At 44.3% G+C, this 284,412-nt stretch overlaps 1 protein-coding gene across 1 annotated transcript; it reads left to right on the top strand.

The window, feature by feature from the left end:
- The first annotated feature begins 58,704 nt into the window (after positions 1-58,704).
- On the top strand, positions 58,705-268,648 carry LOXHD1 (lipoxygenase homology PLAT domains 1). The gene is made up of 41 exons (XM_050943268.1): positions 58,705-58,795; positions 59,453-59,567; positions 77,346-77,426; positions 78,391-78,575; positions 101,824-101,922; positions 105,179-105,327; positions 115,071-115,194; positions 116,901-117,151; positions 118,246-118,381; positions 120,956-121,116; positions 122,605-122,691; positions 127,845-127,980; positions 137,620-137,774; positions 140,511-140,671; positions 148,031-148,107; positions 148,977-149,173; positions 149,550-149,742; positions 151,530-151,690; positions 157,017-157,323; positions 159,856-160,010; positions 161,163-161,296; positions 162,093-162,241; positions 163,987-164,091; positions 165,711-165,839; positions 166,821-166,985; positions 170,265-170,446; positions 174,350-174,466; positions 185,879-186,041; positions 190,232-190,386; positions 192,016-192,225; positions 193,666-193,789; positions 203,570-203,778; positions 210,862-211,047; positions 213,851-213,978; positions 218,614-218,731; positions 231,279-231,456; positions 237,542-237,727; positions 255,463-255,633; positions 258,974-259,112; positions 261,780-261,941; positions 268,006-268,648. The coding sequence occupies exons 1-41, from the start codon at positions 58,705-58,707 to the stop codon at positions 268,484-268,486; spliced, it is 6,612 nt and encodes a 2,203-aa protein (XP_050799225.1). The 3' UTR covers positions 268,487-268,648.
- Positions 268,649-284,412: the final 15,764 nt, after the last annotated feature.

Here is a 284,412-nt window from a genome sequence, read left to right as displayed (position 1 = left end):
TAATCTCACTTTTTAAGCTTTGCATGTTTCTGTTTCAGGCATGATGGTCTAGAGAAGCAGCAAGCCTGGTATGTGGAGGAGATAACTGTGACCAACTACAAGCCGTGAGGAAGACTTGGCCCTTCTTATGAGACAATGGCTATCATTGTATCATACTGACTGCCAGCTCAGCCCGCACCTTTTGCCCACTGGCAAAGGCAGACTCGCTGTTGTGGAGGAAAACCGGACCACACAGGTAAGCAGGAGTGCCGCACTTTCTGCAAAGCTGACAAGGAGATTTCTTTCATGGTAAATGCTTGCCTGTCCCGTGTACACCCCAATGATGCATGTTCAGTTTCTTGGTGGTTACTGTTATGCAAGCACATACATACGTACTCAGAGACATAACAATAATTGGAGGATAGACTCCCTGTGTCCATCTGAGGTGGGATACATTCCTTTTATTTAACATACTATTTGGTTATCTGTACTCTAACTGTACATGTCTGTAACGTGAAATGTAAAGGACAAGATAATGGCAGTCCCTTTCACATTAGACTGAATGTGTTGTTCTGTGCAGCAGGATGTCGGCTTGTAATCCTCATCATGAATTTATGCCGCTTTAGTGTCATGCTTGGATCTGGGAATTAACGGCATAGGTCACTTACACTATATTTATTCCAGATTGTGAATGAGAGGCAGGAAAAACTCCAAGTTCATGCACATTGTTCTGTTGTGAACTGACACAGTGAGATTCCTGGGCTGGCTTATCCATCTGGGTTGTGTAGAATCTGTGTGCCCCAAAACAAAAGGACGCAGAGCTAAACCAGACTTAAATAGTATAAATGGTGTTCTGACTGACACCAGATTGGACTTCAGGATTCCCATCAGAGTGTTCTTTCTAAAAACCACATGCAGTAGGAGATTACTCTAACGTGAAAAAAATGACAACAATAATAAATAAATAATACAAAGCCAGGGCTGGCTTGCGCTCCAAATGTTTTTTAGGGTATGAGAGGGTGGCAGAAGAGGTAAAGCAATAATTTAATAGTTGGAAACAGGCAGAATTGGTAAGGGAAATGAAACTATAATTCTCCAGCTTGTAAGAGGAAACAATACAGTTAATACAGGACTCCTGAAGGGAACGCTATGGGCAGGATCCCCTGGAGAATTAACATGAGGGGAAAGGAGTCAAGGAGAGCTGGCTTATTTTAAAGATCCTTATTGAGGTGCAGGAACAAACCATCCGATGTGTAGGAAGAAAGGAGTAAATATAGCGGGCGACCAGCTTGGCTTAAAGTGAAATCCTTGCTGCTCTTCTAAACACAAAAAGAAAGCTTTACAAGAAATGGAAGACTGGACAATATGACTAGGGAGGAGTATAAAAAAATGCTCAGGCATGCAGGAGTGAAGTCAGGAAGGCCAAATCAAACTATAGTTGCAGCTAGCAAGAGATGTTAAGAGTATCAAGAAGGGTTTCTTCAGGTGTGTTGCAAACAAGAAGAAAGTCAAGGAAAGTGTGGACCCCTATCAATGAAGGAGGCAACCTAGTGACAGAGGATGTGGAAAAAAACTAATGTACTCAATTGATTTTTTTGCTCTGTCTTCAAAAACAAGGTCAGCTCCCAGACTACTGCACTGGGCAGCACAGCCTGGGGAGGAGGTGACAGCCCTCGTGGGGAAAGAAATGGTTCGAGACTATTTAGGAAAAGCTGATGAGCACAAATCCATGGGGCTGGATGTGCTGCATCCGAGGGTGCTAAAGGAGTAGGCGGATGTGATTGCAGAGCCATTGGCCCTTATCTTTAAAACTCATGGTGATCAGAGGAGTTCCCTGATGACTGGAAAAAGGCTAATGTAGTGCCCATCTTGAAAAAAAGGGAAGGAAGTAGGATCGAGGAACTACAGGCCAGTCAGCTCACCTCAGTCCCTGGAAAAATCAGGAGCAGGTCCTCAAGGAATCAATTCTGAAATACTAAAGAAGAGGAAAGTGATCAGGAACAGTCAGCATGGATTCACCAAGCGCAAGTCATGCCTGATACCTAATTGCCTTCTATGAGAAGATAACTGGCTCTGTGATGAAGGGAAAAGCATTGGGCGTGTTATTCCTTGGCTTTAGCAAAGCTTTGATACGGCTCCCACAGTATTCTTGCCTAGCAAGTTAAAGCAGTATGAGCTGGATGAATGGACTATAAAGTGGATAGAAAGCTGGCTAGGGCTAATCGTCGGGCTCAATGGGTAGTGATCAATGACTCCATGTCTAGTTGGCAGCCGGTAATAAGCGGTAGTGCCCCAAGGGTCGGTCCTGGGACCGGTTTTATTCAATATATTCATTAAATGGGTCTGGAGATGGTGTGGACTGCACTCCAGCAAGTTTGCAGATGACATTAAACTGGGAGGAGTGGTAGATATGCTGGAGGGTAAGGATAGGATATAGAGGGACCTAGAAAATTAGAGGATTGGGCCAAAAGAAACTGATGAGGTTCAAACAAGGACAAGTGCAGAGTCCTGCACTTAGGATGGAAGAATCCTATGCAGTGCTACAGACTAGGGACCAAATGTCTAGGCAGTAGTTCTTCAAAAAAAGGACCTAAGGGTTACAGTGGACGAGAAGCTGGATATGAGTTGACAGTGTGCCCTTGTTGCCAAGAAGGCTAACGGCATTTTGGGCTGTATAAGTAGGGGTTATTGCCAGCAGATTGAGGGATGTGATCATTCCCTCTATTTGACATTGGTGAGGGCTCATCTGGAGTAGTGTCCAGTTTTGGGCCCCACAGTACAAGAAAAAGTGTGGGAAAAATTGGAAAGAGTCCAGTGGAGGGCAACAAAAGTGATTAGGGGGCTGGAGCACATGACTTATGAGGAGACGCTGAGAGAACTGGGATTGTTAGTCGCAGAAGAGAAGAATGAGGTGGGATTTGAGAGCTGCTTTCAGCTACCTGAAGGGGGATTCAAAGAGATGGACTAGACTGTTCTCAGTGGTACAGAGATGACAGAACAAGGAGTAATGGTCTCAAGTTGCAGTGGGGAGGTTTAGGTTGGATATTAGAAAACACTTTTTCACTGGAGGGTGGTGAAGCACTGGAATGGGTTACCTAGGAAGTGGTGGAATCTCCTTCCTTAGAGGTTTTGTCAGGATCGGCTTGACAGGTCCTGGCTGGAATGATTTAGTTAGGAATTGGTCCTGCTTTGAGCAGGGGGTGGGACTTGATGACCTCCTGAGGTCCCTTCCAAGCCTGATATTCTATGAAATAACAAACCTTAAGAATAAGTGAGTATGTAGATGGTGTCCTTTAAAACCACATTTCTGCCCTATGAGCCTTGACTTTTCAGGACATAATTTTGTGACACTTGCCTAGTTTTGTGGTAAAATAAATGAATGATCTGCAGACAACAGGAAACAACTACTGCATATAAATCATACACACGAACAAATGGGCAGCTGGGACTAGAAACCTGTCTGTCAGCTCAGAGGTCAAGCAGTGATACCTGTAATTTAAGAGCTAACTCCTGAGCTTCACAAGTCACAGCTCCCTTTAGCCTTTTTGTAGGTCAGCCACTGGAGTACAATGACTCTCTCTCTCTCACACACACACTCTCTCTCTCTCTCTCTCTCTCTCTCTCTTACTTACTTTAATGAGACCACGTGTGTAGAGAGTGGCCCACTTTCACAGCTGGGTGACAGAATAATAAAAGCATAAATCAGTATTGTCTTCCCTAACATGGTTTTGTTTGTTAAAACTGCACTATAAACTTCATGGAGTTTTGTTCTGAGAGTGTTCACACACACAATCCCAATGCCCACACATAGTAACTGTAACAATCTTCAGGGTGATCTGTACAAACTCATTACTGCTACTAGCAGCAAGTGAAACAATCGTTAAGAAAATGAATGTATGCAGTGTAGTCATAGTCATTTTGGTCCCAGGATGTTAGAGAGACAAGATGAGTGAGGTAATATCTTTCATTGGGCCAACTTCTGTTGGTAAGAGAGATAAGCTTTCAAACTTTTCAAAAGCTTGAGCTCTTTTTTCAGGTCTTGAGAGCTCCGTGTAAGCTTAAAACTTATCTCTCTCACCAAAAGAAATTGGTCCAATACAATGTATTATCTCACCCACTAGGTCTCAAGAAAATGAATGGGCATTCTATTATCGGTTCTGCCACAGATTCCTGTATGATCTTGGGCAAGTCACTTAGGCCAAAGTCATGAAACTTGAATACCTAAGGTTAAGCACTTAAATAAGTGCCAGCCTTTCAGAGGTGTTGAGCCCCTGCATCTTCCTTTTCCCCTGGGACTCCAGTAAATCAAGGGGAGTTGTATAGGCGGAACACCTCTGATAATCAACCCACCTATTTAGTGCCACCTATTGAATCACGAACACCATTTTGTGCAGTGCCTCGCTATTCCTTGGAGGTTTCTCATGTTTATATACTGAATCAGATGTTCCCACATATGCACCCAACCTAGCTCTGCTTAGCTTGGGAAGTCTGATGAGATTGCTATTGAAGGTAACAGAATTGCAATTTATTTTAATGCTGCTGTTAGTGCTTGAATAACATCTTTGTTAAAGGTCAGACGCCAGCCTTGACTCACAGCATTTTGCCTTGTTTTTTATTCACAGGGAAGAGAGTAAAGAGAAAAAAGTCAGTTTAACTTTACCTTTCCTGGGTTTGTCACATCTTATTTTTCCTGCAGTATTAACATTGACATGTGTTGGGGCAGATTCACGCTAGGTCTGTCTGCAATGGAAAGGCTGCCAGGATGGGTATTGAGGCAGCCGGTGCAGGTGCAAATATTGGGAAAATGCATACCAGAGATATTCAGGTGTTGGGAATTGGGACCTGCAGCAGAGCCAGTCTCGGGGCTACCAAAGCACACAGCTGGCCTGTAGTAGGCTGCGTAATTGGCTATGCCACCTGAGCGGATGGGTCAGCAGATGTGGTTTAGCAGCATTTTCCCATGGCTGTGACAGCGCCTGTGCCTGATTGTTCCCAGCCTTGGCCCCTGCCTTGCCTTGCTCCAGGTAACTGGGTTCTGATCCTCAGTGCTGATTCCTGACCTCTGACTCTGACCCTGGGCGCTGATTCTTGGCTACCGATGCCTGCTCTAACTACTAGGCATGCTCCAGCCACTAGCTATGACCACTCACATCCCAGTCGCTGAGAGCAGAACCGCTCTTCATACCCCCTGACTTGAAGTAGTAATAGCAGCCGAATCACATACAGGGTTTACAGTTTTGTTCGACGGCTTTCAGCACCCGCAATGTGAACATTTTTCCAGCACCCTTGAAGAAGTCCAGGGCATGTGCTGATTTGACACAAGAAGTCAGTAGTTTCTGGTGGCAGGAGACTATGGAGACCTCTGAAGAACCCCAAGCTGCCCAGCATGGTTGAACTTTTAGGGGACGGTAGTGTTAAAAATGTTGCCAGTGTTCCCCAGGGGTGAATTCCCCTGCAGATGGCATTGACCAGGCCGGCATGGGAAGTTGTAATTTGCACCTCCTTCTGCCAGCACAAGTGAATCCTGACTAGTTTCTTTTTACATTTTAATAAAGAAAAATCAGAAAGGTTCAGGGTCAGGTTTCCCTTTGTGAACGAGACTTGTTATTGTGAACCTTAATTGGCAGTCAGGTCACCACCAGTGCACTGCCTAAAAATAGGCATCTCCTTGCTTTATTTATTAATTAGGGTAAATATTTAAAGGTTAATGTCCAGCGCTGCAAGCACTGTTATACCAGATGTCAGCTGTGCTATAGAAATGAACAGCTTCTGTTATACTATAAGGGCAGAGGTCCACATTTTCAATAGTAACCTTTAATTTTGGGAAGTTGCAGAGTGCTCAGCACTTTTGAAACTGGGGGGAATAGTCTGTTGCCAGTTAAGTACTTGAGCCTTTAAATATGCATAACGAAAGTGCAACGGCGTACATACAATAGGTCTCTGTGTTCATAATCATGCATATTGTACAGTAGATGTAAAATGTTTGGGATCTGATTTTTATAAAACATTGCGTCCTTCAGCAGCACCTTCTAGGGATAAACTGAACACAAGCCTATAGCATGCTGCATGCCAGTGAGCACTGAACTGTGGCTCCCTAATGGAGCTGACGGGGCATCATCCTGCTGTATAGTAATATTTCCTGGCAGTTGTTGAGCATAAAATAAGAACATAAGAATGGCCTTACTGGGTCATCTGGCCCAGTATCCTTTCTTCCAGCAGTCGCCAGTGCCAGATACTTCAGAGGGAATGAACAAAAGAAGGCAATTATTGTATGATCAATAACGTCCAGTTGTCCAATCCCAGGTTCTGGCAGTCGGAGTTTTATGAACACCCAGAGCAGCTTGAATCCCTAATCATCTTGGCTAATAGCCATTGATGGACCTATCCACCATGAAATTATCTAATTCTCTTTTGAACCCAGTTATAATTTTGGCCTTCACAACACCCCCTGGCAACCAGTTCCTGTGCTTTGTGTGAAGAAGCACTTCCTTTTGTTTGTTTTAAGCCTGCTGCCTATTAATTTCATTGGGTGACCCCTGATGGTTGTGAAGGGGTAAATAACACTTCCCTGTTCACATTCTCCACACTGTTCATGATTTTATAGATGTCTATCATGTCCCCACTTGGTTGTTTCTTTTCTAAAACGAGAGCCCATTATGGTAAAGTGTCTCTGGAATAGTTGTCTTTTTTTTTTTGAAGGAACAATAACACCTCTTCAAAATATTTATTGATTTTAATGGTACAGCAGCTCCACTGTACTTAAGCTTATGTCACGTCTTCTGTTTCAAGGGCAACTTTCTAAGATCTCTATAATCAACATGTCGGATTCCTTTGAAATTTGGAGTGCAACAGGAGGGTGCATGGTAGGGTTAGTTACCCAAATTTGGGGTCATTTGAACTAGGGGTTGCAGAGATATAAACCCAGAAAAGAATAACCATTTTTCCAAATATTTCTAGGTGGGTTTTTTTGTTCAGAGATAGAGGTCAATTTATTGATGTGATGCAGGTCAAAATGATCTCCATCTGTTGAGTTTTTCCGAAGGCAGTGCGTGGCACCCACTAAATCTGCCGGGGACGCAAATTGAGAGTGGTATTGAAGAAAATGTGCACTTTTACAGTGCTCATGTGCCAATGCAGAAAAACAGCTAGAGGGTTCCATTCCCACTATTTTATATGCTTTAAAGCGCAACCCTTTCAAGTACTCTAAATCTGACCTGTTAATTTGGATTGCTTTGAAATCTGTGGCTCATGAGGCTTGGGGTAGCATTATTGATCAAAATTTGGGGTCATTTAACCGAGGGGGTTGAGTTTCATCCCCTCCATCCCTCCAAAAATGTTTTTTCTCCTGCTTTGTACCGTTAAACTGAGAGGTTCTAATGACTGGATGGCTCAGAGACCTCATTGAGACTGATGGCTGTGAACTCATCCTTCAGCTGACATAACTAAGCCTAAGTTAATCACAAAGGGTGGTTTGAACTATAACTGGAGGTTGCTACAATCTTTGAGTTGTGGGTGGCAATTTTATTTTCTGGGGAATGTAATAAAAGTCTTTTTGGGGGGAAAATTAGACCTGGGAATGCTTCCTGGGAGGGGAGAGGTATAAGCGGGTAGAGGAGTGGAAGAGATGCCAGGGCTGAAGCAATTAGGTGCAGGGGTTCAAGCAATTTTTTTACTTTCATAACTGATGTAAGCCTAGAGGGGCTGGGGCTATTAATTGCCAAGCCAAAAGGCAAGCCCTGGCACAAATTAAGCACTGCTCTTGGCACTGTAAGATTCAGGAGGTTCCAGATTCTGGTGTACACTCACACATTTAGTCAACTCCCCAGAAAGAATACCACACATGTAAACTTAAGAACCATTTCTCAGCCTTTTACAACTCCCTTACACATACTCACAGGAGACCATCTTAATCTACACTTCCCTTAACCATCATTAAAGCATTGGTATCCTCTCATACTCCACCTCACTGCGGATAATATCCTTGGTAATAAAAGCCGTCTGCCCTGCTACTGACAACCTACATAATTTTGCAAAGAAATGATGGATACTGCATCCTGAAGGTACACATGCGCCTCTTCCCTTTGCTGTCACATACTAGAGGGTGGAAAACATAGATCTTCTCATATCACAATCACAGCTTGATCACACACCTCAAAGAAATCCACAGATCTCACAAATGCATCTCTGCCAAACAGTGCTAACTACTGCCTCTGCCATCAATACAACTACACCTGACACCGACCATACTTGCTTTACCTGGAGTATATTCAGATAATAAATGCTTAGACTGATCTCATATCCCAGCTCACTATTGACAATACGCTTTGTAATAAAACCCTGTGCACTGCTCATTATATGACATACATAATTCTGCACTGAAGTGATGCATACTGGATCCTGATGGTACCCCGCAGCTCTTCCCTTGCTTACACACATTGGAAGGTGCAAAACATACATCTCCTTATGTCATAATCACAGTTCTGTCACACACCTCAAAGTAACCCACATGTGTCCGAAGATCACAAATGCATCTTTACCAGGCAGGCTCAGCTACTGCCTCCACCACTTAATGCAGGTACACATAACACACTGCCTGCTTCTAGAGTGTATGCAAATAATTGCCACTGATGACTGCCTGCTGCAGGAGGAAATAGAAAAGAGCACAATCCTTTTTTTCTTCTTTCCCATTTTGTCCTTTAATAGTGTTAGATGGAGTCCTGGAGATGAGAGTGAATGGGTTATAAAAGAGCTTGTACATTTCAGTAACTGTGGGGTTAGCAGAGTAAAGGTATATGTGTTCATGAGGTGTATTGGGGCATGCTGAAAGAGGGCAGAGTTAAGGTTGCATGAGCAACCTTAACTGTGCATTTCCCAGTTTTCAGAAGTTTGAATGTTCTTCAAAGTTCTGCAAGTGGAAGACATGCCACCAAGCAACCGTAACTCTGTGTAAATGTAGTTTTTTGCCACTGAATATTTCTTCCAAATCAGAAGTAGGTCCTCCTATGTCAGCTGCAGATGCAAATAGCAATCTGTTCTCCTGTAGCACTTACAAAGATAAGGTATATTATAATATTATCCTCTGCGCAGATTTTAGAAACTTTCCCATGGAAACAGCAATAACTAAATAGCATGTAACATGCATAGCTCTGGTAGCAAATACTAAACTCCACAGAGGCATAGATCTTTCTCAATAGTGTCTTAAATGAAGAAATCTCTTGAAGAAACTTTAACCCCAACCCTGCAGTGACACTCTGTACCTCGGGGGAACACCCTGCACCCTCATGTTCATCCTTATAATATGATTGTGTGGTATCCAATGCAAAGTTTGTTATGTTGTGTGTCTTCGGAAGGCTCATGATGCACTGAGCATTGTTGTTATAGTAATGTTATAGGTTGTAATTTCAAGTATCTAGTTATGAGGCTGAAAATGTGTCCTCATGGGTTAAAACAAGCCTGGGCAAAACTCTCCAGGAGCAGAGGGGCAGTTCACACCTCATCAGGACATGTATGGGACAAACCCAGCTCAGCCTCACAGGAACAAGGTATCTGTTGGACTCTCAAGTGAGTCACCCCCCTACCCTTGGTCAGTTTGGGACTGGGATGCAGTAATGCTTACCTGACTCTGAAGTGGGGGGAGCAAAGCCAAGAGGGAAGAAAGAACATGGTAAAAGGGAGAGACGTTTGCCATGCTTTCTCTCTTCCACCTCCATCTACAGACACCACCACCAAGTGACTGAAGTGCTGATCAAAGGGGAGAGCCAGGCTGAAGGGCAACCAGCCAGCCTGTGGTGAGAAGCATCTAAGTTTGTAAGGACACTGAAAGTGTTAAGATCAGCTTAGAATGTGTTTTGCTTTTATTTCATTTGACCAAATCTGACTTGTTGTGCTTTGACTCACAATCACTTAAAATCTATCTTTTGTAGTTAATAAATATGTTTGTTTATTCTACCTGAAGCTGTGTGTTTGGTTTGAAGCATGTCAGAGACTCCCCTTGAGATAACAAGCCTGGTACTTATCAATTTCTTTGTTTAAATTGACGAACTTGTATCAGCTTTTAGCGTCCAGCGGGAATAACTGGACACTGCAAGATGGAGGTTTCTAGAGTTGTGTCTGGGACCGGAGATATTGGCTATTGTCATTCGGTTGCACAATCCAAGCAGCAACTGTCCAAAAGTGCTCAGTCACATAGCTGGTAGCAGCTTACGTGCCAGAGGCTGTGTGTGAACAGTCCAGGAGAGGGGGTTCTCACAGCAGAGCAGGGTAAGGATGGCTCCCAGAGTCGAGGATTGGAGTGACCTAGCAGATCACTGGTCCAGATAACACCAGGGGAACATCAGAGTGGCGTGGATTTCCCCCAGCTATAAAATGAGAATAGTAAAACTGATCTCACAGGAATTTTGTGCAGTTTACTTCATTAATGTACCTAGATACTGTGATTGGTGCTCTATATATTTTTAAAAGATTTGTGGATTACATTTAAGATTCTTGGATGAAGCACTGAGTATTATGGCTGCTTTAAACATCCTTGGCATAGGGTTGAAAAATCAGAGACTTATACAGATGATATCAAATGGTATTAAGCCCAAAATGTAGTTCTTCAGAGATTTTTTAATTTTTTTTTATTTATTTTTTTTAAGAAAACCTATTGGTCCCAATTCATTTCTAGTGTAACTCCACTGGTTTATATCGGTGTTATGCCAATGATGAAGTTGGCTTAATGGAAATAATGCTTTTCATGCTTTTTTTAATGTCAATGAAAACACTTTTTAAATGTAAGCGCACCACCCTACTTGGCTGGGGGGAGGAACTAGACAGACCAGCATTGTATCAAAAGGGGAGTTCTTGGATTCTGAGTTGTCCATAATTCTTATTTCTCCAAAGATTCCGTGTGAGATTTTTCTAAGGTCTTCAGCACTCACTGAAGCATATAACTTTGCTCCAACTGGAATCAGTAGTACACTGTCCATTGACTCCAGTGGGAACAAAGTTAAGCCAATGTGGAGCGCTTTTCTGAAAATCCATCTTTGTTCTGCTGCCCAAGTAGGAGGTGCTTGGGAAGGGGAGGTGAGCCTATGAGATGGTCTTTTTCTGTGTGGTCTACAGAATGACAGAACCATGGGTGAACCACTGCCTACTGCTTATATTCGAAAGTAGAAATGATAGTTCAGTGCCCAGACGGAGGGAAATGTGCAAGACCATACAGGCTGAATAGCAAAACAGCTTCTTACAGCTCTCTCCATTTTAAAAATCTAGATGTTCTTAACGACGTAGGTAAGGATTTTTCAAACAAATCTTTGATTTTTATTTTGATAGAATCCTTTTGCCTCTCTGCAGTGACATTAAAAGCCCAAATTTCCCCTTGTTAAAAAACTCCAGCCATTCAGCAACCCTCCCCCCCACCACGCTGTATATTAATGATACTGAAGTTCCCCTTTAGTGAACTTTTACAAAGCAGCTAATTATTAGAGGGGTAGCCGTGTTAGTCTGGATCTGTAAAAAGCAACAGAGTCCTGTGGCTCCTTATAGACTAACTGAAGTATTGGAGCATAAGCTTTTGTGGGTAAATGCATCTGACGAAGTGGGTATTCACCCATGATAGCTCATGCTCCAATACTCTGTTAGTCTATAAGGTGCCACAGGATTCTTTGTTGCTTAAAGCAGCTAATGTAAAGCATAGATGAAGGAGAAGGTAGGGGGAAAGGGCAGAATCTCTGTACATAATGCCATTAGTGATTCCTCTTAGTTTTCACTCTTATCATCTTCCCTCCATCTAGCAGAGGTCGGTAGGTCCTTGCCGGCTTCATATTTATTTAAAGCAGTCATTAAGTCTGAAAGGGCTCTCAGTTGGCTGACGCTTGCACTTAAATACCAGAAGTGATAGCTGGTAGATCTTGACTTCTGTCCTGGCTGGATCATTCAAGCTCCTTTGCTGACAAAGCCACACCTGAGATAACAGGAAGAGAGCTTCCCTTCTTAAGTGGTTTGGTTAAACAATCTGCTCAGCACCCGTCCTGAATTAAGGGAGTGGGTAAGACCTGCATCAGATAAATTGCAATGTGGTGGAGAAAGAGACTTCAGTCTTCTAGTGCACGTACTGGTAGGATAATATTTTGTCTTTTGTGTTGAATGTTTCTTAAACGGTAGCCACCTGCAAACAGTTTGGAGTATTCCTGTAGATTATAATGTGGTTTTGTTTCAGAATCTAATGTTCCACAAAACATTTCCCAGATGAAGATATCCTTCTATCTCTGTCAGAAGAAAGTAGTTACTATATGTGAACAAAGCCCTTAACCAGAGTTGGAAGCATGCAAAAAAAAAATTGCTTTAAATTGCTTCCATTCACCTCCAGTCTAATATCAACATTTGCAATCAGACAAACACAACCAAAAGTAAACCCAAATTTGTGGGGTGATCTTCTTTGTCTTTTGAATCCCAACAAATTACTGCCTGGGGAAAGAAATATCGGATGAGATAAAAATGCTGTTACTCTTTAACCTAGATAGGGCATAGCTTTTGGAATAAGCTTATGTTAGTATAAAATATTTCACTGTAGCAGAGCCCAGTTGACATTCCCCTTTACTGCTGACCTTTAAAGGAAGCGTATTAATAAGGTTAATAAAGGTTAATAATAATAGGTTAGTAATTCAGGATTAAAAAGACAGACTATGTCATGGTAGTACCTGATATTTTTAAATTATCATAAATTCATATGGCTGTAGGCTGCTAAGTATAGGCTAGGCTACTCAAGTATAAAATAAGCAGGTTGTTTGTAGTTTGCTTTTTCAAATGAAATGGTGAAGAACATTGCTGGGAGTGAGTGGTTTTGAAAATCGGACCCCAGTTGTGATTACTGATCCTCGCTGAAAGTTCTGGCTGGAGTCAATAAATAAGGGTTGAAGGTACCTTGTTGTTTTTGTTTCATTTTATTTGTAAGCAAAACGGTGCATTAAGCATTTAAAAACAGTGACTATTGAACCAGCGTAGTTATTTTATTTTAATTGTTCCATTCTGTAGAGTCTCATGATACGATGTGAGGCATCATGTCAAAAAACAGCATGATTTGTCTACTTCTTTCCCAATTAAGTATTGATTTTTGGTCAATATTTATTATAATTTTTATCTATACTCATTGCAGGAGCCTTGCTCCCTTCTCTACCCCGCGCGGTTCTCTAAAAAAGCACTCTATTCCTAATATTACTAACGGTCAGTCAAGAGCTTGACCAAACAAATATGTCTTAGAGATTGTTCACATTGGAGATTTTAGTGTTGATGTGACTGGTTTGAAACTTCGTTGAGTTTGCACAAGTGCAAATTCCATTTTACACCAGTGCAGTGAGTGTGCGCAAGGGGTTGGTACCAGTTCAGCCACATCAGTGTAGCTACACCAGTACAAAAATCTCTCAAGTAGACCTGTGCTCTTGATGTGTTCTAAATCCCACCAAGCTGGTCAGAGCAGGCTCAAGATGTGTGTTCTCCCCTCTGAGGTTGACGTACTGCCAGATATGGTGGGTCTATGTTCAGGAAACAAACCATGATGGAGGCCCAGCCAAGCACAATGCCTGCCATAAGAGAGAGGTGGTAACTGGGTCTGAGTTCATTTAGTTTTTTATAGATAGTAACCAAAGCCTTGATCCATCCTTGGAAATGACTGTAGCTCAATTCCCATTAATTTTAATGACACTTTGTGTGCTTAATTTTAAGTACATGCTTAAGTGCTTTGCTCAACTAGGTCCTTAGTAACCAGATCAGAGCATAGAGCTGCTGTAACCCATTAAGAATACATACCACTTAACTCAACCCAGAAACAGAGCACCCCATCTCTTATCTTTCGAGGGTAGCCCTGATTGGAGGACATCACAGCAGTCCTAGCGCTGAGGTACAGTGGTGTGGGTCTCTGTGGATAGCTCAGAATCAAAGAGGAACAGTTCCAGCCTCCTAGACATCAACAGATGGAACCAAATACAGTATATTTCACATCACCTAGACATACAGGACCCAGGTGGACCCAAAGTTACTCATAGATTACTAGCTGTATTGGCTAGTGATGGCTATATCTAAGATAGATAGTCCCAAAGTCCCTCAGGGAAGGGGAGATAGTGTATGTCAGCTCTCCCTCCAGTGACTTCATCAGGATGACGTAGGAGCTACGATCAGCCCATGTCTTCCAGAAGGAAACCATCAACAAAGAGATGAGTGGAGAGATCGCAGCAAAACATTTCTGGAAAAGTTTCCTGTTTTGAAATATTTACACAAAGGTAAATAGTTAACATCTTGGACATGTTATAAAATCCCTTAAGTGGTTCTGTATTAGATAATTGTTTGCACTTTCATCAGGGGGCTTCACAAAGTATTACGTGTCACAAAACCATGTGAGATAGGTAAGTATTATTATCCCAATTTCATATATAGAAACAGACTCTGATCCAGCAAAGCACTTTAGCATACGCTTAACTTTAAGCACATTGGCTTTGGTGAGAATACTCACATGCTTAAAGTTAAGCATGTGGTTAAGTGTTTTGCTGGATCAAGGTTTAAGAACCTGGAGGTTAAGTTTTTTTTGTTTTTTTTTGTTTTGTTTTTTCTTAAATCAAACTTGAGAGTCTAAAGGTAGGCACCTGAACATAATTGTCCTGATTTCTGGAGATGCTGAATGCCTGCAGTGGCTATTGAATTCAACGGAGACTGCAGATTCTCAGCCCCTGTGAAACTCAGGTGACTGACTTAGCTCAAGTGACTTGACTAATGTCACAGAAGTAGTCGGTCGCAGAGCTGAAAATAGAATTGAGGAATGTTAACTCCTTGTTCTTTACCCCAAGGCTTGATTCTTCAAGGGGCTGAGCACTCTGGCCTGATCCAGCAAAGCGCTTAAGCATGTGTGAGGTTCTGTTGAAGTCAATGGGTGAAATTCTGGCCCCACTGATTTCAGTGAGGCCAGGATGTCACCCTATGGGTCTATTTATAAGCTGAGAATGGATCACATGCTGAATTGCTTAGCTTGATCCAGTCAGAGTGCTCAGCACCTTCCAGAATTGAGCCCTTACCCACTAGAGTACACTATGATATAGATCGCTTTAGTCTTCCTCCTAAGTGCAATCATGATATGTGACAGAGAAGAGAATCCAGCATAGCCTATGACTTAGTATCTTCCTGTCTGCCTGCTGGAGAGGATGGTATTAGCACTTCCATTTTATCTTGCCCTCATAAAGATGCCCTCTAAATTTTCCATAGCAAATTATTTAAACTGTTTGATATTGCACCTCTGCCATGTTATTTCATGTTACTCCTTTCTATTCTGGATTCAGCTCCAAGCCTTTGCAAAGAAAGTGCTGGTAAGTTTGAGTTACTTTTTACCTTTTTTTTTCTTTCAAGTATTTGTGTGTGTGCTTAGATGCTCGTGTGTCTGTGACATTAGAAGCCCCGCTTGCCATTTTCACACTCCTTTTCTCCTGGCTAATGGCAAATACAAGTAACTATATCGCTCTGCTCTTATTTCTGGAGTTCAGCTACTTAGTAGCATAATATTTATTCATAATCTTGCGAAATCCTCAGTTAGATTATATTATGGATTAAGCTTTAAACGGCATTTCCAGGCATCCAACTGTCTGGTGCTAACAGTGTGAAAAATCATGAGTTGTTTGCTTCTTGACAGCTGTTCACTGAGCCCTGTAATATGGAACAGTTTGGGGATTGCACTCAAAATATTTTTGAATGCAAAGTAAACTAGTACTGGAACAAAAGTTCAATGGAAAATTCAGTAGTCTACATTCTAGGGCAGGTTTTTAGTGAGGTGCCTTAGGATCTAGATCCAGAGATTGTGGGCTGAAAATGTACCTTTTATTGCATAGAAACTGGCTCATTTGCATTCAGCTATCTGGCTAGTGTAACAAATCTGTAATTGCAGCAAAGAATCCTGTGGCACCTTATAGACTAACAAACATTTTGGAGCATGAGCTTTCGTGGGTGAATACATGCATCTGACGAAGTGGGTATTCACCCACGAAAGCTCATGCTCCAAAACATCTGTTAATCTATAAGGTGCCACAGGATTCTTTGCTGCTTTTACAGATCCAGACTAACACGGCTACCTCTCTGATACTTGAAATCTGTAGTTATGCACAGACCAGGGTTGCCAGCTAAACAGCACATAGACTGCATGAAGAATAGGACTTGGGGACCTTTTGCTTCAGAATAAAGATCTCTGTCTTCATTAGTAGAGAAGTCAGTAAATGGAGGTTTTATATTTTCTGGATGCCATCCACTAGACTAGAGGACATCACAACAACTAGAGAGTTCTGATTCTATTTAGCTGAAGGCAGCGGTACCCATATACCTGTATGTTGTATTCACTCTGAAGCAACAGTAGAAGCTGCTGCCTTGCTTCTTCGTGACCTATTGGACCCTTGAAATAAGTAATGGCAATGGATGTCCTTCTCTCTGGCTAATGTGGTTCAGGAAGTGATTACTTGGTCTGTGATTTGCAGGAGGAAAAGGAGAGGGGAATTGGATCTTACTGCCCTTCAGCAATCCGAGCTGGCCAAATGAGAGCAGAGCAGTGTTAATGGTGGTTCTTCTGGCCAGGGGAGAAATCAGATGCAGCGGCAATTAGTAGCAGGGTAGGATGGATGGGGCAGGGCCGTGCGAAGGGGGGGTGGAGTGGGGAAGTGGGGCAATTTGCCCCAGGCCCTGCAGGGCCCCCACAAGAATATAGTATTCTATAGTATTGCAACTTTTTTAATGGAAGAGGCCCCCAAAATTGCTTTGCCCCAGACTCCCTGAATCCACTGGGTGGCCCTGGGATGGGGGAATTAATATGGTTTAGTAATAAAGACTGGAATGGACCAGGCAACTAACTTGTTCATGGCATGCGAGGAGACTCAGGTTTTTGCTTGCTGTATGGGGCTTGGAGTATTTTAGTGGCAGCACATTTATTGCCATGTTCATTGACATGCTGCTGAGGCATATCAGCACATTATTAAACTGAGAAGTAATTTCATGTGACAGAGTTCCCTGTGTTCTGGGAAGCAATTTGCATGCTTACAGCTACTTACATCCATGTTCAAAAAAGGTATACCAGGTGGCAGCTACTGCAGGAAATAACTAGATCAAATATGAGAACCTTAAAGTAAATCCATTGCACAGACATATAAAAGGTATTAATATTTCTTGGATTTGAATCCATGTAATCCTGAGAGCTTCTTCATTTTATGTAAGCCTAATGGAAATTTTCCTATTTATTTTCCTTGATCCAGACAAGTACAGCTGCAATTATTTTACTTTTATCCTTTCCAAGATAACTTTGTTTGTCCTTCTGGTTTTTTTGGCAACTTTTAAAAATGTCTCTAATTCCCTTTCCATGTGGCAGAAGTTTTCTAAAAAACTCAGTTCTGTTAATATGATTTTCCTCTGACCTAGAGGTTAAGATAATATGAGTGAAGAAGCCTGCAATTTCCCTGAATTTCACTCCCAGTCCACCCTGGTTTGCTGGCCTATGCTGCAAAGCCATATTAAACCTCCTTGGAACAAAGGATCTCAGGAGAATATTACTACAAAGAGAGAGAGAATGCTGGCTCAGAAAATCTGCATGAGTGAAAGCCGCCAAGAAGGAGAAATAAAACTGCCTTCTGGATGGCAGGGTCTTCAGCAGAGAGAACTGCCAGCGCAAAGGTCAGCCAGCTAACTAGAGGCAGAATATCTAGCTTTTGCACAGAGAAAGGACGTGTTTCTCAGACAGTTAGACCAGTCCTGGCCAAGGAGTCTCCCAAAGCAGCATTATTAGTCCCTGAAGAGAGGGCGCATCATGCATTTCTCTAGAGCAACCTTCCTTTGATTCTCAGTGACATTGATGGGGTTGTTACAGGACTGCAGTATCTGCATATATGTAAATAGTTCATAGATAAGGTGCCAGCAGATGGCATTCAAGAATAGGTAGAATAGTTCCTGAATTTTGGAAGACCAATAAAACTTCTTGTGCACTGCAAATGGTTTCCCCTGGCTGTTTTCTACATCAGCTCTAACGGGTCACATTCAGCCCTCATGGAAGAAGGGTCACTGCTGGGATTGGTTGGGACCCAAAAAAAAGGGTAAACAATGGGGAGATATTAGCAGGCCCATCCAAAAGTATATATTTTGTCTTGAAAAATAAGGCTTTGTTGGGCAGATTGTCTGCTTTACTGTTGATCAATAGCTAATCTAATGTGCTAACAACTGAAGCTGTAGGAAAGCATGTTCCATTTTCAAAGTATTGTGCAAACAGGCAATTACTTAACAGAGGAGATAGCATGGCCCATTGGAATAGGAGTTGGGACTCCTGACTGCTACTCCTGGCTCTGCCATAGGCTTGGTGTATGACTGTGGGCAAGTCCCTCAACCCCTCTGTGCCCTTGTCGGTGAAATTGTGGATAATAATGCTTTACCATTGTAAAGTGTTTGAGATCAATGGGTGCAAAACACTACATAGGAATGTAACCACTATCCTGTTACCTGGCACTAGCCAATGTGTAGAAAGCAGCTGGGTTGTTAGGATGGGATGATGTTGAGTTACTTTGTGGAATTATCTGTTTAATGGCAACTGTATCTAATGTAATCAATTTGTCCTGTGGCTGTACGGTGTCTCCAGGATGTACAAAGTGGCCTGTGAGAACAATTTCAATACACACTATGCTCTAAGGAAACAAGGAGCCAGTCAGGATGTGAAAATAACAACCCTTAGGGCCTGGGTACTACAGGGAAGGAGTGTGTGGTGGAAAAGGTAATACTTCATAAAGCAAATGAAAAACCAAACTATTCACTCATTAACACCTTCTGCATCCCTGGTCAGTCAATCCATCAGATCCCTGAATACTTAGAAAGACACCCTAGTTCATGCATGGATAATTCTCAGACTTCTACTGTCCTTAAGGCCCAGTGCAGACAGGTGTGTGTCTGGAAGGTGAAGTCAGGAGTTGGGGAGTGGTCTCCTGTTAAGCAGTTCATAGCTGTGAAACAGGGCGGTAGAATCTAGGTGTCTGCACGGGGTTAGAGGGCTATTCTGCTGATTTATCTCTGTGTCAGGTGTCCAGCACTGCATAGCAAGGCAGAGGTGTGTTTGTGTAGTGACTGAGGTAAGGTGAGGTGTGTCCAATTAGCTTCAGTCTAGGGGCCTGACTCTCATGTAAGCTATTCAGGCGGGACTCAAGAGTAAGTCTGTTGAAGTCAGTGGAGTTATGCTGGTGTAAGGATCTCAGAATCAGGCCCTAGGAATATTAGAGGGGTTGGAGTGTCACTGAGGCAGAGGCAATTAGAAACAGTGACTTGGAGGTAGGAGGCGGAGAAACACTGAGAATAATCAAGGCAGAATCTTATATTATAGTGATGTGTAAATCAACAGTAATGCCAAACCTCAGAAAGAGGGTATGTTTGAACCTTCTCTTGAGTATATATGCTTTGTGAGGAGCAGGGTGGTGATGCTACCTGCTTAGAAAGTACTGGGTAATATAACTTATAAGTTCAGATGGCTAAATGCAGTGTCCTCCACAATTAGGTTGGAAAAGACAGCAAATTTGCAATTTTGGTGCAATTTGGTGTTGGGGCTTGCAGATAGAACCATAAAACTCAAAGTCAGGAGATTTGGGTTTTATTCCCATCTCTTCCAATGACCTGCTGTGTGACCGTTGGTTTGCCTCTCACACATCTCTGAGCCATTGGTTCTCTTGCCCCCGCCAGCCACCTTGTCGGTCTTGTTTATTTAGATTGTAAATTTTTCTTGCTGTGTGTTTGCACAGGCCTTGGCACAATGGGGCCCCAGTTTCAGCTGGGCACTCTCGGGGCTACAGTAATAAATATAAATAAGAATAACATTTTTCATTATCTAGGTATAAATATGCAGAGGTCTGTCTGATGCTGATTACATGGCATCCTTGAAGATAAAATGTCGCTGCAGAGCAGAGGCAAGTCTTTGGATGCTTCAAAGTGATAAAGCCAGATTGACTGATTCAGCCATTTTTGCTAAGAAATTTCAGAGAATCTCCAGCCCACAGCGTGCCTTGTCAGAAATGCTGTTTCCTATAACTGTTCCTGACCTTGTACTCAAAGGCTTGACAGACGGGGGTGGAGGGGATTGCAATCAGAGGCAGGAGGATGGTGATGCCCAATAGTGTTTTGCAATGTGGTGGCATCCAGAAAAGGAAATTGATTAATACTGCAAAGCTAACTTTGCAGCCTTTGGAGAGTGGATGGTTTTCTCTCTTCTATTAGAATTGACGAGAAAAGGAGTGAGGTTATCCCAGGTTTTCACTGCCATGCGGAGCAGTGAAGGCATTGCTTATTCTGCCTTATTTCAGTGCTTGTGCTGGAAAGAGCAACCGGTGTAATGAGAAAAATACACACACATTTCAAGTTTCAGAGTGGTAGCTGTGATAGTCTGTATCAGCACAAAGAATGAGGAGTCCTTGTGGAACCTTAGAGACTAACACATTTATTTGGGTGTAAGCACCCACTTCATCGGATGCATGCGGTGGAAAATACAGGAGGAAGACATATATACATAGAGAACATGAAAAAATGGGTGTTGCCATACCAACTCTAACAAGACTAATCAATTAACGTGGGCTATTATCAGCAGGAGAAAAAAAAGGTAAATATACAGCTTCCCTCTGTTGTGTTAAACTCCCCAGTTTCACATTGTTTTTAAAGAGGAAAGGAAAACTAGCAAGCTAAACAGGCACGTGCACTGTGAAAATCCCCAAATTGCCATCCTAGACAAGTCGTAGCCTATAGGCCTGAGCCACTGACTGCAAGGGACCTGATTCTGACCTCACATATCCTGGCATAACTCCATTGACTTCAGTGGAGTTATTTCTAATTTACACCAATGTGAGAGGAAGGTCCTGGGCTATGGGTATGTCTGTACTTCGAGCTAGGGGTGTGATTTCCAGCTCGAGGAGATGTATTCGCACTAGCCGTCAATGAATTAGTGTGCTAAAAATAGAGTATAGCCACAGCAGTGTGAGCTAGCCGCAAATACCCAATCATCCGAGATTCTAGCCATATACTCGGGGTAGCTAGCTCGTCCTGTGTGCACGTGGCAAGTCTCCTCTAGTTGGGAATCACCCCAACTCTAAGCGTAGACATATCTTATATATTTAATTATCATGCTAACAGTTATGGGCCTGATTCTGCAAACGTTCCTGGATGCAGTGTTACCATTGTAAGTGGTCCCAATGGCTTCAATCATAGTAGTAAGCACTACACCTGGTAGTAAATATTGGAAGGAATGGTCCCTTAAGTACCATGTGCTTTGTGTTACATGTATCCATTTTTGTAGTTTGGTAGCTTGTGTGACTAAGTTATCTAAATCCAAAGTCTCATTAAAATAAGTTATTTTAACAAATAAAGCTTTGGAAATGGCGGCTAGTTTTTATTTTAATTTGCCATATAATAGTTATGGTCAGACTAAGCAATGCAGAGAGATTTGGGGGTAATTTTGAATTCGTCAGGCAATTAACAGCCTGATTTACATTCAAAATCAGACCATATGTTATGGAATTTTAAAAGGCTGAATTACTATTCTGTGTTCATTAAATCTTGATGCTGTTTTGGGTACAGGTAACTTTTCTTCCTTGGAAATTTGTATATAGTAGGTCTTAGTGCTAATGACCAAAAAAGTTAAACTTGGTTTCGATTAGAGGGGTTGATTTCTGATTTAACGAATGGGTGTGATGTGCTCAACAATAATTTAAATTTATTCTGAATTTAAAAGGCTACATTTTCCTTATTTGCTGCTCTTTTGTCTTGTGGTTGTGGTACATTCTCATGTGAGTCTGGAGAATTTTAGAGATCCACTGTCAGGTAAACACTATTAAAACAAACAAAACACTCCTACCCCACAACCAATATCAATATATAGTTTACAGATAAAACTACAGATTATTAAAATTGACAATTTTTAAAATTTAACTTTTGCTGATCATGCTATTTACATTTTTTTTGTTTTCACTCTCCAAATAAAAGACTCTCAAAGCAGCCCATACATGTGTCCTGCCCATAAGGCCTCTCTCTAAGGCTACGTCTAGACTACCCGCCATATCGGCGGGTTAAAATCGATTGCTCGGGGATCGCTATATCGCGGCTCATCTAGACGTGATATATCGATCCCCGAGCGTGCTTATATCAATTCCGGAACTCCATCAGCCCCAATGGAGTTGCGGAATTGACAGGGGGAGCCGCGGACATCGATCCCGCGTGGTGAGGACGGGTGAGTAATCCAATCTTAGATATTCGACTTCAGCTACGTTATTCACATAGCTGAAGTTGCGTATCTAAGATCGATTTCCCCCTGTAGTGTAGACCGGCCCTAAGATGAGACTCTGCCTTGTTAAAGTGTGCCACACACTGTAGTAGTTTTGGGACACAGACAAGTGTTCCCCTCTCTTCAAGCAAGATGTCCTAAGGCTGCTTTCCCTTGGCTTTTAGAAATGAGAATGCAGTAACCCACAATGCAACCTTAACATCAGTAAATATATAATATATACTTAACCCAAGTAAATATATAATCCTTGTGCAGGGAAAACAAATGCAGAAGGCAGAAGTAGGGGACTGGGAGTCAGGGCACTTTTTCTCTGTACTCTACCACTGATTTGCTAAGTAATCTAGGGCAGGCACTTACATTGCTCCATGTCTCAGTTTCCCCATCTGTAAAATGGGAGTAACCTTTTCCTTCTTGGCAGGGTATTATATAGGTTATTTAATGTTTGTAAACTGCTCTGAGATATTCGGAAGAAAAATATAGAGGTGTAAAATAGCATTATGAAGACTTTATGTTTGTAACGGCCATGACTTTTGTGACAGAAAGCTGACACAATAGGGTATTTCATTCTTTTTAAAGTCATAAGGTTTGATCTTTAATTGGTTTAAATTGGTGTAGCCTCGTTTAAGAAAATGGAGCTATGCTGACTTGTACCAGCTGATGATTTGACCTATAGTCTCTGTCAGTAACCTGTTTCAGAGTAGCAGCCATGTTAGTCTGTATCCGCAAAAAAGAACAGGAGTACTTGCCAGATTCCTGCATATTTACCTCTATCTATGTCCTGTGTAGCAGAGTGTAGGATTTTTCTATTGTAACTCTTCATTTAAATAATCATTTAATGGGCCTAAACAATTTTTTTTGTAAAATTATTTGACTTTCCTTGTATCTTCCGAAGGCAAACTGCCGTTAAAAATTTCTGTGGTATAATTTTCTCTTTAATAAAAAAGCCTAAAATGATAAAACTGCGGTTTTTCATGTATGTCCTTGGTACAGCGTTTAGCCCAGTGGAACTGTAAACTTTGAAATATCACACTGGCTCAAAGCATTGCTTGTTAACCATACGAGCATTCCCATATTTCTTAGGTAGTGGCTTTCAGCAATAAAGATAATAGAATTACCTAGATAACTTACTCCTTATCTGGTATATCTAGTTTCCTTCATTGTGCTTTGACATTCATGCTTGACTTCTCCACCTCTCTTATAATAAATGAAATAGGTTTCACCTTGTTGACAACACCAGCTTTTGGCATGTTATCTCCTCTACATCGAGTACTCCAGTAATTAAATTACTGCAGGTTCCTGGCCAGCTAACCTAATGAATCCCATTAATGAATTTGTTTTGAGGAGGAGAGTCTTTATTGTTAATTTACAGGAGAATCGCTTTCATGAACTGCAGTGCAAGAATGCTATTTGAAAGGATTAGTTACGCTTTGTTCTGTGGTACTAGATGGTTTCATTTCTGGAGCTCTCTGAAGGCTTTTGTATGCTTTCCATTTTCCTCTGAAGAAGGTACATTTGGAGAAGTAGGCAGATTAACTGTGTTCCCAGTGCCTTGAAGGAAAAGCTGAAATATTACCTTCATCATTATTGTTTGATGTGCCTATAGGATGTGCCACCTGATTACCCGTCCTCCCACTTCTCAGCACCCATTACCCTGTCTGCTATTAACAAATTGCTCACTAGTGAGGACAGTGAAAGGTTGGCATATCTGGCCTCTTGACCTTCTGTTATCCATATCCTTGTGAAATGGCCATGAAAGCACATTTCTGTGTGCCCTGTACTGGCAATGCCCTCTTTTCTGCTAGCTGAAGATCAATCTCCCTACGCATATGCTTGCAACTCTGTCCACTTGAAATTCCTTGTCTCTGCAGTAGCTGTCCCTCTCTCTTCACAGACAAGTGTAGAAGAGTCAACTTCTCACACGGAAGCCTGGTCTACACTTAAAATTTAGGGCAACATAACTACGTTGCTGAGGGGTGTGAAAACTCCACACCGTTGAGCACTGTAGCTCTGCCGACCTAACCCCCAGTGAAGATGTAGCTAGATCAGTGAAAGAACGCTTCTGTCAACCTTGCTACCATTGCTCAGGGATGCGGTGTTCCTGTAGTGAGAGAACCCCCCCTTTTTGTCACTGTAGGCTGCATCTACGCTATGGGATATATGTGATGTAGCTATGTTACTGCTGTACCTGTAGTATCCTCACCTACTCTGAAAAGTAAAGATCTCTTAAAAGGGAAGATTTTGATGACATTATCCCCTGAGTCACGTTGTACTGTTTATTTGGAACCTTATGTCTGCCCTGGTTTTTGTTACATTGGAAATTGGCTCTATATGCAAAAGAATGCATTACTCTTGTAGAAATAAGAATAGCTTAGCTTCTTGTACCCCACTGAGTGTACGTGGGAACATAGGTACTGATGACTTTGTGAGGACACATGATAAGCCATAATCACTGTTCAATCTATTTTTAATTGTTGCTAATTGCTTCTCTCAGCCTTGTTTAAATCTTATGAATTAAACAGATAAAACGTAAACAGAAGAGAGCCTGTGTTTTCACCAACACTACAAGTTTGTTCTCATAAAGGAATTTTGTTTGTTGCTCTCAGCTTGATGACATTCTTCTTGCCTAGGATTGTGTCTTTTCAAATAGTGTCTGTGGATACTTATTAATTAGCAGTTGTGTGCACAGTAACCCTTGTACCTCTCAAGATACAGACGTGCTGCAGATTCTAGAGTAATGCTCCCCCTCAGCCTAGGAATTTGGTAGTTACACACAGACCCATGTGAGGAGCCAATGACAATAAAGGGGAAAGTGTAGTCTAGGGGTTAGATTGTGGATCCAGATTCCTGTGATCTGTTCCCAGGTTTGCCAACATCTCACTGTCACCTAGGGCAAACTGGCTGAACCTCTCAGTGCCTCTGCAAAACAGGTGTAATACTTACTTACCTCAGAAGGCATTTTTTAGGCTTCAGGAATGGGTGCAAAGCACATTGAGGTCCTGTGATATGAGCTATGTGCTATAGATAGTGTTATACCATTGCTCTCTTCTGGGTGGACTCAGGCCTGCCCTGGTGTGTAGCCATTTGTGCCAATAGAAAATGGCCTTCAGCTCACTTGGAAAATAAAGACCTGTGGCTAATATTTTCAAAAACAGGTGTCTAAAGGTAGGCTCCTAAGTCTATGTTTAGAAATCTGAGTAAGTGGTGTGTTTGCAAATGTGCATAGGCACTGACTCTGTGGGTGCTCCGGGGCTGGAGCACCCACAGAAAAAAATAGAGGGTGCTCAGCATCCACTGGCAGCCCCACCTATCAGCGCTGCCCCCTTGCCCCCAGTGCCTCTCATCTGCCAGCAACCCCGCCAATCAGCTCCTCTCCTTCCCAGTGCCTTCCGCCCACTGCAATCAGCTGTTCAGCGGCATGCAGGAGGTGCTGTGGAGGTGAAGGCTTGGGGGAAGGGATGGAGTAGGGGTGGAGTGGGAGCAGAATCGGAGTGGAGCACCCCCCGGAAACTGAGTAAGTTCTCCCTGTGGTGCTGAATACGCAGTAGCCAATGAAAGCTGCTGGTAGGTCAGCACTTCTGAAAATCAGGCCACAAAACATGTGTGTGATTGCAGCAGGCGCAGACATACCCAAACGAGCTTAAATCTAGCTTGCTCAGATACCAATAGCTGTGAGGCCTGCTCAGGACTGGGGCACTTTACTCAAGTGGCTAGCCCATGCTGAAGTCCATGCTGATGCAGCTTCACTGCTCTTGGTACCTGAGCTAGCTGGATTAAAGCGGTCTTGGCTAAATCTACATATGCTGTAATTGTACCTCCGATTGCAGCGTGGACATGACAGACCTTTATTTACGACCCTAAACATGGCCTAAGGAACCTAACTTTGGGTACCTGTTTTTGAAAATCTTGGTCTAAATCTGTAAGCGTAGTGTTGGTTCCTTCTAAGGTTTCTGACTTTGAACAGTGCATTCAGTCTGTGTATGTGTTCATGCAGTCATGTAGCTAGCATAGGGGATTGGGACTCAGGACCACCGGTTTCTATTCCTATCTCTACCACTGACTCCTTCGCTGATCTTGGGCAAATCACTTAATCTTCCTGTGCTTCAGTTTCCCCAGTTGTAAAGTGAGTCTAATAACAGTTACCTTGCAGAGACACACGTGCTGGGACTAGGGGTGCTGCTGCATTCCCTGGTTTGAAGTAGTAATAACAAGCCAAATACAGTAAAAACTGTTTTATCCGGCATGTTGGGGGAATAGAAGGTGCCGATAAGTGAAAAATGCCGGTTAACAAAGAGGGAGGGAGTTTGGTTGTGTGAGGGGATGGAGGGCTGGGGGTTGGGGCACGGGAGTGGGTGCAGGCTCTGGGATGGAATAATAACAAGCCAAATACAATAAAAGCTGTTTTATCTGGCATGTTGTGGGAATAGGGGGTGCGGGTAAGTGAAAAATGCCAGTTATCAAAGAGGGAAGGGGCTCGCGGCAGGGAGTTGGGGCACGGAAGGGGTTTTGGGTTGCTGGATCCGGGGGGCACTTACCTCAGGCGGCTCCCTGCAAGTGGTGACATGTCTCTCTGCTCCTAGGCAGAAGTGTGGCAGGTTGCCCTACCATGAGCGCTAGCTCCGCAGCTCTCGTTGGCTGGGAACCAGCATAGAGCTTTCTGGATGGTACAGGGTTGGATAACACAGCTTTTACTGGACATGGTTTCCACCTTCAGCATCCCCACCATAATCATTGTTATGACACCACTGCACAGTGGTGCTGGAAAGCTCAGTTAAGGTTTGTAAAACATTCATACCTATGTGAAGCAAAAGACAGTGACCTGCAGCTAACTAGCAGCTGTGAATGCAGTGAGACCTGGGGAAAACTGTCTATCCTACCACTAATAGGAAAGAGGCCGCACTGTTCCATTAAACAATGTTCAGACATCTAAAAGTCTCACTCAGTTAAATCACATTTTACCAGCAGGGGACGTTGTATCCATAGATGTGAAAACAGTGAGCTAAGGAGAAAGACCACTCAAAGATTAAACCTTTTAAAAATGCATCTTTTCCTGAGGTACCTCAGCGACATACGGTGTTTGACAAACTAAGCCCAAACCTTGAACATCCAGAACTGCTCATGGGGTAGAGGTGGAGGATATATATATAGATATATATTTTTTTCTTCTTCCCACAAAAGTATTTTTTTCTCCCAAAAACATGAGCAGCTGGTGTGAGACTGAGAGGAAATAAAAGCTCCCAGTAGATTTCATAAGCTGTTCTTAAATGTACAGTACATCAGGCCAATGTGGTACAATCAATATTTTGATGAACACCTGACACAAAAGTCACCCCAACAGCCTGTTAATCCCATGTCCCAGGAGCACATGCAGAGGGGAGAGGGGTAAAGGACTAGAAAGAGTGTTGTTTTTCTTCCTTCCTCCACTGAAACAAAGACATATATCAGATCTCTAACCTGGGCATACAGACATGCTGGCCAGCAAGAAGTATTTACCAGATATTTTTCAGTTGATGGGGAAAATCCTACCCTAGACACATCTTTGTGGAAAAGATCCGTAACACTTGTGAACCACTATAGTTTTGTGACATGTTGCAGGGGGAAGCTGCAGAGTAATGCTCTGTATGTGTGAGTGGAGAGAGGGTGGGGGGAGGGAGGTTATGTGGGTGGGCACGGAGGTAGCCATTGGGTGTGAAAGCTGTGTATGATCCACTGGCCAGTGCCCTGTGTTAAGAGATCGCATAGAGGTCTGTGAGTGACGCTAGTCTCCAGGAAGGTGATGAGGTGGTAGCATTATCCATGGGATCAATGGGAGCAACTCACTCAACATGTGTATCTTAAAGCATTCACTTGGGGCTGTGTACAAATGTAGTCCAAAGTAAGAAATGAAGAACAACAATCGTTGATCAGCTAAAAGATCTTGAAACCCGTTAAACCATCTTAGTATAAATTCATAGATCCATACAGTTTAAGGCCAGAAGGAGCCTTAGATCACCTACTCTGACCTCCTGTGTATCTTAATTTCTCCCAGTTACCCCTTTACTGAGCCCATTCTTAAGGCCAGCTCCTCAGTGGAGACCAAGAGGAATACAACACAGCTGCGGGTGGGAACAAACTACCTTTGCATTCCCCCAATCCTAGTGCTGGATAGTGCCTAATCCACTGCTCAGTGTACATTGGAGCATCCTAAGGACTGTTGTAGCACCTACGGATCTCCAGAGGTTAGGGGTGCCCTGCCCACACCCTCCTTTTCTCTGGAATTCTCCCTAAGCTGGGAACTAGGGATGGTGTAATAGAGGCTAGAGAGACAGTTAAACCAGCTTTTTTAGCTGCTTTGCGATGCCAGAGTGCACCCAAGGATCAGGTCCTTAATCTAGATCCATGCCCAAGAAAATCATTTAGGAGCATGTATGCACAATATTCTCTACAAACACTAAGACATTGTCTTCACTGCCTATCCTTCACCACATATGACCCCACGACTACTGCCAAGATGGCCCTGTACTTGGATGAGATCAGCTCAAGGGATGAAGAACAGCTGGCTGAAACTGAACCCAAGCAGGAGAAAGGTGATGTTGGTGGGCAGCAGAAAGCATTTTTGAAGCTTTAACAGTCATGGGGCAGTTGGCTTTGGTTGCAGATACACGCCCACAACTGGTGACTTCAGGCTGTAGTCTAGGAGTCGTCTTGGATTCCTCCGACATTGAGCTCTCACATAGCAGCATCTGCAAATAACTTTTTCTGTCATCTACAAAACTCTCTCATCCTAGAGAACAATGACCTGGCCTCAGGTATTCATTCCTTCGTCACCTCTTGGCTTGGCTACAGCAATGCGATATATCTGGTCATGAAGCTGTCGGTATTTAGGAAACTCCAGCTGATACAAAATGCTGCAGTGCATCTCCTCAGCAACACAAGCTACTGTGAGCACATCACACCTGTCATCCATTCGGTACACTGGCTTCCCATAGACTATCAAATCAGATTCAAAGTCTCAGTTCTTATTTTCAGGGTGCTCCATAGCCTGGACCTGGACTGTCTGAAGCAGTGGTTCTCAACCTTTTCAGATGACTATTCCCCTTTCAGGAGTCTGATTTGTCTTGTGTGCCCCAACTTTCATCTCGCTTAAAAACTACTTCCTTACAAAATCAGCCATAAAAATATAAAAGTGTCACAGCACGTTATTACTGACAAATTGCTGACTTTCTCATTTTTACCATATAGTTATAAAAATAAATCGATTGGAATATATTGTACTTACATTTCAGTGTGATACTTGAGCCTGTTTTTCACTTGTGAGCCTTTTCTGGGGCCCTGGGCAATTTCCAGGCTTGCTACCCTGTAATTCCAGACTTGCACTTGTAACTCCCCTAAACCTGTCCCATGACCCCACCCCCCCGGGTAGCAGCTTCCAAGTTGGGAAACACTGACCTAGATGATCTGAGAACCCCTGGAAGACCTCTGTGTACTCCAGAGGTACACGTACCCCTAGCTGAGTGACCTAAAGGGCTGCCTAAAGCTCCAAAATGAAGACTATGATCAACCACTTGACCTCTCTGGCACAATGGAACTCAAACAAGAGTAAAGTTCACCCGTGCGGGAGACAAAGCTTTCTTGGGTGTTGATCCGAGTGTGCGGAATGAACTCTCACAGGAACTAAGGACCATCACAAGCCAGAACACCTTCTATTTCAAGTATTAGGTGCCCTTCTTTGACCTTGCCTTCTCAGATCAATGTGTATATTAAACAATCAACCAACAAAAAAACCAACCAAAACAAGACATCACTGCACATGCTTCTTCTCTGGGGAGAGGATGAGAGAACAAACAGGTAAGAGATGTTAGTTGTGTCACTTAATGCATGTGATGGGATGGCCTGCCATTAGGGCAGTAATGTTTAGTGGTCAGCCCTCTCCACTAGCTCGCATAGCCCTTTAATGATTTTGAAAGGCCCAGTAAAGACATACAAGGACCTAAGGAGGGACAGGGATAGAGAGAAAGCCATCCCATTAATAAATAGAGGTTGCGAGAAAACAGATATTGTTTCTTTAAAGGCCTGGGGTCAGGAATCTTTTAGAGTGGGTGGGGCAAGGCTCCTCTCTTTCCCAAACAATCAGGGGATGAAGTGGGAGAAAAGAGCCAACATAAAGGCTGCCTCCTCCCTCACAGCAGGCAGACACTGACAGGAGGAGGCTGGCCTGCTTACCCCTTCAGAGTGGAAGGCTAATGGGAGAGGGTGTTCAGCTGAAGGGCGCTGCCAAAAGCCTTGCAGCTGACCATTACAAGGCATCAGGCCTGAGAAGAGGGCCTCCTGCTTGAAGAAGGGAAGCACAGGCTGTCCTAAGGCAAGAGGCCTGAGAGACGAATCCCAGCTCAGGAAGAGGGCTCAGAGGAAACTCATGTCTGAAAGAGGGAGATGTTACCTGCTCTAAAGATGACAGGCAGAGGAAATGGAGAAGAAAGGCTGGGAGTCGTCTTCGAGAAAGCACCTTCATCACTGGCTAAGGAGAAGCTGTGAGGAATCCAGGTGGAGATAGCAAATCCCAGAGACCTGGCAAAGATGTTGACAAGCAGGGTGAGGGTAGGAGCAAGCCAGGGAAGTGGTGGAAGGATTGAAGAAACAGTCTTTATCTGCCTAAACCAAGGTCCCTGGGCTGGAACACAGATGAGGGGACAGGCCTGTGTTCCCGTGCCTCTCCCCCAGACCAAGAGGAGGAGCATGGATGTTTAAAAGAATAAAAGAGGCCACGAATGGAAAGTTCTAAATAGATGTCAGGAGAGGGACTTTAAGGCTGTTAGATTGTGACTTTTCCATTTTTTGACTTTTCTGTTTGCCCTGGAAGGGGAATGGACTGGGTAGTGCCCTGGCCAGAAGACCGGGCAATGGAAAACAACAGATCCTTGTGGAACCAGAATTACTAAAGGGGGTGCTAAACTGGAAAGACCCTTTGAACATCACCCCTGAACATATGGAGATGCTGTGGAAGTGAGAGGCTTCAATTCTCAAGTCATGAAATCACAAAAGAAATGAGCTTTTATTATTCAGCTGCCCTATAGTTTTGAGGGGGTTCTTTTTTGTTTTGAGTCACACAAACACAATGTCCATTTTAAACTGAGATGTTTATGCCTGCAAACCATACTGTGGGCTGGTGTCAGTTTATGTCAGGGAATAAATATGAGTAGAAACTTAATTATCATTTAGATAACACATATAATGCATATGCAAAACAAGTGTTCATCAGTGAAAATGTGTTTGATCCCCAGTCTCTTTAGGGGTCCAGAATTGCATTCCAGTGTCCAGGCATTCAGCTCGAGTTGATTAGCACAGCGCCTTTGCCATCAGTGAAGCAAAATGATTTATGCCAACTGAGGATCTACCCCCCCTTCTTGTTAAAGATGACCTGCAAAGTGGAGGGAAAGGGGAATGGGCTTGTGACTGTTTTTTCTTCTTGATGAGGAAGAAAGAAGGCCTGAAATATCTAGGGAGATGGTAGACATCCCAAAAGCTCAACAAGTGAAAGCTGACCTATTATTGGGGAAAGAGACTGTGAGGGTACGTCTACACTACAGGATTATTCCGATACATAAACCAGTTTTGTAAAACAGATTGTATAAAGTCGAGTGCACGCGGCCACACAAAGCACAATAATTCGGTGGTGTGCGTCCATGTACCGAGGCTAGCGTCGATTTCTGGAGCGTTGCACTGTGGGTAGCTATCCCGTAGCTATCCCCTAGTTCCCGCAGTCGCCCCTGCCCATTGGAATTCTGGGTTGAGATCCCAATGCATGATGGTGCAAAAACAGTGTCGCTGGTGATTCTGGGTAAATGTCGTCACTCATTCCTTCCTCTGGGAAAGCAACGGCAGACAATCATTTTGCGCCCTTTTTCCCTGGATTGCCCTGGCAGACGCCATAGCATGGCACCATGGAGCCCGTTTTGCCTTTTGTCACTGTCACCGTATGTGTACTGGATGCTGCTGACAGAGGCGGTACTGCAGCACTACACAGCAGCATTCATTTGCCTTTGCAAGGTAGCAGAGACGGTTACCAGTCGTTCTGTACCATCTGCTGTGCCATTGTAAATTGGCGATGAGATAACAGTTATTAGTCGTTCTGTACTGTCTGCTGCTGTCGTGGGTGCTCCTGGCTGACCTTCGCTGAGGTCAGCCCAGGGCGCAAAGACAAAAATGGGAATGACCCCCCGGGTCATTCCCTCCTTTATGTTGTATCTAAAAATAGGGTCAGTCCTGCCTAGAATATGGGGCAAGTGTACTAGAGAACCAGAGAGCACAGCTGCTCCCTGTCAGATCCCACAGAAATGATGAGCTGCATGCCATTCTAGGGGGTGCCCCTGCAACAACCCCACCCATTGCTTCCCTCCTCCCCTAACCCTTCTTGGCTACCATTGCAGGGTCCCCCCATTTGTGTGATGAAATAATAAAGATTGTAGGAATAAGAAACACTGACTTGTTAGTGAGATAAAATGAGGGGGAGGCAGCCTCCAGCTGCTGTGATAGTCCAGGCAGGACATTAAACGGTGGAGGGGAGAGGAGCGCAGCATCCCGCTGCTGTGATAGTCCAGGCAGTACAGAATCTTTTCTTTAGACATGAAAGGGCTGGGGCTGATGGAGTTCAGCCCCCAGTTGCTATGATGAGGACGGTTACCAGTTTTTCTGTACCATCTGCTGGGAATAACTGGGAGTCATTCTTATTTTTACCCAGGCGCCCCCGGCCAACCTCACCTGAGGCCAGCCAGGAGCACTCACGGGATGATGACGAGGACGGCTACCAGTCATTCTGCACTGTACCATCTGCCACCGGGGAGGGGAGGGGAGAGGAGAGGATGCTGCTGTGCAGTGCCCCAGCACCATGTCTACCAGCAGCATGCAGTAGATATATGGTGACATTGAAAAAAGTCAAGAAACGATTTTTTTCCTTTTCTTTCATGGGGAAGAAGGGGCAGTAAATTGACGAGATATACCCTGAACCACCCCGGACAATGTGTTTGACCCTACAGGCATTGGGAGCTCAGCCAAGAATGCAAATGCTTTTCGGAGACTGTGGGGACTGTGAGATAGCTGGAGTCCTCAGTCCTCCCTCCCTTCCTCCATGAGCGTCCATTTGATTCTTCGGCTTTCTGTTACGCTTGTCACACAGCACTGTGCTGTGGACTCTGTATCATAGCCTGGAGATTTTTTTCAAATGCTTTGGCATTTCGTCTTTGTAACGGAGCTCTGATAGAACAGATTTGTCTCCCCGTACAGCGATCAGATCCAGTATCTCCCGTACGGTCCATACTGGAGCTCTTTTTGGATTTGGGACTGCATTGCCACCTGTGCTGATCAGAGCTCCACGCTGGGCAAACAGGAAATGCAATTCAAAAGTTCGTGGGGCTTTTCCTGTCTACCTGGCCAGTGAATCCGAGTTCAGATCGCTTTCCAGAGCGGTCACAGTGGTGCATTGTGGGATACTGCCCGGAGGCCAATACTGTCGATTTGCGGCCACACTAACCCTAATCCGATGTGGTAATACCGATTTCAGCGCTACTCCTCTCGTCAGGGAGGAGTGCAGAAACTGGTTTAAAGAGCCCTTTATATTGATATAAAGGGCCGCGTAGTGTGGACGGGTGCAGCGTTAAATCGGTTTAACGCTGCTAAAATCGGTATAAACGCGTAGTGTAGACCAGGCCTTAGATGGTTTAAACCTTTGAAACCCATTATACTCAGTTTTGTTTGTACTCTATATATTAAAGGACATTATTCAATGACAGCTCCCAGCTAGGCTATGATATTTAATAGTAATGCATTCTTTCATTAATAGACCCATTAAAGAGTCCAGTGCATTTTCCAATAACTCTAAGTTGATGGAGATGGTATACTTCATAAGACACCTGGTAAATGTCATACTCTTGTAATTGGGCCAGTTGCCTGGGAACAGATTTATCCCACTTGCATCAGTCTCCTTGTGTCTTCTCCTTCCCTTCTCAACAGAGGATCCCCCCTCTCTCTTCTTCCCATTCTACTGTCCCCTGTGAGTATTTCCCCCCTCCCATTTGTGAAATGTCAATTTAAATGGTTTACCTGTTGTCTGCTAATCTACTGCAGTTGGTGTGAACTGGTGTTTTCTAAACCAGACCTCCTCCCATATGACTCTTTGTTCAGTTCATGCCAGTTTCCTGTTCTAGTTTGGCTAATAAAAAGCAGGGCTTTGGAGTGGAACCCGGAGCTGGAGCTGGAGCGTGGAGCAGCTCCGGAGCAGTGGAGCTGCAGGTTTTTGCCTGGACCTGGAGCGAAGCCGGAGCACAGCTCCAAAGCCCTGATAAAAAGTCCAATTTACCATGGGTGAATTTTTTTTTTTAAAGATTTAACATTACACAGTGCTTATTTTTAAAGTAATTTCTGCAATAAAAGCAACTCTGTCCAAGCACCATGCCAGAATTCAGAGATGCTGTCAGGATGAGTGTATAATTCAGCTGGCATATGCTTCCGTTTCCACTTGGGTTTGCCTTGGTCACAGTGGTGCACCAATTATAGGAGCTGCATTTTTAAAAGCCCCCAAATATTTGTTTACCTGACACGCTGTAACAATCACAGGGCAGGTAGTGAGGATCACCTTACAGATAAGAGACATCTCAGTCATTCTGGAGGTGGCTGGGGCTCTGGACCAGATCAGATTTCATGACAAAGAAAAAACACATCTCCACCTCACTCCAGTGGGAGCTGTCTTTGGCAGCATGAACCATTGCTGCTTGTGTAAATAATCTGCATGGTGGACCAAAGTAACCCTCAGTGCAACTCTGGAAATAAATGGAGTTACACCAAAGCTGAATCTGGCTGTATATCTGTTTGCATTTCATTGTTTTATTTATTAACACTGAAAATAAAAACGATTTACCAAGCACTCGTTAATATTGTATCATGTATTTCTGTGGTTGTGTATCTGCAACTAACTCACATTTAACTCATATTTTGATAAACCACCTATGCTGCCGGAATTCAATGTTTTCTATCTTAACTGTAGCAGATGATAGTGGGTGACTCCTTATTATGATCCTATCTTGCTACCCTCCTACCTGTCATAAATTTAGCTCCTGCTCCTTTCATTAATATGATTTACGGCCCATATAACTAGCAAGCTAGCTTACACACAGCTACAGCTATACCAAAGAAATTGATTATAGTTTTCCATATAATAATTTTTAAATTAAATTGCAAACTTTCTATGACAAATCCAATAAAAGCTTATTTATAAAAGACCAGATCAGATTTTTTTCCTTCTTTTTACATCTGCAGCCAGACCTTAAATCATCCGCTCTTTACTGTGACTCACATTCACGCAGACTGATGTTATTTGTTGTCTTCTTATATACTGTATTAGGGAATGGATTTTAAAATAGCCTTGCTGTCTGAAATGACAGCATGATTTGCACTGTTGTAAGCAGGCATGGGATGATCAAACTTTTATGTCAGCAAACGTCAATTTCACCTTACTTACAGAAATTGACCCAAAATTGTAATCGATAATCATCAAAATTTACAGATAAGCAAAGTAAGAAAAGTGCTGCTTGAGAACTTAGAGTAAAAATAAGTGATATAGACTTTTGAATTAGCCTTGTTGCAAATGGACTTGTGAATGAATAGCAAAACGAGCTATGATTTGTTGATTTAATGATATTTACTTTGTATGTTTTGTCATGTGACATTCATCGGTTTATAAAGCTTTAACTTTTTGAATATCAGGGTGTCTACTGTCATTAAATAGTTGTCTGATCCCCCATAATTTCCTGCAACTATGAACATTTAAATTGATAGAAATCTAAAAGATGCTTGAAAATAAACATTGATATCCATTGAAATTATAAAAGAAATCAAATTCTGCCAAGCCTAGTTATAAGGTACAGACTATGGAGAATTAAACTTTCTTTGTATACAACAAAAAGGCACTCCTCAATACTGGCTTAGCATAAAACAAACAAGACTGGGCACAGTCTATGTTGCACCGTCCTCCCTAGCTTGAGGTTATGCTGGTATTTGTTCTTTTTTCCCTTGAACCCATTGTAGCAGCATTTGTCCATGATTGCAACCAGAGTGGCATGTGCCCATGTCTGGTGCTAAACCAATCCATTTGTTCCTTTGGGCTTGGCCAAGTTAGGTCATTACAAGGGCACCGTAGAGCGAACAAAGCATTTTCACTTGCCTACTCTATTTAATTTGCTGAGTATTAATGTTAATTCAGTTGGAAACATGTCACTGTAATCTAGGGAACAGAGTAATGGGATTCTGGAGTGGTTTGTGATGCTACATAGGACTCCATGTGGAGGGCATCTGTGCTGCTTTTCCTGGTCACTATTGTCATAATATCTGGACTGGTAAAAAAAAAATCCATGTAAAATTGAGATCTCTCTTATCTGTAAATTGATCCTGACACCATGAATAATGGAGAGGAAATGCAGACCAGTAAGGTAAGGTAACTGGATGGGTCTCCTTTTTCACCTATCTGTCTGTCTTGTGGTCACATGACTTTAGTATCAGTAAGTAATTTTTCATGAGGTTCCTGAAACTGCTTCAGGCAGTGAAGGGATAAAAGCATACGTTTTTTCCCTTCTAAGCTTGCATGCATGCTAAGGGCAAGGAAGAGTTTGACCATGTGGCCCTGCCTGACCTATTTTCCAAAGAACCATTCCCTTGATTGGCTAGTTCTGATACTATAAACCCAAATTGTTATGTGATTCTCATCTGGAGCCGAAGGGCTCTAAAAACAGAAAGTTCTCAACATGGACCAATGAATAAGTAATGTCACCGAAAAAGAAGAAAACCCCAAGACAAGAAGAGACAGAAGAAGACGAAGAGGAAGGTGCATGGGTCAAAGAGGTGGAGGAGTTAGCGGAGGAGGGAAGACCAATTGCTAATGAGATCAGTGGTTCAGGAAAGAAAAGCAAGCTTTCAACATACCAAAGTTTAGCTGGCAAGGAGGAAAGGGATGCAGATGCTGAGGAGTTAGAGAATCCCAGTCATAGATATAGGAGGAAAAAGAAACAAGGCGTTAGGGAAATAAATCAAAAAGGAACAAATTGGAAAGTAAAGGATCGAGGGAAGAGTGGCCGAGCTCCAGGAGAGGCGATAGTAGAGTGTGATATTAAATGCAATAAGGAGGAGAACAATAATGACATGAAAGAGAAGATTAAGAAGAATAAAGCAACAGAGGAGGAGGAGGAAGATGAGGAAGAGGAAATCCATGACAAAAAGAAGAAAAAATCCTCCTCCACTGAGACCTCTGAAAAGAAGAAATCAAAGTCCAAGGAGGCATTGGAAAACAGCGAGGTGAAGAAGAAGAAGGACAAGGGGTATGAAAATGCCAGTGAAGATGAGCATGAGGCTGCAAAAAAGCAGAAGAAAAAGGCTAAAAAAGGCAAGGAAAAGGAGAAATTGGACAAGAAGAAGGGAAAAGGTGATAAGTCCAAGAAAGGAAAGAAAGAGTTGAGCTTCACAGAGCTATATGAACAGGAGCTGCGGGACTATCACACGGATTCCACCAATGAAACAGAAGATGAGTACAACAAGAAAAAAGGTGAATGCGGTCCTCGCTAATCTTTCTCTTTGAGCTGGCTCTTGATGCTGCTTAGTTTGCAGCTTGGGTGGTTTTCTTTAGCTCTATGAATTCCTCTCTGGGCATCTTTCCTAACAGATGGAGTGCTTGTCGTTCCTGCACGGGGAATTCTTAATTTAAAAAATGTAATATGGATTATTCACATGGAAGAGTCAATAAGCTAATGGTACGATGGTGTATATATGTGTTGGGTCTTCAGTTTATGGCCATTTCCTATATAATTCAAGGCTCCATGAAAAATTTATTCTCCTAAATATAAAAATGTATTATTTGTATTATGACAGAGGCTTCAGGTGGGTATTGTGCTAGATGGTGTATACACTTATAACAAAAAGATAATCCCTACCCCCAAAGAACTTCCAATGGAAGTATGAGGTGAGAAACAGGTGATTTCACCAAACAGGTGAGGGGGGAGCACAAAGTGACTGTGAGATGATTATGGTTAGTGTAATGAGCAGCACTCACAGCTATCCAACCCTTGTAAGTAACTGAAATTGTTGGCCTGGATGCTGGGGGTAGTCTCAAGCTCTTTTGAAAAGGAGCAATGGGATCTTTAACTTCCTCCTACATGGTTTCCAGAAAAGACCTCAGTTTAGTGTTTCATCTGAAGGGTGGCATCTCTCCAATCCCCCTAACACTGTGCTGAAGTGTTAATGTTGGATTTAAGCCCAGTTCAATGAGTGGGATGTGAAACCGCAAGCTTATGGCCGACAGGGAAGAGTGCTGCAAAGTGAGCAGTAATGACTCATGACACGTCTCCAGCACCTTAAATGTTTCAGCAAGCAACTCTCAGTAAATTAGAAAGTGCTCACAACTAGGGCGACCAGACTGCAACGGTGAAAAATCGGTACGGGGGTGTGGGGTAATAGGAGCCTAGATAAGAAAAAGACCCAAAAATCGGGACTGTCCCTAAAAAATCAGGACATCTGGTCACCCTACTCACAACTAAAGCAAGGTTATATATAGAGAGCGAAGAAATGGGAAAGGAACAGATAATGGACAACTGGGAGATGACACATCTATCCCAGCACCTGTGCAACTGATTGTCCTGGAGATTGTACGCAAGTCACTGAACCTCTCTGTACTTCACTTTCTCCATTTCTTAATTAGGGATGCTCATACTTACTCCCTACGCTTGGAGATCCTCAGAACTGCATAAATTCAAAATATCAATTATTATTTGAACCACATAGTGAGATGGGAATGGTGACTCATGGAACAGTGTTTTATGGCACTATTTGAAACAGAAAAGTGACTCTAGTTCTAATTCAGAGAAAAGTAAGTTTTTATATCCTGCATTAGGAAATACACACTATTTATTTTGCATATACATCCTCCTTCAAATCACCATTTTTTAAATGTAACAGAGTAACAATAATTGTTATACTTTTCATATTTAGACATTCAAAGATTATTTTTTATGGCTCAAAATACCCTGGAGATCGTCTAGTCTGACCTCCTGCATAATGCAAGTAAAAAAAAATCCCACCCTGTCATTCCTGCATCAAGCCCACTGGTTTGTGGCTGAAATAGACTGAAGATCCAGTCCTGAGACTCTTCTTTTAACAAGAGCTCTCAATGAGTTCAGTGGGGCTACTCATGTGAGTAAGAGTTCCAAGACTGAGCCCTTAATTAGTTCACTCAGTCAACTGGATTTAGTGAAATGTTAAATCCACAACATAGTAAAACTGCTGGTGGTTCTGTATCATCACTGGAGGGTTGTCCTGGGAAAGGGACAGAAACAATAGAAAATATTGAATAAGTGAATATGTGAGCCCCATTTTGGTGAAGTCTTTCTTGAAGCACCTTTTAATAGTTCAGATTTGGCTTTATGATACCATCAGACCCTTGGTTTTACTTGGTTTGTGTTTAAGGGATCACAGAGGCCTTCCTGGCTGATCAAGGGTCTTCTGGGAAGTTTCCACTCTCCAAAAAGGCAGCTTCCTGGGTCTCTATCGAAATGTGTGTGTGAGAGAGACAGGGAAAAAGTGGGGGAAAACATGGAACCAGTACACATCTCCATTCTCTATTACTCCATGAGAGAAGGGTGGTTCCAGAGAAATTTGGCTTAATGTTCGCTTTAAAAGTGAATAATTTATGCTCTTTAGCATCAACAGCATAAACAATAGGGAGCTGGCTGGCAGATACTAACTGCAGCTACATCCTCTAAACTACTTGAAACAATGATGAAATCCTGTAATCCCTTTGATACTTGATTTATGAAGAGTTTCATCCTTTTTTAGTGTCTCATGTGCTCTTGCTGCTACATTGCCTTTTTGTTCTAAGTGGGCAAGTTTCTTTTTCGCATTACTTAGAGAAATCTTCCTTGCTGCTTTTTGATGGCATTAGCATTGACTGAAATGTGTGGTGTCCCCTTTGGGGGATTTCTAAGATTTGTTCAAATGCTCCTGTAGGGTTGGATTAACTCTCCTGTGGCCCGGGGCTATTAGATTTTATGAGGCCCCTGTATACAAGTCTTTTTCCTAATTTAAAATAAACGGATCACAATTATGGCATCGAGGCTACTAATTAAACTTGCCTTTTAATTAACATAAATCCATTCTGTGGTTACGTTTCAGTCTTAAAACATGTAGAATATAGTTAATTTAATTCAAAATACCCTACTTCTTGTTTTAGAACAGCTGTTATATTAGTTTCTTTCTGGGAGGGAGTTTGGGTGGAGGAGGGGGCTCCAGGCTGGGGCAGAGTTTGGGTGCAGGAGGGGTCAGGGGTCCAAGTTCTAGGAGGGAGTTTGGTACAGGAGGGGATTCTCACTTGGAGCAGGGGGTTGGGGTGTGGGAGGGGGTGTGAGGTGCAGGCTCTGACCAGGAAGCACTTACCACAGGCGGCTCCCAGCTGGCGGTGCGGCAGCACTCAGGCAAGCTGCCTGCCTGCCTGCCGTAGCCCTACGTTGCTCCCAGAAGCGGCCAGCTGCTGGCCTGTCTATGTGTGCCCCTGGGGGGAGGGGGACAGTGTGTCTCTGTGCACTGCCCATGCCTGCAAGTGCCACCCCCGCAGCTCCCATTGGCCTGGCCAATGGGAGCTGTGGGGATGGGGATGGGGCAGCACACAAAGCTGCCCCACACCACCAGGGGCCGCAGAGATGCGCCAGCAGCTGGACGCTTCCGGGTGTGGCATGGGGCCATGACATGCAAGCAGCCTGCCTGAGCCTTGCTGCGTCAGGGCCCCGCTTAGCCTGGGGCCCTGGGCTGCAGCCCCTAAAGCCCCACGTTAATCCGACCCTGCCCTCCTGTCCCTCCAAACTGCCGGGATGCTGGCTATCTTTGATGCTAGTGAACAGACAACAGTGCTGGATCTTAATTCATAGTGTGCAGGTTGCCTTATTGTAAAAAGGCAGGGAGGTAGTGTAAATGTTTTATAAGCTGTGGATTGGTAGTGTCGCATCTGGTGACTTCTTGATCTTTATTAGTAAGGGATTCCATCCCTTTGTTACATTTGACTGATGATTGAAGAACAAGGGGAATCCAATTCCAGGGGACAGGGAAACAAAAGGCATAAAGTGGCAGGGTGATGCTGTACAGGAAGTTATAGCTGAAATAACTGCCACTTTTAACTGAATTGCGGCTATTGTCTCTTCCTGCAACCCCAATGTTAACTACGTTTTTTACTTATTTATTAGCTATGAAGGGTATGCTCATTTGGGATAAAATTTGCAGGGTGCTTATGCATAGGGAAGCAGGCTGTGGCTCACCGGCCTAGGAACATTCTAGAGAAGGCCAGGGGGTGGGGGTTAGCTCAGCATGTGGACTGGAGAACTATGACCATGTGATAAACAAACCCATATATGGAAAGGTTAACTCTGATTGGTTAGAGGTTCATGTTATGTAAGTTGTTATGTAACTTGTTATATAAGTGCCATGTGCTATAAAATAGGAAGGGGAGGGGCTCCTTGCTGGAGGGACTCTGCCTGATTTTTTGTACCAGAGGCTTTCCTTGTGCACATATTGAATAAAGCCTTGTTGAATTGAATCACATTGTATTGAATCGCATCACATCAAATTGAAGTCCCTTGATTCTACCCAGCATATCAGACTCACTGGGAACCACAAAATCCCAACAGCTACATTTTGCAAAGTTCTTTGTACAGTATATCTCTGATTGCTATAAATCCTGCAAATGTGGTGGGATTGCATAGTTTAGGGTTAATAGGTGCCACTTGGAAGGCTTTACAGTAAATTGGGATAAATACATGGCAAGACCATCACACATAATTTAAATTCATTAGTAGTGTGAAATTTTGAGAGCCTCTCTAAATATCCTGGAGTGAGCTGTGGTAGAAGGAATGGTGCTTTAAAATTAGTTGGCCGAATTCTGCTCGGTTACACACACAGGCATCCTCTCTGACATCTGTAGAGTCCAGCCCAGGGAGTCAGACCTGGGCATCCAGGTCCTCTAGCTATTGCAACCTGGACTGCCATGAGAGTCAGCTGGTTCTATGGAAACTGAGCAGTGTCCTAGAAGAGCCCAGCAGCCGCTGCAGAGCAGGAGGTGGCAACGAAGCCTTCTCTGAAGGTCAGCTGGGTACATAAAACCCAACCCTCTAAGGCAATTCCCTTCCTCCTCCACATCTTTCCCTAAGTACCCATACAGACTTACCTGCTATTGTCTGTTCTGCGGATGAGGGGCAGTGGCTTGACCGTGCACCCTTAATGCTCACTCCTGGGTTCAGTTAGCTCCTTCAAAGGGCTCTATGGGTGCTACTGCCTGGCTGATCCCACCATCTTCCAGCTTCAGGGAGGCCACCAGCGAAGGACTTCTGTCACCACAGCTATACATAGCCCTGGGTTGGCAGGGAGTAACAGGATTACCTGCTTCCTCCCCTGTCCCTGCCCCTAATGTGCACACAGGACAGCAAACTAAACATACCCTCTGCAGCCAGCTGCTAGACTGAAAGAGACTGCAGCCCCAATGCCTCTCAGGACAGCAGGGGATCATGGGGAATCTGAAAGAGTGCATGCTTGCTGGAGAAACCTCCAGTGGTTCTCTCACCTCTGCAGCAGGGAGTATAGGGTGCTATCTGCCTCTGTGGGCACAGCAGCAGAGTGGCTGGTAGAGGCCAATGGCTTCAGCCTGTCTGTGAATATTCATGGGCCTGGCTTGATGGTTTGTGGGTAGGGCTGAAACTTGATCCCATCTTTATTTCAGGCAGTTCAGGGTCAAACATTTCATGCAGGCTGCTTTGCCCTCCGTGCTGTGTTGCCTACGGTCCTGTTAACTCCCTCACAAGTGTGCACTAATATCCACTGGATCCTTTCACCATCCTGCCCAGCATGTAATGGCACAAGGGTGAGCTTGGAGCCTGCTGGTTTCCTACTGGATTTTCTAATTCAGTGCATGTTCAACAGCTGCCCAACCTGTTCTTCTTCTTTTGGCAGAGAAACGCATCATGAGCCTCCCATTCTGTGGGTGGATTTCTGATGAAACATCATTGATATTTCTGACAGCTATTGCATCTCATTGGCATGCTTAACAACATTCATGATTTTTCTCTCTAAGGAGCTGCCTGTAACTCATATGAAACATCCCCGTGATTTACATCTCATTTCAACAGAAAAGGCATTATGTAAATCTCCCTTGTAGCCTAATGATAAGCCTCTTCTATATCTATTGTGGTGTCTAGGAATTGGGTCTTATCTCTTTAAATAATTTGTGAGCCTTCTAATGGCCCTCACACTATCTTCTGTGTTTCAGAAGCCCCCAGAAACCTGTATACAGTTGCCACCTCAGGCCACTCCCCCCACCCCATCAACAAAAATTGTTGACATGTATTAGCTATGTATTACTAAAATGCTTTAGAGAATCACTTTAGAAATGTTTCTTGGAGCTCTTTAGTTGGAAGCTGCTGTAGAAATTCACATAACTATTAGGGCCCTGGATTTGTCATGATGAGTTCTTGGTGTAATGGTCTTGTAAGAAGGCGTGGCTAAATAAAGTGATCTGAAATGAACTTTTAAACAGTGGTCCCTTTACGGTCTGCCAGTCTGCAGAGCTGGCCAGTTACTGTGTACACTTTGCTCTAGGGGAATGCAAATTCTTCAACAGGACAGCCAAGAGAGAAATTCATTGAGAAATCTTATCCAGCCATCTGGAGCAGGGACTCTCAAAAACCTTTGCTTGGTATGGACCAGAGCTTAACAGAGAGATTTACTTATAAGCACCTCATCTCACATTTGTGTGATCAGGTATCTTCCCTTTAGCAACTACAGAAATTCCATACATGGAAAAAAAACATTAGCAAAGTGATCAGTGTATTTTTAGCCTTCTTCTTAAGGTAATTTAGCAGCTGGCATCAAAGAGGAGAGCAAGTAACATGTAACCAACTAGCTCTCCAAGTACCATATAAATGTCACATACCTGTGTGACAGACATGTGTTGAGCTGCTTTGATGATGCACCATTAGCCTCCTCACCTGCTTTCTGTCCACTAATCTAAACAAAATGCAGTTAGTGAGTCACCTTAGTAAAAAGTTTGGGAACCTCTGGAAGGTCCTGAGATCAGGGCCGGCGCTTCCACTAGGCCACCCTAGGTGGTCGCCTAGGGTGGCAGGATTTGCGGGGCGGCATTTTGCTGCCCTCGGCAGAAATTCGTCAGCGGGAGGTCCTTCCACTCCATGTCTTTGGCGGAAATTCGGCGGCAAGTCCTGGAATGAGTGAAGGACCTGCTGCCGAAGTGCCCCAAAGACACGGCGCGGAAGGACCCCCTGCCACTGAATGCTTAGAGGAGCGCTTCCACCTAGGGTGGCAAAAACCCTGGAGCCGCTTCTGCCTGAGGTACAAACATAACATTAATACATAGGAAAAGACTGTTTTTACATATAATTTTAGGGTTTCACTAAGTAGACACATTTATCTAGGAACGGTGTTAAGGTGCAACAGTAGTCAGTTATGTACCAGTCCAACACTGCACGTTAAGCACAAGTAGTTTAGCATGTGCTCAAGTGATATGATGAATCAGGGCCCTATATCGTAAGGAAGAAAAATTCCCTACAACCTAGAAATTAACAGGTGAAATTTTGTGGTCTGTATTATGTAGGAGGTCAGACTAGTTCAGGGGTCGACAACCTTTCAGAAGTGGTGTGCCAAGTCTTCATTTATTCATTCTAATTTAAGGTTTTGCATGCCAGTAATATATTTTAACATTTTTAGAAGGTCTCTTCTATAAGTCAATAATATATAACTAAAATATTTTTGTATGTAAAGTAAATAAGGTTTTAAAAATATTTAAGAAGCTTCATTTAAAACTAAATTAAAATGCTGAGCCCTCGGACCGGTGGCCAGGACCTGGGCAGCGTGAGTGCCACTGAAAATCAGCTCGCATGCCGCCTTCGGCACCCGTGCCATAGGTTGCCTACCCCTGGACTAGATGATCACAATTGTCCCTTCTGACCTTAACATCTATGAATTTATAACAGCATTACCATTAGTGTAGTATTGATTTGTAATATAGGAAATGATCATCTTAGTAAGGACAAGTACAATTAACTAAAACTTATAGAACAAACATTACTGAGGTTAGCCAGTTTGAGAGTTTAGAACCTAATCCTGCAAAAATTTACTCAGGAGCTTAATTTTTCACACTCTGAATATTCCCACTGATTTCAGTGGGACTACTCACAGTGAGTACGGTGTATAACTATTTGCAGGATCTTGACCTTAAGCATTTTTTTAATCCACATAAATATCCAAATCCAATATTCAGAAAAAATATTTTAGAAGTGTACTCATGACACATTAATGCCCCATTGAAACTGGCCTAGCCCAGATGGCAGTCACAAAATACACATAAAAATATAGCGGTAGTGGCAAGGCTGCCATACAAATTCTGAAGCTGTCCTGCTGGGGAATTCTGGTTGACATCTGGGTAAAACTAAATGAAGAAGAAAGGCCAGATTTTTAAAATGTCACCTCCCTTCTCAAACCTGAAATATTTGGTCACAAACAATTGCAGGTACAGTTTTTTGTCCTCCACTGTGGGTGCATTAGGACATTGCCATAAAATAATTGGGAGAGCAAAAGGAGAAGTCCAGCAAGACTGAATTGAAAATCAGGTGCTAAATGTACAGTTTAGTGTATCAAAGAGTCCTGTGGCACCTTATAGACTGTAGTGGTATAGCATGTAGTGGAAATTTCCAGGGGCAGGTATATATACGCAAGCAAGAAGCAGGCTAGAGATAACGAGGTTAGTTCTATCAGGGAGGATGAGGCCCTCTTCTAGCAGCTGAGGTGTGAAAACCAAGGGAGGAGAAACTGCAAATTTTGTAGTTGGCAAGCCATTCACAGTCTTTGTTTAATCCTGAGCTGATGGTGTCAAATTTGCATAGATGAACTGAAGCTCAGCAGTTTTCTTTGAAGTCTGGTCCTGAAGTTTTTTTGCTGCAAGATGGCCACCTTAAGATCTGCTATTGTGTGGCCAGGGAGGTTGAAATGTTCTCTTACAGGTTTTTGTATATTACCATTCCTAATATCTGATTTGTGTCCATTTATCCTCTTCTGTAGAGACTGTCCAGTTTGGCTGATGTAGATAGCAGAGGGGCATTGCTGGCATATGATGGTGTATATTACATTGGTGGACTTGCAGGTGAATGAACCAGTGATGGTGTGGCTGATCTGGTTAGGTCCTGTGATGGTGTTGCTGGGGTAGATATGTGGGCAGAGTTGGCATCAAGGTTCATTGCATGGATTGGTTCCTGAGTTAGACTTACTATGGTCAGGGCCGACTCTAGCCATTTCACCGCCTCAAGCACGGCAGTACGCCGCAGGGGGCGCTCTGCCGCTCGCTGGTCCCGCAGCTCCGGTGGATCTCCCGCAGGCGTCCCTGCGGAGGGTCCGCTGGTCCCGTGGTTCCGGTGGACCTCCCGCAGGCATGCCTGCGGATGCTCCACCGGAGCCGCGGGACCAGCGGACCCTCCGCAGGCACGCCTGCGGGTGGTCCACCGGAGCCACCTGCCGCCCTCCCAGCAACCGGCAGAGCGCCCCCCGCGGCATGCTGCCCCAAGCACGCGTTTGGTGAGCTGGGGCCTGGAGCCGGCCCTGACTATGATGTAGTGTGCAGTTACTGGTGAGAATATGCTTCAGGTTGGCAGGTTGTCTGTGGGCGAGGTCTGGCCTGCCACCCAAGGCCTGTGAAAGTGTGAGATCATTGTCCAGGATGGGTTGTAGATCCCTGATGATGCATTGGAGGGGTTTTAGCTGAGGACTGTATGTGATGGCCAGTGGAGTCCTGTTGGTTTCTTTCTTGGGTTTGTCTTGCAGTAGGAGGCTTCTGGCTACACATCTGGCTCTGTTGGTCTGTTTCCTTATTTTCTCATGCAGGTATTGTAGTTTTGAGAATGGTTGGTGGAGATTTTGTAGGTATTGGTCTCTGTCTGAGGGGTTAGAGCAGATGCAGTTGTACCTCAGTGCTTGGCTGTAGACAATGGATTGTGTGCCCGGGGTGGAAGCTGGAGGCATGAAGGTAGGCATAGCGGTCGGTAGGTTTTCGGTATAGGGTGGTGTTAATGTGACCATCACTTATTTGCATCGTGGTGTCTAGGAAGTGGACCTCCCATGTAGATTGGTCCAGGCTGAGGTTGATGGTGGGGTGGAAGCTGTTGAAATCGTGGTGGAATTTTTCCAGTGTCTCCTTCCCATGGGTCCAGATGATGAAGATGTCATCAATGTAGCGTAGGTAGAGAAGGGGCGTGAGTGGACGAGAGCTGAGGAAGCGTTGTTCCAGGTCAGCCATAAAAATGTTGGCATATTGTGGGGCCATGCGGGTGCCCATAGCGGTCCCACTGATCTGGAGGTATATATTGTCATCAAATTTGAAACAGTTGTTTGTGAGGATAAAGGCACAGAGCTCAGCAGCCAGTTGTGCTGTGTCATCATCAGGGATACTGTTCCTGACAGCTTGAATTCCATCTGTGTGTGAGATGTTTGTGTAGAGAGCCTCTACATCCATGGTGGCTAGGATGTTGTTTTCTGGAAGGTCACCAATGCATCTACTCAGACCCTATGCCACAAGCACTCCCAGCTATCTCTGTGACACCGCTGATTTCCTGAGGAAATTACAATGCATTGGTGACCCCCTAACATGGCTACCCCTCTGATACTATTTTAGTATATGTTCACATTTCTCTTTTCCAGAAGAGAGTGTCTCTTTGGCTGTAATTCAGTGTCATTCAATGGAATTCACCTTGGATATCCCCTGGAGGAAAGGAGGCATTCAAAGGGGTCAAGACTAGAGTTAGGTTACACAATCGTAACCATTTTTTTAATTCATCGAAATTTGGTCTGGTTGTTGTTTTTTTAAGTTCGTGAAACATCAATATAACTTCTGCATTTTCAAAAAATTTAAAAGATTTCCAATGAAATTTCACTGGGATTATTTTTTACTATCTCATTTTTCATAATGTAATGACTAGCCACTTTTGCTCAAACATACATTATAAGCTGTTTGGGGCCAGGATTGTCTTTTTTTTTTTTTTGGACAGCACCTAGTACAATGAGGTGTTGGTCCAGGGCTGGGGCATCTAGACACTGTGATGATACCAACAATACATAACATCCAACAGTTCCACTAAAGCAACATAGACCTGATGTGTTAAGAACTACTCTGGAAGACAGGCAGGCATTAGTTCCATTCCCATCTCCGCTACTTACTAATACTTTGCAAATCTTCTCTCTAGCTTTCTATAAGGTTGTCCATCACTGTAGTCTCTGAGCACCTTCATTGTGAATATTATTCAGTTAAGATGTAAGTAATAGTAATTGCTCTCATTTAGTGGATAGAAAATCTGGACTGTATATGAGTTACTGTAGCCTAGTAGAATAAGCACAGAGCTGGACAAACTGGGTTTTTATTCTAGTTCTGACATGGATTCTTGTGCAGCCTTGGAGAGGGCTATTAATTTCTCCTAGCCCGAGGAAAAGCAGAGATTCACAGTGGAGTTGGTGTGATTCAAATGTGTAACAGCATAAACAGCATTGCTCTAATTTATGATTTAGCTTCATCTGTCAAGCATTATGGGTGCGAGCGGGACACAGGTTCCAGATACATTCAAAACATGTCTTCTGTCCAATTAGGTTTTTGTCTTTGTGGCATTATTGCTACTGTTAGCAATGTTTGTTTATTGTTGTCAGCCTTCAGGTAAAGTCTTTCTCCAGGCGTTATTGGTCTGAGGCCCTTATGCCGTCAGTTTCTGTTCCCTTCAGAATGAGAGAGGCTGGACTCTGGCAGGTGGTGCATTCTATTCCTGCTGGAGGGTGCAGTTCCATTCAGCCCTGGCAGTGCTGACAGGAAATGTCAAGCAGATTAGTCCTTGCTAACATGGTTCCAGGGCCTTCAACTGCTGTTCCTGCTGGCATGTCCAAAGAGATTTTGCAGCATGAGTTTGATTGACACCACTATCATAATCACCTGTAAGGTGATATTTATATAAAAACAGGTTGCATACAAATAATTATAGAACAAAGGAGGTTACTTTGCTAATTCATTCACTTGCACGGTGTGGCTTCATGGGCAGATATTACAGGCCAGTGACTCAACATTTCTGTCATCTTTTGTGTGATAATTAGATTCCGTCAAGTCTTCCACATGCCTCACTCTTCTCCACTCTTTCAAATTCAGGTCCAAATGTATTTTGCAGTATTACTTTAGCATGATCACTTCACTTTGTAGACGTTTATATCATGATAATACTTACCTAGCTACCTACCTTTTTCTTGCTGCTGTGAGGATTAATTAGATGATGTTTAGAAAGACTGAGGAAAGGTTAGGGGTCACATTTTACATTGTTTCCATTTATAAATTGATTATAAAAGGGTTAATTAGTGATTAGTAGCTGTTTTTAATAAATGGTTAATCTATTGTTAAAGATTGTTATAGAATCAGATTGCTTATCATCATGTCTTATAATCATCTAGAATGTTTTCTAGTTATGTATTTATAATATATAAAAATCTCTTTTCTAACATTCTTATGACATCTATCAATCATTTATTTACCTGTTATAAACCATTCATACATGAAACATTAATCTAAAGTGTGACTAGATAGGGAATCAATTCATGTTTGCAAAAAATACCAAGGTGCAATAAAGTATTGTTACTATTGTATTTTTAATCTTTATTATAGGTTGCACAGGTAGCGAAGCCTATTGTTAGGTTTCTTGACAGGTTCCATTATAAGACCCTGTTTTCAGATGCTTATAACTTTGCTAAACTTTATCTGTTTGGACAGAAATATTCATGCCATTCAGATTCAGACAGAATATTTTTGAAAACTGTCAGAAAAAAATAATTCAGCTGTTTCTGAGAAAAGGGATAGGGGAATATATATTGTTTTGCCCATGTTAAAAAACTTTACAACTTTTTCATTGAGAAGTTCTAGCAACCCCCTGGTTTGGAAAAGAGACAGGAAATTTGTCTGGAAGTTTGGGGGGGCATAGGCACCAACTCCGTGGGTGCTCCAGCCCTCAAGCACCCACGGGGAAAAATAGTGGGTGCTGAGCACTCACCGGCAGCCCCCTATTAGCTTCCCTGCAACCCCCAGTGCATCCTGCCTGCCAGCGGGCCCCACAAATCAGTGCCTCCCCATCCCTCCCCACGCCTCCTGCCCAATCAGCTGTTTCCTCTTCTGAAAATGCCTTAGCTCTTCCTCACTAAAGGGCTTGGTATGCCTGTTCTGTGGCATGATTCCCTGTTCTAGGAGAATGGAGAATGAAGATCCTGGACTGACTATCTGACTTTCAGAAGCAGCAGAATTTCTGGTAGGAGTGGAATTTAGAAGGTGTGCAGAGGAGAGTCAACCAAATAAAATTGACGGGCTGCCCCAAAGGCTTGAAGCTGAACACTCAAACAGCCAAATGTTGCCTGCCTCACACATGCTTGGAAGAAGCTGCTTGCAGATGGATTGTTGTGGGGCAAGGCATTGTACTGGTACAGGTTTTGGCAGCTCACTGTTGCTGATAAAAGTCAAAATAACACTTTATACAGACTACGTTGCAGAGCTGATTGCACATTTCCCACTGGACAGTCATTTCTAAAGCTGCGGTCTGGACACACGATATGCATACAGCCCCACGCGCTGTCAGGCACTTTGCTGTACTTGGCAGATATTGAAAGAAGTGGACCAGTTTTCTCCTGCAGCAGGCCAAGCCAAATGCCTTTGCCCCAAGGTATGGCATTTTCCTGCAGTGAATTTTCAACTCAGATAATAAATATGTCAGTTTCTAAGCTGATTCAACTTTGTTGTTTCAGTGAAACACCACGATGTTTGTGTTCTGGCTGTGCTAAGTGATGGCACTTTTTACTCAAAGTGAGAGTACCAGATGAATCAATACTGGCCTCTTGCAGTGCAGCATAAAGAAACTTTCAATTTGCAATGGCTGATCAAGCAAACAAACTCCGAACTGTAACTGTCCTCTTCTGCAGGAAGATACAGGATTCTGCTTTGGGTTTGTTTTTCAGTAGTATACAATGTTTCAGGGCTCAGGATAATGGTATCTGTACTGACACTAAATGGGGTGCAGAATACAACAATCCTGCCTAGTCTGTGTTGGGATGACCCACAGAATCCATTGAGACTTTATTAATTTTGAATTTCTTTATATGATGCTTGAACAAAACAAATGGACAGCAGAGTGCAATTGGTCCAGAGACTCATGAAGAAAAAACTCCCTGTAGCTTTGAATAATTAATTTGCAACCCACAACAGGATTCAAATGCTGCTTTTGCTAGTTCCTATAAAGAATCTGCAATCTTTTATGAATACGTAGGTAAAATCTGTTCTCTGTAATACTAAAGTGAATCCACTGAAGTCAAAGATTGATACCAGAGTAAATGAGTAAATGATTTGGCTTATTTTGCGTATGGCACTGATATTTCTGCTCAAGATTAAGGCACCAGTGACATGATGAAAACCCCAATGATTTCTGAGGGCCTAATCTATAGCCCATAAGATAGATGTGGATGATGGAATCCTGGTGAAATGCTGTGTTTTGTGAATCTTCAACCAATATGTGCAATTCTCTTTAGTGTACAGTGCTGGCTCCATAATTTGTTGCCAATGCTTTTAGGTACATTTCTGAGACTCTTCTCATGTGCTGAAAGTTAAGCACATGGTTAAATGCTTTGCTAGAATGGGGTCAGAATTATCAGCACCTTCCAGGAGTCACCTCTAAGTGAATATTTACAATATTCAAGGAAGTCTCTATTTAAAATATAGGAAAGTGTAAGAGACTTCAGCTACTGATATAAACCTATTCATCATTGATAAAACTGGCAAGTTTTATTACAGGAGTATGAATAGGAGTGTGCACCAAAGTGCTGCACTGTAACTGTCCTGTGTGGACACTATGTAAACTGGGAACCTTTTATTTCATTAGTGTAATCCCGATTGAAGAGGGCTATATTAATGTCAACTAGGAACCTTTTAGTTTGCGTCCGCAGAGTCCACACTAGATGGTCGCAGAACAGCACTTTGCTGCACATTACTGTTCACAGCCCTGTAGTCCAAACTGTGGGGCAGTGTAGACATACCCTTAGGTTGTGTTTATCCAGCAAAGAAAAACCAACGTCTGGCCCATGCCAGTTGACTTGGGCTCACGGGGCTTGGATTATGGGACTGTTTCACTGCTGTGTAGACTTCTGGATTTGGGCTGCAGCCCGAGCTCTGGGACCCTCGCACCCTGCAGAGTCCTAGATCCTATTGGGAACTGTGTATCTAGGTGCTAGAGATAGGAACACTTTCTAAGCCATATTCAGTTAAATCTGCAGCTTTTGGGGGACGTGGTTCAGACCTGGGTTGGTGTTTGCAGCAGGCTAGCATGTCTGACAGGGTTCTGAAGTCCCAAGCTGGCAGGGAAAACAGGCTCAGAGGTAGTCTCAGCACATCAGGTAGTAGTCTCAAGGGGGTCTCTGTGACCCAACCCATCCCAATGGATCTCATCACTGTGTGGGGAGAAGAGTCTGTGCAGGCAGCGCTCCGATCCAGCAGAAGAAATGCTGACATCTGTGCAAAGATTGCTCGTGGAATGGGGGAGAAGGTCTACACGAGGGACACATAGCAGTGCTGTGTGAAAATAAAAGAACTTTGCCAAGCTACCAGAAGGCAAGGGAGGGGAACAGTTGTTCTGGTGCTGAACTCCACACGTCGGTTCTACAACGAGCTGCATGCAATTATCGGGGGTGACCCTACCAGCACCCTCACAAGCAACATGGACACCTCACAGGGACAACAAGGAGGACGATATGGTGGATGAGGAAGAGGAGATGGAAGAGAATGGGAAACAGGTGAGTGGTGGATCCATTCTCCCAGAGAGCCAGGAAATATTTTTAACCCTGAAGCCCGGGGGTAACAGGACATCACGGTAGCCAACTGTGATGCCGCGGAAGGCACCTCTGGTGAGTATACAGTTACAATCAAAGTTCAGTTAAACTTTAGCGGGCATACGCATTTGGTGGTATTGCATGTTTACTGTGAAGAAAAAGCGAGGTGCTGTAGTTCTTTGCTTACAAGAGACCGCTCAAGCTACGGAAAAGACTGTTTATATGGACTGGAGTAGCCTGGGAATCCTCCATAGATATTTCTAGGAAACGTTCATGGAGGTACTCTGCAATCCTTTGCAGAAGGTTTCTGGGCTGGGCAGTCATTTCTTCCACCATGGTAGGACACTTTCCCACATAGCTCCTGAATTAATTCTGCTGGCATCATTGCAGGGGATAGCAGCTTCAGGACAGGGTCTATACCCAGACGCTTGCAGCATCTCCTTCCTTTCCACCTCTGTTACCTTCAGGAGACTGATATCATATGGGGTTGCCTGGGGAAATGGGGAAAGTTCTCATTAAAAATGCTCTTACAAGGAAAAAAAGGGCATATAGACCCATCCCCCCCCGCCTACCTTCCAGATCGCCAAACCACGCGGGGCCACTAATATGCCTTTACAGTGCTCGACATGGGTCGGAAAGTAGTTTAAAGTGGCTGATAGGGGACTGGGGCCCCACATGAAAGATTCCACAATTTGGGAGTGAAAATGTCCCCCACTCCTGCCGCCCCGTTGTAAATAGGTTCCCATGGTGCTATGGGGAAGAGCTATGGTTTGATTAGCTACCTCTGCTCCTTACATGAGCCTGCCATAAACGTCATTAAAGTGGGGTCACCCATGACACAAGTGGGGGGGGGGGCTACTCACCATGGCTGGAGCAGCAAACTGTCACAGTCAATGGGTACGGATTCTGATTGTGTTATGGCTTGCACCTGGTGTAATAATGTTGTTGGTTTTTTTTAATGAAAACGGCCTTGCTATGGAAACATTTTATTCATGTACAATGGCTCCTTTATTTTTTCCCAAGACTGACAGCTGGAAATGTGTCCTTTGGCATGTCATCAACACCTGAAGGCAGACTTTCGCTGATTAGAAGGAGGAGAAAGAGAGGGGGGACGTGTTCATTGAGATAATGAATGCCTCTGGGACAGCTGACAGAGCTGAGAGCATGGAGGATTTCACTGTCCGAGAAGTTAGACATGGACATGGAGATCAGGAAAGCTTCCAATGAGCAAGAGTGTGCAATGCAGGATAAGATGCTTTGGATTATGAGGGACCAAGCAGATATATTGAGGCATGTGGTTGAACTGCAGGAACAGAAGCAGGAGGGTGGAGTCCCTCTGCAGACCCTGGTGGACAGCCAGCCAGCACAGCTTGGGACAGAATCACCCTTCCTCAAGCATTCCCTGAGGTGTGGGTGAAAAGTGCATTATCCCTTTCACTTAAGTCTGAGGAAGGTACACGGAACAGAACTTTTGATGGTCTGGAATGTGGTGTTATGTTACACATCTAAAAATGTTTCTCCCCGTCCAAATTTACAACCCCTTTTCCCCAAGGTTATCTTTTTTCTTCTGTTCTCCCTCTTTACTTATGTCTGTTAAATAACTAAATGGATTCAAGAAATAAATATTCTTTATTGAGTAGAAGCAGTGGGCTTGGGTCGGGGGTTGGCTTTACAGGGACAGTGATACAAGGCACGTGAATGTTTGGGAAAGGACAGTGCAGACAAACAGCTCACATTACCGTGACTCATTATTGAAATGGCTTTTCAAAGCCTCACGGATGTGCAACGCCCCTTGCTGTGCTCTTCTTATTGCCCTGATGTTTGGCTGCTCAGAAATGGCTGTGATGCGATCTGTCTTAACTTCCCATTGTAACAAGGCGACCTGTGGCAGGACACAACTGAGAGTATCAATTCAGGACAAATTGATTAGAGCAGGACAGTCACAGCCCAAGGCTAGGGGTCCTTCACTACTAAGGCACGCCAAACCAGTCAAACAGAGAGGACTTTGGTTTTACCCCACTGGCTAACCAGAAGTCATACAAGCAATTCCCTCAGATACTCCAGTTCCCTTATATCATCATCAGCACCACTTCTTATGGGGATGAATGGTTATGAAACCCAATATCTCAATAAAAGAGAAAAGGATCTTCCAATCCCAAAGGACCAGCCCCACCCATAGGTCAATATACAAATCAGATCTTCCCCACAAATCACGATGTTGCCAATCCTTTAGAATCTAAAATCTAAAGGTTTATTCATAAAAAGAAAGAAAGAAATATAGATGAGAGTTAAAATTGGTTAAATGGAATCAAATACATACAACCATTTCAAAGTTCTTGGTTCAGGCTTACAGCAGTGGTGGAATAAACTGCAGGCTCAAATCAAGTCTCTGGAGTACATCCACAGATTCAGTCCTTTGTTCAGAGTTTCAGTTTCTAGCAAAGTTCCTCCAGAGGGCAGAAGCAGGATTGAAGACAAAATGGAGGGGATTCCAGAGCCTTTTATATCCTCTGCCATGTGGAAGGATACAGCTTTGGGCTAGTCTACACTACGGGGGAAAATCGATTTTAGATACGCAACTTCAGCTACGTGAATAACGATACGGCGGGTAGTGAAGATGTAGCCTTTGTTCTTCCTGTTTAAAACCACAGCAGGAAGATGGAGTTTGGAGTCACGTGGGCAGGTCACATGTCCATGCCTGACTCAGGTTTTTACAGGTAGGGCAGCCATTGCTCACATGCTGCCTTGAACGTTCCCAGGAAGGCTCACAGGGTCCTTTGTCAGTTAAGCTTTTCTTGATTGGGCACTTAATCTGAAGAGTCTCTTCTCAATAAGATGGCCAAATGCTTCACTGGTGCTACTTAGAATCAAACACATTGAGACACAACTACATAGCCAATATTCATAACTTCAAATACAAAAATGATACTCACATACAGACAGCATAATTATAACGAGCAAATTACAGCCTTTTCATAGACACCTTACTTGATCTCTGTTGTACAAGATTTGGTGCAACTATAGGACCTTGGCTGCAACAATGATCTATATGGTCACAGTTCATGTCAATAACATCGCACTCACCCCTGTGGAAAATTTCCCCCCTTTTTTTTCCACAGATGATATACACACAGCAGACAGCTAATACAGTGGGGATGTTCTCTTTGCTAAGGTCCGTCCTTGTTAGTAAACTTCTCCAGAGCCCTTTCAAATGACCACAGACACATTCAACCACCATTCTGCACTTGCTGAGCTTATAGTTGAATCATTCTTTACTGCTGTCCAGATGTCCGGTGTATGGCTTCATGAACCATGGGAGCAAGGGGTAGGCAGGGCCCCCCAGGGTAACTATAGGTATCTCAATGTTATCAATATTCATTTTGTGGTCTGGAAAGAAAGTCCCAGATTGCAGCTTTTTGAACAGACCCGAGTTCCTAAAGATGCACATGTTATGAACCTTTCCCGACCATCCTATGTTGATGTCGGTGAAATGCCCCCTATGATCCACCAGTGCTTGCAACCCCATTGAGAAGTGTCCCTTTTGGTTTATGTACTTTTTGGCGAGGTAGTCTGGTGCCAAGATGGGGATATGCATGCCATCTATTGCCCCACTGCGATTAGGAAACCTCATCGTGGCAAAACTATCCACTATGTCCCACACTTCCCAGACTCACTGCCCTTCGTAGCAGAAGTCAATTTATGACCCTACACACTTGAAGCACAGCAGCTCCCATGGTTGATTTATCTACTTCAGATTCATTTCCCACTGACCAGTAACTGTCTGGCATTGCAAGCTTCCAAATAGTGATCACCACTCGCTTCTCCACTGTCAGAGCATCTCTCATTTTTGTGTTGCTGAACTGCAGGGCAGGGGAAAGCACAAAGTTCCTGGAAGGTGGCCTTCTGCATTCAAAAATTCTGCAGCCACTGCTCATCATCCCATACCTGCAAAATGATGTGGTCCCACCAGTCAGTGTTTGTTTCACGGGACCAGAAATGGTGCTCAACAGAGTGGAACTATGAATTGTTTTTTTCAATGGCTTGCAGCAGGGGTGCTTGCAGGACACTACTATGTTCTGTGTCGTGGACCCTACTTCGGCTCTGGAAGTATTTCAGGAGAAGGTGCAAGGTGTTTGAGATGCTCACAGCAAGAGTGCACAACTGATCAGCCTCCATGCTTCTGGGGTTATAGCATAGGTGTGACAGTTTTAAGGTGCAAAAACCACTGGGTTGTTTGTCATTGAGCAGAGTGTATCATGTGATGCCAATGTTCCCATTCTCCTCTGTGACAATGTTTTGGTTCCATGAGGAATTGCACAAACTACCCAAAACATACTGTGTCAAGTTTCACTTTGGGATAGCTTCCCATGATGCACTGCTTTGTGCATCGATGCAGGCACTGCTAGTGAGGACACACTCCATCGAGACAATGAGCATGGTGTGGCCATGCACAATTAACTTAATTAATTTGGAGGCTTGAGGTTGAATTAGATAAGTCATCTTAATTTTGTAGTGTAAACAAGCCCAGAGGCCATAGAATTTCATCCAGTTACCTCTACATTGAGCCCACTAACTATTGTTTTACTAAAGCATCTCTTTCAGAAAGGCATCCGGTCTTGATCTGAAATCTGCTAGAGATGAAGAATCCAGATCCAATGGTTAATCATCCTCACTGTTAAAAATTTGTCTTATTGAACTTGTTTGGCTTTAACTTCCAACTGTTAGTTCTTGTTATGCTTTTCTCTGCTTGGTTAAATAGCCCTTTAATACACCCTTCATTTTCTCCCCATGATGGTACTTATACACCATAATCAAGTTCTCTTCATCTTCTTTTTGGTAAACTAGACAGTTTGAGCTCCTTAAGTCTCTCACTATAAGGCTTTTTTTCCCCCACCTCAGATCATTTTTGTGGCTTTTCTCTGCACCTTCTTCAGTTTTTTAACATTGTTTTTAAAATGTGGATACAAGAACTGGATGCAGCACTCCAGTATCAGTCTCAGCAATGCTGTAAAGAGGTAAAATCACCTCTATACTCCTGCTCACTACTCCCTTGTTTACACACCCAAGCATCACACTAGCCCTTTTGGTCACAGCACTACTCTGGGAACTCCTGAATTGTAAGTCCTCTGTAACTGCAAAGCACTTTTCAGAGTTACTGATTTCCAGGATACAGTCCTTTTTTCCCCCATAGGTATGAGCTGCATTTTTTGTTACTAGATGCATTTGCTTGTATTTAAACTCATTTTCTTTGAATGGGTCCAGCTTACCAAATGACTCAGATCATTTTGTATGGCCACCCTGTCTTCACCATTCTTTAACATTTACACAGATCTACAAAATAAGTCAATTTTGAACTTGCTAGCTTTACTCGTTTCTCAGTTAGCCTTATGCAAATATCTCATTGGAACAAATAAGGAAGAGTACATTGCTTTGACACATGCATAAATCAAAAATAGTTCAACCAATTTTGCTCAAACATTAATTACAAATATACCTTTGGGCTTAGACCAAGTATGGAACACTTCAGCCATGAAGGAGTTTGTCTGAATATGTTACGAGCAGTTGGAAAAGTGGCAGTGGAAGGAATTTATAACAACCTAGTGGGTGCTTTTTTTTAACTTGACATGATATATAATATGGCAAAGGTTTTCAAACATGGCTACCTAAGATTAGACTCCTAAATCCAAGGATCTAAGGATGGAATTTGTAAAGCACCTAAGTGACTTAGAAGTACAGTTCTACCTCGATATAATGCTGTCCTCGGGAGCCAAAAAAATCTTACCACATTATAGGTGAAACCGCGTTATATCAAACTTGCTTTGATCTGCCGAAGCATGCAGCCCCCTCCCCCAGAGCGCTGCTTTACCACGTTATATCCGAATTCGTGTTATATCGGGTGGCGTTATATCGAGGTAGAGGTGTATAAGTCCCTTCACTTAGGTATTTTTGAAAACCCAAGGAGTCTAATTTTAGGTACCTATTTTTTTAAAAAAATCTTGTTATATAAATAACATACATTAAAAATATGTACACACATGCATGGATATGCACACAGAGGCTTATTTTGTTTGAATTAACTCTGTCCTGCCCAATTCCAATCTGAGTAAATTTCATCTGTCTACATAAATATCCACAACAATTTTAGTTGGGTAAATTCTAACCTGTAGTGTTAAGCAGTGATTTTTTTCCACCCCACAGATGGATACATTTCAGTAGTGGGTGAAGTGATCTGTAAGTAATTTTTCTTTTCTTCTCCAACAGTTTATGAGGTGGTGACTGTGACAGGAGATGTACGAGGAGCAGGAACTGACGCCAATGTCTTTGTTACTCTCTTTGGAGAATTTGGGATCACACCGAAGACTCATCTTACCAGCAAGTGAGTATTAGAGAGAATTGTATAATCCTAAGGGCCACTCTGCATTCAATAATTTGTATTGCTTTTGTTGAAACATAATAGTATTTTGCTGATAGATGCAGATGGAACATAGCCTAAATATATACAGATTTTGTAAGGAAAATGCAGATTCATACTATTGGATATTTCTCACTGCAATACCCTACAAACCCTCATGTGTAAAGATGTTCTGCACACCATACTTTGTAAGGTCCAACCCTGCAATTTGGTGAACACTCTCATTTTCCAAGAAGTTAGATTGGAGTGGAGAGCACTCATTGCTTTGCAGGTCTGGGCCCTGTATGCCTTGAGTGCCTACATCTCTTTCACGGACAGTTCTGTACATCCGCCATGGTAACACCTGTAGGGTTCTTGGTACATCCTGACTTCTTCATCAAAGTATTGAAATGAAAGGTCAATATTTTCTCACCTGGGCTCTTGACTCCATATATGGTCACTTGTGTATGTAGCCTGTTTTTCATAACTGCTGACCACCCACAACTTCCAGAGAAATCATTGGACGCTGCATGTGCTCAGCACCCAGGGCAGAAAACATTGACCTGTGCTGTTGAAAGTTATGGTCCTGAACATTTGTATGGGGTATGGAATGTAAAGAGTTAACGCCCTGGCCTAGAGCTAAGGGTCAGCTGTCTGGAACCAGTGCAAATAAGAGTTAGTGGATGAGGAAAGTATGGGCCAGACATTCCTCTAGTGTAAATCCATTGATTTTGATGGAGCTGTGCCAGTGGACACCAGCTGAATGTGTAGATCTGCACATAAAGGAGACGTTTCAGAACACTGTTAATTTTTTAAAAAACAACCTGTTTCTGCTTTATGGGGCCTGGCACTAGGCTGTGGAAGGTTGGAACTCATTATTGGAAAGAGCTAAAAACAGTCAGGGAAACCACTGCAGGGGTCTTCACCGACATTATTAACTTGCAGTTAAAAAAAACAGCATGTATAGGAATCATTAAAAAGGGGATAGAGAATAAGACTGAGAATATATTATTGCCCTTATATAAATCCGTGATACGCCCACATCTCGAATACTGTTTACAGATGTGGTCTCCTCACCTCAAAAAAGATATTCTAGCACTACAAAAGGTTCAGAAAAGGGCAACTAAAATGATTAGGGGTTTGGAGAGGGTCCCATACGAGGAAAGATTAAAGAGGGTAGGCCTCTTCAGCTTGGAAAAGAGGAGACTAAGGGGGGATATGATAGAGGTATATAAAATCATGAGTGATGTAGAGAAAGTGGATAAGGAAAAGTTATTTACTTATTCCCATTATACAAGAACTAGGGTCACCAAATGAAATTAATAGGTAGCAGGTTTAAAACAAATAAAAGGAAGTTCTTTTTCACACAGCGCACAGTCAACTTGTGGAACTCCTTACCTGAGGAGGTTGTGAAGGCTGGGACTATAACAATGTTTAAAAGGGAACTGGATAAATTCATGGTGGTTAAGTCCATAAATGACTATAAGCCAGGATGGGTAAGGAATGGTGTCCCTAGCCTCTGTTCATCAGAGGATCGAGATGGATGGCAGGAGAGAGATCAGTTGATCATTGCCTGTTAGCTTCCCTCCCTCTGGGGCACCTGGCATCGGCCACTGTCGGTAGACAGATACTGGGTTAGATGGACCTTTGGTCTGACCCGGTACGGCTGTTCTTATGTGCAGCTTTCCTTATGGCACAGCAGACTTGTGAGACTAGAGTTTTATTTGAAATATGCCTGGCTTTCCCTGGTCCTGTTCATAATATCCATTTTTTGCCCACTGGCTCCTTTTCACAGAGGAGAGAGCAATCCAATGTAATGGGCACTTCACTGATACCCCGTAGGCTCCTGAAAAATCTCTTTGACTAATTTGGGTTTTATTACATAAGCATCTGAGGGCAGGGTTTGAAATTTGTGTCACTAATGTAGACATGTACAGTTCTGTGCACATGGTTGCATGTGCAAAATTGCTCCCACCCACGGAGAGCCTATTTTTTGAAAAACTATTCTACAAATTCTTCTTATTAGTAGCAGTATTTATTATTTGTATTACTCAGTCTCTCAAATTAAGAATGAGAGTCCTTTGTGTGAGGCTTTGTACAAGTGTGATGGCTGCTATCTTGGCCAGCACAAGGGGCTGAACCAGGAATATCCAAGGTAATAGCATGAGCTGCTACAGTTTGAGCTAAGGACCCAGAGCCCTCTAACTTATCCAGTAACAGACTCATATCATTCGTGGATTGACCCAGACAGGAATCTGTAACATACACTCACCAGTGGGTTACACAAGTGCAGTGACAGTCCTTGCGCCAGAGAGCTTACACGCTGAATAGATAACACAAATAGTAGGGAAACTGAGGCATGGGGTGTTGAAGTGACTTACCCAAGGTCACACAGTGGCTGAGCTGCAAACAGAACCCAGAATTCCTGCCTTCCAATCTAGCGCCCTATTCACCAGATCATATTTTTTTAAAGAAATATCAGGGAGAGGGATAGCTCAGTCGTGTGAACATTAGCCTGCTAAACCCAGGGTTGTGAGTTCAATCCTTGAGGAGGCCATTTAGGGAAGTGGGGTAAAAATCTGTCTGGGAATTGGACTAGCTGAGGTCCTTTCTGATTCTATGATGATTTTGATTTTAAAACCCAAGAGAAACCATGCTCTGTTTGCCCCTTTTGAAAATTATTGACTCTGAGGAGAGAAAATCTTTTTGATTTTTTGAGCATTTCACTTGATTTGGAGTTCACAGTGCTCCAGCTGAGATTCCACTCAGTCCGATTGCTTGACAGGGCTATGATTTATCTGGATTTGCTCAGACTAACATGTGCTGATAACAAAATTGTCTGCAATATTAAAATATTATTGCTCAATAGTTTCTAATTTCCCCTTTGGCAGAACAATGTTTTAATAGAAAAAAATATTCATTTCCCTTACCTGTAGGATCTAAAGGGGATTATTGGTTTTATCTTTCATTATGCTTGCTAGTTTAGTTTTGTTGCAAATGTGTTTCAGAAAATACTAACCTTCTGTTAATGTCATACGGTAACTTCACATTTTCTCCGTTTCTACAGCACCGACAAGAGGTACCTGAAGCTATTTTAAATTTTATCCTCAAAAGAGCTTCTCTTCCCAATGAAGCAACTCAAACATGAGACTCTGTAAAGAAAAATGATATGGGAATGGTAATGAAAATACATGAAATTTCAGACCTGTTTGCCATATTTGCTATTCTGAAATTACTACTCACAGAGGTGTTTTGTTTTGTTTTGACTATTCCAGCCATCATTAGCAACAGCAGTGAGAACTTGCTGTGTATGTATTTATCTAAACCCCCTGATACATCATCTCTCTTATCCTTAGATCTCAAAGCACTTTACAAGGTAGGTATAATTTTCCCCATTTTACAAGTGGGGAAACTGAGACTACAAGGTGACTTGCCCAAGCTCACAGAGCTGGTGAGTGGCAGAAGTGGGAACAGAACACAGTTCTCCTGACTCCCCATCTGCTGCCCTACCCATTGAACGCCACTGCTCTCCATTACAGCACTCATATCTGTTTTATGGTAATTGGTAAGGCCATTAAAGGCACCTGTTTTACAGTGAGTTCTCTCCTGGTCAGCTTTTATGTGAGAATGGGATGTCCTTAGGGTATGTCTGCATAGCAGTTAAAGACCTGTGGTGGCTGGCCCATGTCAGCTCACTCGGGCTTGCACTGTGGGACTGTAAAATAGCTGTGTAGATGTTTGGGTTTGGGCTGGATCCCAAGATCTGGGATCCCAAGAGGGGAGGGTCCCAGAGCCCAAGCTTCAGCCCAAGCCTGAATGTTTACACTTCAATTTTGCAGCCCAACCTCTGGGAGCCTGAGTCAGCTGACTTGGGCCAGCCAAGGATCCTTAATTACTGTGTAGACATACCCTTAGTTGCACTGAAATGTTGTTCTGCTGGTGGCCTTGGAAAGAATCCAAAACACACTTTAAAAAAATACTGCATGCCCTTTAAAGAGGAAGTGAAGATATCCCAATAAAAATGCTGGCTATTTTTAAATCTGTGGTGACCTTAAATGATTTACAAGTTGTATAAGTCTTCGCTGACACTCTAGTTAATGATTTTTCCTTCCAGAAGCATTAGTTGTATTTCTCTGAATGAGAGAAAGAAAAGATGGTGGTGGTTTTACTCTACAATTGGCATAAGTATGAGTCTGTTAAAAAACACTGTGATGGTGTCTAGCATTATCAACTTCATCCTTGTTATAAAGGAAATCAGAGGGCTAAGATGGCTGGAAATGAGAATGAGAGTCATAGCAAACAAACCTTTTGCATTCTGAGGCATCTTAAAATTTAGTCCCCTGGGAGATAACCATTTCTACCCTGACTACAGTTTTCCACTCATGGTTTCCTAAATGCCAGCTAAAATTTCCAGCATCTATAAGCAAATGCTTACAGAATTGTGGTAGTTTATTAGTCAAAAACAAGAAGAAATTATTCCAGATATAGATTGCTGTTCTACTGTTTGACTGATTAATCTTTTCTCCCAGATGTGAAGTGGGCAATGGAGTAGCCAGACTGCCCCTAAATGTTTTAATCAACTTGTGAATATGGCAAAAGGATGGAATCTCATGCATCTTCCAACTAGGAGTTTATATAGAGCTCACTGATGAAATGACTGCAAATGCATGACATTTTATACATGTTTGTTTTATGACATAGATGATATGATAAGAAGATAAAATACCATGCATTTCCTAATGAAGGTACTACCATTTCAGCTTCTTGTTAGCACAGGGGTGGTTTTTTTTGTGATTGTGTGCTGGTAGTGAAATACATGACATTTCAGACCTTTTTGTCATGCATACATGCCTGCAAAGTAAAATTATGACAAGACATGACAAGGTGATGAAATATCATGTGTTCTTAAGATTTTGTCCAACAATAAGTTAATTGTAAAAACCTACATGAATTATCATACTGACTTGTCATAAAAAACATGAATTCTGGAAATGGAAGCTTCCAGAATCTTACCAGTATAATGAAAGAGAAGGTTTTTGATCCCGTTAAATAGGGTTAAGTCATGTCTAGGGTCTTCAATATACTGGGCCAAATTCTTTTTTCTCCTACAGCTCTTTTGCACGTCTTTTCCAGCACAAAGCAGGTGTAAAGCTGGTGGATCTGGTATAAGGAAAATTTGCAGGTGGCAAGAAGTGAGTGTCATGGCTTTATGCTGCTGGCATCAGAGCCCCACCATAGTCGGTCATGGCTAGGGTAATGGTCATAACACTGATGTGCTCTGGCTGCTGTGGGCAGCTGGGAGACGGCTGGAGTAACCTTGAGGCTGGGCAGTTCGCACATCCCCCAACCATGCCCAGAACCAAAGAGCAGAAGGCCACTTTGCTTCCCAAGTGGCGTCCTGCACTCAGCGCAGCTCAGTCAGACCCAAGCACAAGGTAGGGTGACCAGATGTCCCAATTTTATAAGGACAGTCCCGACATCGGGGCTTTTTCATATATAGGCACCTATTACCCCCACACCCTGTCCTGATTTTTCACACTTGCTATCTGGTCACCCTAGCACAAGGCCACTGTAAAAAATTTGTCTTTTCATGGGTTTCACAGTGTGTTTGCACGCTGACTCTGACTAGACCCAGATTCAGAGTCAGCAGTCCCCTGCCTTGCCTCACAGAATTATGGCATTTCTCCTGCCTTCCTCACCTCCCATAGCTGTTCCGCAGGTGTTCTCTGTTCCCAGGGGCGTCCTCTGCAGCAGGGGTAGAATTCTGAAGATCCTCCACTAATTTTCCCTGTCCTTAGCCACCTTTGCCTAAGATTTGCTGCACTATGGCCTCTACAGCTCTTGGACTGAGGGTGATGGAATGGGATAGACTAAATAAATCACATCACTAGGGTAGCAATGCTGCTACCACTAAATGTTTTACACCCCAGTGTTTAGCTCGCTATGTTATTTTTGTTCATTAAATTACAATCTCACAGTTACCCAGTCCTATTTATGACAAGTGGAAGATATATTCATGAATTTTTTTCTAAAATAAATGAATTTAAAAAATGGTTTAGCAATTACTGAAACTTGAAGCAAAGGTGAAAGAACTGTTCCTGGCTAGGAGTAGATTGGTAAGTGATAGCTGGGTTGTTGTAATATTAATGAGATTGAAGGTACTGTGGATTGATTTAGTTTTTTCAAACATGCTGCAGTTTTTGAATTGGCAAACTCTTCTACCTGGTCTTGAATTACCTTCGCAGAAGGCTTTTCTGATTCACAATCCAGTCAAATAAAGATGAATTCAGGAATATCTACACATTGAGCCAGATCCTCAGTTGATGTAAATCTCTATAGCTCTACCGAAGTCAATGGAGCTACACTGAATTAAATCAGCAGACGATCTGGGGCGAAACCTTACTCCCATTGAAGTCAATGGAAATGTGGCCATTAACTTTAATTGGGCCAGGATTTTACTCTTGGTTTTATTTAATAGCTATAAAATAAATCAATAAATGTAAGGAAGGGAAGACAGTTAACTTCAGTAAATACATTAACCTAGAAAGTGTTATGCAAGGTTTTTCTTAAAATAAGAAAAATCAGTCTATTTTGCATGGCCCATGAAAAGCACAACTAGAACAATTCTCCAATTTCCAGCAGGCTTAGAAACACTTGTGCAAGAAAAGGGACTTGACTGACACATTTTTCTTTTAATGGCTCAAATTGTGCTGTCATTCACACTAGTGCAATTCCATGGCATTCAGTAGAGTTGATGAGGTGCTGCAGATGAATTCTGGTGTAAATGACAACACAGTCTGGAGTTACATATTTCATATTTTTTTAAAAAGGGCATTCTTGCTCTTTCACTCACAACTTTTGTTAATCAATAGTCGTTGTACGCCAAAAACTACATGAAAAAAATGTTAAGGTTATGAAGTCTAGTACTCAAAAATTAGGAAATGCCAGATTTCAAGTTATCTATGCAACCTTAAGTTGATCCCTCTTCTCCATATGCATTATGATGATGTCTTTAATTCAGTAATCAACACCTGGGAGCTGCAATTGCAGGGAAGGTCTTGCTCAGGCCCTGAATCCTTGGGCACGTTCTCAGTACAGATAGACTCTTTGAAGAATCCAGCAGCTAAATTCTAAGAAGTTTCTACTGAGCATGTGCAAACAGATTTTTCAAAGGTTTATAAATATGGCCAAAATAGTGTGTGTTCTCATGGGAATAACATAATACATATCACTGATGTAAAGGGGAACACTCTACCAAATTTTAATTCTCTACTCCAAAGCATGGAAGTGTAGAGCTTCTTAATAAAACATTTGCAAGAATATTTTCAACATGGCATTTTTCCATAATCTCATTCTCAGAAATTACTGAAGCATGCTGAAACATTCAAAAAACAATTCAGCCTGAAGCTAATTAGCTGTCTTAGGAAATTTTGTCTCAACTGATGAAAGTATGGCAAAGTTGTAAGAACTGAAAACAGGGCCTTATAATGGGAAGTGTTGAGCAACCTTGAGTATAGGTCCTAAATTTCTACAGCAAGTGACCAATATATAAAATACATAACAAGAACATCACCATTAACCTCTCATTGGTCTTAAAAGTATTTAAATCATGACTTAAAGTGACACATAAATATCTTATATATTTGTACAGTTTATTCATTCGTTTCAGAACAATATCAGCCTAAAAAGTCACATTACATATTACAATAACAACCTTAACTCTGACCCACAAGACATACATTGAAAGAGCTCATAAGCTTGCGTTGTGGGTCAAAGCTAAGGTTATTGGAACATGTAATGTGAACTTTCAATCATTGGGTTTTCACACATCACTACTGTTAAATGAAGGTATGGGCTGCAAGGGTGATAGAACATTTAATTCGTTACCTTATGTCATCATTTCCATGTTTTTGAGGTGTAAATCAATCATATTTTTGTGTGGCAGTTAGCACCAGCAGTCAGTTACAACACTTGACATGCTGGCACTCTCGCTTTGGCCTTTAGCCTCTGCCAATTACTTTCAGCACCTGCACCAACTGCTGCAGCCATGTATAGAACATATTTGGCAGCTGAGACTTAAGGGCTGAATTCTTGCATTAGCTGTTCTAGCACAGGCGGCTAAGGCATTGAATTGGCTTCTTAAATGGATTGTTGGCAAGTCCTCTGTTGGCTGTAAAACAATTTCTGAGCTATCATAGATTTAGCCTAATACTGGGCTGTCATGTCCTACTGGACACCATCTCTGTGTTCTCACACACTTCGATTGCACAGAATTACATCCTTGTAAGTGTGACCATTACATCATCGTGCAGAAGCCAGGCAGCAGGGTTTTCATGCTTTGTTTAAACAATTTGCTTAGCCCCTGCCCTCTGATGACAGATTATTCCCAGCAAACAGGAAATAATGTCCTTGTCATATGGATGCTTGTCAGGGGCAAGGGAAGCTCCCTAAAAGAGAGGTGGCCACTGGCACCCAAACCGTGGCCCTACCTCTGCACCGCCCCTTTTCCCCTAGCCCCCATCCTCACGCCATCCCTTTCCCTGAGGAATGGTCCCCACACAACCTCTTCTCCCTAAGACCTCGCCCCCACTCACTCCTCTCTGCTCCTTCTCCCCGTTTCTCACCCTTACTGCCGGTGAAAAGTGATGAGGCCATGCCCCCACGCCCGCCCCCATTCTGACGCCCCTGATGCTTGTACTGGGTATACTTTCTCAGCTGCCACCTTTCCCATCTGGGGTGTCTTCTGATGTTTGTCTGCCATATGCAGTCCTTTCTGCAGGTTACTGATTTAACATCATTTTATCAGCAGAATGACAACAGGTTATAGTGGATCACAAACTAAATATGAGTCAACAATGTAATATTGTTGCAAGAGAAGTGAACATCATTCTGGGATGCAATAGCAGGAGTGTTGTAAACTTGGAAGCTTGTCTCTCTTGCCAACAAAATATATTACCTCACTCACCCTTGTCTCTCTAAAAGGTTTGATGACAGATTTGAAGGCCAAAACATCCGGATTATTCATCCCTCATGGAAGGACAATAGTTACCTTGCTTTAAGGTGCATCCACACTAGGAGAAAAGGTGCTCTCTTACCACATCTTAGCTAACACATGGTAAAATCCTGCTGTGGACAGGGCAGTTTGTAGTTTTCACATGGAAGTCAAAGAAAACAATAGGCTAGAGCCTATGACTTATCCCCACCAGCTAGCTCATGTAAGAACTATACTGTATTGTGCTCTGTCCACAGTAGGTTTTTACCACATTAGCTAACACATGTTATAAAAACACCTTTTTTTTTCATAGAAAAGGGCTGAGACATGATCTGTATCACCTACAGTACGTTCTAGAGTCATTTCTACTAGAGGTTCTTCTAAAACGTCAATAGCAGCTGTCATGGTATAATTCCCCACTCTGAACCTTAGCGTCCAAAAGATGGGGGTACCAGCATGAATTCCTCTAAGCTCAATTACCAGCTTAGTACTTGTAAAGCTGCCACCAACCAGGAATTCCAGTGCCTGGTACACTCTGGTCCCCCCCAAAACCTTGCCCGGGGACCCCCAAGACCCAGTCCCTCTGGATCTTAACACAAGGAAAGTAAACCCTTTCCCTCACCGTTGCTTCTCCCAGACTTCCCCTCCCTGGGTTACCCTGGAAGATCACTGCGATTCAAACTCCTTCAATCTTAAACAGAGAGGAAAATTCACCTTCCCCCCTGCTTCTCTCTCCCCCTCCCAGACTCTCCCCTGAGAGAGAAAGTAATCCTAACACATATAGAAAATTAACCTTTATCTCCCTCTTCCCTCCTTTCTTCCCACCAATTCCCTGGTGAATCCAGACCCAGTCCTCTGGGGTCTCACACCAGAATAAAAAAACAATCAGGTTCTTAAACAAGAAAAGCTTTTAATTAAAGAAGGAAAAACAGTAAAATTTATCTTTGTAAATTTAAGATGGAATACGTCACAGGGTCTTTCAGCTATAGACACTGGGAATACCCTCCCAGCCTAAGTATACAAGTACAAATTAAAATCCTTTCAGCAAAATACAAATTTGAACTCCTTCCAGCCAAATACACATTTTGCAAATAAAGAAAACAAACATAAGCATAACTTGCTTTATCTACCTAGTACTTACTATTCTGGACATATAAGAGACTGTATCAGAGATATTGGAGAGAAACCCGGTTGCACGTCTGGTCACTCTCAGAACCCAGAGAGAATAACAACCAAAATCTAACAGCACACACAACTTCCCTCCCTCAAGATTTGAAAGTATCCTGTCCTCTGACTGGTCTTCCGGTCAGGTGACAGCCAGGCTCACTGATTTTGTTAACCCTTTACAGGCAAAAGAGATATAAAGTACTTTTGTTCTATTAACTCCTACTATCTGTTTATGACAGCAGCTATAACAAACAAATCACAATCAGAGTTAACAAGAGTAACAGCGTTACTGCTAAGATACTAAGAAGATCTCTACGCTAATCCAGCAGAGCAACTCTTTAATTTATCACCAATTTATATCTTTAGTAATAAGAATACTATGGACTTCGATTCAGCCTTTCCTCCATGATTTCAGAGTGCTTTTACAGATTATTCTATGAAGGTGTGCAAGATGAGGGGGAGAAGGAAGGGTTCCTGATGTATTCAAAATACGTTGTCAGGTAGAATGTGCATCAGAAATATAGTTTAATTTATCATTAATCCACTGATTTTTGCCTTTCTTTCAAAGCTAACATCATTCAGTCTACTACATTAACAGTAAAGACTTTTGGTCCCATTCCTATACCTACCTACTTTAGCAATAGGTTGTAATTTCTGTATGTTCCTAGAGGCTAAGCTTTGCAAAGGATTGTTATTAGCTGATTAAACAGGGGAAACAATTTCCCACAAATGTCCAAAATTTCAATTTCTTATGTGAATTTTGATTAGGCAATAATCTCAAGTGTTTCATCTTTGCTTCCCACACACATTAAAACACTTGAGATGTGTACTAGTTCTGAAGGTGAATTTTTAATTGTATATTTGACTGTAAAATTTGCAATTTTCACTATGTTAATTAGTAGCAGATCACAGGGTATTGTTTCTGTGTCCTAACTGGGTGGTTTATATAATTAATCCTGTCAAGGTTCCTTCCTCACTCAGAACTCTAGGGTACAGATGGGGGGACCTGCATGAGAACCTCTAAGCTTAACTACCACCCCCAGACTATTTACTGGCTTGTGACAGGCCATAAACATTTACAAATGAGTCCTGAGCCCAAAAGGTTGAGAACCACTGCTCTAGTCTGACCTTCTATGTGAGAGAGGCCACTGGACTTCTCTGAATGAATTCCTGTTTGATTGCTTTGGATAACAAATGTATTTGAGAATGTCATACTCTACTCAGTGAAATTAGCTGCATACACTATCAATTGTGAATTATTCACTCAGCTTTAGTTTTTATACTGTTACCCACTGTATTCAGGGCCCGCTCCAGGCAGCAGCCGAGCAAGCTGGTGTTTGGGGCGGCAGATTCCCAGGGGCGGCATTCCTCCCAATCCTTTTATTTATTTCATTTTTTTTTTTTTTTTTTTTTTGCGCTTCACAGCTTCCGCTGCCCAGGGCCGTCCTTAGGCATAGGCAACATAGGCAGCTGCGTAGGGCACCTGAAAATTTGGGACACCACTGGGTCTTAGTGTCCACCCTCTTGTTTTCCTATCCCTGTTTTGACCCTTCCTGCAGGCTCCCACAGATGGCTGCTCTAGCCTGGTGAGTCTTCCTTGGGAGGGAATCTAGTAGTTAAAAGTGAAAAAACCTCCAGCCTGCCAGACCTATTAGCACAACATTGAAACTGTTAAAGAGACATTCAAGGGGTAATAAAGCCATTTAACAGGCATTTGCCAACCCCAAGGTATATACTGACAGGTTTCAGAGTGGTAGTCCTATTAGTCTGTATCAGCAAAAACAAGGACGAGTCCTTGTGTCACCTCAAAGACTAACAAATTATTTGGGCATAAGCTTTTGTGGACTAGAACCCATTTCATCAGATGTCCACAAAAGCTTATGCCCAAATAAATTTTTTATACTGTCAGTTTCTGACTTTACTGACAAAAACAGTTGTGCATTAATGTAATATTTACACAGAACATGTCAGTCTACAGGACCTTAGTTTAAAATTTGCTTTAAAATATTTCATTAGTGAGCTGGTGAAGATTATAAAATCACATTTCTAAAAAATGCTTGCATAGAGTTTTAGATGCACAATCATCTTTAGCCTTAAATGTGTGGATCTTCACACATAGTTTTTTAAATAAATCCTTCAAAAGACCTCCCTTATCTAAAATACACATTTTAATTACTATAGTTAAAAAAAAAAGTGCTTCCAAGTCTTCCTGTCCTTTCTGTCCATCCCTTCACCACCTCTCCCCCCACTCCCCACTGAAGAGAGCCCTTAAAGGGACAACAGTCCTTCCCTTCCAGATAGCTGGACAAAGAGTTCCCTTTCTTTACTTCTGACTATCCGACAAACTAGTTTTAAAAGAACCCTCCAGCAAAATCAGTACCTTAGTAAGACAAAATCCTTGTTATACCTAAAATCTTTGGAAACATATTTTTTTTAAGTTGGTGAAATTTCATAACCATGTCTCTTGTTATGGAGATCACACAAAGTAAATTACTGTTCCCTTTTTCTAAAAGCAATGAACATTGTTATGAACACACTAAATCTCTCTGATTAATTTAAAAGAATGTCTTTGTTTCAGTGAGTTAAATATGTAGTAATCTGGAATGCTGGCTTAAGATTTGAGTACATTTAAAATATAAATTCAACTTAGAAATACTGATGAAGAAAATGTAAAACAGAGAAGAGCTGCATCATGTATTCCATTATATGTAATGTTGTATTCAGCAGGACAGCTGACTCACCCTTACTATGAAGTTTTTGCAAATAAATCTCTGACAAACTTCAGGGCATATCAAAAAACCTGTGACTGACATTTTTTATTCCCAAATTTTAGTGCTTTTAATTAGGTACTTTCTTCATGTCCATTCTGCATGAGGGAGAGGGCATGGAAGTCTCTGCGGGGAACTGTGACTCTCCGCCACCATGAGGCAGGCTGGGCATCTCATTATCCTTTGCTGTCAAGTCCCTCCTCCCCCTCCCCCACCAGGCTGTGAGCTTGGGCTGCCATCCGGCATAGGGGCACCAGTTTAATAATACTGCCTAGGGCCCCATAAATCCTAAGGACAGCCCTGCCGCTGCCCCTGCGGGTTTTTTTCTTTTTGGTTTGCTGCTCCTGCCGCCCTGTAGGGGGCGGCGGCACGGAGGAGGGGAGCTGCTGGGAGCGGTGCCAGGTCTGCAGTGAGCCTGGCACGGCAGCCCATGTCCCTCCTTGCCCGCCCACCGGAGCGGCGCGGAGCCCTCCTGGCAGGCGGCGCGGCGGGAGGGGCCGCATGGCGAGCACCCCCTTAAGGAAGCCCTGACCGCTCCACCCGGCTAGCTGGGGTGTGCAGTCCGCTGCCCGGGGTCTGCAGGGCTGGGAGTCACCCTGCACCCGCTGCCCTGTTTTGTTTTTTGTTTTTTCTTCCCTTCGCTGCTCCGGCCGGCCGGGAGGTTTGCTTCACACGCGCCCCCCCGTCGTTCCGACCGGCCAGCAGGTTTCACACCCCCCGCCTTCGCTGCTCCAGCTGGTAGGTTTCTTTCACGCCCCACCTCTGTCCCCTTCGCTGCTCCGGCGGACAGGTTTGTTTCCCCCCCACTCCTTTGCTGCTCTGGCCCCAGCGCAGGTTTTTGTTTTTTGTTTTTTGCTTGGGGCAGCAAAAAAGCCAGAGCCAGCCCTGACTGTATTACACCTTAGTGCTGTTAAATTCAATCCACAACTTCCAGATCATTACTAGAAATGTGAAATAAAACCCAGCCTGAAGCCTAGCTCTGTAGTCCCCTACCCTGGTATCCAAGCCAATGTGAATTAATGTTTCAAGAGAAATTATGCAAGGTGCCATGTCAAATACTTTGCTAATGTCTAATCATGTCTAAAACCTCCAAGCTTTGGGTCTCAGAAATCTGGAGCTGCATTTTAAAGTCAAGTTTTCCTCGGCTTTAGTTATCACTAGAGAGCTTGGTAATTACAGTCCCCCATGACTACATTATCTTATAGTATCAAACTCCTTAGTGATAATAGGTCCAGGAATTTTCTGCTGTCACTTCCAGTCTTGATGGGTCTGTAGCAGAGGCCCACAATAATTTCTCCTTTACTTTTCATTTTTTGTAACTTTATACAAACTAGTTCACTAGTTGGAATTTCCCCCTCACTGTATTTAAGCAACTCTAATGTACATTATTTGTTTTTTCCTAAGCATTCAATTTCAGTTCTTTGATGCTATGCAATCAGTTCAAGGGCCGGGAGACTTTAAATGCTCATTGAATTCCACCCGCAGTTTAACAATTACATTTTCCAGCAGTTTGTCTCCCGTGCCACATACAGTTCCAAATCCCTTCACAAGCACCTTCAAGACAAGTGATGCATACACTCTGAAACCATTTGAGACAGTGAGCGCAGACACATGCTCTTTGCTGTTTAAACATCGAGTTTTCGTTCTGCATCTTGAAACTGCAGTATCGTGCTTGTGTCACAAACATAATGAAGTCACATGTAAACTTAATACCAGCAGTATTCAGACATTTAGTGTAGGGTAACCAGATGTCCTGATTTTATAGAGACAGTCCCGATTTTTGGGTCTTTTTTCTTATATAGGGTCCTATTACCCCGCACCCCGTCCCGATTTTTCACATTTGATGTCTGGTCACCCTAATTTAGTGTTGTCACGTGAATGCTGTAAATCAGCAGCAATTCAAATTAGTCTGCTAAAAGCTTTTGGACAATTAACTGCAGTTGATACTTTTACATAATTGCTGTAGTACGTTGGGAATCTGCAGTACCGTACTGAACTCCAGAGCATGAGCAGGAAGATGCTGCTGTCATTACAATGTTCACTCACCCCTGGCAAACTAATTGCCTTGCACTTGCTGACTGTTTTCAGTTTGACAGCCAAGCAGCAGTTGAGGGAAGCTCTGCTGGGTTTAATTGTCTCTTGCCATAGTGTTCTGGCAAGGTTAACTCTTTTAGCCTCTTTATGTAGCAACAATGTTCTAGGTATCGGTACTGGGGGTGAAAGCTACACATGTATTTGCAGAATACAAAACAGACAACCTTTAAACACTGGCACGCAGACACCCTAAAGTGGCGAGAGAAAAGATCAGAGCAAAACTGGATGCTATTGCTCAGATTATTCGTATTCATTGACTTTCTGGGAACAAGTTGCTTGTCACTGCAGCATTGCTATGGTGATGTGCTGTAGTTTTTTGTTTTCAAATAGGATGACTGCTTTTTGTTGTATATGTTCATTAGTATTACAGTGAAACCTAGAGTCCCAAATCTCAACTGGGGCTGCATTGTGTTAGGCGCTGCACAAGCCGAGCAACAGACGGTGCCTGAAGCCAGACAAAGTGTGCAAGGAGAATACAGAGACACAGAAGGATGAATTGACTTGTTCAAGCCACATCAAGATCACTGGGAGAGTGGGGAATGGAACCTGGATACCCTGACGCTCAGTGATCTAGCCACTGGATCATGCTGCCCTTAACCTACTGTCACAATTTCAGGGCACTTGAATTTCCCCTCCGTGGCCACCAAGGGCACCCACTTTCAGCTTCCATCTCCCAGCCGTCACCGCTGTTGGGTGCGAACCGCATCTCTCTCACTCCTGACTGGGGTTCTTGGAACCACTTGGCTCCTGCCTACTCTGTGATATTCGCAACAAGCCAGACTGCTTAAACAGGCCAGGGCCTGCACTTTACTTTCTCTGCAAGGGCTATCAAGAGTGTATTGCTTGAAGTTATAAGTTTCCACACAGCACATTTACTCTCAAGCAGTGGTGGATTAGCCACTGGCCCACAGGGCCCATGCCCAGGGCCCCAGCCATCTGGGGGGCCCTGGAAAAAATCTGCCACCAGGTGGCAGAGGCCTGGAGCCCCAATCATAGGGCAGGGGAAGCCCCCCCAGTGGTCCTCAACCCCATACCTGGCAGCAGTCGCAGGACCAGGAAAGCACTCCCAGCAGCTCCAAACCCCATGCACAGCAATAGCTGCGGGACGGGGAAGCTCCCACCAGCGGCTCCAAACCCCATCCCCAGCAGTAGCTGTGGGACAGGGAAAGCCCGCCCCCAGCGGCTCCTGACCCAGTCCCCAGCAGAAGCTCCTGAGTGGGGGATGCTCCAGCGTCCCTAACCATCCCCAGCAGAAGCTGCAGGGTGGCAGGGGAAGCCCCTGTGCCTGACCCTGTGATCCAGCAGAAATACTGGGCATGCAGGGTGGGAGAAGCCCCAGCACCCTGACTCTGGTCCCCCACAGAAGCGAAGGGGTTGGCGGGGGAAGCCCAAGCTCCCAGGCCCTGCTGTGGTTCTGGGACTGGAGGAGCTCTAATTCCTCGCTGTACCCCGGTGCCAGAGCTTCTCCGGTCTTGGGGCTGCAGTGAGGGGTGGAGGTGGGGCAGAAATAAACACAAGGGGTTGTGGGGCTGCAGTGTGGGGAGGAGGCAGAATACAATGAAGCCTATCAAGGCTATTGCAGGAAATTGCCTTATCTGTCACACATACCTCTGTCAAATGCTTAGCACTTTACAAATAAAGAAGAAGAAATAGTCCCTGTCTCACACACATTGCAATCTAGTTCTGGGGAGGTGGTACAGGAACTGAACAGTGGTCATTTTTTTTATGGTCTTGGTATGTTAGAAGAAGCAGGGGGAAAGAAATCTATGACCCAGCTGCGCCGTCTTTTATCTGTGCTTGAGCTCCAGAATCGAACTGCCAGCCTCGGAGCAGCTCTTTGGGCCATGGAGCCCCTTTAAAACACAACCCTTGTTCTGTTGCTAAAGAACACGCTCCTCTTGTGGTGATGTAGGGATGTGCTGAGAAAGCAGAAAGGAAACCTTTGGAAGAGGGAGCAGCCTCTGCAGGTATGGAGCAGAGAAATGAGCTGAGCTTCTGTCAGCCAACAGACAGGAAGGTCCAAAGTGCCTGTTTCAGTGATGCTGTCTAATTTGTGTAATCATCCAGGCCAAAACAAATTCTGTGACAAAGTCTACCATTCTGAATTTGCACTTCACACTGGTCTGAATGAAAGCACAAGGTGCAAGGCGACAGAAAACCACGCCCTAAGCCTTTGCCCAGAGATTCTGTAGTTTAGTACCTATCCAGGTAGTTTTAGATGAATTCAAGAACAGGAGAAGAGATATTGTAAAAAAAAATAAATTTGAAAATAGCCTGGAATTTTAAAGATGAATGGCTCAATGTAAAAATGTCTTCACTGAGCATTGTTTTCTGTTACCTCTGAAAGCCATCAGCAGAGTAGCAAACCACTCATTACTGCAGCTCTTTTGTATACTAGTGATTGTTTAATAGGTGAAAGATTTTTTTTTTAGCTGATATGGAATATGACCTAAGGTTTGCATCCATTTGGGCCAGCATTGCATTTCTTACCAAGTTGGTGTGTTGGAGTCTGAGAGGGTGCCTAAGACCTGTCAAGATATTAGCATGGAAAAGTTTAAAAAAAAAATCCCAGTACATTCAGACCTTTTCACAGGAATGAGGATATTGAAAAGTAGATTTGTCCAATAACAGAAATAAGGATCCTTCATTCTTAAACTCTGATCCTTGATGGGTCTGTGATGATGTATTTGCTGACATAGTAACAATTTTCTTAATGTGTTTTTTGGTATATGTATATTACAGGAGTAGAACTGCCTTTGAGAGAAGTAAAACAGATGTGTTCCGAATAAAAACCAACAATGTTGGACAAATAAAGAAGATAAGGTATCGTGTAATATTGTCACTGCTATATACAGGACATCAAGATGCCGGGGTCAAGCTCTCAGCCTCGGCTGGGATTGCAGCGGAGCTCTCAGCCCTGGCTGGAGCTCTGAGCCTGGAGCCCCTCCCCTGTTCTGCCCAAGGCCCTGCCCTTGCCCCACCCCATTCTGTCCCTTCCCCCTTGCCTCTCCCCCTGTTCCACCCTTTCCCCCCCAGCCCCCACTCTGCCTCTTCCCTCTAAGGCCCCATCCACTGCTCGCTCCTCTCCCCTACCCCACTGCAGCCCTGAGACTGGAAAAGCTCTTTGCTCCAGAGCCATGGTGGGGAGCGAGAGCTCCTCCAGCCCTGGGGCCATGGCAGCGGAAGATTTATCAGGGCCCTCTGAATCTGCCATTGCTTCCTGCCGGTGCAATGTTTGGGGAGGCTTAGTCTTCCCTAGCCTCCATTATGTGCTGCCCGTGAGTACTGTATCCAATAAGTTGATTCAATCACTTGAGGTTCAGCCCTCTGCTTTATAGACCAGTAAACCCAACAGAATACGAGCTCGTGTCACCAGGAGTTCTTGGCAGACTCCACAGTTCTCTGCCGTATAGGAGCAGTCTCCCCATGTACCAGTTGCAGCATTTGGCCCAGCCACCTCTCCGTCAGATTTGAAATGGCGTTGTGACTGTGCAGCCACAGAAATGCTCTGGACCACTCTGACAGCAGCTATACCGATTTAGTATAGGACTGCTGCTTAAAAGTGACCAGGCCATGGTTCCTTCTTGGCCCTGTGGCCTGTGGAACTTTGAACCAGTGCAAAAACCTACAGGGGGCATTTGCCACCCCCATCCTCCCCAATCGGTGCCCCTGGTCTTACCTTGCCTAATATAAAATGTGCCACTGAATCAATGTGCTAGTTGCTGTCAAAAATCACGCCAACCAATCCAAACTCTTGGGTATATTTTGTTCCTTCTTTGTGCTGTAGAATTGAGCATGACAACACAGGAATGAACGCAAGCTGGTTCTTGGACCGGGTAGTAGTAACTGACATGAACAGGCCTCACCTCCGTTTTTACTTTTCTTGCAACAACTGGCTGAGCAAGGATGAGGGCGATGGACTTTATGTCAGAGATCTGATTGGCAGCCTAAACCCCATGGATGTGCCCAAAGGTAAGTGTTTCTAGAGAAGCTGGATGATGTGGTTCATTGTCCGTAGAAGAGCAAGTGTAGCCCAGTCTAATTACATATCATTGGAAGAAAGATAGTCACAATTCTGACCATGAATATGAAGCGTTCCCAAATTCTGGTAGCATTCTACGAGCAGCCTTTCTATAGACTCCAACCTCTTCTCTGTAACTCTGCACCAGTTCTGGGATGCCTGGAGCAGAATGTGGATGATGATATTTAATTGGTACCTATTTTTCAGAGTGTTTTAAGTTAATGATGTGGAAATGAGGCCAGCACAGCTTGCAAACCCGACAGGTACAGCCAAGCTGACATCAGGGTGTATGCTGGGGGGTGACATACAGTGTAAGTAACATGAATAGGGATCTGATCTGGGACCAAGATATGAAAGTTGAACCTGTGGACTAACCTGCCGGTTGTGTGTTTCAGTAGCTCACCTCCAACTACCAATGAGCATCCTCAGGTTGAACTTCCCCTGCTCACTCTGAGTGTGCCAGTACAGTCTAGATTTGGGCAAGGAGATTGAACTAGCCTCTCCTCCTTAGACTGGTGTTGGGGGAAGGGCAATGGCACATTGGTTGGTCTGTGGGCGGGGGAAGCTTGTGCTTCTGTTACATACCAAACGTCTTCAGTGGATAAGTAATGGACTTCTTGCTCCAGTGCTGTCAGTCGGGCCTTTGTGCCTCAGTTTCCAGATATGTAAAATTGGGATAATACTTACTTCACCTTCATAAAGTGCTTTGAGATCCTCCAGTGATAGGTGCTTGGCAGGGGGTATGTGAACCCCACACCGGCCAGGAGGGGTTAATGAGCTGCTGTGAGCTCAGTCAGCCTCACTCCTTCAGCTGCTTGAGCTGTCAGGCTTGGAGTGGGTCTTTGAAAGGAGAGGGATGGACAGTGGGGGAGAGCAGGCTGACAGCTCCCAAGCCATGTGAGAAGCCTGCCTGGGGAGCTGATTGGCAGACTTCAGACAGCCACAGCCTCGCTGAGGTAGGGTAGGTCTGACACCAGCTGTTAGTCTGAGGTTTACCAGGTGGTGGGTGTTAAGGCAAGCTGCTCCAGCTGGGGTCTGCCTAAAAGGAAGGGGGCTGAAAACTGAGCCCAGCAGGGCTGAAGGTTCTTTTGGTTTTGGGGTATGATGAACCTTGCCTTGGGAGATGTCTACACTGCAGCTGAGCGCCTCCCAGCCCGGGTAGACAGACTTGAGCTAGCACATTAAGAACAGCAGTACAGACACTGGGGCTCTGGCACAGACTTGGGTTGGCCGCCTGAGCTCAAACCCAGGGATCAGGTGCGCTCAGGAGCCTGAGCTGCTGCCTGAGCCACAATGACCACACTGATATTTTTAGCACACTAGCTCGAGCCCCACTAGCGTGAGTCGGGCCACCTGGGCTGAGTGGCTCAGTCCCAGGTGCAGTGTTGAAGTCTCTGAGTGATTGGGCAGGAGGGCTAAGCAGATCAATAACTGATGTCCGCTGAGGAGTCCATTGGGGAAACTGAGGCAGGGCTTCTGCAGTGCCACACCATGCCTTGAGGGGCATGCAGGGATGGCACCTCCCACATAGTGCTGTTTAAGTGAAAATTATTATTGTTCTTATGGTGGCTAGAGTTTCATCAGAAGTGACCTGATGGAGATAATCTATTCTTCCTATTACTAATGCCATAACACAGATTGTTCTTGCACTGTGTTCTTAAACAGTTTTGTCCTTCTAATGAATTGTGTCCTTCTAAGGGAGGTTTACATACATGAAAGAAATATGAAATATCCTTTAATACTCATAAATGAGTAAAAATGCATGTGGGAGCCATTTATAAGAGCAGGACCCTGCAGGATCTGAATGAGACAATATCTGGAGGCACTCAGCCAAAAATCCACCCAGTGACTACATACATCCCATTGTGATTGTGTGCTCTGATATGTTTTGCTGCTTCTGTATTCCATTTAGTCTGTGAACTAAAAGAGTGCCTGATACTTTAGAGCAGGGGTAGGCAACCTATGGCACAGGTGCCGAAGATGGCACGCGAGCTGATTTTCAGTGGCACTCACACTGCCTGGATCCTGGCCACCGGTTCGGGGGACTCTGCATTTTAATTTAGTTTTAAATGAAGCATCTTAAACATTTTAAAAACCTTATTTACTTTACATACAACAATAGTTTAGTTATATATTATAGACTTATGGAAAGAGGCCTTCTAAAAACGTTCAAATGTATTACTGGCACACGAAACCTTAAATTAGAGTGAATAAATGAAGACTCGGCACACCACTTCTGAAAGGTTGCCGACCCCTGCTTTAGCGGGATAGGGGGAGGTAGCATATGATTCAAAGCAATGCTCAATCAAAGAGAGATCCCGCAAGGGCAAGCAAACAGCCCAAACTATTTCTCAGTGGTTCCTTTACACGACACAACTGTTTCTTTGAATCCAGTATTGTTCCTTTTTGGGATGGCTGATTCAAATTTAAATGTGTGATTTCCTGCTCCATCTTCAAAGGCCTGTCTCTCTGCTTAGGTGGATGTACACAATCACGAGGGATGGAAAAGGCTCACGGACCAGACTCTCAGCTGGTGTAACTCAACATTGCGCCACTGATTTCAGTGGCGCTATCTTGATTTTCACCATATGATGATGTAGTCCCATGTGCTTATCAGTCTAATGAAGTGGTTTCATATTCTGTACTGGCCGATGACACCGTGCTTGGCGCTGTGCATACAGAATGGATGTAAAGAACATGATTGCTGTCCCAAGGAACTCACATAGGTACAAGGAGAGAGGCAGTAGAAATTTCTACAGAAAAGTTTGCCATCATGTCATCTATTTAGCTTATTTTATCTGCTAGAAAATCTTCCTTTGAAATTTTGCAACCTGTAAACAACACAATTGTCCAGATGAACCTGGGGAGTTGGATCTAGTCCAGAGATGAGAGTGAAATGAGAGAAGGATTGGACGCCTTCCAGGCACTAGCTATGAGTTTGTAACAGAAGAGGACTAGCTCAACCGTCTTAGGTTGCAATTCCCCTTGAAACATAATTAATGAAAGAGAAGCATTCACAGACTGCTGAGGTGAACTGTCAACCAGTCAAACATTAATGTAAATTTATCTGAATTCATTTAGCTCCATCTGAACCATGAAGGTCTGAAATGAGATTGTGGTATGATTTTTCTTGTACACACAAGCTGTTTGCCCTAAGAGTCTTTTTTTTTTTAATCTCAAAAGGATGAAACAGAGACATTTAATCCTGGCTCACTGGCATTGTCCTGACTACTAGGCAAATGAATAATTATGTGCACAGGTGATTGTGTGTGTGTAGCTAAAGATTAGTTATTCCTGACGAAAACCATGTTCTGATTGGCAGAGTATAAGACAGGAATTCTTGTCTCTGATGAATTTCCCAGTCCTTCTATTATTGTTTCTTGTATCATTTTTTCTCTCTTGGGAGCCTTCAGTCCTTCTTTGTGAACATTTCTAGGCACAGATGCTGGAGACAGGTTTTTCTTACTCTTCTCTCCACCTACAACTGCAGTAGTGACCTGGTAAATTCTCCTGTGGCATATAGACTCTCATCCTCCCTTTTTCTCCACCCCCTTTCACACACCATATTCAAGTGGCTCTCTCCTATGATCTTTCTCTGGAGGTTTCCCTCAGCTTTCACTATTGATGGTTTATTTTTCAGTCCTGAAATACACAGGTGACTGCTAAGAAGTGCAGGTTTTCTGTCACTTGTCTAAGATCTGGACTGTAGGAAACAATGGGGAGACTTTCGTGATTTTTGCAGAATTTCAGTGTTTTTCTGTAGAGCATTCACCTTTCAACAGCCTCTCTACTCTGTATACGGGGCGGTTGCTACAACCTTACTATAAACACACTGGTTTTCACTTGCAGAGGTATTTATTCTGGATTGACTTCACCTCTGTACATCATCCTGTTAAGTCACACCTAACCCCTCAGAACAGGGATTTAAGTAGAGCCACAGGCTTTCTGCACGGGGCTAGGAGAGGAGAATTTCACCCTCTCATTTACAAAATCAGAATTCCAGCCAGAGTGCAATGGGATCTACAGAGCTGCCATTTCCTTGATACTGTGCTGAGCAGCTGCAACTCCCAGATTCAGAAGTGCCAACATCCACTTTCTTTTGTTTATATCGATTTAAGCATTGTTAGATCTTTAAAATCTTTCTTTCAAAGGAAGTCCTTAGCTGTGTTACTAACAGACTATGAAAATCCGAAGGATTATAACAAATCAAATGTTTATGCTCTGTGTTTATTTGCTGTGTTCCACTCAGCTTGAACAATGAAGAGACGAGTCAGCTTCTAGTTAGTTTTTGACTTCTGGTTCTCATGCACTAGCAAATTCTGCCGGGTTCCGGTTATAAATCCCTACAAGCACCAGTATAAGAACCTAGATAGACAGATTGAAATGACTGTTATGATGGAAATGAGGGTTTCAAAAAGATTAAACAGTTTCTGTTAGCAGTAGGCTTTTAAAAGCTTAAACAAAACAAAACATAAAAACTCCAACGACCTCCCCCTAAACTTTGAGCCTGAACCACCTGATAGAGTCATTTGAAAGTGAGGCAGTTAGAGAATCAGATCAGGCCAAGTAAAATAGTTATTGCAATTCTGCCCCCCCATTTACATAGCCCCTTTTGTTCCTTGTGCTCCCTGCTATCCTCTCACCTCACTCTTCCTTCAACTATTTATCTCATTCTTGGCTTAATACCTTCTGCCTTGTCACCCCTGATGCTTCCATCAGTTTCCCAAGTGTGACGGATCCCCCAGGGGTGCCACTTGGAACTGGGGTACCATTGAGACCCTCAACCCACCAGTAGGGGACCACTGAGATGGGTTACCCCTGGGATGCCACCTGGAACTGGGGCACCACTGAGAACTGGGCTCCCTCTCACACTGTACTGATCTGGCAAGCTGCAAAGCCCTCCAGCCTGCACTTTCACCAACATATATACAGGTAGGGACCTACCCAGCTGCAGTTACATTTAGGCTCTCTGACCAGCCCCTGCATAGAAAGGCTACAGCTAGGGTAGCTCCTAGTTCCTCAGGCACACACCCCCTCTGGAGTGTAAACCCACAATTATATCGTCTTGTGCTGCACAGAGAACTGTACCGTGTAAGCTCATAAAATTTGCCCCCTCCCTCAATGTGGAGAGGAATATTAAACAGCCTTTTGCTCCTGAGCTAAGATTTCCCATACACTTCACTCCAACTTACTGGTTTGGATAAAGCAAAAACAAGTTTATTAACTACAAAGATAGATTTTATGTGATTGTAAGTGATAGCAAACAGCTCAAAGCAGATTACCTAGCAAATAAACAAAAAATGCAAACTAATCTTAATATACCAAATAGATTGGAAATGAATAGCAGATTCTCACCCAGAGATGATACAAGCAGTCTGCAGATTCTTAAGGGGCAATCTGCACTTGCTTTACTTATTGGAATCCCCAGATGTTTCATTCACAGGCTAGAAAACCCTTTAGCCTGGATCCAGCACTTCTCCTGGTTCAGTCTTTGTTCCTCTGGTGTTTCCAGGAGTCTTTCTGCTTGGAGAGTAAAGAACACCAGGTGATGTCACTCCATGCCTTATATAGCTTTTGCATATGGTGGGAACCCTTTGTTCCCAATGCTTGGTTCCCAGACCAGTCTGTAGAAAAACACTGACATCCCAAGATATAGTCTAGAGACATGTGGTCTCATCACATGTCCTTGTAGAGTCAATGCTTGGAGGCTGTTTGTAGCATTCTCAGGAAGGCTCACCAGGTGGGAGATAAGCTTCTCCTAAGGCTTATTGTTTTTAACTAATGGACCATTGCCCGAAATAGTCCCTTCCCCACCCACTATCTGGACTGAAAGCATCTTGTCTAGTGGGCGTTACCCAGGTGTTGGGTACATGGGAAATACAGATACATAGTCAATATTCATAACTTCAGATACAAAAATGATACATTCATACAAATAGGATAATCATATTCAGCAAACCATAACTTTTCCAATGACATCTCACATGGCATAACTTGCATAAAATACACCATAATTATGCTGTAATCATATCATAATATCACTATGAAAAATATGGGGTGCTGTGTCACACCAAACACCATCTCTCTTTCCCCAGATCCTTCCTTAAGACCCATTTATTTCATAAAAATGTTCCAGAACTGGAAAATCTGATCTCTAGGATTGGGGCATTCATGTGCCAGAAGGCTAAGTGACCTTGAGTGAAATCCTGGCCTCACTGGAGCCAATGGGAGTTTTGCCATTCACTTCAATTTGGCCATTTTACACCTTGTCTTTATGGCCTGACCAAAAACCTACTAAGGTCAAGGGAGTCTTTCCATTGATGTCAGTAGTCTTTGATCAGAGCCTCTGTGTGTGTGTTTATAGCACTGCAAGGCCTTGCTGTGTTTTCTCTATGGCAGTAGGTTGAATTGTGGTGGGAATTGGACTGAGAGAGAGTTGGTGAGTTTGGAAGGGTTGTTGGCTCAGTCATCAAGCCAATTGGAGGCTAGTGTATATTTTAAAAACTGATCTGTAGAAGCACTTCAAGCTTTGGAGGGGCCCATTTTAAAAAAAATCTGACTAAATAAAAATGAACCTCAGGGTGTATCTGACACACCAGTGGAGGAGGAGGCTCAGGGTGGACATAGCCAGCTGGCTACTTTTAGCAGCAGGCAGTGCTCCACTCCTGCTGCAAACCCTCCTGCTGTGGTAAAAGATAACTGTTATGCTCTTCTTGATATAGGAGAGAAGGAATCACCCCCAACAGTTAAGGAGGTGAAGCCTCGTACCCCTAAGGCTGGGAGGTCTGCTGCCACCACTGATAAGAAACGTAGGGTAGTGGTGGTTGGAGACTCTCTGCTGAGGGGGACGGAGACACCCATCTGTCGCCCTGACCGTTCATCCCGGGAGGTATGCTGCCTGCCAGGGGCCCGTATCCGAGATGTTACAGAGGCATTGTCGAGGATTATCCGGCCTTCTGACTACTACCCCCATGCTACTCATCCATGTGGGCACAAATGATACTGCGAGGTGTGACACTGAGCAGATCAAGAGTGACTACAGGGCTCTGGGAGTACGGGTTAAGGAGTTTGGAGCGCAGGTGGTATTCTCTTCGATTCTTCCTGTTGAAGGTAGGGGCCCAGGCAGAGACAGATGCATCGTGGAGGTGAATGCCTGGCTGCGAAGATGGTGTCGCCAGGAGGGCTTTGGCTTCCTCGACCACGGGATGCTATTTGAGGAAGGACTGCTAGGCACAGATGGCGTTCACCTTTCGAAGAGGGGAAAGGCCTTATTTGCGCACAGACTGGCTAACCTAGTAAGGAGGGCTTTAAACTAAGTTCGACGGGGACAGGTGAGCAAACCCCACAGGTAAGTGGGGAACAAGACCTGGGAGATGGGTTGGAAACAGGAGGGAGCACGGGCTATAATGGCAGTGAGGAAGGAGGGTCAGGGAAAAGCTGGGAGGCAAGGTCAAACCAGTATCTTAGATGCCTATATACAAATGCAAGAAGTATGGGTAATAAGCAGGAAGAACTGGAAGTGCTAATAAATAAATACAACTATGACATTGTTGGCATTACTGAAACTTGGTGGGATAATACACACGACTGGAATGTTGGTGTGGATGGGTATAGTTTGCTCAGGAAAGATAGACAGGGGAAAAAGGGAGGAGGTGTTGCCTTATATATTAAAAATGTACACACTTGGACTGAGGTGGAGATGGACATAGGAGACAGAAGTGTTGAGAGTCTCTGGGTTAGGCTAAAAGGGGTAAAAAACACCTACAGGCCACCTAATCAGGTGGAAGAGGTGGATGAGGCTTTTTTAAAACAACTAACAAAATCATCCAAAGCCCAAGATTTGGTGGTGATGGGGGACTTCAACTATCCAGATATATGTTGGGAAAATAACACCGCAGGGCACAGACTATCCAATAAGTTCCTGGACTGCATTGCAGACAACTTTTTATTTCAGAAAGTTGAAAAAGCTACTAGAGGGGAAACTGTTCTAGACTTGATTTTAGCATATAGGGAGGAACTCGTTGAGAATTTGAAAGTAGAAGGAAGCTTGGGTGAAAGTGATCATGAAATCATAGAGTTTGCAATTCTAAGGAAGAGTAGAAGGGAGTACAGCAGAATAGAGACAATGGATTTCAGGAAGGCGGATTTTGGTAAGCTCAGAGAGCTGATAGGTAAGGTCCCATGGGAATCAAGACTGAGGGGAAAAACAACTGAGGAGAGTTGGCAGTTTTTCAAAGGGACGCTATTAAGGGCCCAAAAGCAAGCTATTCCGATGGGTAGGAAAGATAGAAAATGTGGCAAAAGACCACCTTGGCTTAACCATGAGATCTTGCGTGACCTACAAAATAAAAAGGCGTCATATAAAAAATGGAAACTAGGTCAGATTACAAAGGATGAATATAGGCAAACAACACAGGAATGCAGAGGCAAGATTAGAAAGGCAAAGGCACAAAATGAGCTCAAACTAGCTATGGGAATAAAGGGAAACAAGAAGACTTTTTATCAATACATTAGAAGCAAGAGGAAGACCAAGGACAGGGTAGGCCCACTGCTCAGTAAGGAGGGGGAAACAGTAACGGGAGACTTGGAAATGGCAGAGATGCTTAATGACTTCTTTGTTTCGGTCTTCACTGAGAAGTCTGAAGGAATGTCTAATATAGTGAATGCTTACGGGAAGAGGGTAGGTTTAGAAGATGAAATAAAAAAAAGAGCAAGTAAAAAATCGCTTAGAAAAGTTAGATGCCTGCAAGTCACCAGGGCCTGATAAAATGCATCCTAGAATACTCAAGGAGTTAATAGAAGAGGTATCTGAGCCGCTAGCTATTATCTTTGGGAAATCATGGGAAATGGGGGAGATTCCAGAAGACTGGAAGGGGGCAAATATAGTGCCCATCTATAAAAAGGGAAATAAAAACAACCCAGGAAACTACAGACCAGTTAGTTTAACTTCTGTGCCAGGGAAGATAATGGAGCAGGTAATAAAAGAAATCATCTGCAAACACTTGGAAGGTGGTAAGGTGATAGAGAATAGCCAGCATGGATTTGTAAAGAACAAATCGTGTCAAACTAATCTGATAGTGTTCTTTGATAGGATAACGAGCCTTGTGGATAAGGGAGAAGCGGTGGATGTGATATACCTAGACGTTAGTAAGGCATTTGATACGGTCTCGCATGATACTCTTATAGATAAACTAGGAAAGTACAATTTAGATGGGGCTACTATAAGGTGGGTGCATAATTGGCTGGATAACCGTACTCAGAGAGTAGTTGTTAATGGCTCCCAATCCTGCTGGAAAGGTATAACAAAGTGGGGTTCCGCAGGGGTCTGTTTTGGGACCGGTTCTGTTCAATATCTTCATCAATGATTTAGATGTTGGCATAGAAAGTACGCTTATTAAGTTTGTGGATGATACCAAACTGAGAGGGATTGCAACTGCTTTGGAGGACAGGGTCAAAATTCAAAATGATCTGGACAAATTGGAGAAATGGTCTGAGGTAAACAGGATGAAGTTCAATAAAGATAAATGCAAAGTGCTCCACTTAGGAAGGAACAATCAGTTTCACACATACAGAATGGGAAGAGACTGTCTAGGAAGGAGTATGGCAGAAAGAGATCTAGGGGTCATAGTAGACCACAAGCTTAATATGAGTCAACAGTGTGATACTGTTGCAAAAAAGCAAACGTGATTCTGGGATGCATTAACAGGTGTGTTGTAAACAAGACACGAGAAGTCATTCTTCCGCTTTACTCTGTGTTGGTCAGGCTTCAGCTGGAGTATTGTGTCCAGTTCTGGGCACCGCATTTCAAGAAAGATGTGGAAAAATTGGAGAGGGTCCAGAGAAGAGCAACAAGAATGATTAAAGGTCTTGAGAACATGACCTATGAAGGAAGGCTGAAGGAATTGGGTTTGTTTAGTTTGGAAAAGAGAAGACTGAGAGGGGACATGATAGCAGTTTTCAGGTATCTAAAAGGGTTTCATCAGGAGGAGGGAGAAAACTTGTTCACCTTAGCCTCCAATGATAGAACAAGAAGCAATGGGCTTAAACTGCAGCAAGGGAGATTTAGGTTGGACATTAGGAAAAAAGTTCCTAACTGTCAGGGTAGTTAAACACTGGAATAGATTGCCTAGGGAAGTTGTGGAATCTCCATCTCTGGAGATATTTAAGAGTAGGTTAGATAAATGTCTATTAGGGATGGTCTAGACAATATTTGGTCCTGCCATGAGGGCAGGGGACTGGACTCGATGACCTCTCGAAGTCCCTTCCAGTCCTGGAGTCTATGAGTCTATAACAATAAAGATGGTTAAAAATGCCACCAAAATCCATATTTTTACTCCATGAACATTTTATTGAAAAATGTGGGCAAAGTTTCAAAAAAGCAATGATCAGTTTAAATAATAAAAAATAGAGAGTCTCAAAAAGTGTTAGTAGTAACAGTGATTGCTCAGTGACTGTATTTATTGGTCTGATGATGAGGGATCATCTGAAGTTCTCTGCTGAATGACCTGAGTTCCTGAGGCCTGGTCTACATTACAGAGTTAAGTCGACACAAGGCAGCTTACATTCGCCTAACTATGGAAGTGTCTACACTTTTCCACTCTCGCCAACATAACTGCCCCACTATGCCGACTGACCTCCACCTCCATGAGTGGAGTAGAGTCGAGGTAAATGTAGTTAGGTCAACACTGTGTCAGTGTAGAGACTGTGTTGCTTATGTCAACTGTTACTGGCTTTCAGGAGCTTTCCTGCAATGCTCCCACACTGAAAGTACAATCAATACAAGCACTCCTGGTGACGATGCGCATCACCAACAAAAGAAGCAAAGTGTAGACAGACACAAGTGATGTAATTACTGTGCCGGCTGTATGCCAATGTAAGTTAGGTTGACTTAATTTTTGTAGTGTAGAATGGCCTCAAGGAGAATATGTAACATGAAATGTGCCTTTCAGAAGAACTTCTTTATCCTCTCCTAGCTCCCTGATCCATAAACACAGTGCCATATGCCCATGGTCCTTTGACATTTATGTTGCTACAGATTCTTATTTACCCAAACGCTGCTGTTGGTGGCCCGGATTAATTTACAGCATAGATATTAATTGCAAGGACGGGATTGTCATAAACAGATAGCTAAGGGTTAATGTCTCTTTCACCTATAAAGGGTTAACAAACAGTGACCTGCAAACACCTGACCAGAGGACCAATCAGGAGACAAGATACTTTCAAATCTCATGGAGGGAAGCCTTTGTTTGTGGGTTTTGGGTTTGGCTTTGTTCTCTCTGGGTCCTGGACGGGACTAGAGGTACAACCAGGTTTCTGCCAATCTCCCTGCTACAGTCTCTTATCTATTCAGAATTGTAAGTAAGAAAAGGCGTTCATAGTTTTTTAATTTGTTTTTTGTTTCATTTGCATATGTGTACTTGCTGGAAGTAGCTTAAATTGTGTTTCTGCTGGAGAAAGTTTCTTTCTATTGTTTATAAGTTGAAAGACCCTGTAACTTTTTACCATCTAAAGTGCAGAGATAAACCTTTTACTTTTTTCTTTCTTTTTTTATTAAAAGTTTTGCTTTTTTAGACCTGTTTGATTTTTGTCTCCTAGTTAAGGTTCAAGGGAATTGGTGGGGAAAAGGGAAGGATAAATTATCTCTTTGTGTTAGATTCACGCAGCTTGAATCTGTAGTGCCTCTGGGTGACGGGGAAGGTAACACTCCTCTCGGTGTGGTGATTCGAGAAGTTGAATCAGGTGATCTCCTATTGTTCCCAGGGCGGGAAGGAGCTGGGAGGAAGAAGGGAAGGGGAAGGGAAGGGTTTATTTCCCTGTGTTGTGAGACTCAAGGAATCTGGGTCTTGGTGTCCCCTGGGAAGGTTATGGGGGAACCAGAGGGTATCAGGCCCTAAAAAGTCCTGATTGGTGGCAGCCTATCAGATCTAAGCTGGTAATTAAGCTTAGGGGAATTCATGCTAGTACCCATATTTTGGACGCTAAGGTCCAGATTTGGGAATTATACTATGACAGGGATCTTGTTCAACCTTGTGTTGTTTCCCTTCCCTTCATGAATTCTTAGGGTTGTGTGACTGCAACTGAACCTTTGCACAAAGGACCTTATCTAAATTGAAGTCAATGGGAGGCTTTCCATTGGTGTCAATGTCTTTGGACCAAACCCCCATTAGGAAATGAAATTGCTGCCAACTTTCTGTGAAATGAGAATAGTAACATTAGGACATAATACATGGCTTCTGGTGTACTGCTAAAGTACCAGTGTTTGGAACTCTTTTGGGTTGAGGATAAGCATTGCCAAACAAAACATGGGAGCACCTTCGTTGCCTAGCCTGCATTCGAGGCGGCAGGAGCCTCTCACCTGGCTTTGGAACTATTCCCATGGCTGATGTTCTCTTCCCTGTTTAGGTGAAGCTCAAAGCACCACTGGCAGGCTCTGGAAAAAGCTGTGTCCAGACCTCCTCAGCTGGATGGAGGAGCCATCTGGTTCCTCATGTGTCCACATCAAAAAAATCAGCACCAACATTGAAACCAGTTGTTTCCTTGTTGGCAATCTGAACAGAAAGCCAAGGTCTGAATTGTCACAGATATTGAACTGCCTTGCCATACCTCGCAGAGGTCCATCTTGGGCAGTACTGAGAAATACTGGTAGAGAGTGAGAAAAAATGTGTACTGTCTTTGTCTGTGATGTACCTATTCTATGGTTTAATGGTCTTCGTGCTCCAGTGTTGTCAATCCAAAACCTTTTGCCTGTTCACTGTGGTTTTGTCTAGATTAAGAAGAGTGGCTGGGATTTGCTAACATGCTAGCTAAACATGGCCTGATCATGACCTTTTTCCTTGTGAAGCCACAGGTTAATCATTTTGACTTCAATTTAGCTTGGCAAGGTCTTCCCTAGGCTTTTCATCACATAACCTCTAGCCTACTTGCACACTAGTGATAAGGTCGTGGTTAGGCCAGGGTTATCTAGCGCATGTTAGCAGACCATGACCTAACCCAGACCTCTTTTTCTAATCTAGATAAATCCTGTCAAACCATTCTTTTACAAAGAGAAAACGAGGAAACTAATTTTCAAAAGGGCATTTTACTTTTCTAAGCTGTAAAACCAATAAAGAAGCGTAAGCACCTGGAAATAACCTTAGACTTTGCATAGTTTAAGTTAATGCTGAATTATAGGTCATAACATTTTCATGAAATCCTGCCAACTTGGCTATTCCAAATGAGTTCAGAACTAAAGACTGGTCTCCAACTGGCCCTTAGGCCATTAAAACGCCAAAGTTGCTAAAGATCAAACACAATCAACAATCAGTGTTGCAGATAGCAGTTTATGCAACCCCTGACAAGGCTGCATATTTAGAATAGGACAAAACTATTACTGTACCCTGTGTGTGAGCTAAAATGATCTAACTGTTCCCTTTGCTTAATTAGTGATAACTCTTTCTTTCGGAAAAGTTTAATCTTATCCATCTTATTAGTAATACATTTGATTACAATGGAGCTGTATTATGCCTCAGAAATCTAAAAGGGCTATTGAACAAAGATGTCATTCTTTTTGCTAGGAAGCAGATGTAATGCATTGTTCATCAGAAACTTGAGGGATGAAGCAGCCAGCATAATTTAGTGTATATATTATCCTCCAAGTTAAAAGAACCAGGAGTTGCTCACTGATTCATATTATTATTTTTATTATTTGGCAAAAATTGAATATTATAAATAAAGATTAGCCATATCTGTGACTAAATCTAAGTGATACAGCTGCCTAAGTTACTTCCCTAAAAGAACACATCTGGCAACAAGAAATTAAATCGTTATGGACGGGAACTAATGACAAATCCTCCAAGTGAGTTTCTGTATGTGAGTACTCTGCTTAAAGTTTTTTTGCCACTGTTCCTGTAATAGTAAATTTTTGAAGTTCAGCTGACCAAACTGAATATTGACATGAGTCTGTTACTTCTTCACATGCTTTCATAGCCACTTGTTGGTACGTTCTTGTGTAGAGTGAAGGTAGTGAGATCAACCAAGGAGATTGGGACTGAGTCCCTCAACAATCAGAGGGAAAGGAAGACCATGATCAGTAAGGACCATAGAATACATTTTCTTCAAATTTTATTATGATTGGAATTTATCTCCAAAAAGAGACCAAACCACCCAGAACTTGTTTGTCTGGGATGTGTATCAGTATATGCAAGATTAAAATGTGTTAGCTAATCTGTGAATGTTTGAGTCGAGTCTAGCCACAATCTTCACTATTCAGAGACTAAGACTGAGGTTTGCCTGTTTTGTTTGTTTTTTGCTAGCAGGAAGCAAAGTTAAGACTTCACAACTCCCTTTTGTTATGTTTTAATATTAGCCAATGTGAGGAATTAGGAGTTCTTGACGCAGTTAGGGCTTGAAAAGGCCCTCAATTTAGTGTGATCCTGCTAGATTTTTGGCTTGATTTTGCAAACTGTCTTTATGCAGAATTCCCATTGAGTTGAATAGGAGTTTTGCACATACTAGGGTTGCTGGATTGGGACTTTAAGTGAGGATGAACCAATGAAAAACGATGAGAATCTTTGAAAGCTGTGAGAGTTAAGTAAAATTAAAGGAACTCGACCCAATACACTAGTGCTTCATCTGTAGATAGCTTCTGATGAACTGTTTCACAGGAATGTCCCTACTGGGTTCCATATACAGTCAGCATTTTAATGGAGATGAAGTGGGAGAGGTAATATCTTTTATTGAACCAGTTTCTGTGGACCAACATAAGTTGATTCAATAAAAGATATTACCTCACCTGGGGCCAACATGGGACCAACAACAGCACAGCAAAAAACATTTTGATGTACGTTTTAATTTCATACTGAGGCCACACCTGTTGGGGCTTGATCTTGTGATCTCTGGGTTGCACAATGCCGAAATGAACAGCTGAATTAAACAGAAGAGGGTATTGGGCAAAAGGATACTCAATGGAGGAAACAATCACTTTCCTTTTTCCTTTTACTATTGGGTTTTGTTGCATAATAGCAATCATCTCGATTGCTCTGGAGCATACTCAAAGCAAAAAAACTTTTGAGACTAATTAGCTTTGTTTCAGAGTTGCTTCAGACTCAGCAGCTGTTTCTAAATGTATGTATTGCAAAATAATAGAAATACTCTCTGGAGTTTCTTCCCTGCTAATACTGCATTTTCATAGGGTAATAGTCTCCACTTGTTGTCAAATTCAGTTAATAGGAAAGCATCACTGAACTCTTCATAAACATCCTCTGTTCTCCAAATGCTCTTGTACCTCCAGCGAATACACAAGCAGTCTGAATTCCCTATTCAAATTTTCAGTTGAAGCTATTGACAGACTATGAAAGCTGCCATTCATTACCAAGGATAGTTGTCAATTACTCTTGACAGGAATTAATTTTTGGAGGCACAGAAATGACCTGCTGATCTAATGACTTCCACATTTTTCTTGCGGGGACAGGGGAAAAGATCTTTTATTGGACAGTGTGTAATGTTTTTATGCAGCAAAAAGCCAAACCTTTCCAAAGGTGCTGGAACAATTTGTATAGTGGGGGTGCTGAGAGTTACTGACTGTAAAACCTGTATATGATGGAATCTCCTTCCAGCCAGGGCGTGCAGCAACACCCCTAATTCCATCTCTGTCTGGGAGACTGAGCCGACTCCTCTTGAGCTCAAGGGGAGTTTTTCCAGTGACTTGAATGGCAGTTGTTCTGGGTTCTTGTTGTCTCTCTCACTCTGTCTGTTGTATGGCCCCTATTATTTGTAGTCAGCAGGGAACAATTCTCACCCTCCTTTCACAGTGAATTATTGAGGCACAGAGGGTGGGATTCATAAAGGTGCTTAGTCACCTAAGCCCCCAGACTTAGGCACTTTTGGGTGCCACTGCGATACATAAACCCCCTGCTCAGATGCCACCAAACCCTGTGGGCGCCTAAACTTGCTTGGCACCTACTTTTTGTGGTAAAAGTTCCCTAGGTTCCTATGTTTCTGCCTCCGAGTATGTGTACTGCAGCCTTACTCAGGCTGTCTGGTCACCTATCTCTCGCCTAAGTCCCAGAGAGGATCATGAACCAGGGGAAGGTCGGTGTGGCAGGTTCCCCCAAGGTGCCACCTGGAACTGGGGTACCACTGAGCCCTGTGACCCAACAGCCTGGGCTCCCTTTCACAGTATACTGCTGTAACAAGCTGCAAAGCCCTCCAGCCTGCACTTTCACCAGCATTCACACAGGTAGCGACACACCCAGCTGCAGTTACATGCAGGCTCTCTAACCACCAGCTTCCCAGCCTAGCACCCCAGAGCAGTACTGTCCTGCCCTAGTCAAATCTGGCCATTATATGGGTTTAATACCCAGTCCACCTCTGCCTCAATGTGAAGAGGAGAATGAGGGATACAAACATCCCAGCTGAGTGCCCTAACCACTGCGCTAGGAGTGAAAAAGGAGGTCCTCCTCCTTCTCCTCTCCTTCCTCATCCCCCCACCTCCCCTAGCTGTTTTGTGTAGATCTAGGCAGTCTCTGAGCATGTCTGCTGCCATAGGCGCTGACTTTATTTTGTTTTTCCCCAGGGGTGCTCCAGCCCCGCTCAGCCTGAGGCCCTGCCACTACTTCACCCCTCCCTCTGATGCCTCGCTCTTGCTCTGCCTCTTCCCGCCCCCCCCCACCCTCTCCCCCATGGTCCCATCCTCGCTCCACCTCTTCCTGCTCCTGCTCTACCCCCTTCCTGAGGCCCTCACCTCTGGCTGCTCTCTGCTCTCTGCCAAACCCCTCCCCCAGCTGCCAAACAGCTGATCAGTGGAACCCCACTGAACAGCTGATTGGGGGTGGGCTGCCAAACAGCTGATAGCAGGGCCCTGCAGAACAGCTGTGGCTGGTGGGTGCTGAGCACCCACTATTTTTTTCCCTGTGTGCTCCAGCCCCAGAGCACTCACGGTGTCAGCACCGATTCCTGTTGGATTAGGGCCCCCCACACACACATAGGTGGCCAAATGTCTATCTTCACCCAGCTTGTTACTTGCTAGCAGAAAGAGGCACCTCCGTGAAGCCTGGACTTAGGCACCTGTCTCTGAGAGCAGGTTGGAGCTTAGCACATACCTCTCTCATTGGCATCTCCCATTAGCTAGCTTAGGCAGTTCCCTGCTTAGCATGTGCTGGCTTTTGTGAATCGAATTCTAAGGCATCTGTCTGTTTCCATTAATTGTATAGGGAGCCTAGGTGCCTGCTCAGGCTTTGTGAATCGTGGTGTGTTCCTGTGATTTTCTCAGCACCTAAAAGCTGTTGCGATGCTCAGTGCCTAATTGCCTAAGTCCCTTTGTGACCAGAGAGAGAAATTGACTTTTTGAAGGTCATATAAAGAATCTATGGCAACGCTAGGAATTGAACTCCCATCACCTGAGTCACAGGCCAGTGCCTTGCCCATGCTTCCTTCTTCCTCTAGGGTGAATTATTCTGCTTTTCAGATTAGTTATGATTCAATTCCTAGGGCTGCCATAAAGTTGGAGTGTCAGCAAATCACAGGCAACAGGGCTGGCTCCTTTCTGCACACTCCACTGCGTCTTTATGGATCCTAAACACGCGGCGGAGTAACAGTCACAGTGTTCGTCAACATGGGGATGCATTTTAACAGGCTACTCCCATGGCTGTGTTTGTAAAATGGAATTAAAATGATTAGAACTCATCTAGCCAGGTAATCACAATGCTGCCCAGAGTTAGGTCTCTGGCTTTTACCCAGCAGGTTATATATCAGACAGCTGTGCCATTGCTTGATTGTTTGACGCCCTGCTGGTAACCTGCTACATTGCAAGTCATGCACATGGAAGCTAGTCAGAAATGTATAATAGAGAGATTCACCCGAGCACAGTCGGAGATGATAGCTTTAAGTAATGAAGCATGATCCTCCCTGCTTATTGCAATAGATGAGTTTGGCAGCTCGTGCTTGAGGGTACCATCTAGTGGCTGAAATAAGATTAGCTAAAACTGTTAGCTGCCCCTTCCTCCCCCAGCACTTTTTGTTTTTTAAAAAAAAATATTGCTGAGATTCCCTTTTACGGAATTTCAGGAGACAGACTTCATACCTCCAATGAGTAACTGGCAGCTAAATGAACTGCACGGTTAGTGGAATAGTGTGGCATGGCAGAAAGGGCATCTGGTCAATATCAATTTGTAAGTGGAAGGAGGGATTGAGTTTAAGCTGAAAGGAAAATAACGAAGTGGCTTTCAAATTTCTGAAGGACTGGGATGGATCCATAAGTTGTCCGTGGCTCCTGGTGCCTGGAAGTATGAGTAGTTTAGAACAAGCAGGGATGCGATGGAGTGACTCAAAGGAACCTGTGAAATGCATTATTTATTTGTATTACAGGGGGACAGGGGGCAGGAAAAGCCCCAGCCAAGATCAAGGCTCCATTGCATTTAGTGCTGGACATATTCCATAGTACAATTTAACTAGACAAGAGAGGGGAAAGGGGGGATTTACACATGGAGAACTGATACCCAGAGAGAGAGAGAGAGAGAGAGTACTTGCCCAGAGTTTATAGGATGTCTGTGGAACAGCTGGGAATTTAGCTGAATCCCAGGCTGGTGCCAACAGTCACACGACCCTCCCACTTCCCAACAAAACAAACCCTGAGCCCTTTAATGCTAGAAAACTCAATGTAGCGCCAGGCGGAATTGCCAGTCAGTTCACTTGGCTGTTGACAGCTGCACCCAAGTTTGTTAGGAGCATACAAGACAATAAAGCACTTGACTACCACACCTCCCACTTCTTCAGAACACCCAGGGCCATGTCAGTTAGTGCCACCCCATTACTTTCCAGAGATAGCATCCATGTAACATCTCTCAGAATCCTTCCTGGGGACTGCTTTATGAGTGCCACTTTCCTAGATGAGTTGTGTCAGTGGAAGCTGGAATGCCTAAGTGCACAGCATACATGATTGCATGGAAAAAGAAAAGGTCAGCAGTCATTATACACATAGGATACACCCTTGCAGGTTACACAGGTTGTGCACTAGTTACCCTGAAGATGTAGAGACATCAGGAAATAGTTGAAAGCTCTAATTTCAGAAACGCTGAAATATGATGATCCTGAAACACAATGTGAAATTGATATTTGTCAGCTATTCACTGAATAGCATCCATGAAACTGACAAGAATGTCAATTTCCTTAGCAGCTCTGCAGCAGGGAGCCAGCCTGACCTGTGATGGACCCCCAGGGCTGCTAGGCTGTCTTCTCCTGCTGGGGATCTGGAGTCTGACAAGTATCCTGCCATGGAGTGGGGTTCTTAGCAGTCCCAAAAGACCTGGCTTTAGCCAAGGCTGCTGCCACAGAGCAGGGACCTATCCTGGCTGTCTCATTTTGTTGTGAAAAACTCTGAAAGGTCTAATCTTCATTCTGATGTGTAACAAAAACAAATATTGAAATAGCTTTTTTTTTTGTGAAACAGAATTTGTGTTGTCTGAAAGTTAACCACATGCACAAGTGTTTGCAAGATCAGGGCCATCTCACTTTAGTTTTGAAAGTTCTTTTCTTCCTTCTCTGGCTGTGCAACATGACACTTGGTCCCGTCAGCTCTTCCAGCTCGATGGTTGATCCATGAAGTCATTGCCTCAAATTTGCGTCCTAGGGATGTCAATGAAATCTTCAAGGTATCTTATTTGGCAAGCTCTTGTACAATCATATCTCTCACTGACCAGTCCTGCTCTAGGGAAGTCAGTGTATTAGTTGCTGTTTGCAAAAATTGGTCAGCTCTGGGTGTGGCTTGAAGAAGTGCTCTCTGCTGTCTTGTTTGGACACTTATACCCTGATCCTGATCCTGGTAAACTGCTCTATGCAGGATGCAACATGGACCAGTGAGAGGTTGTGTCACTGCTTGTCCTGAAACCTAAGTGCCCTAAAATGCTCTGCTGCTATAGCTCAATGTCTGGATGCTCCCAGCCAGCAGATAACTATGCACTGAGTGTCTATGTGATGAATAGTCCTGGTTCAGCAACTCTGACTCCAGCAGTCTGCATGTTACACCACATCCTCACTCTGCTCTTCACCAGACTTGGTTCCTACTAGTCAAATGACCTCAGCATACCCCACATCCTGAATGTCCCCAAAACCGTATGCCCTGAAACGTCCAGCCTCTATTGGAACATTTGGTAATAAGGTCTGTTGCTCCTTTAAAGAGACAAAAACACAACTGTTTGTTGTGTTAACTGGAGTTAAACAGTCCCTTTGATTCGAACACAGCACTGGGTTAGTTTAGATTGGACGTAAAGGAAGTTTATTAACAAAAAGAGAAGATTGGAAGTGAGTTCAAGTGTAAAGGAGAAAGACAGAAACAGTTACCAGCAAATAAAAGTGCGAAAGTGAAATCCCTTGCGGCTCTTTGCCCCTCTCTCTTTTTTTTTTTATAATCCAGTGAACCTTTGAAATCTGCCCTTCTCAAAGTCCAGTGCCCCTGCAGTGAGGAGAGGTACCATAGAGTCTCATGGAGAAGGTTCCATGCTGGTTTCTTCCCCACTGGTGCTTTCTACCATGCACGTTGATCTGACCCTGCAGCCTCCAACATGCCAATGAATGGCTGCTTGATTGTGGTTGCCAATTGTCTGTGATTGCACCTGGATGGAGGCATCAGCCTTTTTGTCTGGAAAAAACCTGTTTACCTGCACCCCAAACTTACTGATTCAAGCACGTTTTAGTCCCATATTTCTTTCACATTTGTACAGTCCTTTGCGTGTATACTGTACATACAACATAAAAGAATATTAATGATCAGTGTGTTACTGGTTTTTCCAATGATACCTTACACAACACCTGTTAGATACAGATTAGGATGTACACTGAATCGGGGTACACTGAATGGTCAGGCCAGCTGAAACTCTCTGATACCAGAGCCCCTTGCTCTCTTTCATTGGGATGCTCTTAGGGTCACAGCATGTTTCTTCCTTCACAAGACTGGGGGCTCAAGGCCTAATAATGCTGTTCGTAGCATGTGGGAACAGAAGTTCACCAGCAAGATCAAAGCTTTAAACTGTACCCACTCTGTCTTTGGCTGTTAGAAATGAGAACTCTCCGGGGTTTGCATCTCCTCTTGTTGCACTAGCTATACTGGCAAAAGTCTTCAGGAGTCCTCCCTACTGGGAGTCAGGTTCTGCCCCTCTACTTCTTATTTATTATTAAGAGATTTTAACTCATATTATTTTATTGTGTGGTGATGCATTTTGTGACAGGGGCTCTTCAACTGTCAACCTGATTTTTAGTATTTAAAAAATTAGCTGTGACAGGTACTGTATTTGCACCGCAGCCCCCTGGCCAAATTTGTAGTCCTGCAGTTGTATTTCCTACATATTGAATGAAAACTCATCAACACATCTCAAAATAGGAATATTAAAGACTTGTAGCAAACTACCCAGGAACGGTCTCTAGACGAGGAAATATTTGGCAAATAACATAAAATAATAAAAATGTACAAGTAATTTGTAGGCTCTTCGTGGAGAGAGAGGACCATCGCTGAGTACATTATTTGCTGCATGTTGTTCACTCAGATCTAACTATCAATGGAGCTTGCCACCTGATATAAAAAAAGATGAGTACTGCAACAGTACAATCAGTCGGCTAAACTAGGGTGGGATTTTTTAAATTGTTGAACATTGTCCTAAATTTCCTCCCATTGAAGTCAATGGGTATTTTTCCATTGATATCAATGGGAGTGGGGTTAGGCTAACCTGGATCGTATCTGAAAAATCCCATCCCTAGTTTTGAAGAGTCTGGGCAATGGAAATATCTATGCTTCTTATTGACGTAAGTGTTTTTTGGGCTCCTTAGTGCTACATATGATTGCAGTTTGGCATTGCAACGTCAAAGGTACAGTGCTTGATATCTTCACTCACTTATGACTTTTTTATATTCTATAAAGCAGCAACATTTTTAAACTGGATGGGGTAGCTGGATAGGACCTTTCCAAGTCTTTGCACATCTTCAGTTGACTGATCTTTCTTCAAAATATTTGTTATCGCCTGCTCTTGCTGAGTATTGGCTAAGTTGCAAAGTTAGCTGCAGTGTAGTGTTCAGAATTGGAGGGGTCAGATCTAAACCTGAGCAGTTGTATGGGTTACTCAGATCATTGATGTTTCAGAAAAACAAGGCTAACATAGACCTTAGTGTGTTTAACGGCCATGTGTCAGCACCACAGTTTGCCCCATTTGTGTCATTTGTTCAGACTTCCAGTAAAAAGACCAAGAACTGAATGATCTGCTCCTCCTGCCCTGAGAAGTGGACGCCAAAGGTCACTGAGCTCTTACTAGGGAAAAGGTCTTCCTAGAATGGTTTGCACCCCTTCCACAGAGGGAGAGAAGATGATCCAAAGCTTTGGGTGCTAGCCTAACCTAGCCTAGCCTGTGGGACGCCTGTGTTCAGTTCCCTCCTGTGCCTCAGGAATCCTGTCTGAGTTTGGATAAGTCATTTAGTCTCTCTGTGCTTCAGTTCCCTATCTGTAAAATGGGAATAATAGCACTGCCTTTCCTCAGAGGAGTGTTATCAGGATAAATACATTAAAGATTGTGAGGTGCTTGGCTATTCCAGTGATGGGGAGTTATAAGTACTGTAGATGGAAGAAGCAGGGAATATCAGATGTCTCTGTGGCACAGTTTCCAGCCCCACAGAGAGTTCCCTGCAGAATTGGGATGGGGGGAGGTGCTAATGCAAGGAGGTGTGTGCACAATACCCTCCAGCAGAGACTCCACTTATCTTGTCACTCTTATTAGGTGAGGGATCAATGTAGGATTAATTTTGGAAAAGTTTTGGGAGAGTATTTTAATTGCCTTGGCTAAGCTTTGGTTTTACCTCTTTATTGAAATTTTTTTGTATGCGTTGGCATCCTGGGTCTCCCTATGGTGGCAGTGTTACAACAGCCAGGAAAGGCTATGAATGGTGGCCTGCATAGTACACTAGGATTGTCATACACATGTTGGTTGAAATGCTGACCCCCATAATGACAAAACTCCACTGACTTCAGTGGAACCAGAATTTCACTCTTTGAGTCTGCTGCAATAGTTACCATAGCATTCTGTGTACTAACCATTATGAACAGTGGCTCTTAGCATCCCATATTGTCCAAGTGCTCCCAAGGCATTTTGCACCACTGTGACAGGTCTGGTGTGTATCAGTACGCTTTATGTTGATCCATGGCTTGTATTGTTAGTATGCTGGGCATTTCTCCTTCTGTCTTTGCAGTTAACAAGTATGTGGTCAGAGTGTTTACCGGAGACATTAGCGGCAGTGGAACAGATGCGGATGTCTTCATTAATATCTTTGGCGAGAATGGAGACACAGGTATTCAAATGCAAATCATTTCCTAAAATACTTTTCCTGCTCTGCCCTAGGCGAACCTGATATCTGAACAACAAACAGCACAATCTGGAAAATGCAAAATGATTTGGCTCCGTGAAAGGACAACAAATGGCCCGTCTAGTTTAGGATATTTTAGACCCATAATTTTCAGCAGGTGCAACAGCAGAACAGCTGGAATATGAACCAGGGTCAGGCTTTTCTACTGCTGTGTCATCTAACACAAAAATTCCTGGTATAGATACATGGGCATAGACCAATTCAACAGGGAAACAATCCTCTGAAATATCTGATGTTCCCATACATGAAGGGAAAGAAAAATATTGGCAATCCCTTTTGGGAAACTGAGAGAAGAATTTTGTTCATGCATATTCTTTCAAACTTTAATTGTCAACTGTGATTGAATATCTGTCCATTTAAAGTGTGATCGTGTCACCATTTGTATCACCATTTAATTCAAATCAGCTGATAAGCTGCATTTATTTTGTGAAACAGAGGCTGTAGCAAAACATGATAGTATGCAGTTGATTTTAGTAAACATTATGTTTCATCTAAAGATCAGAAGAATAATTAGAGATGGGCCCAAACCAACCCCTCACACCTACCTTACAGAAAAGTCTTCAAGACTTCACTAAAAAAATGAAATCCTTTCTATAGTTTAACTATCCTATAGAATTTAGTACAGAAAGATATCACTTCTCTTGCATTACTCATAGACTCATAGACTTTAAGGTCAGAAGGGACCATTATGATCATCTAGTCTGACCTCCTGCACAATGGAGGCCACAGAATCTCACCGACCCACTCCTGTAACACTCCGCTAACCTATGTCTGAGTTATTGAAGTCCTCAAATCGTGATTTGAAGACCTCAAGGTGCCAGAGAATCCTCCAGCAAGTGACCCGTGCCTCACACTGCAGAGAAAGGTTAAAAACATCCAGGGCCTCTGCCAATCTGCCCTGGAGGAAAATTCCTTCCTGACTCCAAATATGGCTATCAGTTAAACCCTGAGCATGTGGGCAAGACTCACCAGCCAGCACCCAGGAAATAATTCTCTGTAGTAACTCAGATCCCACCCCATCTAATATCCCATCACAGACCATTGGGCATATTTACCTGCTAATAATCAAAGATCAATTATTTGCTAAAATTAGGCTATCCCATCATACCATCCCTCCATAAACTTATCAAGCTTAGTCTTGAAGCCAGATATGTCTTTTGCCCCCACTACTCCTCTTGGAAGGCTGCTCCAGAACTTCACTCCTCTAATGGTTAGAAACCTTTGTCTAATTTCAAGTCTAAATTTCCTAGTGTCCATTTTATATCCATTTGTTCTTGTGTCCACATTGATACTGAGCTTAAATAATTCTTCTCCCTCCCTGATATTTATCCCTCTGATATATTTATAAAGAGCAATCATATCACCCCTCAACTTTCTTTTGGTTAGGCTAAACAAGCCAAGCTCTTTGAGTCTCCTTACATAAGACAAGTTTTCCATTCCTCGGATCATCCTGGTAGCCCTTCTCTGTACCTGTTCCAGTTTGGATTCATCCTTCTTAAACATGGGAACTACACACAATATTCATCCTTCTTAAACCAGAACTACACACAATATTCCAGATGAGGTCTCACCAGTGCCTTGTATAATGGTACTAACACCTCCTTACCTTTACTTGGAAATACCTCGCCTGATGCATCCAAAAACCACATTAGCCTTTTTAACGGCCATATTGCATTGGTGTCTCATAGTCATCCTGTGATCAACCAATACCCCGAGGTCCTTCTCCTCCTCTGTTACTTCCAACTGATGTGTCCCCAATTTATAACCAAAATTCTTGTAGTTAATCCCTAAATGCATGACCTTGCACTTTTCACTATTAAATTTCATCCTATTACTATTACTTCAGTTTACAAGGACATCCAGATCTTCCTATATGATATCCCGGTCTTCTCTGTGTTAGCAATACCTCCCAGATTTGTGTCATCCGCAAACTTTATTAGCACATTCCCACTTTCTGTGGAATGATTCTTAAACATCTGTTGAAAGGATTTCATTCCCTATTAAATTCTATCGGCTTTTAGAGTAATTAATGTAGAATACTATTGGTTTTATCCCTGTTCAATTCTTCAACACTTTTCCATAAAAGCAAACTCCTTTGAGTTCAGAGGTGTTGAAAATCCAAACTTGCAAATAACTCCTCTCTTTATAGTGGTCTTGAGTAAAATTCAGAATCCAAAAGCCCCTGAGCTTTGAGGCATGGTAAATCTGGAATTCTGCAGCTTGTATCTACCCCAAAAGTATTTTAAATGGTTGGATAGACTTTTAAAATCAGAACTGTTTGAAATGTTGCAATAGAGAAAATAAAAGAGCCACCCAATCATCTATCTTTGGAAACTTCTGAGTAATGTAAGTAACTGTCATAGGGTGACCTGGCCTGGAGCACCCTCCTACAGCAAGCCATTATATGACAGGTGTGCCTGCCTCAGTTTCCCTTTCACACAGGCACACTTGCTTAAGTAGTACCTCTATTTAGGACCAGTTAATTACCAAAACAATGCCCCGTAAGAGTCCCAAATATAGTTTACTTCTCACACTCACTGTATATAGTCCTTAAAACCCTGTTCTTCCCCGTGGGAATCCCTCCAGCCTCTGTGCTGGGAGTCCTTCCATACCATACTGCAGTATCTTCTGCCACACCTGGGCTCTTCATCACACACCTCCTGTCCTTTTGTCAGGACAGCCACCACCCCTCAGCCCCTCCAGATGGGGTGCAGCCCCACTCTTCCCAGTGGGAACTCTCCCTGTTGCTGTGCTGGGAGCCCTTCAGCCCTCTGACTTCAGCTCAGGCGTGTCCGCCAGTAAGTCTCTCCACTGCTTCCCTGCCGTCAGCCCTCTCTGGCCCTTGGCTCCAGCTCTCTGGCGTGAAAGCCAGCAGTCAACTCCCTCTGCTGTTCTGCCTTCAGCCCTCCAGCCCTGGCTTGGGGAAATCAGCCAGCAAACCCCACTTGCTGCTCTCCTGCTTTTGTGTGTGCTGAAGGAATGGTGCTACATCATTGGATTATAAAGTTCCCTGTCTTCTACTATCCGCACTGTATAGAAGCAGTGTTTTGGTACTGGTTGATTTAGTCATAACAGTAGCGTTGCTAGACAGAGATTTTTGTAAATGTATAAATATGTACTGAGACCTTCACCAACTTTTTCCCATCTCAATCACCTGTCCCTGTGCTGTTGTTTTGCTTAGGGGAGAGGAGACTGGACAATGACAAGGACAACTTTGAAAAGGGAGCAGAGGACAAGTTCACCCTTGATGCTCCAAATTTGGGAAAGTTACGGAAAATTACCATAGGCCACAATAACAAGGGTGGCTCTGCCGGCTGGTTCCTTGACAAGGTTAGTTATTCCTTAGGAGACAGTTAATTAAGGCTGCGCTGGGACCAAAACGTCTAACTTCTCATCTACTCACTGGTTCGATACCAACAGACTCATAGACTCATAGGTCAGAAGGGACCAATATGATCATCTAGTCTGACCTCCTGCACAAGGCAGGCCACAGAACCCCACCCATCCAATTTTATAACAACCCCTAACCCAGGACCGAGTTATTGAAATCCTCAAAATTGGTTTGAAGACCTCAAGCTGCAGAGAATCCACCAGCAAGCGACCCGTGCCCCACGCTGCATGGGAAGGCGAAAAACCTCCAGGGCCCCTGCCAATCCGCCCTGGAGGAAAATTCCTTCCCGACCCCAAATATGGCGATCAGCTAAACCCTGAGCATGTGGGCAAGACTCACCAGCCAGCACCCAAGAAGGAATTCTCTGCAGTAACTCAGTTCCCATCCCATCCAACATCTCCCCGCAGACCATTGAGCAGATCTATCTGGTGGTAATCCAAGATCAATTGCCCAAATTAACGATCCTATCATAACATCCCCTCCATATATTTATCAAGCTTTGTCTTAAAGCCAGGAAAGTCTTTTGCCCTACTACTTCCCTCGGAAGGCTGTTCCAGAACTTCACTCCCCTAATGGTTAGAAACCTTCGTCTAATTTCAAGTCTAAACTTCCTAATATCCAGTTTATACCCATTCGTCCTCGTGCCTACATTAGTACTAAACTTAAATAATTCCTCTTCCTCCCTAACGTTAACCCCCCTGATATATTTATATAGAGCAAGCATATCCCCCCGCAGCCTTCTTTTGGCCAGGCTAAACAAGCCAAGCTCTTTGAGTCTCCTTTCATAAGGCAATTTTTCCGTTCCTCGGATCATCCTAGTAGCCCGTCTCTGAACCTGTTCCAGTTTGAATTCATCCTTCTTGAACATGGGACACCAGAACTGCACACAATATTCCAGATGGGGTCTCACCAATGCCTTATATAACGGTACTAACACCTCCTTATCCTTGCAGGAAATACCCCGCCTGATGCATCCCAAAATTGCATTTGCTTTTTTAACAGTCGTATCACTGGTAATTTGGTCATTCAAGTTTCTTGTTACTCAGAAAAGTGTGGGTGAAGCATTGAGCATTCAAAGCTAATAACCACACCAAAATCTTTGGAGATAATTGATGTTTAAAACTGCAAATCTGGTGTTGACGATGGTATGTGAAGGGCGAGTGCAGGTGTTATAGCAGAAACTTCTCTTTCCTGTCCTGCCAGTGAATTCAGCCATGTCCTGCAACACTCTAATTTTGAGCCTGCTCTAAATAGTTGGTCCAATAAAAGATATTACCTCACCCACCTTGTCCCTTTAATGTTCTGGGGCCGACACAGCTATAACACTGCATATATTCTAAATAGAGGTGCTCAAGCATGTGACCAAAAAACAGAGGCTCTGAGTTTCTGAATTCTTGGGGGGCACTTGATCCCTGCTCTAGCCCAGGCCTCGCCCCCACTCCATCCCTTCCCTCAAGCCCCCCTGCCTCTTCCTGCCCCTGCTCCTTCCCTCCCTCTGTGCCTTCTGCACGGCACTGAACAGCTGATCACCAGTGGAGGGGAGGTGCTGGGGGGATGGGAAGGAGCTAATCGGCGGGGCTGTGAGTGGGTACTGAGCACCCACTGTTTTTTTTCCATGGGTGCTCCAGCCCCAGAGCACTTACAGAGTCGGTGTCTATGCCAAAAATGAAGACCAGGTTGTAACTCACCATTGACTTGACCTAAGTCAGTGTTTGGGCCCTGGAGTGCAGAGGTGTAAGTACTCTGCACCTTCTAACATCAACTCTCCCTGCTCGCTGCTCGCCTCACTCGTTCAGTGAAAGGTCTGTTAAAGTGACTCACATCTGTGGCAAACACTTATTATTTTACAGGCCAGTGCAAGGTCCAGGCACCACTGAGCTCCCATATAATCCCTCAGAATAGTTTAGTGGTACAAGGGCACGCTATAGAGAGTATACAGTTTAGTGTGTCTTGTTTCAGTGAAAACTGTTGCATGATCATTTGCATGGTAAATGGAGGGGGTGGGGGTTAAATGGGCTACTAACTTTTCTCTGTGTCTGCTAATGTGCTCACTGCTTTTACTCCACATGACTGCAGCTCACCACCTTCTTTGTGCAACCAAAGGACCTCTCATTAACAGTTCTCCTTGGAAGTCCCTGTTTGATTTCTTTCCTCTCCAGCCCCAAACGCTCACTGAAGCTAATGGCAAATCTGTCATTTGGAGCATTTGTGACTAGGGGCACAGCAAATGAGTCAAATTGCTGGACCACTTACAATATAGAAAACTTACCCATGCAGTAAGTATACCGCATCTGGGCAGATTAACAGAAATTGTCCATGCTATTTCAGAGCGCGTTTAGCTCAAGTGGGTCCAACTACTACAGAGCACAATATAGGTATCATTCTAAAAGGTGAGCTGCAGTCAGTGGGAATTGTAGGTTCCCATATCAGAAAATCATGTGGAATGTTTTGCCTGCAGATCCACTCTGATTTATTTTCAGTAATTACAGGCGTAGCTATAATCCTTGTGTAGGAGATCTTCAAGGAACACCTCTTGTAGGTGCTGCAGGACATGGTGTTGGTGATCCAACAGATGACACATTTCCTGCTGAGTTATTACTGAACAAACTCCCCAAACTGATGTTAGGGGGCTCTGCACTAGATGATGTCACTGTTCAGATGAGATGCAAAACCAGGAGTATAATCTAGTGACTATTATATATATTAAAAAGGGTCCTGATTAACACTGTAATTATGTGGTAATGAATATCTTAGTAATTTGTCCTAAGCCAAACTTTATAACCTACACCATTCACCTTTGAAACTTTTTGTATGTTTAGTTCACTTATGCACTCATTAAGTAGTTCATCTACCCAAACATGATCCAGTGATAACAGCACAGGTTACTTAAATGCTTGTTTAACAACTTGCAAAATAATTACCTTTGATATCTGGGTGATATGAATCATTCCCACATCTTACCATAATATGCACCATTTTGGAAACATGGACAGACATAAAACACAAAGAAATATAGAGGAAAAATGTTAATAAAATAGCTGTGTCTTCTTTCAAAGCTTCACCAGCACAACCTTATTGGTTGTCGTTTGCATTGGGATCGTGCCCAGAGTCCCCCAGCTGTGCATACACAGAGACAGCCCCTCCCCTGAAGCGCTAACAATCTAAATAAACTAGACAGCCAAAGAGTGGGGAAGAGGAAGTATTATTATTCCCAAATTTGCAGATTAAGCAATTCATCCAAGGTCACACAGAAAGCCTACGGAAGAACTGGGACTAGAGCATAGTGTCAATGTGTCAGTTCAGTGCCTTGACCTTAAGACCAATTTTGCTGTCTGCCTGACTCTGCCTTTTTCTTGGGGCCTTGTTGTATGGTTCACTCCAGTTAGCTGTCTCTCCCCACTGCAAGGGTTGCAAAAAGTCTGCTTTTCCAGACTGGCTTGCCCCAGTTACTAGTATTGTTTTATTTGCTATGTGCCAGCAACGTGTTTGCTTCCTGTCAACTTGTCAGAGTTAAGAGTCTCAAATCACAAGGCTCATTCTAATTCAAGATGCAGAAGGTAGGCAGCCCTTTCATCCATTTGTTGCTGGCTCTAGGGATGGTCCAGCAAGGTGCCAAGTTTCTTCATCTCGGGGGTGCTCAGGCTTTGTAGGACTGAGCCCTTGGAGAAGAAAGTTAAAGGATAGAAGGTGAAATGAGATAACAGTGATTCCAGTTCAATCGAGTCATTCCTTAGAACGGCACTGCAGGGTGTTTTATAACAGAAGATAAACACTGATATAACTCACTCAGAGTTCGAACTCCTGGTATTCTCCTATCAGATAATAAAAGGTTAAAGAGTATTTAGATAACTTGAATATATTGACATCAGCAGAATATACTGAATACACCCTAGAGTGCTGAAGGAATCAGTGTCTGAACCATTGGCAAAAAGGCAATTACTGTACTATTTTGGGTTGTATTACTAGGAATATCACATATAAAACAAGTCAGATAATTATTCTGCCCTATTTAGCATGTTTAGGTCTAAAGCATGTGAAAGTTCAGAGGAGAGAAAGAAAGATTATTAAAGATCTGGAAAATAAGAGCTGTGAGTAAAAAGTTAAGTGAACTCAGCAAATCCTTTTTGGAGAAAAGCAGACTGAAGAGAGATGGGGTTAACTGCCTGCAGATGTGTGAATAGATTTTATAAAGGGGACAGCAAGGACAGAACGGGAAACTCTTCATTGTAGGGAAGAGGTAAAATGTAGGTTTGGTACCAGAAAATGTAGAGAGAACACGCAGCCACTGGGCCAAGCTCTAAAAGGAGGTTTTGGAATTGTTTTCACTGGAAACGCTCGAAGATAGGCTAGATTACACTCCTGTTTGTGAGAGGTGATTTAGGAGTAACGAATTCTGAATTCAGTTTTGCACATTTACAGGGAGTTGGACTAATTGACCCAGTAAAGTTTCTTTTGGACCCTGCTGAAAATTGTTTAAATAGGTCCAGATCCAAAGCCAATGGAATTCAGTAACTTCGTTGTTACTATAGCCGAAAGAGAGTGTGTAAGAGAGTCTGTGACCCAAGAACAACAAAGCAAAGAACTGAAGCATGCACTTGCAGTTCTAGCATAAAGACGACTCCAACCGGAGTCCTTCCTACTGTATTGAGTGGAGATCTGAGTCCATCATGTTTAACTCAAGCTCAGCTAAAACTGGAGAGTGCGTTTGTTAAATCTGTGTCAGATGGTTCTTGCTTGAAGAAGTGCATGAAGGGTTGGATGCTCTTGAGACTAAGCCATGGGACTAGGGGTTGAGGCTGTTTGGTTCTATTCCTCACCCTGCCACTGATTCTTTATGAGAATTTGGGTGATTCAATCACATCTCACTCTCCTCATCTTTAGAACAGAGATAATACTTCCTGTCCACACAGGTGTATTGGAAAGCTTAGGTGAAGGTTTGTAAAAGTGCTGCAAGTTTCTTAGATGGAAGGCAACATAGGTTATGTGTATGTGTGTGTGTGTGTATATATATATATTGCACATACAAAAACTATGTTAAAAGACCAATAAGATTGCAAAGTCAAGTACTCAAAAATTAAGAAATGTTAGAATTAAGATTGTGCAACCTTGATTCTGCCCTCATTGTATTTATGCATTATGATATAATCTTTAATTACATGGTCACATGCTATTTTTTCCACAAGACCCCTGTCTCTTTCATGGCACATTTCAGTTAATGACCAGCTGTTCAACATTTTGTTTTATCCTCATTGTCACTAGTCAAACCCTGCTCTTTATACAGGGCTATTCTATGATGTTCATCGCTACAGTATCTGAGTGCTTCACAAGCGTTAATACATTTATCTTCACAAGACCCCAGTGCGGCGAGGGAGTGCTATTATCTCCATTTTACCACTGGGCAATCGAGAAGGGAGATTAAGGTCAAAAGTATCCACTACTTTTGGGTACCCGATTTTAGATGCCTAGGACCTGATTTTTCAGAGTACTTAACATAATATAGCACTTATATCTTCAAAGCACAGCTTCCATTGATTTCAAAGGCAGCTGTGTGTGCTCAGCGCTGCTGCAAACCAGATTCTATTTGGGCACCCAGAAAATAAGGAACACACAATTAGTGGCCATTGGTTAAAATGATTTCCCCAGCGTTACCCAGGAACTCTGTGGCAGAGGCAGAGATAAAACCCAATTCTCCAGGGAAGCATTCAACTGCCTTAACCATGAGACCATCCTTTCTCATCTTGCAATGCTCTGCCTCATTTACTACAGATCTTCCAACTTCTACAACAATTGCGGCAGGGGTCCTACAGACAATAGGTTCCTTAACTAAGCAACCCCAACTCATCCCCAGTACTGTGGAGCTGTGGGAACTGAAATTATGCAAAGTCTTATAACTTGGCCAAATTTGGATTTTTTTTCACGGGCACAGCAAAAGGCACATTCTTGACACAAAGGTCATACACCCCTGCCAAATTGCAACCCCCTCCACGAAAGCATGGTGCCGCTAGAATTCCCCAACAAAATGGTGGTAAGAATGTTTTTTAAATGACAAAATAATGTGCTTCCCCTATTCTCTGAAACAGCTGTACCATTTTTTTGCTGAAACTTCAAAGAAAAAGAAAAAGGAAAAGAATGAGCCTTTGTCAGACATGCAGCATAGAAAATTTCAGGCCAAACAGTTAAAATTTGACAAAGTTATAAACAACTGAAAACATGGTTTTATAATGGCAAGCTTAAGTATAGGCATCACTGCCTCCCCTGCCTATAAAATAAGTAAAGAAATAGAACAGGGGTAGGCAACCTATGGCATGGGTGTCGAAGGCGGCACGTGAGCTGATTTTCAGTGGCACTCACACTGCCCGGGTCCTGGCCACCGGTCCGGGGGGCTCTGCATTTTAATTTAATTTAAATGAAGCTTCTTAAACATTTTAAAAACCTTATTTACTTTACATACAACAATAGATTAGTTATATATTATAGACTTATAGAAAGAGACCTTCTAAAAATGTTAAAATGTATTACTAGTGCACAAAACCTTAAATTAGAGTGATTAAATGAAGACTCGGCACACCACTTCTGAAAGGTTGCTGACCCCTGAAATAGAATATAAATTCACCATAACCTCAGCTGGTGTTGATTTCCCGATTTACACCAGTTGAGGATCTGATCCAGTTTTTTGAAGCCTAGATAACGTGACTGTTGGTACACTAGAACGGTATTATCTCACTCTTCAGTACCATTACTGGGGTCTAAACCAAAGTTTGCCATTTAAACTGATAAGTGGGAACAGAGAAAATGAAGACCAGAGCCCTGGGGAATCCCTCTGATAAGTGGAACAGACCACAGGAAAAGGAGCATCATTAGGATACTAAAAATAGTCCTTGCATGACAGACTTTAGAGCCACTTAGTTTAGGTCAGTGGTGGTACAGACACTGGGGAAGTGACAAGGGGCAGCCAGAAACTAACCCTCCCCTTTACAGCAGCAATCAGAAAGATAGTTGTGAACATAAATAAAGCCGTTTCTGAGCTGTGAGCTTGACGTGAAATCTAGCTGGTAAGCTGCCCCGAGTTCGAAGGTGCAGGGTAAAACATCACAGGATTTGTTTTTCTCCTTGTGCTGTTTTTCCCAAAGTGTTCTATGATCTAGTACAGGAAGCTTTGTCAGACCCAGACACACACAGTAAACATCTCTGGTCGTTCCTCACACGCTTCCCGAGTTGTGGATGTTGCTGTCTAGTTGTTTATGCTCAGAGTGAGCTTGCCAGCTCTAAATATAAAATGAAATGAGAATAAAGAGAAGTATAAGAAAAGTATTAATTTATAAGAGAGGGCTTCTAACCATTGATACTCCTATCATTCCTGCTGCTGGGCACTGCTATTATAGACACCTCCAGTCCACATGTACCTTAATGGAGCAGTCTTTTTTAGGATCCAGTGCACTGCTGCTGCTTGATTTCCCAGCACCCAAACTCTGGAGACAAGCTCCCTTTCGGGTTTGACTATATGCCATTAGAACCAGAGGCATCTGGCACTACCAGCTACAACCAAAGTCTTAGATCAGGGGTCGGCAACTTTTTGGCCTGAAGGCCACATTGTGGTATGGAAATTGTATGGAGGACCAGCTAGGGCAGGGGATTGGGGTGCATGGGGGGGGAAAGAGGGCTCTGGCTGGCGGTGCAGACTCTGGGGTGGGGCTGGGGAGGAGGGGTTTGAGGTGCAGGAGGGTGCTCCGGGCTGGGATCAAAGGGTTTAGAGGGCAATCAGGGCTGGGGAAGGGGGTTGGGGCATGGGGTGGCTCAGGAGTGCAGGATCTGGGTGGTGCTTACCTGAAGTGGTTCCTGGAAACAGCAGCCTGTCCCCACTCTGGCTCCCACACAGAGGTGAGACCATGCCACTCTGCATGCTGCCCTGTCTGCAGGCATCACCCCAGCAGCTCCCATTGGCCATGGTTCCCAGCCAATGGGAGCTGCAGAGCCGGTGCTTGGGGCAGGGACAGCGTGCGAAGCCCCCGGCTGCTCCTGCTTCTTGGCATTGTGTGGAGCTGCTGCATGCGCGGAGTGGAGCAAGGCATGCCCTGATCCTGCTCCCCAGCTGGGAGCTTGAGGGCCAGATTAAAAGGTCCGATGGGCCGGATGTGGCCCGCGGGCCGTAGTTTGCCTACCCCTGTCTTAGATAAATGATAAAGTTGGGAATCACTGGTGGATTTTGGAATAAATTATTCTCAGACTCTCTCTTCCTCTGACCTTGAAGGCTGAGGGAAATACAGCAAGAACAGTCTAGCCTGGAGAGCAAATCTTATTCACTGAAGACATTCACCAGCAACATGAGTGGCGATTCAGATTTTTCATGTCTAGCAGAAAATCTATTATCCTCTGATGGTATAAAACATTGCAGTAACACTATAGAAATTTACCAATGTTTTGCAACAAAGGACATAGAAATTGTCATATCTGATCAGACTAAGTGTTTGTCTAGTCTAGTATCCTGCCTCTGGTAGTAACAGGTGTTTCAGCAGAAGGTCAAGAAATTGCAAAATTGGTAAGAATGGCCTTTCTGGCCACATAGGTGTGGTGTTTAGATGTGCTTGTAATTATTAGAACTGGGAGCACTGGCTGTTGGGAGTCTGAAAGGACAGGAAACAGGAAGGCAGGGGGAGGAGTTGAGGAGGCTGGGTGAGAGTTACAGAGTGTGCAGCAGCAGCGTGGTAAAGAGGTTTCCACTGTAAAAATAAAGTCCTGTTGAAGTTTGTTAGTACCTTGCCTGCTTGATACAACAATAGGGGAAATTCTTTCCTTGGCTCATCAATGTAGAACATATTTAATGGACCTGGAAGCCAAGTCCTACCTAACTGATGGAGGATAGGTCCATCAGCGACTGTTAGCCAGGATGGGCAGAGATGCAAAACCATGCTCTGAAGTGTCCCTATCCTCTGTTTGCAAAACACTGGGAATGAGTGACAGGGGATGGATCACTTGATGATCACCTGTTCTGTTCATTCCCTCTGAAGCACCTGGCACTGGTCACTGTCAGTAGACAGGATACTGGTCTAGATGAACCTCTGGTCTGACACAGTATGGCATTTTTATGTTCTAACTAGCAGCTGTTTCTGCTGTAGGTTCACTGCCTCCATTGCAGCCGGAAGGTGCAGAACTGTGAAAGGAGGAAGCTGCTAGTTCAGTAATGGAGTCACTGGGTGAAATTTTCTGGCCTGTGTTATGCAGGGGGTCAAATTAGATCTATTGTCCCTTCTGGCCTTAAAATCTGTGGAAAAAAATCTTTGAAAAAGGCGTCATCATGGAGCTACCAGTTTAGCTGCCACCCAGACTAAGAATAGAGAGAAGGCAGCCCGCTGACTCTAGAGAGGAGTAAAGCAGGCCAGCCAGATAGTACAGTTGTCAAAGGCAGCTGAGAGCTCCAGTAGGGGGCAGATTCTGACAAAGTTCACTAGGCAAAATAGCCACATTAAAAGGTGATGTATGTGCTGACTTGCTGCAACTCTCTGTCAGCCACAGTTGTGGAGAGGATGGTTTCATCTTGTTCTCTGATAAATGTATTTTAAGTAGGTAAAACAGAATGGACAACTCAAATGCTGCACCTCCACTGCACTCTTTGGTCTCCTCTCCGTGTAACGCCTCCCTTCGTTTTAACTTCATGTCGGTCACAAACTGTCTCCTCTTTTCCTAGGTAATCATCGAAGACATTGGCAATAAATCTGTGTATGAATTCCCAGTTGGTCGCTGGTTTGCGTTGGATGAAGATGATGGGAAAATCCAGCGGGACATTCTTGTGGGAGGAAGTGAGGCCACAGGTAAAAACAGTGGGCCTGATTCTGGGGCTGGGGGTGAGGAGAACTGAGGAGGGAGCAAAGGTTTAAATAGGATTAAAATGAGATCCAATAAGTGGAGCGTAGGAAGTGAATGTCCACCTCCAACATGGTCATAAGGGGCAGGTCATTCACATAGCTGGGTTAGGGTTGGAGAGGCAGATATAGAGAGGCAGAGTCCATTCCTTCTTGGACCATAGGGACCTGTGCTATGTGGAGATCTCTGACCATGCCCTGTTTAGAAGTTAACATGCCATGTTTGTGATTCACCATGGAGACCTGCTGTGGACCAGACATCTGTGACATTCCAGTCCTCCGGCGCCCAGATCACCAAGCATAACAGATGCATGACATGTGCATTGACATAGGTCAGGAAGCACCAGCATCAGCAGATTCTAGGCTGATGGCTAATGGAAGGATCCAGTGTATCATGTTGACCGTCTGCCTTCAGAATGTGGGTTAACAATGCCAAATGGCTTAATTATTTATCCGAGTAACTGATGAAAAAGCTCATCGATCAATTTTATGCTTGATACTATTGCCTGGGAAGCAGAATCTCCTTTTACAACGCATAAGGTTCAATTCCAAACTCTAATATTGACTTTATGATTGTCTAACTTAATTAGAACACAGACAGACAAATGCTTTATTGTTGTTTGAGGAAATCTGAGCTCCTAAGGTTTGATAAAGATGCTCCATTTGCATAAAACGCGCCAACATACAAATGTTAATATAACTTTTAAAAAGACATGACTGTTTATAAAACACCAAGTTCTGAAGTTCCTATTTAAGCAAAAATCGCCATTCACGTTTGAGCTAGTTAACCTGAGCAAGGACTGCAAGGCTGGGCCCAAAATATTTATGTGCGCATCTTGGAACATTCTTATGGTAGTAGAAATGTTTCCTTACTTATTAATGGAGGTTAGGTGTGAACATATGTGTGGGAGCCAGGAGTGTCTAAATTCTAATAATTCCAGCTAGGCATTGACTCTGTCTGTGACATGGATGTCTCTAAAGTGACATTTTCAGATTTTTTTCAATGGACGTGGAAATTGCCATGCTGGATCAGACCAGTGGTTCATCTAGTTCTGTAACCTGGAGCTGATTTTCAGTGGCACTGAAGATCTACAGGTCCACTTCACTTCACTTAGAACTTTTGGTGCTCAGCTCCTCTGAAAAGCAGGTCTCTCTTACTTAGGTGATTAAGTATGGGTCTTGGTACTTAACATCAGGCACCCGCATTTGAAAAAGTTGGTATTGACAACTATGCCTCAGTCTCCTAGCTCTTAACGTGAGGTAATCTCTGTGCCTACCTTGTGAAATGTAATGCAGAGCACTCGGAAGATGTTACATTCATGTTCAGTATTTTTGATTTAACTTAATTGTTACAGCAAGAATGTCAGAACCACTGAACTTCAGCTTCTTTCTGGGACCCTGTAGCAGAGAGGCTATCACCATATGTGTACTCCTGCTGGAATATATGAAGTTATACAAGATTTAGCTGTGTGTTTTATCTGAAGACACCATGGCATGAAAAAAACATATTTACAGTGCACTGCATGGAGGTTGAAAACAAAACACCCTGCCAGAAATCGATGCAGCAATGAACCACATTCTAAGTCAAGTCAAAAATTGTTACTTTCACTTTTTTTTCTTTCTAACTGAGTCTCATTCTTTTGTGAACCCCTCAGGTATTGTTTACAATGTTGCTGTAATGACAGGGGATGTCAGAGGGGCTGGCACTAACTCCAAGATCCACATAATCCTGCATGGCTCTAAAGGTTTAAAGAACAGTGGGAAGATTTTCTTGGAAGGAGGTGAATTTGAACGTGCCAGGACAGATCTATTTAACATTGAGATAGCAGCTCTTCTCAGCCCCCTGAGCAGAGTCACAATTGGGCATGATAACTGCGGTGTCAGTTCTGGCTGGTTTTGTGAGAAGGTGAGAATAGGTCAATGTCTTTAGGCAACTGTCAAATTATTTCTCCTTTGCAGTCTGCCCTGGACAACCAAATCAGTTTTAAAATTCTACAATATCTCCAGTGTATTAAGTCAATATTATGCATAATGCATGCTACGAGACTGATTGCCACTAATATATGTTAGATGCATAAATCAATCCCTCATTAACTGGGTCAATTGCTCGTTTGCTGTCACGAAGATAGAGATTATTTTCTGCTCAGCACAGAAGCACTGTTAGATGTTTGCATAATGCGTATTGCAGAAATGCAATTTTGTGTTGTATTCAGAGCTTCAGAGTTAAGATCCAGAGTCAAACTTGCCCATCGTTTAGGGGCCGTGGTGATCTTGGTTTTGGGTGGGTCCAAAACAGGAAAAGGGGTCAACCAATCAGTTTGTTAGGGGTCCAAATCTGGGCTTTTCAGATCTATGGGTTTGTGTCTATACCCATGTGTTCTGCCATGAGATTGTCAGCTCTTAATCCTAGTTTACCAATAAAGGGGCAACTTTCCCTCTAGATGATGGAAGGCCATGCAGTTTCTCTGGGAAGTGATGTAGTTTAGCAGTGGAGACACCTGAATCATTTGCATAACTTGGGTCTCCTGCCAATCACTGAGAAGTGTGGCTGCCTGACCCTCAGACCACTTGGGCTGTTGAATTGAAAATGAAAGATGCATGCAACAGGCCCCTGTCATTCACTTCAGTGGCTCCTGTTACATCCTGCAACCCCCACTTCCCAAGCCCATGTCTTTGGAGGATGAGCAATTGACCCTTTTCTCCCTCCAGGCTCTACAGTGGTGTTTGGCCTCTGCTTGGTAGGTACATGTCAATGCACCCTAAGAAGGATCTTCTGGGGGAGTAGGAGGGCAGAAACTATTTGTTGCACTCATAATTGGACAAGAAACAGCCTGTTTTTTTTTCTGATGACTTCCCAAAGAGCCTAACTTTCCCCAGAGGACTCACAACTCCTTGCTCAGTTGTTGCCTGAGCTGTGGCAGGTTTCAGGCATCTCTAATTTGGGCTGCTAGTGAAAGGAAATGGATAACTGGACTTTCTTTTCTGGACTTCTTTTCCTAGGTGGTGGTTTATTGCCCATTCACTGGCATTGAACAAACCTTTCCTTGTGGGAAATGGCTGGATGAAGATGAAGGAGATGGACTGATAGAACGGGAGCTCTATGAAATGGTCTCCCTGCGCCAGAAGAGACTAAAAAGTATGTATAGTGGCAGACGGCACAAGCAGATTCCTTCTACCCTCAAACTTGCATGCTACCTATCCGGGCACAGTACAGGTAGACTCTTCTGCAAGGCAGAGGACTAGGTAATGCAGTGATCAAAGCTGTCAGGTCTTGCTTTAATTCCAGTTTTAGACATTCAGATGGATGTGGGTTTGGGGATTTCAAGAAATTAAACTTTTAAAATATTGTAAAGGAATGCACCAGTTTCCTTATGTAGGGGAATTATGGGCTTCTTAGGTTGAGTCACGGCATGAAAAGAGTCCCTATAGTGCTTTTACACTGTAGGCATGTTAGTTCTAGAGTTGTTCTCCCTATAATATTAAAACCTGCTCTGCTAGTGAAGCTGAATATCTCCCTCCCCACCCTCACCCCAGTGCATCCTAAAAAAATGGAGAAGAGGAAAAATAATAGAAGCAACCAACTATGTTATTGTCGATTTTACACAAACCTTATTTTTCACTTAGGGTGGGTGGGACAGGAGTAAAAAGTCCAACCATATTTTGTCATCTTGACCAACTGCAGAATGTGCCTCTCCAGGTAGCAAAGTTAAGCATTTGATCCCCCTGCATTAGAGGGAGGCAGGCTGAAATGCATTTGGCTAGGCATGCCGTTCCATCTAGCAGAGGGCAATATAGTTCAAGACCTGTGTGGTGTCTTTGCAGCAAGAAGGGAGTTCCTGCTATTTCACCTGTATTAGAATGTACATGTAAGAAAAAGGTTTTAATTAGCAAAATAGATGCTATTTAATCAGGATGCCTCTGTGGATTCCAGTTTGTCCTGTTTAAGCAGCAGTTCTATGTAAACTAAGTTTATCTAAATGTTATTTAATGTTATCCTCGCATTATGTCTCTCACGCAGTCCATTTAACTAAAGCATTTATGACCTTTAACTGCCATATTATCAGCTCTGATTGTTATTGACAGGGTAATTCCCTGGTTGCCATTGTATGCGAGATGGGCAGAGAATGTTAGCCTTGAGAAATCTGTGCCCTTTAAATGCCACATTAAAGAATTGTAGAAGCTGGAGATGGGGAAAACCTATTATGTCATCCAACCCATCAGCTTGCCAGTGCAGAATTGTTCCCTACTGTACATGTATTGGAGTATTGTTCAAACTCATTTTAAATATCCACAGAGACAAGTCTGCCGCGCTGCTTTTGGAAGAGTATTCCACAGACTAATAGATCTCACTGTGGAGAAGCTTTTCTTGCTAGACAACCAAAAATTTTCCTTCCTTAATTTCATTCTAGAACCCTTTGCACCGAATGATTCCTGTCTCTCTTTGGTGTTTATATCCAGAAGAATCTCTGCTCACCAAACCCTGCTTATGAGAACGTCCTTGTTAGACAAACACCCAGATGTGTAGGGAGGTTTAGACAGGGGATGAGTAGGGTAACAGAGTGAAGGCTTCAGATTTATAGAGCCACTAAGATCTGCAAAGATGTGGCAAATGCTTGGGGAACTCCTAATCCCCTCTGACAGCTCCATCCAGACTCTGTGTTTGGTTCCTTCTTCTTTGACCCCTTTACTCCCTTGGCAACCAAATAATCACTGGGTTTTGCAGTCTGTTACTGTCCAATTTTTAAGTTCTTGGCTAATTTAATTTTACAAATTACACCCATGCAATGTACAACTACAGTAAGGCATGGATCTATGCCACGCTAAGTGTTGTATACTACTGTTATACCGAAGATAACTCAACCAATCAACACCTTACTTTACAGCTAATTTGTGTGCAACAATTTCATTGGTTGAGTGGACTGCACACATGATGGATTACTTGGCCCATGTACCCAACTGCCACACACAGAAGTCAGTGCAAATCATCCAACACAACCAACCTCACCTAGACACATATCGAAACAATCATTCAAACAACAATACAACCAGCACACACATATAACCCTTACCACAGCACACACCCCTTATTCGCCACCTGCATAAATCCACATAATTCTCCCACCATACCACAACCCTCATAGAACAACACAACCTTCACACACTATAACCGCAAACTCACATAGTCCCTCACCACCGCACACACCCCTCATTTTCTACCCACACAAATCAACACAACGCAACCCAACCCCTCACACAACAGCACAACCAGCACACAAAATAACCCCACACATCACTCTGAAGCCTAGATTGTCTGTTAAGTCAATGTGAAGTGATGGAAACAGACACAAGCATGGCTGGGAGCCCTTTTGGTCTGTTACTGTCCAGTTTTTCAGTTCTCAGCCATTTTTGGCCTTTTGCACACGTGACTTTAAAAATTACACCAGTGCAACAGCACAGACTTTCAGCTGCTACTTATAGTTTAAAGGGAGTCACATGGTTACATCTCCATGCAATGCATGGAATGTTATTCGTGTATGACTATAGATACCTGATTATGTATATGCCTAAGAGGATAAAAGGCCTGAATTTTCCTCATATAAACACCCAGCCTCCTCTTGTTCTAGTGAAGTTATAGGAACGTTTTTACCAGTGTGTTTTGATATTTTTATTGGCTGTTTTGTTTATAAAATGGTTTGAATCTTCTTTGTAGAAAATCCCTGGTCACTTTGGATCTGGACAAGTGACATTAAGAATGCAGGGACAGATGCCAGCATCTTTTTCCAGATTTATGGAGACAAGGGGAAGTCAGATGCAATGAAACTGGACAACAATTCAGACAACTTCGAATCTGGACAAACTGACAAGTTCACGGTCAGAACTTTGCATTTGTGGCAGAAAGACTTGACTGTGGTTCTCTTAGGGTGAATTTCACCTTTCTGCTGAGGGCCAGGAGCCCAAGTCCTATACACCAATTAAATCCTACTTTAAGCTTTGGACAAATCCTCTGCTGATGTAAACAGGTATAATGCCATTGACTTCTGTGGAGACACAAAGATTTATACCAGCTGAAGATCTTGTCCAAATTCTTAAAATAGGGCTTATGGTTGTTCAGGTGGTGGTGACTTGAAGTAATGATGGTATTGCGTGGTACCTCCCTCCAGAGCTCTGGGCTATATCCTCAGGTGATGTAAATTGGAACAGCTCCATTGACTCCAGTTCATTTGCTGCGCCCATTTGTTCCAGTGGAGGAGATGGTCCATTATGCCTGCAGAGGGGAGAAACAAGCACAGTACCTACAGTGGGGCTGGGGTGGGAGGAGCTCATTGACCAACAGCTCTTAGAACCTTCGGAAGAGCAGTCTGTCCACGTTCCATGCAGTGCTAACCTCTTTGCACTTGCACAAGTGTGACTGTCATGGCTATTAGTATTCGTAGGAATAGTTTATATGTACGATGCCCCAAATGCTCTGGGCTCTATAAAGAACAAGTGGCAGACACGGTTCCTGTCCCATATAGTTTATAGTCTTAACCTGGCCACATCTCCAGTCTCCTTGGACCTCAAAGAGTGACTAGTGCTGATGTCAATATTGCCTGCAGAGTTGGGGTGAGGTAGAAGCTTCCTGTGCACGCTAATACCCCCAATTCCTTGACATGCTTGCATTTGATTGGCCCTAAAACTTTGTTATGGGTTCTCCAGAAGAAGGTTAAAAAGCAAAGAGTTCTGATTTCCTACCCTGTTGTAACAATAATTCCTCTATCTAGCCAAAGCTGTAGCTGGCTCACAGAAAGAAGGGCGTATGTTTGGGGAACAGCTGTGGAGGATTCCAACCAGAAGAATGCTGTGAGATTAAGGTGCTCCAAATATTATAGCTGACAGCCCTTATTCAGACGACTTATTCAGGAGACAGCAGATTCTCCTCAGTGCCCAACAGTCAACAGCTCAGGCCAGTGGTTGTCCCCACATTGGTTTCTATGCAGTCCTCCTCATATGGGAAATGTTGGCTCTGATGCTGGGGTTCCAGGTGTGCAAAGCAAGGAGAACATGGTGTATGGGTGTGTGTCAGTATCCTATGTAACGCAGAACTCCAAAGTATGGCAGCAAATTCTACTCCATGCCCGTAACTTCAGTGACTTTCATGGGTTGCAGGATTCTGACCTTACATTATTTATCATGGAAGTAAATTAATCAAACTGTCTTTTCGGTGTTACCTTTCTAACAGAATTCATTCTCAGCCCCTGTTCTTCCTCCTTTCGACCCTCATTGGAAGCTGTGGATTTCAGGAGGTTTTAAGAGCAGTATATGTGTCTTGCTGAGTTATGTAATGTGTCATTTTGGGTATGTTTGTGTTTGTTTATGTAGATTGAGCTCCCTGATCTAGGCACATTTTATAAGCTCCGGATATGGCATGAAAAGAGGAGCCCTTTTGCTGGCTGGCATCTAGACAAGGTGAGATGATGGAAAGGCAGACTGCACCTGAAAAAGCCAAGTCCGCCTTCAGCGGGGCAAGTCATCCTCTCTTGTCACCAAGACAAGAGACATATTACAAACAATATGCTGTGTTAATGAGCTAGCAGTTGCATTCAGTATGCAATGGTCTGATATTGTGAGTCTGAATTGGTATCTCCATTTACAAGAGTGTCTGGTTCTGCTGTGCAACGTGAGGATCAGGATCTGGGGAGTCTGCATGGAAAGTGCACACGCTCTGCATATTCCAGAGCACAGCTCCACTGGGGGTCCCTGCACACCTTTGTCTAAGATGGGGGATACCAAGGGGAGAAAAGGGAGCATGGCTGGTCGATAGGCTGCTACAAAGGCCCATGAAATATTGTCCCCATCTGAGTAGGGGTGCAGGTGCTGCAGGAGATACCATAACCTTTACACTGCAGTAGTAGCTAGAGAGTGACTCCTATTGGTGTTTCATGGGCTTTGGTAGAGGATTCCTTCTCCTCTCAGCTCCATGTCAGTTCCCCTGCCTCCAACAGTATTCAGCCCAGTCATTTGTCTGTCGGGTTGCAGGAAAACTTACCCTCAGAAATGAGAACTGTTTCCAAGTCCTTTGTTTAATCTGAGCTTATTACTGAGGAAGTTTTGGTGCTGTGCTCAGATCCTGATGGTGGGATGGTAGAAAGGGGTGCCCTTCATTGCCCAGCAGTGAACAGCTCAGCCCACTGATTGTCCCCACACTGAGTCCTATGCAGTCTTCCTCCACTTGGGGAATATTGGCCCTGGTTCTGAGACCCTGAAGTAAGGTGTTCAAAGCAAGGAGAACATTGTGTATGGGTGTGTGTCAGAATCCTAAGGCCTCCCAACTGATAGGCAATGGATCCTAATTCCCGCCAAGTCAGAGGTCCTGGATTTCACATATAATTCTTCCGTCACTAGCCAGTCCGAGGACCAGAAGCTATCCCAGTCTTTATTGCAGGGGACTAAGATTTCAGGCTGGATTTGGATCTCCTGATGCTTCATGAAGATGACAGGTTGGGTAGCAAGTGTGAAAAGGAATGTGCGTAGATCAGCCCACTTTTGCAGCATTTACTGTGAAAAGTAAACCAAGTGTAGCGCCCCCTCTCCACTCGGTTACCTTCTTCAGTGCCAATCTGCTTACAGGTTTTGATGGACAGGTCTGGGTTCTTCTGGATCTCACCACCCACTTAGCAGAGTGTATCTTCTTTCTTTTTTCCTATGAATTTATTTGGTGGTGCCTCGACCCCCCCCTCACTCCTTCTTGGCAGGGTCACCAACCAGCGCAGCTTGGGAGGAAAACTTTAACCACAGGATATTCCCACTTACATGCCAGATAGTTGGAGACTTCCAGGAAATAACACAAACACATATAATATATTCAACACAATAATTATATTAAACAGAAGACAAATATAACGTAAGAGGGTAAAACACTATTTTTAGGGTCACCAGTGCCCACTCTGATAAAACCTGTGACTTTACTTTGTTGGGGCCCTTGATGACCTCTGATCACAAAATTCTTCTCCGCAGTGGTTTAGCTGCGTGGCTGACGGGGTTCAGTACAGCCCAAAGGACTCACAAGTAGGAGAAGGAGGTAAATCCCTCCACAGGTTTAATATGCAGCAGGTTATAAAATCCCCAAATCCTTACTTCCTGGCTTGAGGACACAGTTCAGGGAGTAGGGGGTCCCCAAAACAAATTCCCTGGCTAACTAACTAAAAGCTGGTGCACTCACAAACTCCATGAATGATCCTCAGGTTCAGAGATGACTCTGGACTCCTCGGTCACTGCAGAGGGGCTGATCTCTGCTGACAGGGATCCTCTTCAGGCAAGAATAAGACTACTTCGGTCCCAGGATTTCCCCTCACCCCAAAGGCATGCAAGGCTCAAGGTGCAGGTTACACAACTGTACTAAAATCCAAACTGTAGCCTCCTGGCCCAGCGTCCAGACACACTCACAGCAGGCAGCTGCCCTGGACTAGCAGACAGAGCAGAGCTGACCATGTGGTGACTGGTCTCACCTAGGGAGCCGGAGGGCGAACTCAGCCTGGCTGGGGAAGTTTCCTAGCAAAAGTCTACAAATAGGGAGTCAACAGTGGAGAGCGAAACACCCAGCTGAGGGATCTTGCTTTCAGGTCTCTAGAGGCCAGTTCTCAGGGGGAACCCTGCATGCAGGCCTGGGACTCACCAGCTCCCCACACAGCCAGTCCTGTCTTTGCCCTGTCTGGCTCCAGACTGACTCGAAAATGGCTTCTCCCCTTTCCCGTTCAGTTCAGATACAGGTGAATTGCAGTAACCAGACCTGGAGGTGACAAATGCATAGATTGCTACAGTGATGTCCTTGTCTGGGAGAAAGGGGAGGCATTTTTTAGTAAGCTGGATGTGGAAAAAAATATTTTTTGTCACTGATGCTATGTGATCTTCTAGGGTATTGTGATGTGTCAAACAAGACCCCAAGGTCCCAGATCACTTTCTGATGAGTGGGGATGAAGGGGTGTATGCCTGCAATGGAAGATAAGAACAATCTCCCAGCATGTTCTTCGAAGTGTTTAACCCTGCTGACCAGCGTCACTTTGCTCTTGCTGGGTTGAGTGTGAGCCTGCTACTTTTTATCCAGGAGATGATCTTTTCCAGGCTCATGGCATCATAGTAGCAATAGGACTAGTATGCAGATGGTGCCTCTTTCCCCTGTGCCATGTGGCCTTGGGGAAAAACTGCAGAGAGCAGCCAACCAGAGATTCCAGCTGGGACAGGCAGAAACGGCCAAAGCAAGAACCTCTGGACCTTAGACATTCAGAGCAATTTCTACAGTTTTAACTGGACTTTCTCCTCCTTGTGCTGATTGGCTGGTTGTTCCAACTCTCCCCCTCTCTCCCTCACAGTCCCTTGACCTCAGCTCCAGTCCACATCTGTCCCTCTTACCCTCTTCTCCACCCCATTCCCTTTGCCCCCTTCCTTTCCTTTTCTTTCTGTTTAGCTGATCATTATGTTGATGATTATTTATTTATTTATTTATTTATTTGTATTGCTGTAGCACCTACATGCCTCACTCACGGACCAGGACCCCATTGCACCAGGCTCTGTACAAACACAGAACACAAAAACAGAACTTACAATCTAAGTCTAAATAAAAAATGTGAGACAACAGATGGATACAGACAGACAAATGGGGGAGTACAAGGAAACGAGGCAATATTGGTCAGCGTGGTCGGCAGTGGTTTCAGTGCACCAGCCACCTAATTGTTGTCAAGTTTTGTGTAGGTCTTACAGCAAAGGAGAGGTTTAAGGAGGTTTTGAAGCTCCTCCGAAGTGGGGCAGAGAGGAGGAAGTTCTGGAGAAAGCACAAAGGTGCTTGTTTGACAATGTAACAAATGGGCGATGGAGGCTAGCTTCATGGGCTGATTGGAGGCGGGAGTCAAACTTTCGATGCTGGATGAGAGATGATAGGTAGGGTGGGGTCAGGTCATAAAAGGCACCTAACGTGAATGAAAACAAGTAGCTTATGTTTGGTGATAGAGAAGGGGGAGCCAGTGGAGGGATGCCAAGAACGGGGTGACAGTGTCAAAGTGATGGGATAGGAAAATGATCTTTGCAGCAACATTCCGAATGGGTATGAACATGGCAAGATTACATTTGTCCAGGCCAGAGAAAGGGCTGTTGCAATAATCATGACACAAGATGATGAGAGCCTGGACAAGAACTTTAGCTGTTGTGGAAGGACAGGAAAGGCTGTATTTTAGCAGCGTTATGCTGAAAGAAACAGCAAGATTTAGACGTAGCCTGGATATGAGGACTTAATGAGAAGTCCTACTTGAAGATGACACCCAGGTTACAGGCAGAATGGTGGAGTTATCTGTGGTGATTGAGAAAGGAGATAGCAGGGAGGGAAGATGAAGACCACGGAGATCATAGAATGTCAGGCTTGGAAGGGACCTCAGGAGGTCCCTTAGTCCACCCTGCTGCTCAAATTGCCCCTTCAAGGATTGAACTCATAACCCTAGGTTTAGCAGGCTAATGCTCAAACCACTGAGCTATCCCTCACTGGGAGCCATGTTTTTGCTATGTTTTCCCACTATCACATTGTTCACTCTGCTTGTGTTTTATACTCTTATCCTCACTCTGTGTCTTCTTGACTATTGATATTGTAAGATCTTCAGGACAGAGACCGTCTACTACTCCATGTTTGTACAGCACCTAGCACAATGGGGCCTTGTTCTTGGTTGGCCCTTAGGCACTATGTAATAAACACAATTAAGTCATGTGGGTCGCACATTTGTTTGCGAAACCATGTAGAAAATGCTGAGGACAGTAGGTCACAACATTTCTTATTCGATGAGGCTGCTGGGCTGAGAGGTCTTCACACTGGAAGATAGACTGGACTAACGGAGGGGGAGAAAAGCTACTCAGGGAAAATGGAATTTTTTTCCTTCCAAATTCAGTGTGTCAGTTGTACTTTTAATAATTACTCTCATTATTTCTTAGTAAAGATGAGGCCAAGCTGCAAAGTTCAGATGGCTTTTTCCCTGTTGGCCCTTCAGCACTGGACATTATTTTGATCACCAAGCCACCACACTCTCTCCATTCATTTCTCTCCTACAGACTCCCTTCTTCCTAATACACAATCCTACAACGTAGTTACATTTAAACAAAAATCCCAGTCATTTAACCCGGGGTATCATGCCTGTTCTGCATCTTTCTGTTTTGAACTTGCAATTTCCTCAGGGCATGGATTATCTGTATGTTATCTCTATGTTGTCTGTATAGTGCTGGGCATAGTGTGAGCACATAAGAAATTCTGAATAATAATGAGCTTGATCAAAACTTTTTTCTAAGTTTTTTTTGGGGGAGGGCAGATGTGATTGAATCAACAGCTTTGCCTTCAGGAGGGTGGAGAAGGAAAGGAATGAAAAGGAATCAGATTTGACAGACCTTAGTCTCTTTGTTCAATGTCCTAATTCTGGAAGGTGCTCATATACCCCAGTGATGAGCATAGTACGTGAACCTGAATGGGTTCTCTAATTATTAATACTAATTCCTTCGTTGCTCTGCCATTCCTCCCCTGGCAGAGCTCATTGGGAACTTGTCATTTTTGTCTTTAAGCCTGCGAACTCATGTGGTGTTTCGATTTAATTAAGATAACTCTGCTGAAAACACTGACAAAAGAGAAATATACGTTCAACTGTGGCCGTTGGCTGGATGTAAATGAAGATGACAATGAGATCATCAGGGAGCTCCCTGCAGAGGGACCTCTAGTGACTGAAGTCATGCCAGGTAAGAATCAAGGACTCCTTATAGAGGCTTGTTTAGTGACTGAATAGAAATAAATCCTCTTTGTTTCAGTGATGCACAGATAGACCTGTGCAATTCAATTAGCCTCTTTCTTTTGGCACTGATTTTCCTACAGGGTTTTATTTTTGCACCATTAACTGCACAAACTGTGTGAAATTGTAGGCTCTGTTTTGAGCTGACTTAACAGTAGAGATGGGAAAGATCAGGCCAGAACACAGTTGTTCCTTAAAGTGTATTTTCTGTCTACTTATGCAATTTCCAGTCCATTTTTAAATGGAAACATTTTCCTACAGGGTTTTATTTTTGCACCATTAACTGCACAAAGTGTGTGAAATTGTAGGCTCTGTTTTGAGCCGACTTAACAGTAGAGATGGGAAAGATCAGGCCAGAACACAGTTGTTCCTTAAAATGTATTTTCTGTCTACTTATGCAATTTCCAGTCCATTTTTAAATGGAAAGTACAAGATTTGAATGTATGTGTGTATATAAAAATATTTAAATGCTTCACTGAAATGAGGTCTAAAAAGTTTTGTAAAGATATATACACCAAAAGAGTATACACTATATTTTTATATATATACACACACAAGGAAATGGACACCTTTTGTTACATGGAAGTACTCAAATATATGTTTATCACCTGTAGCTTTAATTAAGGAGCTTAACAGGATTCCATTTATTCAAGGAGAATCCCATCCTGTTGCTTTTAGAACTGAATCACTGAGTACAACCTCTCAACTGTATTTCATAAGCATTAAACTTACTTAACAGAGACTTTCGGGGTGGGGGTGGGGAGGATACTGCACATCTACTTGCTGTGGGGTTTCCTGCACCTTCTTGCACCTCTGTAGCATCTGGTGCTGGTCAGTGTTGGGAGACAGGACACTGGACTAGTTGGACCGTTGCATGAGTCTGATCTGGTATGGAAATTCTTGAGAACTCAGTGATCTGTAAGCAGCTGAGTGCTCCTCTAATGATGAAGAATAATTGTAATTGCAAATATTATTAGAATGTCATGCTGGGTTTTCAAATTTATTTGTAATCAGCTATGAAGAGGAGGCCTGAGTTAAAAAAGCTTATTTGATAGGGAGCACCTGGTGATGCTGTTTTAGTTCTACTGTTCACTGAAATTTCAGGCTTGAGCATTTAATGTACCTAAACTTGCATTTAGGTGTCTAAGAGCTAGATTATTGAAGACTGTACTCAGAGTAGTTATCAATGGTTCACTGTCAAACTGGGAGGATTGATCTAGTGGGGTCCTGACTGGACTTAGTCCTGGGTCTGGTACTATTCAATATTTTCATTAATGACTTGGATAACAGAGTGACGTGTATGCTTATAAAATTGGTGGGTGACACCAAGCTGGGAGGGATTGCAAGCACTTCAGAGGATTCAAAATGATCTTGATAAATTGGAGAACTGGTCTGAAATCAATAAGATGAAATGCTATTAAATGAAAAATACTACACTTAGAAAGGAAAAATCCAATTTGTAAATATAAAATGGTGAATAACTGGCTAGGCAGTGGTACAGCAGAAGAGGATCTGGGGGGTTATAGAGGATCACAAATTCAATGTATGTCAACAGCATGATGCTGCTGTGGAAAAGGCAAATGTCATTCTGGAATTTATTGACAGGAGTATTACATATCAGACATGGGAGGTGATTGTTCCACTCTACTCAGCACTGGTGAGGCCTCAGCTGGAGCACGGAGCCCAGTTGCGAGCACCACACTGTAAGAAAGATGTGAACAAGCCAGAGACAGTCGAAAGGAGAGCAACAAAAATTGAAAGAGGGTTAGAAAACATGGAAGGTTGAAAGAATCAGGCATATTTAGAGAAGAGAAGGCTGAAGGGAGATTTGATATGATTTTGAATATGTAGAAGATTGTTATAATTGGGATCGTGATCAATTGTGCTCTATATCCACTGAGGATAGGACAAGAAGTAATCAGCTCAGTTTGCAGCAAGGGAGTTTTAGGTTGGATATTAGGGGGGTAAAACTTTTAAACTCTAAGGATAGTTAAGCATTGGAACAAGTCTCTTAGGTTGGGTGCAGAATCTCTGTCACTGGAACAGGATTAGACAAACACTTGTCAGAAATACTTAAACATACTTAATCCTGCCTCACCCCTAGAGGGTGGACTGCATGACATCTTAAGGTCCCTTCCAGCCCTACATTTCTCTGTTTCTGTGATAAAATGCTTTGAGGTCCTCAGATGCAAGACACTACCAGGTGAAAATTATTATTGCTGCTTTTTTAGGGCTTGGGAAGAATGTAGAGGTTATATGTGTTAGTGTTAGGAATGTTATACATATATCTGTGGGCTTGGTGGTTATTGTATTTGCTGGTTAATGGGTAACAAAGAGTTAAATCAACCTTAGTTAGTTTTGCAGGAACCAAAACTCAGTGGCTGGAGACAGCCCCAGTAGCCGGTACTCAGACAATGGAGGTGATAATGCCTTTGCGGTTTACCTCCGCTCTGTCTTGTTTCACGGGTGGGGCGGGGGGAGATACCAGTTTACCGGGCTTTTGGTCAGGAACTCTCAAACAAAGAGTTAGAAAGCGGGTAAAAAGCTGATGAGACAAGGAGACATGTGGTCTACATGTGGTCTACAGGCTGCAACTTGGTTTTCAGGAAAACAGGGGTGGGAGTACCGCTGCTAAGTCAAACCTTTCCAGTTGCATGAGGCAAATGTTAAATGTAGGTTAAACAATACATGTTAGGCTGAGGTTGTTTTAACCCTTTTCCTGTGTATCTATGGATGAATAAATTATAACGGCACTTGCTCTGCCAAGGGCCGGCTCCAAGTTTTTTGCTGCCCGAAGCAAAAAAAATTTCCTGTGCCCCCCCGGCTCTGCCCCAGCTCCACCCCTTCACCGCCCCATTCCAACCTCTTCCCCAAATCCCCTCCGCATTTCCCCTCCTACATCTCCCTTCCTCCCTCCCAGGGAGGAGAAGTGGAGAGCTCGGGGGAGCAAGTGGCAATGGAGCGGAGGTGAGCTGGGCGGGGGAGCAGTTCCTCTGCCCCCCGGGTTACTTCCTGCGGCCCTCCCCACGCCCCCCACCGCCACAGCTCACCTCTGCTCAGGGCCTGCTCCCGGCTTTTTGCACCCCAAGCAAAAAAATAAATAAAAAAAAAGGAGTCGGAGTGCCGCCCCTTGGAAAGTGCCGCCCCCAAGCACATGCTTGGAGCACTGGTGCCTAGAGCCGGCCCTGTGCTCTGCTATAGTTAAGGTTAAAACCTTCTTTCTGTTTAAAGCTCAACTGTTCTAAGTGCTCTAAAATCCATATGGTTAATCAGATTACTTTGAAATTTGGTTTGCCTTATGGGGGCACAGTGTATGATCAGTGAGGTATATTTGGGGCCATTTGACTAAGGGGTTCCTGAGATACAGCCCCCAGAAAAAAAACAGCTTGTCTTAAAGTTGACACATTCTGGCAACTTTTTTATTGTTGTTGTTCACAGAGAGTGGTGAAATCAGGGCTCAGATAATCGTGCCAGGATCTCAGACACACGAGGGTGACCAAAACAGAGTGCATAGCACCAACAGTCTCTTTGGGGGAAATAAAATCAAAATGTTATTTCAAAAGAGTTTACTTCTCCATTTAGGCATGCTAAGGGTATGTCTACACTATCCACCAGCTCGGCGGGCAGCGATTGATCCAGCGAGGGTCTATTTATTGTGTCTAGTCTAGACACGATAAATCGATCCCCAGGTGTTCTCCCATCGACTCCTGTACTCCACCCCAGTGAGAGGCGCAGGCAGAGTCGATGGGGGAGTGGTAGCAGTCGATTCACCGTGGTGAAGACACCACGGTAAGTCGATCTAAGTATGTCGACTTCAGCTACTTTATTCACGTAGCTGAAGTTGTGTAACTTAGATCGATTCCCACCCCCTCACCGCCAGTGTAGAGCAGGCCTAAGTCTCACGGGCTTATTCGTATGCCTAGTGGATTACATCGAGTTTGTGCAGAGGAAGAGCCTAACTATCTAGAAAGACACATTTACATCACAATACCTGGGTGACTCTGAGGGTATATTGCAGTCATTGTGTTTGAGCTGTGCCTTATGTACTCTGAGTTCAGATCCAGGCAAAGGCAGAAATCTGAAGTGAAAAAAACAGCATATTGCTCCAATCTTCCCCAATCAAAAGGGGCATTTGTTTTGGGGACATGTTATCTGAATACAGCAGAATAATCAAATGGTGCTGAAACTATTTTTGGAAAAAGAAAATAAACTAAGCAAGCAAATGCTGGTTTAGAGGGGAAGGTGATGAAGGGTAGAAAAGTAAGTGGGAATGGGGGAGCTGGGTTGGGGGATCAGGTTGATGGGGGAGGGGACGGGGACTGGGCCAGTGGGAGGAGGCGGTGGGACACTGGGAAGGCGGACATGAGGGTGAGTGATAAAGTGAATTGGGCAGAATAGGGACCGGTGTGCTTGTCAGCCCCACATTCCCCTCCCATGTGTGTGCCAGGATCTGGGGCCCCCGAGCCTATCTACACAGGTATAACCCCATTTCTTGCTCCCATCATGTGAGCCATGTTCTAGAGGGGGCTTGTCTATCGAAGGAGTATGAGTCCCCTCTCCTTATTTCCCCATGTGATCTGGGATACGGGAGTCTCTGTCCCTGGAGGAGTCTGAGCCCCTCACCCGACCCTCCTATGTCAGGATTGGCATTTCCCAGCCAATGGGAGCTGCGAAGCCAGCACTTGGAGTGGAGGCAGCTATGCATAGGAGCTGGAGGGTGGACATGCAGCTGCTTCTGGGAGCCGCGTGGAACCATACTTATAACTGTGGTGCTGACCGGAGCTGCCAGAGTCTCTTTTCAACCAGGCAGTCCGGTCAAAAACTGGACACCTGGCAACACTACATACAGCCCCAGTAAAAACAGAAAAACAAACACCCCTCTCTAGCATTTCATTAAGTTCACAGCCACTAGCAACTTTGAAGTTTGAAACCCACCCTGGACAGAAATTGAAGAATGATCTGTAAACATCTGGGGAAATCTGCCTCTATCAAGATTCTTGTTTGGTTTTGTTTGTTTGGGATTTTGTTTGTTTGTTTGGGGGTGTTGTTTTGTTTTTGAGAAATGTATTCTGAGGGCAGCAGGATATTCAGTAGGTGCTGAAACTATGTTTGAGAAGAAAATAAATTACACATGCAACTGCTCACTGGGAAGGGAGGATGATTGGGGTGCAACAATAGCAATGAGGAAGAGGTGTTTGGATTTATAGAGAGGGATATAGCGTGTTATGGGGATGGGCATACATGGGAATGGGTGGCAGGGGAGTGATGAGGGACTGGAGGACTCTGGTAGATGGGAGGGGGAAGGTGTCATGGTATACTTCCCCAATCTGAACCTTAGAGTCCAAAAGTTGGGGTACCAGCATAAATTTCTCTAAGCTTAATTACCAGCTTAGTACTTGTAGCGCTGCCACCAATCAGGACTTGGAGTGCCTGATACACTCTGGTCCCCCCAAAACCTTCCCTGGGGACCCCCAAGACCCAGACCCCCTGGATCTTAACACAAGGAAAGTAAACTCTTTCCCTCACCAGTGCCTCTCCCTGGGTTACCCTGGAAGATCACTGTAATTCTAACCCCTTCTCTCTCCTTCTCAGGCTTTCCCTCCCTGGGCTATCCTGGAGAGATAGTCAGATTCAAGCTCTAAAGGGATCTAAAACAAAGGGATTCCACCCTTCTCCCCTCCCTTCTCCTTCCCTGTTAAGTACAGACTCAATTCCCTTGAGACTCAACAAGGGGAAAAAATCAAACAGGCCTTAAAAAGCAAAATTTTTACTAAAAGAAAGAAAAAAAGTAAAAGTTGTCTCTGTAATTTAGATGGTAGAAGTTACAGGGTCTTTCAGCTTATAGACACTAGAGAGAAGCCTCCCCACCCCCTGGCAAAATACAATTTAAAATACTTCCAGCAAACTACACATTTGCAAATACAGAAAACAATCAAAAGACTATAACCACCTTTCTACTGAATACTCACTATTCTGAATATATAAGAGACTGTAGCAGGAAGATTGGCAAGAAACCTGGTTGCACGTCTAGTCCCTTTCAGGACCCAGAGAGCAAAGCAAAACCCAAAAACACAACAAAGGCTTCCCTTCACCGAGATTTGAAAGTATCTTGTTTCCTGATTGGTCCTCTGGTCAGGTGTCTGGTTCACTGTTTGTTAACCCTTTACAGGTAAAAGAGACTTTAACCCTTAACTATCTGTTTATGACAGAAAGATTAGGGTGAGTGAGAAGGGAGACAACAGGAGGGGAGGCAGAAGAAGTTGGGTGTTTTTAGGGGTGCAGTGGAGATCTGTCAGCCCTGAATTCTCCCCTTCTATGTGTGTGCTTGGATCTGAGGGAGCCCTATCCTTCTGCAGGGCCCTTCTCCCTGCCGGTTGTGTATCCTGAGACGTGGGGGACCCTGCTCCTCTTGGCGTGTGTGAGCCCCTCTCCATGCCCCTCCTTGTGAGCTAGGATCTGGGGCTAGGGGGGCTGAAGGTGACACAAATGTATAGTTAAGGTACACATCACCCCTGATGGTATGGTCAGAGTGTGTGTATGGAGTGGTGGTGAACTGGGTGAGCCAGGGACAGCTAGGGAAGCCTGGATGAAGCGGGGGCAGGAGTCTGAGCTGAGCATGGGTACTGGTAACTGGAGTGAGGGACCCAGCTCAGTGTGCAGCTCAGGCTACATAATCAAGGTAACATGCTGCCCTCCAGTAAGCTGTTACCTGTCACAGCACTACAGGGCAGGAGACTGCCAGGATCAACTTCTTATGTGTTAATGGCTTCTACAGACCAACTAATGGTCTGGGATGGGATGGGATGGGATGGAGGGGAATGGGGGTAAGAGGATCTGGAAATGTTGGTGAGGGAGCTACATATTGTAGGAAATGACAGGACAGGTGGTGGGAAAGGAGAGAGAGACACCACTCTTCTCTCACATACTTACAGTTATTGTAACAACCATGTAATAAAATTATCACTGTTTTGGGACTTAGACCGTGGATGAGATTTCTCTCACTGACCCTCTGAATAACTGCATACTGCAGACATTTCAAAGCACTATAATTATCCCCATTCAAGTATAACTAAATGTACAGGAGTGGTAGTAGTACTTAAGCAACCATATGGTCTAGTGGAAAGACCGCTGGTCTGGGACCATTCCTAGCTCTGCCACTGGCCTGCTGGGTGACCTTGGGCAAGTCACTCTCACCTTCCCATCAGTAAAATGTGGATAATGATGTAAAGTGCTTTGAGATCTACTGATGAAAAGCACTATTATATAAGGTAGGTCTCATGATTATGACCTAGCCAAAATAACATAACAACTGCAAACCTAGGTGAGAACTACAACTGTCTAAAAGACCACTAACTCCTACAACAAACATTTCTCTTTCTATTTAAAAAACTTGGAAATGAAATGACATAAAATGAAGTGAGTAGCTTGTTCAAAATACAGTGTTATTAAATGGCAAAAAATTTTGTTAACACAGAGTTAAGCTTGCCTGGTGATAGCTCTAGCTGCTCCAGAAGGTCGAGTTCAACAAAAGTCAAACGACTGAAAACTAGGAAATAAAGAGTTAAGATAAAAGCCCATGTAACCTTAACTCTGCCCTCTTTGAGTGATGTACCAGTACTCCCACAATACACACACACACTCCCACTCTGCCTTTTCACCCTAACAGACAGGTGCAACCAGCACTTGCATTGTGCTCAAACACTGAGTCTGCTTGCCTGACAGATGACCACACTTAGCAAATGTAACAATCACTTCAAACCCTTTTATAACCCCTTCACACTATTACACAGGACAGCACCATAACCTATACTTTCCTATACCAAGCTTCAAATCCATGGACTGCTCTCATATCCCACCTTGCTAAGGACAATACCCATGGCAAGAACACTCCAGTGCCCTGCTACTGACACAACCTACACAATTCTGTACTGAAAGGACACAGACTGGAACCTCAAGGTACACATACACCTCTTTCTTTTGATAACGCACAGTGTGGACTCAGGTCTCCTCATATCACAATCACAGCTCTTCCAAACTGCTCTAACTTATTTCTCCACCATTTAATACAGCTACACCTAATGCAGTGAATGCAGCTGGAGGGGATGCAGCTAATTCCCAGTAACTATTGCCAGCTTCATGGGGCAGAGTTACGGTTGCATGGCTGTTTACATTAACTCTTTATTTTCTGGTTTTCGGAAGTGAGAGTTTTGCTGAACTTGACATTCCAGAAGGACATGAGCCATCACCCGGCAACCGTAACTGCATTAACAAAGTGTTTTGCTATTTAATAATATTTTGTTTGGAACATGCTGCTCTCTGCTTCTGCATTTTCATACTGGTCACAGCCCTCATAGAGGAGGCTGTAGCAGGGGCCAAAGCCAGTTGGACCTGCTGAGGTAATGCAGTTGGTAAATGAGATGGTAGAACCTGGTGATCCAGTCTAAAGGTGAGATGAATTGTGGCACTCCACACTGAGAGAAATGCAGGCGTCGACCTTGAAGGAGGTGCCGATAGAGAAGAGAGGTCGAAGGGATAGCTCACCACTGAACTACAACCAGGCTAAATCCTAGCTTTGGCCTGAGCCCCGAGCAAGGGTGCTGTCCCAGAAGCAGTGCAGGAAGCAGATTGTGACTTTGAGGTTCATAATGTACCATTCCGTCTTTGCCTGGCTGTGGTGAGGCATGTAACCTGCACCCGGCCTGCACCTCTCTCAGCATGCCAGTGTACCTATGCTAGCGTGCACACTGGTGGCCAGGGGCAAGGCTCTGCCCACTCCCCACCCCGTGGGGACATCTGTCTGCCCATGTGGACTGCAGGGGGCATCACAGCTCTGCAGAGGCTATATCTGTCTCTGTGCTTCTACCCATGATGGGGTATCCAAGGCAGGGAAGTAAATGGGTGCCTTAAGTCTCTTAGTCTCCTGTACAGCTGCACGAGATGGGCTGCTTTGCCCCTATATTACCTTTCAGTGGGGAAGATGATGTCTACCTGCCTCACGAGGATTGTACGAATTGGTTACTTTGCAAACTCTTGCAAGGTGCTGAGCTTCATGTGGCTCAGTAGCAATTGTGCTGCATGCAGGTGAGTGAGTTTATTTGCACCTCTTTGGTTAGTTTTGAAAATCTGTTGTTACAGTCTCTGTCTCTAACTAGCTCACATGTATCTTCTCGAGTGCTTCCAGGTCACTCCTGTAGCTGGTTGGCTGGCTTGCAAAGAATGGGGGAAAATAGCAAGGAAACCTAAGGCTGGACTCTCTCTTTCTAAAACGTATCAATCTGTTTATTGGTGGGTTTGAAGTCTCTTCACCCTGAAGCTCTTTCTCAGGTTTGCAGCCAGCTTTCCCTTCTGAATGCTTTGGTAGCAGGGGAATCAGAGCTGGTATTTATACTTTGGTTTTTTCTTCCTTTTTTCTGTAGCAATGTACTGACTTGCGGCATTAGTAAAGTAAAAGCCAATACATCAGCAAAATTACCAAGTGAAAGTTTGAGCTGTGATTCAGAATGTTTGGAATTAATAATGGAAAATGAAATAAATTTCAATTGCAATAAATTGCATTCTGAAGTTGCTTTATTAATTTGTGTTTTCCCAGTGATAAAGTACCGGGTGACCGTTTGCACCGGGTCAGTAAACGGAAGCGGGACAGATGCCAATGTCTTTGTCAATCTCATTGGGGACCAGGGAGATACGGGGGAACGTATCCTCTTCAACAGCATAAACACCATGAATAAATTTGAGAAAGGCAATGTAAGTTGGTACCGTGGCCCCTTAAGCCTGTCTGAGCATGCTGCTTAAAACGTGCTATGGTTGACAACCAGCTGAGCTCCTTTGGAAATGGGGTTGGGGGAATGTAGTTCCTAGGACTGTTTAAAACATTGTCGATATCATCTTGAATCACAGGAGCTACATGTTGCACTGAGGCATAGGAGCAGCTGCAACCTCAGGAGATTCAGCTGCAAGCTTGGCACTGATACTCCTTGGGACAATGGGGGTCAGTGAAAATCATGTTCATGGAAGAAGTGTCCTGACAGGTTTTTAGTGGAGAGGGTTAGGTGAGGAGGATGGCGAGAAGGAGGAGTGCCCTTTGCTTGACAATGTCTGGATGTGCATTGTCTGGCCACCCCAGAAGAAAGACAGGAGGCAATGGATGTGGAGTACCTGGTAACCAATTGTACAGTGCAGGTCATCATAGACTCATAGACTCTAGGACTGGAAGGGACCTCGAGAGGTCATCGAGTCCAGTCCCCTGCCCTCATGGCAGGACCAAATACTGTCTAGACCATCCCTGATAGAAATTTATCTAACCTACTCTTAAATATCTCCAGAGATGGAGATTCCACAACTTCCCTAGGCAATCTATTCCAGTGTTTAACTACCCTGACAGTTAGGAACTTTTTCCTAATGTCCAACCTAAATCTCCCTTGCTGCAGTTTAAGCCCATTGTTTCTTGTTCTATCATTGGAGGCTAAGGTGAACAAGTTTTCTCCCTCCTCCTGATGACACCCTTTTAGATACCTGAAAACTGCTATCATGTCCCCTCTCAGTCTTCTCTTTTCCAAACTAAACAAACCCAATTCCTTCAGCCTTCCTTCATAGGTCATGTTCTCAAGACCTTTAATCATTCTTGTTGCTCTTCTCTGGACCCTCTCCAATTTCTCTACATCTTTCTTGAAATGCGGTGCCCAGAACTGGACACAATACTCCAGTTGAGGCCTAACCAGCGCAGAGTAAAGCGGAAGAATGACTTCTCGTGTCTTGTTTACAACACACCTGTTAATGCATCCCAGAATCACGTTTGCTTTTTTTTGCAACAGTATCACACTGTTGACTCATATTAAGCTTGTGGTCCACTATGACCCCTAGATCTCTTTCTGCCATACTCCTTCCTAGACAGTCCTCTCCCATTCTATATGTGTGAAACTGATTGTTCCTTCCTAAGTGGAGCACTTTGCATTTATCTTTATTGAACTTCATCCTGTTTACCTCAGACCATTTTCTCCAACTTGTCCAGATCATTTTGAATTTGACCCTGTTCTCCAAAGCAGTTGCAATCCCTCCCAGTTTGGTATCGTCCGCAAACTTAATAAGCGTACTTTCTATGCCAACATCTAAATCGTTGATGAAGATATTGAACAGAACCGGTCCCAAAACAGAACCCTGCGGAACCCCACTTGTTATACCTTTCCAGCAGGATGGGAGCCATTAACAACTACTCTCTGAGTACGGTTATCCAGCCAGTTATGCACCCACCTTATAGTAGCCCCATCTAAATTTGTACTTTCCTAGCTTATCTATAAGAATATCATGCGAGACTGTATCAAATGCCTTACTGAAGTCTAGATATATCACATCCACCGCTTCTCCCTTATCCACAAGGCTCGTTATCCTATCAAAGAACGTTATCAGATTAGTTTGACACGATTTGTTCTTTACAAATCCATGCTGGCTATTCCCTATCACCTTACCACCTTCCACGTGTTTGCAGATGATTTCTTTGATTACCTGCTCCATTATCTTCCCCGGCACAGAAGTTAAACTAACTGGTCTGTAGTTTCCTGGGTTGTTTTTATTTCCCTTTTTATAGATGGGCACTATATTTGCCCCCTTCCAGTCTTCTGGAATCTCCCCCGTCTCCCATGATTTCCCAAAGATAATAGCTAGAGGCTCAGATACCTCTTCTATTAACTCCTTGAGTATTCTAGGATGCATTTCATCAGGCCCTGGTGACTTGCAGGCATCTAACTTTTCTAAGTGATTTTTTACTTGCTCTATGCTTATTTTCTCTTCTAAATCTACCCTCTTCCCGTAAGCAAATTTGTGCTTTCTGTGGACAGAAGAGACAAATGCACCACAGCATTCTGTTCCCTCCAATTTTCTCCTGCCTAACAAGGCATTAAAGCAAGGGGCACTTGTAATTGCGTCAGGAGCATGGTAAACTACAGTGGTCCTCTCTGTGTATATGTCTGTTTAAGGTACTTATATGGCTTCCATTACTGGAGTATCTGAACACCTCACAATCTTTACATATATTTAGCTTCATAGTGCCCCCCTGGAGTGAGGAGGTACCATCTCAGTTTATAGTTGGAGAACTCAGCCACAGAGAGACACGGTGGTTTACCCTAGTTCCCCGAGGAAGACTGAGGCAGAGCAGAGAATGAAATGTGGGTTTCCCAGGCCAACACCCTTAGAACTGGACCATCCTTCCTCCCTACCAGGGTGAGGTATGAGACTATGGGTAGGAGTAAGCACCCAAAAGCTCTGGCCTCCATTGCTTTATCAATCCCACCCTATGAGGCTAGCACATATGCTCTGGTTTATTCTTTGGTAAATTAACTTGAGCTTAATCTATTCACCTGCTTCTGAGGGATCTTCTACATCCTGCAGCTCTGGGATTGGTTTGATCGCAGTAATAAATGCTTGTGTTTCATTTTGATTCTTAGGAGCCGTATTGCCTAATCTTGTTTCTTTTTCTCTCTGCCAAAGGCTGATGAGTTCTACATTGAAGCTGTGACTCTGAAGCAGGTGAGGAGGGTGAGGATAGGGCATGATGGCAAAGGAGGAAGCAGTGGCTGGTACCTTGACAAAGTGATAGTGAGGGAAGAAGGGCAGCCAGAAAGTCAGGCTGTGGAATTCCCATGCTACAGGTACTGAAAACGATGCTCTCAAATTATGCCTTTATTTATTGATTTGTCACACTTTCAAGAGCCTAATTACTGTTCAGGGCTGGAATCTTCTGAGCTCATCTAAATCCTGCCAGATAATTTTTTTGCTTGGCCTGAAAGCAAAATGTGTGGATTGGGAGATTAATTAAAATATTGCCCTCTCCTACTAAACAGGCAGCAATCTGAAGAATAAACTTCACAGTGATTAACTCAATGGTGCTGAGACAAAATGCCACCTTCCAATGATGAATCCAATGTTAATTCAACCGCCTGCTGCAGGAACGTTCTCATTGCTGCTGCAGCCTCCTAGTTTTGTTGCAGATGTGGAGCCTTCTTCTGCCCTCATATGCATGTCCCATGGTCCCAAGAGCTGTGGCATGCTAGTCTCTTGTAGGGAGTATGCAAAATTGATAAGATGCTGTCATGAAAACTCACCACATTGCACCAGGGTGGGTGAGAATCATAGAGAAAAGGGCCGTGACTCTGCCATGAAATGTATTCTTCTCTTTCCTCAAGACAATAAGTGGCCAAAAAGAAGGTGCTGTAGCTGAAGCTTCCCTTGGAGAAGCTACAGCTAGCACTCATTTTCACATCATACACACAAGTGCTAACCAGTATCTGCCTCAACGTGGAGAGGGCAAATAATCAATAGCTAGGTGAAAACACAACAGACACAGCTTTAACATAGAGTTCTGGGTCCTTCAAATCCCACTTTTATGTGCAGAGGATTTCACGCTTTGCAGGGTGAATTCCACTAAATAACAATGAATTCCCGTTTTAAAAAATATAAGGCGCTCTCTTCTCATAGGACTGGTAGAATTTTATATACTAATATGTAAAAAGCGACAAAGAGTCCTGTGGCATCTTATAGACTAACAGACATATTGGAGCATAAGCTTTCGAGGGTGAATACCCACTTTGTCAGATGAATGTAGTGGAAATTTTCAGAGGCAGGTTTCTCCTCCCTTGGTGTTCACACCTCAACTACTAGAAGAGGACCTCATCCTCCCTGACTGAACTAACCTCGTTATCTCTAGACTGATTCTTGCCTGCATATTTATACCTGCCTCTGGAAATTTCCACTACATTCATCTGAGGAAGTGGGTATTCACCCACGAAAGCTTATGCTCCAATACGTCTGTTAGTCTATAAGGTGCCACAGGACTCTTTGTCGCTTTTTACAGATCCAGACTAACACAGCTACCTCTCTGATACTGATATGATTATTCTCAAATTGCCAACAAATGTAAAGCCACTGGGTCTGATTCTGATCTCGTCAGCAATTACTCCCCAGCGTAAAAAAGTGTGAGCTCAGAATTAGGCCCACTGAATTACTAAAGCCACATCACATAACGGAGAGCAGAGCCAACTTGCCAGGAATGTAGAATTTGACAGGAGATGCGACATCATGTTCATTGGGAAAAGTGGGAAGTTTCCAAATTATAGCCCTCTTAATCACAGAATAAACCCATCATGTTATGATGTTGCCACTTTTTAATACTCATTTAATAAGTTAACTCACAATATAGTAACCAGACAGGCATTGACTTGGACATGAAATGTCCACATTGAGAACTGTTATGCTGAGTATCTTCAGAGATCCTCACAAGTCTAGTCATGTGATACATCTAGCTCACATTAATGGCTACTTCTGAATAATCTCATGACTGAAGCCATTTAATTAATGGCCTTCCTCCACCATGGGGTGAAGATCCTGTTCTAGTAATGTTACAGTAAAGCACTTGGCCCATCATCCAGTTGTGATAGAAAAGATTTCATTGACCGTTAAAAACAACAACCATAAACAAGAGGCTGGAAATTAAGACCTGACTGTAGAATATCCAACTTGCGCATTCAGCCTTCACGCCATGAATCATTGGATTCTGTTCTTGTATTTTCCATGATCTGTTGTCCAAGTGAGACCATTGTCACTTACATGAGTTGTTTTGCTGTCCTTGTGCCACCATTATCCGTTCCTCTCAGATGGAAATGGTCACATGACCAACAGAGTGGGAGTGAGTGGAGCACTGTTCCTGTCACTGCCTCTGGTGCCTGTGTCTTCTGCAGGATCATGAGAAAGTGGAGCAGAATGACAGTCTACAGTTGTCGTGGAGCCTGGAGGTATCTGAAGGCAAAGGTGCTCACCCACTGCATCCTCCGTAGGAATGAATAAACTTGTCCATGACCTGCAGCGTTTGGATGCTTCCACTCCTGCTGGCCAGGGATACCTCCAATTCCCTTGCTGCTCTGGATATCATTCAGAGGGGCCTGCTCCTCCAGGATACAGATACTTCTAGAAACTTGGCCAGGAGGAGCAGCCCTTCCGTAGTGAGCCAAGGCAAGCAAGTGGTAGTGCAAAGTTAGAGACTACAGTTCAGAAAAGCCAGGGGAAGCATCTGTCTCAGTGAATCTGTTGCCAGCTGGTGGATACGTTGTTGTGCCCATCACCCTTCTCTTCTGTGGCCTGATCACCTTCAGTTGTTACTATAGCACATTGACAAAGTCCAGGGGAAATAATTTTCTTTCTGCTATGTCCTGTTATTTAGGACTGGTCCAAAGACATGCTCTGAGCTCAGCTGCTTCTGCTGTGATCCAGCACAGCCAGAACACAAAATACTTTCTCCCAACAGGAACAGATCATACTGGGGCAGAAAATGCTAAACGTTCTCCCACCGATCTGGGTGCACTGAGATATAGGATATAATTCCATTGTGGGGTGCTGGTTACAGTTACATCTGTCTGATGCCAGAAGGAGATCAACATGGATTTCCCGTCCATGTAACTCACTGAAGTCTGTTTTGTTCTTCTCATTTATATATGTAAACATGTGGCTAAGATTTTTTTTTTAATTTCAAAGCTTTTAACAATAAGCATTTATGTAGCACTAGAGGAGCATCCACTAATTAAATCACAACAGTCCTACAGGCGTATTAGCAAACTGAGGTACAGAGAAGCTAAATGGATTAACAGTGAGTTTGTGGCAGAACCAGGAATAGAATCCTGAAGTAATGTCTCCCAGTCCTGTGCTTTAAACTACCAGAATAGTTGCTGTGAAGAAAATGTAATGGCTCATATTTATTCTCAGAGTCAGTGTATTAAAAATGCTCCTTTGAAGTACATTTCCAAGAGCTCTGTGTAAGCTCACAAGCTTGTCTCTCACACCAACAGAAATTGGTCCAATAAACGATATTACCTCACCCATCTTGTCTCTCTAATATCTGAGTGTTCTTTGCAGAGTGCTAGGTCATCATTCAGATGCCTTGAAAACTTTTATGACTTTCTGACATTAGAATAATTCAGATTTTTTTCAAAGTGAATCACTGAACTATTCAGTGCAATGACTGAAGCCATCTGTATATTATAAGTACTTTACAGTTTGGATGCTATAAAGATAAATAGTGCTAACAATAAAAAGGATAGGTGAAGGGTTGAATAAAATAAGACCCACCTTTCCCACCTAAACCTAGAACTGAACCTATTTTGGGGATCAAAGCTTAGGTTTTTTATTTTTCATTTTCACTTTGGGGCTCAGGGCAAGGCCAGGAATGTAGGAGCTACCAGCCAGTAATATCCCTGGCAGAAATGAAATGGAAATCAAAGACAGCCCAATCTCATGTTAGGCCAGTTCCTCAGCTGATGTAAATCATTATATCACCACTGAAATGATTTTATACCAGCTGGGAACAGGGCTTGATATTTCTAGCTCAGCTTTGCAGACCCAAGAAATCTGAATATTTGTGATAAGCTTTGGACCTGACCTGAATCTCTGAACTTCTTGTGGTTTTCACATCATTGTGCATTTTGTAAATATTTGTGCAATCTGGGATTACAAGAACACATCATTTTAGTCTGATAGAGTGTGTGCAGCTCAGAGTGGTACCAGAGTGAGGTATGTGTATGTTAGAAATATCTAGACAGATGTATATAAACTACCTAGGGATTATTGATGATTTTACACTGCAAGCCAAGGGCTTTTACAAGTACTTTGTACAACAAGTACTTTGGCTGTTAGGTCGAATGAATGGCCTGATGTGTTTAGAATGTGTTGCTCCATTAATGCCATGTATATATGTATAACCTAGTTGACATCGTTCTGAACCTCGTTCATTATACAGAGAGTTGTTTTGCAAACCTTGCTGCTGAGCATGGGTGGCATCTTGAGCTTGATGTACAAGGAACAAATATATAGATACAAGTGCTTCATGATGTTCCATTGTGACTTCCGTAGAACAACATTCAAATGGCACATTGTGAAGAAAAGGAGAAACAAGAATGTGTTACAAGTCAAAATCACTCATCTGTCATTATTCACAAGTCTTCATCTTGCACTGCTTGAAGGGATGGTGTCCTTGCCACAGCCTGCTGTTCTCTTGGCTAACACAAGATTGGGCAATGGTAGCTGCATTAAGTCATTTCTCTTGGTAGTCTATCCCCATCTTACTTTTCACTAGCCTGTAGCAAGCTATCCACACCTGATTTAAATGCTTCCTTGCCTCTTCATCAGTGGCCCCTGGAAAAGAGCAAAGCAAAAGCTCTTTTCAAGAGAAGTCTTCATGAATTCCCTTGCAGCACTCCCTTCTCCACCAAGAAAGCAGTTAATATTTGCTCTTCTGCACCCAAAGCTCTGTTTCTTGTGGAAGACATTTTGATTCTCTCACCTTAGCTCAGGAGGTGTCCTTGGATTCACTCCATATTGGGTGATTGCACCAGCAACAGCAAAGGATGCAAAAACAACCACATATACACCAGCAATGGAAGAAGCAGCTTCCAAGATAACTGATGCTAGATTAGCACAAAAAGCAACTGGCATAAAGTTGGCCATCTCAGGGGCTTGTCTTGTCCTGAAGGGCATTCTGAATTGAGAGGATTGTGGGGTGGGCAGAAATTAAGTTCTGTTTTCTGAGGGTACCCCATTTAAGTTCCATGTATGCAGAGGCATCTTGACTTTTGTGATGACTTAATCCCCTAGTTGTTGGATACATGTCCAAGGATGGGACCCTTGAATCATCAAGGACTACACGACACACAGGTACTAAGGATCAGTTGCAACAGGTAAAAAAAAAACCCAGACCCATGACTAATACAAAGACTTCCTTCCATAAGACACATGTTCTGAGACACTCTTCATGTGTCCTCTGTACTCTCCACGCTTGGCTCCAATTCTTTACATCAATTTCTCATTCTCCAACACAGATAGCTGTGCTTCTATAAACCTAAAGTCCTTCTCACTCACCACCGAGGGCGAACATCGCACCTGATAAACTACCACAGTGTTAAACCAATATTTCTTCATGCTGATATAATTACCGCTAAATCTCTCCAACACACGGCCACATGTTTTACAGAGTGAAAGGGAAGAATACTGGGTAGATTACATACCCGACAACCAACAAAAGATTAGCGGGGAGATTGGGGTGGGGGAATGGCATTACATGTGTCTCTTTTCTGCATGCTTCCGAGCACTTAATATTGTTGCAAAATCCTGGTGACTGTTTCATGTTCCCCTTACGAACTCTGGCCTACAGAATATTCCTGGTGCTTTTGCCAACTCTTGAGTTTTGCTTCATGTTTGGTGATCCTATATGCTGCTGTTTCTTCTGCATAGCACTTGTGCTGATATTATTTCTGTGTGCAGGGAGGGGGAGCGGAAGGAAATTTTAACTCTTTTTTTTCAGATGGAGGACATTAGAACCTGAGAAATTAAAAACAACAACAACTAACGAAACTGGTGGGAAAGGGAGTTGGTGGCTCAGGGGATTGATCATTGGCTCTGGATCCCTTCACCTCTAGATCACCATTCAAATCCAGATGATAGTGACTTTGAAGATGTTACAGCTTGATGATTGTTTGGCCTATGAGAAATGAGAAGATGGCCTCATGCTAATTGTTAGTTGACATTTGTTCACATTTCTAAACCCCTGCCTCATGGGGTTCCTTGTAATGGCAGTCTCAGCAGCAAGGCTGAAGATTGATTATGATGGAAACTGAACTCTCCCCTCCCTTTGTGTAATGGGTAAGGATGGAGCACGTTGACAGAGGACAGCATGGGGAAACTTGTGCTGCTTCCAAGCTGCACTTGTTCAGTGGCTAAAGAGGACTTCGGCCTCCAGGGCTGTCAATCTGGCACTTCTCAACAGCACTATCATCCCTTTGAAAAGTGCTTTATGCAAACCAATTAATTTTGTTGTTGTTTCCCCCCCACACTTTCTAGTTTTGGAAATCATTATCAAACTCCTTTCTCTGACAGGGTGTTAAATAATCTCGGTGAAATGTCCAAAGTTTCTTACTTGTTCTTTGTTTACCACAACTGGTTCAAAACAGTATTTTTAGCTGCAGGATGAAGCAGAGTAGAAAAATTGAGCTGGGTAATTCAGAACATTAGTATAGCTCTTTTGTGAAATCAGCTCTGATGACCTGATGTTAGAAGGTTGAAAAGGCCAGCTTAGACCTGTGTGGGACAAATGACTCTAGAATGATACTTTTAATAACATCTAACATTTTGAAAAAATGTGTGCTGCAATCTTCTGATCAGGGAAGTGCATATCTCTGTGAATACCACACCGGTATTGAAATGATTATGATATATTTTTTCGTTTTGGCTGTAATTTCTTCCTCCTTGGAGTTCAGGGAAACAGCTCTTCCGTTTAAGTTTGAGTCCACTGTTCTATTTGCGACAGATCTCTCTCCTTAATTAGCCTAATAATTTGCTGTTACATGAATGTTGTGATGCAATATATTCCTCCCTCCCTCCTGTGTTAGCACTCCAGGGTGAAGCATGCTACTTGCACAGCACATCCGGCTCTGGAATCGAGAGGCAAGGTCCAATAATATAATTCAGCTCTTGACTGGTAAAGGAGAAGTGTTTCCTGGTTACCCATAGACAGCATAGGATGAAAAGATAAAGGAATCCGCAGGCATAAGAAAAGATGTCAATAGCCTTATATGATATTATTGTCAGAATAAAAGACAATAAGTATTTCAAGCTAATGTGCAAGATTTTCAAAAGGCCCAGCCTCCAGGTTTGCAGGAGATTTGTATCTGCTGAATTTTCACCTTCTATTTAAATGCAAATGCAAGTCACAATAGATGCACCTCTACTTGTGTGGCAAATGGAAGATGGACCTTTTGAAAATATTAGCTCTTTGAGAATTTAGACTAATGTGTGACTGCTGTAGGGTTAGATCACATTCCTGAGAACTAGGTCTTGTCTTCTTCACAGATGAATAGCCACCTGAAAATGTCACTTTATCTACACGGTGTTACTTTTTGTTACATACTATATTTGTCTGGATCTTAAAAACCTGAATATTAGGATATAACTTACTTTTATTTGCAAACCAGATGGCTTGACAAAAATGAGGATGATGGTCAGATTGTTCGAGAGTTAGTACCAGCTGGGGAGTCACCGATCCTGAAAAGTGAGTTTGGTCTGGGATAAAGAAGGGTTTGGGTTGGACTATTTATTTATTTTTAAATCAACAGGAAAACTACAATATTTATACCAATAACATCCAAGAAATGTGTGCTGAGCCATATGGGGGGAAAATCTGTGATCTTTAAATCCTAGTTTATAAATGGGATTAGTTCACATACAAGAGGAAGACCATCACATTTTTGTGTAATGGAAAGAATTTTTTTTTTTTTTAAGAATGGCTTGTTTTGTATTTCTAGAGATTAGATCCTTAAACATCTGCCTTCTGTGCAGGGTGAATTACACTGAATAACACTGAATTTCAACCAATCCCCCCCCCAAAAAAAAGACAAAGATGCCAATCCTCCCTTATAGGGATTTTAAGGCACCAGGAGTGTAATTTCCTAAAGCATTGCTAAATGAGAACAAGAACATAGCTCTTAATAATTATTTTGCATGCAAAAAACAAAAACAAACAAAAAACAAACAAACAAAAAAGAGCGGCTAAAATCAACCTGTAGGCATAAAAGTAGATAAAGCTACTTCAGTTTCTAACAAAGTTTACTTTTTTCGTGTTTTGGTAATAATCTAACCCTGTGGGTCTATCATCAGACATTCTCAGTCCATTTATATATCTGTTAGGGTTTTCAGCCTTCCAAACCTGATATTCTATGATTCTACAGCTGGTGAACACATCTCATAGGTTTACGAGCTCCTTGCAGTCTGCTCTTCTGGGCAAGCCTCTGGTGCAAATGTTTCCAAGTCTCTCTGATTCATGCTTGTGCTCTGTTCTAGTTTGCAGCAAGCTTCAGTGATTCAGGATGAACTTTGGCAGTGCATCATGTGTCTGTGTTGTGTACATTAATATCTCTTTAGATGTCAGCTATCACATCAGTGTGAAGACAGGAGATGTTCCTGGAGCCAGCTCAGATTCTAAAGTTTTTATCAAACTATATGGTGAAAAGGGAAATACCAGCAAGGAGCGTCTGTTAGTTTCTGATAATGACCTAGGCAATTACTTTGAACGTGGGCGAGTGGATGAGTTTATTTTAGAGACTCTGGATATTGGAAAGGTAAGACTTAATCACAAGTGTGTCAGTATTTTATGCCAGTGATTTGTGTAATAATCAGCACAGTACTAAGGGAACTGCTGCACTGTAAGAGAATCTGCCTTTTGGACAAAATGTTACAAACCACATTTTCAAATAGGCTGCTACAATTGCAACTAGGGGGTTTTCGTAGGGAATGTTTCTACGTGCAGCGGGCAGTGTGGCTCTCTGCCCGCCTAACTGTCCAACCTGCATGTTTAAGGGCACATTGTATGTTCACAAGCTGACACATATAGAAAATGTTTGTATGCACACAGTGAAAGAACAGAAGTAGATTTTTATTTTATTAAGTAAATGCCTTCCTTGTTCCCCTCCCCCCTTTTTGCTTTTTCTTTTCAAGATCAACCGACTTCTGATTGGACATGACAATGTAGGGCTCCGATCTGGTTGGTTCCTGGCTAGTGTCCAGATCACAGTTCCTGTCCATGGAAGGCAGTACATGTTCCCATGCAACCGATGGCTTGACAAAGACGAGGCTGATGGGAAGGTGGAGGTGGAGCTCTACCCAAGTGAGATTGTGTCCATTGAGAAATGTGAGGGAGCAAAGCATTTGTTGTTGTTGTTATTATTATTTATTATCCATATTATCGTAGTGCCCAAAAGTCCCAGAGATGAAGCAGGACCCCATTGTACAAACCCAGAAAAGACAATATCTGCCCCAGTGAGCTTACAATCTATGTATAAGACGAGAGAAAACAGATGGATACAGACATAGGCCAGGAAACAATGTTACAATATTGGTCTGCATGAAAGGCAGTGGTAGCAGCACACTGTTTGTGAAAGTAAATGATAAAGCCCTGCTGCTGTGGTCATTTACAATCAGATGAGAAAAAAATGAAAAAACACAAGAAAAGAACACTGTAGGGTTTATATTTGCATTGACGGGGTTATTGCTGAGATGATGTAATAGGTTGCCTCCATCTCTGACTTCTGAGATTCTAGAAAAAACCTAGTCTATGGCCGGGCTCAATGCAGTCAGATGCTGGGTTTCCCTTGCTCCAACATCAAAGCATCTCTTTGCTGACCTGCAGCTCCCATGCTGTTCCAGAGCGGCATCCTCACATACTACTTCCAGTTTATTACAGTCTTGACTTGCAATAGCATCTGAATTTCCAGTTCCTAGCCTCTCTTGAGAGAAGTTTTGTGATAGATATGGATGAAGATCCATTCTGGTTTTGACTGACATCGGTACATTCATTTTCATTTAGAACCAAGATTAAAAGTTGACCTTGTGTCCCAGGGACGACAAATGTAGTGCATATCCCCACAGCTCCATGTAGCTCCCTCCTCACTACTGTATTATGGAGAGGCTTGAACCTCTCCATAGTTAATGTTGCAATGAGGTTCCATTTTTAAGGCCCTATTTTAGTAGCCCTCTAACTTTGAGTTAGGAGATTCACTTGACCTGACAAGCCTGTGGTCTGATGGAGAATATTTTTATCATCTGCTACTGGACTGGGTCAGACTACTTTTCTTGAGTGAAAGGAAATTCAGGATCTGACTCCTCTTGCATTCTCAAACAAAGTATTCCCCTTCAGGGAAATGTATATAGGTCCATTGTCCAGATGGGATAACAGCAACAGCATTTCTGAATGACTTGCCAAGAGTCTATATGGGAAGTCTGTGGGTGGTAGACGTTGGGGGTATGTCTATGTTGCATCTGGGAACAAGACTCCGAGCCTGGATAGACTGACTTGCACTAGCTCCATTTGAACTAGTGGGCTAAAAATAGCAGTGTGGATGTTGAGGAGTGGGAGCCTGAGTCCAAGGTTGCCTGACCTGATAGGTCTGAGCTCGGGCAGCTGATCCAAGCCACTGCCCAGGATACAACATCCACACTGCTACAGAGCTAGAGTGAATTTTTTTACCTGGGGAGGCAGGCGCCCAGCTGCAGTGTAGACATGCCCATATTGTATCCACTAGATCGTTCAGACTGATCTCTTTTGGCTACTTGTAAAAGTAAAACATTAGACAAATAATAATGTTTAGCTAGTGTTTGGAGTAGATTTTTAAAGCTATATTATTAGACACATTTTTCAGGTGCTTTTACCAAAGCAAAATGTGTCAGAGATATTTCTGGGAGATACCCTAGCCTATTGAGATAGATAGACACTGGCTATTGCCTATTGAGATAGGCATTGGCTGTGGAGCCATAAATTTTTTTATATATGATAAAAATAGCCTATGTGTATTATAGATAATTAATTTTCATCTCAAAGCAATTCTATGCATTTCACCACTAGCAAACTCACCCCGGAATTAAACTAAGGAACTTTGTGTATTAACTCCTCCATTAAATTTATTTTTTCTTTTGGAATAGTGGTAAATTATGAGGTGTCAATAGTTACGGGGGACGTGCGGGCAGCTGGTACCAATGCAAATGTCTTCATGCAGCTTTATGGCGAGACTGGCAAAAGTGAATTGATCACCTTGAAAAGCAGGTCAAACAACTTTGAGAGGGGAGCAACCGATATTTTTAAGGTACGATCAAGGCAGCCTTTACTGTTTATCTGAAGGGAAAGAAATGAGAACCAAAATAATGTACTTTTAACAAAATGGCAACACACATTCACTTTTCAACATTCCTGCTCAATTGGCTTTTGCAATTCATGAAAATAGATTAGTCTCCCTTCCAGGTTTCCATGCACTAGTATTTAGGATGCAGGCACTGTAGAAGAAAAGAAATATTCATTTTAGCTTTGCAAAACATTTGTAAACCTGTGTCTTGGCCTTGATCTAGTGGCATTATCCCTTATGTTTTAATTAAGCTTTTGTATTTAATCGAAAAAGCATGCATGACATATTGTCATGCTTACTTTAGAATGTGCCATTAATCATACATGGCACTTATGCAGAGATACACGTTATTGGCTCAACCTTGCCAATCCTTGCTACTGGAATTACTACTCTTTGTTCTGTAGGAAAGAGTACTCAGATTGTGCTAATAGTGTTAGGGATGATGCAGAGCCATGTCATCCCATGAAGTCTGCTGCTTTGAAGGGGTGCATCTCATGCTTTTCTGTACTTTATCTGTTGAAGGTGCTAACAGTACCCTCCTACCTATAGTATCTGAGCACCTTATGACATCTATACTGTATTCTTCCCTGACCCCCTCCCACCCAGGATTTGGAAGGGCAGTGCTATTATCTCTATTTGCAGATGGAGAACTGAGGCCCAAAGAGACTAAGTGACTTGCTAAGGCCACACGGTAAGTCTAGTGGAGAAGAGAATTGAACCTGGGCCATCTGAGTACTACGCAAGTGCCCTAACCACTGGGTCTCAGTCAACCTGGGCCTGGCAACCAAAGAGTTAATGCAGGAAGTGCTGGCCAATGCTGATTGGCTGCCTCATAACACCTGGAAGAATAAAAGATTTGAGGAGTGGGGCAGCTGCCAGAGGAGCAAAATGGTTAGCAAAAGAAGGTCCTGCCAGCAAGCTGGTGAGAAGCCTCCCTTGGGTGACAACAACCCAAAGAAGGGCAGATCAGAGGCACAGGCTGCAGAAGCCTACAGAACCAAGAGAGGGAGGAAAGAAGGAGCTCAACAGGGGAATTGTTGAGAACTGATTCTGCCTTCCAGGGTTCAGGGCCCTGAACTGGAATCCAGTGGAGTGAGTGGTCTGAGTTCCCCTACCTACCTCTTAACAGAGATTTAAAAACCAAAGGGGGTTCCAGGCCTCTTGAGGACAAGGACCAGATAACCTTTGCCAAACATGAGGGGAAGGGGGCAGGTACGCTCCAGTGGGACAAAATTAATGTCCTTGCCTCTAGAATAGGTCGATAGAGATTCAGACAAGAAGGGTGGACTGACCACCCACCTCGTTGGTCCGAGCAGACTCTCTGCAGTGCCCTGTCTGGCCAAAGGGGTTGCTGACACAGTGAGCACCGTCCACAGAAAGTGAGAGCAACTCAGTAGCAGCCCCTGTGCTATTCTGAGCACGAGGCAGCAATTCAGTGCAGTCCTGAAACAGGCCATGCACTGGAGGGCTAACACTTTTTAAAGGAAGTAAATAAGAATACATAGGAAGTCCTGGGTCTGGCTTGAATGAGATGGATAATTAATGACTTCTTTACGCCTCTCGTAAGAGGGAGGCAGCATGGTCCGCTGGATAGTGCAAGGAGATCAATCAGGAATAGGCCGATGTGTGTGCTGTCTCTTTAAGTCTATTGAAGGAAGCCGGGCAGAAGGGAGGGGTAAGTGGGGAAGGGTCTAGGCACAAGTTCTATCATGAAGCAGAGGGAGGGATAAAATGTTTGCTTTGTTCTAATAAAGTTCCCTGTTAAGTGTTGAGAAACTGACTTGTTCAGTGATTCTTTACCATTGTCCCATTATGCCTACTACTTTTCCTCAGTAGATCTCAGAACCCTTTATAAACATTGGTGTCATTATCCCCATGGTACAGATGGGGAGATGTTGGCACAGAGAAGTTAAAGTGATTTCCTTAGGTCATCCGGTGGCAGAGCTAGAAATAAAACCCAGGTGTCCTGGGGCTGAGGCCAGTGCTCTATCCAGTACATCACACTGCCCCCATAAGATACCGATATGCATTCCTTTCTGGGGTCTGCCACTTCCTTGCTTTGTGCGTTTGCATGGCTCTGTTAACCTCTCTCGGCCTCTGTTTCTTCATCTGCAAAACAGGGACAACTTCTTTGAGTGTTTGGAGGTCCTTGAATGACCAGCACTTTATAAATGCACCTCTACCCTGATATAACGCTGTCCTCGGGAGCCAAAAAATCTTACTGTGTTATAGGTGAAATCACATTATATCAAACTCGCTTTGATCCACTGGAGTGCGCAGCCCCCACCCCCAGCACTGCTTTACTGCATTATATCCGAATTCGTGTTATATCGGGTCACATTATATTGGGGTAGAGGTGTACTTATTGTTTGTTATAGAGACAAGGGCAATGAGGTAATATCTTTTATAAGACCAACTTCTGCTGGTGAAAGAGACAGGCTTTTGAGCTATACAGAGTTCTTCAGGTTAACCTATTTCACGGGTTAACTACTTAAACTAAACATTCTGTCTGTAACATTCTGAGTTCGTTCCCCAGACCTAAAGAAGAACTCTGTGTAAGCTCAAAAGCTTGTCTCTCAGCAGCAGAAGTTGGTCCTATAAAAGATATTACCTCACCCACCTTGTCTCTAATATCTTGGGACCAACACAGCTACAACAACACTGTATATATAATTTGTTATAACATTTCAAATACCAGCTGTACATTCATCTGTTTCTAAAGTAAAAGAGCTTCCCCTGACATATTAAATCTTACAGATTTGTATAAATCTTCTATGTAGATCACTCTATTTACATAGCCATGATTGTTTCCTATTAAACACTTACACAATTTGGAAGCCTTAAGTTTAATGTGTTACCCATTTTCTGCAGTTTTCCAAGTACAGAAGGTAGAAGTTTGAAGCATTAGGAGATTAAGGATCTCTATCTTTCTCAATATTAATATTTACAGGAAGATATGGGAAAGAATAAGATTGTATGAGCTACATGTTAATGAGACAATGCTATCAGTTACAGATAGGGAATGCTGGATGCACATGAGCTGGGAAAAGAGAGACACTTTTCTCTGTGCTGGGATAGGTGGATCGATTTCAGTTTCCTGATAAACATCTCTTTTGCAACTGATTATTGTTTTAATCTGATAAAAATGCTTCTAGGCTGAAGTCTTCTATACTAAAATGACAAATTAAAGCCTGAAAAAGAAAATAGTCACAGGGTACATAGCGTATAAACTACATATCAACACAAAAACCCACCATAACTGAAAGTGTCATTAGTTATGGGGCCACCATGCTGAGAAACACTTTCTAATGCAGTGGTTCTCAAACTTTTTGGGCTCACGACCCATTTATAAACCTTGATGGCCTGTCGTAACCCAGAGATCCCCAAGACACCCAAGATCCGATGGGCTCCCACCTCCCTGCAGAGGTCCATCCAGGGGTGGCAGACCTTGGAGCTAAGATTTTGAGATATAATCAACCAGATGTGAACTCTGCGGGCCACTGGGGGGAGGATTGGCAACCGAGACCCCCCCCAATACAGCTCCCCCATATGGCCCATGGGGGACAGAAGGTGAATGTGTGTGTGTGGGTGGGGGAATTTGTGGGCCTGGAGGTGAAATGGGAAGATTGAGGTCCTGGCAATGTAGTAAGGAAGGAGATGGGGGCTGAGGGAAGGCTATGGAGGCAGAGGTGGCCAGGGGAGGAACAGAGAGCCAAAACACCCTCAAAAAACACACCACCCCCTGGGGGTAGACGGGGGGTGAGGATTTAGGGTTGTGAGGGTAAAATGGGGTGGTTTGTGGCAGAAGGAGCCAGGAATGCAGTGGGAAAATATCTCTGGGCCAGGATGGGTGGTATGACAGAGGGTGTTGGGGGATATATGTCGAGGGACCAATACTTACTGGAGAATGTGTTGTTTGTGACCCAAAGCAGCAAGTTGCTCTTCCCCATGCTTGTGGGAAGAAGGGGCAGCTCAGGGGGAGCAGCAAGGATCCTCAAAATCCCTGCCCACTGGCATATCCCAGAGTGACCTGCTGCATCCAACACAAACAGACACCAACCACTCCCTCCCAGCCCCTGTCCGTGAAGCTCACTGGATTCGGCTTCCCACGCTTGATGTTACAACCTCTGCAGTTGCAGATCTGTTCAGATTTGGCCCCCTCTTCCTGACAGGGGCCAGCCAGCCCAAATCTGTGAGAGCGGAATTACAACCTGGCATAGGAGATCGCAATCCCATTCTCTCAAATTTGTCTTGGTCGGCCCCCCATCTTCATGACAAAGGGGTGACTGTGCAAAACCTGAGCAGTGCGGTGACCTTGTGCACCAGGTCGCAACATCTGGAGCGGAAGCTGAGCCCAGCCAGCCCTGCAAGGCTTTGATACATTCCGGTGACCGAATTGTGGGTCACAACTCACAGGCTGAGAAACTCTGTTCTAGTGGGGCAAGTTACTAAATAATCTGGGCAAATAGTCTAAAACAATGAGGTGCCCATTCTTCATATCTGCTTTACTGACTAGCGAGACCTCCTCCTTCTTGTATAGCCTCCATCACTGTAGTATCTGAGGATGGTACCATCTTAATGGAGTTTACCATCGCAGGGAACTGTTATGGGGAACTGAGGCACAGGATAGATTCAATTACTTGCCCAAGGTCACACAGGAAATTTGTGGTAGAGGTAGGAATTTAACCAAGTCTCTCGAGTGCAGGGTTAGTGTCCTCACCGCTAGAACAGTCTTCCACTGTGGTTTACCATACTGCATCGCTAACATTTATTTAAGGAGCACCATATGTATATACAGCATTTTACCGATCACCTAACCCTCCCCCCCGCCAACCAAAAAAACCCAAAATGGTGCAAGGTCCACACCTCAAGAAGCTTGCAGACTGATAGAGATGAATACAATAGTCAGCCCAATAATTTAACAAAGGCACAGCAACAGTGTTGGTGAAAGCAGGAGAGGCAGGACTGGTACCCAGTAGATCTTAGTTTGAGTGTCTCTGCCACAGGTATTCTGTATGACCTCGTGCAAGTCACTCAGTCAGTTTAGATGATATTTGATGGAAGTGCACTACACAGTAATTTAGAACAGGAAGTGAAAAAGAACCCTCAATCCAGCTGAAACTGGGGAGTGGGGCAGGGAATGACCTGTCACATCTCACAGTCAAGGTAATAGTGAGGTAATAGCTTTGGTTATAATGGTCCCTGTGGAGTTTTAAGCACTATCATTGGTTATTTATGAAGAGAAGACATTTCATGTTCTCTCAGGCCTTAAACTTGTCTTTGGTGGCAGGTAGAGGCTGCAGATGTTGGCAAGATCTACAAGCTCCGAATTGGCCATGATGGGAAGGGCATTGGGGATGGCTGGTTCCTGGAAAGTGTCACACTTAAATGGATGGTAATGAAGGTGAAGGAGACAGATAAGAAGAAAAAGAAGAAGAAGAAGAAGAAGAAATCCAGTGAGGAAGAGGAGGAGGACTCCCAGCCAGAAGAAGTGATGGAAGTCTGTAAGTTCGTGGCTCACCGCTGGTTGGCTACAGATGAAGAGGATAAGGAGCTGGTTGTGGAACTGATACCCGAGGATGGATCTGGACTTGAGGGTAAACTTCAGTAGTAAATATGTGTCCCTAAGTGTCTCATAATCAATAATAAACATTACATTAAGACAGCAGTACACAGTTAACACTCAAAAATCTGGAAATGCCACAAAGTCGTATATACCCCCTCACCTCCACTCCCTTGTGCACTCAGGATAGTTCAAAGACTGTGCTTCTGCCAGGCTGCTACACCATCCCCACCCCCGGTGAAATGGAAAAAGAGCAAATTTAACAACGAGAAAAACAAATACTTTTCACACAGCATGTACTTCTAGGGGAATTCTGTGCCAAAAATTAAAAATTCTGCACCAAAAAATTAAAAAATTCTACACACAATATTTTAAAATTCTGCATATTTTATTTGTCAAACTAACACAATATAATCACACCAGTTTCAATTATTTTAGTAATTTCTTTCAAAATACCTCTCAGCAAGTATGTCTGTAACAATACAGGCAACAACAAAAAAGATTCAGGAAATGTTTGTTTGACAAATAGATTCCTTACTAGGCATTTCCATACAGAACTTTGAGCAATTCCTTTAAACCACAATACAGAAATGTATTTCCTGCACCCCTCAGAAGTAGTGCAAAGCCTTGGGAGAGTCAGGGGTAATGAAAGAGCTGAGGGAGAGGGTGGGTGTGGATGGGAGAAGTATGGAACAGGATTTTTTTGTGTGCGGGAGGGATTGTTAGGGAGCTGGGGAGCCTCCCCCATGCACACCCTGGCTGACCCCTACCCACTCCCATTCAGTCGGTCACATCTGCCCCTATCCCCATGTATCCTTCACACTCCTGCCCCTAGTCCCCATGTGGCCCTGCAGTCCTCCTCCTGCATCCATGTGACCCTGCAGCCCCTCTCCCCCAAACTCATGCGGTCCTGCAGCCCCCCTCCCATTCAGTTCATGGTTCAATGCTGTCACCCCACTAGCTCCTGTCTGTTCCTCCCACTAGCCCTTCTGAATTCCAGTCTGTTACCCTCCTGTAGCCCTGAGTGCCCCACTCTGTCCATCCCGTGCCTCCTCCCTTGGCTCTACTGTGAGGAACACAGCCTCTTCCCCAACCTCTCCGCTCTCTGGCTGCCCTCTCTTCTGGTGCCACAGCAGCCCCTGGCTGGAGAAATGTATAATTGCAGCGCCTCTCCAGCAGACTCTATATTCTGCAGAGAAAAAAAATCTGAATGAATTCTGTTTGTGCACAATGGCGCAGAATTCCCCCAGAAGTAAGCATGTAATTAGCCTACGGAGCTTACTGCTACAAGATATCATTGAGGCTAAGGGTTTAGGAGATTTAAAATCTCAGTTTCAGCATTTATATGGCAAACAAGAATGTACGACATTACAATAGATAGGGTAAAAAATAAAATCTAAATCCTCATGCTTCACAGCAGAAGCAAACATCGGGGTTTGGAAGAAACGTCCTAAATGGCTTGGTTATTCCACAGTGGCCCAGTCGGGGTTTCTTAAAGCTTCCTCTGAAGCATCTAGTGTTGACTACTGTTGGAGACTGAATATTAGACTAGATGAGTGTATGTGTAACCCACACACCTGCTGGATGTGGTGCTCTGTCCCATATAGTGGCACTGAGACCACTTTGAGAGAAAGATTAATGAGTCTGCTACAGCCTTAGCTACCAGCCATATGGCTTGTAGTTCATGGAGTAGAGCAGGGGTTGGCAACCTTTCAGAAGTGGTGTGCTGAATCTTCATTTATTCACTCTAATTTAAGGTTTCATGTGCCAGTAATACATTTTAACGTTTTTAAGGTCTCTTTCTATAAGTCTATAATATATAACTAAACTATTGTTGTATGTAAAGTAAATAAGGTTTTTAAAATGTTTAAGAAGCTTCATCTAAAATTAAATTAAAATGCAGAGCCCCCTAGACTGGTGGCCAGGACCTGGGCAGTGTGAGTGCCACTGAAAATCAGCTCACATTCTGCCTTCAGCACGTGTGCCATAGGTTACCTACCCCTGCAGTAGAGGCTCATGCATTTAGCTGCAGGAGTCCCAGGTTCAATCCTGCCCACCGACAACTGGAGTCTGTCGGCGTTACATAAGTTGGTGAGCAAATAACCTGGCTAGGGAAGGTTAAAATAAAGCCCAAGTAAGAGTTCAGTTCAAGACCCTTTCCTCAGAGCTGACTTTATTATCACAAAAGGATTGGAAACGAGTAAACAACTCAAAACACTTGGTCCCAGCCAAGCGAAGAGGGCAGAGGACACACCATTCATCCTTGCTCTCCTGGCCTGCTGACAGCTCCCATGGAGGGAGGGACTTACCTCAACTCTTACCTCCTCTAGAATGATCCAGAAGCATTCCTTTATATAGTGTCTGGCAAGCAGTCACATGACAGTCACCTGATCCCGCTCCATCGTGTGCCCTGTCTGGACCACAACTCAGAACAAACCTCATCTTAATAGGGCTGGCCATGCCTGTGCTTATAGGCCAGCATGTTGTTATAATGGACCACTGGTCTGATCCAGCATGATAGTTCTTATATTCCTATGTCATCTCTTCTGTGCAACTTCACTTACAGAGAACACTTATGAGGTCCATGTCATCACTGGGAATGTGTGGGGTGCTGGGACTGATGCTAATGTCTTCCTGAGCATCTATGGCGAAGGAGGAGGAGACACTGGTGAGCGCCAGCTGAAAAGGTCCAACCACCTGAACAAGTTTGAGAAGGGCCAGGTAAAGCATTAAATAGTCACTCAAGCAAGCGAAAGGCAGGTCTGATCCTCTGTCCTTGAACACAAGCTGCTGGTCCTTCATTGCTACATCTTCTCAGTAAACCTCAGGCTCTTCTTTGAATTAATAGTTTGGACATCTGGTTTTCTCTCTTAAACAAATAGAGCTGGGAAATACTCGATATATATTTCAGTGAATATTCACTTGAATGAAAAACTGAATTTGCTCCACCTGGGTTTGTGCCTCTTTTGTGGTTGGAATCCTGCAAGTGTTCTGGTGCTTGTAATTTACTGGCAGAAATGTTTGTAAACTGGAAATTTTAAATGGATATTAGATAATATATGTCAGAATTAATTGTGAATGTCTGAATATTTGCATTGGAAAATTGATCCTAAAAGTTACACTCATCTGGTCAGGGAGCAAAAACAATATCATGTGACTTATCTGTCCAGTTATAATTAAAACAGTGCAGTTTGCAATCAACAGAGCAACTGTTACTAGTAGGAATTATTCAGAGAATAATTTTGAATAATGAAAAAACAGAGAAAATGGTAAGCTGCTTGCAGGCAACTTGCAACAAGCAAAGAGGCTAAATTTGCCACATAATCTGTTTATTGTGAATTATTAGCTCAGATCTAATAACATTATAATCTGAGCATCATTATTTAAGTTGGAGGAATTCTAAGAAAGAGACGTAACACCTTATGCTTTTGGTAGCAGAGGAAGCCCAAAGTCTATCAACAAGCTAATTGCACTAAGGTTTCTAAATAGCATGACAATAAAGGCTGTATTGTCATATTGTTATTGTTGTTAATTGGTAAACTTTATGGACACTGCAAATGACAAAGGGAGACGGTAGCTTCAACCAAAGCATATTGAAGTCCCCAGGAATCTTTCCATGGACTTAAAGGGCCTTTACATCTGGTTTCAAATGCTTCATTGCAGAGTGGATTCCAACAAGAGATAAGGACTCTGGAAAAACTGAGAGTTAGGAGAGACAGATTAAAGCTGCTGATAATATGATTTTAATATCTGAGAAAGCACGAGAGAGTTTTCACTTTTTTTTTTAAATGGAAAAAATACCCTGTCCAGAGCACTGACTCCCTGTAAACTTGGGTGTGAAACACCAGTCTGCCTCTGTTTCTGCTTTTGCAGGAAGATATATTCACTATCAAAGCCGTTGATCTGGGAGTACTGAAGAAACTGCGGATTCGTCATGACAACTCCAGTGGCAACCCAGCCTGGTTCCTGGACAGAGTGGAAATTGTTGATCTCAAGGACAACACCAGGTGAGCAGATTGCTGCACTCCATTCATGTGATCAGACGCACGGGATTCATACTTCCAGTCAGATAAATATAAAGCCTTAGAAATACAAAGAACATAGTGATTTTGTTACATGTGTCACGAATCCAGACTGGATGAGCCTTTTAAAATGCTAAAATAACGGTGCTTTTGGATGTGGGGATGGCTGTCTTAGATGTGTGTGTGTGTGTGTGCGCAGGAGGGTAATAAACCAATGGGCTAAATCCAAAGGTCCTGACCCAGCCAAATTCCCAGTAACTTGAGAGGGAGCAGACTGAATAAAACTTGAGCCCCGGATCCATCGGAATGCTTAAGTGTGTGCTCAACTTCAAGCATGTGAATAGTTCCATTGACTTTAGTGGGGTTACTCCCATGTTAAAAGTTAAGCATGTTCATATGTGCTTTGCTGGTTTGGAACCTGAGTGAGGACCTCAAGATTCATTCCGTTGTTTGTAAATATGAAGTGTATTTTGCTGTGAGACAATCATTAACCCTTAGGTTATTTATCTGCTTCTGGGCCTCAAAATGAAATGAGCCAGGCGGGATTGACAGCTTGACACTCAGTACCTATCAGAAAGCATCAATTACCAGACCTGGATAAGTCCACACAAAGGGAACAAAAAACAAGGAAGGAGACACATTTATGCTTATCAGCTTTGAGTGCTGTTACTCTTTGTTAACGAGCCTCTCATCTTTGCTAATTACTGCTGTTCATGTCTGTGAAGTGCTCTGAAGATGAAAATTCCTGTGTGAATGCTGTGTGCCACTGTTATTCTTGCAGGTATTATTTCCCATGCCAGCGGTGGTTGGCAGGTGAGGAAGATGATGGTCAGATTGCCAGGGAGCTGGTCCCAGTGGATGAAGCATTTATAAAGAAAGATTCAGACAATGATCATCAATCTCTTGCCTCTCTGGGCCTGGAACAGAAAGGTTTACATCAGTCTTGTGTTTCTTTCAATAAGTAAAAGGAAGACAAGTTATTAATAGCTCTAAGACCACTATCAATTAAAGTATTTGTTAGGCCATGAAAAAGTCCCCTCCTGGATTGTCAGGGTCCCCTCCCCACTCTGAACTCTGGGGTAAGATGTGGAGACCTGCATGAAAGACCCCCTATGCTTATTTCTACCAGCTTAGGTAAAAACTTCCCCAAGGAACAAATCCTTTCCTTGTCTTTGGATGGTATTGCTGCCACCACCAAGTGAGTTAGACAAAGATTCAGGAAAAGGACCACTTGGAGACCCTATTCCCCAAAATATCCCCCTAAGTCCCTTCACCCCCTTCCCTGGGGAGGCTTGAGAATAATATACCAACCAATAGGTTAACCAAGTAATGTTGACAAGAAGGTGTGAGTATCAACAGAGGGAAAATTATTTTTTGTAGTGACGCAGCCTCTCCCAGTCTTTATTCAGGCCTAATTAGTTAGCAATGGGTACATGTTTGGATATGAAACTGACCAAGTGTCAGTGACTAAAACCAGAGACTTGTTGCTATCAATGGAAGGAACCTGAAGATTCATCTTTTTTTCATTCAGCACCCTGCTGTCTTATGATCAGAGGTGGAGCTAGCCCACTGGGGTCGTAAGCAAGAATATTTCCCCCCTAGACACACAACATATACTAAAAAAGCAAATAAGAGGGCCCCTTGAGCAGCTTGGGGACCTATGCAATTGCTTGGTCTGCTTATGCCTAGTGCCAGCTCTGCTTATGTTTATCTTCCTGAAACTACCTTGTATCCAGTCTGCTTGATTGCCCATGCCAACAACTGAATAATGATGCAATCATGGGCCTAATCCTGCAAGCTAATGAGTGTCCTGGACTTCCACTGACTCCAATGGGAGTTGAGAGCCTTAAGCTAAGCACCTACACCCATATTTATACAGCTGAATAAGTGGACTAATTTTCAAAAGTGTTGAGCACCCAGCAGCTCCCATTGACTTCAGTGGGAGTTTTCTGGCTGCTCAGCACTTTTGAAAATCAGAACACTCCTTTGGGTGCCTAAATATGGATTGATGAGTCTAACTTTAAGCATCCATTTTTGACAATCTTGGCTTATTATTTTGGAGTGTTTTGGAGACAGCTTCTAGGAATTTCCACAGTTCTTAAGAGTTTGCCACACTTTTCAGATCATGGTGTTGTGGGAAACTATGCAAATCTTGTACAGTGAAGGGCTGTAAATGAAATGTTATTATAGATTGCAGCAGGAAACAAATCTGAGAAGCATGTGGGACTCCCAGGAAAGAAATGGGAAGCAGGGCTGCCCAGAGGACTCAGGGGTCCTGGGGCAAAGCAATTTTGGGGGCCCCTTCTTTAAAAAAAAGTTGCAATACTATAGAATACTATATTCTCATGGGGGCCTCTGTGGGGCTCAGGGCCTGGGGCAAATTGCCCCACTTGCCCTCCCCCGGGCAGCCCTGATGGGAAGTCTGAACAGCTCTCTCTTCTGTAAAGATGGAGAAATCATTACTGAATGAAGAGGGGTCGCAAATCCTTCAGCCCAACCGTCCTGTTTCACTTGAGCAAATATCAGTACAAGCGACAGAAATTACTGTCAGAGCTTTAGGAATACAATCTGACTGTCCAAAAATAAATAAATAACACGTGCAATGAAACAAGAAGAAACAGAATTAATGGCTGCTCAGTGTTCACACTCTCAAATTAAGAAATGCTTTTTGACAGCTCAATCCACTACTTATTCTGTGAAAGTGAAAACCGGGGACAAGAAGAATTCTGGGACAGATGCCAATGTCTTCATCATTCTTTACGGAAATAAAGATGACGCGGGTAAGAACCAAGTACAGCCCATGTATGTGTGAGAGAGATGGGGTCCGTGCTGTTGGTATAATTGACTGAAATGACTGAGGAGAGTGGGGTGGGTTTTTTTTGCTTTCCTCAATACAATATCTGTTCTTAGTTAAGATGATTTCATATTCTTGCTGTAAGGCCACGTCCAGACTAGGGGAGGAAAATTGATCTTAGATACGCAACTTCAGCTACGTGAATAACGTAGCTGAAGTCGAATTTCTAAGATCGAGTTACTCACCAGTCCAGACGGCGCGGGATCGATATCCGCGGCTCTCCGTGTCGATTCCGGAACTCCGTTCGGGTTGATGAAGTTCCGGAATCAATGTAAGCGCGCTCGGGGATCGATACATCGCGTCCAGACTAGACACGATATATCGATCCCCGAGCAATCGATTTTAACCCGCCGATACAGCGGGTTAGTCTGGACTTGGGCTAAGTCTTTTTCTTACCAGAGTGCATGTGGAAGCCAATGTTATTTAGCATTTCAGTTACTAGAGGATCGAGCTTCAGCTCCTGCAAATCACTGTCGTTTCATAGGCTTCAGTAGAGCTATACCCATTTACACCAGCTGTGTAAGCCGAATTGTTGACAGCATAGATTAAGACAAAGAGTAGGAAAACAGAACAGTGGGTCTGGGTCACATCATTTGTATCCCAGCAAGGAATCAGCCCACTCTAGAAACCCAGCTCATCTTCAGCTGCTGAGATGTTGCAGAAATATTTGATCTGTTGATGAGCAAACCCTGTTGGGACCGACACGATGCATATATAGTGAATCTTAGTATTTGTGAAAGTGACCGACACTGAAGAGAAGTGTTGGGCAAATTCCCTTACAAAACTCGGACCACATCTCTAGCTGGCCCTTCAACAGTATAGTTGCTGTGGCATTGAAGGGAGACCTCTGAACTCAAGAGAGATTTGATGTGTATTTTGGTGGGTTTTTTATATTCAGTTGAAAATCTAGGGTTCAATGTGACAAAGGACAGATTGGACACCAAGTCTCCAGAGGTGAAAGGCCATTTATTACACTGTAGCCACATCCCCTGTTCCTGTTTTCAGTCCCTAAGTATTGATTTTTATACATTAAACCAGGGATACTCAGACAGCAGCCAACAAGCCGCAAGTGGCTCTTTAATATGTCTCCTGCGGCTCTTTGAAGCACATGATATTAAAACACTGTGTGATTTAATTATTAACCATCTAAGTTATTAACCAGTCAGTATAAGTGCTGGAAGTAGTTGTGCTGGGGATGTTGCCACACCTCTTGGCTTAAAGTGGTTTCCATCATACACAGAGTTTACAGTTGGGTTCAATGACTTTCAGCATCCCCCCCCACACACACACTATATAAATTGTTCCAGCATCCCTACCAGTCAGGATGCTTTTACTATGTTATTAACCAATTATAGCTAATAATATAATAATACACGGTCTGTCATGTTACTGTGAGAATAATTATACATACACACATATATAGTAAATGAAACAATGAATTCACTCTACTTTTTTGGGTAATGCTGATTACTAATTTGGCTCCTGAACCACTGAGATCTGAATATCATTGCAATTAACAATGTCTGTACGTGCTGCAACAAACAGGGATAATCAATCTAAAGGCCTCCAAAACTAACAAGAACAAATTTGAGCGTGGGAAGCTCGATGAGTTTACAGTGGAATCTGTGGACATTGGGGACCTGAAAAAAATAAAGATTGGCCATGACAATAAAGGTAAGATGACCTGGCACAACATAGCTTTCCTTGTTCCACGCTGGGGTGGGGGAGGGTGTTATATTTGGAAATATTCATTTCATGACTTATTTATTAACTTGTTGGACATTATTATCATCATGGGCTTGGTGCTTTGCAGACAAATATACAGGCTGTTTCCCCAAGGAGCCTGAAATTTAATTTAGACTTGGTACAGCAGTGGTGGCAAATGAGGTGTGAGAAGTGTTGAAACACAGCAGTTTTTTCATCCTTTTGTAAGCTGTGATGTTATAGCAGGAGGAGTATGCACCAGGATGGAAAGGCTGCCCAGGAGAAGTGAACATTTCAAGGAAATTGCTGTACAAAACTATTATTCCAAGAAAGGGGTGATGCCAATCCTCTGTCTGGCTTTATAACCACCTTGTGGTATATATTCAGGGCATTCCTACCTGATTGCTATGCTTTGAAATGATCTGGATTTCAAAATGGGATCTGCAGTTAATAAAACCCAGGTGTTAAATTCACACAAAGGGCCCAGGTTTTCACATTTGACTAGTGGTTCCAGATGCCTCAATTTTTGAATGCCTAACTTCAGACATTTTAAAGGGACCTGATTTTCAGAAAGTGCAGCAAACCCTCCCTCTGATAATGAGGCCCCTTTAGTCTCCCACTGGACAGTCAGACTCTGAGGCACCTCAAACCCCTCTCCACTTTTGAAAAAATTGGCCTCAAGTTCTGACGAAACAAGCAAGAGTGAGCAAGAGTCTAATGGTGACCAGTGAGCTCTTCCTGTGTTCTGTCCCTGGTTTTCACTCCCTCTGGGACTTTGGGCAAATCACTTAGCAGTAGCCTGTCTACTGCAAGTGACTTGTCTGTAAAACAAGATGATAACACTTACCTCTTTCACAGGGATCTTGCAGGATGAATTAATTAGTTCATTGTCTGTAAAGCGCTTTGCTGGTGAAAAGTGCTATTCACTCTGAGTATAATCTCCTGCTGCAGGTGGCTCTGCTGGCTGGTTTCTGGAATGGGTGGAAATTGATGCCCCATCACTTGGGAGATGCCTGAAGTTCCCTTGTGGCCGCTGGCTGGATAAATCAGAGGACGATGGAGCCACAGAGAGAGATCTCTTCCCTGCACAACTGCAGACAAAAGAATATGTTCCATGTATGTAGAGTTTTGCCTCATGGCAGACATTGAATTGCTCATCTCTAATCCCCCTGCTTTCCCCTTTCCCTATTTCTGTGGGGTAGGAATCCACTGTGCTTCTCATCCCTCACATTCACAACTTTGAGGCTCTCTCTGACTCTTCTCCACACATGCTGGCTGTTGCCACATCTTGTCACTTCTGCATCCATGGCTTTTTTAAAATATACCCCTTCCCTTTATAAGGAAAGATGGTCCAGTAGTTAAAGTGCTAGCCTGGGATTTGGAAATGGAGTTCTGTTCCTTGCCCTGCCAGAGACTTCCTGTGTAGCCTTGGCCAAGTCACTTAGCCTGTCTGTGTGCCTCAGTTCTCCTTCTGTAAAACGTGGACAATAGGACTTGCCTTCTTCACAGGACTGTTATCAGGATAACTAACTTTAAAGACTGCGAGGCACTCAGATACTACAGTAACAGGGACAATAGAGCTACCATGGGTTTATGGATTCTTTCTTCTCTCCCCTGCCCAAACCCTGGTTCATGCCATTGTTCCTTCTCACCTGATCTATTCTCCTCTCTGGCCACCCTGATCTTTACCGTCCCCTCTTCAAACTATCCAGCAGTCAGAAGCTAAAATAATCTTTCCCTGGTGATGCTCTGACAGTGTCCCCTCACTCACATCCCTAACTCAGCTCCTGCTCTGACCATGGCACCCCCTGTCTCTCAAGCACATTTGTACTTTCTTTCCACATAAAACATTAGGGGTGGAAGAATGAGTGCTTCTTGTTCCCTTCCCCACCACCCTCCCCGGTGTGTTCAGTCTGCTGTCAGACACAACTGGCCCCAGGTTGGGACGCATGGGATAAATATCAAGGCATCGCAAGGCCTCTGCAAACATAGATCACACTTAGGGATCATCAGTGTCACATTTCAACCTTATGGAACTTAACCAGTGCATAACCCTTGCGCTGGTCCTCTTCAGAGGAATGACAGTCACCAATAGTACCATGGTTTTGCTTCTCACTGTGTTTTTCCTGAGATGTACCACACATGGTAATATGAGACATAACTTGAGTGAGTAATTTATTAGGGGTATTACATGACATAAGAGTTTCTGGAATGCCAGCTTTTCATGTACAATATGTGCAAAGCTTATTTGTGTCAGCAGCCCTTCTGCAGCGTCTGGAACCAGCAATCAGGGCTGTGGAGAAGGAGACTTGCAAGAACCAAGCATAAATACACACGTGCGTAAATACACATGTTGTACTGTTCACAGTATTCTAATTTCCCAACTGTTAAAATAGTGATTTCAGATTGCCACTAAAATGGTCCAACATGTCTCATGATCGCTCACGCCAAATGCTTTCCCTGAGCATGGAGGATGAAAACATGTTCTTCTTGTGCCCGCTAAAACAGTGCCTGTAGGGTACAACCTGCAAATGAAAGGGGATCCTGACAGCTGAGAGCTGTGACCTTGTTACAGTGCTGTGTTGCTGATTCAGTTCTAAGCTGATGTTAATATTCAAATAAAAAAACAAGCATAGCAGACTTGAGAAGATCCGATCATTTTTATTTCATAACACATAGCAGGCGATTTTGGTCTCCCGGATTAGTTCTTTATTTTTACCTATTGCAGGAAACTATTCAGTTTATCTGCAGCACAGGCAAATAGATTTCATTGGTTCTGACAAAAAAGAATATTAAGTAACTTCAGGCTGATTGTCTCTAAAATCAAACTTCTTCATCTCTGTTCTCCTGAGAGCTGTGTTTAGAAAGCCTGGATAGTTAATGAATGATTATGCTCTGATGTGCATAATCACAGTTACTCCAGCAATAATAGAAGTGGTGCCAGAAGTATGCCATCTGTTCTGATCTAGGATGCTGAGTTCTAGAACTCCCAGCAATAAAGCATAACAACCAATATTGAAATGGGTGGAGTGTGGGAGAGCACAGGATTATAAGCAGCTCAGAAGGAGGCATGGAAAAAGGAAGAGAATGGTTGAAGTGGGGTTTGCTATACATGAACAGGTAAACCAAAGAGAGCAGAAGGCCAACCAGAATGACAGAGAAGGGATAGAAGAAATGGAAGCCATGGTAACTATGGGCCAAATTCTGCACAACTCTAATGGAGACCAGTAGCATCCTAAGTGTGAGTCAGCAAAGAGATTATCTCTGTTAGGGTTTAAGAACTGCAAAGAGGCCTTTGATAATTTGGAATAAAATAAATAATATTAATGCTGAGCTCTTGTCGGGCATTTTTCAGCCATATACCTCAAAACACTGAACAAAAGAGAGTAAATATCATTCTCCACATTGGGAAACTGAGACACAGAGAGGGGAAGTGACTTGCTCAAGGTTATGTAACAGGTCAGTGGCAAAGCCAGGAATCTGTCTTGGTCTTATGGCCCCCCAGGCTAGTCTATTTCTTACATCAGGAAGAGTCTGAAAAGGAATAAGAATAAGAAAGAACTGTAGGAAGTATGGAATTAAAGGCAACAATAAATTCTAGCGAGACCAAGGCAGGAACAAGGGAGGATTAAAGGGTCCGATTCATTGTTGCTCTGCACCTTGTATAGTCACAATTCTAATTTAGTAGCATTTTATGTCCACTTTGCACTACTGTAGATAACTGGACAAGGTGCAGGGCATTGGAGAATCTGGCCTCAAGAGAACACTAGATAAGAGAGTGAAATGGAAATTTGGTCTTTAAAGTGAGAGACAGGTTCACATTCCCCCTCACCCCCACCCCCTCTGGTTGATGTTTCCTCCGCAAGCTAATACTTAAAATAGTCCAGAAGTTTGAATGAAGTTTATAAAGAATTTTTCATACCAGCTCCAGCTAGTTCGGTTTTGCCAGTTTGCTTAGTTACTCAAAAATCATCTGAGTCTTTTGAAGACTCAGCGTACTGTGGGAGATCCATGTTTCAATGACTTTGCAGTATAAATATTCAGAGCTCTTTTGACTCCCAGGATTAAATCCAGTGGGTCAGATTCCAACCTCAGTAAATCAGTATGAATTCAGAGTAGCTCTGTTGGCTTCATTGATTTAAATGGAGTTCTCCAGATTTATGCTGGTGTAACTGAGATCGGAATCCAGCCTGATGGCTTGCAACGTAATGTAGCAATTAATTGTGCATCACCTCTGTGTGTATAATTCCCAGTGATGCTTTGTGAATATTGACGTTTCTAATCTAGGTTTGAGTTTGTTACTTTCTAAAATGAATTATAGACTTTCCCAGTTGGAAGCCTTGCTTTTCGCTCACAGCCTGGGGTTTGTTTTTTGTTTTCCTCCGCTTAACTTAGTTGTTCCGTATGAGATCACAGTTTACACCAGTGACATCTTTGGAGCTGGCACCGATGCAGATGTTTTCATTGTTCTCTATGGAAGTAATGGGGTCTGCAGTCTACAGAAATCCCTGTGCCAGAACAAGAGAGAGCAAAAGATGTGCTTTGAGAGGAATTCAGTGGATCAGTTCATTGTGGAGGTAAAATAAAAAATATTTGCTCTTTTGCAGGAGCAATGATTGGGTGAGGGGTTTAGGGACACAAAATGGAAAGAAAAGCAGTCAGGATGTGGAAAAAAATGGAAAACAGACTTCATGACAGCTGGGTGAAAATTTTTGGATGACTAATTCTGGACAAAAGATGCATTTTTGGCTGACCTGAAGCTATTTGTGAATTTGACATGAATTGTTTTGGGCATTCACAGAATGGCCAGAGAAGGAAAAGATGGGGGTGCTGCTGGACCCTTGTAACCTTTAGTTCAGTGGTCAGGGAACTCATGTGGAGACCCAGGCTTGAATCTCTGCTCTGGGTTCAAATCCCTCTTCTGGAATAGACCTCAGGCAGACTTTTTCCATTTACCAGACAGTCTAAAAATTTCAGATGTGTTTCAGCCCAAATAGAATTTTTTTTCTCAGTTTTTTGGAACTTCCATTGAACCAAAAAATCAATTACTCGCCCAGTGCTGCTCTTTACCTCTCTCCTCACTGGAGACTTGTGCAAGTACTTCCATGGAGGAGAAAGGATGGTCTGGTGGTTAGGGCATTAGCCTAGGACTTGGATTTGTCCCAGTGCTGCTCCAGACTTCCTGTATGATCCCAGGCAAATCACCAAGCCTCCTTGTGTAACCCACACACCTTCTCAGTGTAGTTTTCTGTCCCATCTAGTGGCACTGAGACCCTCTTAGCCCAGGTCCAGACTAACCCGCGGCATCGGCAGGTTAAAATCGATTGCTCGGGGATCGATATATCGCGTCTAGTCTGGACGCGATGTATCGATCCCCGAGCGCGCTTACATCGATTCCGGAACTCCATCAACCCGAACGGAGTTCCGGAATCGACACGGAGAGCCGCGGACATCGATGCCGCGCCGTCTGGATGGGTGAGTACCTCGATTTAGAAATTCGACTTCAGCTACGTTATTCACGTAGCTGAAGTTGCGTATCTAAAATCGATTTTAATACCCTAGTCTGGACGTGGCCTTAGAGAGAGAGTCAAATGAGTCTGTTCTGCAGCGTTAGCTAAGAGCTAGTTGGCTTTTAGCTCATGCCCTAAGTTCCCCAGGTTCGACCCTGTCCACTGACAGATTGGCGTCTGTCGGGGTTACACTTGCACCTCAGGTTCCCATCTGTAAAATGGGGATAATAGCCCTATCTCACTGCATGTTACAATGATAAATACACTTAAAGCGCTGTAAGGAGCACAGATACAGTAATAGGAGCAACATATGATTGATAAGTAGCAACCCCTGCCATTGCTTGCTAAGGGCCTCATCTAAAACCTTTAATCAATTATAATTTCTCTTCCTCTCTCTCTGGCACACTTACACATATTCTCACTTGCTCTCTGTCCCGCCAATATTTTCAAAAAGGAACCCCTTCTAAGAACCAAAGGTAGTGTCTGAAATTGCTTGCACAAATGGGGGGTCTATATGCACTATTTTGTGGGTGCCCTTTCAGAAGGCACTTTTGAAAACTTGGTCCATCATGCCTAATGCTTGTGTAGGAATATATAGAGGATCTGTTACCTTACTGTAGGAGCTATGATTTCTGAATATGTTGGACCAACTTTTCAAAGAGCCTGGTGTATTCCTGATGTATTTGCAAACACGTACATTAGTGTATGCAAAAGATACATTTGTGCACACCAGGGCTGGCTCCTGGGTTTTTGCCACCTCAAGCGGCGGGCGTAAAAAAACAAAAAAGCCGCGATCGCGAGCCACTTTCTTCTTCGGCAGCAGGTCCTTCCCTCTGAAATACTGCCGAAGAGCCGGATGTGCCGCCCCTTCCCCTTGGCTGCCCCAAGCACCTGCTTGCTGAGCTGGTGCCTGGAGCTGGCCCTGGTGCAAGCACATCAACCAGCTGTGTGGCTAACAGCCCATTGGCACATGCAGTGCTGGATTCAACAGTCCTTGCTCACAGCAAACTCTCACTGAAACCAATGCATACCCAAGATTATGAATTAGCAAATACTGCAAGTTATGGAGGTGTTTTAAAAATCTGTCCCTATATATTATTTCTGTTTGCTATTTTCATCCACTGGGTACGAGAGAGATTAAGTTCCTAGAGGGACTTAAAACCTTTCTGTGTTTCTTTTTGTTTTGTTGTGATGGTGGTTTTTTTTAATAATCAAGACCAGACCTTAGAACATTTTTAAACAAATTAAAAAATTTTCACCTCAAATTGTTGTCCTAGGATATAAATCACAATAAACCCTCCTCTTTACGTCTTTCAAAGAACAGAACTTACCTCCGTGGAGTTTCCCTGGAGTTGTCCGTGATGGAGTTTGCCATTAATCAATCCATGTGTTAAAAATCTTGAACTGCCCATTAGTTTAATGTTGTAATCCTTAGGATTGATTTTCCTTTAGAAGAAGCTGAGACATCAGTGTGTTTTAGACTAAGTACATGACAATGCAGTTTGTTCTGTGGATTTAGAAGGACATATTAACTGGTCTCCAAAATTTATTTTTTTCTTTACCAACAACAAAATAGCAGCAAAATATATTCTTCTTTCACCTATTCGTGAGGAGCCATAATTTGAAGTTCAGTAGACCTTGAAAATAGTGCTGGGATTTCAGAAAATACAGTGCTGAGAATTGCCTTTTTGTTCTAGTGGTTTTACTGCCGATGCTGTTTGGTATTCTGCAGAAGGGGCAATAAAAGCATTAAAATACACATTATCAGCTGCAGTTCTGAGTGGTGATTTTCTAGAGATGCCTAAAGCGGTGCAATAAACACATCTTTTTTTAATACCCATCTTTTCAGTGACATGCCACTTCACTGCTATGTATAGATTGAATGCCTCACTGAAGGATGGTTATTCAGGCTGTGCAGAGGAAGAATAACATCGTTTCACCTATATTAATGTTTTTGGATGAATTCGGAGAATTTGAATTTTTATACTAGTAAGAGATTGATAATGCTCTCTATAGTCAACTCGGATAGAGTGAATGCAGACCTCATGCAAGCTTCCCTAATCAGTTCTGTTGCAGCACCAAACCCTGAATTGCAGCAACCAATCTATTCAAATCCCCTGAAATTAGACAAACTGTGCTTCAGTACATGACAGTCTAGTCATGTTGGGGGCAAGCAGTAGGGGAACTAAACTGATGCCGGCAAACTTTTAACATTTGCAAGATTGAAAAATAGTTGGTATACAAATCGCAGCAGGGAAAACACTAGCTTAGCAGGCCCCTCCCATATGAAAAGGAGGCATTCAGGCAGTGCTGATCTACACTCAAGCTGGCACCGAAATAAGAAAAGGTGCAAATCCAAACCAATTTCATTATTTTGGTGCAATTATGTTTACAGCCTTCTTTTCAGAATATAAGTGGCTAAAGGGGCAAATGAGTAAACGAGTGGCATTTGCTATGTGATTTGCTCAAAGTGGCAGACCGAGTCTGCGGCTGCGCAAGAAAGAGAGAGCAGATTTCCGGGCTCTCAATCTTGTGCTTTGATTTCAAGACCCTCCTTCCCCTGTAATAATCATGTATCAATAATCTAACACAGAGCTGTAAAAAAAAAATCAAACCACATTAAACTTACAGCTTCTAGGATTGGTTCAATTCCCATTCCAGCTGAAGAACTTGAGGAAATGCTCCACGGACAGACTTGCACCAATTTAACAGAATCTGTTCCCAAAATGTTCTTATTTCAGTGCAAGTCAGTGTGAACACACTTATTTCAGAACAACAACAGTGTGGAGCCCCTCATTCTACATGCATATGGATGCTGCAGTGAAGCTAATATTTGCCCCTTTGGGAACTTAATATAGACATTAAATAAGAAAATGGACAATGAATCAGTGGATCTTGGCTTTAGCTGTAAAGGAACTGAAGCTGCTGCCTATTACTCACTTCATAATCTTTTTTTTTTTGTTTTTGTAGCTGGAGGATGTTGGTGACACTATTGAGAAGATTCGTATTGGGCACAAAGGCGGAGGGCTTAATTCTGGATGGCATTTAGATCGGGTGGAGATACGGAGACTTTTGCCAAATGGGAAGGTAGGCATTGAATCATTGGACTTTGAGGAAGGCTTCCAGGGGCAGCTGCTTCTCTGTTTCCCAAAGTTGAGCTGCAATACACCAAGAATGATTAAGAGTGAAAAATGACTCCCTGGAGATCAATGCTAGCTAATGAAGGAAGTAGCAAGAGGTTGGGGACCCTGGGGCAAACATTTATTATGGTGGTTTATTCTTCAAATGCTGATTCTAAAACTCTGCAGCTTAGCACAAAAAAATGCTTAACCTCCTCCCCTCCACCATTCTCAATACACTTGTTGAGTAGAATAAAGGTATCTGGGCTCACGTAAGAGCAAAATATTTCAAGACTACGGACGGTTAACAACAGATTGATCAGGCAACCAGTGTGTCAGACTGATGGCCCAGTTATATGACTTTAAAAACTGAGGACATGTCTGGTTTCAGTAGTTACGATAAAGATCTCATGGTGGTTTTTGTAAGGGTAGACTTTTCCCCAGTTATCTTGGGGGAAAAATACCCCTTCCACCACTGTTAAGTAGTGCATGCTGGCTAATGTCCTCCCACCCCAGAGCTGGCTGCATTCCAGTGTTGTGAAATGACTGCTGTATGTGTAGATTGTAACGAGTTTGGGCAACTTTGGAATGACTGTGCACTGTATAAATGCATATGCCACTCTGTTGGTCTATAGGGGCCGTACCTGAGCTGCAAACGCCAGGTGAGAATTTTCTGTGAGGCAGGAGTAGTTAAGGGAAACCATAATCAGATGTATGCTTCCCCCTTATATGGGGCATGTCAGGAGTGTCAGAAGAAATGTTCCTGGTGCTGAGCACTACAGAGATTGTGGGATGCTCGAGGATGTGGTTCTGCCCCTGGCTGTACTGGGGAGTCTGCTGTAAATTTGGCCAGCCCTTGAGGCTCTCTAATTTGTGCCAAGAAGGTGCACCAGCCCTCACTAGCCTGGTATCATTCCCTCACTACCCCTGGGCTGCTGCTTCTTTGCTGCATCTCCTGTAAGGCACAGAATAGAAATTCTCCCAGGATGTTTAATGCTCCATTTCTGTGTGGAGAACATTTCAGGTTTGACCCAGCTACCAATTTATTCCTGAACCAGCCAGGAAGCTCTTTACAATAAGGCCTAGGTCCACAAAAGGATTTAGGCACCTAACTGCACTTTAGGCACCCAAATTTGAACTTCAGATCCTCCGATCCCCCACTTAATTGCTGCCCAAGGTGCCTACGTTTCCACAGATAAAATCCTTTAGGTACTAAAACTCTGCCAGTGGGAGTGAGCACAGCTGCTTCAGTCCTACCACTCTTCACTGGGCCAGGGAAAGAGAGTGAGAATGACCCCATAGCCTAGTGGTTAGGGCACTCCCCCAGGATGCAGGAGACCCAGTTTCAAAGCCCTGTACCAATGACTAGTTCATTATTTATATGAAGTGGAACAGTTTCAACAGGAGAGATGGAGGGAGCCTCCCCTTCCCCTCCTTTGAATACCCCATAGCCCAGTGGTTAGGGCATCCTCCTGAGAGGTGTGGGTTCAAATTCCTGCTCCACATTTGCACAAAAGGGCTTAGGCACCTAACTCCTAGAGAGGGTTCCTGGCTGCGAATCCCCAGTTGTTGTGCCTTCACCTTATTCTTTTATTTTAAATTCCCTCCACCATTTCTACAACAATTTGCGTGCAACTGTTTATTTACAGTGCCAACAGCTCTTTTGGCCCTCTCCCCAAGAACTGAGAGGAACAGACGTCTCCCTCCCTTGAGGCTTCTGTGTTACTGAGATCAACTTGCCGTGGTCCTCTTCCTCTCCTCCCCCTTGGCACTTCTTTCCTACCTCTTTAACGGCCTTGGGCTGATAGGGTAATTGGCTCCTTAGAACAGCCAGCCAGCCAGCCTGATTGACTAATTACCCCTGCCAGCTTTCTCCACGGGAACGAATTAGTATCTGAGTGATCAGAGTTCAGGCTCACCTGTTTGCACCCTGCACTCTGCCATACTGTGCCTTGAACTTTAACCTTTGTCAATAGTTCAATAGGATATGGAGGCCCAGCAGAGAGAGGAGGTTAGAGCTGCCTAGTGTCTCTCAATAGTGACCCTAAAGACGTTTTTGGAACATTGCCATGGGCAGACTGCTGAGGAATCTGCATCCATTTCTCAGCCATAAGAAAAGTTGCCTCCGTATGAGAGAGTTCACTAAGTAAAGGATACGATAATTTCTTGTTTGGTAACAATGTTGTTTTAAGTGAATGAAAGGGAGAGGATGAAAGGAATTAGGGTGTATAGTTTGAAAGATACAGTTGCTGAGCATAGGCAAGGAATTGCTTACAATCAGTCTTATAACTGTAGAAGGATAATTGAAGGTGACTAGCACTGTTGAGAGATGCAAAACCCCCATCAGTGTAACACAGTGAGTCAAAAATACACAAATACCATACATTAGGTGGCTGATATTCTTGTGTATGCAAGTGAGCACTGCTGGAAAAACTCTGCCAAACTCCAGACTAGCAGTCATCTCTATCATGTTTCATACAAGGGAGCTTTTACACAACCATACTTTACAGTGCCAGTTTTCCAAAGTGGAGACACGAGGGTTGTGCCATTAGGCTACCGAGTGTTACTGTGTTACTGAGATAAAATCCTGTGTTACTGAGATAAAACCCTGGCCCACGAGGGTTGTGCCATTAGGCTACCGTAGCAAGTCTGGGAGTGCGCAGGAAAGGATCAGCCTTTCTGGACTTGAAATATAAGCTACATTCTGGGACATGCAGGTTCTGTCCTCTGCCTCTTTGTCTGTTCTTTTGTAATGTACCCATCTGTGACCTCACCCATTCTTATAGCATCAACTACCATATCTATGGTGTTGGGTTCAGAAAGCTGCCTCTCCACCTGCAACTTCTACCCCTCTGCCTCACATTTGGGACTTTCCAACATTTAATCCTTGAAAATCTGCTGCCAATTCGAAGTAAACAAGCATGTTTCTAATGTCTCAGCCTCCCACCTTCTTTTGTCTCTCCCTTGTCCATCACCTTCAAACACTCCACTCTCCCCTCTGGCACCTGCGCTTTCGCACACAGTTTCATTTGATTCCTTTCTACTCTTTGGATTACTCTGTTGGTTTCCTTGAACCTTTTTCATGACATTCAGGGCCACACCCTCCTGTTCAAACCTCTGCACAACATCCTCTTATTTCTGTCTGCTGCCTATGCTTCTCCCACGCTACCATTCTAAACACGCACTCATTTTCTTTTCTCACTTTCATACTTGCCTCTGCTTCCATGCCACCCATTGCGTATCAGTTTGCAACTGGCATTTTGCTTAAAATGGCATAAAAGTGCTTTTGCCATAGAACTTATTTCACTTGGGGAACTGCTACAATCAATACTCTTGAAAGCACTCTTCTTGTGGCAGAACCTGCATCTTCACTAGGAGAGTTTGTTGGTATAGGTCTACCAGCAAGGCTTTCCTGGTGTAGACTAGGCCTCTGATATTGATTCAATATTTACTGAAAGAGAGGAGTGCCACCTGCTGAACAATCAGTATAATTTCCTGAGACCCACAGGTGTTCCTCAGAGAGCTCTCATCCAAGGATCGACCCAGCCTGCTCCTGTTTAATTTGTGATAACCGATTGGGCTACCGCACACGTGGTGGTGTTGCCAGTTCTAGAACAGTAAAAGAAATGGGTGTTTGACTCGATGGGGAATTTCAAGAGCACCATGCCCAAGGGAAACTATGCTTCCTGCCTGCTTGCCCCTATCAGGTTCATGTTTGACTCAGCACTTCGGACAGCTCCACCTGCTCAGTGTCTGTCTAGTTGCCCTCTCTTCCGGCAGGGAAGTGGGTTCTAAACCAAGCAGCCTTGCAACAGTTACACCAGCATTTAAAGGATGTTAAGTGAGAAGACTGAGCAAAAAAAAACCTCACAACCTAAGATAAAGCAGAGAGATCCACAATTCTGCTGAGCTTTGACTCTGGCATGTAAAAAAGAAGAAAGCAGCTCACTGCATGATGCCGCTGTAATCAGCCGCAGGATATTATGACCTGCCACAGGATAGCAATATGCTGCCAAAGCTTCTAAAAGCTGTGCTACCTGATTAGACTGTTAAGATGTATCTGTATGTTGCAAAGGAAAAAATGAGGTCAGTAACTTTTAGAGTAAATTGAAAGCTCTTGGGTAGGAAACTAATCTCATTGCATATCAGTAGAGCTCTGCCTATGCATGTCAATTATATCTAATAATTATTTTTCATTTGCTATGACTCAGACGGCTAAAGCATTGAGTTGAGCAGACTGTCATACCACCTATAGCTCAGAGCTAAAAATCAAACTCTAATGAAACAAATCCCAGTTGTAAGCACCGTGAGCTTTTACAGTCATTACTATAAAATAATACACTTTGTGTCACTGTAATAATAATACCATCACTAACAAGTCAGCTCCAATGGAAACTGCGGCAATGACATGGAGACAAGTGATTACAATACAGTTAACACTTGCCAGGACTACTTTATTTCCATTGTGCAGGCTTTTAAGCTAGAGTCCCCCAAATACCATGTAACCTAATATATAATGTTCACAGCAATGACTCAGGCACATACAACCAACCATGATAACACTTTCAGCATTTAGGATCAGTTAAAATTTAAAGCAACCCGTATGCTCCTTCAGTCATGGCTTTAATGATGAATCACATTAGGAATCTCTAACTGTAACAGGGAATACCAATGTAGAGGCACAATTACAAGATGTCGTCTCTTCCTTCTCATTGCCACTAGATTATAACTGGGGGAAACCACGTCAACTGGTAGTTCTAATTGTAATGAATGGTTTGGAACATAGAAAGAAAATACCGGTTACATTTCCTGGACTGCAGTCATTATGTGTAGAGCCGTATAAATCCGTGAATATCTATTTTTGCGGATCATGGATCAGATGTGAATACAAATGTTGTATCTGCGCAGGGCTCTAAATATAGGATCTTGAAGGCTGGGAAGCAGCTGTCTGCAGCTAATAGTCTATGAGGCTGCTTCTTCGCCTTCTAGATCCTATATTCCCTCTACCCCCCGTATGCAGAGAAAGGGGAGGTGATAGATCAAGAAGCAGATGTCTGCAGCTTATCTATCAAGAGGCTGCTTCCCCACCTTCGAGATCTTATATTTCCTCTCCCTCCATATACAGAGAAAGGGGAGTTGATAGATCATGACAGGCAGCAAAATGACCCCCATACTCCTATCGCCGCGATTTTAGCAGCCAAGCAATTTAGGAAACCTCTTCTGACTTCATTGCTGTATCAGATCACTTGGAGAGGGAGGCAGCTGCTTCTGCACAGTTAGTCGGTAGCTGCAAACAGCTGCCTCTGGATCTATCAAGAGGATTTTGAGTATGGAGATGATACTGCCTTATTTGGAGAAACTACTGATCAACTGCTGCTAACGCTGGGAGAGCTGCGACAGACTGCAGAATCTATAGGACTTAAAATAGGTACTGATAAAAATAGGTACTGATAAAATCAACACTATGCACGCCTCTTGTAAAATGGAAATGAATGACCTGTCGACACTGCATGTCAATGACAGTGGCGTTGAATGGGGGAATAGTTTCATTTATCTGGGTAGTTGGTTGAAAGCAAGAGGTTCGGTATCCAAAGTCATATGTCGGATGGTCTTGCATCAGTGACATTTCATCACCTTCGGCGGCCTCTCTTTGGGCAATGGGATGTCCGTGTGACAACTAAACTGTGTGTTCAATGCAATAGTGATGGGAACTCTGTTATACGGAGCAGAAACATGACTCTAAAAAACAAGTGAGGAGAGGAGACTAAACAGTTTTTGGTGTCAACGGTTATGGCATATTCTTAACATCCATTGCTTTGATTTTTGTCACACACAAGGAAATGCTTAGATGATTCCAGTAAGTTGCAGTCTTCCATCAGTTGAGAACAAAGTGATTGCAATGGTCGGATCATAGCCAATGTGCAGACGAACCTCTGCTTTTACAGAAGGATCGTTGAGATGAGGCAGTAGATCACAAAGCTGACCATGAATGAGGTTGGAAAAGAAAGAAGACTTACAAGGGATCGTTCAAGATGGAAGTCTGTTCTGTGTGGCACTTCCTTCTGCGTCCTAGGTAAAATGGAAATAAGAACTCCTGGAAGTAAAGATTTACAATAATCTAAAGTCTTATTTGATTTGTATATTGTCATTCATACAGGCCATGCTCCAAAATGCTTAGAGTTAACTTTTGCACGTACAAGGTTACATAACAGCTGTGAGAGGAACAGCGAGAGGAATGAAGAGGTATATGCAATAGAGAAATCATGTTTCTGGCTAAGATTTGGAATGGGAGGAAGGTTATTCTAAATGACAGGAGCTGCACAGGAGAAGGCTCCTGCACCAATGATGGGAGTGTCGGGAAGTATAAAGAGGATGATAGCATTACAGCAGAGTGAACAGGGAAGGTAGTGGAGAGAGGATGATAGGGGGAAGCAAGGCTGGCTCTCGACCAGATGATGACCCAGGCGAGGCATGTCTTTGGCTCCCTCCATTTGTTAAACTTTTCAGTACTTTATTTTTTATTGCATTTGTAGCCCATTTCACAACTTCGATGCACAATTTGCATGCATGATTTATCCCTGTCATATTGGATGATAAATTTGCATGCTGTATATTTATTCATGCCATATATAAGCAAATAAAAAATTGTTGTCTCTAAGGTTATAGAAACTTTTTTAATTTTACGAATAACTGAAATATACTAACATCAAGAAATTGAACTGTGCACCAATATTGGGTGGACTGGTATTAAATCGTGTTACAGTAGGTGACAGACTTAGAATGTTAACCTTAGTCCTTTAGTTCTAAAGGACACTTTTCTCTCCTTTGTCCTTGTGAACTGAAGCACATCGTCAGAGAGATCCAAAGACTGGCCAATGGCATTTTCAAGCAATAAAATAGCAAGTGATGTCAGTGTATCATTGGCCATCGTTGATCAAAGATATGTTTTAATGAGCCTGAGCTTCGAAAAGCTGTGCTCACCACTCATGACTGTGACTGGCAGCTTGAGCAGAATCCTCAAAGCTATCCACACATTAGGAAACGTGTCCTTCAGCTCTGTGCCATGAATGAATTAGAGAACTTGGAGTGGAGAATGTGATGAATGTTGTCCAATTTGACACAGAGGTCTTTATCATTGATGTCCAAACATTCTCCATGTGTCAGCATCCGGTGAAGGGCCGTATAGTTGTTGAAGAGTGTTTTCCTGTCTGCTGGCAACTTACTAAGATCATAGCACCCCAGATCTTTTCATAGTGCTTCATTAGTCCAAACCTTTCTTTGATGAACACTCGAGCAGTGTCAACGAGCGAGCAAAAAACCTCCTTTTTGAATTTTTCTTCTAAGCTTCCCGTCATCTCATCTCTGCCTTCATAACCAAACTTTCTCTTCTTCCAGTGAATACGAGTTTCCTTGAAGACAGGCTCAACTCCTAAGTTTTCTGCCATTTCTTTGGCAGCAGTGATGGCGTCTTCAAATCTGTTGTCTCTGTAGGCCACAATGAAATCACGGTAGCTTCTCATTAAAATAGTAGCGGTCATGATGTCCATTGATGAAGTTTGTAATGCCTGGCGTACAATGTTTGGATGGAACAGGATATTGTGCCAAACCACAACTGAGACCAGAAATTTGAAGTCAATGATCTGGTTTGCCAGGCTTTGCACCTCATGTTGGATTCTGGCTTTGGCCTTACTTAACTGTGCCAGTACCATTAGGATTTTGTAAACATCAGTCACTTGATACCTCACTGGCTTTTCGCTGTCAATGAGGCTCTCCCAGCGAGTGTCACTTAGCGGCTTCACAATCAAAGTTGTGACATTGTCCATGAGGATCTTCTACCTAACAGTTGATGCTGAAAACAGGATGTATATCCTTTGCAGTACTTCAAAGAGAGATACTGAATCTAAAGCAGATGACACTGCACCTGACACAATCAAGTTGAGAGATTGGCAGCCACAAGACATGAAGAAAACTCTTGGATTCAGCACTAGGATCCTTGCCTGGATCCACTGTTTCTTCCCTTCATGTTTACACCATTGTTGTAGCCTTGGCCACAGCAGTCCTGCAGCTTTATTTTATTCTCATTCAAAACATTCATAAATAGTTGTGTTAGGCCTTTTCCAGTAGCGTCGTTCACAGACCGGAAACCAATAAAATGTTCCTTTACTTGAATACAGCTATTCTTGTCATCAACAAATCTTACAGTAAATGACATCTTTTCAGTGTGATTAATGTCAGGAGTGCAGTCCGTTATTACAGTCCGTTATTGCTTTGCCAAGCTGCATCAATATGTTATCAAGCACCTTCCTTGCCATAAGGTCAATCAATTTGTTTCGAATTGTTTTGCAGCAGTAATGATCCATAGCTTCTCTACAAACTACTTGACATAGGTGCTCACACATGACATCATCATATTTCCCAAGGAGTTTTACCAAACCACGGTGTAGATGTGTGGACTCACCCCCATGGCGCCTCCTGCTGGTGACATCAGGGAATTAGCTCGGTCCCAGCCCGGAGCGCCCCCTGCCGGCCAGTGAGCCACCTGTCCGCTACTGGCCCCCGTGTCCCTCCCTGGACCCCGGTGCCACTTTAACTGGGTCTCCCCCCTCCCAGGGGAACCCCCACCCCACTATCCCCTCTTTGCCTCAGTCGTGGCTACTGCCAGTCTCTGTTTAGCCCCCGTGCCCTGGGGCAGACTGCAGTGTATCAGACGATCATCATAGGCAACAAGGGGTTTGGACTGGCTGCCTTTACCCACCCTCCGGCTGCCCTTCTGCAAGCCCGGTACCTAGGAGGCCTAGACCCAGCTCTGCAGCCTGGGGAGTTGCTGGCCTAGGGCTTCCCAGCTCCTAAGGCCTTTCCCCAGCCCTGCCTTCCTCTAGGTCCCCCGGGTGAGTTCCCAAGCAGCCAGGCCTGTCTCCCTCCCCAGTCAGAGAGAGACTGTTTTCCTTTGGCTTCCCTGGCCTTCTTATTAAGCCCTGTGGCTCAGTTTGGGGCGTGGCCCCAGCTGCAGCCACTTCCACAATCAGCTCAGCCTAAAGGCTGCTTTCTCCAGCCCCAGCCCCTTCCCAGGGCTGTTTTTAACCCCTTCAGGGCAGGAGCAGAGGTCCACTCTGCTACACACGGAAATTACTCTTGTGTTCAGTGAACAACTTATCGGAGTCCCAGAAAGGTAAATTAGTTTATGCAAGGAAGAGGGTAATTGAGATCAGAGGCTTGAGACTCTGCTATCAGGCATAAGCAAGTTCATTGAGGGTTTCAGAAACAAGGAGCACTAAGCTACACAGGATCTTGAAATGATCAGGAATGCCTGTGGAGTCATTTGAATATAGATTTGAGGTGGCCCCATAGAGAGGAAGAGTAGTCTAGTGGTTAGGGCACTAGCTTGCAACTCTGGCAATTTTGGTTCAAGTCCCAGTTCTGCCACAATCTTCCTGTGTGATCTCAAGCAGGTCACATAGTCTCTCTCTGTGCATCAGAATAGCACTGCCCTACCTCAAGAGAGATTTTGTGAGGATAGATACATAAACAATTGCGGGGGACATATAAGTACCATAGATATAGAATTATAGAATATTAAGGTTGGAAGAGCCCTCAGGAGGTCATCTAGTCCAGCCCCCTGCTCAAAACAGGACCAATCCCCGACTAAATCGTCCTAGCCAGGGCTTTGTTAAGCTGGGCCTTAAAAACCTCTAAGGAAGGAGATTCCACCACCTCCATAGGTAGCTCATTCCAGTGCTTCACCACCCTCCTAGTGAAATAGTGTTTCCTAATATCCAACCTAGACCTCCCCCACTGCAACTTGAGACCATTACTCCTTGTTCTGTCATCTGCCACCACTGAGAACAGCCGAGCTCCATCCTCTTTGGAACACCCTTTCAGGTAGTTGAAGGCTGCTATCAAATTCCCCCTCACTCTTCTCTTCTGCAGATTAAATAAGCCCAGTTGCCTCAGCCTCTCTTTGTAAGCAGTGCAATGCAAGATTCTTTCCTGAGTATCTGGCTGGTGAGACTTGCCCACATGCTCAGGGTTTAGCTTATCGCCAAATTTGGGATCGGGAAGGAATTTTCCTCCAGGGCACATTGGCAGAAACCCTGGGGGGTTTTCACCTTCCTCTGCAGTGTGGTCACTTGCTGAAAGGTTCTCTGCACCTTGAAGTCTTTAAACCATTATTTGAGGACTTCAATAACTCAGACATAGGTTAGGGGTTTGTTACAGGAGTGGGTGGGTAAGATTTTGTGGCCTGCATTGTTCAGGAGGTCAGACTAGATGATCATAATGGTCCCTTCTGACCTTAAAGCCTTTGAAGTCATGTGCCCCAGACTCCTAATCGTTTTTATTGCCCTCTGCTGGACTCTCTCCAATTTGTCCACATCCCTTCTGTAGTCGGGGGACCAAAAGTGGACGCAATACTCCAGGTGTTGCCTCATCAGTGTTACATGACAGGCAATGGCAAGTGGCTGTTTGAAAGACAACAGCACGGAGCTACAATAATCAAGGTGAAAAGAACTGAAGCCCTGGACGAGGATCCCATTTCAGTTGGAGTCAAGGCAGTGACACATTCAGAAGCTTTTTCTTCCTTTATGTTGTGTAGTTTGTGCATGGTCTGGAAGTTAACACTTGTTAAATAACATTTTGAATGCTTTGAAGAAGCCTGTTACTTCTCCTTAGCAAGTGATCTGATATTGATTTTATTTGCTGTTCCACTGTTTTCGTGTCTTCCTTAATAGGATAGAAATCATGCTTGTTTCTCCTGAAGTAGTCGAAACAAAGAATAAAAACTGATTTCACTTTTTTTTTAAAGTACTCATGGGAAATGGCTTGAGAGTGGTTGAGTTTTAGAATTATTGGGCAAAATCATGAAGTTTGCACTTTAGCAAAATCCTGGAGTATGTACTCAAACAAAACTACTGACCGCAAGTAGAGTATTACCTGAATAAAAACTGATAAAGGGTTACAGGATCCTGCAAACCCATATTCACAAACGTCTTTGGTGGGGGGATACTATTGGGAATAAGGGTTTTCAGGATCAGGCACTGAACCCACTGAAATAAGAGAGGGAGAGTACCTATTAGATTATATAGTCTAGCCCCTGTTAACTGGTGGAGTAGTGTACTTTGCATTATCTAGTGCTTTGATTAGTTTCGTTTGAGCACAGAGTAGCTTTTGATACTGAATAATGGAAAGGATTTTATTACCTAACAGTATACTTTGTTCTGCTTCATTGCATACTTGTGTTGTCTGAATGTTGCACTTAGCACAATTTTTAATCTGTGCATACATACATACTGGAATTCCCTGTGCTTGCAAATCAATGGCTGTGTCCACTGTCTGAGAAGCAACTGACAAGCTCGCCCTCTAAAAAAGAATATGTCTTTGCTAGGGTTCGGAAACAATCACATTTCCATGTCAAAGGTGGCTTGCAAAATCTGAAGATGATGGCGAGATTGTAAGAGAACTTGTACCATCTGATATCTTTACTGAAAAACTCCTGAAAGATGGGACACTAAAGCAGATAGAACAGGAAGTTGAAGAACCACTGGAAAGTAAGTAAAATTCCACTGCGCCTTGACTTATTATTTTGACCCTTTGGAACAAGCCATTTGGATATGTAGTTCAGGTAGATGCATGCTCCTAAAGGTTGCTTCTTTGCAGTTATGGCCATTGAGTGAAAAATCAATCATTTAAGCTGCCATATTTTATGTGAAAAAGCTAGTATCTCCCATCTGGATTACTGTAACTTCCCATTCTCTGGCCTCCTTGATGCCCAGCATGCTCTCATCCAGTCCTTACAAACACAGCTGCTACAATCATCTTCCCTGGCTGCTGTTCTGATTGTATCTCACACACATCCTTTGAATTTTTGTACTGGCTCCCCTTTATACACAAGTTTCCAACATCTTGTCTTCCAAGCCCTGCAGACATCTCTAGTTATTTGTCCTCATCTCCTTTTGTATTGTCCTCCACCCCTTCTGCTCCACCTAATAGCCTTGATGCTCCATTTGCAGTTTTTTTCCACAATTGTCTTTGCACTTTCTTTCACACTGCCCCTTAGGCAGAGGTGAGCTGGAGCCGATTCGCACCAGTTGGCGCGAACTGGTTGTTAAATTTAGAAGCTGGTTTAGAACCGGTTGTTAAAGGGGTGGGCAAACTATGTGGCCCGCGGGACCGTCCTGTCCAGGCTGCCAGAGCTCCCAGTTGGGGAGGCTCCCCCAGCCCCTCCCCCTGCCTTTCCCCCTCTTGCAGAGCTTTGAGCAGCATGGTAAGGGGATGAGGCTGCGCGTCATCCATACACGCTGCCCTGAGCAGCATGGTAAGGGGGCCAGGCCTGGGCTGGGAGGAGGGGTTGGATTAGGAGCAGGGAGCGGTTGGAGAGGGCAGAGGTTTTGGGGGGTTGGTCAGGGGATGGGAAATGGGGTGGGTTGGGTAGGTGTGGGAGTTCCAGGGTCTGTTGGGGTGGTGGTGAATGGGGTTGGGGCAGTCAGAGGACTGGAAACGGGGTGAATTGGGTAGGGGGTGGGGTCCTGGGGGGTAGTTAGAGTCGGGGGGTCTCAGGAGGGGGTACTTGGGATAAGGAGTGGGGGGGTTGAGGGGTTGTGGGTACTGAGGAGGGAAGTCCACCAGGACATGGGTGGGGGTAGGATGGCGGGGAACAGGCTGTTTGGGAGGCATGTGGGGCTTGTACTCACCAGGCAGTTCCCTACCGGGTCTTCGGTGGCACTTTGGTGGCGAGTCCTTCACTCATTCCTGGTCTTTGGTGGCACTGAAGGACCCACCACCGAAGTGCCACCGAAAATCCAGAGTGAGTGAATACTCCTCGCCACCGAAGAGCCACCCAAGACCCAGTAGGGAACCGGTTATTGGGATTTTGGGAGCACATCACTGCCCTTAGGTACATAACATCCTCCCAGAACTGGTCTGCAGGGCAGCTACTCAATCCTTATTCAGATCCCTCTGTAAGTAGGTTGAGTTCCTATCCTGCCCTGGACAGAGAATACAAATGCTATGCAACATCTGGATTTACCTCTTCCTGATATTTGGCTTTCTAGTGTAAATAGCAACAACACAATATAAATTTCAGCCTAAACTTCTCCCTCGAACTTGGCTGTTGCTAAGGATTTCTCTGCAATACCTCCCTGATCCAACCCTTAGTTACCTCTGCCCTATAAAGAGACTCTTACCCCGCTCATATCCTGATTTGAGTTAATTGAATCCAACTGCCAGTATTACTTGCCATCTTCTTTCAGGGCGCAAGTACCTGGTAGCAGGATAGTTCAACCATGGAAATCATCCCATCCAGTATTTCTTATTCTCTTTCACAGCTTGATTTGTATTTACACTATGCCTAGGGCCCTACCAAATTCACAGCCATGAAATATGCATCACTGATTGTAAAATCTGGTCTTTTGTGTGCTTTTGCCCTATACTATGCAGATTTCACGGCGGAGACAGTGTTTCTCAAATTGTGGATCCTGACCCAAAAGGGAGTTGCAGGTGGGGGAGTCGCAAGGTTATGTTAGGGGGCTTGCGGTATTGTCACCCTTAATTCTGCGCTGCCTTCGGAGATGGGCAGCCAGAGAGTGGCGGCTGTTGGCTGGGCGCTCAGCTCTGAAGGCAGTGCCCTGCCAGCAGCAGCACAGAAGTAAGGATGGCAGTACCATACCATGCCACCCTTAATTCTGTGCTGCTGCTGGCGGCTGCTCTGCCTTCAGAGCTGGGCTCCTGGTCAGCAGCCACAGCTCTCCAGTTGCCTAGCTCTGAAGGCAGCGCCGCCACCAGCAGCAGCACAGAAGTAAGGGTAGCAGTACTGCAACCCCCCTTAAAAAAAACTTGCGACCTCCCCCTCCCACACACACAACTCCTTTTTGGGTCAGGATCCCTACAAGAACAACACTATGATGTTTCAGATTTAAATTGCTGAAATCCTATGACTGTGAAATTGGCCAAAATGGACCGTGAATTTGGTAGGCCCTAACTGTGCCATTCTGTCAGTGTACATAATTTATGCACACCTTAATAGCTTTTGTAGTTATAAGATGAGCTAGCAGGTCAAAGTGAGGACTAAACAGGAGCCTGGGGTTTGCCTGGACCTGCTAACTCATATTACAACTACAAACTGCCTTGTCTTCATTAGGATTTTACCTTGTGTTAGTTACCAGATCTTAACTAACGCCAGGTAAGAGCATGCCTTTTCTAGTGGAGACAAGGTCTTCGAATATTAAGTTCTTTGAGACAGGGACAGTGTCTTCTGAATTGGTTTTACAGCTGATTTTGGGCATCAGCCCGATATAAATAATAAAAAATAACAGCTTCCTTTGCTATTGTAGAGTATTCTGCTCCAACGAGCTCCTGAAATGATATGCAAAGAATCAAATTTAATAAACTGATTATGCAGAACATATGTTGGGACCACTGCACCCATTATTAAAGTGCAGTTATTTCTTGGCTGGAACACCACAGTTTAACTGAGTATAGCAATGCTACACAACAATTTAGGACATAATGTTAGAAAAGTACTTTATTCGGTTGAAACTGCAGGTGGAATTTAAGTAGATACGTTGTAATTAACTACCCAAATTGGAATTTGGCCAGCACGCCAGAGTTAACACCTCTACTCTGATGAAAAATGCCAGAGTATCTTTGATAACCACAAGCCATCAGAACATCTTTTTGTTATGGCACCCACTGCAACATAATGCGCTCTGTGGTTAGTGAAAGAACAAAGCAGAAAAAGTGAAATTGCAGCAAACCAAAAATATTCTCAGGGCTAAATGAGCCTGATCCATCTCCCACTGCAGTCACGGGGAGTCTTTCCACCGATTACAGTGGAAGCTGGGGCAGCCCCTGTATTGTTCTGAGAGTTAAGTGTGAAAGGACTCCACACCTTATCTGTGAAGCTATTAATGTACAAAGAAGAATCCCACCATCCAGCATGGTAAGTCTCCATATCTCAAGTTTTTGTGCCTCCAATAAAAAGTGCAGCTTTTTCTCCTTCTGGTTTTTGAATCATGTGGGAGTAGCATGGGAAGCTGCCAGTGAGACTCTCTTTGGGGTTTGCGTGGCACTAATGTGAGTAAAAATCTGTCAGCTGCTTTTAGCGTTTCCAGGGAGCATTCTTTCAGTCACTGTTTGTTCTCCTCATGTAAATGGGGTGAAGTAGATACCTGGAAATAGCTGCATTTAGCACATTAGAAAAGCACATTCCTGAAGATTGTTATGAGAATTCATTGGATCACTGTTGAGTGAGCTCAACAAAGAAGATATTTAAACAGTACAACTCCAACATGTCTTTCATTAAATATTATCCAAGCAAGAAGATTCTGGAGTCTGCTCTCATCTTTCAGTGCAGGGAATTTATACGGGTGAATCCCATTAATTCTGGTGGTAATTTCCCATTAAAATCCCTAGAGCTTGTTTGTGGAGGAGAGAGTATTAAGAATCCACAACTCCAGACCACTTATCCCTCTCGTATGCAGTGGAGAGCAGATCCTGAATCTGAATCCTGAAAGACGCTGAGTTCACTCAACTCCCATTGACATTAGATGAAGTCAGTAATAATAAGGATACTTAGCATCTTTAATTGCACATTCTGTGTTCAAGGCACTGTAGAGACATTAACTAGATGGGAGTTCGTGGGAGCTCAGCACCTCTTACACTGCCCTCAGCATATAGGATTAGGTCCTGAGAATCCATCTGCTCCCAAATCATATATTTAGATATCTGTTTCTTTATATAGTTCATACATACAAGATAACTGTGTTCACTGGCAATATCTATGGCGCTGGGACAGATGCAAATGTTTTCCTGACTATATATGGAGACCTCGGGGACACTGGGGAGAGAAAACTCAGCAAGTCTGAAACTAACTCCAACAAGTTTGAAAGAGCACAGGTACAGATGAAACTGACTGGTAACATTTTTCATATTGCAGGCCTTAAACAAAGTGATGAACAAATGTTGTAACTGCCCTTCCCTAGTTGCAAGTACCAATCTGTAAGGATGGTCAGAACTGATGGATGGCAATCCTGACACAAAGGATTATGTTTATTACCTCTTAAAACCTTACATTTTCAGTTTAATGTTGGTGCTTGTATACTACAATGATAGGCTCTATAGCAATACCTAAGATGGACAAGATCTTTCTTTGCTTGGAGCCAGTGAGATAGGGCCAGTCTGGCCCATATCAAGCCTCCTAGGTTTCAGCTGCAAAACTGGAAGTATCCAGTGTTTAAATCTTGCTAGGGCTAAGCCCAGACACTTCATGGCTTGGCGGTTCATTGCCCCGGCACTTCTGGGCTTGCTGCATCAGTTATGAAAGTAAAAAAAATTGCTTGAGCCCTGGCACCTCTTTCATTACAAATTGAGCAGTGGAAGTACCAATAATTGAGGGCATGGTTACCATCCCTTGCGCTGATTTGTATCTCCTAAAAGCAAGGGCAGGTTTGGGGAATCTGACCATAATGTGTATTATTATTAATCTTGGGGCATCATCTTACAACACATTTTTGTAAGCTCTTAAAGTGTGATTCTACTCTGAGAAATGATGAATTGTTCCAAATTTGTCACTCCATGATTTCCGATGAATTGTTCCAAATTTGTCACTCCATGATTTCCAGATCAAATGTGCTCATTTTAAAAGTTACCAACAGCCATCCCTGCAGACTCCATCTTATATCTGAGGGTATCTTTACACTGCAAATAAAAACCTGCTCACCAAGTCACAGAGCGTGGATCAATCGACTTGGGTTTGTAGGCTAAGGCTGTGGGACTAAAAATAGCAGTATAGCTGTTCAGGTTTGGGCTGGAGCCTGGGCTCTGAGACTCCCCCCCCCCCCACTGGGTTTTAAAGTCTGGCTCCAGCCCAAGTGGGAATGTCTGCACTGCTATTTTTAGCCCCGGCCACAGCCTGAGCCTGGTGAGCCCAAGATAATTGGCCTGTGGTCTAACACTCATTGCCGTGGGGGTTTCTTTGCAGGGTAGGCATACCCTGAGAGTCCAGTGAGTTTCTTTCCTGCTAACTTCACTAGCAATTGTGTATGCATAGTAACCAAGTGTAGAATTTGCTCCATTGTCTCCAATGTGTTGCACCAGGTATAAATGATGGCAGAATTTGGACCTATAATTGAAATTTAGTTAACAGTTCTGTTGTTGGGTTAACCAGAGGAGAATCCAGCTCACTTTCTCTTAGCTCTGTTGTCCTTGGAGAGCTAACAGCAGTAAACAGTAAAATCTTACTTTTGACACTAAAGTCAGCAGATACTGGCTCCAAGTGGTCAACACATCTGTTCCCTTTGAGTAAGAGGGTGACTTTTTACATAGTCATGTTCACAGCACAGCCACACTTTAAACCTCTTCCTCTCAGGACAGTGTTAATGAACACAAACTCTTTTACAGACAACTCTGCTGCAGCTTTTAATCAAATACTGTCCGGTACGGCTGGGTTTACACATGCATTGTGCTCCATTGTACACATTAGCTATTGTTCATTATGAGAAACTATTGCTATTAAACATCCTGTAGGAGGATAAGTTCACAATACAGGCTGTGGACCTTGGGATTATATACAAGATCAAGATTCGTCATGACAACACCTTGCTGAATGCTGACTGGTACCTGGAAAAAGTAGAGATTCTGGATGAAACCACAGAAGAATTGTACCTCTTTCTTTGTGAACGCTGGCTTTCTACAAAGAAGGAGGACAAAAGGATAGAGCGGACACTTTATGAACAGGTACAGTAATAACACCTAGCACAATGATCCTGGCCAGGGCTTCTGAGCACTATACATTGCTGCTAATAAAAATGAGATGCATGGCCTTTCATCTGGTTGCAGTCCAGCACAGTTCATTAGTGACCTAAACATGTTACCCCCTGAAGGTTGTTTTTTGGCCTATGTAAAATGAATTGGTGGTTTTCACTCTGGTCTCCCATCACTGACTTCTTTTGTTTGCAGTCTCAGTGGAGAGGCCAAGGCCTGAACGGTTAGTTGAGACTTACCCTTGTCAGATCAGGATCCAAGTGCACTGGCAGGGCGGTGTAGAGAATGCTGCACTGTTGCTGCCTGTGCTGTCCCTATCCAGCAGATAAGTAATAGATTTCTTTCCCTGGAGTTCTCAATCCAAAATTCTGGGTTATATGGCCCCTGCCTCTCCACCCATCAATCCTAATAATCAAATAAGGCAACATCTTTCACCAGCACTAAAAATATGCAGTGAAATGCCTTCTTGCCAGCACCTGGAAAGGCTTTGTATGTATTGTTTAATCAGTCTAATATAGCTAATTAGAATTCAAAATACATGTATTAATTAAAATTAGCAAACTGGATTAAGTTAATAGGCGCTTCTTGCCTTTATACAGGATGGCACAGGACTGCAGCTGATTAACGTCTGTTGCGTTCAAGGGGTTTGCTTTACAAAACATAGTTACATTTTAATTGAAAGTTACTACTAAAATTATCATTAACAAATAGGGCCAAACTCATCCCGGGTATAGTGCCAGAGAGGTAAACAGGGTTGCACCAGGAATGATCCTGGTGCCTTACATCTAATAACATTTCCCAGCAAAGAATCCTCTGAGTTCTTGTGGTCACGCCCACCCTCTTGCTCATATTAATTCCCTCTCAAAGAGACAAAATTAATTAGATTTAAAAAATGAAATGGTTGTGGGGGAAGGATTCTCCTGTTACGTGGACTGTGACACAAAACTCATCCTCAATAATTGTTCTAAAAATATAATAGCTTTGAAATTTAGGATTATTCAGCTTTGCAGCATTTGTTTAGCCTTTGACTCTTGTGTAGTACGGATCAACCAGTCTAACAGCTACTGTGTATGTCTTTTTAAGCAAATCTGTAGCTACTCTACCTGTCTACCTTGCCTGTGGTCATTGCTCTGACATGCTGTGTAGAGGAGTCACAGCACATTTTTGTTATATACATTAAGCACATGCCAGTTGCCTTCATTGTATTGCTCCTGGAAATGGTGGAGTTAAGGTCATTATAGTAAAGTAAATGGATGAGCTGTAATAAATGGTGAGGAATCATGCTTATGGGAGCTGTACTGAGCAAAAACGACATGGAGAGCTAGAGGGATTTCGTGTAATGCTGTTTAAGGCATATAGGAACAGCTGGCAATACAGAACCTGGTTACCTTCACCTATGTGTGTTCTAATTAGAGCTATGATGGTGAACGGAACAGCCTGGGTGGCTCGTCTCTCAGCCTGAAGAGCCAAGGTAGCAATGCAGATGGGAAGACTAAGAAGAAATTCAGCTTGAACGGGTCTGCACAGGAAGGCTCATGTAAGAGAACTGTGTGTGGAGTGGATGTACGTGTGTGTGTTCCTGATTTGAATTCTTTAGACAATGTGTTTTTACTGGTGAAGACCAAAGTGAGGCAGAAAGGTAAATTGTTCTGGTCATCCTGCAGCTGTACCACCTGGGGCTGTGATCCTATGGGATCTCATAAGTTCAGCAGAATCAGGCTGGATCGGTGCTTGGATCTGTTTGTGTATTGCTCTTTCTATAGTGGTCTTCACCATAGCAACTGAATAATCTGCACGGTAAAAGACACTTCCTATACCTCCAGAATTCTTCTTTCCCTCCCACCTAAACCTAGGTTATGTAGTGCTAGATCCCGGGGACTGAGTTCTTCATCTGCCATGAGAATAAATTCTGTAAGCAACGTATTTTGTGTGACATGAGCATGTAACTAAGTAGATTCTCCAAGAACACTCTCTCCACAACCATCCCAGGTGAAACCTGCACAGGGGACTTCTAACACAAACCCAGAGCTCTTTAGGAAGCAGTATGGCTGGTTTGTAGCGGATGCGCTTTTCCTCAAGTCTGTGTTGACTCAATACTTTCTCTGGTGTTGCTGAAGGTGCGGTCTTTTGCATGAGACTTTTGTGGGCGTTAAAAATCCCATGACTCACTTTAAGAGTTGCGGGGTTAACACTGGTATCCTGGACAAATTCTGGCTCATGCAACTGCCTTCTGACTCCTTAAAATCCCCCCTGCGTTTTAATTTGGAAAAGGGTTCTCACTTCCCCTTAATCTGCAGTGTAATATTACCATCAGCTGCTAAACAACTGCTGAGTTTCATATATGCATTCAGTGGTGGGCAAAGTGATCCCTGCGTATATTGTTTGTTACCATTTGTTAAGCACTAATTGTGGGATTGGCTTTGTGCAAAACTCAGAGGAAGATTTCATCCCAGCCACATGGAGCCTCCTTCCAGCCAATGTCACCTTGATATGTAAGTATAATGACCTGATCTTGCATGGGTGATCAGGGCACGGGGAACCTTGCATATTCCACTTAGCACCTACTGGTGCAGGGACCAGTGGCCTCAATACCATTGTGTGCTAGGACAATACAAGGATGTAGGAAAACTGAGGCAAGCACTGGCCCTCCTGAGGTATAATAGCAGGCATGTCTAGATGGTTTTGAGAAGGGCAACACCTCCACTAGACTTACAGCCAATCATCTAGACTCACATGATTTGAGACAGACAGCTAGCCCCTCAGATGAACAGGGCTTTTGGGGAAGACAGCCACCTCCCCAGACACTCAGAATCATACTCCAGTTCCCTCCTCCACCTTCCAGACACCCAGGATTTGAGAGCAGGAGAGTAAAGGCAGCTTTCTGGAACGGACAGGTTTGATGGAAGAAGTTGTACAAAGCGTATATAGCTTGTGCACTGCATCCATTCAAGTATGCAAAGCTCTTTGAGATCCTTTGCTGCAATAGGGGCTGTATGTATGTAAGATGTGTTATCACCAAATAACAGCCTCTTCTGTATGGGTTAGAGGATCAATTTCCAGCGCAGGCTTTTACTTGCTGCTTGTATCAGATGCTCTTTCCAGCTTGCTCTCTCTTCTGAAGCCTCATGTCCTATGTGGCATATTAGATCTAAATTCAACTCTGTGGGCCCTGAAATTCTATGGCACTGTTTGCCACCCGCTACCCTTAGCTCATTCAGGACCCTTCCCTGCGCGGCACACTCAGTACAGTATGGATGGCAGTGTTTAGTCCATTTGATTTTAAATTCATTTATTTTAATCTGCCCCCAGATTTTCAGTGTGCTGCAGATTTTCCTCCTGCAATGCATAGCTGCATTGCAGAAGCTGGCATGCTGCTGATTTTATAGAATCATAGAATCATAGAAGGTTAGTGTTGGAAGAGACCTCAGGAGGTCATCTAGTCCAACCCTCTGCTCAAAGCAGGACCAACACCAACTAAATCATCCCTGCCAGGGCTTTGTCAAACCAGGCCTTAAAAACCTCTAAGGATGGGGATTCCATCACCTCCCTAGTAACTCATTCCAGTGCTTCACCACCCTCCTAGTGAAACAGTGTCAGAGGGGTAGCGGTGTTAGTCTGGATCTGTAAGAGCAGCAAAGAGTCCTATGGCACCTTATAGACCAGGCCTGCACAACTCGTAAAGCCACATTACTCCAAAGGAAACAGCTGAGGGCCGAAATCCCCCCGGCCCTCTGGAAACACCCCCACCCGAGCACCTCCCGGCCCCGCGAAAACATCCTGCTCGAGCATCGCCCAGCCTTGCAGAAACAAACCCTCCTTCCCCGGCGCCGCCCCACCAAAACAGCTGTGGGCCAAAAAGGAAGGTTGGGGGTGGGGAGGTGATACTTGATTTTAAACCAACCAGGCGCTCCCAGCTGAAGAGGTGGCTGGGAGCCCTCAGGGGCAAATTAAAGGGCCCGGGGCTCCGGTGGCTGAGGGAACACGGAGCTTTCCGGGGCTGGGGCAGGGATTTAAAGGGCCTAGGGCTCCTGCTGCTGAGGGGAGCCCGAGCCCTTTAAATCCCAGCCCCAGCCCATCCGCTGGAACCGCAGCCAGGATTCAAAGGGCTCTGGGCTGCCCGCAGCGGCTGGGAGCCCTGAGCCCTTTAAACCTCAGCCGTGGCCGGGAATCTCTGCTGGCAGCCCAGAGCCCTTGTGAATCCTGGCCGTGGCTGGGATTTAAAGGGCTCAGGGCTCCCGCTGCTGCGGGCAGCACAGAGCCCTTTGACTCCCAGCCGCGGCTGAGTTTTAAAGGGAGCTGGGCTCCCTGCCACTGCAGGCATCTCAAAGCTTTTGATTCCTGGCCGCGGCTGGGATTTAAAGGACTCTGGGCTCCCCGCCGCTGTGGGCAGCCCAGAGCCCTTTGACTCCTGGCCGCAGCTGGGATTAAAGGGCTCTGAGCTCCCCACCATTGCGGGCAGTGCAGAGCCCTTTGACTCCCGGCCGCGGCTGGGAATTAAAGGGCTCTGGGCTCCCCGCCGCTGCGGGCATCTCAAAGCTTTTGATTCCTGGCCGCGGCTGGGATTTAAAGGACTCTGGGCTGCCCGCGGGGAGCCCTGAGCCCTTTAAATCTCAGCCACGGCCAGGAGTCAAAGGGCTCTGGGCTGCCCGCAGAGCACCGGGTGCCGGGGATTTAGAAGCTCCCCATGAGCGGCCCGCGGGCCGTATGTTGTGCAGGCCTGATACAGACTAACAGATGTATTGGGCATGAGCTTTTGTGGGTGAATACAACGAAGTGGGAATTCACCCACAAAAGCTCATGCTCCAATACGTCTGTTAGTCTATAAGGTGCCACAGGACTCTTTGCTGCTAGTGAAATAGTGTTTCCTAATATCCAACCTAGACCTTCCCCACTGCAACTTGAGACCATTGCTTCTTGTTCTGTCATCTGCTACCACTGAGAACAGCCAAGTTCAGTTCCTCTTTGGAACCACCCCCCTTCAGGTAGTTGAAGGCTGCTATCAAATCCCTCCCTCTTCTCTTCTGCAGACTAAACAATCCCAGTTCCCTCAGCCTTTACTCATAAGTCATGTGCCCCAGTCTCCTAATCATTTTCATTGCCCTCCACAGGACTCTCTCCAATTTTTCCACATCCCTTCTGTAGTGGGGGGACCAAGCGTGCAGTCCTTCAAGCGTGGCCTCACCAGTGCCGAATAGAGGGGAATAATCACTTCCCCCTGATTGGCTGGCAATGCTCCTACTAATACAGCACAATATGCTGTTGGCCTTCTTGGTAGCAAGGGCACACAGTTGACTCATATCCAGCTTCTCATCCACTGTAATTCCCAGGTCCTTTTCTGCAGAACTGCTGCTTCGCCGGTCGGTCCCCAGCCTGTAGCGGTGCATGGGATTCTTCCTTCCTAAGTGCAGAACTCCGCACTTGTCCTTGTTGAACCTCATCCGATTTCTTTTGGCCCAATGCTCAAATTTGTCTAGGTCATTCTGGACCCTATCTACCTTTAAAGGCTCTCTTCCCAATAAGAAAGGCTAGAGACTTAATTTATTAAGAAAGGGAAAGCACTGATTATGGAGCACAATTGTAAAGCAGCTGTGTTTAGAATGGGGTATTTTGGCGGGCTATTTATGCACTTCCATAATCTCAGTATGCATGGGCCCTGACAGTATTTTGCTCTGTGTTTATAAAGCCCCTGGTCACCATGGCATCTATGCACACATGCAGCATTTAACAGCAAAAAACCCCCACAGCTGGTGTTTACTGGTTGTCCACTCTTGCTTTTTCCATTTTCAGTCTTAGGTTATGAGTCTGATTTTATGTTGCCCATCCCACCCAGTAACCTACTTGTCTCAGTGCCACTCAAATCTTCCTCTTGTTCTTCACTCATTCTGGGATAAGCAGACCCAGTATTGTGCTTGTGAAGGAGGTGTACTCACCACCTGTCGCACTCCCTTGTATCCGGGTGCAGTGCTGCAAGGGTCCTCGTCTGCAGTGCCTCCTGCTGGCCGTCTGCCTCTTGCCAGGTCTTCAGTGGCTCAGTTCTCTGGCCAAGTCACAGGAAGTTCAGTTATATCATTGTCAGCTGGGAGGTAGCTGGTAGGTCATAGGCAAGACTGAGCCTGGCCTTAAAGGGCTAGCCAGCCTGTGACAGTGCTGCAATGAGAAATAAGTGAGGTCTTTCTGTAATTCTCACCTTCCTTCTGATACTGCTTCCTCAGCAGAGGAACGAATAACTACCTTACATCCATCATCTGGGCATTCCATGTAACTTCCCAAATCACATGTAAGATCTCAATGTCTTCCATTCGGCGCCATTGCTAATGGAACTATAATGGTTTCCACGTTCTTTTGCAGGTATAGCAACTTTTAGGCCTCCGGTATTTTCAAAATCTAGAGAAGTACCACAGTCCCAATAAACGAGAGAGGTTGTCCCATGCCCCAGAGCGAGACTGAACAAAGAAAGACGTTATTTTGTAGTGGTCAGGATTGCAAGCCAGAACTCCTCTGATTAACTCATTGGATACTCTTGGGCAGGTCACTGAGGCCCAGATTTTTAAAGATTTTTAAGCACATGCTGTGCTCAGCATTGCAACACCTAACTGGTTTAGGAGCTTAAATTTCATTTTCAAAAAGGATATAGGCCGATAAGAGACAAAATCCCATGAACAGTCAATGGGACTTAGGCTCCTGGGTACCAAAATCACTTTTAAAAAACGGAAACTTAGGCTTTTATATCAGTTTGGCGTTGCAATGCTGAACACAGAAATGCTTAAGTACCTTTAAAAATCTGGGCCTTAACATCACTCAGCTTATCCATATGTAAAATGAGGGATGATAATACTTTCCTAGCTCAGATGTGTGCTGTCAGATTTAATACTTGTGAAGTGCTTTGAGTTCTGTTTAAGTTCTATATAGTATTAGTAGTAATTGTGTGAAGAAAGCCATTTTAACCTACCAAAGGACAGAGTGAAGTGGTCTTCCAGTGGAAGAACTCTCCAAAAGGAATTCAGAATACTCTTTAATGATGGTGGGAGGCTACAGCGTGACACCTCTTGTGGCGTGTGTCAAATGTATGTAACCCACAGCATCATCTTTTCGATGAAGAGGCACCATCATTGCATTGCTTAAACAATTGTACTACAGTGAATTCATTGCACACTCATTACACTGATGTGCACGATTAAGCATAATTGGTACTGTGTAGTGGAGAATAATTCTTGCTTAATGTTTAATTCACTTCTGTGCTGTTACAGTCAATTTCAGAAGCCTGAAATTGGGGTTGTATGAAATTCATTGGTTTCAGCTCACAGGGGAAAGAGTAGATTTAATTTGCATGAATTCATGCCCATGTATAAGTTTTGCTGGAAGTTTCAAGTTCAAACCAAAAGCAAAAACTTCATCAACTCCACTGTCATAGAATCATAGAAATGTAAGGCTGGAAGGGACCTCCAAAAGTCATCCAGTCCAGCCCCCTGTATTGTAACGGGACCAAGAAACCTAGACCATCCGTGAGAGGGGTTTGTCGAACCTGTTTTTAAAAACTTCCAATGATGGGGATTCTACAGCTTTCCTTGGAAGCCTGTTCCAGAGCTTAACTACTCTTTATAGTTAGAAAGTTTTTCCTAACATCTAACCTAAATCTCCCTTGCTGCAGATTAAGCCAGAGGTGGGCAAACTATGGCCCGCAGGCCACATCCAGCATGAGGGACCATCCTACCCAGCCCTTGAGGCCCCTCCCCTGTTGTTCTCTCTCCCCTGCAGCCTCAGCTCGCTGTGCCACCAGCGCTCTGGGCAGCAGGGCTGCAAGCTCCTGCCAGGCACTGCGGCAGCATGGCTGGCTTTGGCTGGGCGGCACGGCTGCCAGTCCTGCTGCTCTGAGCGGCATGGTAAGGGGGTGGGGAGCGGGGGAGTTAGATCAGAGGCAAGGAGTCCCGGGGGGCCAGGGCCGCCCAGAAGGGGGGGCAATTTGCCCCAGGCCCTGGGCCCTGCAGGGGCCCCCTCGAGAATATAGTATTCTATAGTATTGCAACTTTTTCGTATGAAAGGGGTCCCCGAAATTGCTTTTCCCCAGGCCCCCTGAATCCTCTGGGTGGCCCTGCAGGGGGGCAGTCAGGTGACAGGGAGCAGGGGGCGATTGGATGGGGTGGAGGTTCGGGGGAGGATGGTCAGGGGACAGGGAGCAGGGACAGTTGGATAGGTGTGGGAGTCCCAGGGGGCCTGTCAGGGGGTGAGGGTGTGGATAGAGGGTAGGGCAGTTGGGACAGGGAGTGGGGGGGGTTGACAGGGTTTGGGGTCCCGGGGGGGCAGTTAAGTGACAAGGAGCAGGGGGGGTTGGATGGGTTGGAGATTTTGAGGGGGGCAGTCGGGGGGGGAAGTGGGAGGGGGCGAATAGGAGGAAGGGGCCAGGCTGTTTGGGGAGGCACAGCCTTCCCTACCCAGCCCTCCGTACAATTTCAGAACCCTGATGTGGCCCTCAGGCCAAAAAGTTTGCCCACCCCTGGATTAAGCCCGTTACTTCATGTCTTACCATCAGTGGACATGGAGAACAATTGGTCATCATCTTCTTTATAACAACCTTTAGTATATTTGAAGATTGTTATCAGGTTCCCTCTCAGTCTTCTTTTTTCAAGACAAAACATGCCTAGTTTTTTTTTTAAACTTTCCTCATAGGTCAAGATTTCGAAACCTTTTATCATTTTTGTTGCTCTCCACTAGACTCTCTTCAATTTGTCCACATCTTTCCTGAGGTGTGGCACCCAGAATTGGACACAATAGTCCAACTGTGGCCTCACAAATGCCAAATAGAGTGGGACTGTTACCTCCTGTGTCTTACATACAGCACTCCTTTTAATACACCTCAGAATGATATTAGCCTTTTTTGCTGCTGCATCCGTATTGTTGACTCATTTTCAATTTGTGATCCACTATAAGCGTCAGATCCTTTTCAGCAGTACAACCATCTAGCCAATTATTCCCCATTTTGTAGCTGTGTATTTGATTTTTTCCTTCCTAAATGAATTACTTTGCACTAGTCTTTACTGGATATCATCTTGTTGAATTCTCCAATTTGTCAAGGTCATTTTGAATTCTTATCCTGTCCTCCAAAGTGCTTTAATCCTTCCAAGTTTGCTATCACTTGCAAATTTTATAAGCATACTCTCCACTCGATTATCCAACTCATTAATGAAAATATGCAAACCTTAAATCCGTCCAGGATCATTTGACCCTGGGCCAAGTGTTACTCAAAAGATTTGTGAACCTTGTTCCCTGTAACTGTGCCTCAGTGGGTCACAACGGAGGATGCCAACTTCAGGACAAACTGCTGAGAAAGAGGGCAAACTCAACCCAAAACTGGTGGTTAATCTTCCATAAGATATACCAAACCAGCAACAAAAGTAACCTTCTGTTTCACCACACTGGCGACCAAGAAGTCATAAAAGCAGTTTCCTTGGGCATTTCAGTTCTTATGTCACCACCAAAAACACTGGATTTAAAGGTGAGTGGTTCTTTACAACCAGTCTCATCAAATAAAAGGTTCTTCTGATTGCAAAGGACCAACCACACACCCAGATCAATATATAACTTAGATCTTACCCAAAAATCATGCTGCTGCCAATCCTTTAGTAGGTAAAATCTAAAGGTTTAATCATAAAAAGAAAGAAAGAAAGGTGAGAATTAAAACTGGTTAAAGGAATCAAATACATACAATAACTGCAACGTTCTTGGATCAGGCTTGTAGCAGTGATGGACTAAATTGCTGGCTTGTTAAGTCTCTGGTTGCTTCCAAATCATTGGAAGGACCTCAGTCCCTTTGTTAGAATGCTCCCATTAGTATAAGTCCATAGTCCAGAGGTTTGAGCAAGACAGAGACAAAATGGAACTGTTTCCATGACCTTTTATAGCTGCTGCCATGTGCAGGGAATCCCACCGTTTTTTACTGTGGAAAATTACAGCAACAAGATAGTGTTTGGAATCACATGGGCAAGTCACATGTCCATGCATTTCACCTAGTCACAGCAGGATATTCCATTATCTGTAGATGGGCATCTCCCGTGGTCCATTGTCAGTTAAATGCTCTTTCGATGAGCCACTCAGTTTGAATAGTCCCTCCAAGCTGTGCTGGCTGGCTACCTTGTGGGCGTTATCCCAGGAGCAAACATTTGAAATCCAGTTATAGAGCCAATAATTAAAACTTCAAATACAAAACTGATACATGCATACAGATAGCATAATCATATCCAGCAAATCTTAACCTTTTCATAGACATCTTACATGCCACATTTTGTACAAGATGTGTTACAAAAATATAACCGTGGTTGCAACAATGATCTGTATGGTCATATTTTAATCAGATAATGCCACCCCCTCCTGTCACCCCCCCAAAAAACCTGTTGATTAACTTGGGCCAAGTTTGGAGTTTGTGCTGAGGCACATTTCACAGAGTTTTGAGTTTTGTTGTGAATATGTTGTACAGCTTGGCGTGACGTTCTGAGAAATCATAGGTGTATTCATCATCTTACTCTTCACCATCCAACAGACCTACCCAAATGGGCTCCTGGAAACCACTTGAAAAGCAGCCAGGCACTGGGGAAACAGTTCTTCCCTACTAACGGCTGCACTGAAATGTTTCAAAACCATTATGAAACTACCTAGGGAAGCTCCAAAGCTATGGTCTGAAGGGTTTTCCCCCTAATACATATTATATTATGTATAAATATTATTCAATGTCTAATCTTTAATATTAGACTATTCATAGTTTACCTTGATTATATAAAGGGACACTGGAGCCCTGAAAGTGCCACGTGTATCAAAGTGATCCTTGAATAAAGAACAAGGAGGAACTACAGTGGTACTGAGGATGTTCAGTCAATGATTCTGTTTGGCTTGGATCTAACAGAGTTTTATGTGCCTTTATTATCCTAAGAGTGTGTGAACTCTTTGGTCTGCTGGCCTATTAAAGATGTAGGACCTGAGTCTCGTTGACACTAAGGTCCCTTAATGTAAATCAGAATCAGGTCCTTAGTCTACACAGGAAAATTTTACACTGAAATGCACCCTGTGGAACCTTACGAAAGTGAATGGGGCTGCATGAGAGGTAAGTCAAGGCAGAATTTGGCCCTGTTTGTGTGCATATGGGAAAATTTCCCAGCACCCATTCATAGCCCAGTCCTGCAAGATGATGTGCACCTCACAAACTGAGATTACTCAACACCTCTTAGGAGGCACTCCGCACCTTTTAGGATCAGACCATTGGTACTAGAGATGTTGGTACCCTTGCATCTCTGTACATGTTTTCTGATTAATGGAACTTTGTCTGTTGCAGTGATTCCGTATCATCTCATCATCACTACTGGCACAGAATACGATTCAAGCACCGACAGCCGAGTTTACATCATCATTATGGGTCCTCAGAAAGTGCAGACAGGCAGACTGTGGCTGGATCTCCCAAAAGGAAAGAAAGAGTTTGCTGATGGCTCCGTGGAGAAGTTCTCTGTTATGGGATTAGATGTTGGGGAGATCAAAAAATTGGAGGTACTGTGTGAACGAAGAGTGGTCATTGGAGGCTTGAATGAAGCATGTTTCACCTATCTGCAGTATAGTTAGAAAAGGGCAAAAGAGGAGGTATTTGGATCCAGAATAGAAACTGGGGTTCTCTCAAGTTGTTCTCTCACAAGATTTCAACTACACCCAAACCAAATTCGGCAAATAAGTCCCTTCTGGTTTTGCATCTGGCTTAGAACCAAGACTTTAGAGGGCAGGTTCAAAATCTGCAAAATGTAAATGGCTTTGCAATTGATGCCCTAGTTTTGTCCCATCTCTAATAAAAGGACAGTTGCTCTTCTATAAGACGGTTGTTTTAACATCTTCAATGTAAATTTGTTTTTTTATCTGGTGCAGTTATAATTTATCCACAGATGCAGTCAAAATTTCCAGGCTCCTATTCTCTGTTCACCTTTTCCCTTGTTGATTTTTGCAGTGCTTCCAGTTGGGTTTCATAAACCGCCTCCAGTGAGAAAAGCATCTTGTATAATTTTCTAGCTAAACATGGAAATTGTTTTCACAGCTTGGAGGGCCTCACAAAAGAGAATTAATCATGGCTCATAATCAATGTGTACAAATCAGAGATCCTAGAGAAGGAACCTTTCTTTTTTTATTGTTATTATGGCTCAGGGAGACAGAATTTACATAAACTCCCCATCACTGAGTTTAAATGTAGTATGAATCTTCAAAATATACATAATTCTTGTTCCACATGGCAGCTATCACCTCCTGAAAGTCTACCCAAGTCCCACAAGTACTGCAGTCTATCTGCTAGCTGAAGCCCACCAGGACTGAGGATTTCAGTAGGCAGTCCATTCCAGGCTGTGCCCAGCTATTGCTGTTAACCTTCCAGATGTGCTGCAAAGCCTTTTTAAAAAAAATTTGTCCAGAGGATGAGGAGTGAAATATACAAAGGGAGAGAATTCCTAAACAAATTGAAAATCTCTGAACTTGCATGCTCTGTTGCAGCAGGTAATGGTTAGAGTGAAATGCTACCATTAACTTTCATTCAAGCAATGCATTCTGACACCTTGAGCTGTGCTCTCTGATAGTTTATTTTAGTTTATTATCAAGCCAGAAGAGGCAGCAAAGGGGCCCTCTCATATCACTCAAATCTTCGTTGTTTCTATCTTTAGAGAAAGCAGAATAAAAATAGTTTTAGTTTATTATCAAGCCAGTTTCTTAATGCACTCTAAGTGCCTAGTTATTAACTTTAGGCCAATTTGTATCCAAGCATTTTTGGTGCAGATTTTCAAAGTTAGGCAAATATATAACACGTCTTCCCTCTCTTCCTCCAGTGTATGTTTATATGTAAATGTACCTCTGACCTGGGCAGGTAAGTTGTGGGTGAGCAAATACTGTCTGCTGCCAAACTGTGAAAAAGGAAAGGTGAGAAAATCAGGAGTTTGGGGAAAGAGGGATAAAGCAATGGGCAGGAATGGTGGGAGAAAGAGAGGGAATGGGGAACCGGAGAAGGAAGTGTGAAGGAGGTAGGGACACTATGAGGAGAGGGACAGGCAGGATGAGGGGAGAATATAATAGAGAGGAAAAGGGAAGGTGGGGGGAGGAAATGATGCGAAGATGAAATTGAGAGAGAAGAGGAGGAAGAAGAAAAATCAAGAAATAATGCACAGCTTTTAAGTTAGCCTCTGGCCACTTGGGCTCCCAAAGCCTCAATAGGCCCTATCATTATCCTATCCACCCTCCTATTCATTTGCCCACTTGTCCTTTTTAATGTGCCCTGACTCTGTTTTGATAGTCACCCACTCATGGTTTCGTGCCTCTTTTCATGCAGTCCCCTGTGCCTGGAAAGTCTCTCCTGGTTAAAATGCATCTCAGCTATGACATCCACATGCCATTCTGCACTGGTGGCCATGGCACTTGTGCTTATTTTCTTGTACAGTATTGTACCCTTTAGGTACTGGGGAAGAAAATTGCTAGCTATCTCCTTGGTAAAGGCGAAGAACACATGGTGCAGGCGAAGAAACATGTGCTTGCTATTAGCAGAACGTGAGAGGATATAGACATAAATTCTTGAGCAGAAATAACATAGTATATTGCAGAAGATGCTGGAATAGTCTCTGTACTCTGTTTGACTGGCATAGTGATATCTGCACTGTGATGCAGTTTGTAATAATGCATTTTTATTCTGCTTTCTCTAAAGATAGAAACAACGAAGATTTGAGTGATATGAGAGGGCCCCTTTGCTGCCTCTTCTGCCTACATCTCTAAAACTCTGTATTGATAAATTTTAATTTACACATTGAAATAAAAATAATGTGGGCACCTGGTAGTCACAGGAAACAACAGGCAGGCACTTGGTGAAAACTGAACCGTGCTTTCTTAAACTCATGTTCATTCATTTTTCTCCTAATAAAGAAAAAATAGCCCAGCATCTTTGATTTCGACTGCCACAGAGAATCACAATATTATTTAAAATTCCACATTTCCCCCTATGCATGAGGTGTCTTTCCTGAGCTGATATGCCAGGAAACTAGTCCTCTCTTCATTCAAATCCCTCCCCAAGATCCACTTCTGACATGATACCTACAAGAAAGAGCTGAGTTCATTTCGTCATTGCAGATTCTGCCCCACTGTGCTGTGCGCTGGCCCTTACTGAATAAGGACCTGATCTGGAAAGACGCTGAGCATCCTCTGCTCTCATGAGTCCAGGGGAGTCTCAGCACCTCTGAGCATCAGACCCTAACTCTTTGCTGTGACCTTTGTCTGTTCTTTCCCTTTCTGTTGTTTTATTTTACCCTATTGTTGTGTCACATCAGAAATTTGATTGTAGGCTCCTAAGGGCAGTATTATGAAGAGCCTATCAAACTTTAGACTCTGAGAAATAATAATGGTGACTAGGATTTTCAAAGGAGCTGTGGGATTAGGCACCCAAATCTCTATGAAATTCTGCTTCGTTAGGATCCTTTCAGCATCCCAGCTAGAAATATCATCAGTCTTCCTAGGTGGTCATTACGGCCCTATGTTCAGAGATTATCCTCTGGTGTTATTATGACTTAAGACCATGCAATATATTGATGGGGCTTATTGCACAATTCATTTAGAAAAGGAACGACTATGACAGCTATTTACCATTCCTGCAGGCTCAAAAGTAACCTGCTAAGAAAACTCAAAATTAAATAATCCCAGAGTTATGTTCTGAATGCCCCACTGACCATGTTGTAGTGGTTATTCAGCACTGAACTAAGTTTAGCTCTGGTCCTCAGAACAATGTTTAAAACCTTAGCGTTGCCAACTTTCTACTTGCACAAAACCGAACACCCTTTCCTCACGCCTGCCCCGCCCCTCCTCCGAGGCCCCATCCATGCCCCGCCCCTTCTCTGAGACCCCACCCCCCACTCATTCCATCCCCCCTCCCTCTGTTGATCGCTCTCCCCACCCTCACTCACTCACTCGTTTTCACTGCGCTGGCTCAGGGGGCTGGTGTGCAGGAGGGGGTGAAGGCTCCGGCTGGGGTTGTGGGCTCTGGAGTGGGGCCAGAAAGGAAGAGTTCAGAATGCAGGAGGGGGCTCCAGGCTGAGATGGTTGGAATGAGAAAGCGGTGAGGGCTCTGGCTGGGGTGCAGGCTCTGGAGTGGGGACCAAGATGAGGGGTTTGGGGTGCAGGAGGAGGATCTGGGCTAGTGGGGGGAGCTGAGGGTTTTGGAGTATGGGAGGGGGCTCTGGACTGAGGCAGGGGGTTGGGGTGTAGGAGGAGCTATGGGCTTTGGGCTGAGGAGGGGTGCGGGTTCTGGGGTGGGGCCAGAAATGAGGGGTTCAGGGTGAGGGAGGAGCTTGGGGTGTGTGTAGGGGTGAGAGCTCTGGTTGGGGGGGGTTCTGATGTGGGGCTGAGGGATTTGGGATACAGAAAGGGGCTCCAGGCTGGGGGGTTCAGAGTGAGGGAGGGTGCTCCAGGCTGGGACTGAGGGGTTCAGAGGGTGAGAGGGGGATCAGGGCTGGGGCAGGGGGTCAGGGCACAGGGCGGGGTCAGGGGTGCAGGCTCTGGGTGGCTCTTATCTCAAGCAGTTCCCAGAAGCAGCAGCATGTTCCTTCTCCAGCTCCTATGTGTAGGGGCAGTCAGGCTTTGCGTGCTGCCCCATCCACAGGCGCTACCCTCGCAGCTCCCATTGGCCATGGTTCCCCTGTTGCCTCTATGCATAGGAGCCGGGGGGGGGACATGCCATCTGCTTCCCAGGAGCTGTGCAGTGCGGAAGCTAGCAGGGAGCCTGCCAGCTCCCCTGCACGGCGCTGCAAACCGGACATTCAATGACCCGATGAGTCTCCAGAATCCCTTTTCAACTGGGTATTCCAGTCGAAAACCAGACACCTGGTCACCCTAGGGGACCGATGAAAGTCTGTTGGTCTTCTGGATTCTCAAAGGTAGCCCAGAATGCAAATACTGGTGTCAAGAGGTGTCCCAGAATGATGCCTAGTGGGACATTTGTAATGAATCGAGATGAGAAGCAGACTTTCACAGGAGTCCCAACAGAATTTCCCCTAAAGCTACTCTGTATCTGCTTGCTAGGCCTTCCCCATCCTCCTCATTCCTGGCATCTTACTACAGATTTAAAGAAACAGTGCACATGTTCTCATAAGGGCCGCTGAGTTGGCAGGGAGGGTGCAGAAAAGCAAATGCTATATTCCTATTCCCCACACCCCCTCGGAATCCGAGAATTATTGCATCCACTGTAGACTTGAATTTCCCTAGGGGTTAGCTCTAATTTTCTGCAGCTGCACAGACATTAACATTCTAATAATATTACTAATAGGAGTGATGGTTGAGACTGTTGGATGAAATGATCATTTGGTTTTGGGTGGAGTAAGATACCAGGACCTGTCATCCTCGATAGAGCTGTTTTTCTTAAAAAGTTGTTAGCTATTTAGAGTGGTTCAGAAAATAATTTGTAAAAGTTGAGAGCTAAGATTTCTGTAACTCTTAATGATGCATAAGTTTTGCTTTGAAAATACTGAACTGTAGGCAGCTCTTATTTCCCATCTTTTGTGAACAGATTGTTCATTAGAATGACTGACAGAGAGGTTTTCTTTTTGTGATTGGGATACATAATTATGCTGATATGGATGTACTGAAATGAGTCTCCCCAGTTATTTAACAGTGACACATATGTTCTTGGAGAGGAGTTTGAAGGATTAGCAGTTGACTGCAGCCGTCCCATCTCTGGCTGTGATGTTGACAGATCTCATAGGCTAAGGCTGGGAGACCCTTCAAGGAGCTGCAGAATGATGATAACTAAATCTGAGGCATTCTTCACCCTGAGTCAGTACTGAATCAGTGCCCAGCCTAGCGCTGGAGTTACCGTGTTGTGTGAGGGACCAGCTTTCAGCTATCTATCTAAGGTATGCAGATGGCCCCATCTACCCTAGTATCTGAGGGTTTGACTCTGGCTGTGGGGCTCTAAAGTCATCATGTAGATGTCTGGGCTTTCTGAGGGAGGGAAAGAGTTTCAGAGCCCAGCTCCAAATGTCTACATTGCTATTTTTAGCCATGCAGCCTAAGCCCAAGTCAGCTAACCCAGGCACCGAGTGCCATGGATGTTTTAATTGCAGTGTAGACATACCCTCCATGCCTCTTTAACGTATTTATCCTCATCACATCCCTGGGGAGCTATGGAAGGACCATTATCCCTATTTTACAGATGGGGAACTGAGGCACAGAGAGACTAGGTGACTTGTCCAAGGTCATACAGAAAGCCTATGGTAGTGCAGGGATTTGAACCTAGGTCTCCTATTTTCTAAGCTAGTGCCCACTGGACCAGCCTTCCTGAGACCCTGTCAGAGATGCTGGTCAACACTGGGGCCCCATTGAGAGAAGCAGACACAGTCCCTGCCCTGAAGAGCTTATAATTCAAGAAAATGAGCCACATACCAAAGTTAGGGAAGAGGGAAGCAATCCAATATATATTTTTTATATACAGACATATATATGGCGGAGGAGGTTGATGTGTGTATGGGAGGGGGTGTATGGTCTTGCAGGGTGTGAACATGAGGAATGGTAGGGAAGAAAATGCAAACTAAGAGGAGCCAACATGGGGGTGGTCATAACTGTAATTGTTGGAGTGGAAGGGGGTGATGCCATAATAGATGTGGGACTTTTGGGAACAATAGAGGTGTTCATGGAAGGGACCTCAGGAGGTCATCTAGTCTGACCCCCTGCTCAAAGCAGGACCAATTCCCAGACAGATTTTTTCCCCAGATCCCTAAGCGGCTCCCTTAAGGATTGAGCTCACCCAGGGCCGCCCAGAGAGGGGGGCAAGTGGGGCAATTTGCCCCAGGTCCTGTAGGGGACCCCACGAGAGTTTTTCGCTCTGGGGGCCCTGGAAAATTCTTGTGGGGCCTGAGCCCTGGAAAATTCTTGTGGGACCCGGGCCCCCAGAGCTTCTTCCACTCTGGGCGCAGGGAGGTCCTTCTGCCCCCACCGCTGAATTACCGCCAAAGCGGGACTCGCCGCCGAAGTGCCGGGTCTTCGGTGGTAATTCGGCAACAGGGGGCCCCCGTCATGGGTCTTCAGTGCATTTCAGAGGTGGGTCCCAGAGCAGAAGGGCCCCCCACCGCCGCATTACTGCCAAAGCGGGGGCTCCCAGCCGCTGAAGACCCCAGGCCCGCTGAATCCTCTGGGTGGCCCTGAGCTCACCACCCTGGGTTTGGGAGGCCAATGCTCAAACCACTGAGTTATCCCTCCCCCTGTTTCAATATGGGCAGTTTCTTTCTGGCTATTTAATATCACTCCCTCCCTCCTCCCTCCCAACATATTTACGTTGTCCTTCACTTCTGTCTAGGTCTAGGTTTTAATGCCTATCAGTATGATATCTGAGCACCTTAACTAATATTACCTGCCGAGGATCCTGACATCCTTTCTTTCATGTAGAAATGTCATGCATTGTTTTACAGCTGTTCTGTTCCTCCTGGAGGTGGCTGCATTTCAGCAGTACATGAAATAAACTGGCTTTGGCTGTCATTACCAGTTAAAACATCTGATCTGATCACTTCCTATTAGGATCCCTGGATATGTCTGTATTTCCTTTAACAATCAATGTTTTTATCTGTCCGAACGTCATAGCTGGGTCATGATGGTGCCACACCAGAGAGCTCCTGGCTGGTAGAAGAGCTAACACTGATTGTGCCCACTAAAGGGGTCATGTATACCTTTGTCTGTAAATGCTGGCTGGCCAGGGACCGCGGGGATGGTCTCACTTCACGTGTCTTCAACATCCTGGATGCAGATTGTATTACCATTGGCCACAAGGTATGTTCTAAGATCTTTTTACTCTTTAGCAGTTAAATTAAAACCTACATCTATATATGTGTTTATGTGCCATATATGGTAACAGATTGTAACATAACTACAGTGAATACATTTGTAAACTACTGTACTTTCTACATGAGGTTTGAGTTTCTTGTTTTTAAAAAGTATCTTTATTATTTATTTATGAGTTTTGTTTAGTATCATTACATGTTATAAAGCACTGTATATATATATATACAATTCTAAAAAAAAATAATTCTAATCTGTTATTTTGTATGCACGGGAAATCATTTCAAAGTTAACAAAGTAAGATGTGACTTTTTGTGTGTACACAGTTTCTGTACACAGTTTGTGTTTCAAAAAAACATTTCTTTTTGTTTTTGCTCAGTTAAAAAAAGGCATCTGGAAACCATGAGACTTTTATAGCTTTGCTTATCTCTGAATCAAGTACCATATGATTTAAATCAAATGTAGCCTAGAAAAATTAAAAAGGAAAGACAAAAACCACTATATATTTATATATACATTTGAGATGAGATGATATGTGCTATATTTTAAACCAATACAAATTAAAGAAGGCTGAATTATGCAGTCCTTGGAAATAGGATTCATAATGGAAATACTAGCAGACAATAATGTATGATGAGTGAGACAATAATACAGTGTTGGTCTGAAATCTCTGTTGGTAAATCTATATTCCTAAATCACCCTGCTAGTAAAACAGTAATTTCATACATTTCTTCTGACTTCCAACTAAATGAGATTTACTCATAAAATCTTTTTTGTACCCCAAACAGAAGTATAACAACATTTTTTACTGACAGACACAGCCACTGCACACAGTCTTCAACAGTAGAACCTAGCACACTCATAAAGAAGACTTTGGGCAGAAAACTGGGGCTAAGATCTACTTTATCTGAAATGTTCCACCAGTTCTTTAACTTCCACCTTGACAGCTTTCAAAGACTCATACCAGAGACCTCCTCTAATCTGTCATCCATAAATCAATATTGATGCTAATTAAGGTTTAAGATTAGTTTTACATTAAAAGTCCAGTGTTGCCCACCACTTCCTTAAGTTTGCCAAAAGTAATTCCACTCACCTGAACTCTCATATGTGATGTTATGCCAGAATCTTGCTGGAAGATTTAGGGAAAATTAGGGATGGTGACACGGAGCTGAGAGTTCAAATACTGAAGTGTAGGTTTCACTTTTCAAACAGTCCATAACATATTTTGTCCTTATAAATGGCTTGGATCAGAAACTCCAAATGTGTTGGCACTGGTGAGGACTGGCAGCCTTAACTATTTTTGGAAAGTTAATGGTATGATTTTTCTTTACCTCCTGTGCAGCTGCCTCATAATTTAATTTATTTTCCCTTCTATTCCTTTAACACTCTTGAATAATGTGGCATCCATGACTGATGCCTATAAAACCCATATAATATATCCCACCAATAAGGAGTACAGTGTACTGGGACAGTTTCAGATATCCCTCCACTGATAAACCCAAGTGCCTTAGTTACCAGGTAAAACATCTGCAAAAGTGCCTAAGTGACTTAGGTAACTAAGTCCCATTGACTTTCAGAGGGACTTCTAAGTCACTTAGGTGCTTTTTGAAAATGTTAACCAAAGTCCCATGGAGCATTGGGACTCAGGGACCTAAATCACTTAGGTGCTTTTGAAATATTTTACCCCATGAGTCCAGCTGTTCACGTCTCAGAGAAAGAGAATAAAGTAAAACTAATATGTTGAAAATGACCCCAAGTAGCTTCCTATGAATAAGCTGGCACGACTTTAAAGTGTGATATCTTGGGACCTTCCAGAGCTAGATGTAAGTGCTGTGTATCTCACTGGGAAAGTGGGAATCTCCACTTTGCCATGGCTAAGAAACCCAATTTTTACCATGCAGTGTGATGAGATACGTATCAGGCTTTAAACCTGTCACTGAAGCAGGGCTGAAAATTGTCCACTTTGGGCATCAGAGTCGTAACATTTAGGGAGGTGGATTGAGGGGATACTGTATTTGAGGGGAAGAAACGAACATTTTCCTAGCAAGTTGATTTTTTAAAGTGGCAGCAGTTTGAAGCTGCTTGAGGGACTGGAATATCGGAACAGTCTAGAGCAGGGGTAGGCAACCTATGGCACGCGTGCCAAAGACAGCACGCGAGCTGATTTTCACTGGCACTCACACTGCGCGAGTGCTGGCCACCGGTCCAGGGGGCTCTGCATTTTTATTTAATTTTAAATGAAGCTTCTTAAACATTTAAAAACCTTGTTTACTTTACATACAACGGTAGTTTAGTTATATATTATAGATTTATAGAAAGAGCCCTTCTAAATGAAGACTCGGCACCCCTCTTCTGAAAGGTTGCGAATCCCTGGTCTAGAGGGAGGTGGATTTTTGGGCAGAGTGCAGATGAAATAGACAAAGCTGTATGATCATTGCCATTTATCACCTGCCTCTGCAGTTCATCAGATGCCTATCACTTCCAAAGCGTGTGTGTGTGTAGTAATAACAGAGTCTCTCTCACACTCAGACACATTGTGTGGGCTGTCAAAACCCACTAAAAAGGGTTAGCTGATGAAAAAGGAAAATATTTCATAATACGTTTCGGCCAGTACCTTTGCAATAGAAAATATTAGTAGGAAGGGAACTGATCTTAAAGGTACTGTGCTATGATAACTGCACTTAAAGAAGGAGACAAACTGCAGAGCCTGACTAGCTTTTTGCTTAGGCTTTTGTTTGGATCAAGATCAGCTGTTTGCAGTGAGATGCTTCATGATTGTTTCAATCCTTTTCAGATTCTATATGAAGTTACAGTTGTGACTGGCGACATCCAACATGCTGGAACAGATACCAATATTTACATGACTCTCTTTGGGTCCAACGGGAACACAGAAGAGATGTGGCTGGAAAAAAATGGGGAGAGGTACAGTGTCTTGTCCTCTTTGTTCCTTAAAAACGGGCAGCAACAAAGCTCAGCTTTCAAATTTAAACACAGTCAGAGCCCTGCTCCTGCTCCCACTGAAGTAAATGGCAAAAGGGCTGTTGACCATTTCCAGGCTGTGGTATTGGACTTAACAGAGCGGTAGGATGAACTAGACTGTGCAACAAATGATGTATCATTCTTTGGCATTTACACAAGTCTTGGAGTTTATCCTGGTTCTCTGCAGTCTTAAAACTAGACAATATAAGGAAAATTGTGAATACTAAAGTCTTGAGTCAGCTAGAGTCAGGGTCCTATATATTCCATGGTATCATAGGGGCAGTATCTGATGTGGAATCCACCTTTGCAGGAGAATCTAAGATTTGGGGGGGTTGTAAATTTATTTTTCATAGTTGTGAAGAAAATGTAAAAAACACAGACTGAATGTAAACCGACGCTGTAATTCTGCTGACAGTCTGACAGAGAGAGGTGTGGACTGACCCACCCCTACCAAAGGGTGGTGTACTCTGTAGCCTCAAGATAACCTTTGTAATTATTTCACTAATGATCAGTTTCACGGACACAGCTAAAATACTTACCCTATCATCCTAATCTGACTCCATCACCTCCCCAGGTGCTTAATGTTCTAACTGACCCTTACTCAGCTGCCAAAACCTCCAGCGTCCCCTCTGATAACTTCTGACATCCAGCTGTACCTTGTCAAAAGGTGAGGACAGCATGGAATGAATATCACAAGGGTGACAGCAATTACTATAATATCCCATTTCAATTTTAATTAAATAAACCCCTCAATTTTTAATATTTATATGAAGCTGCTACAGCGTTTCCAGGCTGCTCCACCAGAGTGCTGCAGGATCCAAGGATCTGCCATAGACTTTAGATCCAGTTTGCTGTCGGGGACACCAGACCTTTGACCACAGCCTTATAGCACGTTAACTGACTGAGATCTGATTCTGTGTATAGTGCACTGACTAGCATTACTGAAAATAAGAGCTCTCTGGGCAAGATGATGAAGAGATGTTATATTTGCAGATGTCAGTAAGGAATAGTTACTTGGCCAAGTATGTTCAAATGACCTTGACACCTTCAGGTGTTTCATTATGTAACAAGAAGGGTTCTGTTGCTTTGTTTTGGAAAGTTTGAACTCCTTTACCCCTGCCTAAAATGTCTGCATCATCTTCAAAGGACCCAACCCAGCAGAGTGGATATGCTCGCTTCTGAGCCATGCAGGCGACAGAATGCCATGATAGTTTTTGGATCCAGATAGAGATATGCAGAAGACAGTTGTTTCCAGGCATATTCAGGTGCTTTTAACCTAAGAGCACCAGCAGATGAACTCCCCCTGCTTGCTACCCTTTGCAGCCCCCTACGCTTGGCTGGTCTGTCTTCCAATGTGCAACCCTGGGGTGGGGAGGAGGTGGACTGTTGTTTTTCTTGTTTAAGAAACAAAACCACTCCCATGTCAGCATCAAAATGCCTATGAGGGATGGGAAGAGACTCCCAGTCACTGGAGAGGGGTCCTTCATGATAGCTCTAGGTATCCCACACTCCCCCAGTTGACTGAATAAGCCGGGAAATAACTTACATTATTGTAACTACTGAGGGAGGCTCACAGAGCTTCTATGACTAATTTTAAAGAGCCTTTCCACAACACAATACACTGTGTGCTGTGAGTCACCACAAAGGCCTGTCTTCAAGACAGGGCCCCACAAAACATAAAGAAAAGCAACTGAAGCAGCTGGCTGTACATGGCCAGAGAAGTGGCTCCTAAGGAATAATAGTTAATATGTGCAATAGATAAAGCAGCTTTGCACACACTGTAGCTCTGCCACAAGATGTCATAGACCAGGGCATGGGCAGTCAAGCCTAGTGCTTGGAGCAGCCACTATCCAGCCTGGTGCTAGGGTCAAGATCCAGGAGCCAGAGCTGAGGGTCAGGAACCAGGAGTCAGAAACCGAGCAGGGCTGGAGTGGACTGGAGCAGGGTAGGAGCAAGGCAGGAACAGGACTGAAGCAAGGGTGAGAACAAGGCAGGTACAGGAGTGATTGACGCTGTGGGCATACACGTTGAGAATCCCCGGCTGAGTGCCACTAGTGATCTTCAGAACAGTCCTGGCAATGCCACTCAGGCAATAAGACCATATGGCTGATTAGGGGTGTCAGCTGCTGTTAGCTAGCTGCTTGAGGCCCTACTGCAGGCCCTCGTTCCAGAACCAAGACTGATGTAACCTGCCCATTACTTGCATTGTCATAACTGTCCTTAACACCCTCAGCAAAAGGGAACTTTACACAATGTGCACATTGCCTGTTTACTTGTAATTCCTGTTGTCTCTCAGTCCAGCAATTCACAACACAAACTTCCATTGATTCAGGTCCCATGCGGAAACATCTGTAGTCATCACACAACTGGATGGAGAGAGAGGGAGAAGGCTCTGAATACAAAATTGTTAAAAGAGACACTTCATATTTATTGGGGTCATCCAGTACCAGCTCAGTGACAGGAGTTCTCCACCTTACAAAGAAACAACTCTCTAACCTGTCATAGATTTAAGGCGATTTTAGTTACATTACTATTTATTGCCAAGACCTCAAGGCAATAGACATATTTATAGGTAGAGGCACGGATAGTAAAGCTTAATGAAATCCTGCAGACAAATGGTTCAGTGTCCTGAAGAAGACATTTTGCCAAATACTTTATCTCCTTCAGTATTATCCCCCCAGGTTTTATTCAGATTTACTATCCTTATGTTCGTGCTCATATAAATTGGGGATAGGAATGACCTATTAGGTCCTCCAGTCCATCTCCTTAGGGTGATTGTTTCCATGCAGTGTAATGAGTTCTTGTGAGTAATGGGTTGGATATGAAACCTGCAAATTCTGAACAGGATATTGACTGATGACAGCAGGTTGAAAGAACGGGATGATGGGAGGCTGCTTAGACTAGGGTTATTTAGCCTGCAAAGGACAGAAGTGTGATGGGGCATAAAGCTTTATGAACAAGGGTGTCCATAATGAAAAGTGATGATTTGCTCCTTTTCATTTTGTCTTATAAAGTTAGAAACTGGAGAATCAGTCCACTTAAGGCATGAAAGGAAATATTATTTTGCACAGTGTATCATGAGCTTTGAGACTCACTACCACAGAAAGGCATTGAGGCAGAGAACATAGCACATGTTTTCAAAAGGATGAGGGTGAAGTAAATTTAATCATTAATAACTAGAAATGGACCTGAGCCAAAATCCCACACCTGTTGCCTCTGTAAATCTAGGGAAGTTAAAGTCTGGATGAAAATTTTGCAGCTCATGCCAAAACTATTGGTAGCATCTGCAGCTATGCAGGCTGAGATGAAGGCTCAAGGATAATCAGATTTATTCTATAGGGTGTAATCTGACCAGAGGCTGAAAAGAAATTTCCCCCTCATATCACAGAGTTGCACAGCTGGTAGCAGGTGCAACCCACTGCCAGAAATGGGGTACCATTACTATTTATTATCTAGACTGTAGTAGTACCCACAGTGTACAAAGCTGTGTCCAAACACATGAGAAGACACATGCCCTGTTCCCTAAAAAAGCTCACCCTCAGAACTTTTAAATGATGGACAAAGAGGAAGACCATACAACACATCAGCAAAGGAGCCAGAGTGGTGGCTGATCATTCCACTGGTGTTTTGGGGGACAGTTTATGCAAATTCTCCTATCTCCAACTGTCATGCTAGCTAGCGATTAGTAGTTGGCTATTTTCTTGTAGGTCTACAGCAATTCTGCCAGCCTTTGTGGGATAGTAGAAGGTGGGCCTCCCTGGGGGATGCATTGGCTGTAGATAGCCTGCAATAACACATGCTTGGCACTATAGGCGAACAGTGGCCCCTCTGGATTCAAAGGCTAAACTCCTGTTGACTTCAAGGGGGACAGGATTTCTCACTGTAATCATAGATCCTAAGCAGCTGGGGAACTGGACAGAAACTTCACCAATGTACTACGTCATTCAAGATGCACAATCCATTAGCTGGCCCTTTTTCTCCCTGTTGCTTCTCAGCAGCAAAGGCCAATGTTCCCTATACCCTCTTCTCCCCATAGTGTGACAGCATGACAGAATACAACCAATGGCTTGAGGCCGAGTTTCCAAATGCTAGCCTGCCCCAGGTGTAACAGGAGACGGCCTCAGTCTGCAAACCTCAATTCCAGAGTCAAGCTCTCAAAAAGTTTGGGGATATGTAGATGGGGTTCGTAGTTTTGTCCCATCTTTACTAGTGACAAAATTTGCACGTGTCCTGTGTAAACGTAGTTATATCTGTGTTACAACCATGGTAATGAGCCATGCTGTAGATTAGCTTGGGCAACCTACAGCGGCGTTTATATTGGCTTGATTCTCAGGGAAAAAGAATCCCTGCCCAAACTTGGCAGGAGAAGCTTGCCAGAACCATGCTAGCATGCAATAACCAGAGTGGAAAACTCAAGTCCAGAACAGTGCACAAAGAACGGGTGGTTGGTTTACAACCATTTTTACTGAGCTTGCTGGCATAGTTCGAGCTGTAGTGTGCACAGAGCATGATGAATGCATCAGCACAAGAAACCAAGCCAGATAATACAAAACCTGCGTGACCTTTTAATTTCTCCAGATTTGAGAGAGGTCAGGAGGACACTTTTATCATGGAGATTGCAGATATTGCACCACTCAGGAAAATGAGGATCCGGACTGATGGAAAGGGGACACGCCCAGACTGGTTCCTGGAAAAGGTAACATGGTTACTTCCTGCAGTACACAAATCTGTAATCTCTTGGGTTCAGGCCCGAGCCCTAGTGGGGGGAGAGCAGAAAGGGACCAAGCTGTGAGCAGGAATAGTTGCCTTTCTCATTCACACCATAACTAACATTCTTGTAGTGTTTCTTTCCTTTCCGATTCTGAATTCTTATCCCAGCAGAATCTGAGACCAAGGAGATTGCGGGATGCGGGAGGGAAACAAATGCAAGGTATAACTTTACCCAAATGGCCTCTCTGCTGTTAAACGTCTGTCTTCCTTACTAGGAAAGAACGCTGGCTCAGTGCCAGTGCACCTGCAATATGTTATGGACTGTATGCTGCAGTGACAGCTTCTAGAAAAACGGAGCTGCTCTGTCTGTATTGAAGAAATTATCATTCACTATCAAGTTTTGGTAAATAGTACCAGCTAAGTTGGGTAGTACATTATAAAAAGACACTTCTGGGCAACTGTAAATCCTGTAAAACTGGAATGCATCTCCCTTCCCCCATGCAATTTTTTTTCTTTTTTCGTGTGGCAACTATGGCTTATTTTCTCTGTTGTGTTTCCAATGGAACCAATAATCTGGCTGCAACCATTTCCATGCCAAAACAACATTGCTAATGCACGTGCATGATCTGGGGATCCAGCAGATCTATATGAACTGTGCTAATGTTCGCTCATCAAAATGAGTAAAATCGAGTATCCTGTTTGTAGGCCCTACAGTAATAGTTACTTTTGCTATATTTTCTCAGTAATGAATCATGGTTTAAACATAAAGGGTGGCTGTAGGAAGCATCTTTCCATTCCTAAATCACACACATGGGAATCAGGCGCCAGGCAGGGGCACTGGGAAGAGGGATCAACAAGCAGACGAGGCAGCACTGCAATGGGGTTTCCAGATATGGGATGTAGCAAAGGCCATCGCCATAGGTATCACTGACAGCAGATGCTTAGGGGGGCACATGCTGCTTCTTCCTAAAGCGGTGTAAGGAGCATCCAAGGCATGTCCCATTCAGCATGGACTAAGGGGAGTAATGGGGGCAAAAGACAAATCTGGCTTCAAAACTAAGCTTGATAAGTTTAAGGAGGGGATAATATGATGGGATAGCCTAATTTTGGCAATTAATTGATCTTTGATTATTAGCAGGTAAATATGCCCAGTGGTCTGTGATGGGATGTTAGATGGGGTGGGATCTGCGTTACTACAGAGAATTCTTTCCTGAGTGCTGCCTGGTGAGTCTTGCCCACATGCTCAGGGTTTAACTGATCGCCATAATTGAGGTCAGGAAGGAATTTTCCTCCAGGGCAGATTGGCATAGGCCCTGGGGGTTTTCTCCTTCCTCTGCAGTGTGGGGCACGAGTCACTTGCTGGAGGATTCTTCAAACCACAATTTGAGGACTTCAGTAACTCAGACATAGGTTAGGGGTTTGTTACAGGAGTGGGTGGGTGAGAGTCTGTGGCCTGTGTTGTGCAAGAGGTCAGACTAGATGATCATAATGGTCCCTTCTGACCTTAAAGTCTATGAATCTATAAGGCATTCTGCTTGCCTCTGCCCTGTGTAGGCTGCAGGTGCTAGAGGTGTGCTACTCAACTACCATAAATCTACACCCTTATCTCAGCATGTCAGAAACAAGTAAAGCCAAAACTGAGATACTTAGAATCCAGATGATTTTCCCTGTGAGATGAATTTGTGACAAGTCACATTTAGGGGTTGCTGTGTATCTCTTCAGCAACAGCACTGTTTCTAGGTTTGCCTGGTTTTTGTATTGTTTTCTAGTTCAGCTCTTGAAAGGTCTGTGAGGTCTGGTCTACGCTACACAGGTCGATGTAAGGCAGGTTACGTCGACCTTCTTATGTCAGCGTAAACACTACAGCCTTGTCGCGCCGATGTAAGTGCCCTACGACACCAACATAATAACTCCACCTTCACGAGAGGCATGGGCCTTGTGGCAGTGTAGTCAGGGCGACACGGTGCAGTCACTGCATTACTTACATAGGATCTTGGCTGTCTTCTCAATTTCAGGGCTTCATGCTAGAGCTGTGAAATTGACAGGAAAGCCTGGCAGCTAGAGCCCAGCAGCCCTTGGCTCCCCACCAGGGTGTGCCCACCCAGCTCCCCACTCCCAGGGGGCTGTGCCTGCCTAGCTTCCCACTCAGGGAGCCAAGAAGCCCAGGCAGCTGGCCCCGGCTCCCACTTGGGAATGAGGAGGCAAGAAGCCTGGACTACTGGCCCTCACTCCTTGCAGGGAAAACAAGAAGCCCAGGCCACTGGTCCCCGCTCCTGGTGGGACACAGGGAGATGAGAAGCCCAGGCCACTGCTTCCCCACTCCTCTCAGGGAATGGGGAGGCAGGAAGCCTGGGTTACTGGCCCCCACTCCCAGCTGGGAGCGAGGAGCTGTGCATAGCTGAGCGCCCTGGCTCTCAGCCCCTCCTGTCCCCCCCAACTGCCCCTCTTCAGTCAGGGGAAGTGCTCCTGATGAGGACACACACTACCAACAGAAGGAGGGTAGTGTGGACATCAGCCACCACAGTAAGTCAACCTAACATAGGTAAACTTAATCTGTAGTGTGGATGTGCCCTGAGACTCCAGGTAATTTACTATTCTGCTTCTTCTTCTGTCCTAATTTCCTTGTGATGTATTTGTAGCCCAATGGTCATTGTTTTAGGACACAGGAAAGTTGCTCTACATTTGAACCCAAATTCAGGTTGTAACAATTTTTATTGCAGAGTCCTTTCTGTTACTCTGAGTGAGCCTCATTTGTCAGTTGGCAGATTCAGTAAGGGCAGAGTTCTTACCCTTTCTCTACGCTAAAGCATGTCAAGCTCAAATATTCTTTAAGGGGAAGAGAGTGACTGGGTGAAATTTTCAATGAGATTTAGGTTTCTAAGGTTACTTTTCTAAGAGCCGTAGGTTTCTAAGGACCAGATTTCCAAAGGTATTTAGGCACCTTAAGATGCAGATAGTTGCCTAATGAGATATTCAAAAGTGCCTAAGCAGGTGCGGTGCCTAACTCCCAATTAAATTAATATTCTTTCATTACTAATGGATTGGAAAGTACTTCATTTTCCTCATGTGATACAAGTACATCAACCTGCTTCTTTCCAAATACAGAACAGAAATATTTATTGAGCATTTCTACATCATTATTAACAAAGTTTCCATCTCCATTTAGTAATGGGCCTATATTTTTGTTAGGGTTTTTTTTGTTCCCAATATACTTTACAAAGTCCCCCTTTTTATTTTCCTTTGCCCTACTAGCTATGGATTTTTTCCATGATCACTTTACCTTCCCTTATCAATTTTCTGCACATAACTTATAATTTATATCAGAGGGGTAGCCATGTTAGTCTGGATCTGTAAAAGTGGCAAAGAGTTCTGTGGCACCTTATAGACTAACAAACATATTGGAGCATGAGCTTTCATGGGTGAATACCCAGTTTGTCGGATGCATGCATAAAGCTATAATTTATATTGATTGCTATCTACTCCACCCCCCATTTTTTCCATTTGTTATGTATTGGGAATTTTCTTTCTAAGTGTTACCTTCACCACTTAATGAGGATGGGCTTTTACCCAAAGTTGTCCTCTTTCTTGACTGTAGAATTGTGGCTTTTTATCTGTCTAATATCCTCCTCTTAAACAACTCCCAATTTTCATTCACATTTTTCTGTCTAAAATTTCCTCCCAATCAATTTTGTTCATCTTCCTCAGTTTGAGGAAATTAACCCTTTTGAAGAACTGCTGCTTGGGACTGTCTTCTTTTTGCCCACATTAGATGTAATTAGATCATGATCACTGGTCCCTAGGCAACCACCCACTGGGGTGATTAATTCATCTTTACCCACATTAGCAAGGTCTAAAATAGAGTCATCTTATGTTGGCTGCATTTTGTGTTAGAAAATTACCATCTATAATTTTGGAAACACTAAGATGTTTTACTACTGGCTGTATGAGACCTCCAACATATTTTCAAGTTGAGGATGTGAAAACATAATTTTTATTTCCACACACATTACAGAGAGGTGCTTAAGGAGTAATGCATACTGTTCTCTAGTTTGATTTTGTGGTCTGTAACAGATCCCCACCAGTATCCTCTCCTGGGATTGTTAGTTAGAGCATTGATTTTGCATTCAAGACCCAGTGGTTCTGTAGATATCAATAACTATAAAAAAGTTAATTATCAGAGGGGTAGCCATGTTAGTCTGGATCTGTAAAAGCAGCAAAGAGTCTTGTGGCACCTTATAGACTAACAGACGTATTGGAGCATGAGCTTTCGTCTGTGAATTCCCACTTCGTCGGATGCTTGAATACCCACTTCGTCGGATGTATTCACTCACAAAAGCTCATGCTTCAATACGTCTGTTAGTCTATAAGGTGCCACAGGACTTTTTGCTGCTTTTACAAAAAACGTTAATGGTATCTTTAATGTTCAGTGCCATCTCTTTCATCCACTCTATCCTTCCTAAACAGATTGTAACAGTGTAATGATTTTAACATTCTAATAATGTGTCCCACGAGGTTTCAGTAATACCAGTGATATCATATTTCTTAGTGAGCATTTCCAATTCTAATTGTTTGTTGCCCAGACTCCTAGCATGAGTATGTAAGCAATTGAAATTTTCCTTCTCATTACACTCTTTGTCACATTGGTTCAATTTGTTCATTACAGGCTGAGTTTGTACAACGTTCATATCCTTACCATCCTCCCCTTGGATTGTTAATTTAACAGTGGCTGCTCCAACTAAGAAGTCCCTTCCTGAATTCTCTGTCCACTCTTCTTAGTATGGAGTCACCAATGATGATTGCATGTCTTCTTAGGACAGCTGAAGTATCTCTCTTGGTAGCTGATTGCTTCAGACCATATCACAAGAATGTCCATTGAGTATGTCTCCTGTAGCATTCTGTTCCATTCTTCTAGAGATAAGTTTGTTGATAGTTGGCTCACTGAGCTGACTCACTAGCTGGACTGAATGCCACCTGTTTCTCTTTACTCCCTCTTGGTCTTAAATTGCCTGCCTCCTTCTTTGGTTTATATTCTTTCCAATGGCAAACCTTCCCCATGTGTCAAGTATCAGAGGGTAGCCGTGTTAGTCTGGATCTGTAAAAGCAGCAAAGAATCCTGTGGCACCTTATAGACTAACAGACGTTTTGGAGCATGAGCTTTCGTGGGTGAATACCCACTTCCTCAGATGCATGTAATGGAAATATCCAGGGGCAGGTATATATATGTGTGCTAGCAAGCAAGCTAGAGATAACGAGGTCAGTTCAATCAGGGAGGATGAGGCCCTGTTCTAGCAGTTGAGGTGTGAAAACCAAGAGAGGAGAAACTGGTTCTGTAATTGGCAAGCCATTCACAGTCTTTGTTCAATCCTGAGCTGATGGTGTCAAATTTGCAGATGAACTGAAGCTCAGCAGTTTCTCTTTGAAGTCTGGTCCTGAAGTTTTTTTGCTGCAGGATGGCCACCTTAAGGTCTGCTATAGTGTGGCCAGGGAGGTTGAAGTGCTCTCCTACAGGTTTTGTATATTGCCATTCCTAATGTCTGATTTGTGTCCATTTATCCTTTTCCGTAGAGAAAACCTCTACGGAAAAGGATAAATGGACCTTAAGGTGGCCATCCTGCAGCAAAAAAACTTCAGGACCAGACTTCAAAGAGAAACTGCTGAGCTTCAGTTCATCTGCAAATTTGACACCATCAGCTCAGGATTGAACAAAGACTGTGAATGGCTTGCCAGTTACAGAACCAGTTTCTCCTCTCTTGGTTTTCACACCTCAACTGCTAGAACAGGGCCTCATCCTCCCTGATTGAACTGACCTCGTTATCTCTAGCTTGCTTGCTAGCACACATATATATACCTGCCCCTGGATATTTCCATTACATGCATCTGAGGAAGTGGGTATTCACCCACGAAAGCTCATGCTCCAAAACGTCTGTTAGTCTATAAGGTGCCACAGGATTCTTTGCTGCTTCCCCATGTGGAATCTGTGGCAATAATTTCTGAATCTGGTTGTCCAAAAAGACTTTGTTTTCTCAGACACTACAAAGTGTTGATACTTGTGCTTCCAAACTATGTATCTCGTCCTCCAGTATGGCCACAAGCTTGCATTTCATGCACCAGAAATCTTTACTGTCTTCCAGCAGAATGGAAAACATAGCACATCCAAAGGAAAACACAGCAGTTGTTCTCTCATCATTCATATCCACTACCTGGCATAGAACCACACCTAAAACAGAAGGAACCACACTTCCTATTCCAATTCCCTTCAAAACTGCCCTGGTTACTGCCCTTGTTCGCCTCCTTAAATGTTCACTTGGCAACTGACTTATATACTAAGATTTGTTGCTTAACTTTACCCCATCAGGGACTTCAAACACCAGTTCTGATCAAAGAATTCCAGCCACATAGTCCTCATAGAGATGCAACAAATAGACCTCTGGCCTGACCTGTTCACCTGGTAACCCCGGCCACACAGCCCTTGCAGGGTATGTCTTACACAGGCATTAAAAAACCCGCTGCTGGCCCTGGCCAGCTGACTTGGGCTTAGGGTGACCAGACAGCAAATGTGAAAAATCAGGACAGAGGGTGGGGGGTGATAAGAGCCTTTATAAGAAAAAGACCCCAAAATCGAGACTGGCCCTATAAAATGGGGACATCTGGTAACCCTATTGGGCTCATGGAGCTCGGGCTTCAGGGCTGAAAAATCACTGTGTAGACATTCGGACTGGGGCTGGAGCCTGAGCTGTGGGACCCTGCAAGGGTGTAGGGTTCCAGAATTCGGGCTCCTTCCCAAGCCTGAATGTCTACACAGCGATTTTTAGTTCCACAGCCTGAGCCCTGTGAGCCCAAGTCAGCTGACCTCAGCCAGCCACTGTCATGCCACGGGTATTTTATCCCTGTGTAGACATACTCACGGAGACAGACAAACAATTAATGCACCAAATTCTTTTGAAAATGGGGCTTAGGGTCCTAAGCCATGTGGGCGCTTTTGACAATGTTGCCCTCATCTCCTTTTAGTACACAAATACAAGAGAGAGGAAAGAAGCTGAGAAAGCTGAACTTCTCTGTTAGCCATAGTGCAATTTTGGAACATTCTTTATTGATTCTTTTTTCCTGAGGTAAAAGTACAACATGACATTCTCAACAAGTGAACCAGGACAGGAGTGATCCATAAAATGAGAGAAGGGAGCCATTGTGTGCCCTGATTTGTATTCCGAACTGGAAAGTGTATGTAGCTTGGTGTGACATGAAAACTGATCTGAATCATTTCTCTCAGCAATGCATATTAAAACCACATCATGAAATACATGTGGGGATATTGCTAAAATCTCAGACAGATGGTTCACAGTTAGTGCTAACTAGCATGGTGAAATGAGAAGCTAGATTAAGCTATCAACCCCATAATTAACCATTTGTTGCTCTATTTAGCCATAGGACATTCTCAGTTTTCTTGTTCTGTTGAAATAACAATAAACGTTCTTTTTAATTCTCTTTGGTCTTTTTGTAAACAGTTTACTGATCTTAATTTATGCTGCTTTTAGTTTACTAGAAATAGAAGTGTATAAACACCAATTAAAATGCATCAAAGATGTACATAGCTAAACCCCTCAATTTACCAGCAGAAATGATATTTTTCTTCATAATTATTTTTCTCTATTTGAGATACATTGCAACCTAATTCAGAATCTCAGTGGGGTAAATAACCTGATACTTAAGATCCAAACTGCATTAAAAATGCAAACGGTTGACTTAAAATATTTAAAAATGGATTTAAAATGATGACTTCAAATATGAATGGGATCAAGATCTTGATGCATACATAGCATGTTGAGCGGTAGCCATCATTGTTCATTGTTATTTATATATCCCCAGACATTAACAATGCATTTTACAAGCTTAGTCCCCAGTTCTGCAAACAGATCCCTATGTGCACACACAACAGTTTGCAGCACTGGGGCCATACACTAAGGGGTTGAAAGCTCTGAAGAGCTTAGGGAAAAATTCAAAACCTGCCACTGATTTGGGGTGATACAATTTTGGGTTGTCTACCTTGAGACACTTAAGGCCTGATTTTTCAGAATGTTGGGCACCTATATTACTGATGGGAATTGTGGGTGCTCAGCACTTCAGGAGATCAGACCCTGGGTGGCTGAAGTCAGGAGACCCAACATTCAAAGCACTCAAAAGTAGAGGCCACTTTTTACAACTCTCCTGCTGTTGTCGGGGTTCTGGGCCACATGGCAGCTCCACATAGTGCCTCAATGGTTGTACATATCCCCTACTGATGAGTCCCCTCCAAGGATCCTGCTAGCGAAGGTAAAGCATCCTAGTGGCTCTGGGAGGTAAGATAGAGGGTTGGGAAGTAATGAGAGAAGATGAGGATTTGCTGAGTGGAAGAATGGGAAACTGTCAGGCCTTTAAAATCTGAACATTTTATTCATTGGGGGTTGTACAATCCATGCCCAGTCTGCTATGAAGCTGCCTTAATAAAGCGCTCCTTGCATTGCACCCAATACCTGACAAACCATCCTGAATGCAACCATCTGAGCAGACATTGTTTGATTAGAGTTTTCCTTTATATTATAAAAATTCCATGAACGTTTGAGACAGTTCATTCAAAGCAGAACCCACAAATGTTCTCCCTTTTTCAGTGTCCTGATGGGAACAGTCACAGAATCAAAACCTCGTTATGGATTCTTCAACACAGGTGTGCTGGGCACGTCAAAGTATAAGCACAAAGGCAATTAGCCCAGCATTGTTTTGTGTATATTGGGGAGTCTGCAGGCCTCCCCGGGGGAAGCTGTTCAGGCTGCACTCTTCTGGGAGATGTGGGTAGAGATAAATTGAAATGACTGATGTACCAAACCTCTCCATTACAGTACTCAGAGCAACATAAAATTGCAAAATTGCTTGGGTGCAGATTAAGGCTCCTGCCACTGATAGTATTCACTTAACTACACAACAGACTACTGGGGCTGTATTTAAACACACTATTCCTGAAACACCTTTTTTTTTTTTAAGTGGATTGTCACAGGCTGTGCCTGCCCTATAACATCCCCTTCTGGCCAATAATGGAATTGCAGGCACTCCCTGCTTTATTTTCTCCTCTGAGGTGGGTCCTCTCAGCCTTCCCCACGCAGGCTGAAGTTGGCAGCAGTTCTTTTGCTCCCCTCAGACTTTGCCTTCTGAGCTCCCTTTAAGTCTCTCTGCTCTGGGATAGAGCGTTCCTCAAGGAATCCATTTTGAAGCACTTGGAGGAGAGGAAGATGATCAGGAACAGTCAACATGGATTCACCAAGGTGAAGTCATGCCTGACCAACCTGCTTGCCTTCTTTCATGAGATAACTGGCTCTGTGGATATGGGGAAAGCAGTGGATGTGATATACCTTAACTTTAGCAAAGCTTTTGATGCGGTGTCCTACTGTATTCTTGCCAGCAAGTTAAAGAAGTATGGGCTGGATGAATGGACTATAAGGTGGATAGAAAGCTGGCTAGATTGTCGGGCTCAACAGGTAGTGATCAGTGCCTTGATGCCTAGGTGGCAGCCGGTATCTAGCGGAGTGCCCCGGGGTTGGTCCTGGGGCCGGTTTTGTTCAACATCTTTATTAATGATCTGGATGATGGAATCGATTGCATCCTCAAGAAGTTTGCAGATGACACTAAGCTGAAGGGAGAGGTAGATATGCTGGAGGGTAGGGATAGGGTCCAGAGTGACCTAGACAAATTCGAGGATTGGGCCAAAAGAAATCTGATGAGGTTCAGCAAGGACAAGTGGAGAGTCCTGCTCTTAGGACAGAAAAATCCCATGCACTGCTACAGGCTGGGGACCGACTGGCTAAGTGGCAGTTCTGCAGAAAAGTACCTGGGGATTACAGTTGACGAGAAGCTGGATATGAGTCAGCAGTGTGCCCTTGTTGCCAAGAAGGCTAACGGCATATTGGGCATCATTAATAGGAGTATTGCCGTCAGATTGAGGGAAGTGATTATTCCCCTCTATTTGGCACTGGTGAGGCCACACCTGGAGTATTGCGTCCAGTTTTGGTCCCCCCACTACAGAGGGGATGTGGACAAATTGGAGAGAGTCCAGTGGAGGGCAACAAAAATGATTAGTGGGCTGGGGCACATGACTTATGAGGAGAGGCTGAGGGAACTGAGATTGTTTAGTCTGCAGAAGAGAAGAGTGAGGGGAGATTTGATAGCAGCCTTCAACTACCTGAAGGAGGGTTCCAAAGAGGAAGGAGCTTGGCTGTACTCAGTGGTGGCAGATGACAGAACAAGGAGCAATGGTCTCAAGTTGCAGTGGGGGATGTCTAGGTTGGATATTAGGAAACACTATTTCACTAGGAGGGTGGTAAAGCACTGGAATGGGTTACCTAGGGAGGTGGTGGAATCTCCTTCCTTAGAGGTTTTTAAAGCCCAGTTTGGCAAAGCCCTGGCTGGGATGATTTAGTTGAGGTTGGTCCTGCTTTGAGCAGAGGGTTGGACTAGATAACCTCCTAAGGTCTCTTCCAACCCTGATATTCTATGATTCTATGATTGTTTCTCAAGCTGCTTCCCCTCTCACAAGCTCAGCCCCTCTGGGTTACCTGTCCATATTCCCTGCTCTGGGTAGAGCCCAGGCTCCTAGGCTACTTCCTTGGAGTCCTTTCAGAGCTCTCCACTAGAGCTCAGCTTGCCTGCTTACCCCCAGCCTTGTGGCTCCTCTCACAAACTGACTTTTCTTAGTCCTTTCTTGAGTCCCAGGAGTTTCACGCTGGCTCCTGATCACAGTTAGGCAGCTAACTAGGGCATGGGACCAGGGGTGGAGCTGACTGGCTAGCCCCAGGCCTCCTGAACCTTAAAGGAGAAGGCCACCCTCTTATAGAGATACTGAAGTTCCTGTCAAAACCCTAATAGGGTCAACTATCATTTATTAGTATATTTAGATGTACAGACATTTAAATATTCACATCAGAGCCTTGGGGGCTGTGCTGAAAAATAGTTGCAACACAGTCCACTGCCCCACTGGCATTGGCAAGCCAGCAGCCAATGCTCTCAACAAAAAGAACAGAGAACAAACAAAAAGAGCCCCACCTCAATGCTAGGATCCTAACCCTTCTGATCCAAATGCAACGAAAATAACATTGGGCTCAACCCATGGACACCAAGGTACTTAAAGGTACTTAGCCTCCTAACTGCCATTGAAATGAATGGAAGCTTCAAGAGGAGAAATTGAGAGAGCCCCCCCACTTCAGACTAGCCCACAGGGTGGGTAGAGCATGCTCCTGTGAGGTGGGAGATTCCTGTTCAAATCCATTCTCCCCCTCAAGCAGAGGGTTGCATTGAACTGTGGTCTCCCTCACCCTAGGTGAGTCTTCTAACCATTGTGCAAAAAATCATTAGGTGGGTGACACTACCACCTCCTTCTCTGCACATCTTGTGTGGAGGGAGGCAGGCGCCTAAATCATGCTCACAAGGAATGACTTTAGCAGCTATACTCCAGGAGAGGATTACTTGCAGTGATCGGTGACTCCTTCCAGCATGGGTTTAGGTGCCTATTTCCATGAGAAGTCTTGGGCTTCAGAAAGACCCCTCTCATCAGCATCCCACATTCATTAACGTAGGCAGCTCTCTGCCTACCATGCTGGCTTTTGTGGATTGCAGTCTAAAGTGCTTACCTCTCCCCAGTCATTGTATAGGGGAGCCTAGACACCTAATTCAGGCTTCAGGGATTGCAGTGTTGTGCTGTGATTTTTCTAGGTGCCCAAAAGTTAGGCATTGCAATGCTTTGCATCACAATGCCAGAGTCCCTTTCTGAATCCAGGCCTGGCTGCTTCTGCACTAGGTATTTTCCTGTAAGCTTTTGTCAGACTATGATGCTACTCACGATGGTTCCAGAATGCATGTGTGGGGCACAGGATCACGAGTACTGGGAACAGGGTTTGGTTGCATTTACATTGAAGATAAATTATTGCATGAGTTTCTTTTTCAATTGACATTTGATTTTTTTTTAAATCTCTCTAGTTTGGCAACACTGCCCTATGCCGATCAGGCAGCACCATGCCAAGCTCCTCTGACTCACAGCTCCGGGCCCATCCCCACATAGCCTCTTGCGGGGGCTCGTGCTGCCACACAGCACTTCCTGATGTGCTGCTTCACTTCTGTGTACCTTCTGCTTCTGCCAATTAGTCATATAAACTGTTATTTGCCTTGCCCCCTCCAAAGTAAGCCATAGATTTTTGTTGGTGTGCTCTGGAATACCTCTCCAATTCTTCCATTGCCTTTCCATCATACAAAGGTCCAGCATTGTGGAGAGGATTAGCCACAAGGGGTTACCCAAGAACAGCACACAGTACTTCTCCCATCCCACTGGAACCATCATGATACCAGTAAAAGTTGCTCAGAAGGAGCTAGTGACCTGGTTACATGTGTATTGGACTCTGGGCTGGTCTGTGGCCAGTGTTATAGCAAATATTCTATCCACTCTTAACTGCACAGTGCTACTTCTAAGCCTTATCTCTGCCCTTATTTTAACCATGGCTGAAATTCCTTTGTTTCCCCAGATCGTCATGAAGAACCTGTCGAATCAAGAAGTTACCACGTTTACATACAGCGAATGGCTGTCCAAGCTCAGAAATGCTAAGGGAGCTCTTCTGTGCGAGATGCCTGCAGTGATAAATGAAGAGCAGATGATGGAGAATACCACATACACTGTTCAGGTTAAAACCAGTGATATTGGAGGTAGGGTCATTTTGGCTATTTCTGGTTTTCTGGCACCGGGCTCAAATTCTACCTACAGATACAATCTCATATTTCAGTGGAATTTATGCTATTTCTGAGGGCAGAATTTAGTCCTACAGTCCTGGAACCTCGAAATTCCTGGAGGGTAAGAATGTCTTTATTACAGAAACTCACCATTATTCAGTGGAGAACAGGAAATCTGCTACAGAGCAAATATAACCCCAACCCACTGCCCTGAGCCCCCTGCCGCACCCCTCCTGCACCCTGATCCCCTGCCCTGACCCCCTGCTGCACCCCTTATCCCTCCTGCACCCCCTGGGGGCAGGGAGGGGACAGAGTTGGGGTGAGGATTTCGGGGAAGGGGTTGGAATGGGGGCAGGGAAGGGTTGGGAAGAGGTGGGGCAGGGGTGGGGCTTCATGGAAGGGGTGGAGTGGGGGCGGGGTCAAGGGCGATTGTGGGGAGGAGTCAGTAATGCGGCCCTTGGGCCAATGTACTACTCCTCATGTGGCCCTCGTGGTCATTTGAGTTTGAGACCCCTGTGCTAGACGTATTGCTACTGTCACTGGTCCTTTCTTGATTAGGTACTGCTGTTGGGTACAGAAGAAGGTTGTTCTTGTGGTTAAGGCTCAGGGATCTGGGTTCAATTCCTTGGCCTGCTACAGGTTTCCTGTGTGATTTGAGTAATTCCCTTAACTGCGTGGTGCTGTGGTTTATTTCTCTGTGAAATGGGGCTGACAGTATTCACTCTCCTTTGTAACATGCTTTGAGACCTTTGGAGCGATGGTCTAGGTATACCTAGTTTTGCCTCAGTGCAGGGGACTGAACTAGAGGATCTCTTGAGGTCCTTTCCAGCCCTACAATTCTCGGATTCTGTGAAAATGCACAGTATTTAAAGAGCATGAAAAACCAGCCCAAGGGTAGACTGTGGAACTTTGGAAAAGTTCAGTTAATGGCAGAAGAAAGTTGCAGAGCTTCAAATATCTCAATAAAATGGACTTGCAATGCCGTTTGCTGGGATCACTGCATATTTCCATGGGACCCTCTTTCCAATTCCTCTGTGAATCTTACCCTCATTTTACACAATCGTTGAATACCAAATCAGTGCAAGATACACTTTACCACATACACACACTTTCTGACTGGCTTATCCCGTCTCTGGATCTTCCAACATTGCTCAGTCTTCAGCTCTCTTTTATTTCCCCCTTTCTAACATTGAATTTACACCATGTGAGGGATTTGTGCTTAGAATATAAAGATCGCCCCTGGCAAGTGACATTGCACCATTTTGCTGCCTCGCTGCCCACTGCATGCCTTTAAAACATGTAGAGAGACAAGGTGGGTGAGGTATATCTTTTATGAAGAGGATCTCTGGGTATCTTGAAAAATGTGTCTCTGTCCAACAGAAGTTGGTTCGGTAAAAGATATTACTTCATCCACCTCATCTCTCTAATATCCTGGGACCAATAGGGCTGCAAAACATTACAAACATGTTGTGGAGTACTAAAAACAAGAGAGAGTGTGAGGCTGCGTTTGTGTGCCTGACTTTCTGTCCGGTGTCAACAGTGTAATCATAGTGTGAACTTTTTCTGCAATTCAGCCCTGGCTTACAAAGGCAAGGGACATAGAAATGAGAGCAGAATGGGAGGGGACAGCAGCAGCAGACTTACCTCCTCTTCATGTTGAATGAAGGGTGATGAGTATGAATGATGAAACATTTCATTATGATCCACAGCAGCTGGTGGGAGAGAACAGATGACAATGAGGATGAGTTTGGATCAAATTATACACTTGGCTGCATGATGCTGTGCTTTAGCCAACATACCTGGGAATTGCTCAAGTTGTGAACTAGTTTGCCTTATGTGTTTTATGGGTATCCCTTGTCTTCAGGTAAAGCCCTTCTCTCCAGATGATAAATTGCTTGTTCGATATATTGAGCATGATGCATCTGCCACTGTCACACAGATTTAAACCAGTAGTAACACCACTGAACTCCACTGGTGTAAAGAAAAGCAGAATCAGGCCCATTTATTTCTATTTTAGAGTTATTTTCTGCATCAATCTCCACAGCCTCTGGGTGCATTTGAGTAATTTAAACAATAACACAAACTCTGCTACCTATGTTAGGCGGTAGCACTTGCCAGCCTCCTTAGTGCTCACCCTTTCCCAACACTTTAAAATATCTCAGTGTTACTCAGGCTCAAGAAAATGCTTGAGTAATAGATGGGCCTTCTACTGTGCTCTGTAGGTCAACAAACTTGGACTGTGGTGGAGAAATGGGGATGATTCTAGCATCCCTCCCGCAAGTGAGAGTCCTCTACTGCAAATGACCTGATTCCAGTCTTCCAGTCTTCAGATCTAGGGGCTGTCAGAAGTGTTTCAGGTGTTAGCTGTCAGCATGAAGGTAGATAAGAAGAGAGAAGGTCTCTAAAGCAACCAGGTCCCAGGTTATATTTCTTAAAACCAACACCTTGAATTTCTCCCTAAAGCAGATTGGAAACCAATACAGTGCATGAATGCAGGAATAATAGGTTTACAAAGGCCTGTTCTAAGATCCTTAGAATCCTGATACAGTAATACACTCTCTGAGTGCTAGCTCAGCCCAAGATAAGTGACCCTTTAAGAAGATGTGGGTGATTTTATGATGTCAGGGCCCTATCTTGAGACATCCTTTTTTGAAAATCCTGGCATGTCTATTTTGGGTTAAATGTATCCTAAGTCCTGCTTTGGACACCTCGATAAGTGGCTTGGTTTTTGAAAGAGCTGGTCTCTCAGTAGATTGGATGGAAATTAGAGACAACTTCAGCTGGACTATCAGAGGTGCAGAGTACTCACAACGTCAGATGAAGTTTAGTGAGGGGTATATTTGGGTCCCCAGATGTGAAGGTACTCAAAATCTAAAGACATTTTTGAACATTTGTCTTTAAGAGACTTGCCCAAGGTAATGATGGGTCCGTCTGATTCAGTGGTGCAGTGCTATGCAGTGAGTGTAGGCATTTTTTACTTGATAACATTGGAAATGGAGTTTAGGGAAGGGAATCAGCAGCTAAGGAAGGAAAGAAACATGGTGACAGCTATTCCTTTTTAGTGACTCAGGTTTAAACTATTTAATTCAAGATATGACAGAGACATAGCTGGAAATAGAACCCAGATCTCTTAATGCTCAAAACCATCCTCTCTCCTTACTGATCTTGATTTAAGTCCTGTTTCTATATTTTATTTGTAGCCATCAAATATGTGGCACTGCAAAAATAAAGATCCTGAACTAATAATAATATTGCACTATATCCAAAACTCATTAATTAATACAGCTGGCCTAAGAGGCAGGTAAATATTAATATCTCTACTATTATACGATCCATTATTGTTGTTGTAAGCTCAGCTACAGTTTACAGTTCACCTAATATGAGGTGATGGGTGCAGTCCGTTTCTAAGTGTCTGATCCAAAGCCCAGTTCAGTTCAAGGGAAAACTCCCACTGACTTCAGTGGACTTTGGATCAGGCCCAATTCTGGTAAACCAGTACAGCTCCTCAAAGAGTAAAGGACCCACTCTGGCTTCTGCCGCCAGGAACATGACAGCTACCTCATCACACTGACTTGACCTCTTTATTTTGTTTGTCAATTACCTGTCAAATTTGCTGCAGCTCCTAAGTGTGTGTGTCTGTTTCAAGGAATCCAAAAAAGTCAGCTAGGTGAAATATCCATTGATTCAGCAATTTCTGTTCTTTTCTTTCCCATCTTGTGCTAATTGCTTGTGAGGGTACTGTCACGGCATGCGGCCTTCATAAGCTGCTTCTTGCCAAGAAGGTTTTGTTTGCTAAAAGCCAGTCAGTTCTGTGCTTTTTCGAGACCTTGCATTAATTGGGAGCCTGCCTCTTATAAGAAAGCAGACTATTCTGCTTTGTTCATCACCTCAGCAAGCTTTAGGGCCATGAAAGGTACTGCCGACTGAACTGCATGAATCCCTGCTGCTTTCCTTCTTTCCTTAAATTTTTCTCAGGGAATTGCTGAAAATTAGTCCTGATTTAACACTAGCAAAATGTCATGTGGGTGTGATACATTTATTTGACTGTCCTCTGCATGCAGGGGAGTCACTTTTGCATTCTTCTGTTTTTCTTTGTGTAAAGATGTATGTAGTTAATACAAATTTGGAAGAATGTGTTATAAAGTATTGTCCTGCAGTGAAACTTATTTTGTCACAAGCTTCCCAGGTCCCTCACATTTTCCCCTTGGCCCCTGAGCAGAGCTGTACAGAAATCATTGTACAGCTGATGGGTTTGCAATATGCTTGTACAAGAATTGGCTCGAGGCCTCCAAAGTCTGAAAAATTGGGGCTTCTAGCAAAAGGTGGCTAAGGCTGAGTTTCTTTGTGAGCCAGGTTTCAGTTTAATTGTCCCTTTTTCAGTTGCCAGAATTAGAAGGTCTCTCAGGTTTGATGCAGCAATAAAAGTCCGGCCTCAGAAAAGCAAATTTGCTTCTGTGAACCAGTGCTTTGTTATGGAATTATAGAAGGTGCCAGTCAAAATGCTCATAATTTCACCCATGTCCATGTGAAATTCCATACTGGGTACCAGATTGGTACAGAGACCATCTTAGACATGCTTCCTTTCTAGATTGTTAAGTGATGGGACGGGATGTAGGAGAGACACATAAAGGTAAGATTTTCAAAAGCACTCAGTGTTGGCCTAATTCTCCCGCTGAAGGAAGTGAGAGAAGAATTAGACCAATGCTGAATGCTTCTGAAAATCTCACCCACTGTTTTTGTGTTCGATAAGCACACATGTGCATAGACGCCATGTGATACAGTAGAGGAGGAGGCGGCTAGAGGCAGATAGGAGGAAGGTAAGGATGGTGGTGCAGCTGGGAGAAAGATTGAGGGCACTTGAATGAGATGTGCGGAGGGCATTGCGCTGAAGAATGGGGAACGCAGATGAGCTAGAATTCTGGGAGACACATCAAGATAGCAGTGGTTTTACCGTGACTGTGGAACACTCCCTGTACTGTTTGCTTAGCCCTGCACTCAAACCCCATGCTTGACAAAGGGAGGAAGGTAGCAGCAAGATGGGCGGTAGCTGGAGGGCCAGCCTGTACAGCAGGACTAGCCTCTCTCCCTTGTGGGAGCACTTTGAGGATCAGTTTGGGGCCACTGCTTGCCAGGAGAGGGAAATGGCAAAGTGGGAATGGGCCCTGGCAGGCCAAGAGAGGCCTGTGGCAGTGAGGGGGAAGATGTCCATGCCAGCTCACAAGCCCAACACAGAGCATTCCAACAGGTACTAGCTCCTTGACCACTAGTTTTTTCACGTCTTTGGGCATCTTACTGTTTAAGCAAAGATGATACAAATCTCTTACTGTAGGCTTCCCTGCCCTGCCTTTAAGAGCATCTGTGCTGGGCTTCCTATGCAACTGTGTGTCCTCTGGCCTATGGTGGTGTTTGAATGGCTCCCAGTGCCCATGTTATTACACCATGCTATTTGGGAGATCCCAGGCTACCCCGTGAATTAGAACTGCACTGCTGAATGGCAGGCAGTGAACATTGAGTGACATAGCCATGTTCTTACTGTATTACTCTGGCACAGTCGCCAGAAATGTTAGGATGCAGCACTGGACTGGGACTCGGAAGACTTATGTTCTGTTTCCAGTTCTGCCACTGGGCTGGTGGGTGACCTTGGGCAAGTCACTTCATTTCACTTTCCTGTGCCTCAGTTTCCCCATCCATAAAATAGGAATAATGACAGTGCTCTCCTTCGTAGAGTGCTTTGAGATCTGTGGATGAAATGTGCTATGTAAGAGGTGGGTATATTATCATAATTATTATGACAACTTGTGTATAAGGACTTACCACTCACACTAAATTTGTGGGGACAAGTTAAAAGTATTCGCTTGTTACCTGCCTGCTGTGAAGCCTCTCTTTGCTGGTCCAGCAGAATCATGCAAGAATCAGCTCTAATCATCAGCTCTGCCCTAAGAGTGTTGAACATCAGAGCAAGAATCCCAGTCACTTTTAGCCTGCCATCTCTGTACCCTTTTTGGTTGGCTTCAGAGACATTGTAGTAGTTACTGTGTTGTGTTTTGCCATCTCCTTCCAGGAGCTGGTACCGACGCCAACGTGTCCTTGATTATGTTTGGGGAGAACGGAGACAGCGGGACTCTTGCTCTGAAGGAGTCTAACAAGTCTAACAAATTTGAAAGGAACCAGATGGATGTTTTTAATTTTCCCGACATGCTGAGCCTGGGAGATCTGTGTAAGGTGCGCGTCTGGCACGACAACAAAGGTAACTAGGCTGATGTGAGTGGCTTGGTGAAAGGTGGGATGGGTAATGGTCTCAAGCTAGGAGAGGCAGCCTGGTCTAGTGGGTTTGGCATGGACTCAGGGGTTCTAATCCCAGTTTATTATCATGGTTCATTGTGGCTACATCTTGTATCATGGCTAACAATTGAGTTTCTCATCTCAAAAGGAAGATTTTGCATTCACACATGGTTTTCTTTATAGCAGTCCATGTAAATGAATCAAATGCGGAGTCCTCTTATTTTCTGTCTCCTTACGGACAATATATAGGAATGGGGAAGGTTGTGACCCACATGGAATTAATGTAAATAATCCTTTTGGATCAGAATCTCAAACTGAAGGGTTGTTTGCCGTTAGCCTCCAAATACAAATTTGTTCTGAAATGGCAGAGTAAAAACATAGGAAATATGAATTTTCATTTAACTTGGCCTCCATTTCTGCTTGCACACATCAATGCAAGCATAACTTTGGATCCACAATTACTTGCACCAGCAACATAGATCACTTAGTTGTGTGGCTTCTGTGGCTTCAAATTAGGGATGTAGGTAAGTAACGGTCTAAACCAGTTCTCATTGAAGTCAGTAGAAACACTCCTATTGACTTAATTGGACCAGGATGGATCAATACTCAAGATTTCAGACACAATAAATTGTAGACATACAATTTGCCCTCAGTTATTTGTGTAGACAGTTTGCACCTGCAAATGTAGAAGCTCAAAATCTGGGCAGCATAACATGCCAGGTTCAACTTCCGTGGGCCTAATTCTGTGTTCACCCAAACTCTACTAAAGGCCAGTTCTCTATCTCTAATTGACCGAGCACTTAAACACTACAAAGGCGCTGTAGAAACACATAATAGTGTTTTGGCTGTGCAGAAAGTGCAGGCTCCATGTGATTTTTTTGTGCCATGTTTGAGAGCAGAGGCTGATCAACATGGACTTGCAAATCTGGTTTCAAAGAGGTTAGCAATTAAAAATATTACAAACAGAATTTTTTCCTTAACAGAACTTTTGTCTCCCCGATGATAAATCATGCTGCCAAATTTATAACATATCCATCAGACGCAAAGCACATCTGAGAAAATAGCCAATGTTTATGTATATATTCATACATTGCAATCTCAAATTCTTCTTTCTTCTTATTCCCCCAATATACGTTTAACACTGTATGTAATAGGATTTTTGCCAGATTTAGGAGCTGTAGTTCTGAGCCCTATGAACTATCTACCCAGGTCTTGTTCAATATAAATTTACTTGGCCCCGACTCCCCCCCCCACCCCCCCCGACCCCTTTAAGAAAGAGAATTGTGCTTTGAATCAAAACACATGCCATCTTCATTAGTCATGTAAGGAACACATCCTATCACTAGCTTTTAATAATGAACCATGACAGTTTGTTGGATGAGTGGAGCATTTATTGCCACTGGCAGCCGGGGCGATTGCTGGACATTTTATGCAAGTTCAGGTCTGTATTTTCCATTCAGTGGCCATGCCACTGGTTTGAAATTCCTGGCCTTGTGTTTTGGGGAGGTTATCAGATGCTTAGAGGCCTACAGGTTTTCAAAAAAAATGCATTTATTTTTACCATTATTATTGGTCATCTCTTTTTGGAAATCATGCTCATTTATTTTTTTTATTAATGTCAGCGGTTGTTAAACATTCTCCTTTCACACTGCTAACGAACAGTTGGTCATTTTACTCTCAATCCATCTCTCACTGGAGACTGCCAAGGAATTTGAACTACTCATGGTGTCCACTTTTAAAACTTCTTAATAATCACAGAATCATAGAATTGTAGGACTGGAAGGGACCTCAAGAGGTTTTCTAGTCCAGTTCCCTGAACTCAAGACAGGACTAAGAATTATAGACCATCTCTCACAGGTGTTTGTCTAACCTGCTCTTAAAAGTCTCCAATGATGGAGATTCCACAACCTCCCTAGGCAATTTATTCCAGTGTTTAACCACTCTGACAGTTGGGAATTTTTTCCTAATGTCCAACCTAAACCTCCCTTGCTGCAATTTAAGCCCATTACTTCTTGTCCTATCCTCAAAGATTAAGGAGAACAATTTTTTGCCCTCCTCCTTGTAACAACCTTTTATGTACTTGAAAACTGTTATCATTTCCATCCCCCTCCCCTCCGGACACCCCCCCCCCCCAATCTTCTCTTCTCAAGACTTTTCTAGACCTTTAATCATTTGTTGCTTTTCTCATTTATCCACATCTTTCCTGAAATGTGGCACCCAGAACTGGACACAATATTCTAGTTGAGGCCTAATCAGGGTGGAATAGAACGGAAGAATTACTTCTCATGGTCTTGCTTGCAACACTTCTGTTGCGGAATGACGTTTGCTTTTTTGCAACAGTGTTATACTGTTGACTCATATTTAGCTTGTGATCCACTATGATCCCCAAATCCCTGTCTGCAGTACTCCTTTTTAGGCAGTCATTTCCCATTTTGTATGTGTGCAACTGATATCCTTCCTAAGTGGAGTACTTTGCATTTGTCCTTATTGAATTTTATCCTATTTACTTCAGACCATTTCTCCAATTAGCCCAGATCATTTTGAATTTTAATCTATCCTCCAAAGCACTTGCAACCCTTCTCAGCTTGGTATTGTCGGCAAACTTTATAAGTGTACTCTTTATGCCATTATCTAAATAATTGATGAAGCTATTGACCAGAACCAGACCCAGAACTGATCCCTGTAGGATCTCACTGGATATGCCTTTCCAGTTTAACTTTGAACCACTGATAACTACTCTCTAGGAATCTTATAGTAGTTCCATCTAGTTGTATTTCAGTAGTTTGTTTATGAGAAGGTCATTTGAGACAGTATCAGAAGCCTTACTAAAGCCAAGATATATCACATCTACTGCTTTCCCCATTCCACAAGGCTTCTTACCCTGTCAAAGAAAGCCAGTAGGTTGGTTTGACATGATTTGTTCTTGACAAATCCATGCTGACTGTTACTTATCACCTTCTCATGACATTTCCCAAAAACGTGACCAATGCTGAAATATGTAAGGCCGCTACCTGGGTGTCTGTACATACTACGCAATAACTCACGACTCTGGTTCTGATATTGTTTTCGACTCGGCTGTACTTATTTCCATACTGGACTCAACTTTGAGCCCTCCCCACACCGTCTAAGAGAGAATTGCTCAATAGTCACCTACAGTGGAGCACCTCTATGGACACTACTTGAAGAAGAAGAAATGGTTACTCAGTCTGTGCAGTTGTTTGAGATGTGTCCCCTTACAGCTGCTCTGCTATCCACCCTCCTTCCCCTCTGCTTCAGAGAGTTCTCTGCTATAGTGCTTCATGGTTGAGAAGGAACTGAGGGCAGTTCGCCCACGCAGTGCATAAAACAACAGCATGGGGCACAAGGCGGACTAGCATGCGTGGGCCAAACAGATCACCACTACTATGAGATATCTCCGATCAAAGGTGCCCGGGGCACTAGCCCACCTAGAGTGGAGCACCCATAGGGAGACACATCTCAAAGAACCACAATGACTGCACAGAGTGAGCAAGCATTTCTTCCAAATCCATTCCTGGTTTGGGAGTTAGTCACCAGTGTGGAAGTATCAGGTTTGAATGTTTTCCACTCTCTGAGGTTCCTGCTTTTAAGTATCTAAAAACTCTGAGTAGTGACATTATTTTCCTATAGAAGCACAGTGACTCTTTTCTTATCTTTCTTTCCACCCATCTTGTTAAAAGTTCTGTACAGTCTTTCTAGAGTCATCAGTTTCCAACACTTGATCATCTTCATCACCTTGATCCAAAGAGATTCAAAGAACTTAATTACTGAGAAACTACATTTCTCTATATTGTCATAGAAGTAGCAGAGAGAAGAGAGCCACCGTGTAATTCACTCTATTCCTCTGCCAGAACAGGATTGTCCCCTACATAATATGTATTAGTGTGTTTTCTGATCTTGTTTTAAATATCCCAAGTGCTTCCACAACTTCTTTTGGGCGATTCTTCCATAGGACAATGAATCTCATCCACCATTCTTGAGATAGACACAACTGGAGATAGACACAACCTTCTTTCTGACCATAGTGGATGGCCCTTAAAGGAGCTTATCAGCTAGGGTCATACTACTGTAGGGCTTAAATTGCCTAGAACTTGCATTCACTATATATCTCAATTCTGAAGGATCCATCACTGTAGTATGTAGGCACCAACCCAATTCCAGTCCTTTCAGACAATAATAAAACAACACATTATGAAAAGAAAACAAGGGACTCTCTATGTCCTTACTAAAGATTTGTTTACATTTCAAACTCTGAAAGTCTTTTTTGAAGCCCTTAGTCAACGCTTGATGGTTATCCACGTATTCTATGCAGCCAGTGCCCAGTTTTGTTTCCTGCTTTTTTTAAATCAGCCTGCTTAAATGTATCTTTATATTCATCACATGGAAGTGGGTGAATGCACTGAGCTCCTGTTTCAATAAGAGTTGTTGCTGTTCATCCTCTTTATTCATAGCTGGGGGGAAAGGCCCCTTCCTTGTATCTATCTATCACAAACATGTGCTGTGGGATTTAGAGACCAAATAGAAGGCAATCACCCTTCCCCAAAGAACTTACAGTCTGGATTTTAGACAAGATACAAAAATTATTTAAGCAAACAAAATTGGGGAAGGTAGGACAAGGGTCACATAATAACATTACATAGTTACTCATGTCTATCTAATATAGCTTATTACTGTAGTATCAGATTCTCTCCCCCTCTCTGCCCCATAAGATTAAAATAACTCATTAGCCCATACAGCAGTTGTAAAGTTCTCTGTTCTTTAAAAGCATATCTGTACTATGAGCCTCATCTCTTATGCTTGCCTACAAATTATTCTTCACTCATGCTAAGTACTCTTACATAAAGTGTGCCTCATTAAAACATGAAATATGCTTCAATCACAAGAACATCTTTAGCATCCTCAAAACACTGTTACATATTCACCCTGAGTAGTAAAGTGTTTTTGCATAGGAGTCTTTTAGAGGTAAGATTTTCTGTCTCAGAGCCTTCATGGAGTTTATTGTTAGGTTTCACCTGAGTCAAATTCGGTGATGCTCAAGTTGTTTAGGCAGTGGAGAATAAAAATACATCTGTTCCTAAAAGCAGTGTAAAAGATAAGGTCACCATTTGTCAAAAGCTGTTAAGAGACATTTGGTTATCTCTCTACTGAGTGAGAAACGGTGTGGTATGAGATACTGTATTAATTTAGATGGAATAAACAGGCCCAAAGAGTCAAAGGTGTTAACATGACCCAAGTCACTGTCCTACATGAAACAGTTTTAAACAAGGTTTTCGGTTTGGTACACAGAAACCTCAGCCTCAGTGCTGTTGTAACCCATGCCTGCTTGGGGTGGCGCTCTGTCCCCCTCTAGTGGCAACTAAACCAACTAGAGCTTGATGAGTCTGCTACAGCCTTGGCTAAGAGACACATCTTCTGCAGTCGAGGCTTATGTGTTAAGCTCCAGAGATCCCAGGTTTGATCCCGACTGATGATAACCGGGTCTGTTGGCGTTACAAGTGGGGGCTTGTCCGGCATATCAACTGGGAAGTCTCTGAAGCGCACCATTAAAAATCCTGTTAACCTTTCATTAATGATACAGAAAAGAAGGGAAAACAGTTAAAGCATTTGAAATGTCACATATTGAGTGAGGCTAAACAGCATCCCTTGTTCCCTTTCCCTATAACTGTAGAGAGTCTTTGGAAGGGAAATATCCTGTCTGGCAGTCTCTTAGAGGGTACTAACGAGGGTAGTAACTGTTCTTTGGGAAAATAAGTCAGTTGAGATGGGCAAGAGCTATGGTTGCTGTTAAAGGCTGATCCTGTTTCCTAGAAGTCAGCCAGATAAACACACAAATGAGGGAAGAGAAAAGAACAGCAAAGGCCATGGTTACACATACAGTTCTGCAGCGCTGGTAGTTACAGCTGTGTTCGTACAGCTGTGTAGGGCCAGCGCTGCAGTGTGGTCACACTGACAGCTACCAGTGCTGCAGTGTGGCCACATTTGCAGCATTTGCAGTGCTGTTGGGAGTGGTGCATTGTGGGCAGCTATCCCAGCATTCAAGTGGCTGCAACGTGCTTTTCAAAAGAGGTAGGTGGGGTGGAATGTGACAGGGAGCGTGGAGGAGACAGAGAGAATGGATTTTTGTAGTTGACACTGTTCTCAGCTCCCTGCTTTGCAAGTTCTAAGGACTGGAAGACACACAGTGCCTACCTTCAATCATTTTAAAAGTTCTGACCCCCTTCCCCCACCCCTCTCTCATTCACTAAATGCAAATTATGTACTCCTAAATAGCTGTCAGACCAAATAAGCATCTGCTCAACATGGACTTCCCCCTCCCCCTCTGCCGTGTGAGCGTGCTGTTTCTCTCTTCAAGAAAACAGCTGTGAACATTCCAAAGTAATTCCCCTGCCTGCCTCCGCTCGCTCAGCAAACAGGAGCTGTGTTTGTTTTTTAAATAAGCAGTTTGGCTGAACTCCGAGCTCTCCCTTTCTTCCAGTTTGTTGTGGACAGGAATTCTGGGATACCTCCTTATACCCTGGAGGTCAATAAAAGCGCTGGTGGGGTCCACACTTGCTGACCAGCGCTGGATCACCAGCACTGGAATTGCTACACCCGAGGCTCGACCGGGTGTACAGCCAGCGCTGCAACCAGGGAGTTGCAGCGCTGGCCGTGCTTTGCAAGTGTGGCCACATCCTAAGTTGCAGCGCTGTAACCCCCCTCACCAGCGCTGCAACTCTCTAGTGTAGCCATGGCCAAAGATGCTGTTTGTCTCTGGTGTTGACTCTCGCTTGTAACCTCACTGCTGGAGAAAAACAAGCACAGCATAGAGTTGTGTCAGCCACTCCGAGACCTGGCAAAATTGTACCAGCAGCCGGCTGTTTAGGGCACTGCATTTAGCTGCCTCTTTCTGGTCACCGGGCTTACAGCAGCGGTGCTTCAAGCTATACAGTCCTGGCCAGCTAAGCCAGACAATTATTATACAGAAGGGAGAAGGTAAGGGATAGGAACAGGGGCAGCTTCAGGCACCAGTGCAGCAAGCGTGTGCCTGGGGCATCAAGCCGAGAGGGTGGCCTGCCAATCGTCGTGAGGGCGGCAGTCAGGGAGCCTTCGGCAGCGTATCTGCAGGAGGTCCACAGGTCCCACGGCTTCGGTGGCAATTCAGCGGACTGGCAGACCTCCCGCAGAACCACCGTCTAATCCGCGTGAGTAATGAACCTCCCGCAGAAACACTGCCGAATCTGTGTGACCAGTGGACCTCCAGCAGAAACGCCGCCGAAGCCTCCCTGACTGCCGTGCTTGGGGAGGCAAAAAAATTTGAGCCACCCCTGGATAGGAAAGAGAATAAATAAAATGATAAAAGAAAAGAACACATGGAGGGGTGGACCCTCCCCAGAGTTTCTTTATTGAGGACCCCAAAAGGGAATGATGGGTGGAATAGGCTATACCCTCTTATTTTGTCCACCAGTTAAGCCTAAATTCTGAGGTACCAATTTTAGTTTATTGCTTTCCATGTTCACACTTTTCTTGTTTATCAGGTATGAGCTTAACACAGTCCTTGAGTTACATCAATAGGCCTTTTTGTTTGGACTTATTGAGCCTCTGTCTTGCTTTGTCAGCCTTTCCCATCAACATTGGTTATTATAACTTATTGTGACTTTTATGATCTTGCCACTCGATTTTTACATTTGATCTCACAAATAGGGTAAGTTTGTAGGCCCAGTTACCACAACAGAACTAACAGGAGCCCAAATGAGGTGAAATACACAAGGCTGTTCTATTCCTAGTTCTGTCACTAGCCTGCTGGATGATATTAAGGCATATATTTCACCTCCCTGTGCCTCAGTTTCCCCACCTGTAAACTGGGGATCGTAGCATCATAGCAATCTAGGGCTAGAAGGGACCTTGATGTCACCAGGTCCAGCACCCTTATTGTGGCAGGACCAAGTAAACCTAGACCATCCTTGAGAGGGGTTTGTCTAACTTGTTTAGAAAAACCTCCAATGATGGGGATTTCACAACCTCCCGTGGAAGCCTGTTCCAGAGATTAACTACCCTGATAGTTAGAAAAATTCCCCTAATATCTAACAGAAATCATCCCTGCTGCAGATTAAGCCCATTATTTCTTATCCTACCCTCCATGGACATGGAGAACAATTGATCACCATCCCCTTTGTAACAGCCCTTAACATATTTGAAGACTGTTATCAGGTTCCCCCCTCAGTCTTCTTTTTCTCAAGACTAAACATATCCAGGTTTTCTTAGCCTTTCCTCTAAACCTTTTATCATTTTTGTTGCTCTCTTCTGAACTCTCTACAGTTTGTCCATATCTTTCCTAGTGTGACATCCAGAATTGGACACAGTACTCCAGCTGAGGCTTCATCAGTGCCAAATAAAGCGGGACAATTACTTCCCATGACACTTTTATTAATCTACTGCAAAATAAATTAATTCAAATTCTGCAGTTTCTTGTTGGATCTGTTTTTGAAGTTTTTTTGTTGGAGTATTGCGACTTTGAGGTCTGCAATCACGTGTCCAGGGAGGTTGAAGGGTTCTCTGACTGGTTTTTTAATGTTATTCTTGACGTCTAATTTATGTCCACATTCCAATCTATCTTGCCACCTAGGTAATCTGGACTTAGTGATAAATGGTCACTTACACCAAAGATCACAAAATATTCAGGTTGTTGCCAGTTCCAACCGACCAGTCACTTACCCCAGTTCAATTTGTACTTCAGCTCTCACACCAAAGACAGCACTTGTAGCCAATCCTATAGTAAAAACTAACTAACTAAGAATTGATTAACCAGGAAAAAGAAATGAGAGTTATTTGTATATTAAAGCTGGCAACATATATACACAACTGAGTTATAGTTTATGGTCCCAAAAGGTGACAGAGTTATAGTAAGCTGTCCACACTGAATGTCTTTTAGGGCTAGCCTAGGTTGAGCCAGGGGATCTCTGCTTCTGTTTCCTAGCTCCAGCTCTGTGAGAATCCAAACAGCAAAGAGATGTAGAATTTTCATGTGAGTGGTCTTTGTTCCCGTCTTCCAGAATTCCAGCTGATGGAACGGTAGTATCCCATGACAGGGCCATTTGCTCAGTCTTTGTATTGTGATGCTTCACAATGGCCCACTTAGGTTTGATGGTCTTTCTTGATAAGTGGGGGAACCCTCCTCCTGCTTGGGTTCACAAGTTCACAGCAGGCATTTCTACAGTTATATAGCAAAACGTACATATCACCTTAAAGCATGGGATACAGACATTACAAGTAAGATGAACACCTGCTGCAACTTACAAGCCTTTATGAAGACTAAATATCTTTACAAGTCTCTTGAACCAGAGGCGGCTCTAGCTTTTTTGCCGCTCCAAGCACGGCAGTCAGGCTGCCTTCAGCGGCGTGCCTGCGGGAGGTCCCCGGTCCAGTGGATTCGGCGGACCCGCTGCCGACTTGCCGCCAAATCTGCGGGACCAGTGGACCTCCTGCAGGCAAGCCGCTGAAGGCAACCTGACTGCCATCCTCACAGGGACCGGCAGGGCACCCCCCGTGGCTTGCCGCCTCAGGCACGCGCTTGGAGCACTGGTGCCTGGAGCTGCAGCTGTCTTGAACAATATTGACATACAGGTGAGCTGGTCTGGTTTCCAGCTATGAGTTTGTCAGTGTTCAGCTGACACCTACTAGTTTTACCATACGTCCATATTTTCCTGGACACGTCTGGCTTTTTAGTTCTTAAATTCCCGTCCGGAAGGAATTTTTAAATATCTAAAAATGTCTGGGAAAATGTGGAAGCATGGTAACCCTAGATAATCAGTTGTGGCAGCTGCAAATCAGCTCTCGGGCATGTGGAGCCCATGAACCTCTGGCGGGAGGCTGGATTAGCTGTTTCTAATCAATCTACTGTAGTGCTCAGCTGCCTGTCAGCTGTTTTGGCAGGAAGCCAGCAGATAAGCAGCATGTGGCTGCAGTTTCCAACCGGGCTCCCACGGCAGGTAAAAGTGGTCCGTTTCCAGGGCAGAGCAGGCTTTTACTCCTCCCTGAGCAAGAAGTTGATACAGCTGTCCTGGAGGAGCTGGATCAGCAGCTCCTCTCTCTCTCTTGGCTCTGGGCTGTGGGAAATGTAAATTCCCCATTGCGCGAACTCCGAGGCTGGGAGTGGGAGAGCTGTCTGGATTGCTCTGTCCACCCCAACCCTTCACACACAGAGGGAATCTGTAATGAGTTTCTCACATACCCCCTCAGGCTGAGCGGCTGAGAGCCTGTGTGAGTTAGAAATCCCCCTGCCCCTTCCCCTGCAGTTAGCAGCCCCTGGGCCAGAGGTGTGCTCAAAGCACTTCATGTGGGTAAATAGTTCCCACCCAGCTGGTAGGATGAGACCCAGGAGAGAGCAGTTTCTGGCTAGCCTTGGCCGAGAGAAGGACCTGGTGAATGCTGATCTCAAGTCTCTCCCACAAAACTGATCAGTTTTATTTTCAGTGTCACAGTCAGTTCTTCCCTGAGACATTTCAATTGCTCTCGATAGAAATCAGAGGAAGTATTATTGTACATACCTCTGCTTCTCAATCTTTTTTCTTGAAATAGTAAATGGATCTTGGGGACTTTTGTTAATAAAATTTAAAAAAAACCTCCTGGAGTGCTCTTAATTCTATCTGGTTGTTACAACTTTTAGAACAGGTCTCTTCAGTAACTTCCTTAACATTTGAGTATGCCCTTGAAAATGACATTGTTTAGAGGGCAAATTTTCTTAACATTTAAGATGTATAGTGTCATATTGTATTTTCATTAAGACCACAGTTAAGAATTGGCCAGTTCAGTCACTGTAGATACATACTCAGGATTTCTTATTACGTTGTAAAATGTAACTGTTTCCAGGGCTAAAACAGGCTTTTAGATCAGTCATTTGTAAATACAAGTTCAATTTTTAAATTTGTTTTTATGTTTTGAATCTTTACACCTTTAATATCTTGAACTGGAGTGTGTTTTCATTTGTGCTGGAGAAATATCAAATGCATTGTTTAAATAGATTACAATGTTTTTAAGACTTTATTTCTAATTGCTGAGTAACTTAGTAAGAAAAGAGAGCACACTGCCACTGGAAAAAGATGATAACATTTGAATCTACTGGAAATACACCCTCAGGTGTCTTGGAGCTGATAGGAAACAAACAAAAGGAAGTATTTCTTCCCACAATACATAGTCAACCTGTGGAACTCATTGCCAGGGGATGCTGTGAATGTCAAAACCTTGATACCTCCATTGCCCCCATCATCACACAGGCATGAATGGCTTTAGCCTAGAAGGCAGGGAATCATTAGCTCCATTTGGAAGGGGAGATCTAGGACACCAAGACATGAAGTGACTTTTCAGAGACTAAGCAGAGAGTCTGTGGCAGAGCAAAGAATCAAACTCAGAACACCTGAGCCCCAGGTCTGTGCTTTAACCAGTAGGCAACCGTTCCTACCCTGAGGAGGGGAACCTCCTGTGTCACTTGGAGTGAGTGGGTGGAGTCAGGTCATAGACCAAGCCAACAGGAGTGGGGAGCAGAGAGAGGCAGAGTGGGGATGGGGCTTTGGGCAGAGTGGGGGCAGGGCCTCAGGGAAGGGGCAAGGCCAGGTGGGGCACCCACTGGCAAAACCAAAAGTCAGCACCTATGCCTGCAAGCCCCGTTCCGCGACTCCAGCAGCGCCCATTGGCGCTTTTCCCAGCCAGTGGGAGCCACGGAGCTTGGCCTTGTGGTGGGCGCAGCACGTGGAGACCCCTTGGCTGCCCCAATCCTAGGAGCCAGAGTGACCTGTGGCAGGAGGGATAAGTAGGCAAGTGGGGCACAAGGCCGCCCGGGGGGGGAAAAATTTGCCCCTGGCCCCGCAGAGGCCCCCATGAGAATATAGTATTCTATAGTATTGCAACTTTTTTGTAATGGAAGTGGCCCCCGAAATTGCTTTGCCCCAGGCCCCCTGAATCCTCTGGGTACCCCGTGCGGGGCGAGGTGAAGAGGCGAGCGGTGAGCCAGCAGTGGGTGTGGGGGGGAGTAGGCAAGTGGAGGTGGGGGGTGAAGAGGCGAGCAGCGAGGGAGCCAGCAGCAGGCGGGAGGGTGAGGTGGGCGGCAGGTGGAGAGGGTGAGGAGGTGGGCGGCAGGCAGGGAGGGTGAGGAGGCGGGCGGCAGGCGGAGAGGGTGAGGAGGTGGGCAGCGGGCAGGGAGGGTGAGGAGGCTGGCGGCAGGCGGAGAGGGTGAGGAGGTGGGCGGCAGGCGGAGAGGGTGAGGAGGTGGGCGGCAGGTGGAGAGGGTGAGGAGGTGGGCGGCAGGCGGAGAGGGTGAGGAGGTGGGCGGCAGGTGGAGAGGGTGAGGAGGTGGGCGGCAGGCGGAGAGGGTGAGGAGGTGGGCGGCGGGCGGAGAGGGTGAGGAGGTGGGCGGCAGGCGGAGAGAGTGAGGAGGCGGGCGGCAGGCAGGGAGGGTGAGGAGGTGGGCGGCGGGCGGAGAGGGTGAGGAGGTGGGCGGCAGGCGGAGAGAGTGAGGAGGCGGGCGGCAGGCGGAGAGGGTGAGGAGGTGGGCTGCAGGTGGAGAGGGTGAGGAGGTGGGCGGCAGGTGGAGAGGGTGAGGAGGTGGGCGGCGGGCAGGGAGGGTGAGGAGGCGGGCGGCAGGCGGAGAGAGTGAGGAGGCGGGCGGCAGGCAGGGAGGGTGAGGAGGCGGGCGGCAGGCGGAGAGGGTGAGGAGGTGGGCAGCAGGCGGAGAGAGTGAGGAGGTGGGCGGCAGGCGGAGAGGGTGAGGAGGTGGGCAGCAGGCGGAGGAGGTGGGCGGCGGGCAGGGAGGGTGAGGAGGCGAGCGGCAGGCGGAGAGGGTGAGGAGGCGGGCGGCGGGCAGGGAGGGTGAGGAGGCGGGCGGCGGGCAGGGAGGGTGAGGAGGTGGGCAGCAGGCGGAGGAGGTGGGCGGCGGGCAGGGAGGGTGAGGAGGTGGGCGGCAGGTGGAGAGGGTGAGGAGGTGGGTGGCAGGCAGGGAGGGTGAAGGAGGGCGGCAGGCGGAGAGGGTGAGGAGGTGGGTGGCGGGCAAGGAGGGTGAGGAGGTGGGCAGCAGGCGGAGAGGGTGAGGAGGCGGGCGGCGGGCAGGGAGGGTGAGGAGGTGGGCAGCAGGCGGAGAGGGTGAGGAGGCGGGCGGCGGGCAGGGAGGGTGAGGAGGTGGGCAGCAGGCGGAGAGGGTGAGGAGGCGGGCGGCGGGCAGGGAGGGTGAGGAGGTGGGCAGCAGGCGGAGAGGGTGAGGAGGTGGGCGGCGGGCAGGGAGGGTGAGGAGGTGGGCAGCAGGCGGAGGAGGTGGGCGGCGGGCAGGGAGGGTGAGGAGGTGGGTGGCAGGCAGGGAGGGTGAAGGAGGGCGGCAGGCGGAGAGGGTGAGGAGGTGGGCAGCGGGCAGGGAGGGTGAGGAGGTGGGCGGCAGGCGGAGAGAGTGAGGAGGCAGGCGGCGGGCAGGGAGGGTGAGGAAGTGGGCAGCAGGCGGAGAGGGTGAGGAGGCGGGCGGCGGGCAAGGAGGGTGAGGAGGAGGGTGGCAGGCGGAGAGGGTGAGGAGGTGGGCGGCGGGCAAGGAGGGTGAGGAGGCGGGCGGCAGGCCAGCGGCAGGCTGGGGGTGAAATGACCAGCGGCGGGTGGGGGATAGTGAAGAGGCGAGCGGCGAGGGAGCCAGTGGCTGGCTGGCTGGCTGGCAGGCAGACATATGAGGAGGCAAGTGGTGGGCGGGGAGGGTGAGGAGGTGGGTGATGGGCCAGGGGCAGGTGGGGGGGGCAGGTGAAAAGAGCAGCGGTGGGCAGTGGGGATTGACAAGGTGAGCAGGCGGGGAGGAGGAGGCTAGAAGCAGTGAGTCAGTGACAGGCGGGAGGTGGGGGGGTGAAAAGACCCAGGGGTGGGCAGCGGGGGTTGAAGAGGCAAGCAGTGAGGGGGCTAGCGGTGGCTGGGTGAGGAGGTAGGTGACAGGCCAGCAGCAGGCGCGGGGGTGTGTGTGAAAAGCCCAGGGGGTTAGGAGGGGGGGTGGAGCCAAGCGGGGACAGGGTGGGACCTGGGGCAGAGTTGGGGGGCGGAGTGGGGAAGGAATGGGGGTGGACTGTGGGTGGGGCCGACTCCCCCTCCCCCCATGAAGTGTCCTTTTCTTTGAATGTTCAGATATGATAACCCTAACCCCTACAACCTTGGCAAGAGCTGGCACCTCATCTGCCACCATGTCTCTCCTCACCCTGATGGCCTCACACATTTGTTTTGATCCGTATAGTTTATTTGTATTGTCCCATTTTACACATGATGCCAAATAGAGCAGCTGGTGGGCAGGTAAGCAGGAGTAGTGTAGCAGGGCCACATGGGTGGGAATGCATTTCCAGCTCTAGCTCTGGCAGTGGCCAATATTTGATGTTTTAGAGGAAGACTAAAAGAAAGCCATAGTGCACCCAGCAAGTTGTGCAGTGCTGTGGTGAGGGAATGGGGAACACAATTGCTTTTTGACCCCCTAAAATGGTCAGTTTACTACCTGACGTGGCTTTTTTGAAATCCGTCTCGAGTACTGGTAATTGCAGATGTTATCATTCAGGGGTGGCCAAACTGCAGCTTGCTAGCCACATGTGGCTCTTTTACAATTAAAGTACAGTTCGCAGAGCCCGCCCCGTCTCCCCCCCCACCCCATTTTCTGCCTACCAGATTGGGGATGGAGCTCGGGGTTTCTGCCCTGCAGCGGGGTGTGCTGAGTTGAACGATGCATACTGAAGGGAGGGCACAATTTAAAGGTTCAGCTCCCTCCCAGGAGCTTGAGTCAGGCCCCCCTGCCCACAAGACATCTCCCTTTTTGCACTCAGTGGCCCCTCCTTGCAACTCCTAGGTGTTAGCCCCAAGCTCCCTGGGGAGAGGCAGCAGCAGCAGCTCTCCCTGCATCTCCCAGCTGTTTGCGACTGCCTCTCCCAGGAAGGGGCCCTGAGGAAGTATGTGACCGAGTGGGCCCTGAGGAAGCATGTGACCCAGCAAACCCTGACAAAAATCTGGGAGCACCCACCCTACCCACGCATCACCTCTGGTTCTGCCCAGCAGGAATGGAGGTCTCACTATTTGGGAAGGGATGCTTATAACTATTTTCTGAGTAGGTCTGAACTGGATTTTTCTCGTACAACTGTAAAGGATCGGTGTCTGCAGACAATAGACATGACTAGCTCGTCTATGGGGCCAGGGCCATCTTTTCACACATGCCAACTCCAGCAACCCCATGAACAGAAAACAGATGGACGAATTGAACTGCTCCTTGTGGCTAAGGATGCTTGGAGGAGATAATACCTCTCCCTACATGACACTAAATTATACAACTGCCAGAGTTGAGTCAGCAAAGTGATTCTGTTTTCCCCAAAGCTGTTCTCCTCTTCTAATTATATCTGAAATGTTTTGCTTGCTATTGAAAATGTCACTTCCAGCAGTGGGACCATGCAGGAAGCCAAGTTGTGGGTTTTATTTGGACAGGTTTGCTGCTGGGGATTTCAATGACAGCAGAACAGGCTTGGAATTAAGTACCTTTTGTTAAAAACATTGATCTGGGTAATCAACACTTGTTATGGTGATCAGAAAAAAGTATGTTTGACAAAGGCACAGCAGTGACCAATGACTATTTTTAAGACTAAGGTTATACAAAAAAAGCAGTGACTGGTCAGTCACTTAGTATTTAATATCTTATAAAACTGCAGCAGAGACAAACACAGTGGTCCAAGTTCATCCCCAGCATAACTGCAGCAAAGTCAATAAAGTCCCTCTAGCCTTTTGTACAGTGCACCTTGGCCTGAGCCCAGCCCTTCTGTGCCTCCCAGGCTCCTGTTGGCATCAGTTTTAGGTCTTCAAGGAACAGGTCTCTTACAAGCATAAAGCAAACCATGCACATTGAGAGACAAAGTCAGCCCTTGCATCTACAGACAGGGGGATCAGAGTGGGAGAGGGAATCAGCTTGCGGGGCTGCTCTAGAGCAGAGGTTCTCGAACTTATTTTGCTGGGTCCCCCTTTGAAAATATTTCAGGCTATGATGACCCTGCCCTCCCATTCTTGGTACCAGACATAGCTTTTGTGGTGTCAGAGCAGATCCCTACAGAACTAAGTAACCATACCATGCCACCCTTACTTCTGTGCTGCTGCTGGCAGCACCACTGCTTTTAGAGCTGGGCACTTGGCCAGCAGCCACTGCTCTCTGGCTACCCAGCTCTGAAGGCAAGGCAAAGGACAAGCAAGGAAAAATCATGGATATTTGGTCGTGTTCCAAAAATCCACCTGGACAGAGATCGGAGGACAAAAAAAGAGGCCATGTCTGGGAAAACCTGGATGTATGTAACCCTATTTTTTGTGATCTCATGATACTCCCCCCATAGCCTCGTGACCCCCTTTTGGTTCATGGCCCCCAGTTTGAGAAATGCTGCTTTAGAGGCTCTCTGCAGGGCAGCTCACATGGCCTTAGGACTGGGTAGGCCAGGGGAGGGGTGAGGCCGGTGGATCTGCAGAGCAGTTGATCCTCTGGTTTCTCTGCCATGGGGCTACGTTAGGGAAGCACAGGGAAGCTAAGGAGCAGCTGAGTGAGCACAAGATGCTCCCACTCTTTGCCCTTCCCATATCTCACTAGAACCCAGCCTGGGCTGAGGGTCTGGCCTACAATAGGCTACTTTTTTTTGTGGTGTAATTCCATTGGCTTCAAAGGAGTTACAACAGGGGTGGATCTGGGTCCATTTACAAAGAGAGCTTTGAAATAGAATGCTTCAACTGAGGTTTCATTCCCTGAAAGGCAGCTGTGCCAATGCCGCACCTTTTTACTTGGCAGGTCTGCTCCTGGGTGTATTCCGTCCGCGCAGCCCAGTGAAAACACAAGAATCATTGTCATGTATCAGAGTGCTGCCTTATTCCCAACCCCAGACACAATGGGCCAGATTTTCAAAAGACAGAGTCTCCAGCTCTTCACCCTGGGTTTTTAAATTAAAAATGTAGGGATAATTAAAAGGATTAATGCAGATTAAGTGTATACATCTGTGTATCTCTTCTGTAGGGAGAAATCTCTTATTAGTCTGTATGCTTGTCACGGTGTGTGTGCACACACACATATGGTGGTCCCCATTTATAAAGTCCAATTTACTAACAGTTACATTGCCCTATACTTAGAATAGGAAATAATTAGTATTGCAGAGATTGCAGTGAGGTAAATCTTGGCTCTCTAGTGGCATCTATGATGTATCCACTGTGAACTCTCCTCTCAACACAGAACTAGCTCCAGCAGCCCTTCACAAGGATATCCGCAATAATAGCGAAGTGGGGTACAGAAAGAGTGAAAGAACTTACGGTCTAGTTCACCTAGTCTGACTCTTCCCCAACATGTGGGGAGCCTTCTTGGGGTCCAGAGGAGTGTGGGGGGCTGCTGCTGCCCTACAATTGGCTGCCCTGCCTCCTTACTCATGATATTTCTTTTAATGTAGGACCAGATTCTGATCCCCTTATTCCTTTTTGGAAACCAGTGAATCTAGTCAACCCAGACAGAGTAAGAGGATCAGAACATGGTCCTTATAGGATAAGCTCCCCAGGGTAGCGACCTTGTCTCCTCTGCCTCTGTACAGCACCAGGCCCGCTTATGGCCCTTTCTAAACAAATAATATACCTTTTCAGTGCCCACAGGTTCCTTCTGGCGATGGGTATGTCACCTAACCAAGCATTATATATTTGTTCTTTTTCACCAAAAAGGAGTTGCACCTGGCTGGCACTTGGAATACGTCGAAGTGAAAGACGCCACCCTGGATAAGACGTTCCGCTTCCAGTGTGATCGCTGGCTGGCTAAAGGTGAAGATGACGGTCAGCTCATAAGAGAACTGGCTTGCGCCAATAACGGCATCCTGGAACTGAAGGAGCGCACATGTAAGTTGAAGACTTTCTCTGAGAGTCATCGGGTGGCTGGAGTTATTGAAACTACTCAGCTGAGAGTCACCGAACTGGCACTTGGTACTTCTCAGGCTTAGTTTACCTCAGTGCCTGTCTATACACAGCACTGTGGTTTTATGAGAAAAAATTTATGAGGAGGAAACACACTGAGTCTCACTCTAGGCTGAAAGTAAAGATGGCACCATATGCATCTGTTGGTGCTGGCAATATGCAGAGATGATACATGGTTATGTCCTCATTAGAAATAATGGTCTTGAATCTTTGAGGTGAAAAATAAATTCAGTTTCCAAAGGCATACAGGTAACATTACCCCAGCTGCCTTGGGGCTGCAAGCTCGACTGCAGGGTTTAAAACCCCATAGCCCTGATTCTGCTCTGAGTTATTCCTGATTTGACACCAGGGTAACTCCACTGAGGTCAGTGGTGAGGGAGAAAGCATCATTATTTAATAGCTCCAACAAAAGTGCCAGGCATGTCACAGGTCCTTGTCCTGAGGAATTTGGAGGATTTATATCATGTCACCCAAGGTATGTCTGCACTTGGAGCTTGGGATGTAATTTCCGACTCGATGAGACATACCCGTGCTAGCTTTCATTGAGTTAGTATGCCAAGAACAGAGTGCAGCTGTGGTGATGTGACATCCCTGCTCTTAGGCAAAGTAAGCAGTCATGGGATAAGAGGGGAGGTCCTCTCATGGATCGGTAACTGGTTAAGAGACAGGAAACAAAGGATAGGAATAAATGGTCATTTTCAGAATGGAAAGGTCAATAGTGGAGTCCTCCAAGGATCTGTACTGGAATCTCTGCTGGTCAACATATTCAGAGATGAAATGGAAATGGGGGTAAACAGTGAGGTGGCAAAGTTTGCAGATGATACAAAGTTACTAAGATAATTAAGTCCAAACTGACTGCAAAGACTTACAGAGGGATCTCACAAAATGGGTGACTGGGCAACAAAATGGCAGATAAAATTAAATGTTGATAAATGCAAAGTAACACACATTGGAAAACATCATCCCAACTATACATATAAAATAATGGGGTCTAAATTGGCTGCTACCACTCAAGAAAGAGATCTTGGAGTCACTATAGACAGTTCTCTGAAAACATCTGCTCAATATGCAGCGACAGTCAAAAAAAAGGAAACAGAATGTTGGAAACCATTAGGATAGTAAGACAGAAAATATCATAATGCCTCTATATAACTCCGTGGTACACCCACATCTTGAATACTGTGTGCAGTTCTGGTTGCCCCAACTCAAAAAAGATATGGGAATTGGAAAAAACTGCAGAGAAGGGCAACAAAAATGAGTAGAGTTATGCAACAGCTTCCATATGAGGAGAAATTAAAAAGACAGAGTTTTCTGCTTAGAAAAGAGACGACTAAGGGGGAATGTGAAAAAGGTCTGTAAAGTCATTAATGGTGTGGAGAGAGTGAATAGGGAAGTGTTATTTACCCCTTCACATAACATAAGAAGTAGGGATCGCCCAATGAAATTAATTGGCAGAAGTTTTAAAACAAACATAAGGAAGTTCTTCACACAACACAGTTAACCTGTGAACTCATTGCCAGGGATGTTGTGAAGACCAAAAGTATAACAGGATTCAAAAATTAATTAGATAAATTCATGGAGGATAGGTTAATCAATGGCTATTAACCAAGATGGTCAAGGATGCAACCCCATGATCCGGTTGTCCCTAAACCTCTCACTGCCAGAAACTGGGACTGGGCAACAGGGGATGGATCACTTGATAGTTGCCTTGTTCTGCTCATTCCTTGTGAAGCACCTGACACTGGCCAGTGTCGGAACACAGGATACTGGACTAGATGGACCATTGGTCTGACCCAGTATGGCCGTTCTTATGTTTCTAAATCAGAATGAAAATTATTTTGATAAAGGATGTTGATTACTTTTGTTTTACTTTTTAATTTATTTTCTTCAGATGTTTAAAATACATCTGGAGGGGCCTCTCCAGTGCTCTGGGTGCCTGTCTCATAAATTAAAATTTACAATATAAGCATAGTCAACGGATTGTCCAAAAATACACCCTCCTAAATCCATCCCCTCCTCAGCAGACTAAACAAAGTACAGGGGGTGGGGGGAAGATGAGCTTTGCAGTATGCTCAAGAAGTTATCAAATCCAAGCTCTGACAGACCAGTAAGGAAGCAAGTTCCAAAATCATGGAACCCTCATGTCAGCAATTCCTTCTTATCTGTATTGAAAGCGCCTCTGATGATCTCATCCGTGGCTGCTTAAGACAGATTGAGAGGTGATCTCTCACGATACCAGGTCCAAAACCAGTTAGGGCTTTATAGGTCAAGACCAACACCTTGAATTCTACCTGGAAGCTTACTGGAAGCCAGTGCAGATTACAGAACGCTGATCTAAAGTGCTCCCAATGTGTAACTCCCCTTAATAGGCAGGCTATGGCACTATGCACTAGCTACTGCACTAGCTGCTGCTTCCTGGTGGTCCCAAAGTATAACCCCATGTGGAGCACCTCACAGCAGTTTAATTGTGAGGTGGTCAAGGAATGGACAATTGTGAGAGGATTCCCACAGGAGAGAGAAGGTTTTAAATCATTTTGCCAGTCAGAGATGGAAGAGAGCACTCTTCTCTACAGCCACTGCCTGGGCATTTAGGAGCTGCCCACGGCCTAATACCTCGGCCCCATATACGCACATATGAAGTGCACACTTGTTTTACAAATGGTGGTTGTGCTCCCTCAATGAGGGGTGTCCATATGAATTCCACCAGCTCCTCAGCTGCTTCCACAACCCACCAACACCATTTCAGTGTTGATGGAATTGCATCCATTCAGCTGTCATCCAAGCCGCACGTTCATCTGGGCACAAGATTATTTGTCCCACTGCTCCAGCCAGGTGAGACATGATGGAGACACAGATGTCATCAGCATACTGAATGCACTGCAGCCCCTGTATCCTCACTAACCATCCTAGTGGCCTCATAGCCACATTGAGCAAGATAGGGAACAATATCAACTGCTGCAGCACACCTGCCATCAGGACAGAAGGACAGCTGCTCACAACTTCCCTTTGAGTTCTCTGAAAGAAGAGAGCCACCCAAGAGTAGCCCCAGACACTCCTGCTCGTTGATCATCCTAAGCCTACTCTGTTTTCTGTTTATTCCTTCCCTGGGGTGAAATGTTGACCCCACAGGAGTCAATGGAAAAGCTCCCATTATCTGAAGGCCACAGTGACAGTCCAATAGACAAGTCTCTGTCTGGCCATTGTCATTGATTGCATCTGCTCTGCTCTGGCTATTTAATTTTGTGCTTTAATTTTGCCTTGGAAGCCTATGAGATCGTTGCAGTGACGAGTGACACAGAGGATGCAGAAACCAAGGAAAACATCTGGATCATCTTAGAAGGAAAGAAGTGCCGCTCAAAAGAATTCCTTCTGGAAAACTCCTCCAAAAAAAGGAAATTCACAAGGTAGGTGAGATAAGCCTTGATGAGTGAGCAGGAAGGGAATGTCACCGGCTGTGTCTCTCTTACAAAGGTGGATCCATAGAGTGGCATTAGGAGTGTCAGACCATTTCTTACTTTCCTTTCCGAAAGATACAATAGGTGGCAAAGTGGAAGAAAGAAGTAATGTTTGCCTCTGGAGGCCAAGTTTAAGATAGAGCAGAAATGTCCGTCTGGGCATTGGACATGTACATGTATGTGTGCGCATATCCTTCGAAACTTAAACAAGGGTCATGATACTTCAGGGGTTTGCCAGATGAGCTGGGAGGAGCTGTGGAAGAACTCATCTGAGAGGGAGGTGTTTTTAACATCTCCGACAGAAGGTTGCTGGGGTGGAAAAGAGAGATCTCTGGTATATGTCCTGGGTGCAAGAAAAAGGAGAGAGAGAAATGATGAAAGAAAACTTTATATTGCAGATATGAATGGGCGCTATTATGTGTAGTGTATAGAGTGACTGGCGGCACCTTTATGTAGATAAAAAGAATGAGTTCCTTTTCCACATTTGAAGTCTACACCTAAGCACACTAAGAACTGGTCAAGCCCCTCTAGTTATTAGTATCCATGAGATAAGTTTTGTGTTGTTTTTGTTTATGGACACTGTACAGAGTATGCTGCCCGTAGACCACAAAGAATATTAGAGTAGCCTGTTTGTTGTGGAGGGAGGGAGTGTTTTTCTGTCAGGAACTCAAGAGAGGTCCTTCCAAGGCAGGCAAACCTGTAAGTAAATTGGACGCTAATCTTAATGGCATCAGTGTGTATGTAGCTATTTTAAACATCAGTGACCCAGCAGCAAACAGCCATGATATGAGGAAACCTCCATCTGTTAACCAGTGCTGGCTCCTGTTATGAAGTGGTTTGGCACAGCTTGAGGACGGATAGGGCTGCAATAAAAAGAAACAACTCTCATATTTCACAGAATAAGCAGATTGTCTGTGATGGTCAGGAAGGAACCTCCTCTATTTACACAATTGGCCAGGGGTATAATGGAACTAGGATTCCTTCCTCTGGAGTATTAAGCATCGTCTACTGCTGGAGACAGACAACTGGATGAACTACTAGTTAAGGCTAAGTTTTAGTTAGGGGTATATAGTACAAGTCTATGGCCAGATCACGGTCAGTGAACAAAAAATCATGGCCCATGACCTGTCCATGACTTGTACTATATACCCGACTAAATCTTGGGTGCTTGGGGAGGGGGAGCTGGTTGGGTGGCCCCCAGACGAGCTGCACCCACCGCTGCAGAAGTCATGGAGGTCCTGGAAAGTCACAGAATCCGTGACTTCCGTGACCTCCCTGACAGTCTCACCGTCTAACTAACAGTCTAATCCAGTGGTTCTCAACCTGTTTATCATAGTGGATTGCATATGCAGCCCATAATATATTACATGGACCCCAGGTTGCAAACCACAGGCCTCCCTCCACCCCCAAAGAATGCACACAGTCGCCTATGCCCAGCACCCGCCTACCCAGAGACACCTCCACAGAGTGGGACCAGGAGTGAAGCCCTGGGTGCAGGGCTGGACAGCCGGGACTTGGACCTACCATGTTGGGCCACGCAGCCAGGCTGGACCCTACCAGCCAAACCCTGTTGTGTGGAGCTGGGCAGCTGGCAGCCGGACTGGGACCCCGCTGTGTGGAGCCAGGCAGCCGGACCGGGACCCCACTGTGTGGGGCCGGGCAGCTGGCAGCCAGATCAGGACCCCGCTGTGTGGGGCCAGGCAGCCGGACCGGGACCCCACTGTGTGGGGCTGGGCAGCTGACAGCCAGACCGGGACCCCGCTGTGTGGGGCTAGGCAACTGGCAGCCAGGATCCAAGGCTCCAGTCCAAGAGTGGAGCCCCACCTAAAACCTGCACCCCCGCAAACCACTAGTTTCCAGTGCCCAACCCCTTCACTGCCCAGATCCCCGCCGTAACCCTGCCCAGAGACCCACTCTCCTGCCCCCTGCCCTCCTGCAGCACTCACCAGCCTCCTGCTGGTAGGAACACTCCTGCAAGCTGCCTTATGCTCTCTCCTCTTCAGCCAGCCCCGTCCTCTGCCAGACCAGAGTGGCAAATTTTGAATTTTTTTTAGCTAGGCCGCAGCTGTGTGCTAACTGGGCTGCGGGTTGAGAACTACTGGTCTAATCCAATAAGACAGCTACTGAAGATACACAACAGAAGAGTTGGCTAAATGTTTGACAGAGATATGTTGTTCTTAAAAGCCCATCTTGAGAACAGCTTAAAAGCAGGAGGGTAGTTTGACTAGTGGTTTTAAAAGCAGCTATGCTCAGTAGATCTACAACAGATACAATATCTGTCAAGAAAAAAATGAATGTTTAAGGGGAAAATTAGTCAGTCATTCTCTAGCTTTCTCTATAACAAGGCAAATTGATTTTGGATGTGAAGTAGCTCAGACATACCCTGGAAGGTCCTAGTAGTAGTAATTTAAAGCGTCACCCTAATCAGGAAAAATACTGAATTTAAATACGGAAATTATACTTTGTGTTAAATAATTATGGGTTAAATCAAATGACTTTAAATGCAGGTTTGTTTTATATCTTTCATAGCTGCGCTCAAATTACTTAATGCCAACATGACACAAGTCATTGCCGGTCTCCAAGATGTTAATTGAAACTCTTCTATGTTTCCTGCAGGGGAGCAACAGACAAATTTCTATTTTCCTCAAAGAATGTTGGTGATATTGCAGCCATCTGTGTTGGTCACTGTCCAAAAGATGGAAGGAAGTCAGCCACAAAAGCTGATGCATACTGGCATGTCCGAGAGATAATCATAACAGAGATGGAACTTTGCAACAAGTAAGTTGCTTCCATCAAAACAGATATGCAGTATGCAATAAAGAACTCCAGGGGCTAAAGGAAGAATACTATTGTAACCATATTTCTGAGGTTCTTCATAGTTAACATTTTCCTAGCCATGCATGTTGAGCCTTAAAAATTCTTAGCGTGTTTTAAAACTAAGGGCAAGATATTTAAAACATTTAGGAGCTGCCGCAGACAAGTCTAATTCGCATGCATGGTTTCCATGTGTATGATGTAAAGTATTTGCATGTGCAGATGAATGCACAGTCATAAAAGAAATCAGCATGTATTTTGCAAAAAAAACCCAATAACCCTGCACACCTAAACTCGTTGAAAATCTAGACCTGGTCATTTAGATTCTATGGCCACTTTTCAAAGATTGGCCTCTAAACTGCTTCAACATGGGAGAAACCTCAGATTTGACTTCCTTTGCATTTTGGGATGGTTCTAGTATGACTCCTTGAATCCAAAAGCACCTCAGGAGTCATCTACAAAACTTTAACAGGGAGACACACCTCTTGAGCACCTCCTGCTGCTATGTGCAGTATTGATAGACTTGCTTGGCAGGTCTTCTGTGGCTTGGCTCTCCAGCCAAGTCTAGATGAACACCTTCTGGGGTATATACCATCTGATAGATAAACAGTCTATCTGCCCTTAGTAGGTGCCTTCCGCCCTTTCTTTGGGCTCCCAACCCAATCCTGTCCACTTTGTGGGTTTACACCACTTTACTTCTAGCCAGTAGCAGAACCCAGCCCAATACTCCAGGTTCCAACCCAACGACCCTATGAACAGCCACCACATATTGCTCAATTTCAATTAGCTGCCACTTCTTTCCTTGGCCTCTTCCTACCTGTCCCGTTTTAGTTTCACCCTTATCTCAGGATTAAGGTCTTATGTCCTCTCTTCCTGCCAACCCAGCTAAGCAAATGCAGCCGGTAACAGACTCTGGCTATCCTGTGAGCTCCTAAGGCCAGAGAGAAGCACCCCACCTTGCCTCTCTAGTCCCAGCCAGGAACTGACCTGCTTGGGGCCTGCAGTGCCTTTTATCTGAGTCTGCTGGGCTCTGATTGGCCGCTTCCATGCAGCCTCGCTAGGCATGTCCAGGATCCACCCTCGGTTCTCCTTTCCTGGGGCAGGATGATGGGGCCTCCAGGAGGGCGCCACAAAGGCCCAGTTTACCCTGTCACAAAAACCAAAAGATATTTTTATTCTCTGGTTTGGAGATGGCAGAAACCTTCCAAGACTTTCAAGAGACTTTAGATTATCTTGGTGATCTTGTGTGATTGGCTAACCTCTCAGCACATCAGCTCCCTGGCCCTGTCAGTCTGAGCCCTTCGTTTGGAAGTGGCAATGTTCATGCAGAATTAATGAGCTGCTAGCGTGGAGAATAGGCAGGAAAAGGAAAAGAATGGTCATCCAAAGAGCAAATACCTACTAGCTGTCAATCTTGGGCCAAAATAGCTAAGCAAGCACATCCAAACTACTAATGAATTCCTTTTCTTGTCTGTGGTATTTCCACTACCGTTAAAGTATTTAACTTTAAGGGTTTCATTCCTAATGAGACAGTTTAGTGTTTAAAAAGAAATCCTTGACGTGAGATTTTCATGTTAAGTGTCTCGTCCAGCAAATTAATCAACAGCTAAATCAAATCAGCCTGTAGAAGAGCCATGTTAATATTTGCAGAATGAAAACTCAGTCAGTCATAGTCTTGTCTCGCAATCAAGGGAAACCTGTGGCTTTTAACGCCCGACCCTGCAATCACAGCCACATGCCCAAGGCTATTGTGCATCTGAAGAGCCTCACTGAAACCAATGGTTGGTTTCAGAGTAGCAGCTGTGTTAGTCTGTGTCCACAACAAGAACAGGAGTACTTGTGGCACCTTAGAGACTAAAATCTATTTGAGCATAAGCTTTTGTGAGCTACAGCCCACTTCATCAGATGCATGCAGTGGAAAATACAATAGGAAGCTATATATATATATACACAGAGAACATGAAACAAGGAGTGTTACCATACACACTCTAATGAGAGTGATCAGTTAAGGTGAGCTATTACCAGCAGGAGAGAAAAAAACTTTTTTGTAGTGGCAATCAAAATGGCCCATTGGCAGCAGTTGACAAGAAGATGTGAGGAACAGTAGGGGGGGAAATAAACATGAGGAAATAGTTTTACTTTGCACTGCATGCATCTGATGAAGTGGACTGTAACCCACGAAAGCTTATGCTCAAATAAATGTGTTAGTCTCTAAGGTGCCACAAGTACTCCTGTTCTTTTTACTGAAACTAATGTGGCCCCAAGTGGCAAGGGTCTTCTTAAAGCACAATTCAAGTCTTTTATTTAAACATGACATAGTACAGCAACAAGATTCTGCTGTAAGTTGCAGCCTGTCACAGCCCGTTCTCAGGGCCGGTGCAAGGGTGTTTTGCGCCCTAGGCGAAACTTCCACCTTGCGCCCTCCCCGCGGCATCTCCCCCCCTCCGCCCTGAGGCACGGCAGCTCCCCCCCTCTGCCCTGAGGCACCCCCCCTGCCCGAGCTCACCCTTGCTCTGAGCACGAGCACCCCGAGCATGCCGTGGCTGCTTCACTTCTCCCACCTCTCAGGCTTGCAGTGCCTACGCTGATTAGCGCCGCAAGCCTGGGAGGTGGAGAAGTGAAGCAGCTCACCTCTGCCCCGCCTCCTCCCCGAGCACGCCATGGCTGCTTCACTTCCCCTGCCTCCCAGGCTTGCGGCGTCAATCAGCTTAGGCACAGCAAGCCTGGGAGGTGGGAGAAGTGAAGCAGCCATGGCATGCTCGGGGAGGAGGTGGAGCAGGGGTGAGCTGGGGCGGGGAGTTCCCCTGCGTGCCGCCCTCCTCCCCACTCCTTACTTGCTGCAGGCGGTCCTCCCCGTGCTCCCCTGCCCCAGCTCCCTCTGCCGAAATGCCAGCAGTGACCGGAACGGCTGAAGATCCGGCCACCGCGGTCGCTGCCGAAGAAAATGGCCCCTGGCGGTCACCTAAATGGTTGCACCAACCCTGCCCATTCTGCCCAGCACTAGCCAGAACCCTTCCTTCTTGCATGTTCTCCGTAACCACAGCCCTACCTAGCAGCAGCTGCCCCACATTGTGAGATCAAGCATTCAGTATTCCCCATCCCAAAGGTTCAAAAATGATGAGAGGAGGCCCCGTGTTTCCCCTCTATCCCCTCCCCCCAAACCAGGCAAATTAAAAAGATTGCCTTAACAGTCATGATTTTATTTTAAATAATATATTTCGGTTCTTTGTCTTTGCCTTTTGGTTTTAGAGCTATTAGCATACAATTGGGTCATGTTTTCAAGCTTTTCTCTGCAATTTTGAGGGGTAGAAATTTACAAGAAAGCAAGCTGAGATTCTCATCTAATGAGACAATTCCCCAAGTCAAGGTTTTAAGGAAAACTTAGAATATCACAAAATCCACAATAAAAATCCCAAGAGCTGGCAACACGGCAATTGTGAGAGAGTTAAAAAAGTACCCTCTGGGAAGTACGTTCCCACCCCTGAATAAGGGCTTCAGGATTTCTTCTCATCAGACCCTCCCAGGGACAAAACTTCTTTCCAAACATTGGCAGGTATTTCTGTGATTTCAGATGCATTCAATGTGTACTATGGTACTGAAGAAGTCCTTTCCTCAGGTCTTAATTTTTCCCATGAATAACGCAATGCAGCTGAATTCCTTCAGGGAGTGCCTGCTGCTGTTTGGACAGGAGAGGGAGGAAACTCAGGTGGAAATGACTTGCATCATTGCAAATAAAATACCTCATTAAAAGCCCAGTGTCCAAACTTCTGGCTGATTACCAGACACACAGTTATTTATGAGTATGTTATGTGCTTCCTGTACATTGCCAGGGGCATCCCAGTGGAGTGAAGTGTTTTCAGCATCTGGTGCATATTTCAGTGCTTGCTGCTTCCTTTGTCTGTTCAGGATGAGCTGAGAGTTATAAATGAGGAGAGAGGGGACACACATACTTCCTCCCCCAGCCTTTTAACATTCCCTCTTTTCCTGTTCTCCCTCACCTCTGGCCCCTTCCTTGTCATCCCAGTGATGGTGATAGTTGTTGAACTTCACCTTAATGGGTGACAGCAGAGATGATGCACCTAACTTTGAAAACTTGCCCCTAAGTTGTTTGATTGTTTTAAATCAAAAAGCAGCAGCCTGCCTGCCCTGCTGGGCTCTCCGATAGGAGCCATTTATGATATTATTTTTCTGTGAGTGTACGTGACACTTGACAGGCAAATAAGATGACAAGAGCACCACATTCAATTCTGGCCTAAGTTGAGTGACTTCAGTTACCTGGGGACGTGTTGGAGTCTCCATCACTCATAGTCTTTAAATCAAGACTGGATGCCCTTTTAAAAGCAATGTTCTATCTCAGGGATAGGCAACCTATGGCACGCGTGTCAAAGGTGGCGCTCAAGCTGATTTTCAGTGGCACTCACACTGCCTGGGTCCTGGCCACCAGTCCAGGGGGGCTCTGCATTTTAATTTAATTTAATTTTAAATGAAGCTTCTTAAACATTTTAAAAACTTTATTTACTTTACATACAACAATAGTTTATTTCTATATTATAGACTTATAGAAAGAGACCTTCTAAAAACAAGAATTTGGCTCAAGGACCCTGCCTGAAAGATATTTTTAAGCTGGTCTAGGCATAGGGAGCAGCATAGTCTGTTGTTTTTGATCTTCAGCCCTAATGCCTAACTAAACGTGCTAGCGCAGCACTCCCGTCATTACACAACTCCCTCAATAATCCTCCCCTCGGGTTTGCAGTGGTGCCTGGCCTAGCTGAGGGCAGCACTGAACCTGCAACATGGTGGCCTCTCAACAGGTTTTCAACCTGGAAATCCAAAGAGGGGCTGTTCAGCTAAGAAGCCCCTTCACCTTGCTATGTTGCATGTACGAGATGGCAAATCTCACGTGCGGCTCTGGAAGATTGAAGTCATTTAAACCATCTGCTTGAAAGCATGGGATTTGAACAGCCGTGTTCTACCAATTTTAGGGATGCTGTTCACCCCGAGTTGCAATAGAGCTACAACAGCCTTCAGAATAAGTCCATGATATCCAAAAAACATGGGTGGTGGGCAAAGCCCTGCCCCCACTCGCTGCTGTCAGCCACCCCGCATGGCCCTGGTGAGGACTGCGGCAGAGCTCTCAGCCCTGGTTGGAACAACGAGCCTGGAGCCCCTCCCTTGTTCTGCCCCTTCCGCCCGTGACCCCGCCCATGGCTCCACCCCATTCCACCCTCTCTCGCTCCCCCCATTCACTCCCCTGTCCCGAGACCAGGAAAGCTCTGTGCCCCCACCTCAGTCGCGGAGTCGCAGTGAGGAGAGAGAGCTCCTCCAGCCCCGGGGCCATGGTGAGAGGAGACTTTTCAGGGGGGTCTCAAACCCACCACTGCCCCTCCTCCATGGTGGGGTGAGGGTTGGAGGGAAGGCTTAGCCTTCACTGGCCTCCATTATGCGCCACCTATGCCAAAAAAATCCAGTAAAAGCACAAGTAAAATGAGCTGCCTCCACTGTAATTAGAAAGTGGGGCAAGAGCTGTGTGAGGGCAAGACGGCAGTGGAAATTATTATGGTTTGGGGGAAATCTGCTGCCACAGGACTTTTGAACTTCAGAAGAACTGTAAGTGTTCATACACATACTGTGTAACTCAAGCTGGCTGTTTCATCTCGGCATGTTCAAAGGCGAGCTTATTACCTTGGGTAATGCTGAAATGTAGAAGAACTGGAAGGTTGAAGGGCTGAGTTGACTTTCTCTGACTTGAATTTGTGTTTCCAGGGAGGCTTCATATTTCAAACTTGCAAAATAATTGTCTATGTCCTTTAGAGAGCTTCCTGTAGCACACCGAGCAGTGCTGTTTCTTCAAATCCCAGAATCTTCAGTTTGAGTCCCAAGCAAGGATATGTCCCTCTCATTCTAAATACAAGGTTGAAACATTAGTAGTTGGTGAATTGCTAAATCACCTGCCCCTATTATACCTGAGCATTCATAATACAAAGCAAATGGCCATATTATTAACACATTGTTAACTTTCCTTTGGCAGATATTTTTTCAAGTGCAATGCAAAAATTCCACTGAGGAACAAGAGGGGTGACTACAAAGTCTTTGAGTGTGCCAAGGTCATAGAGAGTTTTGCCAGCAAAGCCCGGAGCTTGGTGCCAGTCAAATATGAGGTCATTGTGGTTACTGGGTCTGAAAAAGGAGCTGGGACCGACGCCAATGTCTTTATTACCATCTTTGGAATAAATGGAGATTCGGGCAAGCGTGCTCTCAAGCAGAAGTTCCGGAACCTCTTTGAACGGGGCAAAACCAACAGGTTTTGCCTGGAAACCCTGGAGCTGGGGGAGTTGAAAAAAGTCCGGATTGAACATGACAACAGCGGCATAGCAACCGGCTGGTTAGTGGAGAGGGTGGAGATCACCAATTCAGCTACTGGAGTGACCACAATTTTCCCTTGTGGGAAGTGGCTGGACCAGAACAGAGGAGATGGTATGACCTGGAGGGAATTATTTCCAAGATATTAACAGGGATGCATCTGCAGCCTTTAAAAGGAGCTGCAATGAGGATATTTATATTCACTGCAGAGGGGTTTTTCTTACTCACGTCTTACACCATTTTGTATCCCGTTTTACTTTTTACGATACTGTATTTTATATTGAAAGGCTTTTAGTAGGAATATATACTCCCTGGATTAACATTTTATAAAAAGAATCACACTTTTTAAATAAAAATGTGTGAATGGCACAATTTTTCTGGTCCACTGATTATCCATATCAAATCCCCTTAGTTTGCGGCTCAAAGGGTGCGGTTTTATTTGCCCAACTACCAAGGCTGGAAACTCCAACAGAGAACTGATGATCAGGCTGGCTGCTCTTTTAAAGTAAAAGAGGCTCAAATAACAATTAAGCTGACATAATCATGGGGGCTGGGTGTAGCAGTCCCAATTTTGACCCACTTCTACTCACTTTCTTTGTATTTGAGTGTGTATATTTGTTTGTGTGTACACGTGAGATGAAGAGTTGAAAGCAACAACCCAGATAAGATTTTCTGAACAGGTATTTCAACAGGAAGGTGAATCATCTAGGTCAAGTCTCTGCTGCTGTGACTTGGCCTAACTCCTTTGACTTCAATGGACTGACACCAGTTTACAGCGGCTGAGGATCAGCACCAGTCCACAGGTGTTAAGCAGCTCCAAGATCATAGCTATGAATTGAACATCATAATGATTTTGTGCTATCCAGCTGAATCCATTAACAAAACACTTAACAATAATCAATTCTGCTTTAGGGAAGCAGCAAAGAGCACATGTTCAGAGCTATCTCAGCATCGTTCTGCGCTGTGTGACATGCATAGCAATCACTTGTAAAAGCAGCTGCCATTGATTTTATGGGTTTGTTTGTTTTTTTTAAGTCTTGCAAAAGGATAGGTTCCTGCACAGAGTCAAAACTGACACACCAGCACATGAGCTTCCCAGTCCCTAATACACTTTCATTCACCTATTTGGCCAAATTAGATTAGATTTGCTAACAAATAATTCTGTACTTAAAACAAAAATAACATTTCTAAAAAAAAGTGTTTGGGACCCCAACTTCCAAGCTAGGAGAGCGCCTACCGTCTCCATTGAAGTCAATGGCAAAACCCTGTTTAACTTCACTGCAGCCAGGATTCCACACCAGGAGTATGTCCTGGTCTCCTGGTTCTACCATTGTTTGGGGCAAAGCAGGGAGGAAGAGTTTGCCCAGCTGAGGAAGGCAGGAATCAGACTCCAAAAACCTGCAGATCGTGGGCAGGTTCCCATACAGTCTGCTCTGCTCCATACGCTGCTTCCTGGCCACCTTCCTTCCTGATGGGAGTCGTTGAGCTCCCATAGGCATCTTTGCCAGCAGGTGCCTCCTCATTCCCCACTAGGGACAGGGGTTCCCAATCTGAGCAGGGGCTAACTGCACACATTAATCCTGATTTGACCAGCAGTGAGTTACACAAGCTGCCAATCCCTTGTGGAGTCAGAAGCCTGCAGAGCACCAAAGGGGGGTTTTCTGTGGGGGAGGGGAGAGGAGCCTACAGATGCAGCAATCCCTACTTCTATGCATCCCAGTCAGGCCCACAAGGGCTTCAGCATGTCCCCTCTAATCTGCTCACTAGGCAAAGCTCAGCCAATAAAACAATTCTCTGCCCTTTCCATCTGAAGCTTGGCTGTTGTTTCTTCACCAAGGCATCTGCTCTTAGATCCATCCTGCAGCCTTGTGCTCCCATTCTCTGCTCTCCCTACCTGCAGGGCAGAGGCATTTAAAGGGCGATTAGCCATAAATCCAGGGGTTAAAGAGTGAATCTCAGTGTGTGATAAGGGGCCATGTGAATTTACTTTGCATCGAATTGCTGATTCCTGGTGATGTTAATCACAGCCAAGGCCCAACAGTTGTTCAGATTACATAATGAGCTGGGGCATTTTCCCAGCCTCCCAATCCCCCACCCACTTCTCTTCTGTTTACCACAGCAGAGGCAGGATATATGATCCTAAGCGGCCTCATTAGGCAGCTTGTATCTCCAGAAATAGTTTAGGTACAATCTGAGCACTTCACAACACCCCTGGGAGGGCTGGAAATACTGTTGTCTCCATTCTACAAATGGAGAACTGATGCACAGAGAGGCTAAGGCCCAGCACCACAAATACATTTAGGTTCTTAAGTGACTTTCCCACACACGGAATCCATGGCAGAGCAGGGATCTGTCTCCTACAGCTTAAGCAGTGGCCCATCCTCCTGCTCGTATGCAGTAGCTGTAGTACAGTAGGTGCCATATAGGCCAGCATATCTGAGCCTACTGAATGGTATGTTTTTGGTATCAGTGAGGCATTTTTCTTCCAGTAGTGGGGAGCCAGCTTAAGGCGTGGGGCCGTGCCTTTGCAAGCTACTCTCCCCTGGGCAAATTCCACCCTGCAGGGGTCCTACATCATGATCGTCTTTTGTAGGTCAGCCAGTGTACCACTTAGAGTGCATTCGGCCCTGTGTCCATGCTGCCTCAGTTAACAGGTAAGTGCCTAAATCAAGTCATTTTCAAAACCTTTCTGGGAAATGATGGTTTTTGGAGAACAGCGAGTTACTGAAATCTACCTAATAATCAGCTGCATAACTGATCAAGGACTCACTGATGGGAATAATAATAGTGATTGACTCTTAGACGCTGTCTATAACTGTCATTAATCCCTCCAGCTACAGGCCTGATGCTACAAAGTGCTGAGTGTTCAAAGTGGTGGGAGTTGAGAGCTCGCTGGAGGATCAGCCCCTGCAATGGAAATATCTAGGCCCGGCGGCTGTGCTAATGAACACCCGGCTTGCTTCACTGGCATTGCCTCGCATGCACATGAGCGCACCACTAGGAGCTGAGCCTAGGGTCCTGCTGATTTTATAGTGCAAGCCATTGGTACTGTATTACAGCATGTTTAACCCAATCATTACAGCAGAGTAGTACTCAGCAGATTATACTGTGAAACAATGGGCAGCATTGAGGAAGCTTGTACTGCTACTGCCTGCCACTTCCTAGCTCTCTGGGGAATCAGGCATCAGTCGCCATGAGCAAGCTGTCGTGCTTGTAAAGGGTTTCAGCCTAAGCATGCATTCCAAAACAGCCTGTAATGGCTGGAGCCTCTGCCTGTTCATTTGAAGGGCTTGGCTGCCTGATCATCTCCTCCAGTGGCTAGGGAGTTTGCTTTATTTTTTTTCCTATAGTAGCACTAGTAGAGGCTCTAAACTACCAGAGCGCTACAGACCATGGAGTTATTATCCAAATTGTGATAGATGAAATTCGGTGGCAGCGGAAATGCAGGCCGTCAGACTAGATGATTGCTGTGGTCCCTTCTGACCTTAAAAAAATCTTTGAATTAAAAGCTATGATGTTAGCCTCAACTGAGATCAGAGCTAGGCTCCTGGAGGGGCCCTGGAAAACACATTGTGAGAGGCAATCCCTCTCCCAGAGTTTACAATCTAAACATGCAGAGATTGGGAGAAAAGAGGTGGTTCTGAAAGCCAGAGAGATCTAAGTGAATTGCCTACGGTCACCCTACAAGTCTGTGGCAGAGTTCAATCTAACTCTCCTGAGTTCTATGTCAGTGCTTTAACTGCAGTAGGGGGTCTGACCTAGCAAACTAGATCTTCCACTAGATCTTCCATTCTCTGGAGTGTTTTTCTAGGATCAGCCTTCTAATTTGAAAAAGTTTTTCCCCCCTTGAAGTAAAAAAAAACACTGCATAACACTTAAAAAGCCACTTTGTGTTATAGCAGTACCATTGGTCTACCAGTCATGCCATGATAAAACTCAGTTCTCAGGGATTTTTACTTTAACCCCAAGTTCCTTGGTGAAAGTGTCAGTTCGGGAAGTTCAGCATTTTCATTCACACTGCGCTTTTCTTTTTGCGATAGAACATACATGATCATCTTGTGCTTCAGGTGGTAACCGACAAAAAACGTAATTTATTTATTTAAGTCTGATCAGTCCATAAGGTAGGTTTATGGCTCTGAGTAAGTGACAAGAAGATTTGTTTTTTTTTAAATAAAGATCCATTTTTAAAATGTAAATCAAGCAACTTTCAGGCTAAGGCACATTTCATGTCTGTAAAAACAACGAGCAGTCCTTGTGGCACCTTCGAGACTAACAAATTTATTTGGACATAAGCTTTCGTGGGCCATAACCCACTTCATCAGATGCAGGGAGAGGAAATAACAGTAGCAGGTATAAATATACAGCACATGACAAGATGAGAGTTGCCTTACCAAGTGGTCAGTGCTAATGAGGCCAATTTAATAGGGTGGATGTGCTCCATTCCCAACAGTTGACGAGAAGGGGCAAATATCAACAGAGGGAAAATTACTTTGTAATGCTAACGAGGCCAATGCAGTCAAGGTGGATGTATCCCATTCCCAGCAAGAAGGAGTGAGTGTGATGGGCTGGATCACAGAACCCCCCCCCTTGGGAGCTGCCACCCAATGTGCCAAGCAGGGCCGGCTCTAGCCATTTCGCCGCCCCAAGCATGGTGGCACGCCGCGGGGGGCACTCTGCCGCTCGCCGCTCCTGCGGCTCCGGTGGACCTCCCGCAGGCATGCCTGCAGATGCTCCACCGGAGCCGCAGGACCAGCGGACCCTCCACAGGCACGCCTGCGGGAGGTCCACCGGAGCTGCCTGCCGCCCTCCTGGCAACCGGCAGAGCGCCCCCCCGCAGCATGCCGCCCCAAGCACGCGCATGGCGCATTGGGGCCTGGAGCCAGCCCTGGTGCCAAGACTCCTTCTGCCCCTGCTTTCCTGCCCCATCAGCTTAGGACTTCAGTGCCCTGCCTGGTTTGAGCCAGACCCACTAGCCTGCTGCAAACCCAGACCCAGGGTCTGAACCACGTCCCCTAACAGCTGCAGGCTTAACTGAAAACAGCTGACAGAAGTGTTCTTGTCTCTAACACTTAGATGTCCAACTCCCAATGGGGTCCAAACCCAAATAAATCCATTTTACCCTGTATAAAGCTTACACAGGGCAAACTCATAGATTGTTCACCCTCTATAACACTGATAGAGAGAGATGTGCAGCTGTTCCCGCCCCCCAGCCCGGTATTAACACATACTCTGGGTTAATTAATAAGTAAAAAGTGATTTATTAAATTTAAAAGTAGGATTTAAGTGGTTCTAAGTAGTAACAGCCAGAACAAAGTAAGTCACCAAGAAAAATAAAATAAACACACAAATGTATGTCTAATCAAACTGAATACAGATAATCTCACCCTCAGAGATGGATGCTTCAGTAAGTTTTTGTCCTCAGATTGGACACTTTCCAGGCCCAGGCACAATTCTTTCCCCTGTACAGCTCTTGTTCCTGCTCAGGTGGTAGCTAGGGGATTCTTCATGATGGCTCCTCTCCTCCCTTTGTTCTGTTCCACACCTTTTATATCTCTTTTGCATAAGGTGAGAATCCTTTGGCCCTCTCTGGGTTCCCACCCCCTCCTCTCTATGGAAAGACACCAGGTTAAAGATGGATTCCTGTTCAGGTGACATGATCACATGTCACTGGAAGACCCCCCTAAGCCTTCATTCCTCCCAGTCTGACTCACAGGAAGGCCTGCCTGCAAACAGAGCCATCCACAGTCAATTGTCCTGGTTGATGGGAGCCATCAAGAGTCCAAACCACCATTAACTGCCCACACTTTGCATAATTACAATAGGCCCTCAGAATTATATTTCATATTGCTAGATACAAGAGTGGTACATTCATACAAATAGGATGATCACACTCAGTAGATTATAAGCTTCGTAATGATATCTTACAAGAGGCCTTTTGCATGACGTATATTCCAGTTACATTATATTCATTCATTAGCATATTTTTATAAAATCATGTAGAGTTCAACATCACAGTGAGTATCAACAGATACTTTTCATGTCTGTGCCACTGTTTTTAATTTGGCCCAGGCTGATAGTTGCTGTAAATCATGGCCGGCAGACAGCTGTTTGGGGGGGCGTATGGCCAGGCAAATGGTGGTTCCAGCCCAGTACTGAGTGATCAAGTAGCTATGTCACCAAAGGACACACATGTATTACAAGCCCGAATTGGCTGCCTCCTAGAGCGGAGGGAGGTCAAGTGGTTCAGCACTGGACTGGGACTTAGAAAATCTGGTTCCGTCTTCTGCTCCACCACAGATGGCCTATGTTGACCTTGAGAAAGTCACTTAATTCCCTGTGCCTCAGTTTCCTACCTGTAGCGTGTTCCATATACTTCCCTCCCTCAGAGGGTGTTTTGTCAGGACAAGCTCTACATATCTGGGAGGAGCTCCCATAGTCTAGTCATATGGCCATGTAGAAGTACCTAGGTAGCCTAAATGAGTGCTCATTCTGTGAACGCTATGACTTTTTTATGATGACCACATCACTTCCAAAGATAAATATGGCCTTTCGTCTTTTCACACAACTTTGCCATGGTTTTAATGAACACCGGAAATGATCCATCTAGTCCAGTGGAGAGGGACCAGCAGCCTCTGCTTCAGAGGAATGTGCAAACGCCCCTCCCCCACGCCCCCCCCAAAAAATCCAACAAAACCAACCACAAAAACTCCATAATGGACAATACTGGACTAAGCTACCTATAACTGTGGCCATTAACCAAAATGGTGACATTTAGTCCTGAATCAAATTAGCCAATTCTCATTCTCTCCGCTGTTGCTTTGAGACAGGTTTACTTACGCTGCAAGTGAAAGTGACTTTTGTTTTTTGCACCTTTCCTGTAAATACTATAAATGCCAAGAGCAGAGGAAGAGGCATAAACCCTCATAAGCCAGCATATGACCCAACCGCTAATTAATTAGGGGCAGAAAGATTATTTTCCGTGGTGGGCAGGTTATGTAACTGCCATTGCAGAGTTTTTGGCATCTTCTTTTAAAGAATCTACTACTGGCCACTCTCAGAGACTGGAGTCTAGCTGGATCCATGAAAATCCCAATGCATAAGAGCTGCTGGTTGGGAATGAGGTAGATAAAGCTATGTAGGGAAATCGGCAAGGCCCCTTTGCTTCCATCCCTCCTTCCCACTCTGCTGGCTCTAGCCAATGCCCTATTCCCCCTGTGCTTGTACACACTCCAAATTTGGAAAGAAAAACGGCTTATTAGTTCACTGAGCTCAATAACATCAGCTCCGTCAGCAAGTCTTATGTTGCCAAGTTACTGCATAGTTCCAAAATGAGAACCACAGTCCCTTACTGTTGACAAAGAGCACACCTGCTGCCGCGGACAGAAGTAATCACAGGCCGGTTTTAGCTATACTGAAGGCAGCCTAATAGCTGCTGGAAACACCAGGCAATATGTTGCTAATAAAGAGCCAATGTTAATACGAAGGGTCACGGATCTTGCTGGGACCAAGGAGGACTATCTTGGCAGGAAAAAGAAAATTAAAAAAAAAAAAGCCTTAAAATGTACCCCTTGTTTTCTATAAAACTAAACACGATCCCATCTCAGGGGACCTGTTCAGTTCCTACAACAGCTAATGCTATCTAAGTAATAAGGTTCAATGGAATTTTTCCAGTGTGGGGGTTTGCATTATGTGACTAAAACGAATGCATTCTTTGCAAAGCTGAGAACCTGTGGGAACAGATCCTCAGCTGGCCTAAATTGTCCAAGCGCCACTGACTTCAAAGGAGCTGGAACAGGTTACGCCAGCAGAGGATCTGCCTGCTGGGCCTGTAAATTGGTCAGCTGTGTAACTCCTCTTCACTGCTCTGTTACCATTTTGCTTTCTAATTATTTGCTCCTTAACGAGGGACAGGCAAATTTTATTGTAATTTTTTTCTTGTTTGGACTCCTGACACACTAAAAATTGCAACCACCACGCTAATGGCAGCCAACAATGTGGCAAATTTTGCTGCCTCTAGCTATATTTTGTAATGATAAGATTCTCCAATTCTTCCTCCTCGTCAGCCTTGTACTTGGTGCAACAAATGAGCCCTGGGTAGAAAGGTGGTGTCTGGTTAAAGGTGAGTTTCAGTACGTTCTGTGGAAGTGAAAAAGATATTAGCCTGAAACCTGTTGTAACTGACAGGTTCATCACATTCCTATGCAATCTAGTTTATAGCAGTGGCTAGCTCTGCTGTTATACTTAGACTAGGTGATCATAAGTATCCTTTCTAGACTTAAAAACCTATGGAAGCAGGTTGCCAAATGCCATCATTTTCATTTGGTAGCATTTTATACCTTCACTGGACTGGAATAAGTGAAAAAAAGAGGTGGACCAGCAGGCCCCTTTCTTCCCAATAAAGGTGTCTACACAGGGCTCTTTAATCCGCAGGAAGATGCTAAAAAGACATAAAAGAACCAAATTCATTTTTATACCAACCTAAAAGCTTTGGTCGCTCACAATTACAATGCAGGGGGCCAGATGATGCTAGATACTATTCAGCACGACTAAGTGTTATTCTGCAAATAGCCCCACTGGAGTCACAGAGGCTATAGTGGAGTAAAGAAGCTACTAAGGGTGAATAAGAGTATTGGAATTTGGCCTTATCTGCACTAACTTAATGGGAAAAGGTATTCCCTCCCCCGCCCACCCCACCACTTGCTTGTTCCTATTTGTGTCATTGGGCAGCAGGGTGTTATCAGCCCAACATTTAAAAGCAGCATGGGTTATGTTTTCTGAGGTTTTAAAGATAAAATGATTGTGATCTAAACTGAGTTCTCCCAATGCTATTACCCTTTCAAAGGAAATCAATAAGATCGCCACAGAGCAACTGAGAGGTTGAGATCCGATACCAAAAGACCATTTTGCCTTGGGCTTGACATTGCTTGAAAATGATCCCACACCCACACCCACACCCACTCTCTGTCTTTGTCCCTCTCTCCCTTTCAAAAATGACAGTGAAAGAAAGTACATCCAGCTTCTTCTTACCAAAATGTGCGCAGAGTAATTATGAAGTCAATAAAGCTACTCTGCTTGAAACCGGTCACAGCTTCATAGCTGAGGTCACACTCAGGTGTCCTTATAAGCCCTATATTTAGCCCTCAAATAGCTTCCCATTTTTATCACTAGGATTCCCTAATTAGGTGTAGATTTGTACCTAAATCCATTCAGTAGTTAGGATTCATCAAGCCTTTATCCCTAGAATAAATATGAACATCAGATAACACATTTTAATAGCTCCGGTCAAGAACTTTGTATTATTCTCTCGCCAGCAAAAATAAACAGATTAATAGGCTGAATGCTATAAAACTTACCAGGTAAACTAGGTCATAAAGAATACTCCACGGAGGCAGCCAAACGTGTCAATGAGATTCACTCATTTTTTTAGGCATTCCTATCAGCCCCTTTGAAATGGTCCAAATACGCTTGATTCTGGGAGAAAGGAGTGAACCCTCTTTCAGTGGGATATTGGGGGTGACCTGACTCCAAGAGGTTATGTGGAGGGACACTACATGTATTTGACTGGGTAGGCAACTGATACTTATGTTTTCCAGGCCGCTTCGTCTACACGGTGGGGTGGGGATTCTGCCAATACCCCGTCCTGGAGCACCTCAGAAAATGTTTGACTGGCTGCAGCAAGTCAGTGGCATTGCAGAGTTAAGCTCCCATACTGCTGCTTCACCAGGTCTGGTGTTGCTGGCCACTGGATTGGAGCAAGCCGGTCTTTGTGGGCACTGTAGTGAGAGGGGGACTTATGCAGCTTTTAGCCAGGGGGCAGTAGGAGGCACAGAACATCACTGACTATTGCCTGCCTACCAGCCTTGGGCTCAGGAAGGTGGAACCTGACTTTGGCTCAAGGATGCAAACCTTTTAGAGGGTGAAAGACAAATGTGGTTAATTCATTTCTCACCATTGTCAGCATCGTGTTTCCAGGTTCCATGCAGGACCAGACATGCAAAGTACCAAAAGGCAGGTTTGTTTTTTAGGTTTTCCCAGCATGCAGAGGCTAGACCAGAATCACCCACCCTGGGGAATGGCCAAGACAATCTCCTTGTCTTGCACGAAAGAGCCAGTGTGCCTTTAAAAGCGGCCTAAGGAAACCAGGTTGAATGTGTCCCCCCTTTGATTCTACAATGTATCAAGAAGCCCTGAAATCTTTGCCTTTTGGAGGAATAGGGGCAAGGAAGTAAGAAGAAAAGCTTTTTTTTTGGTTAGTTTTAGAAATATCAGGGAAGTCTCATCTTCTCTGGCTCAGCTGGGGAGACTCATGACAGTGACCCAAGTGCAACATGCCTCTATCAGCGCTTTACTAAACAGATGAACCATTAACAGAGGAGTCTCTTCTCCTTAGAGCATTAAATAGACATGAGCAAAAAAACCCAACAACCCCAGTGTATAAGAGTTGGGGGAGGGGGCGAGGGGAAGAACCATCTCCTCTCAGTTACTTTCACACCTCCCCTCTCACTTTCCAGTCATTCATAGACTCCTCAGGTGACACAAAGCAGCCAAAAGACAGTACACACCTAACGGTGGTTTTGGTCTAGCTCAGGCCACACGTGGAAGTTTTACTGGTATAACTATGTGGCTTAGGGGAATGCTTTCTTCCCTCTACAGTTACAAGCCTAGTGTCAACCCAGTTACACTAGTATAAAGGCAGCTTGTACCAGTATATTATTCCTGTCCCTGTACTGGAATAACTAGATGGGATAAAGCACCTTTATACTGAGAGAAAGGCATCTATACTGGGAGGTTTATGCCACTTTAAGTATATTGGTATAAGACAGGCCCGTTGGGTTGGAGCCAAAGCCCGCTAGAGTCAATGGACAGTCTCTCACTGACGTCAATACACTTTGCAGCAGGCACACAAAGAGCCCAGACAGGCCAGTGGGTTTTACAGCTGACCAGAACTCACCCCGCTCATAGAATCATAGACTTTCAGGGTTGGAAGAGACCTCAGGAGGTCATCTAGTCCAATCCCCTGCTCAAAGCAGGACCAACACCAACTAACTCATCCCAGCCAGGGCTTTGTCAAACTGGGCCTTAAAAACCTCTAACAATGGAGATTCCACCACCTCCCTAGGTAACCCATTCCAGTGCTTCACCACCCTCCTAGTGAAATAGTGTTTCCTAATATCCAACCTAGACCTCCACAGCCGAAACTTGAGACCATTGCTTCTTGTTCTGTCATCTGCCACCACTGAGAGCAGCTGAGCTCCATCCTCTTTGGAACCTCCCTCCCCCTTTCACATAGTTGAAGGCTGCTATCAAATCCCCCACACACTCTTCTCTTCTTCAGACTAAACAAGTTCAGTTCCCTCAGCCTCTCCTCATAAGTCATGTGCTCCAGTCCCCTAATCATTTTTGTTGCCCTCCGCTGGATGCTCTCCAGTTTGTCCACATCCCCTCTGTAGTGGGGGGGACCAAAACTGGACGCAATACTCAGTTACAGTTCTTCACTCTGGTGACATCACTGAGCCAGTACTGTGCTCTTAGTGTGAATACTGTTTGTTTAAGCTTTTAGACAAATTTTCTACTTATGGAAATTACCGTCGTGACAGATGGCATCGGGAATGAGTCCACCTGGTGGGGCCGAGTCCCAGTTCCATCATTGGGCCATAGATAAGAGGATTACTCACCTTTGTAACTGTTGTTCTTCGAGATGTGTTGCTCATATCCATTCCAATTAGGTGTGCGCGCGCCGCGTGCATGTTTGTAGGAAGATTTTTACCCAAGCAACACTCAGTCGGTCGGCTGGGCGCCCCCTTGCGTGGCACCGCTATGGCACCGAATATATGGTCCTGCCGACCCATCCGCTCCTCAGTTCCTTCTTGCCGGCTACTCCGAAAGTGGGGAAGGAGGGCGGGTTTGGAATGGATATGAGCAACACATCTCGAAGAACAACAGTTACAAAAGTGAGTAACCATCTTTTCTTCTTCGAGTGCTTGCTCATATCGATTCCAATTAGGTGATCCCAAGCCTTACCTAGGCGGTGGGGTCGGAGTGAGATGTTGCAGAATGCAAAACTGCTGAGCCAAAGGCTGCATCATCTCTGGACTGTTGAACCAGAGCATAATGTGAAGCAAAGGTGTGGACCGAAGACCAGGTAGCTGCGCGACGCATCTCTTGGATAGGTACACAAGCCAGGAAGGCGGCAGATGAAGCCTGAGCCCTGGTAGAATGCGGGGTGATGTGGCTTGGGGAAATATGAACCAAATCATAACAAGTGCGGATGCATGCTGTCACCCAAGATGAGATCCTCTGAGAGGAAACAGGTAGGCCTTTCATTCGGTCTGCTACCGCAACAAAGAGTTGGGGCGTTTTATGAAAGGGTTTTGTCCGCTCAATATAAAATGCGAGTGCTCTACGGATGTCCAGGGAGTGCAATTGTTGCTCCTGTCGTGTTGAGTGTGGCTTCGGGAAGAAGACCCGGAAAAAGATGTCCTGGTTATCATGAAAGGCCAAAACCACCTTAGGGAGGAATGCCAGGTGTGGCCGCAACTGCACCTTGTCCCTGTGGAACACAGTGTACGGCGGATCCACAGTAAGAGCCCTAAGCTCGGAGACTCATCTGGCAGATGTAATGGCTACTAGGAAAGCTGTCTTCCAAGACAGGTAGAGTAGCGAGCAGGTTGCTAACGGCTCAAATGGGGGCAAGTAGCTAGGGAGGTGGAAGTCAGTAAAACAGCACTCCACTGTTCCAACGACCGATACGGGCGGTAAGAAGGAACCGAGGGGCGGTTGGGTCAGCAGGGGTATATATCCGGTGCCATAACGGCACCACTCCAGGGGGCGCCCAGCCAACCCACCGAGTGTTGCTAGGGTAAAAATCTTCCGATGAACGTGCACGTGGTGCGCGCACACCTAATTGGAATTGATATGAGCAAGCACTCGAAGAAAAACAGGGCTTTCCTCCACACAACTGGTACACCATGGCGGGGAGCAGTGGAAGGGGAGGTGGAGGGATAGTAGGTGCCCTGGGGGAAGATACCAAGACTGGATGGGAGGGAGGGGGCAGCTGGCTCCAGGATGGGACTGAGGGTCCCAGGGGTTCCTACCTGGTCCCAGGTCTGTTCCAGCCCCTCTGGGTCCCACACCTGACGCCAGACTCCAGCTGCTCCAGCCCTTCTAGGTCCTGCTCTTGCCTCCAGCACCCTCCCGCCAGGCATGTGCAACTTCCACTGTGGGAGTGCTAGGCCCCGGTGGCATGGGCAGGGACACTAGGCTTCCCTTGAACCATCCTAGCAGCATTTTCCCATTTTCATCTGAGAGCGTGATCTCTAGGGACAAGATGGTCACAGGCCACGTCTACACACTCTCTGGCCTGGCTTGTGGCAACAAGAGTGCTAACATCTGCCAGGGCCCCAGCCATTTGTGGCTAAATTTTAATCCTGACACATTTTCGCCTCAATTATAAAATTGAATCAAAATAAAAATTTTGCTATCAAGTTTGCCCAGGAACCTCCAGTCTCACCACATACCAGGCAAGTTTACAAAGGAGCCCTTACCCCAATGAGTATTTTCCTTGACTCATGGGCGTAAGGGTGGCAAGATGGCACCCCAGCCATGTGATGATGGCATAAGCCTAATATGTGGCGTGAGGAGACTAATTTGTCCCAATTTCAAGCGTAACACAGACTTTCAGATTACTAAACTGCAGATTTCATGTTGATAATAATCTTACAGTCTATAGGCCCAGATCCTCAAAGATATTTAGGCACCTAATGCCTATTGAAATCAAGAGGAGACCTAAAGACCTTTGCAGCTTCTGGCCCATAGTGCTTTCCATCCTGAAAGAGCTGACAATGCTTTACAGACATCAAAAGTTATGCAAAACTGGGGCCTGATGCAATGGGCTTTGGATCAGGTCCTGTATGCAGAGATCACATCAGTGGAAAGATATTAACAGGGCTTGAAACATTATAGGAAATGAAAGTTGAGATACAAAAGAAAGAGAGAGAGTGTGTGTGTGTGAACTTACCAGAAATAAATAATTTGCACATAGCCCGAGGATGTAGTTAGCAATGCAATTCATTTTATTAGTTATAAATAAAGTACAAAAAATCCACCAAAAGTGAATCTAAGCATTTACACAATTTCTAATGTCTCTTCATTTCTTCAATGCACTATTGCTTTAATATTAATAATAAATATTTTGTCTAGCTTTCTGCTATAAAATAGTCTATGTAGCAAAATGTTGCACAGCACAACAGAACAGCAGTAGGATTACAAAAAAAGTGGAAAATCCTTTCATTTGCCCATGCCATTAAAGGAGTTTTTGTTTGTTTGTTTGTCCGCTCATTGCTCTCATTATCCCCATTACATTTGGATGGTGCCCATGGGAAAAACAAACCCAGCTCCACATTACCGGCCTGTGCACTTTTCAGAACAGTGTGAGATGGAGGTGGGCGTGTTTTAGTCACAATGACAAGCTAAGCAGCACCTTTAAGGGACCAAAAAAAAAAAAAAAATTCACATCGAAACGAATTGTGGGAAAAACTGGCTCACTGCCGGGATAATTTCTCAATTATTTTCTCAGTGATATTCTTATGCAGCTGAACCGCTAATCGTTGACATGGCAGCTATGGCTCAAGGTTAACATTTCACAGCGTGTGCTGCCAACCCTCCTGAGCTGCCTCTTTGTTTGTTATGGACCAAGCCCATTTAAAAGTGCCCCTCCTTGCCCTGCTGGGGCTACAGAGCTATTTACTGGTCTGGCTGCTGCTATGGTGCCCCCTACTGGAATATGCCCTGCACTCAGCTGTCCTTGCCTGTAACCTTCAGCTGGAAAAGGAAGGGTGCAGAGGGGCTATACTGTTTGAATTGACACCACTGAATAGCAGAAAGGATAGGGATGAAGGTTTGTTTATCTGCAGTTTTATTAGTGGACCAGCATTTCAAGGGTGGAAACATCACTCCTAGCAGAGCCCTTAGGGGTGTGTAAAAGCAGCAAAGAATCCTGTGGCACCTTATAGACTAACAGACGTTTTGGAGCATGAGCTTTCGTGGGTGAATACCCACTTTGTCAAATGCAACTGACGAAGTGGGTATTCACCCACGAAAGCTCATGCTCCAAAACGTCTGTCAGTCTATAAGGTGCCACAGTATTCTTTGCTGCTTTTACAGATCCAGACTAACACGGCTAACCCTCTGATACTTAGGGTTGTGATAGCTTATGGTGCTAGGGCTGTCACACAGTGTGTGCTATCTCCATGCATGCAAAATGTTTAGGATCAACAGTGGTTCAGGTTCATTAATCCCCTTTTTCTAACTTCAGTTACGTTCTGTGGGTACGGTGGGCTTTTATTTAGAAATTAACTGCCTGGTCTACACAAGTCCCCTGCAGGATTTTAGGATTTAAACAAAATTAAACTCAGCTGTCACACAGAACAACCGTTGTACAGAATTATCTTTACGTGTATTATAGGTGACGTCTCTAATTCACAAGAGACCTACTTATAGGTACGTGTGTCCCCTCTTAGCAGAATGCTTATATGACAAATTTCAACCCAAGAGAATTTGCATTGATTACACTGAGTTACTCCTAAGGAGAAAAGGTTTCAAATGGAACTCTGCCAGACCATTATTTTCTAATGCAGCTAGCAAGTCTGACGAGGTTATATAGTGGTTGTCATTAAAGAATCAACCTTTTCCAGCCGCTACCATAGTTTTCCTCATACATACACCAGGAGACATCTAGCGAAATGATAGGCAATACTTTTTTTAAGTGGCTTCTGCTACACTAGAAGAAGTATGTGGAAAAATTGGAAAGAGTCCAGCAGAGGGCAACAAAAATGATTAGGGGGCTGGAGCACATGACTTATGAGGAGAGGCTGAGGGAACTGGGATTGTTTAGTCTGCAGAAGAGAAGAATGAGGGGGGATTTGATAGCTACTTTCAACTACCTGAAAGGGGCTTCCAGAGAAGATGGATCTAGACTGTTCTCAGTGGTGGCAGATGACAGAATAAGGAACAATGGTCTCAAGTTGCAGTGGGGGAGGTTTAGGTTGGATATTAGGAAAAACTTTTTCACTAGGAG

The sequence above is a fragment of the Gopherus flavomarginatus genome, chromosome 3 (assembly GCF_025201925.1).
Source record: "Gopherus flavomarginatus isolate rGopFla2 chromosome 3, rGopFla2.mat.asm, whole genome shotgun sequence".
Lineage (NCBI taxonomy): Eukaryota > Metazoa > Chordata > Testudines > Testudinidae > Gopherus > Gopherus flavomarginatus.
The sequence above is the reverse complement of the archived record's forward strand: the minus strand, read 5'-3'. Positions and strand labels throughout refer to the sequence as shown.

Coding starts and splice junctions, on each gene's coding strand:
- LOXHD1 (XM_050943268.1), top strand. CDS start 58,705: ATGGAACACTTCAGCCATGAAGGAGTTTGTCTGAATATGTTACGAGCA. Junction 78,576..101,823: donor CCCCATGGATGTGCCCAAAG/GTAAGTGTTTCT, acceptor CTGTCTTTGCAG/TTAACAAGTATGTGGTCAGA. Junction 115,195..116,900: donor GGGAGGAAGTGAGGCCACAG/GTAAAAACAGTG, acceptor TGAACCCCTCAG/GTATTGTTTACAATGTTGCT.